The sequence below is a fragment of the Micromys minutus genome (assembly GCF_963924665.1).
Source record: "Micromys minutus genome assembly, chromosome: 1".
NCBI lineage: Eukaryota > Metazoa > Chordata > Mammalia > Rodentia > Muridae > Micromys > Micromys minutus.
Genome location: NC_137969.1, coordinates 223533261 through 223792703, shown reverse-complemented (window position 1 = coordinate 223792703; position 259443 = coordinate 223533261). Strand labels below are relative to the sequence as shown.

Genomic DNA, 259443 nt, shown 5'->3' with positions numbered 1-259443 from the left:
AAGGCCTTTGGAAGATGCATTCCTTTCCTACTTCAGGAGTTTGGCCCTGTCTAGGCCCTCTGCCCAACCCCTGCTATATACTGGACCCCTGACTACTTTCCTGCTTCCAGGACAAAGAGGGGGAGTTTAGAAGTCCTTCCAGCATGGTCTATAGAGTGAGTCCAGGACAGCCAGGGCTACATGGAGAGATCCTGCCTCAGAAACAAAGTTGTTCAGTTTGATCTGCTAAACCCAACTGTCCCAGCCCCTGTGCCATACAGGGTACAGAACCTGGCAGTGTTTTAAGTCACTGTGGAGGCCCTTTGCAGTTACTATATCCACATACTCATCTGAAAGTATTTATTTCTTTCACAGTTGGTTTTCTTATAAAATTAAACTATAAATGCAAGCACCCTGACAATCATTTGCACGTTAGTATAAACAAACCTGTAAGGTAGTTCTTCCAGAGTAAGATTTTGTAGAAAGAGACAGACAATGAAAGTCTAAATGGAGCCATAGAAAGAGGCAGGCTGGACATAGTGGCACATGCCTTTAATCCCAGTACTCTGGAGGCAGAGGCAGGTGGATCTTTGTGAGTTCAAGTCCAGCCTAGACTACAAATCCAGTCCAGGACAGCCAGAACTACACAGAGAAATCCTGCCTCAAAGAACAAAACAAAACACAACAAAAAGGAAAAAAAAAAAAAAGGAGGGGGGAGGCAGGACCTACACTGAGAGGACCCAAGACTTAAGTAGCCAGCTCAGTGAGTGGCTTTGTCCCATTACACACACACACACACACACCATGCATGTGTGCACAGGTGCACTCGCACATGTGTGCACAAGTATATGGAGGCCAGAGGACGTCTCAGATGTCATTCCTCAGGAATGCTATCTACCTCCTCTGAGACCTGGTCTTTCATTGTCCTGGAATTCACTGGTTAAGCTAGTCTGGCCATCCAGCAAATCCCCAAAATATTGTTTCTGCCTCCCTGGCCCTAAGACTACAAGAGGTGCATCACTAGGCAAGAGCGATTTTATGTGAGTTCTGGAGCCCAAAGTCAAGTCTTCATACCTGCAAAGCAAGCTCTTTACTGACAGTCAGCTCCCTGTCTCAGCAGCATCTTTTCTTGACACCTGATCCCGCCCTTCCCCTCCCAACCCAACCTGAAGACCAAAGATACAGGATTCACACAAATAGCCTAGGAGGGCTCACGCCAAGGTCTGCATGATGTTTAACGACAAAGAAGAAAGTACTAGAACTTGAACTTTTCTTTTTGGAGTGGGTTTCTCAAAGTGTGCATTTCCACCCTGTGTGCCGGTGCAACCAGAAGGCAGGCAGACTGTTCCAAGGTTAGAGGAGATGGGTCTCACTTAACTGCAGCTGTGGCTCCTCTGGCACTACAGCCAGGCACCAGGGCCACAAGTTTCATTCTCTTTCATTTCAGACAGGCCCCACCCTGTTCCTGTTTATAGAGGGGACTGTTGATACTCGGTCTACAACCTTGCTCTCATTACTTTATTTATTTATTTATTTTGGAGAGAGGATCTCAGTGTAGCCCTGGCTTTCTGGGACCTTACCGTGTAGACCAGGCTGGCCTCCAGCTCACAGAGATCCAGGTGTTTGTACCTTCCAGGGCCTGGGATTGAAGCTGTGCACCACCGTGCCTATCCTGGATTCACCCACCACATTTCTTTCCAACTCCCTCCCCCATTTTTTTCTGAAATTTCATTTCACTATATTGCCCTATGCTGGCCCAAACTCTGAGGCGCAACGGCCCCTGTCTCAGCTGACAACTGACACATGGTAAGGCTCTCAGCTTTACAAGTCTTGTTTTGACTCAAACAGATCTTTCAAGGAGGATTTGTGAGGAGTCAGGTGATGACTTGAGTTCAGCTCATGTGAATGCTATTTACAAAGCTAAAGGGAAATGTTCGTGAGTAGCAGGATGGGGGTGTCAGGGAGCGGTAATGTAGGCACTATACAGAATGCTCTTAGCCAAGCCAAGCCAACTGGCCAGAGAGTCGTCACAGTGGAGGAGGTTATGAAATCTTGGTCTCTGGATGCTAGATTTATCCCTGACACCCGTTCTGTCCCTCCTACACAGTTTTATTTTTGTCCCAGGCTTTTCTCAATGATCCTATTTTCAACTTGAAGAGATGTCTGGGCCTCTGGCTGTATGTACTTTCCGAGGGTTTGAAACTACCAGATGAAACCCATTCATGGCAAGACAAGAACCTCTGCCAGGGCCTTCTGCAGACTTAGACAGGCCAAACGACTCACCATTTTAGCTCTTTAATTCCATATTGGACAACTCCAAGAGTAGGGACCAGACTAGTGGCGATGATGGATGATCATGTAGAGAAATGGTGACAGGGACCCATTGGTTATGCCTTGTATGGGTGCTTCTCCATGGGGACTTTCCAACAGAGACTCTGCTTGTATTCAGGGACAGGTAAGGGTACCCAGGAACTACACAAAACTGCCATTCTTTGATGATTTTAGAGATGGGCTAGATTCCCACTGTTCTAAAAGCACAAATTTTTTTTTGTGCTTGGGCAATCTCAGCTGAGTTTGGAACAGAACGAGGCCAGAACATAGTGGGTGTTTAAGGGACCTCATGATGAATGAATTTTCCCCCTAAGATAGAGACAAACACTGCAACAAAGGCTATATTGAAGCTCACTCCTCCTGCCTCAGCATCCTTAGTGTTGGGATTAAAGGCATGAGCCACCAACTTGACCAACTAGTAAGTGAGGTTTGTGTTCTAGAGTATCATAGGTTCTTTCAGGGACCCAAAGCTAGGAATCCTGTTTGAACAACTCTTCCAGGCATTGTCTGTGGCTGCCATCATGGAGCAACTGACAGACCTGCTTCCTTTTCTGAATCCACTAAGTTCCCAAGGAGCCTTGCCAGCGTCTTATCGGAGCTCTCATGCTCTGTTGACTGGTCCTTTCAAGTGGGTGTGTTATCTTGACTTTGGAAAGAATGACATTTTAGAGGCAAGCAGTATAACATTAGGAAACCCACTGAGGATGCCTAAGCCTTTGCTCCTGCTTTAATCACACCTACTGAACAGGGGAACTTTCTGGTTTACCATACACTGAAGAGAAAGGTTTATTTTAGCTCACGGTCTTGCAAATTTCAATCCATAACCAACACACTCCCTTGCCTTAGGCCTATGATAGCATAGACCACCATCCAGGAGTGCATGTCAGATGAGACCTGTCACCCTCATGGCCAGGTACACAGGAGGAGAAAAGGGTCAGGTTACCAATACCTTCTTCACAAGCTCACATCCTATGATTATTAACTAGGCCTCACCTATTAAAGGTCCATTACTTCTCAATACTGCTGCTGGCTAAAGACCTTTACTACACAGACCTATGAGGGAGACTTATTTAAATGTAGTAAAGTTCTAAGAAAGAGGCAGGGTCTTGCCCAGGTCCTTACAGATAACCCTTCCTAAGGAGTAGTGCCAGCAGGCTGCTGGCAGATCCTGGAAGTGTTCATACTCTTAGCACCTGCCTTGCTTTCTCAGAGGCCAAGTCATGGATTGAGACCATCAGGAGTGAAAATCAGGCTTCCCTGGCTTCTGAAATCCTTTCTTCCCCAGCTACATGAGTATCATAGCTCTGGGATAGATAAACCTGTGGATTCTGAGGAGCTGCAAACTTGCAAACATATCTGCTCCACCTGATCCTTCATAAGATGGCTACTGAGGGCATCCTGAAGTGATCTGAGTGCTCAGATCCTTTTCTTCCTGCAAACCTATGGAGTATCAGGAATCTTGGCAGTGTTAAAAGATACCACAGAAAGGCATTAATGGTGGGTATCACATGTGTTAAGCCAGATGGACTTGAGTTCTAACCTCTGTTCCTGCCACTTACTATCTATCTGTATAGCATTTGAGGTGGTTTAAATAAGAATGGCCCCATGGACTCCTATATTAGAATGCTTAGTTACCAGGGAGTGGCACCATTTGAACAGATTAGAAGGATTATGAGGTGTGGCCTTGTTGGGGAAAGTGTGTCACCTGGGGATGGGCTTGGAAGTTTCAAAAGTCTATGCCAGGCCTAGGCTTATTCTTTCTGCCTGTAGATGAGGATGTAGCTCTCAACTACTTCTCCAGGACCATGCCTGCAATGCCTTCAACCATGCTTCCTGCCATGATGATAATGGACTAAGCTTCTAAAACTGTAAGCAAGCCCTAATTAAATGTTTTTTTTTTATGAATTGCCTTGGTCATGGTGTCTCTTCATAGCAGTAGAACAATAACTAAGACAGCATTTGACAAGACACTGGGCCCTTTTGACAGTGCCATTACACAGGTTTACTTCATTTTATTGAGAATACATACTGACCTTTCTTCTCCCAGGCTGAGTGTAAAATAACCATGGATGACGTTCAGTTAGCAAGAGGAGCATTGGGTTCCATTCAGCCTAGCAAATGAATCAAGCTTCAATGTTACACATCTGTGTTATTAAGCAATGTGAATGTAAGGTCTTTAGAAGATTTTAAATTTTAGCCCATCGCCTGTTGGCTACAGAATGTTCTGCTATCTTAGTGTGCCTGAGGCTAAGGGGTGTGCTAGGACATGGGACCTTTAACACCCAAACTGACAAAACAAAGCACATTGTTGGAAGCATATTCCTTATTAGTCACAAGACACCCCTTTGCAGAAAGCCCTCTTTCCCATTGGATGTGGTCTTGGTGGGTCCTCTCTTCAGGTCTGAACCAGAACAATCATTGTTCTCCTTCATTTGGTGCCTCACTTCAAACCCTAAGCTGGCAGTCCATGAATTCCTACTGGATGTTTGGACATGTTTGGGTTTCTGTCATTTTCTCAGCTTTTTTTTTTTTTTTTTTTTTTTTTTTTTGACACTGTGGAATTCCTCTCATGGGCTCCAATAAACTCCCTTCTGGTTTATATCAACAGGTACTCTTGCTTGCTACGGCTGTCTCTCCTCTCTGTATAGCAGCAAAAACTTTCTCTGTGAACAGTCCAGAATCTACCACACACCTCTCTTTTTCTCCTCCTTCTTCTTCTTTGCCTTCTTATTCCTCCTCCTCTCACCTCTCCTCCTCCTCAGTCTCCTCCTCCTTCAAATTGAAAATAGATTATTTTCTGGGCAGTGGTGGCACATACCTTTAGTCCCAGCACTCAGTAGGCAGAGGCAGGAGGATCTCGGTGAATCCAAGGCCAGCCTGGTCTGCAGAACTAGTTCTAGAACAGATAAGCTACACAGAGCAATCTTCTCTCAGAAGAAATAAATAAGTGAATGAATGAATGAAGGAAGGAAGGAAGGAAGGAAGGATGGATGGAAGGAAGGAAGAAGAGTCTTCTCTCGTACAATATACTCGAGTTTCCTTTCCCTCTACTCCTCCTAGCTACCTCCCAGCTTCCCCTGTTACCCAGATTCACTACCTCTCTGTTACCTCTTCAAAAAAGGGCAGGTCTCCAAGAGACAACATCCAGACAGGACAGAACAAGATATAATGTTGTTCTAGACAAGCCTTCCTATTGAGGCTGATAAGTCAATCCAATAGGAGGAAAAGAGTCTTAAGAGCAAACAAAAGAGTTATAGATTCACCCACTCTCACTGTTCTGAATCTCACAAGAACAAAAATCTAACATCCATAACATATATTCAGAGAACTGTATCTGGTACAGATCCATGCAGGCCTCATACTTGTAGCTTCTGTCTCCGATCCCACGTGAATCCTGCTTAATTGATACAGTGGGCCATGTTCTCCTAATGTTCTCCATCTCCTCTGACTTTTGCAGTCTTTCCTCTCCCTTCCCATGAGATTCTCTAATCTAGGGAAGGGACCCTACGGAGACCTCCAATTTAGACTCTCCACATAATGTCTGACTAGGGGTCTCTGCACCTCCTCCCGTTTGCTTCCAGAGGAAGTCCCTCTGATGATGACAAGTCACTGACCTATGGATGTAGCAGAATATCGTTAAGAATCATTGCATTACATTGAATTTTTTTTCAGTCATGTTTTGTTCTACCCTTGGTCTTTGGGCTATACAGTCCCAGTCTCTGGTTCCTGGTCATCCGGGAAGTTTAGGGAATGGGCTCCCTCTTGTGGAATGGACCTCAAGTTAAGCCAAACATCGGTTGGCCACTCCCACGTGTTCTGTACCACCATTACTTAGCATCTTGCAGGCAGGACAAATTGTAGGTGGAGGGTTTTGTGGCTGTGGTGGTTTCTCTTTCTGCAGAGTACCTTCTTGTGCTGAAGAGACTAGGATGTAGGGGTGAAGGCTCCAAGCCCTCACCAGCTAGACCTTTCTATGTCCAAAGAGCTGAGTGGAAGTTGTCCTAGGCAATGGGGCCCTGCTGTCAGTCTTCAGAGGGTGACCTTCTGTTCTAGCAGCAGCCTGGCTGTCTAGAGATCTCCTTGAGGCTTCCTCAGCCAACAACTCAACCAAATGTACCTTTCCCTACCACTGACAATCTTGACCGGCTGTAGACAATGGCCAGTTCAGATTCCATATCCCTTATTACTAGGACTCCTTACTAGGATCACCCTCATAGATTCCAGGGAGTTTCCACTGCACTAGGTTTTTACACCACTCCTGAAATGCCCCCACCCCATGTCAACTGTCTCTCTGAATTCCCTCCCTTAATCCCTTCTCCTCAGCCTGATCCTTCCGCTCCCATCTCCACCCACCCCCAATCCACCCCCAGAATCTAATCCATTTCCTCTTCCCAGGAAGATTTCCCAATAGCCCTCTTCTCTACTAAATCTTTCTGGGTCTGTGGGTTATAGCTTGATTGTCATTACTTAACAGCTAAAACCTACTTATAAGTGAATACAACCATACTTATCTTTCTGGGTCTGGGTTACCTCACTCAGGATGATTTTTTTTAAACCACTGAGTAAGACTCCATTGTATAAATGTACAATATTTCGTTTATCTCTTCTTCTGTTGAGGGGCATCTTGGTTGTTTCCAGTTACTGGCTGTTATGAATAAAGCAACAATAAACATAGTTGAGCAGATGTCCTTGTGGTTTGATGGAGTACCCTTCAGATATCTGCCCAGGAGTACACACCTCGCCCCTAAAATATTTTTTGTTGTTGATATTTTTAGTTTTTGAGCTAAGGTTTTATGCCACCCAGGCTGCCCTCAAACTCACCATATAGCCAAGAAAGACCTTGGGTTACAGATGCTGGGCTGGGGTTAGATGTTTATGCCAACATAGCCATTTGTGTGGTACTGGAAATTGGACCCAGTGCCTCATGCATGCCAGGCAAGTACTCTAAAGGCCAAACTACTTGGGCAAGCCTGTTTAAAGCATTTTATCTTCTGCTTCTATACGTTTAGCTCTCAAACTCTCTTCCTATCTCATGGACCATTGTTGTAGCCAGACTGTTCTCACCCAAGAGAAGGGGACCAGGATGAGAGCTCTTTATGAAACTGAAGTTCTAATTGAGCCACACAGACCCAGCTGGGGGCATGACCAGAAGTCTAGAGAGGCTGTCCCAAGCTGAGTGAGCAAGGGGTTTATAAAGGTAAAAATCAAAAGTTTCGTATTTCCCATTGTGGCTGTTACCAAGCATGACAGAATATGAACATTTTTAATAAGAATAGGACACAGTTGTATCACCATGGTATTTCTGTTTGCTCAAGAAGGAGAGCAGAAAGCCTTGAAATTACAGAAGCAGAACAAAGGCAGGTGAGTTATGGTTTCTATAAAGTACTATGTGTACCTGCAAATCAGGATTTAACATATGTGTGTGTGTATGTGTGTGTATGTATGTATATATATGCACATGTGTATGTGTATGTATATTTTTCACTGTTCATGTGAAGCCTCAAATCTCACCACTCTCCCAGAGACCTGGCACAGTCTGTGCTCAGTTACTCGGCATAGCTTCACCTGCTCCTAAGCTTTCGGCTAATCAATTAAAACTAGAGGAAGTGCTATCCGTGAAGCACCTAGATCTTTCAAATTTTACAAATACCCCAGGACACAGACTGATCCCTTTGGAATTAATCCTATTTAGTTGCCATCTTTCTGCACAGTGGGATACACAGGACAACTTTTGATGCAGGCAGTCAAGGGCAGCTAGTCCCCAGCATCCCCCACCCCTGCTTTCCTCATTGGCAGCTTCTGTAACAGTGTGAGCTGCCAAGCATCAAGGCGGGAGGTGGGAGCCTGTCTGGACCCATTAAATACTGAAGTGGCAGCCTTTTCTTCGGATCCCTTTAGATGTGAAAACACAATGACATTGGATGTTATTTTGCTGACTTTCTCTCAATCTGTTCCCCCAAGATCACATGCCTGCTGACCAGCAGGACCAGATGGCATGGTGTACTGGAACATCTCACTGTGCCTGCCTTTGTTTCCTAAGAGATACCTCCTCATCTTCCAAGTGGCATGTCTGTACACCCCTTCCAGTTATTTGTGTATTTTTTTTCTCCCACTAACACTGCTGAAGGTATTTGACCCAATCCTTAGAGATGATGGCTGATTTTGTTGTCTAGGTGGTGCCAGGATACGGGGAAGGGGGACAAAGGAATGGGGAAGGAGTCAGGTTGCTTCACATTAATGGATGTGAATCCATTGATTCCCAAATGCCCTGAGAACATCTTGACTGCCCAACAAAAGATTCATAATCCCAGACTTTGGGCCTGACTTTAAAATCCCAGCCCCTGACTCATTCATTGGGGGCATGTTATATAACCTGTCTAGGCATCATCTGAAAATGGAGCTAATAATAGTCTGGCCTCTCAGAGATGTGAAGAGATTAGCTGAGACAGTGATTGTCAAGTGCATAGCATGCAATGTCTGAAATCAGGAGAAATATTCTCTCTCTCTTTTGCTCCCTCCCTCCTTCTTTCCCCCTTTCTGTATGTATGTATGTCTGCCTCTATTTCTCTGCCTATCTATCTCTCAGTATCTATCCATCCATCCATCCATCCATCCATCCATCTATCTATCTATCTATCTATCTATCTATCTATCTATCCATCCATCTATCTATCTATTTATCTATCTCTCTAAACTATAGACCAAGCTGGCTTCAAACTCACACAGATCCTCTTGCTTCTTTCTCCTGAGTGCTGGAATTAAAGACAAGCACCATCATGCCCAGGCCAAAACATTCCCTTTTAACTTGTATATTTTGTAATATCTGAGCTGTAAGTTAGACCCTATTAGCAAAGTTACTATTATTTTTATACCTATAAATATATGTCCTTGGGATATAGAAAGATTCCAGATTGCCTTACATCCATCCTTCCCTGGTGAGTCAGACAGGGCAAATATTATATATAATTCTTGCCACACTGATGAAAAGATGAGTAGGACAGAGGAATGCTCAAGGTCATATAGTCTAGACTGTCAGTACTATGATCCTTGGGTCATGTGGCCCAGGGACTTCTCCTATGACACCTGTCTCTTATTATACCCAGCATCTTTGTTCTGTGACTTTTACACTTTAAAACATGAGCAGCTACTGGGCCAGCAAGACGTCTCAGCAGGTAAAGACACCAACCACTGAGCCTGACAACCTGAGTTTGGCCCATCCTTTGAACTCCTTATGCAGATTATGGCATTGCCCCGCTACTGTCCCCCACAAATAAATAAAGATGCAATTTTAAAAATGTAAAGCCTGAGGGGATGGCTCAGTAGTTAAGAGCACCAGCTGCTCCTAGATCTATTCTGGAGGATCCAGGTTCTATTCCCAGTACCCATATGGTGGCTCACAACTGTTTGTAATCTCAGATGTGACACCCTCTTCTGGCCTCCATGAACAGCAGGCATGCATGTAGTGTGCAGACATACACACAGCCAAAACACCCATACGCATAAGATAATAAAACAATGTCAACCTAAAATTTGAAAATGAGTTACTGCATAGCCAAGCTTTCTTCTTGTCTTTTTCAGTATGCATGTATGTGTGTGTACACATGCACACACACATACGTATATCTGCATTCTCCACAGATTTCGGTTTTCTCACTTTAGTATCTGGGTATGTATTGCTCTGTATTAAAATAGACAACATCCTGGCCTTTAAATAGCCTCTTTCAGAATCTTAATATATAACCTAGTCAGCTCAGCTACTCTCCCATTATTAGGTTTGCAGTTTTGCACTGTTCTAAAGCAATACTGTAGTTATTCACGTTAAACTTTGTCTTGGGACTGAGCAAGCACACTGATTTGAAATAACTTGTCTCCTGAGTCTTCTCTGACCCCCACTGGCCAGCAGCCTTTGGGAGAGTGTCTTTCCAGACACTTTCACTCTGTAGTTGTTTCCAGTCAGCTAATCAGTTCAATTAGGCTTTATTGTGTGCCTGAAGCAGAACAGTGAACTCTCTGAGGCTTGGAGATTCAGATGTATAAATTGTGTTTCTGACCCAGAAGGAGTTTATGTGTAACCAGGAAGACCTTTCATCTGTGTTTGCATCCAGCCAGTTTGGTTCCTTAACCAGAGGTCATCCAGATGGGTATCTGGGCATGAGGACTGTGTTGAAAGCAAGAACTCTATATAGGGTTATCGTCTGTCCTCCTGCCTGTCCTGGGCTTGGCTTTCATTTGGCAAGAAGATGCTAAAAATGAAACAATGGATAGAAAAAACTCTCGGGGTGATATGGAGCCCTCCTCTAATTCACCGAGCACATCAGACCCTTGAGGTTACGTGGACCCACTAAAAATAGACACACACCTGTAAATCCAGCATTCACAAAACTCAGGAGAAGCATTTCAAGTTTAAGGCCAGCCTGGCTACATGGTAAACTCTTGTTTCAAAACCAGAAACCATGCAAACAAAATTAACAAGGAGAATTCAGATCTCTTGGAGAGCTCCCCACAGATACACCAAGCTAGGCAGCTGCTCACTAACCAAACTGATTTTATAAGTAAGGAAATCAGCTTTAAAATAAGAAAAAGAGGAGGAGGAGGAGGAAGAGGAGGAGGTAGAAGAGGAGAAAAGGAGAAGAAAAATGGAGGAGGAGGAAGAGGGGGAAGAAGGAGAAGGAGAAAAGGAGAAGAAAGATGGAGGAGGAAAAAGAGAAGGAGAAGAAAAGAGGAGGTAGAGGAGGAGGCAGAGGAGGAAGAAGGGGTGAAGGAAGAGTAGGAGGAAACCGCCAGGCAGTGTTGGTCCACACCTTTAATCCCAGCACTCAGGAGACAGAGGCAGGGGGATCTCTGAGTTTGTGGGCAACCTGCTCTACAAAGTGAGTTCTAGGACAATCATGGACACCAAGAGAAACCCTACCTCAAAACAAAACAAAACCAAGCCAATGACAGCAACAAACAAACATAAACCTTTTAAAAAGTAATATAAAATGCCAGTAACTTCCCTGGCTCTCTTGCCTGAGAAATGTAAACTACAGTACATTGGTCCATCTAGTTGATAGAGTGGAATACCTGAGGTCAAGAAACATATAAAGAACATTATTTGATTCCAAGTTCTGCTGGCTAGTAGTCTATACAGCATGAGGCTGGTGTTCTGTGTCTACAAAATGATAAAGTAGGGATGAAGTCAGCTGTGTGTGTCCCCTTGTGTGCTTATACCTCACTCTTCCGAGAGTGAATTTACTCCTTCAAGATTAACATCATGCCATTTCCTGTATCCCATATTACATTGCACCAGCCCCCACATTCCTGAGGATTCTTCTCAACACTGACCAAGACTGAGCTGAAATCCTAGCAGATGCTTTGGAAAGAACAAAACCTTAAACCAGGTGAGATGGTGCACTCACACAATCCCAGAGTCCAAGAAGAGCGAGCTTGGGAGCTTAAGGACAACCTGGGTAACAGCAAGATTGTATTGCAAGCAAACAAAACCAAATAAGCACACTTATTTCTAAAAGGAAACAGAAGATTAGGGAGATGGCTCAGTGGGTAGAGCACCTGTACAGAGAGCATGAGACCTGGGGTTTAGATTTAGCCCATGGAAAGCTGGACTTATTAGCAGGGGTCGGGAATTTCAACATTCCTACAGTGAAGTGGGGGATGGGGGAGAGGAGAATCTCTGGAAGCTTTCGGGTCAGCCAGTGTGGTTTACATAGTGGTAAACAATAAGATATACCCCATCTCAAACAAGGTGGAAGATGAGGACCGGCCCCTGAGGCTGTCCAAGAACCTCTACACATGATCTATGGCACAGTTTATGCCTTCACACACTTGAACATACACACACACACACACACACACACACACACACACTCAGATTAAGAAAAGCTGGAGAGATGGCTCAGTGGTTAAGAGCACTGGTTGCTTTTCCAGAGGTCCTGAGTTCAATTCCCAGCAACCAAGTGGTAGCTCACAACCATCTGTAATGAGACTTGGTGTCCTCTTCTGGCGTGCAGGCAAACATGCAGACAACACACTGTATACATAATAGATAAATCTAAAAAAGGAAGGAAGGAAGGAAGAGCAAAACATTTCTCAAATGATGTAAAAAAGGAGGCTAGAGACTATAGCTCATCAGTTACTGTATACTGAGCACAGCATGGGTCTAGCACATAGTAGGAGCTCAATAAACATTTATTGGCTGAGCCAGGGTAGCAGCAGGTGTTCTGATGAGTCCATAAGGGACAGTGTTCCCACAGCATTTGCTCAGATCTGAGGTGGAGGCTCTTAAGTCTGCGCATGGTCCTGACATCCTGCATCTGTCATAACAAGTATCTCATTCAGAGGAGTAAAAACCTGAAGCTAGAAGTTCACCCCGGGACAGGGAAGGAGAAGAAAGAGCTGTCCTCAGCCAAATGCTCAGGTTTCACAAGACTGCAGGAGTCGCTACCACAACTGGTCGGCCAGCTTACCCTTCATTTCCCGCTCCTGGCAGATGAGGCAAGAGACAGCAGACTCCAGAGGTCACCAGCTAAGTACACTCTGATCAGTCAAGATGGATACTGAATACGAATGTGGCCATGCTCATACCTTATGCCTCAGGGTCTCCAATGTCCCACTGTCTTTTTTTAAAAAAAGATATATTTATTTATTTTATTTTTTATAAGTACACTGTAGCTATCTTCAGACACACCAGAAGAGGGCATCAGATCTCATTGCAGATGGTTGTGAGCCACCATGTGGTTGTAAGGATTTGAACTCAGGACCTCGGGAAGAGCAGTCAATGCTCTTAACCACTGAGCCATCTCTCCAGCCCAGTCCTGCTGTCTTTTAGCCACTCTGGTCCTTCTGGGCTTTTAGTAACCACAGTGGGATCTCCACTCTGGGCTAGAGAGTTTTCTTTTCTTTAAGTTGTGTGTGTGTGGTATGTATATGTGTGTACACATACGTGTGTTCAGGCGTGTATGCCTGAGCACGCTCATGTAAAGGCTAAAGATCAGTGGTGGTGCCTTCCACTATCACTCCCTACCCATCTCTTGTTTTATTTTATGTGTGTGAGTATTTGCCTGCACATATGTCTGCACACAGCATGTGCACATGGAGACCTCAGAGGTCAGAACTGGAGCTACAGAAGGTTGTCAGTCAGTCACCATGTGAATTTTGGGAACTGGACCTGGGACCCCTGCAAAAACAGTGAGTGTTGGTAACCCCTGAGACCTCTCCAGCTCTTCTACCTCAGTGTTTGAGGCAAGTTCTCTAACTGGGCCTGGAGCTCACTGATTGGCTAGGGCAATGGATCAGAAGCCAGGAAGATTCTTCTGCCTCTGTTTCTCAGTACCAGGATTACAGACATGTGCTACTACACTCAGCTTTCCCACGGATGCTGAGGGTCCAAACTCTGACCCTCAGGCTTGAGCAACAAGCACTTATACACTGAGCCACCTCCTCAGCCTCTAGGGAGCCATTTCAGTGTGGCCAGAGCCCAGCCAAATATAAGAAGGCCATAATCAATTGTATCTACATTGCTTTCTCATTCCATTGCTGGGAACTGTGCCTCACCCAAAGCCAGTGCCAAATTAACATTTGCTGGATGAAAAAGAGAATCCCTCAGCAGTATATGAGAGCTGATAAATGATAGGTATTATATGTAATTATTGCAAATAAATGATTATTCATGATTTTTTTAAAGTAACAGGAATTTATATCTTTTCAAGATAAATAAACACAGTGTCTTACCTCATTCATTTCAGTTATTCTTCAACCCTGCTTTTGGGAGAACAAGAATTAGATTAGTCACCAGGCATGGGAGGCAGAGGCAGGTGGATCTCTGAGTTAGAGGCTAGCCTAAACTCTAGAGGGAGTTCCAGGACAGCCAGGACTTCACAAAGAATCTTGTGGTCCCCAAAATAGATAACCTCAGAACAAACTACAACCTGAGGCTACATGATTCTTGGTCTGTAACCAAGGCCAGTAGGAGGAAATGGGCTGTTAACCATGAGCCAGGGTCGGGGGAGAGCACACTGGGGCACAGGAAAGGGGCAATGGTGTGTAGGAAGGGTGAGGACAGTGAACAGGATGGAACACAGCAGGCTCTGTAGCTGGTCTGTCCAGATGGCAGCACAAAGGCCATCAGTGACCACTGTGTTTGGCGCCACTGATCTGGCCTCGGAGGCTTCATCTCTGAGATACTGTTCCCAGCCCCTTCTTTGTCATCCCCAGGAGGCTTCCCTTAGTCACACAAAACTACGCCTTTTCACACACCAAGAGAGCCCTGTACTGAAGAGCTGGAACCCCAACCCCTTCTTACCAGGCCTGTTTAATGATCTGTGTTCTCCATCTCCCCTTCTCTCTGTTCGACGGTCTCTCTGCTAAGGCAGAGATGGTGGCTGTTCGTCCTAAGCCCTGCAGCCTGATGCAGCGGCTGGGTCCAGACAGGTGCCACATTAGAGTGAACTGGGCGGGTGTTTGACGTTCTGTACACTTGGGAAGTCTGGGCTGCAAAGTGGAGTGAGAATAAAGGGCTCTGGAGGTCTTGGTGAGAGGAGGGGTCAGAGGGCTGGAAATGGACCAGTAAAGGATGCCATGAATTTAGTGCCACACAAAGGAGAGAAGGATTGAAGGTGCTATTCTTAGAAGGGAGGAAAGAATGATGTTTTCAAGGGGGCCATGTTTATCAAATGCTGGGGAAGCATTTCAGCAGTTCCACAGGGTGCACAGAACATCAGGTGGGTCTCCATCTGCTGCCCGTGCATTATACGCCACACACTGTCCTAAGTGCTTTGCTGAGCATGACGCGATTCAATTTTCTATACTAAACCGCAGAGCATTTGAGTAGTACCATGTATATGTTAAAGACGAGGAGCTCAGAGGTTACATGCACACACCCCTTTGCCCTGTGCCTAGGAAATGCAACCATTAGTGACAGAACAAGGCTTTGGACCCTAGCAATATTATTCTAGAGTCTAGGGTCTTACTTCACCCAGTGCTGTCCTCTAGCCAGGCTTTGCTCGCCGGTGTTTGTGTGTGTGTTTGTGTGTGTGTATGTGTGTGTGTTTGTATGTGTGTGCATGTGCACTTGCATTTTCCAGATGCTCAAAGCTGAACTGTGGGCTCAGGTCACCTCTGTCTGTTGCTCTCTTTGCAGCTTGGGAGCCTCCATCAGGCCCAGCAGATGGTCATGTCCCATGTATACGTCTGACTCAGCAGCTAGCTCCTGGGCCCCCAGCTCTGAGCCTTTGGTCTACCATGATGAAGACTGTGATACCACCTTGACCTGGCCCAGTTGAAGGAACAACTCAGAGCATCAGCGACTTTGGGAGGAAAAGTAGATACAGCTAAAATCTATTTATATGTTCTGGGTGGGAAGAACAGAGGCAGACGGTCAGAGGGAAGGCCATTCAAGGACTCGGCAAGTCAGCATCCTGAGGAACTGAGCGGCTGATGCAAGACATCCCGATGGTCAGGACAAGCAGCTTCAAGTAGACCCTGTGTCCATTTACCAGAGGAAGTTCTTCCTGGGTCTGACCCATCGTGTTCTCTTGCTGCATCTCTGGGCCTCCTCTACAGAAGAGCTGACAGCTTCAGGAAGCACCTGAAACAAGACAATGGAACACTTAACGTTCCTTTGGTCTTTAGTTACTTGGTTTGGTTTGGTTTCATTTTTTTTTTTTTTTTTTTTTTTTTTGAGACAAGTCTCATTGTGTTGTTCAAGCTAGGGACAAGTGATGCTTCCATCTTGGTCTTCCAAGTGCTAGGGCGATAGGCGAGCTGCCTCTTCCCACACAGAGGGACAAGTTGACACATCAACCCCTCCTGACCTAGTATGGCAGCACCAAGCAGATTGCCTGGAGGTAACCAAGGCATGTGGATCTCTGGCTTACCCTCTAGTCATTTTTATCACCAGATCATGACTTAAAGGACATCTGCTACCTGCTTCAGCCACCCCATCCTCTTTTCTAGAAGTAATATGTCACAATGACTGCACTGTGCCTCAGTTTCCCCACATGTGAGACCTGAAGTTTCTTGTGTTTGTAACATACAAAAGTTAGACTAAGGAAGCCTTATTTAAAATGATAACAGGAAGGGAAGGCTATAGACTAAGAAGCAGCTTGATGTGGGGCTGGGGTGGAGTGGGGTGGGGGTGGGGCCAGGGAAGTTCCCAGCCTCAACCAAGTTCAAATCCAAGCCATACCTCTTTTTGTCTATGCAATATTGGAGCCTTGTGAAAACAGAGCAATCCAATCTTCAAAATAATCCCTTTGAGGTAAGAAGCACCTTAGTCCTAACTTATAATCAAGAAATGGAGCAGAGAAAAATTTAAATGAAAAATAGGTGGGAATGTAGCTAAGTTGATAGAGTGCTTGTTTAACATGCAGGAGGCTCTGGGTTTATTCTCTGGTACCATATAAGTTAGGTGTGGTGATGCATGCTTGTGACCTCAGCACTTGGGAGATGAAGTGGGATGATAGAAGTTTGAGACTATCCTCATCCACATTGTTAAGCCAAGGCCAGCCTTGGCTACCTGAGATAGGGGAGGGGGGAGGAAGGAGAGAAGAAAGAAGGGAAAGGACAAAAGACAAGGGAAGAGGAGGAAAGAGGACAAGAAGGAACAGGAGGAGAGGAGAGGAGAGGAGGGAAAGAATGAGGAGGGGAGGGGAGGGGAAGACAGGACAGGACAGGAGAAGAGGATCTATTCCCCACGTCTTCTGCAGCTCCTAGGCTCCGAGAGAGCTGTTTCTGGAAGATATGGATTGCATCCACTGCAGGTAGGATTCTGTTTATTTGGTCTGGACTGGAACTAGCGCCTTCTGGATTCTCTTGGCCAGATGGGATAACTCATTTAAGGTGACTCTGAGATTCAGTATTGGAAAGGCATGTGCAGCAGAGGCAAAGGCCAAGTGCAGCCTCCTGTCCTCAGCAAAGAGCACCTAAAGCCCTTCTGGTTGGACATTCTTCTTGGAGCCAGGGTGTTATCTGACTGCCCTGTTGTGAGCATCCTGCAGGCCTCCTGGGACAGTCTTTCCCATTCTTGAAGAGCTCACCATTGTCCTGCCAATTCCTCCATTTGGAGATGAAATATTCCCCTTGCCTTGCTCTCTCTCAGGTCACCACAGCGTTCCCTCTATTCCCAGAATATTCTAATGGATCTATCAGGAGACCTGACTCAGGGTCTATTTCCCAGCCCTGGAGCAAACGCATCAATGCCCCTGCTCAGGACCATCCTTGTCTGGGGGAGGGGAATCTGTTTTCATTCCTTAATCTGCCATTCCCCAACTCTCCAGGCCTTTCCCCTAAATTAAACCTTTACCAGCAAAGTGTATTCTTGTGGTGACAGTAGAGGTTTCCAGATCCACCATGATTCTGCTCCCAGGCCCAGTTAATTAGCTAAGAGATTGGCCCTCAATTTAACCTGGCCTGCCTAGTTCATTTCATGGAGTTTTTGAACCCCCATGCCTCTCTGCTGATGAAAACTAGAAGATACAAATGTGGTATCAGCTGGACATGGGACATTCTGGAATCCCAGAGCTTGGATGACTAAGGCACAAGGAACTTTTTGAAACCAAACAAATAAGGTGTTGGAGAAACAGCTTAACAGTTAAGAATTGTTACTGCTCTTGTAGAAGACCAGAGTTCAGTTCCCAGCATCCACATCAAGTGACTCAATACCAACTGTAACTCAAGCTCCAAGGCATGTGCACACGCATGTGCAAGAGTCGGCACCTCTACTCACACATACACGTGCACACTTGCACGCGCTCGCGCGCGCGCGCACACACACACACACACACACACACACACACTTAAAAACAGAAATAAATTAGGGCTGGAGAGATAACTTGGTGGTTAGGAATACGTCCTGCTCTTTCAAAGAACCTGAGTTCAGGTCTCAGCACCAGGTCAGGAGGCTTCTACAACCACTGTTTGTTAATTCTGTCTCTAGAGAGAGCCAATGTCCTCTTCTAACCTCAGGCATCCATACACATATACTAATTTTTTTTAATTAATGTAAAATCAAATTAATCAGAAATCCATGTCCAATTATATAAATCAAGATAAAAATGCTTGAACATGAACCGGTCTGAAAATGTTAGTGGCTCAATTCACCAAAAATGTGGTTCTAAGAACTGTGTGCAGATGGGCAACTCTGAAACGATTCAGGGACCCAAGACCTTGTTTTGGGAGGCCCCATCATCTTAAATCTTCCATTTCCAGCTGCAGGGAAGAGGGTGGTGGTGGGCAGACATGGAGAAGGCCCACCAAAGAGATTCTGGCTGCTTTCTCCAATGTCAGCTGTCAGTCCACAGTCTTTCTGAACTGCAGGGGAGGCTGAGAGGCCTCATCTTTCTATGTCTCAGAGCAGATGAGAAATTACAAAAATTAGTGAAAACTAGCAAGCTAGTGATTAGAAGCTTGCTGTAGATACATGTGTGGGGTGGAGGATTGTGTGTTTGGTTTTTTAGTTTGTTTGCTTGGTTACTTGCTTGTTTAATGCATAGATAACTAGTCTATATACAGATATGGTAGTCAGAGACAGAAACCAGAGATGCAGAGAAAAGTAGGTATTAGGGAGACTATTCCCAAGGAACACCTGCTTTCCCCAGGGCATCTTCCCAATGCATCCTTGTGTTGAGCCAATTTTGTATCACGTTTGGTCTGTCTAATACAGTGTCTTAATGCCATAATGCTACTAATTAATATAGACTAAACAGCTATATCCCCATTTTAACATTAACTGCTATAAACTCAAATCTCCTTGCTAAGTATGTGCCCTTTCAAATGTAAAAATACCTTTTCTTTCTTTCTTTTACTTGCTTGTTTGTTTGTTTACTGTTTTTTTCAAGACAGGGTTTCCTTGTGTAGCCCCAGCTGTCCCAGAAGGCTCTGTAGACCAGACTGGCCTCCAACTCACAGAGACCCGCCTGCCTCTGCCTCCAGAGTGCATGTGCCACTGCTGCCTGCCCAAATGTGAACATCTTGACCCCTTAAAGTGGTGGCATTAGGAGGAAAAGATTTTCTAGGATGAGGTCATGATTATCGTGGAACTCTGCTGCTGGGATTAACATCTATAAAAAATTTGAGAGAGGACTCCTCCCTCTTGTACCAAGCAAAGACACAGTCAGAAGGTAGTCCCTAAGTCAGGAAGTTGCCCCACCAGATATGGAGTCCACTGGTACCTTGAACAACCCAGCTCCCCAAAATGTGAGGAATAAATTTTGATCGTCTGTGTAAGCCACTCAGTCCGTGGTATTTTGTAGAGCAGCCTGAAGGGACTGTGATAAACACTCTTCTCCAGTCCTTCTTAGCCAGATCACTGTGTAGACACTTTGTCCCTGTGTGACTCACAGCTCTGCCACCACAGCACAGAAGAGGCTATGGAGAGAGAAGAGACAGACACAGCTGGGATTCAGTAAAACTTCATGTTGTAGTGGCAGGCAGAAGGGGCTTGGCCATGTTTAGTGTATTCGAGGTCTGTGTTTAAAACCCAGAGCAAAGCAAAATTTAAAAAAGTAAGCAAAATCAGGCAGAAGTAGATCCAGCACACACGCTCTAGTTTGCAAACATCAGTCCAGGAGCTCTTTTTGAATCTGAGTTTGGTTCCTCATTTTTTTTTTTTTTTTTTTAGTAATTAAATATACTCTTACTAGCTTCAGCCCATCTTTCAACTCTGCCACGTTTTTGTTTGATTGGTTTTTGTTGTTGTGTGTTTGTTTGTGGTTCTGCCTGTCCCAGAACTCAATATGTACTATAGACCAGGCTGGCCTCAAACACACAAAGCTCTGCCTGTCAGTGATATACTTCAAATCCTTATTTTGATCACCAAGAATAGCATCTGGGTTGTATGCATACTGATTGAATTGTTATAGTTTCTCTCTCTCTCTCTCTCTCTCTCTCTCTCTCTCTCTCTCTCTCTCTCTCTCTCTCTGAGATAGAGTCTTGCTATGCCTCCCAGCTCATGATCTTCCTGCTAGGATTATAAGCTTGTATCCCGTTACCCAGAAGTTTCTGTGTCTTAAAGGTTCATTGGATGCACAGTCCCCTGAGATGTGGCAAGAGGTCCACTCTACCCCTTGTGAAAGAGGTCACACTAGTAAGTAGCCAGGACTGCAATGGATGTGGTACTTGGCTCTAAAGTGGCCTGGAGCACAGTATCTGTTGGCTTGGTCCTTAACTCTCTGGTGTCAGTTTCATAGAGAATGCTTGGCTTAGAGGTGAGACGGAGGTACAGTGAAGGCTGTTGGCTGTCATGAGAGTCCGTGTTCAACATGCGCCTGTTGTCCAACTATTTTACAGCTAACTCTAGCAATCTCTGGGGTATATGTGTCAGGGTGTAGAAGATCTGAGTTTAGACTCATAAAATCCTACTTTTAGGGCTGGACTTTAGCAATTAGTAAGCTCAGGGTCCCCCATTTTACAAATTGGAAAGGAGAAGCCCAAGAAAACACCTGTGGAAGAGCTAGGCTGGAGCTTGGCTTCTGCCTTTTCTCCTCCACATCCTCCCAGAGAAACACCCTCAGGAGTCATTCGCTGGTGCGGAAACTCATCAGGACTACCCAGCTTGTCGTTAAAATGAACCAAAAATGTAATCTTTCTTGGTGCTAGAGTGAATATTTGGCCCTCGGAAATCCATATTGCAATTTAATTCCCGTTGCAACAGTATTGAAAGATGGGGCCTCTGGGGTGGTTAGACTGTGAGGGCTCCTCTAATGTGAATGGATTTAAAGGCTTCTAAGACTTCTAGGAGCAAATCCCTTTTCATTCTTTCACTCTTCTTCCACATGAAGAGCAATTTTATTTCTGAAGATGGCAAGTTCAAGGTGCCATGTTAAAAACAGTGTTCACGGCGCTGTTTTAAAAACAGACACCAGGAGCTGAAGAAACGGCTCAGCGGTTAAGAGCACTGGCTGCTCTTCCAGAGGTCCTGAGTTCAAATCCCAGGAACCACATGGTGGCTCACAACCATCTGTAATGGGATCTGATGCCCTCTTCTGGTGTGTCTGAAGACAGCTACAGTGTGCTCATATACATTAAATACATACATACATACATACATACATACATACATACATACATACATAAAAATAAATAAAATCAATCTAAAAAAAACAAAAAAACAAAAAAACCAAAACAAACAAACAAAAAAAAACCAGGCACCAGGCTCTCCTCACACAGCAGATCCTGGTGCCTCAATACTGACCTTCCCATCCTCACACAGCCTCCAAAACTGTTTGTACAAATTTTCCAGTCTCAGGTAGACTATCTTTTTTAAGATTTATTTTTATTTCAAGTGTATTGCCTACATGGATATCTAGATACTGTGCCTGTCTCATTCCCAGAGGGCATAGATACTTTGTATCTGGAACTGGAGTCACAGATGGTTGTGAGCCACAATGTGGATGCTGGGAATCAAACTCTCTGCAAGAGCAACAGTGCTCTAGATTGCTGAGTCATCTCTCCAGCCTTTCAGAGTCCTTTCCCACAGTACAGGACAGACTAAGACACCTTGGCGGCTTGGGGCTTTGTTTGAGGTATGGTGTGTGGTGTGAGTGTGTGTGTGTGAGTGAGTGTGTGTGTGTGTGTGTGTGTGTGTGTGTGTGTGTGTGTGTGAGTGTGTGTGTGTGTGTGAGTGTGTGTGTGTGTGTGTGTGTGTGTGTGTGTGTGTGCGCATGTTGTTTTTCAGAGGCATAGTTCCAAGGCTAAAAGGACTTAACATCAGATATAAGCAAACTGAACTGCATAGGCTCTGTGACTCACTTCCCTCAAGCCAGGTTAACATTTGTTTTCTTGTGAATAACCTTTGTGTATGTGTGTGTGTGTGTGTGTGTGTGTGTGTAAGAAAGAGAGAAAGAGAGACAGAGAGAGAGAGATCCTTTAAACTGGTACCCAATTCTGACACTCTCTTCCTGGAGTTGCATTAGATTTCAGAAATTAAAGGGTTTATTTCTAAGCAATGTACCCCACAAAGGCAGGGTCCCCAAATGTCCTGCTCCTGCTCTTCTATCTGGTTGATCACAAAATAGGAAATTCTAATGGTATCCTTCTCAGAATAATCATTCATAAGAACAGAATGCAGGAAAATTCACGGTCATGGCCTTATGACTGAGGGCATGTGTCAGAACAGTTGATGTGTAAGGCAAGGTATTTCCTCACCAACAGGGAACGGCCTTGGATTTCAAAATTCACGGGTCTTTACAGTTCAACCTCTGGTGCCTCTCCCTTCCCTGGAGGTCAGACGGTGAGGCTGAACATCCCCACCTTTTAATTATGTGTTGGTTTTCCTGGCAACCAACCCCCATCTTGAAGATGTCTTAGAGTTTCACCTCATTATTGTGAACTCTAGCATGCTTGGAAAGGAACTTGTTATCTCTCAGCCAATCCTGTTGGGTGTGAGCTACGTGCAAGGAAGCAGAGTCAAAGGGCAAACAGCTATTTGTGTTGGAGTAAGCTAAACTGTGTGCTTTTCCAAGTGGCTAGGACCTTATAGATTAGAAGCCTAAAGCCACAAGAGTCTTAGGCTTGAAGCCCAACTCAGAGGAGGGTCTCAGCAGATCGGGCTAGGACTTTGCTCCAGAATCCCAGGTGGGAAAAGTTAGTGGTGAATAGGCAAAGAATTGATCCCAGTATGTCAAGGTCCATCATAGGAGTCTTGCAGCAGATGAGAAAATCCCTGCTGCCCCCATCGGGGTAGTGTCAACTCTCGCCATGGATGTATATTGACCAGACTTGTACATGGAATCCAAGGAGACTACATGAGAAAATGACTCTGAGGAAGGCCAAGTTAGAGAGACAAGATGGAGCTGAGAAAGAGTTGCAAGTTTGAGTCCAGCTAGGTTACATGCTGAGACTCAGTAGATAAGAGCACCTGCTGCTCTTGCAGGGGAGGGGCTTGGTTCCTGTAACTCCAGTGCCAAGGGGTCTGACAGCTCTGACCTCAGACACCTGGGCTCCTGTGCACACGCCATACTCCCACATACACATAAGTAAACAGTAACACAAAGCCAAAGAAGAAATGGAGGGAAAAAATAAAGGAGAAGAAGGAAGAGGAGAAAGGAAGGGAAAGAGAGCCAAGGTTGATGGAGGTCAACAACTGGGCTTTTCTTCGAGGTAGCATACTAACTGGAGACTTCCAGGTCCTGCCCTGGTGATCTGGAACAGGCTGCTGTAAGTATGAAAATTGTGACATCAGCCTTGATGTGAGAGGACTACCAGTTTGTTTAAATTAATTTTTTCTTTTCCTTTTTTCTTTCCTTTTTTTTTCCCCCTTTATTCTTTTTTTGTTGTTGTTTTTGAAACAAGGTGTCACTCTGAAGACCAGGCTGGCCTTGAACTCACAGAGGTGAGTGCTGGGATTTAAAGACATATAACACTACAGGCCAGCTGGGACTGTTAGTTTTAAATGAATGTTTCTTCTTAAGTGATTGTCAGGTCTAGGTGCAAAGTTGTGCAGGTATTCCACCCAAAGTTTAAAGGATGAAAGGAAACAGATATGAAACAAAGGCAGTGAAGCCAGGCTTACAGCTGCTCTTTTACATTAGAAGTCACTGGGCCCAAGTGAAGAGTCCATGATCCCGGCATAGAGACAGCCTCTAGGGTCTGATACAGTCAATTCACCATCGAGGTGAGTTGTTTTTTTTTTTTTTTTTTTTTTTTTTTCTAGTTTCCAAATAACAGTCTTAACTGTACCAGGCTCTTCCACATCCCTCTTTTTGACTGTGTGGGTCTACCTGTCAGCAACAGGATCTGGAGGAAGTAGAATAGCAAAGGATATAAGGGGTAAGACAAAACTGAGAGGGGCCCAGTGCACCCCCTTTCTTTTCCTGTCAAAGTAAAGGGTGATTAAGAACAAGGGACACAGAATACTTGGTGCTGGCAGGAGGTCTTCTATGACGTAGCACACTCTACATTTACTTCTATTTCAAAATGCTTACCTATGTGTATGTGCACATGCATGCAGGTGCCCATGGATGCTGGAAGAAGACACCGGGTCCTCTGAAACTGGAGTTATAGGTGGCTGTAAGCTTAAGGTTCTAGAAACTGAAATCTGTTTCTCCTAAAATAATGGCAAGAAAGCCAGGCAGTGATGATTCACACCTTTCATTCCAGTACTCAGAAAGCTGAGGCAGGCAGACCTCCATGAGTTCCAGGCTAGCTTGGTCTGCAGAGCAAGTTCTAGAATAGCCAGGGATAGATAGATAGATGGATGGATGGATGGATAGATAGATAGCTAGCTAGCTAGCTAGCTAGCTAGATAGATAGATAGATAGATAGATAGGTAGGTAGGTAGGTAGGTAGGTAGGTAGGTAGGTAGGTAGGTAGGTAGATAGATAGATAGATAGATAGATAGATAGATAGATAGATAGATAGATAGATAGATAGAGTAAACCCTGTCTGGCAGGGAGAGGAAGGGAAAGATAGAGAGGGAGAGACTCTTAACCACTGAACCATCTCTCTAGCCCTTTGTTTCTTTTCTTTCTTTCTTTCTTTCTTTCTTTCTTTCTTTCTTTCTTTCTTTCTTTCCTTTTTATTAGTTCTTTGTGAATGTTCCATCATGCACCCCAATCCCACTAATTTCCCCTCCCATCGTACGTGCCCTCCACCCTTGTAACCTTCCTTCCAACAGAAAAAAATCCCATTTTGGAAGCTGTAGTGTGTCACAGTGTGTCTCACACCCTTTTGTCCACACTTCTTTGCTTGCAAATGTTCATTGCAATAACTCATTGGCCTGGTGCTCTATCCTTACCAGGAGTTTTCTCAGATATTGTTTCTAGTTTTTGGTTGAAAAAAAAATAGCTTTACACTTCCCAGAAGTGTAACAGAGGTTGCAGCCTTTGTTAACGATCTGTCTCATTTCTGACCATCATAAATTCTTCCCTGTGGACGGCTCTGCCTCCTCCCCTCTACCCGGAGGCCACACTGATGGTCAAACCACGTTCCTGCCTCCAAGCCCTTCTACAGGGCCTTGTTCCGTGATGCAGGCAGAGCTGGGACACTGAGTTCTGTGAGAACGCCAAGATGCTGAGTTGTGAGGAGAGCGGCTTCTTTACAGGGCTGTTTCCCTGAGGACTCCGCCATTGAACAGTTTGTCTTTACCTCACGGTAGGGTAGCTGTCCTGCCATTAACAGTAAATATTTGAGCCCTGGTCTTCAGGAGGCAGAGGACAACCTAATTAGACAGAAAACAGGACAGGACACAGAGGAAGAGGGGAGGGGAGGCAGGCAGCACACACACACAATTCTATTTGTAGACAAAACTCAAAACAATGACTCCAAAAATAACTGTCTTCAAGGTCAGTGGAAAGCCATGGAAATACCATCCTCAGTATCTCTAGAACCAGAAGGTAGACGCTGGCTCAAAGAGGGGTATGCTAAAAATGTTAGCAGGTTCTCCTGTGACTTTCATGGGTCTTAGACACTGCCATTCTGCTGACTCCTGTAAAATATTTTTAAATTTTTATTGTTATAAAGACAATCGCTCCAAATTGTATTCATTGTTATATGTTCATTATTGTCATAAGCCCTTTTCCTTTGTGTTCATGTGTATACGTGTGGTATACATGTGTGTAGGTATAGCACATGCCTGCGCAGATGCACTCACGGAGATCAGAGGTCACTTTGGCTTACTCTGTTGTGAGACACCTTTTATTTTACATTTTGTTTTTGAGACAAGGTCTCTTCCTGAGCCTGAAGCTTGCTGTTTTTGTAAGACTGGCTGGGTAATTCTCTGAGAGCCATCTGCCTCTGCTCACCAGGGCTGGGTTACAGCCGCTGCCCTGCTCAACCTTCATGTGGGGGACGGAGACTGAATGAAGTTCCTCAAGCACGCTGAGGCGTCCTCAAACCCTGGTGTTAGGGTTTTTTCAAGAAAGAGGCTCAAACTGCTCAGGCCAGCCTTGAACTCCTGCTACTCACACCTCTGCCGTCCCGAGTGTTGAGACTGCAGGCGTGTGCCGCCCACTGGGATAACTGGTGCTGACGGTTCATGTATGGTAGACAACTGAACTACCAACCGTTACACCTCAAGCCTTATTATCTGTCTTCTTTTTAGTTTTTTTTTCTTGTTTCTTTGCCTTAAGTTTCCTGTGTAGACCAGGCTGACCTCAAGCCCCTGCCTTGACCTCTGAATGCTAGGATTACAATTGTGCAGCTATTCTTCAACAATAGTGTGTGCAAACACAGGTGTGTGCTTCCATGTGAAGGTTAGAGGCTGACATCAAATCTCTCTCAGTCACCGTTCGTCTGTCTTTTTGAAGTAAGGGGTGCTCTGATTTCACTGAACCGGATGACCAGAAAACCCCAGACACCCCTCTCCCCCGTCTCTGCCTCCCCATGGCTGGGACTACAAATGTACTCTGCTGTACCTGGTTTTGCTTGCTTGCTTGCTTGTTTCTTTTTATTTTATTTTATTTTATTTTGAGACTATGTATAGTCCTGGATAGAGTGACTTTTAGATGTGCTCATAAAGCATACCCAGGTACCAAGTTCTCAGCACAAGATGCATTACCCCAGAAGGTCAAGCAGTGTATGTGTGGGGGAGGGGTCAGTAACTGCAAAAGTAGCAGCAGCAGCAGCAGCAGCAGCAGCAGCAGCAGCAGCAGCAACAGCAGCAACAGGCACAAGGGAGAAGCAAGAGACTGTAACAGGGCCCCACACCTTAGCACTGTTGACTCCATGATAGAAGAACCATTCAGGCTGTAAAACTCAGCACGGAGACAGCAAGACTAAAACAAAGGCCTAGTCCACCCAAGTCCATCCACTTCTGGAAATGTCTCAAAATGTACTAACCTTGCTTTTTAGCTTCTGTAGTTCTTTAATTCTGCTTCTGACTAACTGTTCTTGTTAACTGAAGTATTTCAACCCAGAACACGGGGGTATTGTGCTTAAAAGTTCACCCTGAGAAAGGCTCGGGGCTACACTTGAGATTCAGAATACCCAGTGTAGAGTCTCCAGCCAGCTAATAAAGACTTTCTATTGGTCTAAGCCCATGTCTGAGCAGCTTTTCTGGTGAGTACCCTTCAATGAGAGCAAGAGGAGCAAGAGAGGGTGTTTCTGCAGGAGTGGGGCTTTTAAGGGGGAAAAGAATTGGCAAGTCCTGATTGGACATAGTAGCTAAATAAATTTTGATTGTTGGACCATGATATTTTGTCTTAGGAATTATCAATGGCAAAAGAAGAGGACAAACCTTGGGGGCTAGCTTTAAGAACATAACGATTTTTTAGCAGAAAGGAAAAGGGTTAAAAGGAGAAACCCTGTGTGCAGTGTTTGCCATGGTCAGACCTGTGTTTGCCAAGTTTGGGCTGATTAGAGTCCTTCATGCCCACCTTTTGTTTTATTATGGGCCAATAGGTCTCGGGGAAGTGGATGACATTCTCTCTGGCTACTTTCTGCTGACATTGGGACATCAATGTATTGGTTTGTTTTGATTGGCTTTGTTAATTAGGTAAGCCAGAAGGGGCTTTTGATTGCTGGACTTCAATACTTTGATAGCTGAAACTTGGTGTAGGTTTGTTTTTTGACTAGTTGTTTGGGGTGTGTGTGTGTGTGTGTGTGTGTGTGTGTGTGTGTGTGTGTGTGCTACTTTATTGGGCTCTTATATCTTCTACCTTTCCAACCATCATTCCGTCCAACCTCCCAATACTAGATAGAAGAGAAAGAAGGTTAGAGAGAAAAGTGGGCATACATTTCTTTAAACTACTTCCTGCTGATTAGTAGTTGAGGCATTGAGTTCCTTGAGACAAGTCTAATCTTAGTTGTCAGAATATCTCCAGCCAGCAGCCAGCAGCCAGCAGCCAGCAATAGCAAAAGCAGCAAAACAGCAAACGCACCAGCAGGGATCAGCAGCAGAGGAAACAATAGCTCTTATATTTATACCTTCTCAAGAGTCCCCAGAATTCCAAACATAAACTATCTGTAGCTGGCAAAGTCACACCCCTACTAGAAGACAAATCTAGCAGTTAGCAGCTGCAGACCATCTTACCTGGGATTAAAACAAAAACCTTTTCACATAACATAACTGGGTTTTTAAAGAAACCAAAATTCTCACTATACCTTGGTGGTCAGGAGAGGAAGTGGCTAACTAAGGGAATACACCTTGGGGTCTTTAAGAATGTAATCTAATGGTTTTTATCAAAGAAGAGGAAAAGGTGTAAAAGTTTGCCATGATCAGACCTGCTAAAGCCTTTCATTCAGGAGATATAGTTTCAGTTCCTCGTTTTTGGACTTCACTCACTGAGCTATCTCTCCAACCGTTTCCTAATAACTTTTAAAAATGTTACAAACAAAATATTTCCTTTTTTTTCCTTACAACTTTATTTTAAAAAGAGAGATACATGTACAGATTTTTAAAAGCATTTTGGCATAAAACTATATGAATATATTTTTGTCAGTACTTGATTCTTTTCAAGGTTTGATAGTATGTATTGAAATCTTACTAGTTACCATAAGCATAAAGTACATGTAGAATAGAACATTAACATGGAAACAGTCAAAGTTTTCTTGGTGTGTATAGATTAAACATAGTGATTTTTGAATGCAAAAAATTGCCACAAGGCTATATTTTTAGCTCTTGAGTTATTAATGATTTAAGGTCTAGGTGTACCACACTCTGAGAGGAAGATATACACTTATTCTTTTTTCTAAGAAAGACTGAGGCTTCACTTTTTGGCCTTTGGTTTTTGGGGTTTTGTTTGTTTGTTTGTTTGTTTTGAGCTTCATATGACCTGCGAGTTGTTTCTGGGGTATTCAGAGCTTTCTGGGACTAGTATCCAATTATCAGTGACTGCATATTATATCTGTTCTTTTGTGACTGGGTTACCTCACTCAGGATGATATTCTCTAGATGCATCCATTTTCTTAAGAATTTCATAAAGTCATTGTTTCTAATAGCCGAGTAGTACTCCATTGTGTAAATATACCACAATTTTTGTATCCATTCGTCTACTGAAGGACATCTGAGTTCTTTCCAGCTTCTGGCTATTATAAATAGGGCTGCTATGAACATGATGGTGCATGTGCCCTTATTGTATGTTGAAGTTTCTCTGGGGTATATATGCCCAGAAGTAGAATAACTGGGTCTTCAGGTAGTACTATGTCCAATTTTCTGAGGAACCGCCAGACTAATTTCCAGAGTGGTTATACCAGCTTACAACCCCACCAACAGTGGAGAAGTGTTCCTCTTTCTCTGCATCCTCACCAGCATCTGCTGTCATCTAAGGTTTTGATCTTAGCCATTCTGACTGGTGTGAGGTGGAATCTCAGGGTTGTTTTGATTTGCGTTTTCCTGATGACTAGGGATGTCAAGCACTTCCTTAGATGCTTCTCAGCCATTCGATATTCCTCAATTGAGAATTTTTTGTTTAGCTCTGTACCCCATTTTTAAATAGGAGTGTTTGATTCTCTGGCATCTAACTTCTTGAGTTCTTTGTATATATTGGATATTAGACCTCTATGAGATGTGGAATTGGTAAAGATCTTTTCCCAATCTTTTGGTTGCCTTTTTGTTTTCTTGACAGTGTCCTTAGCCTTACAGAAACTTTGCAATCTCATTAAGTCCCAGTTTTCGATCCTTGGTCTTAGAGCATGAGCCATTGGTGTTCTGTTCAGAAAATTTTCCCCTGTGCCTATGAGTTCTAAGGTTTTCCCTACTTTCTCTTCTAATAGTTTCAGTGTACCTGGTTTACTGTGGAGATCTTTGATCCACTTGCACTTGAGCTTTGTACAAGGAGATAAGAACGGGTCTATTTTCATTCTTCTGCATGCTGAGTGCTAGTTGAACCAACACCATTTGTTGAAGAGGCTGTCCTTTTTTTATTGAATGTTTTCAGCAGAAGACCAAACCTAAGGATAATAGGAATAGAAGAGGGCAGGGAATAAAATATTTTCATAGAGCTGGGTGATACTGGTACATGCAGAGGCAGGTGGATCTCTGAGTTCAAAGCCAGCCTGGTCTACAGGGTGAGTTCCAGGACAGCCAAGGCTACACAGAGAAGCCCTGTCTCAAAATAAGAAGACTTTCATAGATAAAATATTTTAAAACATGCCTATGTTTATTAAAGAAACAGAATTAATAAGATGAAAATACATATATCTCATGAGTGTATGGAGACTCAGAAATTCTGTGATCTGCCTTTGGCAAGTCAGTGACTCTGTGTAGTCATTTTGTAAATTCCAGTTAGAGACTAAAGTAAAAAGCAGAAGAGAAATGTCTCAGGGGAAACTGCATATGCCTTATTCTACCTTATTGTTTTTTCAGGCTGCTAGCATATTTGACAAGACCTACCCACAAATTCACTTTCTCGGTGTACTGATTCAGATGTTAATATAATTTGGAAACACCCTCAAAGATTGACAAAGCATCTGGATAGATAAGTGAAGACCTCATTGGGTCATCACAGAGCTCTGGACACTGCCCTGAGCCTGTTGAAGAAGTTGTCCCTGTGTGTGTACAAGTAGAAAGGACTTAGGCCCTTTCTGCAGTCACCTCTTTGCATAAGTGGGACCCACAGACGACATGGCTGATACACAGTAGTCACCTGGTTCTGTGGTTCGGATGTGGAATGCTCTCCAGCAGCTCATGCGGTAAAGGCTAGGTCGCCAGGATGGCACTGTAGGGTAGTGTTAGCGCCTAGAGAGAAGACTCCTCTTCCCTTCTTCCCTTTGACTCTCCTTCAGTAATGGGAATCTACTTGGCATGATATGCAGTTCTGGCTGCTTCCCACATTGCGTTGACTCAACAGGGCTCAAAGCTGTGGGAGCTAATGGATCACAGGCTACGCTTCAAAAAGACCTTATTCTCCACCCCCCCACTGTCTTCATTTCTTCATTTGTTTTCTTTTAATTTAGTGGGGGGAGGGGAGCAAGTGGAAGTCAGTGTCTGTATATGTGTGTGCACATGTGTGTGTCTGTGTGTGTATATAACAACTTTTGAGAGTTAGTTCTCGTGTTCAATGTAGATTTCTGGGATCAACTCAAGTGTTCCTGAGTTTGACCAAGCATCCTTACCTAATGAACCAGTTTGTCCATTTGTTTTTTTGTGACAGTTCTTAGCCTGTAGCTCTGGCTGATCTGAAACTCATTGTGTAACCCAAAGTTATAGCAATTCTCATTCCTTACCTTCCCTAATGTAAGGATTTCTGGCATATGCTACCACACCCAGATGATCCTTTTCTTGTATGTACTTGGTGCACATACATATACATGCAGGCAAAACACACACACACACAGTGTTGTTGTTTGAGATAGGATGTCTCTGTGTAGCCTTGGCTGTCCTGAACTTGTTGCATAGACCAGGCTGGCCTCAAACGCAGAGACACACACCCATCTCTGCCTCCTGAGTGCTAGGATTAAAGGCCGTGTGCCATCACTGCCCAACCATATAAAGCAAATTTTAAAGGGCCAGATGTTGTAACTTGCATCTATAGCCTCAGCTCTCCTGTGGTGAGATAGGAGGAGGAGATAGAATTGTCCAGAAGCTTGTGGACCCACTAATCTGTAGTTCATATCACAACAGCAGAAACAAGAAATCCCCTGCCTTGATAAGGCAGAATGCGAGAACAGGTTCCTGAAAGCTGATCTCTGACCTCCACACACATGTACACTCACACACTAAACCAGCAGATATAAGGCTGCCCACCTTGAGGTGGACACATGTGTAGTCTCAGTGTCTCAGAGACAGACATGATAGAATCACAGTTTGGTTCTAGTCTGGACAACATGGTGAGACTTGGTGTCTTAAAAACATTTTTAAACGTAGCTAATTACTTAAAATGTTTATCTAAGTTTTGTGTTCTAATTGCGTTCATATTATATTCAGATTTATTTTCCTCAAGTGGAAACTGATGCTTCTCTTTCGTCCTGTGGCTTCAATATTCTGGGAAGATGGATTTGAAACAAGGCAAGTTCTAAGGTTTTTTGGGAGGAGCTAATGATGCCTCAACTGTTAGGATCGATGTCTGCTGTCTTTTTGCTTTCTCCTGCCCATCAGCCAGGCAGATGGGTAGGAGAGGAGCCCATTTGCTCGGTGTGCTGGTTAAACGCAAACAGAACCAGTGGTTCTTCCCCTGCCCGGCACATCCAGGGGGAAGGTAAGCAGACAGACCGTCAAAGCTGAGTTTTAGCGTTTTGCCCACCCGAGTATTTAAATCATCCACCAGTCTGTGAGCCTAAGGCATATTCCAGGCAACCTTTCATCCACATCAAGGAGGCCTTTTCTTTGAAAATATACACATGTACTCAGCTTCAGACAAATCGGATCCCCCCCACGCTTATTTTTAGTTCTTTGGGTACATGCTGATCATTAGCAACAAAATAGAGAAAATGCAGATGCTTCCCGAAATTACTCAGCTAATAAGTTACAGCTGAGAAGCTGCTGGGCCAGTGTGTTCTTATGATCCTTGCTGGGGAAGATACCTCACCTCTCCAGCAGCAGGAGAGATTGGTTGGATTAGGGTTTCTTAGACACTCTCTGCAGGTGTATCCTGAGGGAAGCTGTGAGTCAGAGTAAAATGGGAATGTAGATTTAGAAGTGTGCTAGTGGTATATAAGAAAGATGTGGAGCCCAGGCATAGAGTTTTGTTGTTGTTTGTTTGGTTGGTTAGTTGGTTGGTTTTGAGATGAACTCCCTGTATAACCAAGGCTGACCTCAGACTCACAATCCTCCTGCCTCATCCTTCCAAGGGCTAGAATTACCAATGTATGTTAATATATCTGGTTTCTAATTATAAACTGTGTTTTGTTGGTGGTGGTGGTGGTTGGTTGGTTGGTTGGGTGGGTGGGTGGGTGGTTTGAGACAGAGCCTTTTATGTCACCTCAGCTGACCTGGAACTCATCGTGTGGATCAAACTGGCCTCACACTCACAGAGATCCACCTGCCTTGGTCTCTCAAGTTAGATGGGAGTTTTGAACCAGAAGGAAGAGTTTGTTCCTGAGAACATCTGCTTCTAGAAGACTCATGGGCATCCAATGTTTTGTTTTATTTATGCCAAGAATCTACTTCTCTTTTTAGTTGAAAGACTTGAATTTTCCCTGTGCTTAAGCCTGTTTGGGTTGCGTTTCAATACTTGCTACTGAGAGAAGCTCAAAGGAGCTATGGACATCTCTAGTGAAAGACCTGGGCTGGGAGTCAGGAGACCCAGCAGTCCTTACTCTGCCAAACCTAGGATTTTCACTTGTATCTTCTTCCTGGCTCAGTTCCCCATTTATAGACAGGTATTTAAATTTCATACATCAGATTAAGTTATCAGGAATCATCATGAATACCCAGAGCACCAATTCTCACCCATATTTTACAAAAAGAAAAGTTAACCGTTCTCAGTGTTCTGTTTGTTTTGACACAAGTATCACTACATTGCCCAGGCTGGTCTTGAACTCTTGAAGCAAGCTTTCATCTTGCATCAGCCTCCTAAATGTCTGAAATTACAAACACATGCTACTAGACCAGGCAAAAGAAAGAACATTTTAACACCAAAAATATAAAGACCAAAATTTTAAAACTGGATAATGGGATACATTTATATTTAAGAAATGATGGTATATAATCCTTGCAACTCAACAGGCAGGAGAATTTTGAATTTGAGGCTACCTAGTACTGTGTATCGAGATCCTGTTTCAAAACAACATTGACACCAAAGCCAGACATGGTGCCTTGACTCATGATCACAGCACCTGGGAGACTGAGGCAAGAAGAACCCAAGTTTTAGGCAAGTCTGGCCTAGCCTGGTTACACAATGAATTTCAGGTCAGTCAGAGCTACAGAGTAAGAAGATACTGTGGTGTCTTAGTCAGGGTTTCTATTCCTGCACAAAACATCATGACCAACAAGCAAGTTGGGGAGGAAAGGGTTTATTCAGCTTATACTTTCACATTGCTGTTCATCACCAGAGGAAGTCAGGACTGGACCTCAAGCAGGTCAGGAAGCAGGAGCTGATGCAGAGGCCATGGAGGGATGTCACTTACTGGCTTGCTTCCCCTGGCTTGCTTAGCCTGCTTTCTTATAGAACCCAGGTCTACCAGCCCAGGGATGGCACCACCCACAGTGGACTGGGCTCTTCCCCCTTGATCACTAGTTGAGAAAATGCCTTACAGCTGAATCTCATGAAGGCATTTCCTTAACTGAGGCTCCTTTCTCTGTGATTAACTCCAGCTTGTGTCAAGTTGACACAAAACCAGCCAGTACATGTGGCAAAACAAACAAGGAGTTGGGAGACAGCTTGGTGGGCTGGAGTATGTGTTGCACATGCATGAGGACCTGAGTTTGAGTCTGCGGAGGCCACATGTGGCCACTTGTACTTCCAACCCCAGCACTGAGGGACACTAGAGACAGAAGATCTGCTGGGCCTTTATCCCTGCCAGTCTACCTCCAGAGGGACTGTATCTCAAGGGGATATAGACAGTGTGTGGGGAGGGGGGGGGAAGAGGGAGAGAGAGAGAAACCTGGGTTCACACACTCACACACACACACACACACACACACACACACACACACACACACAAACACACACAAACACACTGTAAAAATTAAAAAATATATATTAAAAGAAAACAACTCAATGACATTACGTTCTTTTCTCTTTGCCCAGACTGGAGGAATGTCACCGCAGACTGGCCCTGCTCTGATGTCTGAGACTTAGAAACATACACCCAAGAATGCCCAGGTCTGTGTTCATGCTCTATTGTGCTCCAGTTAATTGTTCAGCTTTGCCTCTGAACCTCATTAGCCCAGGCTGGACCCATCCAGTTTGTCCTGGACTTTCCACACTCTTTAGGTTGAGGCTGACAGATCAAACCTTCTCATCCCAGATCCTGTGACTTCCAGCCGGCTTTAGGACTGATGCTTGACTCATGACTCTTGTGGTCTTAAGAATTCAGCAGCTGGGCAGCGGTGGCGCCTGTCTTTAATCCCAGCACTCAGGAGGCAGAGGCAGATGGATCTCTGTGAATTCGAGGCCTGGTCACAGAGTGCATTTCAAGCCAGCCAGCAATACACAGAAAAACCCTATTGTGAAAAACCAAACAAAAGGGGGTGGGGTGGGGTTTGTGATAGCATAACAGCAGAAGCCCCATGTTCCCTGATGACCTGTAGGGGGCACTTCATCTCTCATGCTTGAACTCTCTGTGACCCTCCCAAAGCTTCCAGGGAACTGATTACTATTTCTCAAGGGTGGAACTGACCTGCCCAAGGTCAAATGGCTGACATCCCAAGAGAGGTCTTTCTGACTCTTAAGCCCTACTCTTTACCCTGTAAAGAAAGGGGGGACTTCCCTTTAATGTCCTGCTGAGGCAGGAAGATTGTGAGTTTGAGACAATCCTTCTCAGGGAAGGAAGTCATGAGCTCAAACCGTCAGGAGCCGAAACCTGCTTCCAGCCAAATTCACAGCTTCTGGGCCCTGCCACCCCGGCCAGCTGGTCGTCTTTCCTTCCAGAAGCTGACCAACTAACAAGCACTGGAAATAGAGGCAAATCAGGAATGACCCAAGCATTCTGTCCCAAGTCCCAGTGCCAAGACAGCTCAAAGGGGCCTTTGGAAAGGTACTTGGGGGAGAGCTGGGAGCTGGGCTAGGTGGAAGGGTGCTTGCCTGGCAGCCTAGACTCCAAGAGCAGAAGGGCCTCAATGGGAAATCAGCTTCACAGTATCATCTCTCAGACTTGACTCTGGACTCCCCAGGCTTAATCATACTGTTTCCTCAGTCTATAAAATCAGGTGTTAGGGGCTGGCTGGCAGGGACTGCAAGACAGTGAACTCCTTGACCTTGGGATCAGAAGGACCCTGAAGACAAGATAAGCCTGTGCTCATGCCCACTTCTCTGTAACCCCTCCCACCAGCCCTTCCCACCTGGGAAACAGCACTGCCCTTTCCTCCCCCACCTTCTCATCCCCACCCGTGGGGAATTCTTAGGTGAATTTCTGAGTATGCCTCAAGTCCCTTTCCCTCTTCCTCCTTCACCAGCAAGTACAGTGAAGTGTGTCCTTTCCCGTGGCCTTCTGTTCCTCATAGCCTGCTCTCAGACCTGAAGCCACATTCAAAACTGGTCATGTCATTTGCTTAAATCCTCCAGTCACTTCCCGCTAGACTCAAATGCAAATAGAAATCACACTACGAATGGTGGTACACCTGTACCTGTAATTCCAGCACTTGGAGGTAGTGGTGGGCCATCTAGACTAGGCTTCAGAGACCCTGTCCGAAAAGAAAAGAAAAGAAAAGAAAAGAAAAGAAAAGAAAAGGGGAAGGGAGGAGAGGGGAAGGGAGGGGACGGGAGGGGAGGGGAGGGGAGGGAAGGGGAGGGGAGGAGAGGAGAGGAGAGGAAGCTGTAACTTGGTCACCTGGTCTGTACCCTGGCCAGCCCTCCATCTATCTCATGCCAAAGGCCTGGTCCCTGAATTGTAATCCTAGAATTCAAGGCCCCTGAATACATCTCTTTCTACTCCTGGTCTTCCTATTTGTTGTTTTTCAACCTAACATCACTTAAACCTGCCCCAGAGGCCTTCCCTGGCAGACACCTAAAACCAAATCCCACTTGCTTCCCCTCAAACACCTGCTTCCTTCTTTCTGAACACCCATTACAGTTTGGCTGCCTGTTGATTATTTTCCTCCTCTGTGGTCTGAAATTTTCATGTGTTGATCTGTTCACAGCTGAGGCTGTACAGTTTCTCTCTCTCTCCCCTCCTCTCCCCTCCCCTCTCCTCCCTCCCTTCCTCCTTCCTTCCCTCCCTCCATGAGAGATGCAAGCCACCATAGGCCTCCAGGTTAGGCATCTTCTCTGTACCTCTCCCTGTTGCTCTCTGCCTCCAGAAGGCCAGTCACTGAAGGGGAGCTGGGAAGGTGTTGAGTTTGCCAGTTTCTATCTCTGCCTTGCAGGAGGATTAAAGGTGGCAATGGATAGTAAATGTTAGCTTCTGAGTGGGAACAGTGACAACTCCCAACTGCCCACTCTGGTGTCCCCAAAGGCTCATCTGCCTTATAGAAATGGGGCTTCCTTTGATAAGCTGGGCAAGGTTGTCAAGACTGTGTACCCAGGAGGAACTGCTGTGAGGACCACCAAGAAAGGCAGGGAACCTGTGTCTCACAGACAGGAATTGTTGTTTCAAAAGAAGCCTGCATTCAGGGCCACAGAGCATCAAGAATGAAACTTTGGACATATTGCTGAGTTAGGCCTGGCTACCACAGTGCCCTTTACTGACTCCTGGTAAAGAGTAGACTCTTCACTTTCACACAGGTGCCAATCGGCCTGACTTTCTGGGCATTAGCCCAGCCTTCTTGGGAGAGGTTGACCACCCTTGGCTGGGAAGTAGTATCATGTGACATCCCCAGGTCCTGGCAAGAAGCCCCAAGACTCCGGGCAAGAATGGATCTATAAGTTCCGGGAAGAAAAGTTCTGTGGGAAGCAGCTATGGTGGCACGTCTGGGCCTGAGGGATCTGTGTACAGGAAAGGAAGCCCTCTGGGAGCCATTAGAAACCAGCCATCAGCTCTGTCTCCCTCCCTTATGAAGGAAAACTCAGCAGCCTCCCTTATAGGCAGCCTGCTAAGACTTTTTAAATAATTTGTTTGTTACCCCATACCTGCACAAAATGTGCAACCAACAAACATACTTCACAAACAGACAGCCCCCCCTTTGTGGTGCCTCCACGGACTTAGTTCTGGTTACAATTGCGAGATGTTTACGCACTGCTATCCAGACCTTGAACAGCAATATGGCTTCTAGCCACTTGAAGCCTGGGGTCCCGAGAAGATAAAAAGGAAGGGTGACTTGTAAGTGGACATGCCTTGAAGAAAGAATCCCAGAGTCTTTCTAAGTGTTTGGTTAATTATTCAAAGGACCTTCCTGGGCTTTTGACAAAAACAAACAAACAAACAAGCAAACAAACCTTGTGTGACCTCCTTGTCTAAGGCTCAGGGAATAATGAGGAAGAAGGGGCAGAAAGACTGTAAGAGCCAGAGAGTCAGGGGACTTGCTGTGACATTGTGTCTCCTACAACTGTCAGGAGCTACAGCCATCCAGTCTCACCAACAAGACTTCCTGAGCAAGAAGTTGAACAAGGACGACACCTATAGACAGAGGAAGGGTTGTGAGCCTCAGCTCTACACAAAGAACTATAGGCAACTAAGGAGTGCCAAGACTCGGAGAAATAGGCTTCCCCAGGGAAGAGCACACCAACTGGTTAGTTAATAGCCAATCTTGAAAACACACACAACACTATACAAACTGAGGAGTTTATATTTAGGAGTGTGTGTGTGTGTGTGTGTGTGTGTGTGTGTGTGTGTGTGTGCATATGACAACAATTATTGAGAAACAATGCCATGAATTTCAAAGAGAACAAGGAAGGTCAAAGGGAAGTTTGGAAATAAGAAAGGGGAAGAGGATATGTTTAATCATATTATAATATTAAAAAAAGTTCTTGTTTTGAGATTTTTTTCTGAGTTTTGAGAGGGCTTGCAGAACTAAATACAACATTATGACGATGCAGTGTCTGTGGCCTCTGTTATGAGCATCTCATGGAGGGGTTGCCACTTCCTCAGGGTCTGGAATGTTCTCACATCATCCCTACTATCTGTCCTTTCATTTCTGTGGATGTCAATGGCCTGTTGCTTGAATCCCTCTGCAGTCCTCCATGGGCTCTCTCGTCTGTGGTTTGTGTGGAGTTGAGTCTGATCTAATATAAAATAAATGTTCTCAGGCCCTCTTTAAAGACTCTGACCAATGAGTCTCATAGACTCTCCGTCTTTATTCTGAGATCGTTCCAGGGATTCTGAGCTATACCCAGTCCTTTATTTTTGAGACAGAGATCCAAGGCTGACCCACAACTGTTCATCCTCCTGCCTCAAACTCCACCATGAGGAATCATTGTACAAACAGCCAGCTTCTGAGTTTTTAAAAACAAAAAAAAAAAAAACTTAAGTAATATTATAATGAGCACTGTAGAAATGATTCCATGGAACACATCTTAGTTATATCTTTGGAAGTAAAATTGTGGAATCAAAAGATAGAAATTTTTTTTAAGGTTTTGTCATACTAACAACAGGAAGTTTTTACTACCAAACATAAAATTGTATCACTTAAATGGATTTTGCCTTGTTTTCAAACAGGATCTGGTGTAGTACAGGCTGGCCCTGAACTCCTGATACTTCTGCCTCCACATCTTGACTGCTGGGATTATAGACATACATCACTGTGCTTGGCTGAAATTGATTTCTGTGTTTTTTTCTTGAGACTTACTACGTAGCCAAGGCTGTCCTTTAACTCCTGATCACCCTGCTTCTAACCACCAAGTACTGAAATAACAATCACACACCACCACACCAGATCTTATATTTCTTTTTTCCAGGGGTTGTTTCCTTGAGACAACATCTCATTGTGTAGACCAAGTTGGTCTCAAACTCACAGAGATCTACATCCCTCTGATTCCCAAGTGCTGGTATTAAAGATATGCTATACCAGGCTGGCCTTCAGTTGATTTTTATAACGACATAAAAAGTTCATTAAAATAGGAGAATGAGGAGTTGTGGGCTAGCCTGAGATGCAGAGTGAAACTGTCTCAAAGCTAGAGGGTTGAGGGTGAAAGTGCGGAGATGGTTCAGAAACCCTGGTGTCCAGACTTTGATTCTAGTCTCAGAATTGAGAGGCAGGTTCCCCCAGAACATGTTAGCTAGCAAGATTAGTCATATTGGAAGAGAATAAAATGGAGAAATAATTGAAGATGATCCCCCTTATCAACATTGTGCCTCTGAATGCATCACACCGACACACACTCAGACACATAGATACACACACTTACACACACACACTCACACACACACACAGACACACATACACACACAGACACACACTCACACATAGATACACACGCTTACACACACACACTCACACACAGAGACACACATACACACACAGACACACTCACACATAGATACACACACTTACACACACATACTCACACACAGAGAGAGACACACATACACACACAGACACACACTCACACACATAGATACACACACTTATACAAACACACACTCACACACAGAGAGAGAGACACACAGACACACACCTACATACACACACACAACACACACTCATTCACACAGACACACATACAGAAAAAAGAAGAAAAAAAAACACAGAAGGGATGTTTAGATTTCAAGATTCACAGGAGGCTGCTCATTTCTCCATTTATTTGTGTGTGGACTCTTCATTTGATTCTTATCAAAAAGAATCAGGATTCTGCCTTTTTTTTTTTTTTTTTTTTTTTTTTTTTAAAGCTTGGGGCAGTTCTTTGGCTATTTTGGGCAGAGTGCTCTCTTTGCTCCATGAGTCTCTCCCCTTCTGTGGTTTCCACTTCCCTGTTTGCTTTATTGCATTTGGTGGCACAAACGGCTTTTAAGGACAGATTTAGATCCATCCCTCCTATCTCTGATGTCTGTTGCAGGGATAGTTAAAATGTTTTCTCCCGTCGCAGCTGAAAGTCATCTGCATTTCCATTTCTTTCTCTGGCTTTTTATGGCCCATTTGGAGTATACTGTGATGCGTGACATGAAAAATATGGGCGGAAGCCGACCCTAAGCCAAGCCTACATCCCACAGGTTTTCCACAGAGCGGCTCTTTCTCGAAGCGCTGTGTGGATGCTTCTTTGCCTACGGCCAAGTCTTTGAATAATGTATCTGTCTTAACAGAGTCTACCCTGGTCCCTAACTTTTCTTTCTTTGTTTTTTAGCAAGGCCTCACTGTGTATCAGTGGCTGGCCTCAAACTCACAACTCCATCTGTCTCTGCCTACCAAGTGCTGGGATTAAAGGCATGTGTCACTACACTTAACTATCTTTTCTTATTTTTGTTCTGGTACGTTTTGAGCCAGACATGGGGACACATGCCTGCAATCCAACACTGAGAAGCCTGATGGAAGGGACTCTTAAGTTCTGCCAAGATGGGTTACATTGTGAGGCCCTGTCTCAAACAAACAAGCCAACAACTTCTTTTTAAACTTTCCCCATCCAGATTGCAAATGAATTTTTAAAAATTATGTAAATTATATAGCACACCGCATTTTGCCTTTTTCTCCCCATTTTAAGTCTTATTATTCAACTTTGAAATCAGAATTAAAGGAGCAGGAGAGGTGGCTCAGTAGTTTAAAGCAGGTGCCACTCTTACCCGGGAGAGTGGCCAACACTTAGGGCAGGCAGCTCACAGATACAGGGACCCCATGACTATGGCCCTCAAGGGGTCCTGTACTCTTGTGCACATGCTCACACATACACATAAGTTTTTTAAAAAAAAAAAAAACAAAAACAAAAACAAAAACATTTTTAGAAACCAGAAGCACTGGTAGTGGTGGCATAGAATGCCAGCACTCAGGTCGCAGAGGCAAGGGGATCTTGAGTTTGAAGCCAGTCTGGCCTACAGAAATAGTCTAGGCCAGCCTGGTCTACCGAGATAGTTCTAGGACAGTCAGTGCTACACAAAGAAACCCTGTCTCAAAACAAAACAAAGCAAAATAAAAATCAGAATAAAGATCTATCCCTTGGTCAGTCAGGTTTTTCTTTACTTTTCCTATTTTTTTTAATAAATATATTTTACCCCAAAGCAAACTCATTTCCAGCTACATACTTTCTTTCCTGAGCTGTTTGAACAAGCTAAGTCTCTCCCTTTCTGTTCTCTTTCTCCTATACCACTCTTATTCTTGTGCTTACTAAAATAAAAAGCATTTTGACCCAAAAGCTACACAGCTAAAATGATACACTTCTACCTCCTGACCCAGCAGATGTCATTTCTTGGCATCAGCCAGCAGCTGTCTTTGGATTGTTCTGAGGACACTTACAATTTCCTTTCTCTCTTTTCTTTTCCCTCCCTGTAAATGAGCAGACTTATCTTTTCACTGTCTTCCTGGACTAAATCATTACTCATTTTAAAAAAGACTCAATATTCCAGAAGTGCTGTTCCTATTTACTGTAAGAAACAGGAGGAGACAGCGTACTAAGTCAAATGGTATCTCCTTAACATTCATGCCTTCCAGAATGTGGCTGATTTCAAATGGGACCTTTGCAAGCAGAATCTGTTAAAATGAGGTCATTACTTGGGTTAGGATGAACCCTACGCCCAATGACTGGTGTCATAGAGAAGCCATGTCATGAATGAGGTAGAGGGCAGAAGAATGTGTCTGCAAACCAAGACGTTTGGACACTGCCAACATCCCCCAGAACCTAGGAGAGAGTCTCGGAACAGGTTCCTCCCACCCTCCAAAGAACCTAGTCCTGAGGACACCCTGGGCTCAGGCTCCTTGAGTGTGAGAGTACACACATCGCTCACTTGTGAAAGCAGCTGTTATGACTCCAGCCCACCCTGAACTCCCTGGGCCTCTCCACTGCGGGTGTTTCATCCTTAGATCCGCTGAGACTGAGGAGGGGTGTTCTTGAAATCCTGCCCAGAGCAGAACATGAGCAGTCCCCTCTGGAATGCAAACATAAAGGAAGGACAACCTTTCTCCTGTTTCCTGACCAACTGCAAATCTGTCTGTGTAGCAGGACTATTTATGGGACATTCTGGTTTTAAGAATGTCCCGAGGCCTTGTCATCAAGGGATTCGGTGGGGCATAATTTGAAAGTTTTTGACCGCCAGGCTTTCAGTCTTGGCTTCCCCATCTTTTAGAGACCTAATTCTGGACAAGTCATGAGATATTTTGAATCCCCATTTGTAGATGGAGACAATAATTTACTCCCAGCGTGTCTTACAGAGTTAATGCTAGGATCCGTGAGATGATTTATGGGAAAACTTTGTTTAAGCTGTGAGCCTCTGGGTAGATGTTGTTTTGTGTGTCAGCTCTGTGTCTTTTGTGTGTTTAAGATGTAGTTTATTATTTCAACTATGTATATGGGGGTGGTAGATACACATGACTTCAGGTGACCTCATAGACTGGAGAACTCATTGGATCCCAGGAGCTGGAGTAACAGGGAGTTGTGAGCTGCCCATTGGGTGCATGGAACTGAACTCAGGTCCTGTAAAAAAGTAGTTCCAGCGCCACACTCTCAAGCTACCTCTCTAGATGCTAGTCTCTTACTTTTATTATTATTTTTTGAGTTCTGGGGATCAAATTCAGGGCTTCCCATGTAATGGAGACACATCCTCTACTAAACCACACCCCAGTCCAGCTCCCTGTTCTCAATGAAATAAAATGTCAAAAATACTTTTAAAGTTGTTTTTTTTAATGAAAAGAGTGTGTTATGGGAGTATGTTTGTGTGTGTGTGTGTGTGTCAGAGAGAGAGAGAGAGAGAGAGAGAGAGAGAGAGAGAGAGAGAGAGAGAGACCAGAAAAAGCCAAAAGAGATAGTTAGATCCTCTAGAACTGGAGTTTTGGGTGTCTGTGAGCTGCTTGGAGTGGGTCATGTGGGAAAATATCAAGCAAGTGCTCTTAAACACTGAGTCATCTCTCTAACCCCTGAAGATATTGTAGGGGCTAGGGATTTAATTCAGTTGGTAGAGCGCTTGCTTAGAATGCACCAAGTTTTCCAGGCCCGTACGGACTGGGCATGGTGGCACATGCCTATAATCCTAGCACTGAAGAGGTGGAGGCAGGAAGATCATCCCAAGTTTGAGGCAGCTTGACATGAAACCCTGTCTCTTTAAAAGTGGTTTTCAAAAAGATTTACTCAAGAATCGAGAGCAAATAAAACTCTCTGCCCTCGTTCCACGTCACAGGTATAGTGGATGATAAGAGAGCACAAAGGGCCACTGTTGGCGGCTGGCATGCGATACCTCTTATACAGGTGTTAGACATAACATCGCTGATCGTATTATTAATGGAAAACTTGGCTTCAGGTTCAGGTTCAGCTTCTACCTGGTAGAGTTTGGACAAGTTATTTTATCCCTGTGTGCTCTAAGTTATATTAAATAAAATATGTCTTAATATTTCTTCCAGTGCTGTGATCCTAGCTTCCCTTTGACTCCCATGAGGAGATATACATTTTCAAAACCAACATTAAGATCACCAGATGAGGGATGGAGAGAGAGTTGGCTCAATGGCTAAAAGCAGTTGTTGCTCTTGCTGGGTACCTGGGTTCAATTCCCAGCACCCACTTGGTGGCTCACAACCTTTGTAACTCTAGGCACTATGTGGTATGCATACATTCAGGCAAAACTTATTTACATAAAGTAATAAAATGAAACATCTTTTTAAAAGGTTTTTGTCGTTTTGTTTTGTTTTATAGATCATTGTATGAGAAGGCTGGCTGCCCAAAGAACATGAGGTTGGCAGACCACACTGTGGGGAGCAGAAGCAAGGGAAAGCAGGAACTCAGCCATAGACACAGGATGACAAATACCCAACACTTAAGAAAGGACAGGACAGGCCACAATCCCCGGGGTGAAAAGGCAGGACTGAGCGGAGTAAACTGGGTCTCTATCCCTGACTTAGTCCAAAGGTGGAAGGAGATCGTGAGGGAGATTAAAATGCAGTTCTCTGCAAAGGAAGGGTACACACTGCTTAGAAGCCACGCTGAGGAATCCGGCTGCCTTAGTCTGAACCTTGGCCCTTTCTTTCAGCACCCATGTGACCTTAGTCACGGTAAGCCATTCCTGGTTATGAAACAATCACAGCAATAGCACCCCCTAGTGGATGGTTGGAAGATTACATATGTGTAAGCGCTACCAGGCACACATTAAGGACATGTGTGGGTCTCTGGTAATGGTCCTCCCAAACCTAAGGGAAAGACACATGGCATAACCAGCGTCCTGTGTGTGCATTCATGGCTGTGTCTTGAGCCTGTAACAGACCACACAATCAGAATGGATGTTCTCATATAAGGGAGATAAAGGGGCTACAATGTATGGAGAACTAACAAAAAGTATAAAAGCTACCACACCTCGCTGTACTTGGGGCTCAGTCTTTAGATGTAAATCCAGTGCCAGCACAAACAAATGCTACTTTCTGGTAGAAAGCTTTTGTCTCATTTCTCTGTTTGAAAACCCCACAAGAGACTATACATTTTAAGTTATGTTTTCTCTTTTTCCATTTGCACATTTGGCCGCAAATGTGTATGGTTTTCATTTGGAGGTTCAAAGTTGACTTTGGAAACCATTCTTGATTTCTCGTCTTCCTTCTTCAGTGAGGCAGGGTCTCTCAGCCGAAACCCAGAGCTAACCGACATGGATAGCTCCTGCCTTGTTGCTCTCTCTGGCGGTTCTTGCCTTCATCTTCTGAGGCTGTATTTAGAATGGGCCACCTTGTTCAAGCAGCATTAGTTCATGAGGATGTGGACTCTGGTCTTCACCCTTGCATGGCCGGCGTTTAATCACTAAACCATGTCCCCAGCTATCGCTGTGTTTTACTATGATCTTAAGGAGCAAGGTGCAGCTTTGGGTTTGGTGCATCGAGGACACCCGCGTATGTGGGTAGATAGCTCCTCAAACGTTCTAAAAGCAGCAGAGGTAACCCATCTGGGTGAGTGGAGGCCAATAGGACATTCCTAAGAACTTATAAACTCCTGGAGAGCTCGATTTTGTCTTGGATTTAGTGTGGAACTCTGAAAGGAGGGAGCACAGGACGAGGGCTTTGACTCCAGCTTGGATCCCCCTGAATCGGCTCAGAAAACACTTGTCTTCACAGCCCTCAACTCTTGGCAGCCAAGAACCTTACCTGCCAAGGACCCTTGCAATCGCGTGGGGCTTGGCTGCCCTCTAGTGGCAATTCTGATGAAATTCACTTAAAACTGGAAGCGACGCCGTTTAGTACTTGCACCTCCCTTTGTTATGCTTCTCCTTCCCCCCCCCCCCCCCCACTTTTCTGTCCTCTCTTTTCCTCTTCCCTCCATTCCCCTTCCTTCCTTTCCCTGGTCTTTTCTTTCCATTTTTTTCTTTCTCCTTTCTCTGGCCCCATCCTTAATTTATTTATTATTGAAACTTTTACCATAATTAATTTTTAGCTTCATACTTTACATCTTTGCCATTTTCCTGCTATGGTCATTGGTGGTAATAAACTTTAAGTATATTTCTTTTAAAAACTTTTTTTTTTTTTTTTTTTTTAGGGCTGGAGAGATGGCTCGGCAGTTAAGAGCACTGACTGCTCTTCCAGAGGTCCTGAGTTCAATTCCCAGCAACCACATGGTGGCTCACAACCATCTGTAATGGGATCTGATGCCCTCTTCTGGTGTGTTTGAAGACAACTACAGTGTACTCATAAAATAAAGTTTAAAAAAATTTTTAGAGCTGGGAGTGGTGTAACATACCTTTAATCCCAGCACTTAGGAGGCAGAGGCATGCAGATCTCTGTCAAACTGAAGCCAGCCTGGTCTACATAGCAAGTTCCTGGCCAGTCAGGGCTACATGAAACTCTGTCTCAAAAATATAAATTATATATAATTTAGAAGACAGGTTTCTGCAAGCTCTCTTCTCACCTTCTGAACTCAAGAAGCACAAGTATGCTGTGACTTGTGCCCTCCCCACCAGAAAATAAATATGTTAATGCCATTGTGAACATTTGTTAAAAGCCAAATAAAGCAAACAGAAAGTATAGTGGAAAATCCTCAGCCTGGTGGCTCACCCTGCAGAGAGGCAGGGAATTTGCCAAAAAAAAAAAAAAAAAAAAAAAAAAAAAAAAAATTGAAGCCACCTTGTTCAATATAGTAAGTTCTGTAACAGCCCAGTGTCCTCTGTGGCACAATGCAAAGTGTCACCAAGAGAGTGAATCAAACAGAAGAAGGAATACCCAGGACAGAGGACAAGGTTGAGGGAATTATATATAGTTCTATATGCCAAAGGGGACACCAGATCCAGGGGATCAGACGCCCTCTTCTGGCCTCCACCAGCATTAGGCATACATGTGGTACACAGATATACAAGCAGAAAAACACTTGTACATAAAAATAAGACAGTCAGATCTCCACAAGTTCAAGGCCGGCCTGGTCTACACATCAGGTTCCACTCCAACCAGCCATAAAGGGCTCTAAGATTTTGGGGTGGTCCATAGTGAGATTCTGTCTCATTATGTGCGTATGTGTATATCTCTGTGTGTGTGTTTGAGCTGGTGAGTGCAGTACCCATAGAGACCAGAAGAGGGGGCCAGATCCCGGGATCTGGAGTTACAGGTGGTTGTGGTTGATGTGGTGCTGGGAACAGAATTCAGGTCTTTTGCACGAGTGTATGCTCTTAACCACTGAGCCCTCTCTCCAGCCCTCAGGAATTCTAACAGCTAAAATAGTAATAATGGCATTATTTTAAAACCTACATGTTCATCTGGGTGGTGGTGGCCCATTGAATTTGAGGCCAGCCTGGACTACAGAGTGAGTTCCAGGACAACACAGAGAAATCCTGTCCCGAGGGGGGAAACCCTTCTGCTATCTGTTTTTTTCTGCTATCGATGTCCTTATGTTACACAGATATTCCATCCATTCCGGGTCCAATATCTGTCACCTTTGCCCTCCAAGAGCAGGAGTTAGGGAAACAACAGCAGGCCTGGGGGAGCTGTGCTTGGGGCTCTCCTACAAGATTCCAGATATACTCATGAGAAAAGAGGCAGGAAAAACATGGACAAAGTTCATGTACTCACAAGTCTAAGACAGGAAGTGCAGTCTGTCTTGCATCACAAGGCCTTGTCAGCAGTGACTCTGGGGTGGTCAGGAACTCTAAGACACGTGGAAGGAGAATACTTAGGTCGTGGTCTTTAGTGAGGTCTGTACGGGAAAAGTCAGGCACGTAGGGGGAACAGTCTGGGATTGCCCATAAAGGGCTCTAAGATTTTGGGGTAGTCTCTGGTTGCCTTGTGCCCAGCCCTTGGATGACTCCGAGATGATTAAAGCAGAAGTGTATTACCTCCTGGGCTGTACAGGCCAGATAGGAGAGGGTGCCTCTCGACTGGTTAGCATGCATATCAAAATGTGCCTTGCTATTTCTAAGAACTGTCTATCTCCAAAAGAGTCAGTCTCTTTCTATGCCAAAGTTTCTCACATGCTAGGGAATCTACCTCTGTGATACAAGCCTGATCCTTCAAATAGGTTTAGGGATGGGGTAGTTTATGTGTGCGTGTGTGTGTGTGTGTGTAGATGTACATGTGTGTATATATAAAGGTCAAAGGTCAACCTCAGCTGCTTCTTCAGCCGGCATCCATGTTTTTTATTAAGACATGGGGTAACTTGATGGCCTGAAATTCATTAAGTAGGCTAGACAGGCCAGGGATTGCCAGGAATCCCCCTGTCTCTGCCTACTCTGGGTACAAATTACAAGTATATCCCACCACAACTGGGTCCCAGATATTAACTCAGGCCCTCAAGTTTATAAGTCAAGCACTTTACTGAGGGCCACCATCTCAGCCCCAGCTTGGTTCTTAAAGGTTTAAAAATATTATATAGAAATCATGTACGTGACTAGAACACGCCCCATGTCTTCAGTCACATGCCACTTCTTATGTTACACCCTGTTCTAAACATCTGGATCATGTGTTAGGGCCCATCAGATGGTTCAAAGTTTACGTAGCAGCTGCTGGAGGTGAGCACTCTGGAAGCAATGAACTGTGGCAGCAGGCAGCAGGGGAGGAGATTTAAAAACAAAACATTTACAAACAACACAGTCTAGAAATCTACAAAGTACAGCAGGCTGTCCAGGTCAGAGGTCAAGTGCTTAGGGATATCTCTGCAGCTGTTGTGTGGTTTTGTGCTCTTTCTGAAGACTCAGACTGTGTCTTTAGTGCCTCAGCGAGGTGAGTCTCTAGGTGGTCAGAAGTGTTATCTCCCTGGGGCTGCTGTAGGCCATCATCAGGCCTGGAACTGTTCCACTTGTCTCTGTGTGAGCGTGTGTGTTTTCCATGCACATGCGAATGCACATATCTGGGTATGCAGAGGCCAGAGTAGGATTTGTGAGGTGTCTACTTGCATTGTTCTTCCTTGTCCCCTTGAGACAGGGTCTGACTGAACCTGGGACTTGGTGGTTCCAGTTCTCTACCTGTGCACCTTCCGCGGCACTGGGGTTATGGAACTGCTGAGGATTTTAACACAGTTTTGATTTTTGTTGGTGTGATAAAACACTGGCCATCAACAGTCCAGGGCAGGAAGGTTTTATTCGATCTTACAGTGATGACTACGGCCCATCACTGAGGGAAACTGGGCGGGAACTCAAGGAAGGCTCCTCGAGACAGAAACTGAATCACTCTGTGGAGGGACACTTACTGGCTTGGCTCTCCACGGCTTGCTTTCTTGATGCTTAGGTCCAGGGGCTTCGTGGGCTGGATCCTTTAACGTCGGTCCTTAAGAACAACAGCAAGAACAGACGTGCCTCTAGGCCAGGATGATGAAGGCACGCTCAGATGTCATCTTTTCTCAGGTGATGCTAACCTGCGTCAAGTTGACGAAAACTGACTGACTGACCAGCACAGGAAGCAAGGGTTCTTTTTACAAGAACAGGGTCTCTCATGTAGCCCAGAGTGGTTTCAACTTAATTTGGAGCTGAGGATGACCTTGAGCTCCAGACCCTCCCCCGCCCATCTGTAGGAATCTCAGGCCAATGGGGACACACCCAGCTTCTCACCCGCTCTTCTTGGAGATGCAAAGTATGCAGTTGTGACTTCACCTCTCCCTCCCACCCACTTTCAGCAGGCAAAACAGAAAAAGCACCCCAGAGACAATACATAAGCAAGTAGCCCTGTTAACCTAAGAAACAAACTCTCTAGGCTGGGTGGTAGTGTTTGCAGCAGCAGAGACTGTGCAAAAACCAGCACTTAAGAGGCAGAGACAGGTGGGTCTCTGTAAATTCGAGGCAGCCTAATCTACAGAGAGTTCCAGGGCAACCTGGACTACACAGAGAAACCTTGTCTTGATAAACCAAAGAAAGAAGAGAAAAGAAGTAGACTCCTTCATATTAATATGCCTTCAAAATGCCATTATAATTTCACCCCACCCCATGGCAAAAAAAAATTAAAAGTCGAGGAGGTAGAGAAGACGGCTCAACATCTGCTTCAAAGCTCTTTCATAGTTTTTAAAGATACAGAGTTGCAACTGTAGTGGTGGCTTGGTGTTTAAGAGCTCTTGGTTGCTCTTGCAGAGAACCCAGGTTTAGGTTCCAGCGTCCACATCAGAGGTGCTCACAGCCATCTATAATGAATCTGAGGTCCTCTGGCCTCCCAAGGCACTAGGCATCAGGATACATATGTATAAGATAAACAACCTTTTAAAACAGCTATTCTTTTAAAAAGTAAAACAAAAAAAGCAAAGCCACAGGCTCAATGGAGTCAGTTATATACTTTATCAGGATCAAATCTGGAGCCTGCAGGCAGTTGTTGGCTTATTAAATGTTTGCATTTACTAGAAACACGCCCTTAATTGCCTTCGATATATCTTAATTTCTGATCTTCAAATGAGAAGAGATTATTATTACCTTCCCAAAACTAGAGGACCCGAAAGTTTCTGTACAGAAGCAAGCATCCTGCAAGGAATGGAAAATTCCTGCTTTTGAAGTCCCACTCCCAGTCAAGACAAGGACTGTGGAGGCGGCCAAGCAAGCGAGTGGGTGCAACATTTAAGGAGACAGGCACTCTCAGGGCCAGATCCTGCCCCTGCATGACTCCAAGGCATGTGCTTCCTTAAAATTTGTGTCTGTAACTACTAGTTTACTTTCCTTGTAGTCGCGGCGGCGGCGGAGCTGGAGCTTGTGGGTTATCTCAATTATCGGGCGCTTCTGTTCGCCTGGAGGACGTCTGCGGACTCTGCTTAGTAGCTCTCAGGATTAGAAGCATCAAATTCGCCCTGGGAATTTCTAGTCGGAGCAGCCCGGTTGAAAGAACCCCCAAAACGTAGCGATGGCTATGAATCAGAGTTCTTCGTCCTTGCCTTCTCTCCTGATCTTTAGCTTCAGGAAGTCTGCAGTCACTGCCCATCATGCCCCCCCCCCACCCTGCCCCAAAGCCCCCTTAGTTCTTAGCTCTGCTGTTGAAATTGGCTGTGGTTTTCTTCACCCGGCTTTTAATTTCCCTGGCAAACTGATCCACCTAGCAACAGGCAACCTCTCCCAAGGGTGGGGCTGGTTGTGTAAAGGAGCGAGAGTCCTCAGGACGTTTACTTAACAGCCTCAGGCTGAAAGGCCATCCTGGACGAGTTGCTCCGAACGGGTGGGAGCGTCGGGGAGGGGCTTAGACCCTGGAGCAGCGGTTCCCCGCGGGGCTTTTCCTCAGTCCTTCTCAGGAAACTGGGATTTAGAGTCTCGGCCGGTGAGGGTTGGGACCGTTTGGGAATTTCCAGGCTCCAGGGGGCCAGCTCACCTTCCGAATCGCCAGTTTGTTTGTTTTGTTTTGTTTTGTTTTTCTCCCTGAATAGTTTCCATCGAGGTTGTAAGGAGAGTTCTTGGAATGAGACTTACCTAATCTAGGCTTCAGAATCTAGAACTTCTGCTATATTCTCACAAAGTTGGGGGGGAAAAGCCGGGACATACCAGCTGCAGCTGGGATGTGCTTTGGGTGAGTGGGCCACGCCTTTAGGCGAAGAGGAACCCCTACTTCCTTGGGAGGAGACAGCCCTGTGCGAGGACACTTGGCCCTTTACTCCCTCGGCACAGACAGGGTCTCGTTTGTACCGAGCAATCTTTTGTTTTAAGAGGAGGAGACCAGGTGGTCCTGGTAAGAGCCCTGGAGGCTCTGAAGCTTTTGGAGCAGACGTGACCAGAGGCCTGCACAGTGTTAGGCACAGGACACCACAGCCGTTCTTTCCGACTCTCCAGTTTCTCAGACATCCCCAAACCAAGATTATACTCCCGCAGTCCCTTCACCCCACACAAAATAAGCAAAAGGAAAGAAAACCCAATTTCCAGGAGTAACAATTGGGGAAGGGAGTTAAAAGGGAGGGAAATATGTGAGCGGCACAGAGGGGCCCTTATCTTTCTCTCACAGGTTGAGTCCTGCCTGCTTACAGGGCTGAGTCACCAATCCTGCTCCACCCAAAACCCTACAGTCCCTACATGAAAGGCTCTCTGAAGCCTGGGCTCTCCAGGGGGCAAGCAGGGCTGATACCACCTTCAGGAAGCAAGGAATCTGGACTCTGGTCCTTGCAAAAGACTTGCTGAGCATCTAGACTCTAGATTCTAAAGAGGTGCAGTTTCCTGGCACACCAGGTAGAAGGGGTCAGCAGGGCTGGAAAGGGGACTGTGGAGCTTTTACCAGGTAACCTTCATTGGGTCCACACTGATCAGTGACAAGAGCAAAGTCTGTGAATTGCTCATAGCACTTTATGCTTGGCACCCATAACAACGTCTGTTAATAAGTGAATGGAAGGGTGAATAAAGAATATAAATACTCCCCGACTTACAGTGGGGTTATAGCTCTGTAAACCCACCATAAACTGAAAACCTCTTTAACGCTGTGGAATGCCGCAGCTCAGCAGTTCTGTGGGATGTGCCATCCCTTCCTTTCCCTTCCTGATGGCTGTGTGACTGACCTAACTCACTCTGAGGTGAAAGAGGGCCACACAGGTGACAATGCTCACCTGTAGACCAGCACCAAAGTCCTGAGGCAGGAAAAGCTTGAGTTTGAGCCAGCCTGGGCTACATGTCTGAGATCAGTTTGAACTACATAGTGAGATCTTATCTAAAAGCAAAAACAGAACAGGAAAACAACAAAGAGGATTATAGCATTAGTCTGGGGAAAGACAAAAACTTAAAAATCCGAGAGAAGTGTCTACATTGAACTGCTCTTGAAGCATCGTAGAGCTGAAAAGCCTCAGCATCCAAGTACATTGAGAACCAGTGCTCCTTCTGTAGGGAGGCGATTTAGTGGATGAGCTTGGGCAGAGTCATGAAGTCGGCATTTTTTTTTCTTTGTCTGTTTGTTTGTTTACTTGGTTATCCTTTGTTTGTTTGGTTTTTCTCCTTTATTCTGTTTTTCAAGGCAGGGTTTCTCTGTGTAGCCCTGGCTGCCCTGAAACTCACTCGGTAGACCAGGTTGGCCTCAGACTCAGTTTTACTTGCCTTTGCCTCTCAGGATCCGGGATTAAAGGTGTGTGCCACCACTGCCTGCCTGGCTCACGTGTCTTTATTTTGTCACTAAGCCACATTCACTGCGTTTACACTGATGGCTGACAAGGGGACCTTCTGGGAACTGCTCATTGCGCACTGTGCTTTGTGCTTCTGACACACTCAATGTGTGTCTCCTGCTGTTAGTGATTGAACACAGTGTTGGTAGATGACAGACCGTGAACACTCCCAGATTTACAGTTGTTATTGTTGTTATTATTATTACTGTGCAGGGAACCAAACCCAGGACCTGAGCTACACCCTATTGAAGTGCTTTCGGGTGCACTGCAGGCTCTAGGGTGCCATATGCCCCCCTTTCCCTGTGGCCACTGCCCATGTCTGGGACTTCCTGGCCTAGGCTTCTTCTGGTTCTCAGTTACATCCACAGGAAGTTGTTCCAGGATACAGGCTTCATCCTGGCAGATGACATAGCCTATGTCTCTGGTTCATGAGGAAATCAGCAGATTCCCCCAAATATCGTATTTCATGCTGGTGTAGAGACTGGGATGCTGGTGAGGAGGTCACGCGGGCCGTGTCGAGAGACAAGCTTGGTAATGGGTACTGAGCATTTACCACAGGTCTCTAATCCAGCTGAAGCAGGAGAATCTTGTCAATATAATATATATACACACATTATATATATATATATATACATTATATATATTAATTATTTATTTTACTTCATCTGCATTAGTGATTTGCCTATATGTGTCTGTGTGAGGGTGTTATATTCCCTGGAACCAGAATTATAGGCACTTTTTGTTTTTTATTGTTGTTGATGTTGTTCAGCTATCATGTGGTTGCTGGAAATTGAAGCCAGGACCTCTGGAAGAGCAGCCAATGCTCTTACCAGCTGAGCCATTTCTCCAGTCCGAAACAGGAGAATCTTAAGTGCAAGACCAGCCTGGGTTATATAATATGACCCTGTCTCAAAAAAAAAAAAAAAAAAAAAAAAAGAAAAAAAAAGAAAAGAAAAGAAATGGCAACAAATATAAGACAGCTAAATCAACCAATATGGAAATGATTGAACATGTTATGACAGTCATAATGAAATCATACACTGTCACTATCTTCAAACACACTAGAAGAGGGCATCAGATTCCATTACAGATGGTTGTGAGCCACCATGTGGTTACTGGGAATTGAACTCAGGACCTCTGGAAGAGCAGTCCGTGCTCTTAACCGCTGAGCCATCTCTCCAGCCCCTTTTGAATCATCTTAGTAGCTTGTTAACTTGCTTGTTAACTATTGGAAGTTAAAAAGTTAGGGCTCACGTTTTTTTAAAAGGTGCAGTGTTGCTGGAGGAAGTGTCACTGGGGCCAGGCTTTGAGACTTGTCTTGCCTCAGCCCACTTCCAGCCCTGACTCTCTAGGGATAGATGGTCAACCTGATAAACTCAATAAGCTGAAGCGTTCGTTGTAAATAAGGATCTACTGGGTGTAAACAGAGGATTCTTATCCAAACCAAAGGAATGGCTCTCTAATGGTAGGATTCTGGCTATGAGTCATTGCACACAGACACATCTAACAGCTTTCTCTGCATTCTGATACCGTGATAGGTGTTACCTGGCCCTTCATAGCGAAAGGTGTCTGACTGAGTCTGAAGGTTCCTTCCTTGCCCTGCCTCCTCCCCAAGTCCAAGCTGTCCCTGGTATCTGGCTTTTTTTTTTTTTTTTTTAGCTCCCTGCATCCTCTTCCCGTGGTTGACTGGGTTTATGTCATCGTGGTTGGTGGTGCAGTCACGACAGACTGGGGAAAGACAGAGGAGTCACACTGAAGGTCCAGTGAATCAGACAGGGTAGGCTGGGATGGGGGTTTCCCTCGGAGGAAGAGCTTTGGCTGTTGGCAGTGGGTGGGAGGGGAGAGAAACTCCACCAGGAGAAAGGATAAAATTTCCCCCTTTGAGAGAACTCACTGTCTATGCCTCCCGAAGGGAGTTGTCAGAGGTATAGAATCAGACTTTCCCAGTCTCCCCTACCCCAAGTTTGAGCCCTGCTGGGGTTCAGAAGCAGGTGTCCTTGCAATGCCCTGGGGGCAGTGTGACTCTGAGTGACTTCAAAGGCTTCAACTTTCAGTTTCCTGGAAAAGATAGTTTTTGCCTCTTGGAGTTGGGGTATTGCAAATAAAACCTAGCACTAGTGCTGCTATTAGGAAGAAAATGGAACTTCTGTTGTCTTTGGATTAAAAATTTAGGAAGCTTTTACCTGGTAACACAATTCTATAGGTCCTGCCAGCCCTCCTGCTTTAAAGGTGAAGAGGTATGTTTGTTACAGACCACAGAGGCATCCGTGGGGCAGAGCCCAGCATAGGATCACCAGGATGCCTCTCTTTCTCTTTTTCTCTGGTCCAGGCACCCCAGGGCATTCGTCCTGCCTAGCAGGCCCTTCCCTCTGCAGAGCAAAGAAGGAATATCAGGGATTCTATGCAGATCAGCACTACTGATGTTTTCTTGTTTCAGGCGCCAACATGGCTTAGTAGGACACTGGGTTGATTCTATCGGGCTATTTTCTTCATCATAGGCATTAATTTTTACTTTAAAATATTGTATTACAATATGACTTATATGGACCAATGGATAATTTTACACGCTCTTTAAACTCACCCCGAATTGCTAAAATTTTAGATTCTTGTTTTTTTTTTGGGGGGGGGTTGTTTGCGTTTGAGATGAAGATGGTGTGATGTACACATTAAGGCGAGAATGTGTTCGGTTCACAGGGCTCTGTAGTCTGTACCAATCACCTTAAATTTGTGACTAGCATGCTCGGAACACTACCCTGCCTCTGTTTCCTCCTCGCTCAGGAATGGCTCACAACTATAGACACCCATCCAGGGTCCTGTTCTTGGACGATCACCGTGAGCCGTGCGGGGCAGGGCTGGCACACTGGGCACCTGGCGTAGGAAGGTCCGCGCAGAGGTCCCGATCCCGCCAGACTTCCTGCCCGCAGGGCGGGAGGCTCTGGCACTGGATGCGCGCCAGGGGGCGTCTCCGGGCGAGAACGGCTTCCTGGGCGCGGGCGGCATCGGCGGCGGAGCGCGGGGACAGCTCACCTGGACTGGCGACATGGAGGACGGTGTGCTCAAGGAGGGTTTCCTCGTGAAGAGGGTGAGTGTGCTCTGGCCTCGCGCCCGCGTGGCCTTGGGGACAGCGGGGCGAGCAAGTGCTGGACGCGCGGACGAGCTGGCGAAGTGTTCCCGTTGGCCAGCGGGCCTGTCTTGCAAAGGCAGATCCTGCTTGGTTTCTGTGGTTCAGGGCTGGCTCTCTCAGGTGGCTCTCTTAAAACAATTTGCTGGAGTTGAGGACAGACATGGGACCCATGGTTAGCATACTCAAGGCCCTGGGTTCAGTCCGCAGCAACACACACACACACACACACACACACACACACACACACACACACACACACACACACATCACCTTATTAAGTGGTGTGGGTACAGGGTGGAGAGATCATGATTAAAAGGTACAGTTGGAAAGAAGGAATGACCTTCTGTGGTAGAGAGTTAACTATGGCTGACCACAGTTATGAGTATATTCTCAAGTAGCTAAGGGGATTGTGAATGTTTCCAGCACCAAGAAACACTAATAAATGTTTGAGGTGATGGAAGTGCAGTTACCCTGATGCGATCATTGCTTCCTATGCCTATGATTGACATCACACTGGATGTACTCCATGCACAGTCATGTGTCAATTAAACTTAACAGTAGGATATTGAAATATAAGGGACCACAGATATGCCGTGTAATGCCCTCGTGTATGTGTGTGTGTGTGTGTGTGTGTGTGTGTGTGTGTGTGGTTACCACTTAGCTTTCTTATTTCATTAGTCCTGCAGGGCTAGTGATTGGCACCAGAACTGGTATTGCTCTGTTGTTAGAGATGAGGAGCAAGACGAAATAGCTTGTCTAGAGTAGGTGAGTATAAGATAGGATATGAACTCCATCCTTAGTCCTCCCCCATCACCATCCAGGAACTGTGGGACTCCCAGGATACCTCGGGTCAAGGTAGAAAATGAACAAAAGAACCTAGAAGAGAAACCTTATGGTTCAGTGCATACAGAAAATCTCAGGTTTGATCTCTAACTCTTAAATCTATTATTTTAACATTGATGTCAACACTGAACATTTATACTAGTATAATACCATACATAGCATGCATAAATGTATGTATGTGTGTATGTATGCATGCATGTATGTATGTATGTATGTATGTGTGTGTATGCATGTATGTATGTATGTATGTATGTATGTATGTCTTCACCTTTGGCTGTTGTTCTGGGATGACAGTCTTAGGAAGCTTGATGAAGGGTAAAAATTGCCTTCCTCATTGGCTTACTGGGTCATATCAGCCTCATTAGCCCTGAAGGTTCAAGCCTCTTTCATCTGCTTTTTACAAGATGTCTGTGTTGTTTTGCGCAGTGTGTGATATGGGAGGTGAGGGAGAGGCAAGGTATGCGTTTCTTCAAAGCTATAAGCAAGGGTGGGAGGCTGATGCCAGGTAGATGGATTGGTGTCCGTCTGTCCAGAATTCCATGCTCACTTTGTAACTTTGTCATTAAGATGATAATATGGCCCATCCAGGTCACAGTGACAGCCTGTGGGGAACTTCTGACCCCACTGTACTGCAGTCTGTGAAGTGACTGAGATGCTGTCATGTGGGGTTGCTTGGTGATTGCTAGGCTGAGGTAGAGGCCGGTGGAGGAGTGGGGTTACCTCCAGGTCAAACCCTTCAGAGAGGGCTTTGTGGGCCTCCGCCCATTCCTTGGTTCCCTACATGACTCTCCGCCATCACTGCTATGCAGAGACAGAGGAGGGCTGAGGCTCATCCGGACCCTGATACACTGAGAAGAAGGACTGCCCTTCTCTCCTGGGAGGTCTGGGTTAGAATCCAGGAGTCAGGAAGCGAGGACAGTCCGAAGCACAGGGCGAGGTTGAAAGGCCAATGCCTCTTTTCAGCCTGATCCTGAAGCACGTGGAAATCACATTTGTTCCTGCCTAGAGAGAGCTAGCCCAGGACCCCTGCTGTGATCACCACCTGCTCCCACTGCCACATAAATCCATTTTCCTCTTAAATGGCACTGAGGAAGTTATAGGGTCCAGATGCACTGGGTGGTTTAGGAGAGTTTGCAGCTCCAGGCTGTTGAAGACCTGAGCAGGAAGCCAGAGAGTAGAGCAGCCATCTCCTGGAAGGCTTAACTGGAGGCAGGCAGGCAGGGGCATGATGTATTTGGCTCCAAATCCTGCCCAGACAAGAAAACCAAACTTGACAAAAAAACATAGGGCAGTTGCCAGGCCTGGCTTTCAGGGAGAGGAGCAGTCGTGCTAGTGCTTGGGGTACATGTGTGTGTATGTATTATGTGGTGAGTGTGTGTGTTTGTGTGTATGTGTGTGTTTGGGGTGTATCTGTGTGTATGTGTGTGTTGGGGTGTATCTGTGTATATGTATGTGTTGGGGGTGTATCTGTGTGTATGTGTGTGTTGAGGTGTATCTGTGTGTATGTATGTATTGGAGGTGTATCTGTGTGTATGTGTGTGTTGTATGTGTGTGTTGAGGTGTATCTGTGTGTATGTGTGTGTTGTATGTGTGTTGGGGTGTATCTGTGTGTATGTGTGTGTTGTATGTATCTGTTGGGGTGTATCTGTATGTATGTGTGTGTTGTATGTGTGTTGGGGTGTATCTGTGTGTATGTGTATGTATGTATGTATGTGTTGGGGTGTATCTGTGTGTATGTGTGTGTTGTATGTGTGTTGGGGTGTATCTGTGTGTATGTGTGTGTTGTATGTGTGTTGGGGTGTATCTGTGTGTATGTGTGCTGGTGTGTGTGTGAGGGCGATACAACTCTTCAGTGAAAAGACTTAAAACAGGTGTTGCTGCCAGGCTCAGATCTTGCTAATCCTCTGGCCTGGAGATACCAACTGTAGACTCCAGGACTCCATCTCAAGGAAAGACAGGGAAAGCTACATTCGTTTGTTGTTGTTTTGTTCTTGAGACAGGGTCTCATTTGTACATACTTGCCTCAAAGGCTTTGTGTATTTATGGATGACCTTGAACTCCTTGATCTGTCAGCCTTCACTCCGAAGTCCCGGTTTCTCGGCATGTGACATCATGCCCAGTTTATTCAGTGATGAGGAGTCAGTCCAGCTCAGCCAGCCCTCTACCAGCTGGACGACATCCCAGTGCAACACAATATTTCTTATGTATGAAAAATGCAGATGACTGGCGTAGCGGCTCATACCTCACCTGGGAGTCTAAGGGAGGAGGATCCTGAGTTAGAGCCTCAGCTACATAGGGAGACCCTGTCTCAAATAAACAGAGAGCACTGCCAATCAACCAAACCCCCTGGAAGCTACCTACATATCTCCTGAGATAAGCACATAATTAATTAAATAATGGTCAGACAGATGTTTAAAATGCTTATGGCATTAGCTCTGAAGAGAAAAAAAGACAGGTGTAGCAGTTGCTTTTCTCCTTGGGTTGACCAAACAGCCAACAGAAAACAAATTAAGGGAAGAGGAGTTTATTTTGGCTCCTGGTTTAGGAGTCTGTGGTGGTGGGGAAGGCATGGTCGAGGTCACAGAGGCAGAGTTTGCTGCTGGGGAGACCGGGAAACAGGGAGCAGGGATCTGCTGAAGCATCTTTTCCTCTTCCTGTTCAGCCTTGGATCCCAGTTCACGGGCCAGTGTTGCCCATGTTCAGAGTGGGCCTCTCCTTCTCTGTTTAACCTCCTTACAAACACCTTCAGATACAGCCATGAGTGTTTCTCCTAGGTGATTCCAAGTTCAGCCAAGGTGAGGGTGCATGTAGGTTAACCATCACATAAGGGACACATGATGAATGAAGTATGCCAAAAAAGAAAACTGACTCCAGGAGTTGTAGAGGCTGGAGGTCCAAAACTCAAGATACTGGTGGAGACAAGCTCCCTTGAAACCTGCCAGGTGGAACCCCCACTTGCTTCTCTGGCTTCTTAGTTGCTGGATACCCTTGGCATGCCAATGACTTCCATATCCATCACTCCAGCCTCGGGATGCTCTACCACATCACATCACATGACCATCCCTCCTTTGGGCCTTTCTTCTGTAAGGATACCAGTCACATTTCACATTGAATTAGTGTCTGCCTTTGTGTGAGGTGACCTCATCTTAATTTGATAACATCTACAGAGACTTTATTCTCAAATAAGATCATCTTCATGGGTATCAGAAGTTAGAATGTCAGTGTTTCTTCTGGGAGACACAATTCATCCCTCAATAAGTACCAGCTCTCCTTTTGGGGGATAGTAGGGCATAACTGTCTGTTTCTTCATCTTTATTTTATTTATGTACTTACTTCTTTATTTTGAAACCAGGTCTCACTCGACCAGGCTGCCCTCGAACTCAGAGATCTGTCCACTCTGTCTCTGAGTCTGGGATGTACGGCTTTTCTGCCTGGCTGTTTCCTCATCATTAAAGCAGGAATGGAGTACACTCCCATGAAAGTGTCTCCAGCTAATATGTTTCACATTCTGTGCTTTTAGTAAAGCCATGGGGTGTGAGGTCATCTCACAGGACTCCTCCTGTCCCCTAAAGGAGCTGGTCTCTGCCCCAATCCATGGCTTACAGATAAGAGGACTGAAGAGAGAGGGTTCTCCATGCATGGGGACTAGTGTCTAGGTAGAGCAAGGGCTGGGATATTTGGACCTAGACTCACTTTGCCTGTGTGAACTGTGGCTTATCTATGGAGTGAGGTGTGAGAGTATTCCATAGGCCTCCTGGTGAAGCCCTCACTATTTCATTCACTTGTTCCAACATACTGTGGTCAGAATGATTGCTTTTTGAGGTAGGGTCGCCCTGCGTAGCCTCAAATTTGTGATCCTCCTGTCTCAGGTATGATTACAGATCAGAGGGCTACTAAGCCTGACCAGAGTGGCCGACCGACTGATTAATTTTGAGACAGTCTTTAATCCAAGCTGGCTTTGAACTTATTATGTAGCTAAGGATAACTACATACTTCTTAACTTCTGGTCCCTTTTCCACCACTCTCTGAGGGCAGGCATGTGCCACCATGCTCAGTATATACAGTGCTGGGAATGAATCTAGGACATCATGCTCGGTAGGCAAGCATTCTACCACCTGGTTACATCCCCGACTCCAGAGTGATCTTTCTAGCCTGAGACCCTAAGCTTGTTCTGCTTCTGCTTAAAATCCTTTAAGGTATGAAGATCAAACTGTGGTATAGAATAGGAAACCTTTGCCTACCAAGAACCCACTACTTCCCCATCCCTGCCCCATGGGACTCTGCAGCCAAGTCATCTAGAACTATGCAGATGCTCCTAAAGGGGAAGTGCTGCCATCGTGTTGGTTCTGAGGATCAAACCCAAGACCACACAAAAACAAGGGCTCTGTCACCAGGCTACGTCCCCACCCTACTCTTGCCTGCCTTCCTCATCTGACTAAATAGTATATCACTCTCAATTCCTAACAACCACATGGCGGCTCACAACCATCTGTCCCGGGATCTAAAGACCTCTTCTGGCATTCTGGCTACATACAGACAGAGCACTCATAAACATAAAATAAATACATCTTTTTAAGTGTTTTGCTTATTCGAATTTGTTTATTTTACAACTATAAAAACAGCATGTCCTTTTCTGGGTATCATAATCTAAACCTATAATTTTAGAACTCAGAAGGCTGAGGCCAGAGGATCACAGGTTCAAATCTAGCCTGGGTAAGACCCTGCTGTCTTTAAAACAAACAAGCAAGCAAACAAAGATGTCTGAATGCTTTTGATTCAATGGTAGAGTGCTTGCCAAGCATTTTTGAGGCCCTGGTTTGATTTCTACCACCATACACCCACGGAGAATTGCTTATAATATATTTTTAGAATTATATATTAGGGGCTGGAGATATAGGTTCAGAGTACTCACTTCAAATGCATGGTGCCTTGGCTTCAGACTCTATGCAATACACACTCATGCAAAAAAAACTTTTAATGTTATTTACTTACTTATTTAGTTTTGGAGACAGGGACCTGGCTGGCCTGGAGCCCTCTATGTAGACCAAACTAGTTTTGAACTCAGAGATTGGACTGTTTCTGCTTTGGGAGCGCTGGAATTAAAGCTTTGTGTTACCTTCGCTGGGGTAGGAGAATCATGAGTTCCAGGCTAACCTGGGTTTTATAGTTAGACCGTGTCTGAATACACATTCATGCATGCATGCATGTATGTATACATACCTGATATATACACAATATATACATATACACTTACTCTGCCTAAATACATATATGCACACATGTATGCAGACATACCGACAGACATGGTAAAGGGAAAAGACTAGAAGGAAACTCCAGATGTTAACAAGGGCTGTCCGGCACTAAAAGTAGGAGAGTGGTTATTCTCTACATTTTGCAGTTTTTCTCAAGTTTTATGACTTGGTCCTGGGATGTGTAGCTCAGAGGTAAACACTTGTCTCACATGCCAGAGGGCGTGGGTTTGATCCCTACCACTGGGGTGAGGGCATTTATAGACAGAACAAAAGCCAGTAGGAAGTAAGGCCAAGGTCAAAGGCTTTTTTGCCTCCAGAAGAGATGAGCATGGTCCCTTCTTCATTGTGCATTGACTCTCAGCCCACACTTGCTTTAGTCATGGGCTTCCTCTCTCTAGTGCCGTATCCTCTCCTACATCACCTCACCTCTGGGATTTCCTGTCTGTCTGTCTGTCCATAGGGCCACATTGTCCACAACTGGAAGGCACGATGGTTCATCCTTCGGCAGAACACACTGCTGTATTACAAACTAGAGGGTGGCCGGCGAGTGACCCCGCCCAAGGGAAGGATCGTCCTCGATGGCTGCACCATCACCTGTCCCTGCCTGGAGTATGAAAACCGGCCGGTATGTGAGCATCCTGATGCTTGGTCCCCTGTTCCAGCCACCTTTGCCCTTTAGTTATCACTGAATGATCTGGGTTCAAATCCTGACTGTCCCATGAACTGGGGCAAGTAGTTAAACCTCTTTCAGCTCTCCCTTATCACTTATAAAATATGATAAGATAATTATGTGAAGATGTTTCACATGTTGTAGGTGGGGAGAAAGTGATCTATTAAAATACCCAGTGTTCTAGGAGGCAGGTGCCAAATCAAAACAAAACCAGGAGACAGCGGATGTTAACAGTGGCTGTCTCTTAGCAGCAGAGTACAGGTGAGATTTTCTTTATACTTTGCTGTTTCCTTAGAGATTTATGACCAGGAGTTGGGGGTGGGGGGAGCGTAAAGAGTGAGAAAGTGTGCTGTCTTGGGAGTCAGTGTGATGGCTTACAACCCTTGAGGGGTATATGTTTCAGAAGTGAGGGCCAGCTTTGACCCTACCATCAAAAATCATGTCAGGGTCCAGGTGTGGTGTGGTGACACACACCTTTAATCCCAGCACTTTTGGGACAGAGAGTCAGGCTCTTGTGAGTTCACGACTAGCCTTGTCTATATAATGAGTTCCAGGCTAGCCAGGGCTGCTAGTGTACCCTTAAAAAATTAATGAGGCCAACAGGTGGCTTCACTATTAAAAGCATTCCCTGCTCTTGTAGGAGTTTGGTTCCCAACACTCCTATCAGGCAGATCAAACTGACATAACTCCAGGTGCAGGGGATCTGGTGCCCTGTGTCCTCTATAAGTACCTACAAGTATGAGGTGCACACAAACACACACCACACACACACACACACACACACACACACACACACACACACACACCAGAAAGAATTTTAAAGCAAGCCAGGTTGGGAATGTAGTGTATCACTGGTGCAGCACTTGTCTTGTGTTTCTATTCACCAACAACACATAGAAATTGCAATCTGGAGCCCCTGTGGTGGTGTGAATATGAGCTGCAGAGCTGAGCATCACTACGGGTTGTCTCCTTCAAGTACAGCCTCAGGAACAGGGATCCCGGGAGTGAAGACTCCCAACGTAGCTAGACAGGAATGCTCACTGAAGTTGTGATGGGAGATTGTCTGGGTCCAAGTGGAGGTAAGGGGGAGCTGCTGAAGGTTTTCAGTGAGAGAATGGGTTGTTGAAAAAGTCTTTTTAGATATCAGGTATAGTAGCTCACACCTGTAATCCCAACACTCACTCAGGAGGCTGAGGCAGGAGGTGTGCCAGAGCTCAGGAATTTAAGGGCAGCCGAGACAACCTTGCAGTTTCAGAGGTTTAGTCCATTACCGTCATGGTAGGGAGCATGGCAGTGTGCTGGCAGACATGGTGCTGGAGATGGAGCGGAAGGATTCACATCTGGATCTGCATCAACAGGAAGAAAGAGACTCTAGCACGGGCTTCTGAAACCTCAAAGTCCACCCCCAGTGACACACTTCCTTTAAGAGCACACCTCCTAATTCTTGAAAACAGTGCCACTCCCTGGTGACCAAATATTCAATGTTATAAACCTATGGGGGGTATTCCTATCCAAACCACACATGAGTGGTGACTCATGAAGAGTCTGTGAAGTATCAGGGCACTGAATGTATGCTGAGATGACTTCACATCCTCTTCCCCTTAGAACCTTAAGACTGGGCGCACAGTAGGCATGGTGGTGCACACTCTTAATTCCAGTGCTCGGGAGGCAGAGGCAGGCAGAGTAAGGTCAGCGTGATTTACAAAGCAAGTTTGGGACAGCCAGACCTACACAGACCTTACCTCAAAAACCCACACAGGCAGAGAACCTCGCCCTCTAAAAGACAATGCATATCTAAGTGCGTAGAGATGGCTTGTGTTTGTTGAGTTAATCATAAACAAAAGAGAAAGATTGACTGATGTGTCGAAGTCCTGGTTTCCTCAGTGGTACTCAGGTATTGTTAAATGAAGCCTCAAACTCATAGGCTACATTTTGGACCTGTCGCCCTTAATGCTCATTAGGTAGGGGGTGAGTGGGGAACACAGGTACTGTAGAGATGAGAAAACTTGTTTCAGTTTCCAAATGAGAAACAGGCTAAATTCCTGGAGTCATAAACTTTGTGTTAATTTTACATGAAATTGTCGCTTGTATGATTATTTTGTAGTATTTGGTTACTTTGGATTGAAAAAGATTGCAAACAACCAACAGTTTCTCTTAGGAACAAGTCATAAAGTGTGTGTGCGTGTGTGTGCATGTGTGTGCAGTGTATGTTCACTCGGCCTTTCTAGTCTCTCCTGAAATTCTTTTCATTAAACTGGTGACCTGCAGCTCGACAGAACCAAGTTCAAACCAACCTTCCATGATGCTAGCAAGTGAATGCTAACTTACTGAAACGTCTTCATAATATCCCTTGGGACAGTGAGTCAGCCATGCCTTATTCCCCATTTTTAGTATTAGTTTAAATGAAGGCTATTAACTTTGAGAGCAAAACAAGTTGTTTGTGAATATGCTGGCGACCACAATTAGACTTGACACGTCTCAGAGAGGCTCCTGGATTTGGTCCCCAACACTGAAGCAGTGGGCCTAATCTACTTCTTCCACAGTTGGTCTAAGAGCCCCCAGTGTCCGAGTGTCCAGTTAGAGGATGCGAAAGCGGCCCATAGAACAAAGGCTGTCTGCCGATCCCACCAAGTGTGAGTTCGTGTCAGTAGCCGCTCAGCCCTTGCACTCATAGGTTGTCAGCAAGGCAGTGCCTCTGTTTCCACCTAGTCCTGGAGCAGACTCTTCCATCCTGGGTGGGGATCCATCCTCTGAGGATGCTGACCGGGGGTTCAGCCTGGAGCAGAGGACAAACCTTTTGGGAAGGAGCTGAATCCATATCACATGCAGAATGAGTGAACGACTTGGAGATACTTAAAACTGTGACCGGAAATGTGGTTCCAAAAGGAGGAGTCAGAGCCACAATGTTGGGAGGTACTCTGTAATAGTCTGTACAGAAGGGAAAGGTTGCTTTAGGAGGCCATGAGCTCGTTGTCTTGGAAGTACCCAGATCAATGTGTCCAGCCCCTCTTGCTGAATGTGAGCAGAGGCTGAACACTAGGCCTCCCTAGACATGGGGCCTCCTGGGTCTTCTCTGACCCTGTCATTCCTGCTGCCACTATTCCCTTGACCAATTATCCCCCCTAGTACTGGCCTGTCTGGTTGTCTCTTCTCACAGCTCCTCATTAAACTGAAGACCCGAACTTCCACTGAGTACTTCCTGGAGGCCTGTTCTCGAGAGGAGAGAGACTCCTGGGCCTTTGAGATAACAGGGGCTATCCATGCAGGGCAGCCGGGGAAGATCCAACAACTGCACACACTGAAGAACTCCTTCAAGTTGCCCCCGCACATCAGCCTGCAGTGAGTGCTACACCTGCCTGTCCCTGTCTCTACCTGGACTCCCCGCTGCCTCTTCTGCCTGTGTTTTGGGGAGGGGGGACCCCATAGTGTTGAACTGCCCTGACTAGAACTGTTGTACTTCAGGGTCAGCCATTTCTCTGTCCCTGTTATGCTGTGTTGACTGCCTGGAACTTGTTTTATGTAGCTCCTCTCCCCTGTAAGACCTCTACCAAGTCATTCTACCTCAGTGAATGAGGTAGAGACCCACCATTCCACCCACTTTAGGCAGAGTGCTTGGAACTATGTCAGGTCTCATTTGCAGCTCAGTGTTAGGTAACGGTCACCTGTTTGGTGGGGTTCCTCATCCACCTGTCCAAGAAGTCATTGAGTTCCTCATGCCATTATTACGTACCAATTTTAACAGGAAAAAAAGGGGGTGATTATTGAGTGCTTGCTGAACGTCATGCATTGTGCCATGTGCTTGGCAGAGGTAAATGGGAATAAACAAAGTCTCAAGGTCCTTCCACCCCCAAGACATACATAGTGATCTTTCATTGGCAGCAGCAACTGTCACACCAGGTAGAGGGAAGCCAGTCAGTGATGGAGGTGATGATACTGTCCTGCCGAGATGTCTGAAAGCTGTTTCTGGGGCTGGAGAGGTGGCTCAGTGGTTAAGAGCACTGCCTGCTCTTCCAGGGGTCCTGAGTTCAATTCCCAGCAACCACATGGTGGTTCACGACCATCTGTAATGGGATCCGATGCCCTCTTCTGGTGTGGCAGCCACACTGTTACATTCACCATAGATGGGATGTGAGTCTCTCCGGGACTCATAAAACTCCACCCCAGCTTCTGAGGTCTAGTCTGTGCACTGTCTGCGGGTCTACATCCTGCTAAGGCAGGGTGAGCTGAGCGCAGGGAGGAGCAGTGGATAAGGTGGATTACAAAAGGGACAATCCAGTGGGGGCAGGGGCTGGAGGAGTCCAGACAAAATGTAGCAAATCATAGGGAGCCATGCGGGTTACTGCACGCTCTATGCTTTGAACCGTCGAAATCGTTTAGTTTCATGTTAACAGTAATAGTTGCCTCATGTGGAAATATTCAGACATTTAGATGACCAAGAAGAGAAGAGCCTCTGAAAACCCCGTGTATTGGATTTTGATTGTGTAACCAAAGCCTGTCTCTGTGGTGTGTGTCATACCACTTGTCCCTTGCTTTAGATCATGAACTGTAGTTGACAGTGTGACCACGTTTCTTTCTTTGACTTCCTTCTATATAGTCGAATTGTGGATAAGATGCATGACACCAGCAGCGGAATCCGGCCAAGCCCCAACATGGAGCAGGGAAGCACCTACAAAAAGACCTTCCTGGGTGAGCCTGCCTGTCCTGTGGCTGGGTTGGAGACCTAGTGCATAGTGCCTGAAGCTCATCCAAGCTCATCTAAACAGCTTATAATGGGGATGGAGCTGCCCATCAAGCAATGGGGACCACCTGTGGGTGTGGCTACAGCTCTGTGCACTGGGGGTAGCCATCAGGCTGTTCTTAGGTAGAACCTGAGGCCTCTCAGGAAGTCAACATCCATAAGGTAGCTGACTAAGCCCCTGGGTAGACCAGGGTAAAGCTAGCCCAGGGTCTGACAGGTATTTGTTCTTGTGCTCACACAGGCTCCTCCCTGGTGGACTGGCTCATCTCCAGCAGCTTTGCAGCCAGCCGTCTGGAGGCAGTGACCCTGGCCTCCATGCTAATGGAAGAGAACTTCCTCAGGCCAGTGGGGGTCCGGAGCATGGGAGCTATTCGCTCTGGGGATCTAGCAGAGCAGTTTCTGGATGACTCCACAGCCCTGTACACGTTTGTAAGTTAGAGGTTGGGCTCCTCTTGCCATTAGGGGAGAGAGGAGGAAGTGGTAAGAGTAGGAGCCATAGGGAAGACCCAGAGTATGGGGAACAGCTATCCCAGGGTCGGGATGAAGAGGGACTTCTGTGTTGACGAATTATCCGCTTTTGCAACCCCCATGTCCCAGGCCTAGGGTTCTTTTGTACTAAGTGCTTGTTTTTCCCTTCTCACTAGGCTGAAAGCTACAAGAAGAAGGTAAGCCCCAAGGAGGAAATCAGTCTCAGCACCATGGAGTTAAGTGGCATAGTGGTCAAACAAGGCTACCTATCCAAGCAGGTATGACTGCCTTTGAGCAGGAGGAGATGCTTGAATCATTCTTGGAGGAGACAGGAATGAGCCCAGGGGAGGCAGGGACTAAGGATGTTGGGATATTGTATTCTTTATTAGTGGGATCTACAGAAACAGTACCTCCCCTTCCCAACCACAGAAGCAAGCCAAAGACATTCACACATACCAGACCCAAGAACTGTTTTGAAAACATACACACTGAAGTAATTGTTAAATTGTCTTCGTTTGGGCTTTATTTCTGTGAAGAGACAGCATGACCATGCCAACTCCTTGTGTTTGTTTGTTTTTGCTTTTGTTTCTTGAGACAAGGTTTTTCTGTGTAACCCTGGCTGTCCTGGAACTCACTCTGTAGACCAGGTTGGCCTCAAGTTCAGAGATTCAGACCATGGCAGCTCTTAAAAGGAAAACATTTGATTGGGGTTGACTTATAGATTCAGAGGTTCAGTTCATTATCATCATGGCAGGAAGCATGGCAGCCTACAGGCAGACATGGTGCTGGAGAAGGAGCTGAGAGTTCTGTATTTTGATTAGCAGGCAGCAGAAGAGGGTAGCCACCCCCACCCCAGGGCCACATTCCCTAATAATGCTACTTCCTATGTGCCAAACATTGGAGCACTGTGGGTCATACCTATTCAAACCACCATGCACACTAAAAAGCAGCTTCTCTTCACATTTGTCACCTTCCTGATGAGCATAGGAACCCATCTGCTCTAAGATTAGTACTTACCATAGAAGATATGGATCACGCTGAGAGCAACAGTGACTGAGGAGAGAGACTCCTGCACGAGCGGATCTCTAAGTGCTAAGGCAGTTTTGTTATCTTGGGTGTGAGTTCAGAGAAAGTTTCTTTCACACTCTCTGTCACACACAGACTAATACTTTCTATTTACACTTGATCACATTATCATATTATTACACTGTATCATAGGCTGTAATTGATCCTTTTCTGATATAGAATGTTCCATTTGCTTTCCTCTGTGTATACATGTAAATGCACAAAATACATGGAGCTACAGGGTTGTTTTTGGACCAAGTTGATCCTTAAAATGTTGGTGTCCTTGGGTGCACTGTGGCCTGTGATTTTCTGGTCCAGTTGACACTTGCTCTCTCCTCCTCCTCCTTTAAAATTAAAAATTATTTAAAAACATTCGTGCCATTGGGTGTTTTGTCTGCATGTGTATGTGGTTCCTACAGAGACCAGCAGAAGGAATTGGAGCTTCTGGAACTGGAGCTATAGATGCTTGTGAGCCACCATGTAAACGCTGGGAACTGAACCCGAGCCTTCAAGAGCAGCAAATGCTCTTAACCGTTGAGACATCTCTCCAGGCCCCTTGCCTTTGTTGTTGATCAGTGGTGGGGATTGAACCCAGGGTCTTGTGCTTGCTTGCTTCACAACCTTACTGCTCAGCCACAGCCTCAGCCCCTTAGTCCTTTTATTCCTGAGCGTGGGGGACACACCTCTTCCTTTACTGCTAAGTCTTATCTCATTGTACACTAAATGTGGCACTTTGGCTACTCTGCCAGTAAACAGGGATCGTGTCACCATAATCCCCGAGTTTCGTGTAAACTCTCTGGAATGTCTCATCGGAGTCGGCTGGCTAGTTGGGTTTTGTGCCATAGAAGCACGGGAAAGGGAAAGGAATATGGAACCTTCACCATTGAGACTTGAGCCCTTTGCTTCCTACAGGGGCACAAGAGGAAAAACTGGAAGGTGCGCCGATTTGTCCTGAGGAAGGACCCAGCTTTCCTGCATTACTATGACCCTTCCAAAGTGAGTGACCAGAGTTCCTTGGGGCTGTACTGCTTCTGAGTCCAGGTAGATTGGGGGCTGGCGTGAGTCCTCTCCCACACCCGCCATGGTTCTGTGTGGCCATGCTACACTGTCATACACTGCTGTGTCATTATTCTGAGGAAAAGCACCTTTTACTTTCTCCAAAGCCTGCTTTGTGGGCAAGTTGAGGGGTACATATAAGACTGCAGCCTTTTCAACCCTTTCATGCAATTGGCCCACAAATTCTGCCTCCCTCAGCTTTTTTTCACCTTTGGAAAAATTTTAATGTATTTAATTTACACAGTACATTTTGTGTCAGGAGTTGCTGCTCTGAGTTTCTGATAAACACCACCTCACACTGAGTTAATCTAATTCTAATCAAAGGAAGAAAAATGGCTCTTTAGTTGTGGTGTTCAGCTTTGTCTTTAATATCTGTGTTCTGTCAGGACCCCTTATCCTCATGGAGGAACTCTCTCATCCCCTGCCTTTCAGTTGTTAGTGGTCCCATTGCTGTGAAGAGACACCATGACCAAAACAACTCTTATAAAGGTTTAGAGATTCAGTCTAGTATCATCAAGGTGGGACCACAGCAGCGTCTAGGCAGGCATGGCACTGGAAAAACAGCTGAGAGTTCTGCAGCTTCATCCACAGGAAGCCAAGAGCAGACTGTCTCATGGGCAGCTAGGAGGAGGTCTCTTCTGCACAGAGCAGAGCCTGGGCATAGGACTCTAAAGCCTGCCTGCACAGTGGCACACTTCCTCCAACGAGACCATACTTGTTCCAACAAGACCACGCCTCCTAATAGTGCCATTTCCCATGAGCCAAGCCATCATGCTGCCAAGTACAAGGAAGATGAAGGCCTGGGAAGAGAGATCACAGGAGAGCTGACTGAGGAATCAAACCCTTGGGTCTCCAGAAGGCACCTATTTATCTACCGGTTCTAGTGGTGCAGCTACTAGCAGTGTTGCTGTCTTGTCTTTTTTTTTCTTTAATTTACATTTTTTTAAAGACAGTATATCATGTAGCCCTGAGTAGCCTCAAACTCACTATGTCATGTCACCAAGGATGGTATTGAATGCTGGGATTACAGTTGTGTGCCACCATCCCAGACTGAGCTCAAAGTTCTGTGTAGGCTAAACAAGCATGCTAACAACTGAGCCACATCCCCAGTCACACAAATCCCCTTTGAAGCAAGGAAAGTATCAAATGTACAAGCACAGGTTTTGCATTTAAATCTTAATCTAACCTCAACTACTTCGTGCCCTTGATGAGTCCAGGGCCTTTTGCTATTTGCCTTTATGCTTCCTATTGCTGAGCTAAATCCACCCCAGTACCTAGGATCTGTTTCTCAAGCTGATTCAGTCTCCCTATGAGACTGCCTGGTATGGATTTCTACAGTGCTGGGCCCTTCTTTGTGTTGTTTCCCTCCTCTGGTGTCTAAGTCAAATTGTTACTTAACTGCTTTAGCTTTTGTTTGCTAAAGCCACCATTTCGTATTGATTATTAACAGAAGGGGCCAAGGGCTGAGGCTCCCTGTGTGTAAAGTTGCTCTTTAACCACCCAGATACCATAAACCCAGTCTTGTTTCATACCAAGCACATAACTAAAGACTTATACAATGTCCAATGTGCAGGAATACCGTCATCACCTATTGACAAAGGTTAAAGAAGCCAGTGCCTGGTGGTAGAATGTTGGATCAGCCTGGTAACTTAATGGTTCTACTACTACTTGTCACAAAGAGGCCCAAACTGCTTCACTGGTATAAGTTACTTGGGCAAATGAAGCCCAAGTTCAATCTCTCTCTCTCTCTCTCTCTCTCTCTCTCTCTCTCTCTCTCTCTCTCTCTCTCTTTGTATGTCTATGAAATTACTGATTAGTAGTCTCTTCCTCCACAGGAAGACAACAGGCCAGTAGGTGGGTTTTCTCTTCGTGGTTCCCTTGTGTCTGCTTTGGAGGATAATGGTGTTCCTACTGGTAAGCTACAACTTCTGCTCTGGCCTAAAGATCTCTGGGGCCACCATCTGCATGTTACTGATGCCCTTGGGAGGAAACCCCTGAGCAGAACTTTTCTCAATGAGACAATGATGTCATTTTTGAAGCCCATTTAAAACACAAAAGTAAAAGGTTTATGTGATATCCTTCTTGTTTCAAGACAGAATCATCCCCACTTTTGATATTCTTTTAGATACTCTGTTTCTGTGCTGACGGCCCATAAGCTTACCTCTAAGTTACAGGGAAGAGTCAGATTTTTCATGTTGAAGAATGCTTTCGTTTTCTATTTGTGCTGATTTTACAATCCCCAGATATGGTAGGAAGGCCGTATCATTTCTGACTTGTGGGTATAGAAATTGAGGTTCAAAACCAGTCCAAAGTAAACATCAAATTATATGCCTCTTTTAAACATAAATCTAGGGGATTCTATGATGAGAAACTATAGGTCTATGAGTAACACAGCAAACAAGCAAGCGGCAGACTTCAAAAATAACTACTGGTAGGCCTAATGGCTATAGGGAGTGCAAAATACTCCAGTGTTTTTGTCTTAGTACTGATGTTCAGCGTCAAGCTGGAAGGTGACATGAATTTAACAGATTTCCTCCCCCCATGTAGGAGTTAAAGGCAACGTCCAAGGAAATCTCTTCAAAGTGATTACGAAGGAGGACACTCATTATTATATCCAGGCCAGCAGCAAGGCTGAGCGAGCAGAATGGATTGAAGCTATCAAGAAGCTAACATGATGTAAAGGAGTGGGACCAGGGTCCTCATCATTGGATATAGATAAGAGTACCTGGAGAACTGGAGTACAGGAAAGATACTGGGGTTGGGAATGCGCTCGGTGGAGGACCTGCCTGGCAATCCTGAGGCCCTGGGTTCAATTCTTGGTACTGTTAAAAAAAGAGAAGAAAAAAAAAAAAAACTTTACCGTTGTACATTTTGCACCACTTTGGAGAACGCCCAAGGTGGCTCCTCTGACAGTAGGGATGCAATTTCCTTCTACCTTCCTATGACCAACTTTAAAAGCTAGACCAGCTGTTAGGTGGGCAGCATCTTGACTTTGCTCTTCAGGACAGAAATCTGTGTCCTTGGGGACCATAGTAGTACCTCTGTGGGAACACTAACTCCTGCTTTGCTATATTGAATACTCTATAGTCTCAAGACAGCTCTATGTTAACTGATCTCAACAACTCAGTATCTCTGGGATTAATAAAGATTGATTTCTGTCTCTGGCTATTATGGTTCTCGTCGTTCTTTGGTTCCCACAGGTTTCCAAACGATGAGGTCCTATGTATTACAGAAGCCGCTTGTGGAGAAACCGCAGGTGATCTGTCACCAGGATAATGTTTCTCACTTTAAAGTGAGGATACTGTTTGTCTTGTACTGTAAGACAGCAAGTATCACAAGTTGTAGATGTCATACTCTTGAAATCTGTCACAGGTATTTTTTTTGAAAAAAAATAGAGCGTTTCTACACAAGATGGATATTTAGAAATATGTGGAGCATGAGCTCTCTAGATGGCAAAGATACAAATGGCAAAAGTTAAATTTAGTCTAAAAATGAGCATTAGCTGAAGTTAATAACTTCCCCAGTTGGGGGTTAAAGTGAAAAGTCTGTATCATACAATGTTTTAAATAAATATTTTTATTAAATTTATACAGTGATCTGGCCCATTACAGCCAGCATTCTTGCCAAGGACAATGACTTGGACTTTAATAGATAAAATACATAACTTACATTTAAGGGGAGTGGATATTTCTAAAGTGCCTAAGTAAAAACTTCTCTTAAAATAGATTTCCTCTTAATGTCTGGAATATCTGACCCCAAATAGTCAGGAATCCCAAGAACATGTTTTTTTCCCCTTTATTCCTTACTTTGTAAGAGACTGCCCTTCCAAGCACCATCTTTTCAGTTGAGATCTTTCCAGGTTTAATGTACCTAGAATTACTTTTAGAATGTTGACAGGTGCTTATCTGAATTAAACTACATTTGGCTTAATAGCTTCCTGCTTCCAAATTGCCAGAGCCATGCTTCCCATAGATAGCTATGGGCGAGACAATTTTCAAGAGTTCTAAAAGACGAGCATTGGCTTGAGACAAAGCAGTGAAGCTGGCAAGGCATCAGACCCAACTCTTTCATGCCTACTCACTTTAATTGTTCTCGACGTAAAAAAAAAATTACCCAGGACACACATGGGCAGCTGAGCAGTGGCACAAAGATCAGCACATCTCCATAGGTCTCGTTAAGAACTTGAACATCTTGAAATACCCACCACCCCCAAAATACCCAACCAACCGAAACTTCCTAAACCCCCAAAACTTTAACATATTGTGAAAGTTGGTTATGTTTGCTTATAAAACTGATGTAAAAAAGCAGTCTCAATGTTTCTTTTTAGTCAGTTTCAATTCACTGTTAGGAGTCTTAAAATACTGTTCATTTTGTCATATAATGGCCATATGACTGTAATCAAAGGTAGAAGAAGGAAAACAGAACTGTTAGCATTTTTAATGAGGCTTTGGTAGAAGAACCAAGATGTGTAAGTCCTATGTGTTGCTTACAATGTTGAGCATTTGACGGCTGGGTGGGTATGCCTGGCTTCATGGTTTACTGCAGTAATGACCTCCCTGGCTAGTCACCATTTTACAAAACTGTAGGACCCAGCAAAAAAGCTCAGATGGAATACAAGTTATCATGGAGCTTCAAGCTATTTCTAATTCTTTGTTTTGAGACATGGTTTCTCTGTATAGCTTGGCTGTTTTGGAACTTGCTCCGTAGACCTGGTCTTGAGACTATTCTGATTAAGTGTGTGCACTACCTTGCCTGGCTTAAATCTTGTTTTTTTTTTGAGTCAGAGTTCTTTGTGTAACAGCCCTGGAACCTACTTTGTAGACTAGGTTAGCCTCAAGCTCGGAGATCTGTCTGCCTCCCAAGAGCTAGAATTAAAGGTATATGCCACCAACCTGACTAAATTGTTCTTTTAAATATAAAACTTTTCAGTAAACAATCCCTAGAAGGGCACTTGTTATACTTGATAATGCATTTGTGGTAATGGGGGTTGATCCCAGGGCCTTGCTAGGTATGCACTAAACCAATTCAGCTACATTTCTAACTCCTTAGAGGAAGCATTTCTGTATTATGTCTGAATTAGCTGGGATTACAGTTACTACTGCAGTTCTGGGAACAACTTCATGTTCTTATAAACTTGAAAATTTTTCTGGGGTCTCACTATATAGTCTTGGGTGACCTGTAACCTGATATATAGACCAGCTAGGCCTGAACTCAGACATACATATGCCACTTCTATGATGGGATTAAAGGCATACATACCTGGCCCTAAACTTGTTTCTTGATGCGTGACCAGTGTTTTTCAATCTTTGGATCATAACCCAAGGCAGTCAAAAGATCCTTTCACAGGGGTTGCCCAAGACCATCAAAAAACCACAGATATTTACATTATGATTCATAACAGTAACAAAATTATACTTACGAAGTAGCAACAAAAATAATTTTGTTTGGGGGTCATCACAATGTGAAGAACTGTACTGAAGGGTCTCAGCATTAGAGGCTGGGAACCACTGCTACACAGCCAATTGGAGCACATTCAGATTCCCTAATACTAGCAACATGGCATGCTGACTGGCAAGCATGGCTCCCTGGAAATGGGTCATGAAGTTACACCAGTAGATTAAAAAGCTAACAGACTACTATGTTAAACAAAAGGACAAACTTTCATAAATGGCAATAAAGCATCTTGCGACATTCTGATTTTTAATACTTTTGCGATACAGGGTCTTGCAATGGTTGTCCAGGCTGATTAGCAATTCTAGGCTCAAGGAATTTTTTCTTCCTCAACTTTCTAAGTACTAGAGCCATAGCATATGCTATGTACCCAACTCAACTTTCTAAGTACTAGAGCCATAGCATATGCTATGTACCCAACTCTAGACGCTTCCCATTCAGTATAGTCCTTTTGTATAAAAGTATATAGACTTTTGCTTACAGATGATCATTAGGATAACTATCCCAAGACAAGCATGCCAAACTAAATGAAGACTTCTCTACAAGTGACTACTGTAGCTGTAACTTTATGTGTGTTACTAAAAAAATTATTTTGCACATTAACCTTTCAAGTAGCTGGCTTGTGAAGGTAAAAATAGGAACACAAAAAATTGTGTTAAATCACATCCTGTTATTTTTGTTTTTGATATATATAACTAAAAACCTAGGTAGCACCTACCAGATAAAGAGGAAACTGTCCCCTTTAGTTAGGTGATGCTGCTCAAAATAACTACACTAAAGCAGCAGCACTTAAAAACATCCCTTGAATTATCAATTCAAGGTAAGTAGCTTAGTACATACCAAAGGGACCCAGTGTGATGACTTCTCTCACACAAGTGATCAGTGGTTTCAAATAAGTTAACAGGCACATAATTCTTTCATTGAATTTCAAGGTTTTTCTCTACTAGGGATCAAATTCCTAATTACTTCTCTAACATTCCTTTTGAAAGTCTATTGCTGTAGAGGTCATTTGATGACTTGCCCATCGACTTCTACCATATGAATATAATTAGGGTCTGAGCATTCAGACTGGCTTTAACTGGTGACAAGAAGGAAGAAGCCTACAATTAAATATCCCAGAAATTTATTTGATGTTTGCTCGAATACATTTTATATAGAAAGATTAGGATTGTTGGTGTTTGGAGCCCCTGGTAAATCTCTGAACCATTAGGGTGCCAATCCAGAGACATCAGAAATGGAAACTGCAAGCCCAATTTTAGGACTGCTGCTTAAGTCTCTGGTCAAATCAAGCCACTCCCTTAAAAAATGCTTGAGGTGTTAAGAGCCACTATGTGAAAACAGCTGACATGAAGGAGGGCATTTAGATTCTGGCTTGTTCAATACTTAAATACTTGGAAATAAAAATATTCAGCTTTGAAGTTTTCAATACTGGAAAACTTTCAAGTCTAGGGTTTACAGCCAGAAAGGGCTGCTTCGTACTCCTTAAATTGGACTGTTTTCCAAAAGGTTAATCTTCAGCTTTGGCTTCCATTTCTTCTGCATCGTCATCTCCATCCACTTCAGCATTTTCTCTCTCAAGCCGTTCCAGCTGCCTCGCAAGTTCAGTCTCATCTGTATCTGTGACCACTTTGGGCTGTGGAAGAGGCACAATTTCAAAATGAAGTAAACAGTAGGGCAGATTTGACTTCAATAGTATTACCGGCCAATTAAAAAATTTAAAGTTAAAAAAACAAAAAACCCACAAAACTTTCATTTCTAACAATTTGGTCTGTGCTGACTTACCACCACTGAGTAAGTTCTATTCTGGCTTGTTGAATACTTAAATACTTGGAAATAAAAATATTCAGCTTTGGAGTTTTCAATAACGCAAAAGCATTAAGAACAAAGTAGAAAGTAAGACCCGGATCTCACCTCCATCTGAACATTGAACACTCCCCTCTTCTCCTCAATCTTCTCTTTGATGACTGCCATAGCCTGGTTGAGGACAGAGAGGCCTTCTGTCCTCTCTAGGGTTGTTGTCGTCATCACATACCTGGGTGGAGCTATTAGATTAATCTAAAAGAAAAAGACCAAAGTGAAGTTATGATCATACTCACACAGGATATTAAAACTTGTTTTATTAATTTGCTGCATGAAGAAATCATCTCGATCTGCCCCCCAGTTCTCTAGATCAGTTTATTAATACAGTCTCTTAGTTTCTTTCTTATTGAGGTGATAAAACACTAACAAAAACAATTCACAGGAGAAAGGACTTGTTTTAGCTCACAATTCAAAGTATAGTTCATCATGGCATAAAGTCGAGGCAGTGGGAATAGTCACATTATGTAGAAAGTCAGAAGACAGAAAGGAATGCATGCATTCAGTCTATTCAGTTTCTTCTCCATTTCTACAGTTAAGGATTCATTCAGAGAATGGTGTCATTCTCAGTGGGTGGGCCAGTGTACCCCAATAATGTAATTACGATTTTGCACAGACATGCCCCAGGAGAACACTGTCAGGTTGGAAATGAACACTAACCATAACATATAGTCAGATCACTGATATAGTACATATATACAGTCCACTATAATACTGAAGATAAAAAATTATAACCTCTGGGTGATCCTGGTGGTAGTCATCAGAATGATGGGTTATTGAGGCTGGAAAGATGTCTCAGTGGTTTAGAACATTCATTACTTTTGCAGAGGATGCTGGTTTGGTTCTCAGCATCTACACAGTGACTCACAACCACCTGTGACTTCAGTTCTAGAGAATCTGTGGGCACCAGGCATGGACATGGCACACATGCAGGCAAACACACAAGTAAAAATTAAATCTTTTCTGTCTGCCTCTGCCTCCTAAAAGCTGGGATCAAAGACATGTATCACCACACGTGGTAATAAATCATAAAAAAAAAAAAAAAAAAAGAAAGGTGAATTATCTCTAAATTGATAGAAGAAATCCTTCTAAGAAATTCTGAGTAACAACCACCCAGTTGAATGTATGTTGTTAAAAAAATATTGCCTCCCAAGGCACTGCAAACATTTTGGGTATTGCAACTTCTTACTGTAAAGAAAATTTAATATTGCTAGTCCAATAATAAAAGAAACCCTCTACATTTGATGGTAAGTACCATCAAAAAGCCAAAGCTGCAACCACCACCCAGAAATATCAACGAGAGAGAGAGAGAGAGAGAGAGAGAGAGAGAGAGAGAGAGAGAGAGAGAGAGAGAGAGAGAGAGAGAGAGAGAGAGAGAGAGAGAGAGAGAGAGGGAACAATAGCTTTTAACCTGAGTTGGCTTTCTAATCTCCATGATAGTTTTGTTTTTAGGAAACTCTTAAAAGAAGGAACTGGACAATTTTGAATAAAACTTCCATCTTGAATAGGGGTTAAATAAAGTTTAAGTCTCTAAGACCTCCCTGGGAAACTGATGTCCTGCTTGGTGAGAGACATGTATGTGAAAAACTGTCAAGTTGAGGCATAAATGCTAGGAAGGTGCCCCACTGCAAATGAATAACCCAACATATTGGAACAGGGTAAGTGTACCACAAAGACACATTCCCAAGGAAGCCTTATCCCTAAACCCTGACTGTAGGGATAACCTGGCATAGATGTTTGTGATTTTAATGCTTAAAAATTCTATGACATTTTGGCCCCTGAGTCTGTGCTGTTATCCTGACAGGTCAAATATCTCGCTTTATTGGACTCTTGTGACTGCTTGGGTTTTAGATTTTTAGACCCTCAACACTCTGGGGACTGAACATGTCAGGCATGTACTTTATCACTGAGCTGTACTTTTCTACCCAACATGACCAGCAAAGAAGGGAAAAGACTGGGACCATGACTAAGTGGCCCTGGGTTTAACTGTTAACAGAGGTTGACCACAAGGTTCTGAAGAGCAGGATGGAAGAAAATGCATAACTTACCTTGATGGGCATGGTTTCTGTAGAACAATTCAAACCTGCTCTCAGGGCTTCTTTTACAGCATCAATGCCTTCATAACCATAGCAAGCTACTTCAATGTCTAAAATTACAAAAATTCAAAAGAAGGCATCAGAAATGACAATAAGGATACACCATGACAGCAAACTGTCTAGACCTATTTAGAAACGGCACACCCTTTAGTCTCTTTCTCTCATGTAGGTCCTAGGTTTGAACTCAGTTATTTAGGCTTGTTGGTAAGTGGCTTTACTTGCTGAGCCATTCTGTCAGTACTGACCCAGCAGATCTTTTAGAACACCTGTATAGATGGTAAGTATATATATATATTTTTATAATTATATAAATTTGATAGTCTGTTCCCGAATAGGAAATGTTAACATCTATGAATTTTTATTGGGGGCTGGTGCTAGCTAGGGAATAAACCCAGGGCTTCACAAATGTTAAGAATGTGGTCCATCCTATTTATCTACCTCTACCCCTTAGACCCTGGTTTTCAACCTTCCTAACGCTGTGACTCTTTAATACAGTTCCTCATGTAGTGACCCCAACCATAAAATTACTTCATCACTACTTCATAACTGTAATTTTACTGTTATGAATCTTTAAGTAAATATTTGATATGTAACTCCTGTGAAAGGGTCACTTGACTCCCAAAGGAGTTGAGACCCATAGGTTGAGAACTGTTGCCTTAGACATACATGTTCTTGTAAAGTATCTGTACAGGAAGAATGTCTGAAAATATTCCAGGTGATTAGCATAGATCAGTACAAAGGTGCGGAAGGATACTGCTGTCCCGCTGAAACATTTTACATTGTAAGCCAAGGCAAAATAACACTTCCTTATTAAAGAGCTAAATTAAAATTAGTTAACCTTCTAGGACTATTTCATTTGTGCCAATACATTCTACGATTTTGTAGAATAATTTCTTGGACCAAGGATGTGAGACTGTGGTGGAGTAATTATCCAGACTGTATGAAGCCCTGGTTTGAATGTAAAACCCAAAACAAAATGCCCAAGCAGTCAAATAACCCTTCCCCAATCAGGAAAAAAAAAAAAAAAAAAAAAAAACAACAACAACAAACAAACAAACAAACAAAAAACAAACCAAAACAACACCTAAAAGTCTGTTACCAAAAAAAAAAATATATTTAGAAAAATTTATAGTTGTTGATATAGCAGTGTTTTGGTAAGTCTCATTACTAAAAGCTTGTTTAGGCACACACAATATTTAAAGTCATTTAGAAAGCATTTACCTGCTCGAATTTTGACAGCTTGTGGGGTCAAACGCCTATTGATATTGTTAATGAGTACTTCTCTTTCATCTTCATTCAAATCTAAACTATCCAAGATAGATGGGTCTCTGAGAAAAAAAACAAAACAAGAACTCTCAAGGTAATATTATTAATAACTATGAAAACAAACACCCTATAGAGCAATACAAATAACAATAAAGCACTAATTTCAACACTGAAGTTGAAATCCTGACCTTATAAAATTTTAATTATGTTTTCTTTTCTCTTTCCAAATGTGTAAACTAGGTTGGAGAGATGGCTCAGTGGTTAAGAGCACTGGTTATTCCTCTAGAGGTCCTGAGTTCAGTTTCTAGCAACTACATGGTGGCTCCCAACCATCTATAGTGGGATCTGATGCACTTGTCTGTCTAGTGCTCTCTTCTGTCATTCAGGCACACATGCAAATAGAGTGCTCATATATACAAATAAATCATAAAAAAAAATCAACAGTGTCTCATAGAATAAATGAAACAATTCAAATAAAGAATATAACAAAGAGAAAACAACTGATTACCAAAACAAAGTTTTTAGAGATCTGGCTAAAATAAGCAATTCAAGACCTTAGAATCTACTTAGAAACAGCACTTGGGCCCTGGGACAGGAGAACATTTACTGCTGGTGAGGTCAGGAAGGGCTTCATGCAGAAACCAGCATTTCATTTAACCCTCTCAAGTGTCCAAGACCTGGATCAGGGAAGGGCTTAGCTAAAATGCCATGTTAACTGAATGAAAGAAAAAAATAAATAAATAAAAAAAGAAAACCAAAACTAAAAGAACAGGAGATGAACACACAAAGCTGATGAATAAGCAGGGGCATGCAAATTAATTATACCAAAAGTAAAAAAAATTAAGATATGTATAATGATAGTAAAGATGAGGGAAAACATCAGTATCATCTATACAGTTGCTAGGAGATATAAACAGAACTAATTTGGAGTATATTGGCAAAACCAAATAGATATAACTATATTTGATGTATTTATAAAATTAATCATGAGATTCAACAACTCTATTACTAGGTATTATCTAGAAACCCTCAAAGGTATATGCACATTCATTTATTCACAAAACTGCTTGAAAATGGACAAAAAATGGATTCTGTTACTCTATTAAAAAATCTCTTAATAGAGCAGCAGAATTTCAAAATGAAATGATACAGACAATGATGAAGTAGGTATACATTTTTCAATCTGGAGAAATCTTACTCAACTGTATAAGGCAAAATGCAACTTCATTTTGCCTATGAAAGATAAACAATGGATTAAAGTTTGAATACAGTTTATCCTATATGTATTTTTGTGGACTTGTCAAGTCTTGAGAATAGAAATATTTTATAGTTTCCCAAGATTGGAGTATTTATGCATACAGAATGAAGTATCTCAGGGAGAAGATCCAAGTTTAAACTTGAAATTCATTATGTTTCATGTGTGCCTTATACAGACCCCTTAAAAATATTATTTGCAAGCATCTTTTGTGTGACTGAATTTTAACCACTACTTGTTACAGAAGGTCAGGCATAATGTTGGTTCACAAACTTTCACATTTTGGGGGTGTTTTATACTCTGGATTAAAGATGATGAACACTGTATACTGAAAAACCTAAAGTACATGACTTCAGGATAGTGCTTATTGATGAGTGACATTGGGTCTGAAGGGGAAAAGTTTCCAGTTATTCAGAAATTTAGTTTCTTAATTAAAAGGAATGTGAGGCATTATGAATCACGTATGCATAAACAGTGCTGAGGAGTGAGCAGTACGAGACCCGCGGGGAGCTGGTGTGCCTGAGCTGAATACTGGTGACATCAACAAGTGTTGAGGAAACCAGTTCTTAGCAGAACAAAGGCTGGAAATTAACCTCAAGACAGTGGTGAAGTAAATGGCTACATGATGCTTCCTATTTAAAAAACAAAACAAAGTCAACGTAAAGATGAGAATTTGTGTGTGTGTGTGTATGTATGTGTAGAAATCAATAAAGGAAAAAGCTGAAGATCCATGCAAAGGAGTAAGTGGCAGGAGGTAGGATTAGTTTGAGACCTGGAAGGGTACGAACTTTTCAAATGGTCTGGAAGGAAGTAGATGGGTGGTGAGCACATTAACCAAGAGTGAACGGGTAAGAGGGCTTCTGAGAAACATATACCATAAAGGTGGGAGCAATAACTGGCAAAGACCAGATGTTGGGCAGCAATGAAGACACAGCTAAGGTAGACCCTGAATTTACAGAGGCACCAACTGACTACTTTCTAGCAATAGCTAGTAATCTAAAATTGCAGAGAAGTCTGGATCACTTGAAGTCTGGATATAACAAAAGGAAAAATAGGGCAAAGGCTCATAATATCGGCAAGAAAGTTGCTGAAATGGTATTTTATGGTATTTCTATGTTAGATAACAAAGTCAGGCAAGGAAAGACACCAGAGAAACCCAGGTTTGGAACCAGAGCCTAATAAAGAACTTATAAAAAAAATACAGTGGACTATAGTGTAAAAATCACAGGTTTTTAAGAAGCAAAGCAAACCCAGTTAGAAAGTTCTATTATGAGGCCACATGGTGAGCTAATGTGGCCTGGGACAAAGCAAGGACAGGAAGCAAGAAGCTGCACTGTTTTGGGTGAGATGCCCACACTGGTCCTGAAACCATCCAAGGAAATGGAAATGTACAAGGAAGCAGTATGAGATAAAGCCATGTAAATATGACACATGAAAACTATACGCACACGACCACATAGGATCCGCTCACATTACAAGCCTTTTACATCGAACTGTTTTTAAAGTTAAATTAAATGTGTCTGGGTGTTCTATGACTAGATGCCAGGCAATCAATCTGAGTGCTAAGACTTAGCAGGTAAGACAGAAAGACAGAATCTAGGTGTTCTTACGAGACTGCATGCTTAAAGGCATCATAGGCACCATATCCAGGTCTCTTGTACTTGTCATCAAAGACCCAGGCAGTCCTCTGGAATAGGCTTTCCAGCTGCTCATCCTTGGTATATTCCAATACCTCAGCAACATGGCGAAGAATGCTGTAAACCTAGATACAAAATAAAAGAACTCAATAATTTGAAAGAGAGCCACAAAGAGGCATTTTCATATTTTAGCAGATATAATTTCACTTCAATAATTCCCGAACAATAAAATTTGTAACTACAAATTTCTTTTCCATAAAGAAACAGTCACTCCTTCACAATAATCAACTCAAGTAAGGATAAGCAGAAATATGACATTGGGTTTATTTATATTAATATTTGAATTTGTTTCACTACCAATAAAGCACTTAGTACCTTTCCTTACCAAGAGTGCTCTTACATGACCGAACACACACAAAATCACACTGTAAGGGAAAAACTGTTCAAAGCTCTCTTATCATTTAACGATTATCCTTCTATTACTTACCTATTAGACTCCCTAAAAATAATACAAATTTAGAGAAAAATAAGCTATTTCCTGAGCTAGTAAGATGGCTCAGTAGATGTGCTTATCATCAAGAGTGATGACTAGAGTCCAATCCTCAGGACCCATGTGGTAGGAGAGAACTGGTTCCCACAAGGATCTTTTAACTTCTACATGTGTACCATGCCATGCACATATATGAATGAACAAATGTATGTATGTATGTATGTATGTATGTATGTATGTAATAAATTGTTTCATATCAAAACTGAGTAAGAAAAGGACCTAAACTGCTTGTTTAATTTTATCATTCTGGGCACATACTCTTGTTTATGCTATTGTCTATGAGTGTGAGGTTTTCTATATTACCCAGACTGGACTGAAACCAAACTCTTGTTTTAGCTCTGCATGCAGATGGGGCTATAGGTATACATCACTGTACCAGGCAAACACCCAATCTGACAGTGTCCTAGAGACCAAAAATATACAAATTGCTTACAGCAGTGCTTTAGAAACATAGAAGAATCAAGGTAACACTTCTACTTGGTCAGTGCAGCCTTCTCTATACCAGGTAAATGCTCTTCTGTCTCAACTACAACCCTAGCCTGTCTTGAAAGGGTGGCAACTACTTAGTCAAGCTGACCACACTCTCCTATGCTGTCAATAAAGGCGTGCACCACCATGACTTGGCATTCTGCGTTGCTAATATGTAGTCAAATAATGCTAAAGGTTAAGTTCAAAGACTATATATTTCTGAATGACAAGTCTTAAAAAAAAAAAAGTTTTACTTAAAAAAATAAAACAAAACAAAGAAAAAACCCCAAACATTTCTTTTACATGTTTCAGATGTGTAAACACATAAAATGAAAGGAGAGATCTGGATCATAGTCTAGGGTGTGTGAGACTTTCATTATTTATTTTACTGGGTGTCTTAGCTTCTTTTCTGTTGCTGTGATAAAATAGCCTAATAAAGGCAATGTAAAGGAGGAAGGGTTTATTTGGCTTACAATACCAGGTTACATTTCAGATAAGGAGGTTGGAGGCAGAAGTCTGAGAAAAGCAGTCAAGGCGTGCATGCTAGTGCTCAGTTTGCCCCCATTTCACCCAGGCCAGGATCAGGAAGCGGTCCCAATTGCAATCTTCCCACATGAATTAACCTTCATGAAGACAATCTCTCACAGGACTGCCGGGAGGACTGCTTTTAGGCATCAAATTACCACTCTGGATTAATCAAAATAACAACAACAACAACAAAAAAAAAAAAAAAAAAAAAAACCCAAACCCATTTTATCTTGAGGATAGGACCAAAATTCTAGTAAAAAGACAAAGAAAATATAATGTCATGAAAAACAAAGAATCAGGGGCTGAAAGATGACTCAGTGGGCAAGAGCACTTGCAGACGACCTGAGTTCAATTCCCAGCATACACATGGTGACTCAAAACCATTTTTAACTTCAGTCTCAGGGGATCGAATTTGACTTTCTTGTGCATCAGACACAGCCACAGCACACACACATACATTCAGGCAAAACACTTATACACAAAACAAACATATAAACCAATCAATCTCTACTCATTTATCCACATCCATTCCCTCTTCCACCCATGCCTCCCTCCCCCTCTAAGTACCCATTCATGTATCCTTCCTTCCTTCCCGAGACCAGGTTTTTCTGTGTAATAGTCCTGGCTGTCCTAGAAATCACTCTGTAGACCAGGCTGGCCTCAAACTCATGAGGATTAAAGGCGTGTATACCAAGAATGCTGCTTCAAAATCTATTATTTTTATTTATGCTTTTATATGTATTCTTGTTGGGTATGACCATGTGCACACAACACCCACAGAGGCCATAAGAGGATATCGGATCCCTAGAACTCAAGTGACAATCAGTTAGGTGCTGCTGGGTGTGGGTACTGGGATCCAAGCCACAAGAAAAACAAGTACTCTAAGTATTGAGTTATCTCTATAGCATCCAAAATTTAAAAAATCTTTAACAAAGAGAAGCAACTTACAGTTTTGGATTTTGTGAATTTGTCTTCACATTTGATTGCTTCCTCTGGAGAAACTCTTCTTTTTGACAAATCTATATATCCTGCATGAAAATATTTTAAAATAAAATTTATTTGCTCAAGTATAAATATGTGATTAAAAACAACTTAATAAGCAAATTAAGTATCTGAGAGAGAAACTTACAATCTACACTAAAATCATGGACAAAAATATTGCTATGAAAGATTTAAATAAATTTCAGAAATATTTTTATCACACGGCAATTATATATTCTTTATTGCTTTAGAAAAAATTAGTATTTTAAATAATTTATTTGAAACCTACTTAAATACCTTTCCCTCAGCACCAGGACAGTTGAGAATTCACTATGATTTGATGAAGAGTCTACTGTCAAAGCAAGTGTGGTGGCACATGCCTCTTAATTCTAGAGCTCAGAAGGTGCAGTGCAGAAGCCTTTTGCTTTGCTTTGTTTTTGATTTTTCAAGACAGGCTTTCTTTGTATAGCCCTGGCTGTCCTGGAACTCACTTGCTAGACCAGGCTGGCCCAAACTTTAGATTCACCTGCCTCCAACTCCTGGAGTGCTGGAAATAAGGCTTGTAGCACAGTTGCCTGGCCAATGGTAGGTTTAAAGCCAGAGCAGCACAAGAAAACCCTGTCTCAAGACAAACAAACTGAACAGAGGTGATTCTCAATGGAGGTGACATTGCCATCTTCTGAGCGACCAGTACACTCAGACAGCAGCAGCTAAAGCACCCTGCTGAACCTTTAAAACAATCTGCATGGTAGATTTTCTTTCCCAGAGATTTTGGTCTTTCAATCTGAAGAAACTAGGACTCAGATTATAGAATGTCAGTTATCCAGACCATAATAGATACAGCCACAATCCTATGCTGGGTTTGAACACAGAGAAAGTGTCATAGACTACACTTAAAAGAAAAAACAAAACAAACAAACAAACAAAAAACCAAACTTCTTTTGTCATTTCATTCTCTAGCCTTTAACACTTAAGTTCAAATTATCTTTTTTCTTCTCACAGATTCTTAAATGTTTTAATTTAAGAAATTGAAGCAAAAAGTTATAAAACCTTACTTTTATGTTTTTTTTTTCCTAAAAGCTAGTTTCAAATTTTATGCAGGTCTATGATTTTAGGATACTTTTATAGGGTAAGATCATTTTCATATTTTTAGCATATAGACATCCAACCGTATCAGCATTATTTTTAAAAAGACAATGCATCCACCACTAAGATGTTTCTTGACCCTTGTTGATAACTTAGTGTATAAACGAGTATGTATAATTTTGTTAAAATGAGCTGCCTTAAAGAAAAAAAAAAAAAAAAAACAAACCAACATAAAAAGATGGTCTCAAGATAGCCCAGGCTGGCATTGATCTCAGACATATATGCCTGCTTTTTCTGTCCTGGGGTTAAAGGTGTGAGTCACTATGTCTGACTCCATTTGATCATGCCTCTTTTCTTTCTCTGACACCCTTTCAGGTGCTGGGGTTCAAACCCAAAGCATCGCACCCTAGGCAAGGTCCTTCCATTGAGGTATATCCTTAGCCTCTCATTTTCTCTTTAACTAAAAACCTAATCATTTTAGGCTTTACACCTTTTCTAACATAACAATAACAAAATATCCAGTGGCCTTAATATACGGGTGTTCAATTTAGCAAATGTTTGCTTTTTCCACTCAAGAATGATGATTCAAAATGATCAGAAAATATATGACTTCAACCTTTAAATGTACTCAAAGCTCTATTATGGCCCAACTTAATATTTTAGCAAGCAAGACACACACATATGAAACAAATGTTATGTTTAATTTTTTCTGGGTATAGTGTTCTATAAATTGGTCAAAGTTTGTAACAAATTACTTTTGGATATGGCTCTTACATTAATGATTTAAAGGCTATCCAAACCTCCAACTGTAGTTAGAGTCATCCGTTTTAAATTTTTACTTCACACCATTCATCTCTAGTGCACATACATATCAACAGCTACTGTGTCTTGACCATCACAAAAATGTTCCTGCTTAATTCTTGTCTACTTTATCTGATATTAATAGATATTCTGGTGTTTTGTCAAATGTCAGCACAATATATCATCTACCATCTTCATATTTATAGTATGACAGCATTGTTGTTGGGTCTTGCTTTTTAAAATCTAGCCTATAAATCTTTGCCTTTTAATTGTAATACTTGTTTGATTTACACTTAATATATTAATACAACAAGATTCAGATCTATTTTTCAAGTATTTGTTTTCCTTTTCTCCAATTTGGTTTTCATTTTTCACCTGTCTTAAGTAAACTTAGTATATTTTAGAATTTTTAGAAGTGTTTTTATTTTTATTTGTATGAGTGCTTGTAATTAATGCCCACATGTAATTCCTATGCACCATATGCATGCCTGGTACCCTGGGGTCAGAAGAGGGCTTGGAATCTCCTGGAAATGGAGCCATTAATCAAAATTGCCAATAATATTATAGTAACTACTTTCTCCCTGTTTTCTTTTCTCCCCTATCTTTACCGGAGATTAAACCCAGGATTTCATGACAGAGAAACATTGTAAGCTACTCACAACCTAAACAGGGTCTTGCCACATTGCCTGTATCTCTGGCGTGCTCTTCCTACCTGTCTTCTGACTAGATGAGACCACAAAAGGCACAAACTAATGAGTCTAGCTTCGACCTAACCCTCCCACTCCCCTTCTAAGTAGGGGTTTCTCTGTGTAGCTCTGGCTGTCCTGGAACTTACTCTGTAGACCAGGCTGTCCTCCCAACTCACAGAGATCCACCTGCCTCTGTCTTCTGAGTGCTGGCTGGGTTTAAAGGTATCCCACCACTTTGCCTTTTATTTTATTTGAGAATCTTTCTATGTAGTCCTGGCTATCTTGGAACTAACTCTGCAGTCCAGGATAGTGTCGAACTTAGAGATCTGCCTGCTTCTGCCTCCTGATTGATGGGATTAAAAGAGTGCTACCATGCAAGTATGTATGTACTGATGTTTCCATATTTGCCATCTCAGTAACTTGAGAAAGCCTCTCCCTGGGCCAGCAAATTCTTAGAAGTTTTATGCAAACTTCAAATCTGGAATCTAGCTATTCTCACATAGTATGCCAATATTGTACTTGTCCTATTATCAAGTCAGGAGAAATTGGATAAATTATTGGCAATCCCTTTATCCCAATACTTTCCAGGATTATTCAAACTGGCCAGCTCTGTCAGTCATCCTACCTTACAAGATTCTATTATGGGAGGTAGTTCATGTCTATAACCTCACAGGGAGGCAGACTGTGAAGCCAGCTGGGGCTAAAATAATTTGCCTACTCCCTGACATCACTACCAAAAATAAAACAAAAACCACACTGGTTTAGTCTTTTTCACAGCTCCTTCTGTCACCTGTCTCAAACTAAAGCTTCCTCTAGTGGCCATGCATGTCATGACATGCTTTCCTTTTGGGTCTTGTAAGAAAAATCTCCCTTAAAGATACTGGTCTTTTATTTTTTAAAAAGTTGTTTCATCAGAAAAAATTATATTATAATTGCTACTTTATAACTGTAATCTTGATGTTAGGTACCCTGCTAAAGCTAATACTTACTGTTAGTACAGTATAGTATAATATATAGCACTATACAACATGCTTACAAGTGTTCACAATGGTGATGATTTACATGGAAAAAGATACAAAGGAAAAAAAGAGTATCCATTCAGCACTGAAAGATTTTGTAGAAACTGGGAGTTGAGGGGACAACACACAAACATTGTAAAAGCTAGATATTGGAGTTCAGGTGTGTGTGTATGCACATAGCATTTTTTTCAAAGCTTATATACGCCTTTAATCCCAACACTTGGAGGCAGAGACAGACTGGCAGATCACTGTTTGAGGCCAGCCTGGTCTATAGAGCAAGTTCCAAGACAGCCAGGGCTATGCAGGGAAACCCTGCTAGAGGCAGGAGGGAGAATGACAAACCCCTAAAATCTGTTATTTTATCTTACTTCTACATTTGACCCAGTCATCTTATTGCTAATTTCATTTTAAATCAAGAAAAAACCCCACACCAAATAGATTCATATTCATGTCTACTAATATTCAAGGGCTCTCTAGCAGCACAAGCACCGCAAACAAGTTTTGCCCTTTTCACCTCCTTGCTAAACCCTTTAAGTTACATTCCTAAAGCTAGCCCTATGGTCTATTCCCTTATTTGGTCAATGACAAAATTCCTTAGACACACTGGCTAACACAGGACTTACCAACTGACCCCAGCATAGGCTTCCCCTTTTCTCCTAAAAAACTATTCCTCTTAAAACACCCACTGTCTGCCTTTTTCTAATACAGAGGCAAAACCCCACAGTGCCTTGTCACTCCTGGGTAATAAATCTTTGTGCTGAGATCTTGGTGACTGGGTGTGTCCTACTAGGGGCCCTCCCTTACAAATAAAGATAAGTTAATTACTACTCTAGGTTTCTTTCGAACTTGGTTGGGCAGTGGTGGCACAAGCCCTAAATCCCCGAACTCTGGAGACAAAGCCAGGTGTTATGTTGGTGAGTTCAAGGCCAGCCTAAGCTATAGTAAGAGGTTTCTGCTTAGCTAATTAGTGTCCTTTAAATTTAAAAATTTTAGACAAATGAAACATGGACTGCGTATATGCAGATGTGGGTATGTGGTTTTATGTGTATACACTATATGCCATGTGCTAGTTGAGGCTATAGGAGAATCTTGGGTGTATTCAGGAGTTGTTCAATTTGATTTTTGAGATAAGGTCAGGAACTCACTGAGTTCATGGCTGGTTGGCCATGAATCCCCCAGCCTGTGCTATCATACTTGACCTTTTTATATGGGTTCAAGGGACTGAACTCACGGTCTCCAGCTTGGAATCAAGCATTTAAATGACTGGTTATGTCCTCAGCCCCCATGTGCTTCTTTAACAATTTTGTATGTAAAAGAATTTATGAAGCAAGAATTTTAGTAGAATCATTATATCTAGGGTAAACATTAGAACAAAATAATGTTTTCTAGTACTCTGACCTTGAAGAAATCATTGTAGAAAACAGTGACTGTTTTCTGTTAGCTACAGAGTTGTTTCTCTGAAGGAACTTCATAGCCTTTGCATGACTTTGGTCACAACAGTCCTGGCACACCTGAATATCTTGCATTGTTGAGCACTACAAACAGCACTAAAGTTGCAGAAGCGTGATGTTTTCCTTCAGGAAACATAGATTATATCAGGAGCTTTTAGCATGAGAAACTAAACCCAAAACACAACTTTTGTGAACAATTAATAAATATGCTTTTGAGTGTCTTTTTGACATTCAGTCCACAGAGACTGGATCTCCCTACTGGGAATAAAGTCTTAATTCATTCCTGAGTGACTGCCTTCCTTTGATTGTCTCTTGAGACTCAGAACACTGACAAATTTAAATATAGTAGTTTAACTACAGTCTATTTAAAAATATATACTTTAGTTTTATAGTTTGTTTCTTAGCTATTTTTTCTCACTTACCTTTTTCTTTATCCACTCTAATGACAACTACACATTCATTTCTGCCAATTCGGATCAGTTTGTTTATAGAACGGATACGTCGTCTGGATAATTCACTAAGAAGAATCATGCCTTCAATGTTATTATATTCCAACAAGCTGACATAGGCCCCCATTTCAGCAATGGATCTTACATTCACCATCACTACATCTTCCACCTCAGGAAATTTGTGTTGATAAAATCTACAACTTAGACCCGGCATTCTGCAATTCAAACAAACAAAAATAAAATGTTAAGCTAAAAATAAATAATGTTGTAGACCCGACAATGAAAGAACACAACGAAGTAACAGACATTTACTCCTCATCTCTTTAAATGTCAGAAGATGGACAGATACCCAGGACTCAACTTTAGTTTTTATATGCTCCATATTTTTGTGATGCTTAGGCAATCACTTTTAGAGAAACTATTAAAAAATAATGACTATCTATAAAGTGCTATGAGGCCTCAGGATTAAAGGAATATGTCAAGAGTAAAACACTATTTTAATATTACCACTTAAGTAGGGCACCTAGGTGTATAAATGTAATACCAATACTCTAGAGGCTTACCCAGAAGGATCACAACAGCCTGGAAACAGCCTGGAAACATACCTAGATGCCATCTCAAAACAAAAGCAAAAACAAACTCCCAAAATACAGTAAATCAGCACCCAACATTTTAATAACTGTCATGGAATGAGGGGGCATCATTATAACACAGTTCCGACATTACCTAAGCTACTCTTTCTCTAAGTCTGCTCAGATGGCATATACTGCCACATAGTGTATAAAAGGAAGACTGATTACTTAAACCTTAACCAATATGCCAAATGTTAAATTTTTGTGATGTTGTAGACTAAGCTGAGTTTCTATTTACACACTAAGCAAATCTTTCCTGACTTGCCTCTCATTAGCTGCATCTAGTCAAGTATACTGTAGTCAAAATTACAGTATCACAAAATAAGACTTTTATATTAAGAAGCTGGAGAGATGCCTCAATGGTTGAGAACACTGGATGCTCTTCAGCAAATGCAGATCCCATTTCCAGCACCTACATGATGGCTCAAAATTATCTGTAGCCCCCATCCGAGGAGATCCAATGCCCTCTCTTGGACTATGGGCACTGCACTGCAAGAACACGGCACACAGATATACATGCAGGTACAACACTCAAAACAAAAATGACTTCATTTTCTATTTACTTTTATAACAAATGAGTTAAAGCTGAATGGTGGTGGTGCATGCCTTTAACCCCAGCACTTAGCATTTGGAATCAGACGGATCTCTGTGAGTCCAAGGCCAGCCCAGTCTGCAGAGTGAGTTTTAGGATAGCCAAGGCTATGCAGAGAAACCTTATCTCAAAAACAAAACCAAAAAACCAACCAACCAACCAACCAGCCAACCAAAACCCAAATGATTTAACTCACTGATTATTTCTAACATATTATTTTGTAAGAGTTTGATGAGGTAGGGCCTTGTCCATGTCAGGGAAATAATTCACCACTCAGCTTTACCCTGTTTTTCTTTGTTAACACACATGCCTATTCTTGAGAAGAGCTTTACAAACCTCTACAGTCCAAGTGTCTTTTAATCTCTACACACTAAAGATACTTATAATCACCTCCTTAGATCCACCCCAAGTACCCAGCACCCTCTCTTTAATAATCCATATGCTGGAAATCATACCAGATGGCACTATATTTTAAAAAGGAAGTCCTGAGACCTTAATTGTAGCTGAGGGCTTTTATGTTTTCTTATTAATCACAACCTACTTAACTGCTGCCAGAACTCAGAAGATAGGTAGTAACTATCACCCAAAAGCCTAAGAAAATAAAATTTGATATTTCAATATTTTACTTTCCCAACAGATCTATGAGTTTAAGACCAGCTTGGTCGACAGAGTGAGTTCCAGGAAGCCAGGGCCACACAGAGAGACCCTACCTCAAACAAACAAACAAATACAAAAACAAGAATTAGACTCTGTACACTCAGCACATGGAACAATGAAGTTTTGTCCTAGTATAGTTTAAATACAGTCATGCACAGAGTCCCACTACCAACTGGGAAGATGTATGTGGGACTTAGACATCTGTTTCTATCAGGTAGGACTACTACATGATCGGGCCATTGCCTAGCTCTTTGCTGTACCACTTTCTCTCTAGTTCTCCCTATTTGTAGATAAGGAAATGGAGGTGCAGGCTGAGCAACTTGCTCCTTTATATACTAGTATGTGGTGAAAGTAAGATTTCGAGCCTACTAAATTTTGAACCATTTGAACTCTTAAAAATTAGGATGCATTAAGAAATATCACAACTAGAAATATCTAACATAATCAAAAGTGAAAGTGATATACATACTCAGTGGTGGACATATGTCTCACATATTAAGCCAAACTACCAGGACAGAACTAAGAGTACTGTTTATTAAAAGTAACATGTGGCAGCCTCATTCCTCCTGCAGCTCAACAAAACAAGGATTTACCAAACAAAAGAAAGCAGATACTCAGCTAGAAGTACTCATTTAGAAACAGCTGTTTCATTTTTTAAACAGAGCTTCTCTTAAGGGTGGGAATGCAAATGTTTTCAACTATCTGTACATAGAGAAATGGAGAAGTAAACACAGAATTTCAGAGTAAGCATCAAAATAAACACTATAGGAAAATGTTCAACAATTTTAGGAGACTCAGAAGCTGCTAGTCATATTTATTCAGCAAATTTCTAGAAATGGTGGCATCTGAAAAGGTGAAGCTTTTAGTATTAATCAGCTGGTTAAAGGTTATGGGCAACAGGGTAAGAAAACAGAATGGAAATATGGCCACTACTTTAAAAGGCACACATCTGCTTGCAAAATATGGAGTAAATAATGGAACAGTTTATTATTTACAGTAGAAATAAAGTAGCCTAAAACTACAAAGGAATTCTTGTCACAAAGAACTTAAATGTTGGATGACTTAGTCAATTCATAAAAACAATTATTAAAAAAGTCCATGTGGGCTGGAGAGATGGCTCAGTGGTTAAGAGCACTCACTGACTGTTCTTCCAGAGGTCCTGAGTTCAATTCCCAGCAAACACATGGTGGCTCACACCATCTGTAATGGGATCTGATGCCCTCTTCTGGCTTGTTTGAAGACAGCTACAGTGTATTCATATAAAATAAAATAATTTTTAAAAGCCCATGTTTTTTCTGTCAATGAAACAGAAATCAAGAATTTATTCAGTCCTTTTGATAATTTTCAAAGTATTCTAACTTTTTTCATTTTGCAATTTAATTTGTTAAAACAATTTTTTGGGTAGTCACTACTAAGTACTAAACAATTCCTAAGTACACAAAAATTCTTCTCTAGGGAATTAAGTGCCAGTGGAAAAACAAATTAGGATTACAAGGTATTATGAAAAAGTATAGAAAAGAATTAACAGGAAACCAAGGACAAATACATAATGTACACTAAACACAAGAATCAAACCTAAATCTTTCACACTAAACCTGGTATCCACAAAGCCTCACAGTAGTAGGACATTAATGTTAAGGGCTCTCCCACTGCCACTTTACACGGGGTTTCACCGTGCTGCTCTGGCTGGCCTGAAGCTCAGAGCACTCGCCTCAGCATTTTCAGTGGTGGGATTAAAGATGGGCGCACCACACACCTCTCACTGGAGATCCCACTTCTGCCTTTAGAGAGTAGTTAATGCCACACAGGCTGTATGTGTTCTGATGTAAACAAAAACACTTTTCTAAGTCAGTTTCAAATACCTTGCATTATCAGTATTTTGCCCCTGTTAACAATAGGTGCACCTCTAGAGCCAGGACATTGTCATGTCACCACAGCAGATCTGGGCAACGAACATTCCAAAATAAAATGTACCACGCTGGGAAAACCCTTGTTCAGCTCTAAAGCTCACCAGTACAATTAAGTCTTTCGAGAATCAGGGCCTGCCATCTGGCATCATATGCACAAAAAAGGCACTACAATTTCATAACTTACATTTTTGATGCACTGTCTAGGGTTCCCACCCCTTTAACAACAACTTCATGAGAAAAATCAAGACTTTCCTGACGAACCCTTTCTTCAAGAAACAATGTTTCTACCTTAGTGAAAACTAAAGCATCCTAAATATGGGGGTTACGAGCCTCAATGTAACTCTAAAGTTTTTCTTAATCTCAGGCTTTCAGCGTCCATAATTAAAGGACTCCAGTTTTATTTTCGCAGTTGCCCAGGGCAAAAAGTCGCTTCAGTAGCATGACTTCAACAGTTGATTTTAAATTTTAGGAATTCACTCTTACAGAAATGCACAACTAGGGTGAAAACTTAACGACCTTCACTATTAATGGTTACGCTTTGGGCTATCATTTAAAAAAGCAAACTTAAATATGGTGGTTTATCCTATTGGTTCTTTGGCGAAAAGTTCAGTCTATATAAAGTCAGAGAAAAGTTTTGTTAGTATCCTGGGGCTGAAAAGAAGGGGGGGGGGGAACAAATGTCCAAATTCTCGGGCCCGGTAATTCAAAGCATTCAATCGCCCTGAACTATGGGTGTTATATCGGGGGGTTTTCCAGAGGCCTCCCCACCACAAAACATCTTTAAGGAGGCTGTAATAATCTACTTGGCCCTCGTTCCTTCACGGAGGTTCCTCCGCCCGTACAGCCACGTTTCTGGCTCATAAGACCAGACACCGGTTGGCGAGAAGGCACGGGAAATAATCAGCGGGCGGTGGCGACAGTGTCCAGACACTTCCCGCGCAAGAACGGGAAAGGGGAGGGTGTTAGCCCGGGGCCTAGCCTCGAGTCGACCACTCCTGTCACTGGACATAACTAAGGCGAATTCTTGGGGAAAGCAAGCTGCGGGGACAATCACCTGAAGTGTGTGTGTGAATACCGATCTAGGGTCCCACGCCGTGCTCCTTAATGACAACGATGAGACTCGGAACACGAACACCGGACGCCGAAGCTCCTCAGCGTGCGCTTCGCCCAACCCAGCGCGCATGCGGACCCACCTCTCACTGCGCAAGCGCCGACAGAAAAGGCCCTTCGTTACCACTAACCATAGAGTCTCGGTCCTCCTAATATGGCCGGTTTGAAACACAGGGCGAGCTGAAAAGTAACTTCCCTTGGTATTTATAGACTTTGCGGAGGGAATTTGCTAGGCTTAAAGAGGAGGTAAGATTCTGTTTCTTGCTCCAGGACGATTACTTAAAGTTTTAGTCAACCAAGAGATGGCGCTGTGACGAAAGACGGAAAGCCAAGGAAGAGGAGGAGCGTGATACTCTCCCGACTCATCACTCAGCGCATGCTGAGGGCCGGCGACTCGCCGGAGGGAGGGGCAGTGTAGAGACCCGGAATTCCGGACTGTGCGCGCTTCCACATCCGGGCATTCCTAAAGACCAGCCCTCGCCTCTCCCTCCGTCCTCTCGCAACAGGAACCGGAAGTGGGAGCGGGTTTCCTGGTTGCCCCTTAGCAACGCAAGGGGTCAAGTGACACCATCAGCTGACTCTGGTGAAGGAAGGCTCTGTGGTAACCAGTTCTGGAGGTGTTGCAGTTCCGATTGTCCGGCCGGGGGCCCGAGCCGAGTCACCGTCAGAATGTCGGGCAAAGACCGGATTGAAATCTTCCCTTCGCGAATGTAAGTTAAGGAATAGGACAAGCGACACCGTGTTCAGGCACATCTTCCCGGAGCGCATTTCTGCACACCTTTGGGCACTGGCGAGGTTTCTTGTTTTCTAAGCCGCTCTTGAGCTTTCCCCCGGGGTCTTCCCCTGAGTTCCGAGCGAGGCTTCTTTACAGCCCCTTTCACCTGTTCCTTCTGAGAGAAGAGGCTAGAGAAAGTGGTTCCAGTCCAAAGGAAAAGGGGATCGCCTGCTGGCTTTTTTTGGAGGTCGATGTCTTTACTCATTCATCCCACACACCCTCTGAGCCACACACGGAGTTTACATAACTGAGCAGCCGCCATTTCTGCCTCACAGGGGCTCATCAGTATTGAGGGGTGAGACTTAGAAGCTAAGGTGATCTGACAAAGCTCTCAGATGGGAAGTTAAGTGATGAGAAGCATGTAGAAGGCCCCTAAGCCTAATTGAATGTGTTGCCCTCTCGAAGCTGTAGGTTTCAGTCTCGGATCCCGTCAAATGTCACCTGCTGTGGGAAGGTATCCCTGTATTTCTGAGGTATTCCTACAGCCTTGTGATGTCTGCACTCTTTTCTACCCTAGCAATGCCACTCATGGCACTGTCCCATGGATATTTATTTGGGCTGTCTCCTGGAAGAAGGCATCTTTTGAATGCATAGAAGGTCCATAGAAAAATTGCTCCTTGAACCCTTGCCTTGGGATGTGCTCAGTTGCAGGTTTCCTTTCTGCTTTGGCCTAACATCTTTGTTAGGAGAAATGACATTTGTAAATGAAAAATTGAAGTTTTCTCAAATGCATATAATTTGTGGAAAGTAAAGATTATTCTTATTTGTGTTCTCATCTTCAATTGTCCCTGAAGAAGGGAATCCGTTTTTACTCTGATATTTAGGTCTTTTCATTGTGGTCCTGTTGTCCTGTTTTGGGGCTGGTTTAGGGGTGTATGTGTGTGTGTGTATGTGTGTGTGTGAGAGAGAGAGATACTGTATCATTTTCCTTATCCTATGCTTTTTTTTCTCTCACAGATCTGAAGATTCTTAAATAGTTATATTTAAATCCCAGAGTGAATTTCTGCTAGGGTGCATGTAATATGAAAAGGTTTAATTATTAAGAAAAGAAACCCCTTTTAACTTTCTCCCCACTGACTTTGAAATGACAGGCTATACTAACTGGACAGATGGACTAGTTGTGGAGAAATGCAATGCTTGTGAAACAGCAAAGATCAGGACTACCTTAGGGCGATCTCAAAACCCAGCATGTAATGACCCCATCCAAACTTTACTAAGACTCCAGATTCCAACATGACTTCTGGAAACAAGTTCTCCCCTGAGCCGAGCCCTTAACCCCAACTATAATGACACTGACTAATATCTTCGAGGCAGAGCTCTTGCCTGGCATATAAAGCCCTTGGGTTGAATCCCCAGCACCTAAAAGTAAAAATAATCACTCCTGCCTTAAACAACCAAAACTCAAAGTCAATAGGAGAACTAAATACTTGTTTTGGCTGACACCTGATTGATAGATCCTAGACCTCTCTTGAAAGAACATTTATTAAAAAGGGGTTCTAATTGAATGTATAGTTCATATAAGTCATAAATGTGTCAAGTATCTGAGAGATCCCTTCTTTGCAAGGTAATCAACGGGAAGGACGGGGGTCTCTGTATCTCTGTGGGAGGCTAGAATCCTGACTTCTGTAACTGTCAGAGAGTTGGCACAGTTGACACAACCTCAGGTGTGTCACCAGCCCTTTCTGATTTTCACTTTTCCGAGTCTGCTTGAATGTTACTCATTCTCCTTAAAATGCCCAGGCATGTCTGCAGGAACCAGCGTGGTGTTCACCTTGTTTCTTTTCTGTCAACGGTCTCACTGTTAGAAATAATGTCTGGCCTTATTTAATCACCATTCATAATGCTGATATGTTTTTATTTTTACTTTGGAACTTAATTCAAGACTAGGAGGTGAAAAATTGGGCTTCGTTGGGCTCAGACAGGAGAAATGATAGGTTTGTACTCGTGAAAACTGTTATTTGAGAGCATTCAGCTTGCTAGTTGAGAGGAAGTCAGGGGTGGGAAGTAAATATTTTTTCCAAAGCTCACAGCAGGTTCTTTGTCATATAGTCAGATGTCTTTGATTCAGCAGGAGACAAAGTCACTGTTTTAGGTGAAGGTCAAACTTCTGGTTTGTTTTTTTTTTTTTTTTTTTTTTTTTTTTTTTGTAGGGCTGAGCAGCTCTGAAACAGAAAAGAATAGGTGTAGCAGCCGGTCCAGATCACACAGTACTGATTTTGGTTTCTCCCTCATTTGCTTGGTGGTATTGTCCTATGGAATGGTGCTTTCGTTCATGTATCACCAGAGATGATGAAAGAACATGAAACATGAAAGGAGGTCCAAAAGGGATGTGGTTCAGATGGTGGAGCACTTAGCTTGCACGCTACCCTGGCCTTCACTTACTAGTACTACATAAATCTGGGTGTGCTGCACATGCCTGAAGCATAGCAGGATCAGGAGTTCAAAACCACTCTGGGATATATAAGGCCCTCAAGGGGAAAAAGGCACAAAAACTGGAGTTAATAGAAGTCAGGTAAATCTTGGTTTTGATAATTGTTGGGCAAGTCATTTCTAACTCATTATTATATATCCCAGGTTGACCTTCAGCTTCCAGTCTTCCAAGTGCTGGGATTACAGGTGTTCACCACTTCATATCCAGCTCCAGTTGCTCTTTAGTCTCAGTAACTGAAACCTTCCTATTCACAGAGGTGTAGTCATCTAGAACGACCTTTAGTTTATCAGTCAGTTCAACCCTTTGCTTCAAACTTGTAGGAATCTGCAGTGCTGGGGTGAACCTAAATTTTATCTAATTTTCTTACCACCCCCTCCTCTTTGTATGTGTTAACATTCAAGTACGTGGGTGCATGTGCCTGTAGAGGTCAGAACAGGATGTCTAGTTTCTTCAATTGCTTTTCCCCTCTTTGCCTTGAGACAGCCTCTTATGGAACAGAAAGCTTGTGGTTTGGGCTAGGCTGGCTGTGAGGGTGCTCTCAGGATCTCTGTCCCCTAATGCTGGAGCCACAGGCACATGCAGACATACCTGGCTTCCTCCTGGGTTCTGGCTCCTTATGCTCAAAAAGCAAGTGCTCTTATACCCTGAATCATCTTCCCAGCCCCTCACCCAATCTTTTGAGTCTTAATTCTGGTATTTAGTGTCAACAGTGCAGAATGTTCAGTATATACACTGGTGTGGCTAGCTCTTGCTTGGGCTGGAAACTGAAGCAACTTCACTGGATTAGACTCTGGTGAGTCTAATCACTACAGTCACCAATTGCTAACTACCATTCAGATGGAAAACTGTTCAAGTGCTGTAACATAGCATCTTTCAGGGATGCTGTGTGGAGCTAGGGTCTTGTGCTCCTAAATAAGCCTTATTTTGAATCTTGGGCAAGTCACTAGAATCAAATCTGGTTCAAATTCCTGCTTGCTTGATCTCCAGTGATAATAAGATATTGGTTTATGACTTTATGGTCATAACAGTAACAGGAATATAATATATCATTGTGGATAAAGTATAGAATACACAAAAAATGCAGTCAAAAAACAAGCTCATGTTTTTCCCAAACAAAGCCATTACTAGTTTCCCAAAGAAAGCCATTACTAGTTTCTGTGAGAACTTTGTAGATCTGTTCAATTCTTAGTTTATATACAACAGCATATAGATCTCTCACAGTGGTATTTGTTGTGTCTTTTAAATGTTGACGGTAAATATGTTTGCTTTGTTTTTTGTAGGGCACAGACCATCATGAAGGCTCGATTAAAAGGAGCACAGACTGGTCGAAACCTCCTGAAGAAAAAGTCTGATGCTTTAACTCTTCGATTTCGACAGATCCTGAAGAAGATAATAGAGGTAGAATGGACTTTGTTTAGAACAGGAAATCTACTTAATGTACATCTAAGGAAAATCAAAAATGGCCTTCGGCATTTATACCTTTTTCCCTCCACCTTCCACCTTCCCTCTCACTTTCTCTTCCCCCTTCTCCCTCTTTTTCTTTCTTTCCTTCCTTCTGGTGCTGGGGATTAAGCACAGGGCTTCATTTATGCTAAATATATACCCTACTGCAAATGTAAATATCTCCTTCTTAACTTTTCTTGATATTATTTAAGTCAACATTTCTCCTTTCAAAAATAATAATACCTCTGTAGTAGGTATAATAATATAGAGTTGTTATGTACTGTGTAGGCATATGTACACACAGAAATTTAAGTTTCAGAGAGTTTATTATAAAACGCAAACCCTGTCATGTCTACAGAGTCACGTTACCACATCCTTACCATGCCTGCCTCTTTCATCTCATGTGACTTTTCATTATGTTTTCTGTGATTAAAATGCTTTTACCTTAGTCCTTTCTAAATTGAGGTAGGACCTTGCTTTGTAGGCCAGGATAGTGTAGGACTGAGGCAGTCCTTTTGCCTCAGTCTCTCAGTGCTGTGATTACAGCATACAATACTGTATCTAGCTCCCGCTCCCCAGGAGTCCTTTTGACCTGTTTCTCTGGTCATTCGGATCTCAGCAGAGAGGCTGTTGCCGATCATCCAATCTGAAGCGGCTGCTATTTTTACTTGTGTCCTATCTCTTCATTTTATCTGATGCTGCTACATACTACTGTGTGTTAACTTATTTGATGGTTTCACTCCTACTAGAGAACCTAATTTTCAGAGAGTAAGGACTTGGTCTTTTCAGTACTCATTTCCAGTGCCTGAAATAGTGCCAGCATATAGTTGGTTCAGTTCAGTGTGTTTTTGGGGGATAAATTGTGAATTATACAAAATAGTATATAAATTATACAGAATTGTTCTCAAAACTAAAGGTTCTTTTGCTAGGTGTCTTGCCTTTAGCAGTCCCATTTCTCATTTCTCTGAGTTAGTTTTGACACTTTCTAAATATGAATTTATTTGTTGTAGCGTATGTGCATATGCACATGCTAGAGCACATATGTGGTGTTAGAGGACAACTTTCAGGGGTTGGTTCTTGCCTTCCGTCTTACTGAGGCAGAGTGTCTCCAGGTATCTGCTGCTCTTAACCACAGAGCCCTCTCTCCAGTCCCCGTCTGGCACTCTTTATGAACACCTGGCGGATCTTGAATTCAGAGAGGTCTGCCTGCTTCTACTTCCTAAGTACTAGAATGAAAGGTGTTCAGCACTGTGCCTAGCCCTTCCGGCTTTTATATGGGCTCTGGAGATCAAGATCTAGAACATCATCAGGTGCTTTTGCCCTCTGAGCTGTCTCTCTGACCCCAGTTTTTGTGCATACCCGTGGATTTTAAAATAACACTAGTATTAAATTTTATAGTATTTTTGCCTTTTTCTTCTCCCCTACTCTGTGACATAACATTGACATCTTTATATACCAGTACACAAATCTGTCTTAATCTTTACATTATGGTATTTTATTGTGGATAATGGAATTAATGATGTGGGTGTAGTCAAGTATTTAGTCTTAACAGTGACTTGGGAAGAGGAAATGCTTAAATCCTTTTGTGCATATATGCTAATTTTTTTCAGAAAATAATTTTATAGTCTTTTTCTACGTTATAGGTAACCGCCAAGATTTAATGCTAATTTATAATCAAATTCTGCTTGTTTTTTTAAGACTTATTTATTTATTATACACTGTAGCTGTCTCCAGACACACCAGAAGAGGACATCAGAGCTCATTCCAAATGGTTGTGAGCCATCATGTGGTTGCTGGGAATTGAACTCAGGACCTCTGGAAGAGCAGTCAGTGCTCTTAACCACTGAGCCATCTCTCCAGCCCTTCTGTTTGTTTTCTTATATCCTTCCTAATGGGCATTAATGAAGTTTCTATTTGTTGCTAGTCGGCTGTGCTGTAGTCCATGTCTTCATTCTGTGCTATTTTCAGTTATCTGTGAGCTTGTGCAGCTTTTCATGGTCTCTGGTCATTTGTTTCTTCTCACTTGAAAATGGTCATTATACATTGTGGTAAATGTATAGAACACTAAAAGTACTTTCTTCATATCTGTAAGTTAAAGGACAATTGAAAAGTTTTGAATTCCTTAGATTCAACCTGGGGACTTGTATGTGCTAATGTTCTTCCAAAGAACTGCATCCTGTGCTTTTTAATTTAAACAAGCAAACAACACAACACAACTAAAGCTTCCTAGGTTTTACTTGGCTAACACAGAGTTTAGCCCTTTGTCTCCTCCCCACTTGTCTTAGCCTGGACCTCAGTCCCAGGTAGAGCCACCTGACTTCAGGTCTCCTGCTCCACTTGTCCAGTGTGGGCCTTGGTGTGAGATCTAAATTATACAGGGCTTAGGAAGGCTTCAAAGGGCTATGAAAGTATTGCTTTATTTTGTTGCTTTATAACTGTTTATTTTGAGAGAGTTACTTTTTTGTCCAATTTCTCATGAATTCAATGGCTCAAGCAATCCTCTGAACTTATTAGTCTGTATAATTATGGTTATAGGTGCAAAAGACCACACCTGGCTTATAATTTTTGTTTTGGTTTAGTTTTCTTGCAACAGTTTCATATAACCTTGGCTGGTCTCAACCTGCTGTGTAATGACCATCTTCCTGTCTCTACCTCTTCCCTGCCAGGATTACAGGTGTATGCCTCCACACCTGCTCACTGTGCTTGTGTTTTAAGATTTAGTTTCACTATGTGTATCTGTGTGGGTATAAGTGCTTGCAGAGGCCAGAGGATCCATGTAGAAAGCTGGTCATGATCTCACGGACCTGTAACTCCAGGGTGAATGAGTTGGGGTGGGGTCTTGCTAGCTGCCAGCTTAACTCCAGTTTCAAGAGAGCAAATAAGGGGAGTACAGAGAGCAGGAAAATCAGTGTCTGCCCCTCCCCCACCCCTCTCTCAAACACACACTGGGAGGGAAGGAGAAAATGTACTGGCCTCTTTTACAGATGGGTATTTTTTTGGTGGAAGAATGTTGTAAGGTAGGAATTTGTCATTTTGTGAATGGATGGACAGTGAAATGGCTTTTTTTATTATATAAATTCTCACATAGACCTGGACTTGTTTCTGAATACTGTTCTATTTCTTGTCAGTCTCATAACAGATATTATTTTAACAGATTTTTTTTGATGTTTGTTCAGCTAATTTTTTACTTTTATAACCCAATTTCTCTTCTCTTTAAAAAAAAAAAAAAAGTTGGCTTTCCCAAGCATCACAGTTTCAGATGTACTCTGGACTCGTGTGTCAATGGGTTTTTGGACTCAGTGAATTTAGAAGATGAATTTGAGCAGATCAGCATGTATTTATTCAAGAATAAGTGAGCCTTGCTAGATTCAGCTAAGTGAATTTATTCACTCATGGTTTTATAACATTATCAGGACTATGATCAAAACTGCAGTTTTCTCATTATCAAATCAGTTTTTGAAGCTGATACTTTATAGTTAGCTTAGAATACTGATGATTATTTAAAGGAACTATTAGGACATGATTGTTGTGTAAGCTCTGACTTGTTGGCTTATGCTTTCTCAGACTAAGATGCTGATGGGTGAGGTGATGAGAGAAGCTGCCTTCTCATTGGCTGAAGCCAAGTTCACAGCAGGGGACTTCAGGTAAGATGGCTAACAGGGTGTTTGAAAAGAACTCACAGTGCCTTCAAGTTCAATTAATTTAACAATGTGGAAAACAAAGGCTATTATAATAGGAATACTTTTAATGTCATTAACCATAGCTGCTCCCTTCCTTATAGGTAACTGCCTCTCACCGTCCTAATGGTTTTTATAAGTGCCAAGCACAGAATATTTGATATTTTGAAGCCCATTTTCATTTAACATTTTGCCCTGTTTTCACAGGTTTGTACCCTAAGAAGTCTTACAATTTATGAACCATTTCTCCTAGTGTTGGATCTTTGAGTTAAGTGCTTGATTTTTGAAATCTGAAGAAATGACTGAACATTTTCATATTTCTAGAATGCATTTTTTTTTTTTTTTGAGAATGGAATGCATTATTTAGTTGAGAGCTTTATGGCTTTTATCACATCATTATAGCTTGGCAAAGCATGCACGCATACTTGTTTGTAAGTAGACTATGCCAGTTTATTCCCTCATGATTCTCTTGTAACTCTGGGAGGCAGATGAATGGTGTTACCCAGTGTGCGGTGAAGGTACACGGCTGTATGGACAGAGGTGGAAGGTGTTTGCTGGACTTGTTAGTTTTTTTTGTAATGACACGGGCCCTTCCTACTGCAGGCTTTTTCCTGCCATGAAGGCCTTACACCTGTGGGCCCTGAGTTACACCGTCTGCCAGATGTAGCAGGATAATAGAGCTGCTTACTCTAACTTTTCCAGCAGAAGGGGACCAATAGTGTATATTTTGTGAAGTTAAGGGAATTGTTTTGTTGTAACAGATAATGGTTAGCATGATATCAGAAGAAAGTTAGGATAAAGACTGCAAATAGCCGCTTCACCAAATGAACAGCACACTTAGAAGGAAAAGTTTTCTGCTAGGAATACATTCTCTAAAGTTAAATTTCCACTCACTGAAACACAAGTTGTCCATATACTTTAAATTTGCTTATCCTGTAGTGATTCAGGTGTTAGTTGGGCACTGAGGCCTCCACTAGCTATGTTGAGTTTTGTTTGTTTGTTTGTTCCTGGAATAAAGATGATTACTGGGGGCTGGAGAGATGGCTCAGTGGTTAGGAGCACTGGCTGCTCTTTCAGAGATCCTGAGTTCAATTCCAAGTAACCACATGATAGCTCACAACCATCTGTAATGGGATCTGGTGTCATTGAAGACAGAACAGAACATGCATATGTGTATGTGTGTGTGTGTGTGTGTGTGTGTGTATGTATGTATACATATATATTATATATACATACATATATAATGATTACCGACACAAAGTGACTTCTTATTTCTGGTTTCAACATCCAGTGGGTCCTTGAAGAGTTATTTTTGCAAAGAAGACTTATGCTCTTTCTCTCTCCTAGCACCACAGTTATACAAAATGTAAATAAAGCCCAAGTGAAGATCCGAGCAAAGAAAGACAATGTAGCAGGTAACTGACCACCCATAATCCTTGGAGGGGTAAAGGTGGTAGTTTGCAGTTAATCAGTCCCAGTTTCTCTTAAGTTAGGAACAAGTTGATGGCATGTTAAGAGGTTAGCAACCTAGTTCTAGTACTCAGGATAATTTGAATTTTGAGAAGAAGCAAACTCTTGAGAAGACAAATTCTTAAGTATATTACTTGAAACCATTTACAGTTCTAAAGTTAATCTCTTGATTTTTTAGTATTTGACATAGTATTTCTAGTATTTGGTACTTGGTATAGGAAGCTGGCTAGTTTCTAAGTTCTAGGCTAGCCTGGTCTACATAGTAGAATCTTGTGTTTAAAAAGAAAACAGCCTGCCTGGGGTACACAGTCTGCTTTAGAAGAACCAGACCCAATGAAAGAAAAGATCCAGCCCAGTCTGTCAGTCTATAAACACATCTCATTATCTTTCTAACAGGTGTTACTTTGCCAGTGTTTGAACATTACCACGAAGGAACTGACAGTAAGTGCAGATATCCTAAGATGTATAATTTTAACTGAGAAATACAGGGAGCAGTCATTTGCTTTTCAAAAATGAGGCTTTGTTGTTTATATCAGTCCACCACTTAGACTTCTACACTGTCTCTTTGCTTAAACTGCCTTCATCAAGGACTGTTTATAATTTCTGGTTTGTGTCTTTTAATAGTAGAGTAAAATCTGTGTTCTATGATACATTCTGAATGCTGGGTCTTTCTAGATATTTTTAGCTCACTCCAAGCTTTCTGGAATTTTCCTTTTCTAATTTGGCAGCATTTGTGGGAATAAGTTAAATTTTATCTAGTCTTTTCAAAGCAAAATAATCAACCTTTTCCCATATGAAAATATTCCTTCTGCCATTTCTGTCTCATTGGTTCATGGACTTGTTCACTGAACTGTGCAGCGTGTTAAATGTGGCTCATAGGATAAAGAAAGTTCCCTTGTGCTAACAGCATTGCCCGCTGTCAGCTCATCCATCAAGCATGTAAAGTGGTGAAGTTCCCCTCTAGGGCTAGTGATGAAGCTCTGTGGTAGATAGAGCTCAGCTAGCATGTGTTCCGTGCTGGATTCCATCTCCAGTGCACACGCATGACAAACATGCACACGAACGCACCCGCCTTACTTCTGTCCTTATAGTTACTCTTGTAGTCTTGTAAAAATAAAGTGTTTACAAAAATCAGTATTACTATCCCAATCAGAGAAGCTGAGGTAATCTGCAAGAGATCCAAGAACAGGCTTATGGACCTTCTCTCGGAAGAGGAGAGAGTAGGGATCCTCGTGCATTTCTGTTCTAGCTATACATGGTCTCTGGGGGCACTAGGATAGAGCATAGAACACTAACCAGAAGTGGGGCTCTGACTGTGCAGCTTGAGGAGCTTAACCGTGCTAAGGGGAGACTTTCTCTGAGCAACTTTTGGGGTCACCATACCTCTCATATCTCTCTAATATGAGCCCAGTAACTCATTGGTTACCAAGCAAAACTTAAGTGGGATTGTTACCTTGGTCTGTCACTGGTGTCCTGCTTATGTGAGCTGTGAGTGGGCATTTTGTGTTTGGCATTTGCATGAAACAATAGTAAATATGTCTTTTCTTGTTTGTTATTCTTCTGAATTATATTCCTTTTGGGAATTCACAGAGGATTGTTTACTCTACTTAAAAATGTTGTCTGACTGGCTCTTTCAGGCTATGAACTGACTGGTTTAGCCAGAGGTGGGGAGCAGCTGGCTAAACTTAAGCGGAATTATGCCAAAGCAGTGGAATTACTGGTGGAACTGGCTTCCCTGCAGGTGGGTTGAAGCAGAGTCACATGGGACACTCAACTCAAATGATCTGACTACTGAAGTGGTGGCTTCTTTGCCTTTTATTGTATTGTATTATGCTTTATTGGTGGTACACCTCCACTCTGCTAGACAAGATATCTAGGCTATGAGAATGTTGCTCCACGGAAATGCCACTAGTTCTATAGATATCTCACGTGAATTTTCACTTTCTAAGGCAAGCTGAAAAGAAGTTAGCTGTTTTTTGGGTTCCCAAATGTTTTGTACAAGTACAGTCTGAGTGGGGCTGAGTGTACAAGTATGGCTGACCATGGAGACGCCTTGTTATTAATCTGTCCTTTTATTTCAGACTTCCTTTGTTACTCTGGATGAAGCCATTAAGATAACCAACAGGCGTGTAAATGCCATTGAGCATGGTGAGTCAAAGCTGCTGGGAGGTGCTTTGTTCATTTCCTTGTTCCTCCCTGTCAACTTGTTAGGCAGCTAGGACTCAGGCCCAGCTCATTAGGCTGGAAGGTCAGACTGACCTCTGCCACAGTGAGGAGAGAAATGTGTCCAGCAATACAAAGCACACGGGTGCATCCTGGTAGTTCCAGGTTACCAGCTGCTAAGCTCCTCTGATCATTCTGCAGTTACTAGAGAAGAGATTCTGTTCCTTGAGAGCCTTAGTGCTTTCTTAGGTTCTGTCTACGGTTAAATGATACCTGTTTTTAAAAACACACTAAACATTTATTTTTACATCTCACCTTTAGACTATTGTCTCATTTTGCTATATTATTTTGTATCCTTTATTCCATTATTTAAAACAGTAAAACTGTGTTGACATGTTGGCTGAAGAACTTAATTTTTATAAAAGAAGCATTTATTCAGCCTTAGGTAAGAAAGGAGCAAAGACTGAAGCAAAGAACTTCCTTCAGCTAGTGACCTAACAGTATTATCTAAAAATACTTATGGATATACTACTTGGTAGTGCTTTAGCACAGCCTAGGCAGGTGTTCTATCCCTGAGCTACACCCTTATCCCTGGAACATATTTCTTGTCTGCTGTTTATAATGTCAGTCTGAACTCAAATTTAGGGAGCTCACATTCCAGAAGAATGTATGTAAAGCAGATCTGAGCAACACATACACTGGTCACAGCACTTAACATAGTTCTTATGTGTTTTAAGGTGACGGCTTTACTGTTATCTGTTCAGGTACTTAGGGTCCAGTGTTGGATCTGTTTTGGCCCAATATGGTATCTTTACATAGAAAAGATACTGGAAAGGTAATACAAAATATTTACAAGGTAATTTATTTGGCTAGATTATATCTCCTTTATTTTGTTTTGTTCTCTAAGTTTACTGCATCAAGTGTACATTAATGCTACAATTAGAAAATAGTAAGTATTATTCAGATAAATACTGATGATCTTTTGGAAGAGTGGTTAAGTTCTCACACACATGTTTTTAAACTCTAGTCATCATTCCCCGGATTGAACGCACCCTTGCCTATATCATCACAGAACTGGATGAGAGAGAGCGAGAAGAATTCTATAGGTTTGTTGAAATGAGCACGTAGTTTTTTTTTTTTTTTTTTTTTGTTTTGTTTTCCATATGTGCAGTTTTGTTTGCTCAGTGACTCATGTACTTTTGAATAAGTAAAGTTGGTATTTTATCCTGATAAATAAAAAGCAAGAAATAAATGTTGGGCATGTGGTACTTGCTTCTAATCCCAGAACTCAGAAGGCAAAACTGTAAGCTGTTTAAGGCTATCTATCCTGGGCTGTATTAGAATATACACTCAGAGGAAAGAAAACTGAAAGAAGAAATTATAACAGTAGTCCCCTCTGCCTGCATTTGATTTTCCATTTCAGCTGACTGTGGCTAACTGTAGTCCAAAAATGTGAAATAGAAAATCAGAGACCTCATGTCGGTTTTCAATTGTATGCTGACAGGTGACGAATCCTTTCATCTAACATACCCACCCTGTACACTACCTGCTGTCAGTCACTTAGTATCCATCTGTCACCAGAGCAGATATCCGCTGTCCCATTACAGCGGTGCTGTTTCCTTTAAGAGGTACAAGTTTTTGACTTATGGGAGTGATTGTTAATCCATTACTATCCTTAATTTTTAATTTAAACTTTATTAATTTTTAACCACATTTGTTTTAGTATACAGATGGAAAGTTTACCTACAAATGGCTGACCATGCATGAAAAAGCATAATATGCAAACTTTCAGATGTGCAAGTCTTGGGAAGTATACCCTGCAGAGAGCAGGGCTAACTAGTGTATTTTCAAAGGCTGCTGAGATCATTGTCATGTTTTGCATACAGATCAAACATGGCAAAAAATTTATGCATCAGAAAAAGTAGTAAAATAATTCTTTAAAACAAAAGAGTGATTGGGTTGGTTATCTCTACATAAAACGTGAAGAAACTGGACTTGAGCAGCCACCCAGCAAGCAGTATTGCACATTGAATATGTGCAGGTAACAAAAAGTACAAGGAAATCCCAACGGATGAATCATACTAGAGAATTACCCCACTAAGTGGTGAGAAATCATGATGCCCACTGACTGTTTAGGAAGATTTAGAGCAGTACGGGGAAATAAATATTAAACAAAGGGATTGTGCTCTAAGTTCGTGTTAGTGGAAAGCAGGCGAAAGGAGTGCTTGGGGAAGCATGCTGGTCTTAGCTCTTGAAGCATCTCAGTGTAACATAGAACTATAGTTATCTTTCATGTTTATGGTTATAGTGACTTAAAGAATGCAAAAGTGGAATGCTCAGAATCTGTTCCATTACAAAATGGGTTTCAAGTTTTACTTCATATAGGATAGGGTATAGGGTTATTGCAATCAGGTATTAGTATTGTCCCACAATATTCTGAGATGAGTTTTTAATTACTGAAAATCAAAGTTAGATTCTAGTGTCCCATGTTTATTGCCTAGTTACAGAACCTGCAGACATTCGAGTTTCTTTGCACTAAAACAGCATTTAGCATGCAGTCCCCTTCTTGCAGGTTAAAGAAAATACAGGAGAAGAAAAAGATTATTAAGGAAAAATTCGAGAAGGACTTGGAACGGCGGAGAGCAGCTGGAGAGGTGATGGAGCCTGCCAACCTGCTGGCTGAGGAGAAGGATGAGGACCTGCTGTTTGAGTAGCTGCCCCCTGCTCCTTTTAACTCAGTGTATAGGTCCAGGATGTGTGGATATTTATTTTGGAATAAGAATGTCTCTGGCTGTAAGATTATCAGAATGCCTTGTGAGACTATTTTTCCTGAATCATAATTCAGCAACCTGAGGTTTGTAAAACCTGCCCAGCAACTTACAGAATTTCCTCTGTGAAAGTGTCTTACCATTCATTTACAATAGTTTGACTGACATGTTGAAAACTTTAGGAAATACTTACTATAAACATTCACGGCCTCAGGCAAATGCTGTGAGCAGCCTTTCTTCCTACCCACTTGCAAACCTTGGCGCTGTTGTCCAAGGCTGTGTGGCCATTGTGTTACTGTGGACTCCTCAGCTCTACACCTACTTTTTCTTTGCACGATATGTCTGTCTGTGTGTAATGGAAGCAGTTCTGCTCATTTAAATGTGACTTACAAACAGAGTAAAATGATTTAAAACACACTGTTCCTTTTTCTTTTTGAGAATTAGCTAATAATAGTGACTGTGTTCTCCTGCTCCGATCACCACCTTCATCCATTGAGCCATCTCACCGACCATATATGTTTACTCAATGTTTTGGTTTTTGGTGTGTGCATGTACACGTCTGCATATGCATGTGGAGGCTATCTTTGTTGAGATAATCTCACTGACTTGGAGCTTGCCAAACAGGCTAGACTAGCAGGCTAACAAGCTGCAGGGATCTGTCTCTGGCATTCCAATGCAGGAAATTATACACATGCACTACTAAGATGTTCTTTTCTACATGGGTTCTGCATGGGGTACTGAACTCCTCTCTTTTAGCAAACCCTTGGGTCATCTCCCCAGCCCACATCTTTTTTTATCATTTGTCTTTTTTGTATTTAAAATTCTAGGTATCTAGGAGCAAGATAGAAAGCCTGTTTCAGAGGACTTCATTTGTAGGAAACCAGAAAAAATGTCAAGTTCACATGCACACACCAAAAAGTTTAAGTAGGTAAACTTCTGTAGTCAGTGAGATGGCTCAATCCCACAAAATCAGTTTTGTCCTGGGACCCACACGATGAAAGGAAAAACTGACTTATGTGAACTGTGCAATGACCTGTTTCACACACTCCCCACAGTAACACTGAACTGTTCAGCAAATAACTTTGTGAGGTGTAAATTGTACTATTTTAGCTGTGCATTTGGAGAAATGGAACAGATTGTATAGGTTAAACAGCATAGGTGGAATGAATACAAGTCAAAGGAATCTTGATTCCATAGGCATAATCCCTGAGCCAACCAGGCACTGCTTTTAGTTTGGAGATGGACACATTTAGGTTATTTATTTATTTATTTACATTTGAAAACACTGGACTAAAGGCATTTAGATTTCTCATGTAGTCAGTAAAGTTCTGGTGCTTACTAGGCTTGCTTAAACTGCCTACAGATTTACAGATAACTTCCTATTTAGATAACATCACATGCTCCGGAGTGGTTTGGAACTCGGCATCCTCCTGCTTCAGCTTCCTGAGTGCTGGGATTGTAGGCACACACCATCACATTCAGCTAAAACTTTAAATGGCTTTATGGTTTCACATTAAAAAGTCAAGATTACAAAGTGGGTAAACACTGTTGGGTTTGACTGGGAGTGAGCTGATCCAAAGTAGATCAGGAGTGGGAAAGAAAGCTGGAGTGTGTCAGGTTGCATATAAAACTTTGTGATGTGGCCTTCAGGCGATAAACAGTGGGAGTAGTAAGTGCCAACCACTCACAGTCAGTCCCTGGCTGCCCTAAAGTAGATTTGTCTGTTTTATACGTCTTCCCTCTGAAAAGTTTTGTGCTCACAATTTTAAGTTGACTATTTTAAATACTTTTCAGGGGGGGGGGGGGTAGTGCATGCCTTTAATCTCAGCACTTTGGAGGCAGAGGCAGGCAGAATTGTGAGTTCCAGGCTAGCCTGGTCTACATAGTGATTTCCAAGAGTTGAATACAGTCCTAACTGTATATCAAGACCCTGTCTCAAAACAACAACTAAAAGCTTGTTTGTTCTAACCAATAAACAGGACTATTTATGCTAAAGGACATCCACACTTACACTGTAACTTGTATTCCACTCAGTTTCCAGCAGTGTTGATCCTGACAATCCCTTGAAGGAGAGAGGTCTGTATGTACACAAACCTTGGATAGAAATATAATAAAAGAAAGTGTCCAGTGGCTTTTACAATTTGAAATATAGGTTTACTTTTTATTTTTATAATACATTGTGCAGTATGACATCTCAAAATAACAAGTGCAGAAACAAGACAGTACAAAGGGAGATCAACAAATGTCAGAGTGGCTACCTTCATTAAGGATAAATTCCTGGTTTATATTTTCCACACATTCAAAAGAATTACATTCAAATCATTCCTCATCAGTATTTACTGCTTAGGCCATGAGTGAAGGAAAATAATCCATACACTAGAATTTCACAGAAAGCTAATCTGGACCAGTCTAAACACTAAACATCCTACTTATTCTGAAGTATGAAAGTCTAAAATGAAGGTACTTGTTTGGATTTCCAGAGGACTTTAATTGGTATTACCTACTTTGTTTTTGAGACAGGGGCTCATGTAGCTGATGGTAACTTTGAGCTGTGGATCCTTCTGCTTCTACTTCCCAAGTGCTGGGATCACACCCATGAACACCCATGGTAGCTTTCTGCACAGCCAGGGTTTTGTGTATACTCTACCAACTAAGCTGTGTTCCCAGCCAAGCACAATATTGTTTAAGTGGCTGAGACTTCCCTGGCACAGCAGTTTCCAATCAGAACCACAGAGGGATAGGAAATTGAACTGGCCCTAATGGCTATACAATCACATGTAAAACAAGGCTTTTTTCTTTTTTAAAAGCATAGCTTAACTTTTCACTGTTTAGGGACTATGTTGAGCATTAGTACATTCATAACCATTAGGATTTACAAAAGCTCAGGATACATACCATCGTATCATTACTTATAAGTAAAGGAAATTACAGGATCTCGCTGACCTTGAGACTCAGTGTAAAACTACTGGTGGCAAGGCACATGCCCGAGTATTGGCTCTGCTGTGGAGGTCATGTGTGGGAGTCCTAATAGCACATAGCCACTGTCACCAGGTGGCACTGACACTAACTTAAACTTCACTCATATCCAATGCTCATCCTTCTATCCATGCTGCTTTTCTTTCTCTTTAAAATCATTTGTATTTATTTTTTTTAAGACAGTCTCATGGAACTCAGACCAGTCTTAAACTCCTATATGTCTTCCTATAGGGTTACAGTGTGCATCAAGTCTCACCAGTTGGGATTTTCAGTCAGCATGCAGATCACAAAGTTCTACTGACCAGAGACTATCAGTGAAAAACTGAAAAGATTCAATCCTTTAAGTGCTAAGTGATATTGACCTTCAATGCTGACAAGGGTGTGGACCTTGCATTTTTCCTGCTGTAAACTGGGAGTGTTCAGACTTGCAACTGTAGAGCATTCCTTCCCTCAACCCAAGAATATGCCTCAAGTATTTCTAACAGACATACTTGCGAGCCAACTACAAAAGCCATGCAAAAGTGAACATAAAAGACATCACAAACACTACATTTGTTCCAATAGGATTATCCAGAAGAGAAAACAGACACATAAATAGCACTGACAAAACATTAACACTGACTGCTTGTGCTAAGTGACAAGTCAGTGTCCTTCCAGTGTTTAGCTTTGGGAACATGAAATTCTGTAGCTACATAAAATCCAGACATTCACATTTGAGGTTGGTTGTCACACAGAACACTTTCCTTAAGGGCTTGAGAAGACTACTACAAGTTAATGTCTCTGCAGGTCTGTAGACAATTTAAACTACAGCTATAGAGACAGTACAAAATCTCATCAGTGTGAACACTCAGATTCAAAAGTTGCTCTATTTTGGTCACAAGGAAGATGTTAGGACAAAAACTTGTCAGTACACGCTGAATAAAACTTTCCTCTGATGATCTTTTCTAAAATGCTTAGTGACTGACTTCCTTCTGATCTCAAAGTCAGTTGTCAGTGTGTATGTATGTATAAAACTTTATTCCAATGCAGAACACAACTATTTGTTAATCTATTAAATGTCAATATACAGTACAGATTTCCAGTTTGATTACTACAGACATAGCACAGTCATAGATATAATTCTGTGCTCAGATATGAAAATGCAGAAACTAAAATGTGTTCTGTCCTTTCACTGACATAAAAAGTATTTGCATCACAAGGAAGAAACTTTAATGGTCAACATAATTTATATGAACTCTATCAGAGCAAGGAGTCAAGACTATCAAACACCACAATTGAGTAAAGTAATTCAGAAAATTCTATCTTTAAAAATGTCTGCATCTTTTGTATACTGTAACTACACTGGAGGCTGCTGAGTGTCCATTCTCATCCACAAAGTACAAGCTGAAGGGCTGGACTAATTTATTTTTGTTTTTTTTTTTTGAGAAAGGGTTTCTCTGTGCAGACTTGACTGGCCTGGAACCCACTCTGTAGACCAGGCTGGCCTTGAACTTAGAGAGCCACCTGCCTCTGTCTTTTGAGTGCTAGGACTAAAGGTGTGTAAGCTTCTATGCCGAGCCAAACTAGTACTTTTAATGGAATGTTTTTCAGAATGAAAAGATATATCCAATAAATTTAACTTAAGAAGTTGCTCCAAACTATAGTGGCACCCTTTTTCCTTTCCTTTCTTAAAAGAATTATTTCTGATGACTAAGACAGTTGTTTAAGAAAAATACTGTTAATCTCAGTGCACAGAAGCACAGCCCCTTCTCTCAATAATCCCATGAAGTCATTTAAGTTAAATGTTAAATAATGTTAATATTCATAACTATGTGAGACAATGGAATTTTACGTATATACATACATTTTTTTTTACAGACATCTGACCAAGAGGCAAAAAGAATCAGAAATGAAAACAAAAGGTTTTACCAGAATAAATCAGAAATACTCTGAAGAAAGTTTCCATTTTTAAACCTCCAAACAAGTCAAGGCCCCTTATAGCAAAGTACCGGAAATGTTGTGTACAAATTGCCTAATGGACCTTTCTCACTAGTTTAAGAGATTAACTTACTGTTAAGGCCGTCTTTCTGTTGGTGGTTTGCCAAATAAAGTTAATCATAATGACAAAGAATAGCCATTTCCTTCACCTCAGCCAGGTGGATGGCACCCACTGAGGTTCAGTATCCAGTTTGTTAATGAGCCTAAGCAATTCCTGATAGGCTTTATCAAGATCTGAATTCACAATTGCAGTGTCGAAATAGTGGCCATTGTTCTGTTCCATCTCTCTAGTCTTCTCAATGATGTCCCTTAGTTCTTCAGGCTGCAAGGAGAACATAAAGACTTGTGAGAATAAAAAGTACAGAAAAGACAAAAACAAAACAAAAAACCCAAAAAACACAACAACCAAGGGGGAGGGAGGGAGGGAGGGAGGGAGGGAGGGAGGGAGAGAGAGAGAGAGAGAGAAAAAGAAAGAAAGGAAGAAAGAAAGAAAAGAAAGAAAAGAAAGAAAAGAAAGAAAAAGAAACAGTAACAAAGAAAAGAAATGACTTCTCTTGAGGCCCTGAGTCAGGAGGGTCACTATATGGCTTTCCAGTTTGTTGTAGACTCAGTGCCTTCCCAACCCTTCTCTTGGAGCCACCTTGGTACACCATCAGCATCTTCAGAATTTGTGTTTGAACCCTGGTTTATAGAACATTTTGTTCTTGTATGTTTTCATTTTATCTTTATGCCTAAAAAACATGGGTGATTTCTTTGACTTTCCTAAAAACATTTATTTTCAAATATTTTAGAGCATCATAACATTTATCTAAAAGTAACTTTGGGGCTGGAGAGATGGTTCAGCAGTTAAGAGCACTACTTGTTCTTACAGAAGACCCAGGTTTGGTTCACAACATCCACATGGTTGATAGTTCACAACCATTCCTAATTCTTGTTCCAGGGGATCTGACACCCACTTCTGACCTTCTAGATAACTGTAGGCTTGTGGTGCACAGACATAAATGCAGATGAAATATCCATATACATAAAAATAAGTAAATCTTTTAAAAATAGAAAGTAATATCTTGTTGGAGTCAAACTTTTCTGACTAGAGTATATACTTATAAACATTCTTCACAAGAACATTTGCTTTTGCTAAGCCAGTGGTGCACACCTTTAATCTTAGCACTCGGGGTGCACAGGTAGGTGGTAGATCTCTGTGAGTTTGAGGGCAGCCTGGTCTACATACTTCCAGTCTATGTAGACACAGCAAGACCCTGTCTCAAAACCAAGAACAAAAATGCCTTATCTGTACTACAGGTTTAGAAAAAATTAGCATTATGAGAAAACTAAAGGATTGATATATTGTGATATTTTCTCTAAGAAAATCTTGTATTAATCCAAGATTTAATAACATACTAGGGCAATTTGAAACAGTTTTCAATGTACAAAGGATATTCTCTCTCATTCATATTCATTCTCATTCTCTCCCCCTCTCCCTTCCTCTCTCCCCAGGCTCTTAGAATTCTTGGCCTTCTGCTTCAAGTACTAGCATTACAAGTGTATACCACCACACTGGGTGCTACTAAAAACTTATTTATTTATTTATTATTTCAATTTTCTCCCCCCCCCCTCCCCTGCCAAAGAATTGTTTCTCTCTGTGACTCTGGCTATCCTGGAACTTCCTATACAAACAAGGCTGGTGTCAAATTCATAAGAGAGAGATGCTTACGTTTTGCCTTCTGAATTATGGGATTAAAAGTGTATGCTGCTAAGACTAGCCCTGCCTGGCCCTATGAAGGAGAGTTTTAAAATGTAAAAAAGTATTCCACTAGAGTATGAAAAATAATATATAACTACTAATTTAGAATACCAAGTAAAGGAAATGTTTAATGGAGACAAGCCAGTGGTAAGGTTATATGCAAAATTATCCAGAACCCTACGGTCATCGGGCTCATGGTCAAAAGATGGAAACTACCTTAAATCACCCTTGTCGATCAAGACGGCTAATTAAACTTCAGACCAAAGGTACTGTGTGATTTTTAAGTTTGGGCCCACAAAATGACTCCACTCAACTGTAAAGGGAAACAGTAAAAGGATGACAACTCTGAAGCAGTTTTAGCTTGAGATGCTGTGATTTAAAGTGCTGAAGATCTATGTTCACAGCAGAGACCTTATCACAGTAACCAAGCAATGTGACAGTTTTGTTGAAACCTGTCTACTCAAAGCTTGAGATAAGTTGCCAGCAAACTTAAAGCCTGAAATCTAGGGCAAATTCCAAAACAGTACAAGAAGCTCACTGATGGTTTACATTTTGGACTGAGGAAAGTTTACCCATTAGTTACATGATAAAAGTTCTGTAAGAAATAACACTGGACATACACATGTAGTAGACTACAAAGGCAACTTATGTTATGTATACTGCCATCTTGCTAGCAAGTACAGAGTAGACACTTTTACATCAGAGTGGGTGATGGGCCATAAAATAAAACTCAACACATTTCAAAAGATTGACATCTCTTTGGATCTATTCTCTGATAATGATGGAACTGTAAACCAGTTATGCATTCTTTAAAATCATCAAATGGGAAAATTAACATATTTTGAAATAACCCATGAGTTAAAGATAAAAGTTACAACAGTAAAAAGTATTGTACTAAAATAATAAAAAACATGGATGTAGTTATTAACAAGTTGCTTACAAAATAATTATTATGACAAATGCCTACATTTGAAAAGAGGAAAGGCTTAAAGATTATGTAAGGTTTCATTTTCAGTAGTTAGAGCATGTGTGAATTAAGGTCAAAATGAAGGAGAAGTGATTTAAATAGAAAAGACAAAAAAGACAGAAGCTGTCTCAGGTATTCTTAAGTATTCTGTTCAATCTTGATAACAGTTTCTAAACAATTTCTACAAAACACTAATGAGGTTTTCCCCCCACCTTGGGGAAAAATTAATCTTTTTTGAGATATATAGTTTATACACCATAAAATTTATTAATTTAAACTATATGAACCCACAGTTTTTATTTTATTATGGCTGTAGAGTTCTGCAATGAACACCATAATCAATATTAGAAGAGTTGCCACCCTCACCTGTGGTGATCTGAGTGAGAATGGCCCCACAGGCTCATATTCTGAATAAATGGTTCCCAGTTGGTAGAACTATTTTAGGAAGAATTAGGAGGTATGGCCTCAGAGAAGGAGGTGTGTCACTGGAGCTGGGCTTTGAGGTTTCAAAAGTCCACACCAGGCTTTGCCTCTGTCTGCCTCAAATATAAGCTCTCAGTTACTTCTCCAACACCGTACCTGTTTGCCAGGCTCCCCACCACCATGGTCACTGACTCAATCTCTGAAACTGAAAGCAAGCTCCCAATTAAATGTTGCCTTGGTCATAGTGTCTCTTCATAGCAATAAAACAATAAATGAGACACCACCTAAAAATACTTATAAAATAGTAGCCATTAACCTTCCAACCCCTAAGCAATTACTAAGCAATTTATGTCATGTATTGAGATTCGTCAGTTCTGGACATCCTAAATATATGGAATCATACTTGTGGTCTATTGAGTCTGAGTTTTGTTTCTGTTTTTGTTTTCAAATAGAAGAATATGCTCAAATGTTTACATGAAAAGATTTTCATTATTTCTCAGAAAAAATGCAAATGGAAACCATATATATAACATGGTCTCCATCATCACATGCATTAAATATCTAAAATAATTTAAATACCCCCCCTTCTGTTCCAGATCATGTGGGAAAACAAAGAGAAGAAAAACAAAACAAGGTTTGGGTGGAAAAGAAGCACTCAATTCTGGAACCTTGCAAATGTGGAACAGCTAACGAGAAAAGTTTGCTGAGACTTTTGGAGTAGGGAGGGAGGAGGCAGCCATGTCAGGTTTGTATGGAGATTAAAAGGGTTTTAAGGCATTCTGGCAGGACTCACAGATCCGAAGTTAGCAGGAAGAGATATCTGGAGAAGACAGGAGCAGCCCTGAAATATGGAGAGCTGCCAGGGTCCAGCCAGCTGCAGCTGTGGCAGTTTTGGGGCCAACAACACAGAAAGAATAATCAGCTTGGCAGCTGATGCTATCTATATAGCTTTGCAGCTCCAGTTAGGTAGGAGCGGGGTCTTGCTTGATGTCAGTGATGACCCAGCACTGTGACAAGTTTACCTTTGGGTTCTTGCCTTCCTTGGCTAACAATGCTCGAAGTCTCTCTTGTGAAGGTGGTGCAATGAAGATGATATATGGTTTCAAATCTGAATTCCGGAGAGTCTTCAAGGACTGTAACGATATTTGGGCTTTAAAACTAACTGCTACCATCAAAGCATTTCTCAGTAATATAGACTGTTAAGATGTCTACAAATGTTTTCAAGCATTTCATCATAAATAATCCATAGTATCCTAAGCTAGTATCTTCATTCACTGTAAATGTGTTTAAATATAAATTCACATAGATTACATTAGTCTAGTGTTCTAGAGACTGAAATAGAGGTAAAAGACATTGAAGGAATTACAACTATAAAACCACAGTAAAGTTCATTTTTGAGGAATTAGAATCTAGTTACCATTCTAGGTGAGGATACTACAAAGCAAAACCAGAGAGGAAAACTCCCCACATAGAAGCCAAACACACCCACAAGAAAGCAGACTGTATGGACTAAGTAAGACCTATGGACTTACTGTCCTGTCTCTGAATTATTACTGTGCATACTCAAACTGAAGTACTAACAAACCAGCTAGATACTTGTTCTTCCCTAATGAAGACACATTAATATGCTAAGCTACTTGGAGTCCTGTGGTAATATTTGCTAATCCAAATAAAGAGTTCAGAAAGAATTAAAATTTCCTTAAATAAAACGTTAATGGCTGAAATAGCACAAACAACTGCCTCTGCTCTCTAGAATCCCCAAGCCAAAAAAACCAAAACAAAAAACAAAAAAACAAAACAAAAAAAACCCCAAAACACAGAACAAAAAGCCCAACCAAACAAGCAAAAAAATTGCTATTTTAACAAGTCATTTTAGAGTCGATTTCTGTCTATGAACATCTATTTGATTTTATGGTTTGGACTGGTATCAGCAACAGACCAAGCACATTAATCAAAGTTCTTTGTTAAAGCTGAATTGTTTATAAAAAGCAAAAGGTTTCCACAATAAACACAATTTTAAAAACTTCGACTTTCAACAGGTATTTTTAAAATTGGAATCTAAGATGTATTGGCTAGTAATTTTGTTTGGCTTACTCTGTCGAACAGTTGAATCCTTGTTTTATTACTCAGATAACGCTGAGCCTTCACTGTGACACTTGTGAGCCCTTGAAACAATGGCCTTTAAAACCTAAGAACAACTTTTAAATTTTCTAATTTTTCTCAGATCAGAAACGGTATTTTCTGAAGACTTTTTAAGTATAGTTAGTACCAGAGTTAACTGTACTTGAAGTTTCTAAAATATATACATGTTGAAAGTGAGAGAGATTCAGCAATATATGAGTTTACGAAGTGATTAGAAAAATCACATGAAGACTTAAATAATCTGTGTCATCCTTGGATCAAACACAGTTTTTTACAAGACTACTTTACAAAATATGCCTCCAAATTTAACGCTCTAAAAAACACAATTCTAGTTGTACCTGTGTTCGAAGACTTAAAAGACATATTTTGCCAGAGTTGATTACTTGTCGTACAGAATCTATGCTGGTTCCATACAGATTTTTCTCAAATTCACCATGTTCAATAAACTTGCCAGATGCGATATCTGCTTCAAATGCTTGCCGTGAAACAAAGTGGTAATCTCTTCCAGCTACTTCATGGTCCCGCCTATTCCGAGTTGTATCTAAGCAGAAAATCAGATAAAATAATAAACCCAGTGGGAGGGAGGGATGGACCAGTGGTTAAGAATATGACTGGTCTTTCTACAAGATCTGAGCTCAGATCCTAACACAGCAGGGAGCCCATAGCTGCCTGCAACTCTAGCTCCAGGGTACATGGAGTCATCTTCACAGGTAAGTACTAAAATACACACAGCACTTCCCCAACGTATAAATAAATAAAAATAAATCATGTAATCATGATTGTAAATGAATTCGGACCACTGTGGAGAAGAGGGATAACACAGACTATAAAATAATGACTTGAGGAAATGTTAAGGGCCCCTATGCTTAGCACTGTTTCTATGAAGACATGGACAAAGATTGTCTATAGTGTTTTAATACTTAATTGTAGCTGCCTTGATCCAGTTTGTTTATACTGCAAAATACGGTCAAGTCATCTTTCCTTAAAGCTTCCTTCTGTTAGAGAAGGTACAGGTAACCTTAAAGTTGTTTTCAGAAATTAGCTCTAAATTTCTATCTTCAATACCAGTTTAAAGAATCAGGAATTGTGTTGCCTTTGCAATAGGGAAAGGACCTAAACTATCATTTATTTAGAAACTCCCTTAGTGCCATATACTTAGGAAAAATTTAAATTCCTCAAGAACTACCTTTACTAAAAATTTGCCAACAAGTTTGGTTAAACAAATTTCCTCTTGTTGACACTGTCAACACTGTGCTAACAGAATGAACATCTTCCTGTGTAGTTAAGATTTTGAGAAAAGCACAGGAAAACAGGAGTGTGTCCAAACTTACGAGGAACTGCAGATGCAAAGCGGTCCTTTTCTTTGTTCATGAGTCTCTGGCGCAGTTCATTCTGGCCACAGTTCTGTGGGCCAATCAAGATGATAGGTCTTTTCCTATTTGCTGGCTGATGGTAAAGTGACATTTCCTCATATGTTAAGATCTCTTCATTGTCATAATCTGTGAAAAGAAAAGAGTTAGGATATTCAGATACAATTAATGTCATGTCAGAAAGATGAACTCTTATATAAAATATCGAAGTTTCGTTGGTATTGTGTGTTTTTGAGGTAGGAGCTTGCTCTGTAGCCAGGCTAGCCTCAAACTTGTAGTGATCCTCCTGTCTCAGCCCTCAAGTGCTGGGATTACATGTATTTAAGCCACCATGCCTAATTTAAAAATAACTAGTTTGTAGTGAATACTATAACACAGGAGACTGCCAGGGGATAGGCTTATGATAATGTGTCATTTTCATAAAGACTCCAGTTAATAGGGTTACTTTTAGGATCAGATATAATGGAGAGCAAGTATGGATAAACATTCGCATACAGTGGTTATAAGTAGTATATGTGAGAGTGCTTGGCTGGATATATATAACTTATAAATAAGTCATACCTGTGATATCTATCTAAATCCAAACTACAAGGAGTAGAGTAACATTCATAAAGCCCAACATAAAGATGTAACCAAAGCTATCAAATCAGAGCAAGCACATGTAGTAATTGGCAGCCTGGCATGTCCTAGGAAGAGGTACCAATCAGTTCCATGAAGGAGGGTAATTTTTTAGTCTTGCTAGTGCCCAGCGTAGAGTAGGAGCTCAGACTGTATTTGTTTACATTCTAACTCAACTGTTCAATGAGCTCTAACAATTTAAGCAGAAACTTTGAATGTATCTGAACCAGAATCTATTAATCTGCAACCTCAAGAAATTTACTGTGAGATGAAAGCAGTTTATTGCCATGGAACACAGCTGGTACTTTAAGCAACAATGATAATTGCTTCCTTTCTTGAAGTCAACTGCTTCATTTTCTTTCTTCTGAGCTTCTTCTAACATGTACAATCACACTGATAGCATTCTGATTCCCTCACTCAGTCACTTCCACATATGGGGGCTTCAGATTTGCTAAGTATCCTATACTATAGGAGCTCTCAGAGTTGGCTTCATCAATTTGAGTCTGTTTCAAGAAATGAAATAAGAGGTGCTAGGCTGTGGCTCAGTAGTGCAACATTTGCCTCTCCTGCATGAAACCCTGGATTCATTTCTCAGCACACAGAGAGAGTGAGAGTGGAAGCAGAAAGGAAAGAAAACACAACAGGGCTCATCCCCAGCCTTAGTTCTGCAATGTACTAGTAAAGAAAGATATTAATCACAGCTTTAGCCAGTAAGATTAAAAACATATCCAATCTTCTTAGTTACATAACATGCCAAGCAAAAAGAATGCTTGCCTTAAAAAGCAATTATTAAAGCCGATTCAATTTTAGATTCAGTAAGTATATAGAATATCTAATAGTTTAGTTGGGTGGTGGTGGCAGCAGCAAACACCTGGTGGATGTCTGAGGTCAAGGACAGCCTGGTCTACAGAGTGAGTTCTAGGATAGACAGGGCTACATAGAGAACCCTGTCTTGAAAAACAAACAAAAAGACTATGTAATAATAAAATGTTCTTTACTAGGTTAATTTATGCTGCAAGTAAGCATAGAGAGAGTATCTTGTCTATTGTATGAATGAATGCATCAACTGTTACTTAATAAGCCTATGGCCTATGACTTAGGCAGGAAGCACAGCAGACATCCAGGAGGCAGAGAGAATTCTGGGATAGTGCCAGGTATAAGAGATTCACCCAGGAAGATGTAACGAGACAGATATGTGCTACCTAAATGCAGGTAACTAGCCACGTGGCAGAACAGAGATCAAAATGAATGTCATTGTGATATTATGATCTAGTTATTTTAAATTATGATCTAGTCAAAGAAGAGCTTAGCTATATGGCCAAGGTATTGGTAAAAATATTTTAAATATGAGTCTTATTTTTGGGTGCATGGGGATGGGAAAAAGAACCAGGATTAATTTCTACACATAAATGCTTTACATTCTTAAGAAATAAGCCTTACAGATTTTTAAACAGCAATGCTTCTAACTTTAATCTGGCTTTTCTAATGTGTACCAAAGCAGAGCTAAGAAATTCAAATGCAATGAAGGTCAACCAAGAGGGTAATGCATCCAGAAAATAAGACTATATTTATAAAAATGGTAAGTATGGTGATGCCCAACTAAACTGTAAGTGCACCCATCAGGTAACAGCTGTGAGTCAAGTGCAGCAGACTGCTGTACCAAGAACACAAGCCCAGTGTAAGAATTCTGAGATCTGGGTTTTGAGAGATGTTATGACTTTAAAACTTTTTAATCTAGCAGTCTGTCGAGATAAAATAAATATTCCCGTATGCTGGCCTCAGCCAGTAGGTAGTGTGCTCTGCAGAATGACCTGTCTCTCTGACTAAAGATACTGTAGACAAATTATTTATATTTTGCCTCAAACATATTTTTTTCTGTGTGTAAAAAATTGTTAGCGGAAATACCCAATAGCAAGGAGATAGAAACTGGAGAGACCACCTCTAGTAGATAGACATGGCCCCAAATGAAAGTGATGGAGCCACCCACCCATCTAAAAAATTTTAACCCACAACTGTTCCTGCCTAAAGGAAATGCAGGAACAAAAATGGAGCAGAGGCTGAAGGAAAGGCCATCCAGAGACCGCCCCATCATGTGATCCATTCCATCTGCAGACACCAAACTCCAACACTATTGCTGATGCCAAGATGTGCTTGCACATAGGAGACTGGTATGGCTGTCCTCTGAACAGTTCTGCCAGCACCTGACTAAGACAGATGCAGACACCCAGAGCCAGCCATTGGAAGAGTTAGGGAAAGGACTGAAGGAGCTGAAGGAGATTGCAACCGCATAAGAACAACAGTGTCAAGAAACGAGACCCCTCAGTATACATGGGCTGGTCCATGGCTCCCTACTACATATGTGGCAGAGGACTGCCTCATTTGTTGTCAGTGGGAGAGGAGGTGCTTGGTCCTACAGAGGCTTGATGTCCCAGAGAAGGGGGATGCTAGAAGGGTAAGGTTGGAATGTGAGCACCCTCTGGGAGGCAAAGGGGAGGGGGATGGAGTGGGGAGGTTGTGGATGGGAGACTGGGAAGAGGGATTACATTTGAAATAAACAAATAAAATGATTAATAAATAAAAAAATTGTTAGAGGCAAGTAATAATTTTGCAAACAGAAAAACAGAACCTTACAGGAAACAATATTACAAACGTCATAAATACAACTCCTGCTATTCCTGAGATCAGAACTTACCATCATTTTTATTGGCGTTATATAAAACCTTTTTCCTCTTCTTTTTATTCTTCTTTGCACACCATAGTTTTCCTGTTGATCAATCAAAAATAGTTGTAAGGCCTTTATCTGTTTCCTTAAACAATACTATTTCAAACTGATTCACTATACTGTTGACAATATAATTTTAACTTATCATTTCCTATTAATTACACATTACAGACAGATGTGTAATATTTTCATCTCTTCTTACATCTAAAGATAATAAATTTAGCCTCTTCTATTATTCCTTCAAAGCCTACACCTTTTTTCTTGACAGTTTGTATGTAAATTCCACACGGTTCTAGATGAAAAACCAAAGACTGTTGCTTTTACTAATACGAAATATAATAGTAACACCAAATGTAAGTGTCTAACCTGATTTTTCTGGCTCCTTATCTTCTTCTATAGTTTGCTTCATGGCTTCCCTTTGCTGCTGAAAGCTTTTCCCTAATAACACAAAAAGAAAAAGAAAAACAGAAAAATAAACATTTTCAATCAAGAGAAAATATTGGAAGTAATTTTTCATACTCCAAACCTTTCTGCAAACACAGGAATAATTCAGGCTAAGACATATAGCCTACGAACGCCCCCCCCCCCTTTAAAGAGAAGGTTTATTTTAATTATGTGTATGTCTGTGTGGGGTGTGTGCAACATGGACACTGGGTCCTTTGAGAAAGCAGCATCAAGTCTCAGTCTTTCTCAGCCTGCAAAGTTTTGTTGTTACCCCGCTTATCAATCTAATCATATGTATTATTCATCACTTATTATAAAAAGATGAACAATAAACTATTATCAGAAAATTTAATAGCTCACCTTTAAAAAAGTTTTCAATGAACATTACTATATGATACTTTGTAGTACCATGCTGGAACATATAATGGTTCTGGTCACTGAGGATTATCTCAAATCAAACACATCAATTCTAAACATTGATTTTCAAGTAGTATACAGGCATCCATTGTGCTCATTCACTTCAATACACTATTCAACATACTCATTTGTATTTATTATTCATAAATGTGGGATAATGATTTATTCATTTCTACCTTTGTTACTAATGACACAAATAAATAACACATTTTTTCCTCAATAGATTAAGATTTTTTTGTTTTCTCAGATAGCATCTCCTATTTAACTCTCTCTGTAGGCTAGGCTGGCCTAGAAGTCAGAGACCACCTGCTTCTGTCTTCTGAGTGTTAGGACTAAAGGCGTGCATCATCACACCTGGCATATGATAAACTTATTTTTATTTTATGTGCACTGGTGTTTTGCCTGCATGTATGTCTGGGTGAGGGTGTCAGAGTCCCTGGAACTGAAGTTAGACAGCTGTGAGATGCCATGAAGGTACTGGGAGTTGAACCTGGATCCTCTGGGAGAGCAGCTAGTGCTCTTAACCACAGAACCATCTCTTCAGTCCCTATTGGATTACAACTTTAATGTAAAGGGTTTTTAACATGATTAACCTTCATCTTCTTAGTTCTCCTTCTTAAAAAAACCTAGGGGAAGAGATGCAACAGATTTTGATTCCAGGCCTCTGCACAGTTAAATGCAAGTTCTACCACTGGACTGGGCCCTCAATCCTTTAAATGCTTTCAATCTTGTCTCTTACCTGGAACAAGTCCAGCTAGAGGCTGATTATCTTCGTCTCCCTCTCTATAGGCCTGCCACCAATTTGGATCTTCTTGACTGATCACATGAAGTATATCTCCTTTTTGAAAAGACAGCCCTAACTCTCGACATGGAACATAAGGGTCATCTGAGGGGTCATAGTCAAAATGAGCTTTCACGTGGATCTGAAACATAAAAAGGGTACAAATAAGAGTAAGACTAATAACACAGTAAAACAAGATATCCAGCACAAATGTAACTTATGTGTTGTATCAGAGAAACGAACTGAAAGGACATTTAGTTAAGCAACAGCACTTTAGGGTAGGATTTGTTTAAGCTTATCTATTGACATATCTGTAGACTATAAAGAAGTAGAAGTAGTTCAAACTGGATGACTGTTAGCAGCTAACAAATTGAGGTCCAAAGTTGCCTCCGAGGCAAGGTAACCAGAATAAAAGCAGTCTGACCTGTAAAAACAATGATCCTACGTAAGGCATGCAGTTTCTACAACACTACTATGAGAAAAGGTAGATTAGTGTCACCAGGTCCCATGTAAGCAAGTGTCAGCTTTCCTGGGACTGTCATAGCCAGTTGATTTCATGACCAGTGTAGCTGTGCCTTAATTGCTTAGTGCTTCTTTTAAAGGTGCACATAAGCAGCATGTTCTACATTGAAAAATGATCGTAATCAGGATGAACACCAGGAAAAAAATTCTTACCTTATTTGATCCAAAACTATGTGATCCATTTGTAGAAAAAAATATGAAGGAATTGGGTGTTTCTAGAAATGAGGAAAATGTTCATGCAGGTGTAGGGTTGACTACAAGGTAAACAGGAGCTAAAGGGGACATAAGTGGGGATTTTACATGCTGGTGACATTCTGGTTCTTTGGGTGTTGTTTACAAATACGGTAAAGATATTTGTTTTAATTTGAAAGTGGGGTTCTATTTATCAAAGATAAATATCTACCTAAGGAACCTTTTATTCTTGATGTGAAAATAGACATTAAAGTCTTGAATATTCAGTACTAAAATGATTTTTTAAAAAGTTCTGTGGGATAGCAGTTCAAAACATAGTTAGAAGGGTGCTTTAAAAGAACACAAATACAAATTATCAACTCAGTTTAAGAAAAACAGTATGAGATAGAATTGTTTTAGAAACTGGGTGAAAATTGCTTTTAAAACCTATTTAAATTGTTACCTTTTTATATGTGTGTATCCCCAAATCCTGGAAACCAAAAAAAATAAAATAAAATTTTAAGCCTTACTACAAGTAGTGGAAATTACTCTAACAGGCTTTGTAGGTCTACCCAACTGGGTAATTTGTCAGGCTGATTTTATTGAATCATTGTCTGAAAGCAATATCCAGCATTGTTATGCAAAGTGCACTGCTGGAGTGCCTGCTACAGAGACTTCTTAAAAGGCTGAACTCTTGTTCTTGTTTTTGAGATAGGGTCTCACATCATAGCCCTGGTTGGGTACAGATTTCAAAGATCTGCCTGCCTTACCTCCCAAATGCTGGGATTAGAGGCATGCAATACTACCAAAAGGGTGAATCCTTAACAACACCTCAGACTTGTGGCCGCTCCACTGATAGACAGTTGGGTGTTAGAAAGGCCTTGTGATCTACTGTCCTCTACTACATTAAGGGAACTCAAAAGACCAGTGAGGGATGACCATAGCTTTATGATCTCTTCCAAGGACAATCACTCAAAGATGGCTTTTAATTTACTCTAGCCTACCTAATTCATTTCCCAGCTATCCTAATTCAAATGGCTAGGAATATGGAGGACTGTTTCATGTAGCAGAGGACATGCTCTGTTTATAGGACAAGCACGTCTAGACATATCAGAAACATATACACCCAGCTGAGTCTTTCATTCCGTAGAAACTAAAGGTAGACATCCAATGGCTTCACAGGATAGGCTACTTCTTTCTAAGTGTCCCCACCCACACACAGACCAACCCAGGTTATCCTCTAACTCAGAGTGATAGTTTGATCTTAGCTTCTTAAATGCTGGGGTTAGTTATTAGTTACCATTCCTAGATAGTTATTTTATTCTTATGTTTATAAAAAAAAAGAGAGAGAAAACAAAAAAACAAACAAAAACAAAACAAAACAAAAAAAACCAAAAAACAAAAACAAAACAAAACAAAACAAAAAAACCAAAAAACCAAGTGTCAGGTACACCTTTAATGCCAACACTTATGAGATAGAGGCAAATCTGTGAGTTCAAGGCAAGCTGGTCTATAGAGTGAGTTCCTGGATGGCCAACACTACCCTGTCCCCAAAATCCTAAAATAACCAACAGCTGTGATGAATTATTTTAGAACTCTTGATTTTGCATTTACTGAAAACAGGGGGCGACACACAACATTAACTAAGATGTAGCAGCATCAATAACAGCATGTTAGTTTTATCTACTGAAGTAACCGTAAAAGGCCAGCAGATACCTCAGTAGGTACAGGGACTTGCTGCCAAACATGATGACCTGAGTTTGATTCCTGGGACCCACATGGTGGAAGGAGAGAACTGACTCCCTGATGACCATATAAATGCTGTAGTGCATATACACTACCTCAAAAAAGAATGTGTAACTGTAAAAGAAATAAACTTTTATTAAAGGTAATTCTAGACTATGTGAACAGCAGGGAAAAAAAGCTGATGAAATATACCTCAACCTCTGATACTCATTCTCAAAAGACAAAAATCATTTACTGAGGAAGGATGAATTATCAGGAGCATTTAGAGAAGAGCATCTTCCAACCCTCTTCAGTTGTGTCTTCTCATGTGCAGAGCGTCTTTTCATACTTGAGGCTTATTTACAGGATAGGCTTTATTTTACACATGGAGAGGCATAGCAAGCACAGAGAAGGACTGAATTCACAGGCCAAGAATGTTTCTCTCTTCTTACAAAGAATTCTAAACACAAAAAGGTTGCAAATGCAACATCGACCACAATATGTTCTGGAAAAAACAAAACAAACAAACAACAAACAAACAAAAAACCCCAGAAAACAGAAAGAGCCAAATAAAATAACACACCTGTGGTGAAAGATGAAGAAAAATGAAACTGGTCCTTTTTCAAATAGTTACAATTTTGCAAGAACTAAAAATAATAGCTGTAGAGGCAGATGAGTAAAGCACAATGCTATACATGTATGAAAATGTTATGATGAAGCCATGTTTTGATATGATAACTAAACAAAAATAACAATGATAAAAGAATAACAAATGTATAAAGAAAGATCAGGCTTCCATGTCAACATAGGACCTTAAAGCCTCATTTTAAATTGCTTATGATGTAATTAATATGCTACAAAGTTTATGGTTTTAGTATATACAGAGACAGAGGCTTACCACTGATATTGTTAGAATATGTTCACCCGTCTGCACCCAATACTAATGAGGGACTATTTCCATTCTTTCCCAATTCCTCAACTGTACATCTAAGGACCCCAGAAAAATTCCTGTTTCTATGGACTTAGCTATTTTGGATATTGTATGTAAATAAACCAGCAAAGGCCTGTGATTGCCATAGTTTTTCAAGCTCATATATTTTGTAGCATATACTCACACTTCAGCCCTTTCTAATAGATTAATATCTCAGTGTACAGACAGATATACTATGCTGTATTTTTAAACTATCACTGGTGGCTGTGGCTATTTTTAAGTTGTTTTTACATTTTGGGTCTTATAAATAATACCAGCATGAATATTCATGTACAAATTGTTCTATGAGTATTTGTTTTCAATTCTCTTAAATAATATACTTTCTAAGAATTGCTGGGTTATGCAGTAATCAAGTCTATCATTTACTAGAGCTGTGTTAAATATTTAACATATAAAAACACAGCAGAGTAATAACTTACACATATTTGTAAAAGTACCCTTCTCTATGTGACTGAGTGAAACTCAATTATAACTGAAGACAAACAACAATGTTAATAAAAAGTCTGAAATTGAACTATGTTGTATATTTTACTTTTAAAAAGTTCAGAGTTTACTAAATTTTAAATGTTGATGTTTTATACTTATTTAAATACAATTACATGATTTCTCAAACTGAGCATACTGTATTCAGTGAATTTTCTGACATAGAAAAGTAAACAGGAGTCAAAGAAGAACAAACAATAAATATTTTAAAATTACTTACTACAGTTTCTTTGGCGGGAGGGGGCTTGATTTGCTGACTAGGGATCAGAACGAATGTCAAAGTACCATGCATATCAGACTGTAACACAAAGGTTTAAAGTACTTTAAAAATCTTCTATGAGCTTATGATTAACATTCTCTAAACAGGATGATGGCACAATCCCCTCAGTCCTATAGAAAAATGTTTCCCATTCCTAGCTACTTTCATTAATTTGTCTTCCTGTCCACTGTTTATTGTATCAAGTTGTGTAGCTTGATTTGTAATTACTGCCCAATACTGCACTAGCTGCATTCAGACACATCCAGCCTAGACAGCACTCTTCAAAACAAGGAACAGTGCTCAATGCAAAACAGTATCAATCAAATGCAAGTGAGTGATGGCCAATCTCTACCAGAGCTATAAGCAGAGATTTGGAGGAAACAGGGATATGGATATTTTGTAGCTTTTATAATAGATATCAGCAGATAGTAGGCATATTACTGTAACACCTGATGTTAAATAATTAAGAATATACACTAGCAGATGCCATGGGAGACAAATCACCAAAAAAAGGCAAGTCTGGGCTATATACTTTTACTTCAGACTTTGCCTCCAAAAAGGAAAATGAAAAACCATAATTTGTGTTATAAAAAATATGACTAAGCATCATTTTCAAGACAATCAGGCTAAGCATGGTGGCACATGTGTGTGATCCCAGCTTAGTCTACATAATGAGTTCCTGGCCAGCTAGGACTTCATAGTGAGACCTCAAAACAAACAAACAAAAAAACAGCAAAAAAGATGGTTCATCAGTTAAGAGCACTTGTGGCCTTTGCAGAGGATCTCAGTTTGATTCCCAGCACAATATTTTGGCTCACAACCATATGTAGCTCCAGCTTTAAGGGATCTAATGTCTTTTTCTGACTTTCTCAGATACCGGACATGTATGTGGAGAACATATATACACGCAGGCAAAACACTCATAAGGCCTAAAATAAGTAAATCTTAGAAAAATTATTTTTAAGAAGGTAATTAAAAGTGAATTATACTAGCACGGCCCAGCAGAACTTGCTCAACAGAAATATGCTGCGGCTATCTTAGACAACAGCCATTAACTACATAATAAATCTTGTTCAACTATAACTAGTGCAAATAAGAAACTGAGTTTTAATTTAATTCATAAGGTATGCACAAGGTGTATAGACATACGCAGAAATACATCTTTAAAAAATAGTAAAAGTAAAAATAAAACTTATAATAAAGCTCATAGTAAATAAAAAGAAACCCCAAACCAAAAATATAATAACAAAAATTGACAAATCCTGTAAAAGTGAGGCTAAAAACTACCTTATAGTCATCAGTTGTTATGTTCTTTAATAATCTAAGTTTAAGAACAAAATAGGCTTTTAAATGACTCAAACATTCTGCTGTCTGAACATACCAACAAGTCAAAAACCTCATTGACATCCTTCCCGCGGATCTCAATGCCGTTGATCTCCAGGACTTCGTCTCCTTCGTGCAGGAGCCCACTCTTCTCTGCAGCACCTCCTTTTACTATCCGGCTTATGATGACAGAATCCATCTCATTACGAACTGTGGCACCCTAAAAACACCCAATATCTAATTTAAACATAAAAATGCAATTTTTTGTTAAGCATTTCATTTTTAAATTTATATAGCTACAGTAACAACTGTAACTGTAACATGAAAGCTAAGTATTCCCCACTAAACATCCCTGTTTCAGAGACACTGTATTCATTAAAACTCTGAAGTACACAGACTTCTGAAGCATATAATAGCAGAAAAAATATATTCTGGGTTTAAAGACATAAAATCAATTTTTTTCCCCTGTGGATTCTATTCCAACAGCCAGAAAACATCTACGCAAAACTAATTAACACAGTGCCTAACTATAAAGAATTTCTTAAAATTCAAAATATAGTGAAGGAATAAATAACAATATGGCTAACTATGCAAATGTTAAATACAGCTGCAACCAAATGTATTAAATACTAATATTGTATTATACAAATTGGAAGAACAGTGGGAAAGTGTATAATCAAAAGCTAGAACAGTAAAATAAGGCTTATTTTCTAGGGCTCAGTGGCTAAAAGCACTTGTTCCTGCAAAGGACATAGATTTTGTTCCCAGCACCTGCACTGGATAGCTTACAAACTCCTGTAACTCAAGCCAGAGGCTCCAACTCTCTTTTGCTCTCTGCAGGCACCTGAATGACACATAAACAGGCTCAAACACATGCACTCAATGAATAAACAAATCTTTTAAAAAAAACTCCTAATTTTCTTATGTATTTACTTATCATCATGGCGTCTCCTTTTATTCTCCAAGGAGGAACTAGTTACATAAAGTGCTTATACAGTCTTAAAAAAAAAAAAAAATATATATATATATATATATATATATATATATATATATATATATATATATTACTCTATTATTTAGTGTGTGTGTGCACACGTGTGTGCATGTGTCACTGTGAATGTGTGTACTGTAAGTCCTCAGTCTCTCTCCATCTCACATTTAGAGCAAGGTCACTTAACCTGGAACTGTCTGATCTGGCTAGGCTGGTGGCAAACTCCAGAGAAGTCTGCTTGTCAGTGACAGAGCTGGGATTACAGACATATGCCATTATGCCTGGTTTTTCACATAGGTTCTGGGGTACAACCCCTTGATCCTCATGCTTGTGTGCTAAGAATGTTCCAATTAAACCTTGTGCCTGGCTCCCAAAGACCAGATTATCTAACTATTGTTGTAAAGAGTAATTGAAAAATTAGTTTTCTCCTCTTGATCCTCAGTAAATATTCTATAAGTTATTATTTTCATTAAATTTTGAGAAAAGGTAATGAAGTTAATTTTTCAGCCAAATAAGTGTTTTGACCAATAGCATATTACAGTTGCAACAAATTAACCCACAAAGAGAAAACTCTTCAGGACATTGTGGGATATTCAGTTGTGCACCATATGAGTGAGGTCCTAGCATAGAAAACAATCTTATCAGACATGAGAACACTTACCAATGGAATATCCCGAGCCTTTTCTATACGAACTATTTTTACAGTTTCTCCCCCATAATGGCCGATACTTTCATAGACTCTCTCATCTGTAATGGGCTCTAGCTGCATTTCCTGCTCAGCAACCTTATCATGGGCCAGTAAAAGTGCCTGTTTCAAAGAAACCCACAGTACTTAATGTAAGAACAGGACTCACTTCTGTATAGTTTCCTCATACACACAGTATTATGATCAATAGGGCCTAAAACAGCAAAAATATGTAAGGAACTTTTTCCAGTTTTTTAAAATAAGCTATTTTAAAACATAATTTGTATAGTTTTACATATGGAATTGTATGACCCAGCAATAATTACTTTGTAGAGAGGCTTACAAACTGCATGACTAGGTCTCTTCCAACTCTAGGAGACTGTGACTTAAAAAAAACAAATACTGAAAACATAAACAACAGTCAGTCCTTTTTCTACCTGAATATGTGGAGCATTCAACAAAGCAGTTAATTCTTGTCCTTCCTTCTGATGGACTGGCTTTAATACAGTTTGTACCTAAAGAAATGAAAAAAATTGTTTTTTCCTGGTTCATAGGAGTTAGCAGCAGCATCTATGCAGGAGAATATTTTTTAAGTGAGAATAAAATGGCCAAAAACACTTTAAGAAAAAAAAAAAAATCAACCAACCAAACACTAAAGAAACATTAAAAAAAAAAAAAAATCTCTTCCCAGAAATCTTTCCATCTTATTATGGATAAAAATAACATTCCTTTTTAAAAGCATACTTCAAATACCATGATGCTTACAACTGCAAATGGACCGTTTCAATTTTGAAAGTTTCTCCTACCACAGCATAAAATCCACCATAATAAGTACATGACAGAAGATCTGCCCACCCATTAGTTATCACATTATATTAGAGACTTCAGTCCTATGTTTCAAGAACTGCATTAAAAATCTAAGATGAAAATGCAAAGTTACAGATTCACCAGCTAATGCAACAATGTTGGACAACGTTTTCTTAGGATAAACTCCCACAGTTATGATAGGGTTTTCCTCATAGGCAGACTGGCCTCCACCATGTATAAAGTTCTTCTAAGGTTGACCAGATGACTTCAATCTGGGTCTGCACATTTGTGATCTTTCTTTTCTAATACTGCTGGATGGCTTAACTATCTTATCATAGGTTCTGTCTACTTTCCCCACCTTTTAAAACAATCAGCTATTAATGTCATGATTATCTATTTTTCCTATTAAGATATTTAAGTTCTCTTTTCTACTTCCTTGGTTTTTAACTATCTTGAACTAAAACGTCCACTTATTTGCAATTTTCAATCTTCTACCAATGAATATGGAGGCAGGTAAGCTCCTCTGCATACTACTTTCTCCCAAAGATTATACTGTGTACTCTTAATGCCTCTTTTTGCCTTTGTACCTCCAAACTCCCACTCCAAAATGGTACACTCCAAATAAAGTAAGTAACAAAATCAAAGCTGTCACTGTTAGTGGAAGTATACGTGTAACCAGTGATTAAAACAGGATCTCTACATCCTTTATGGCTATTTTATTAGCAGTTCTCCCACTAACCCTTTATAATGCAGATACAACAAGCACACCAAAACAATGATAAGGGCTGAAGAGATGGCTCACAACCACCTGTAACTCCAGTTCTAGGGGATCTGATGGCTTCTGGTTCCTATAAGCATGAGTGCATGCATATACCCATACCCACAAATATAAAATAAAATACTAAAACAAACAACAGGACAGTGCTGGGTGTAGTGATACATGCCTTTACTCCCCTCTTTCTAGGCAGGAAGATCTCTGTGAGTTCTAGATAAGCCGAGGCTAACCAGTGAAACGCTGCCTAATAAACAAAACACCATACTGAAACTACTCTGTTCTCCAGTTTTGGTGCCTAGAAACTACAGGTAAGTAAAAGCTGATTTTAAAGGCACTGTTTTCCTTTTGAAACTTCATGAAAACTCAAAGTTAATTTAAAATCTATAATCCCTGATCAAATACTTTTTGACTGTTGGAGAAAGCAACTCTGAGAGGGAAAGACAATTTGAATTTAAAAAAAAAATCAAGACTTTATAAAAGCTACAATCAACTCAATAGTATTTTATGTAAGGTACTTTTTTTCCTGTTTATACTTTTAAGTCAGTTCCTAAGCATCTCTGGAATCTTTCTTTACCAGCACTCTGATAAACACCCCTTCCTTCAGCAGCAGGCTCAGCTGAGGGTCTGTGCTAGTGTCAGTGCACAGCACTCTCAGTCAAAGGCACCTTTTATACATTACCTGCCCCCTCCCGCTGTCCAATAAAAACAGATCTATGTATTCCATTAAAAACAGAGAAATGGACAGTGGCCACACAAAAATAGTGTCATCAGTCAAGATGGAAAGGCAAACAATACACCACCACACCACAAATCTGAGAGTCAGTAACCAGAAAGCTGACAAGATGATTTGGTAGGTAAAGGCATTTGCCACCAGTCTGACAACAACCCAAGTTCATTTCCCAGAATCCACACAGTTGAAGGAGGGACCTGACTCTTCAAAGTTTTTTTCTGACTCACACCACACCACAGCATGTACATGCTCACACACACACACTCACAAATGTAAAAAACAATTAAAAACTGGATCAGTAATAAGAAACGACCAACGTCTCACAGTGGATATAAATGACCAAGTACATTGTCACACAGTAGATGACTATTTAGAAAGCATCACAACCTGGAACAGGAACTCAGAGGACTGGTCATGTGTCCATCATTTGTGAAGTGTTTGCTTTAATGTGATACTTGCACAGAAGAAATGAACCCTAAGATTAGAGCAGAGGAAATCAGATACTGCCATGGTTTGAATATGAAATGTCCCCACAGGCTCCTGTTGGAACATCTGATCCTCCAGGTGGTGCTGTTAGTTTTGTGAGGCTAAAGATGCTCCTACGGCCATAATGAGCTGTCCCAATGCCAAGCCTTCACAGCCAAAATAAGCAATGACCTTCCAAAACCGTGAGCCCAAATTCTCCCCATTCAAGTTGCTTCTTGTTAGGTACTTAGCCACACAGGCAAGAAAAATAACTAATTCAGACACAAAAGAGTAAATATTGCTTATTTATTTGACATGTTCATAAATGGCAAATTAGTAAAACAGAAACCAGGTTTTCAGATGACAAAAGGGGCTAAAGAAGAGGTGATTATTCTCTTCAGGACTGCAAGCGAGCCTTGTGGGTGGGGGATAATTTAGTAACTGGACAGTGGGTGGTAGACTACGTACATAACTGTTCCTTAGTATCACCCAGATTTAGTTACAGGAACTCTTGTTCCATATCCAGAGCTAAGGTCACAAGTCTCTTCTATAAAAGGGCAGAGTTTTTGGATATAACTAACACACCTATCCATACATATACTCTAACATTTTTTTCTACTTATACTTTACGTATAGTAGTTGTACAGTATTGTTTAGGGAATGACAAGGGGCAAAAGTCTGTGTCCAGCAGAGATTTAGATTCTTTTAGCAAACTAGGTTGAATCTAAGGTTATGAGGTGAATGACACTGAAGGGCAATTATACATTATTTTGTTTGTTTATGTACAGGGCTTGGAACTGAATCCAGAGCCTCACAAATGCTAGGCAAGAACTCAGGCACTGAGCTCCATCTTTATCCCTGGGGGTATATCTCTTACACCTTTTACCAAAATGAAATCACACTGTTCAAATTGTTTTATGAAAGTACTACATAACTTCTGATTTGCTATTTTCAACTGTAAAACAAAAATATGACCACTGTTACCCTTATCACCTGTCTCTTAGTCACCTATAGGATCAAGTCTAAGCTCCTCAATCAGCTGATTCTTTCTTCTTTCCCAGCCCTGGCATAATTCATGTCTGCAGGGTCCACCACTAAACCATGCTCTGCACATATGCCATAATGTCTCCCTCAGTCACTGTGCTGATACTACCACAGTGTGTGTGTGTGTCTGTCTGTCTGTCTGTCTGTCTGTCCCCCCCACACACATGCATTTCAAAACTAAAAAAAAATATTAAATTCTATTTCTTGACAGGGTGGTTTACATTTTACTCAGATGTTTTTAGATAAGCAAAAAAGTTTATTTAATGAAATTCATGTTATAAACTTTTCTTTAAAAAACAGTATAATAACCACAAAACTTGTTTATTAACATCTTAGATTCTCAAAAAATTAATCTGGATCTTAGTATTTTGACATTTTCTAAGGCTTTATTACTCATCTTTTAGTAGTAAATGTTTGAGATTTTGTTCACATTATTTCAGCAGTACTAGGAATGGAATCTAGGGCCCTTTACCACTGAATGCCATCCCAGTCCTTAACTGACACACACATAAGTATTTAATTTTTAATGTATTTATTTCCTCTGTGTGTGCTTAATCATATGTGGGTACATACATGTCATAGCATGCATGTGGCCAGAGGACAAATTTCAGTTGAGTCTTTCTTTCAACTGTGTTCCAGAGACCCAAATCAGGCTATCAGGCTTGGTGGAAAGTGCCTTTACTTGCTGAGCCATTTCACCAGCCCTTAACATACATTTTCAGCTATAAAAAACAAGGAATATGGACTGGAGAGATGGCTCAGAGATTAAGAGCACTGACTGCTCTTCTAGAGGTCCTGAGTTCAAATTCCAGCAACCATATGGTGGCTCACAACCAAATGTAATGGGATCTAATGCCCTCCTCTAAGTGTGTCTGAAAATAGCTACAGTGTACTCATAAATAAAATAAATAAATCTTAAAAAAATAATAGGATTGTAGTATTTCCTGCTTAAAACAAAACAAAATAAGAAATACTTCTTAATGTTTCCATAAATGCATTAAGACTTCTCGCTTATAAAAAATAAATCTAAGAGATACAACTAGAAATCATGAGATAATTTCTTGTATGTAAGCACATACGTATGTACTTTTGGTTTCTGAAACATAATTTCATTATATATGATTCCAGGCTGGTCTGAAATAAACTATGGAGCCCATTCTTGGCTTTGGATTTTTTTTTCTTTTGATCCTCATTTTTATCTCCTGAGTGCTGAGATTGCAAGTATCTATCATCATTCCCAGAAAAGTTCTTCTTTTATTTATCTTATTCTTTTTGTGGTGCCAGGAATTTTATCCATGGCTTTGTGTTGCTACATAAATGCTTTACCAAATAACCTACATCCTCACCCAAATTTCTTCTAAATAAAACTGCCTGGTGGTATTGTACACCTTTCACCTTAGCACTCGGGAAGCAGAGGTAATCAGATCTCTGCATTCAAGGCCAACCTTTTTTTATTTTTTTAAAAGTAATTTTCAGGAAAGCCATTTAAATTACCACAAGTAAATAAAAAAGTTAAATAAATGAATCTTTTAAAATGTAATTTAATTTTTAAGTTAAAAAAACTGAAAATTAGTATTTCCTCATTGCTGGGGATTGAACCTATGGCCGCATATATGGTAGACAATGAAAAGAATACCACACAACTAATTTCAACAGTGAAAAATGAGCTCAAAAGCCTTGAGTTGGTGGTGCACCCCTTTAGTCCCAGTACCAGGAAGGCAGAGGCAGGAGAATCTCTCTGAGTTTGAGGCCAGCCTGGTCTACAGATGGAATTCCAGGAGAATCAGAGGTATATAGAGAAACCCTGTCTTGAAAAAAAGGGGAGTGGGGAACTCAAGGAAAAGTAGTACACCAGGTCTTATGTCCAGAGGTCACTCTGCCCCGGGCAACACTAGGCTGCTCTGTAACTTTGTGAAGCTTCACCATCTTGGACATTTCAAGGAAACACCTCCCTGGAGACACTGTGCTCAAATATTAAATAACTTCTCATCTAACATAGAGTCTGTGGCTCTTGGAAATTGTACTCTCCTAGCCCCTTTTCTAGCTTAAAATAATTTATTTGATAAGTTTACAGAATTTTTTTTGTAAAATTAAAATAACATGAAATTCTGTAACAATGATAATGCATGTACACAAATCTGAACTTGTGTGTAATGCTTTAAAACTGTCAACTTGAAAGATGATAGCAGATATTTTAAATACTGAACGTCAACTAGAATCTGAATCTGGAATTTAAAAGTAACATGTTCATAAAAAAAACTTTTATATAACAGTAAAACTGCACAATCTAGGCTGCAGAGATGGCTTAATGGTTCAGAGCACAGGCTCCTCTTCTAGAGGAACTGAGTTTGATGGCAGCACCCATACCGCAGTTAACAACTACAGTTACTGTAACTCTAGTCCCAGGGGATCAGACAACCTCTTCTGGTCTCTATGGGCACTGCATTCATGAGTTGTAAAGACATACATGCAGGCAAAACACATATACATAAAAAATAATAAAAATTAATAATCTGCAACATTTATACCATTTTTCTAAGATTTCTAAACTATTAACACTATATCTTAAAGAGTTATATATTTATAATCCCTCATTATTAGATTATTGTTTTAGATGTGTTTATAATGCACAATGGTTAACTTAATCAAACCATACTAGACACACTGAAACATTGGTTACTATCTATACTTATTTTACATACAAAATTTTTCATAATCAGTGCATTAGCTAGGTCATGAGTATTTTCAGAACATATGCACGCAGAAGTTTTTTCTCACTTCCCATTACAGTATATTAGCAGGTGACCATTACCAATGACCTCAAACAATAATCATATGTCTTTTGCAACAGTCCATTGTGACTAATAAACTACTTTGTAGATGCCAACAAGATGTTTAGACACATACCTCTTGTACAAGGTCTTGTACATTGGCGATAAGAGGAAACGGAGGGCTGGCCTTGCTCATGTGCACTGTGACAGCATTGTGTATCTTGAATGCATTCTGAAAATCTCTATTTTGTACAAGCTGTAAAAGCAGTGATATATCCTCCTGGCTCTGAGAATCAACCAAAGTGTGTTGGATATGCTTAAGTGAAGAAAACAAATCTTCAACTTCTAGTAAGAGAAGAAAAGTTATCCCAAAATTAACTTTTTTGGTTTAAATTTGATATATTTGAATATAAAATTTCTTGAACTGGCAAAAGCAGATTTTTAAGAAAAAAAATCACATTTCTAAGTATTATTTTACCAACATTTCATAAAACTCTTAAAGCTATAAAACAATAATTTGCATTTTTGAAAAAGCATTTTAATTAGAAAAATATATTCTTACTATAAAAACAAATGAGGGAATACAAAATTAAGGTTAAGAATATCAATAATCCCATTATCTAGAAATATCTTCTCCCCTTAGCATATTTTTTCATTAACAATATATTTTAATTGCTTTTTCACATTTCTATTGTTAAAAGAGCATTACAAGTAATGGGTCCATCACATTTTACATGGGTAATGTACATCTGATAATAATCATTATAGTCCAACACTTAGGATGCTTCCATTTTAAATATTATAAGCAATAATAAATATTTCAGCATAAAATTAATTGTATCATTGCTGCACATAAATTTGTAGGAGATTATGTTAGCATTATCAGAAACAGGTAGTGGTTAAGAGAATTGGCTGCTCTTTCTGAGGACCTAGATTTGATTCCTAAGCACCCACATTACAACTCACAACTAGTTCCAGGGGATCCAACACTCTACTCTGGCCTCTACAGGCACCAAGCTTATATATGGTATACGAAGATACACACAGGCAAAATATCCATACATATAAAATAAATAAATGAAAAAATTAAATTACTTAAGATTTGACATTTTAAAAGCCAGTTGTTTTTAGAGTTTTTGCTAATTTATATTATATTAATAATACTACCAATATTCAATATTATTTGCAAACCTTTGATTTAATAGGGGCAATGAAGTGTATGCATACTACTAACAAACACCTTAGGGTTTCTGCTGCTGTGATGACACACCATAATAAAAAACAACTTGAGAAAGAAAGCGTTTGTTTCACCCTACACTTCCAGAGAACAGTCTGTCACTGAGGGAGGCCGGGATATAAATGCCAGCAGGATAGAAGCCTAGAGAGAGGAGCTGAGGCAAGTCATGAAGGAAAACTGTTTACACATCTGTTCCCTATGGCTTGCTCAGCCTGCTTCCTTATGCCCTGTAGGACCAACAGCACAAGAATGGCACCACTCAGCGGGCCGGGCCCACCCACATAGTTACTACTTAAGAAAATGTATGGCAGACTCATCTACTGGTCAGTCTTAAGGAGGATTCTCTCAATTGTGGTTCCTCCTTCTCAGGTGACTAGCTTATACTAAGTTGATGAAGCAAACAAACAACCCAGCACAACCACTTTATTTGTCCAAAACACTAATTATGTGTGTCTCCTAAGATGTTCCAGGTCTGTGTGTTTTATGCCTATCGGTATGCACACACAGCATGTACATTGTTTTGGGAAATGATTAGGCCTAAATGATTAAGAACCATTAGTAGTTTCTCCCCCTGCTCCCCAACATGGTTGTGTGTGTGTGAGGGCTACATAGAGTAACTTTGTCTCAAAAAACAAAACAAAACAACAACAAAAGAATATGTAATTAATTTAAGATTCTATCAAATTAATAACTTTAAAGTATCTTTCAAGCAATACGGGAAAGCATTTAAGTAACTTAGAAGAAAATTTATAAATTTTACAAAGCAGTTAAGATAATGGTTCACAATATTAAGAGAATAAAAGATATTCTCCCAAAGTGAAGGGAGTCTTATTAAAATGTTAATAACTGTTAAAAAGAGGCTCAGGTTAGTAGTCTGGGAAATGAGAAAAGTGAGGAGCCTCAGGCCTCGCAGCTGACTAAAACCAATAAGCAACCTCTGCCTAGAAGGGAACTGTTTCTCAGAGTTTCCTCAACTCCAGGGAGAAGGAAGTTATTTTTAAGATTAAAAACGTTGCTGGAAGATTTCTTCTGTACACCAAAGCTACTTAACAATGACATCCTGATAATATACTTAAAATTTTTATTTATATTTTCATCTATTTGTTATAATTACTAGTATTACTTTGTTGAGGTTTGGTCGGTTGCTATGCACTGTAATCCTTAAATACTGGCCCCCAAGGTCTGTTTGCCCCAGGGATGACGAAATTCTCAAGTATACCAAGTGATGCTATGTAATCTTGTTTCTTAATTTAAAACTACTGGTTGAATAAATGTACCTACAGCCTTTAGCTGGGCAGAAGAGAGGTAGGTGGGGCTTCAGTTCCTGGGCTGAGAGAAGGTAAAGAGAGGAAAGTGCAATGGGATAAGAGGGTTGGCCAGCTGGAGTAAGAGTGGCCCAGTCAGAACATGGCAAGTCCTATCTTGGGGTTATTTACAGGGAAGTTGACAAAGTAGCATAGAGGATTGATATCTAGTTCTATCGATATTTAAAGTTTATTATAAATATAAAAGTTCTATGTCTTTTATCTGGGAACTAAATAATCAAAGTTGGGGTAGAAACCCCCAATTAATATTAAATATTTACTACAACATACTTTATAATATGTAGCTTTTCAGAGTTTTGAAAAGGTTGGTCAAACCATACAGTGACACTGATAATTTTTCTAATACTAATTACTCATTGAAATAAATTCCTAGGGTAAGATTACTGATGGCAGAAGTATTTAAGAGACTATGACACACACTGACAAACTGCCTCCCAGATTTATAGCAACTTATACTGCTACAAGCAATGATTGTGAATGTCTACTTTGAAACATACCAAATTAAGGATTACTGATCTATTGGTGAGCATATTTTTTGCAAGACATGACCATTTGTATTTCATTTTTCAATTAGCTTATTTTTTAAAACTGTAACTGAGGAAAACCTTGAAGTCTTGATCCTTTTACCTCTATTTCCCAAAGGCTAGGCGGAGTGCAGAACCATGCTTGGGTTTTTTTTTTTTTTTTTGAAAGGATGAAGATTGTACACAGGATTTCATACATGCTAGACAATCTACCAATTGAACTTTAGCCTCAGACTTTGAGAAACTTTTCTAAATTAAATGAAGACCAACAAGAACAAATACATAAAAGTCATGTCAAATCTATATAGGTGGAGAAAGATGACAATGTGGTTACACTACATTAAAATCATGAATAAATGACATTAGGATGAGTCCATTTCATTTTCTTTTTGCCACACCAGGGGTAGGAGTAGGCTGTTTTAGAAAGGCTACTTTGAGCTGTGGTTTCTGCCCAACACAGCAATATGTAATGTTTTTACTGGGCTTTAGAGGAATGCACATACTATGTCCTTAGGGGACAGTAAAAACATATCACTGTGTCCTTAGGGGACGGTATACTCACCTTCCAACTCACCCCCCCCCCCCCAAATGCTACTTTTACAATACTGCTGCATTCTGTTTCTGTTATTTTAGATAAGAATCTTATTTTTAAATATTTTCTCAAAGTATTCCATTTAGTCATAATAGTAGGTAGCATCTGGGGAAGTTAAGCAAAGTAAGCAAGAGTTGCAATTCTGTGAACAACAGAACCTTCCTGAGCAACGTAAAGGATTTCTGACAGCAGTGCACTGCTATGAGTAACAGACAGCAGAACCAACAGGTGTGATTAAAGAGAAACCCCATAGGTGCTTTCAGACTGAATTAACGGGAGCTTTCAGACAGCATTCTCAGGAAGGAAAGCTGCCCAAGTACTTCTGATGAGCAAGTAGAACAGACTAAGTTATCAGTCACTTAGGACAGTTTTCAGTATGTCATTAGACACACACAGCAAAAGAAGATATAAACTAAATCATCTCAAGTTGCTGTACCTTACAGAATATGTGAAATACCAAATAACATAAGCCTTCTTATTGGAATTAGTATAAATAAGTTGATCACTTTAAAGAACATCCAAAATTATGATGTATTTGCTTATAATAATTTTGTCACACACACACAACAGAAAGCTGTTTTCTCTAGCTTATTCCCTTTATTATGCCTAATTCTCCACAACCCTGACCCCAAATTATACAACTGTTAATACAAAACAAACAAAAGCTGAAATATATAGCTTAGAAATGTCTGGGAATTACCTGGTTCTATCTCTCTCTACTCTAACCTACACCTTTTCAAGATTTCTTTTAAAAGATAGCTTACTTTGATGAACAAAACAATTTTATTTGCAAAAAAGCAAGGTTTTGAATGTACATCAATTTTAAGGAAATCTTAATTAAAATGCTTACAACTTATGACAGTATTATTTAAGAATTTTGACTGCTTTTAAACAAAATTCAATCTATCTTTTCTGAGTATTTTCAGTATCACTCCACTTTTCTGAACGTTTATTATTATACTTTACCAAATTTACATATACTATCATTAAAAATAATCTTTCTAGTCACATTTAAATTTTTTAAGAAATGTTTTATCTACTCACAGATAAATGATGCGTTGTTTGGAAATGAAGGCATCTTCTCAAAGAAATAAATGAGCTGTCCCGTCCTTCCCTCACTTAAAATAACATCTCCCGTCATGTGTGTATTAATTAAGATACTGATAAGCAGACACATAATTTTAAGGGAGTATTTCTGTTGTAGTCTGATGTGTTAGCAGATTATTAGCAAAGAAAAGTATTTGACAAACAGTATTATACTTCTTTAGAAATATTTTTTACTTCCTGCACAAAATGATGGGTTTCATTATGATTTATTAAGTCTTCCAAAAAAATAAATTACTAACACCTGGCACTATATTTCAACTTAGAAAATAGGTACAACAGCCTAAATTCAAAGGCCACATGAAGGCATTAGTGAAAACCATAGTGGACTATAAACTGGAAGAAATAATAGTTGTCTTTTAAACTTGTAGAAATGGAATTCATGAGCAGGAACAAAAAAAAGTATATACAGTCTGATTCTAAGTAATGCCAAATGAACAATACATTACTCTTAAAAGAATTCAAACAAAAAACCCCAGATCAATGCAGGTTAAATGAGGGAGAAATGATAAGAAATGAAGGGTAAGCCAGAAAAAAAAACAGGATGAAACATTTCTATTCTAACAAAACCCTTAGGAGGGGAAACACTAAAATTCCTTCATATAAAAGTACTAAACACTAATTTTCCCACTATAATTATATCTGAGGGTATGTAGCAGACTTTACTAACTCTGAGCACACTGTTAGAATAAACCTTGAACAAACTCTGTCAGACCCTGACCAAGGAACTTCCCCTTCTCCCAAGACTTGTTGAAATGCTCCACCCCTTCGTTGAAACTCCAGCCCCTTTCCTCTCACCACCACTGCCTAACTCAGTCACCAGTGTCACAGCATCCTAAAGCCAACAGCATAATAGCCCCCAACTTAGGGGAAGGGCAGCGTTTGGAGGCAAGGCAGTTTTAAAAGATAAAATGGCCTTGTCTGGACCAACAATTCCATGAAGTAGAGACCTTACATAGTCCCCTAAAGCTGTATTTAATGTCCCATTCCCAGCCCCCCACCCCATAAACCCTTGAAGAGACTCAGAGATGCCACTGATGGAAGGTATAACCTCCACTGCAGTGGAGACCCTAGAATATTGAGAGATACCAACCGGTACCATGGGGTAAGTACCAAGGCCAGCTGCACTTGTAGAGTGGGACTAACTTAAACTTATGAGACAAGATGTGTGTTTTGTAAGTGGTAGAGCTAAGAAGCTGAGCTGCCAATGCCCTTTAGTGCTCAGAAGATCATAAGGCAGTCCAGATATTGAACATTAAGCTGACACCACTGAGTTTGGAGTTCTGGTTTAATTTCATTATAACTATTCAATATTTCTTCCCTTCTGGAGTAAGAAAGTATATAACTTGATTTTAGTTTTAGATTTTTAAGAACTGGACTTTTAAAATTCAAAAATTTTTAAAGACTGTGGAACTTTTAAAAGTTGGATTATCTCATACTGTATTAATCTCATGTTGGCAAAGGGCCAATTGTGCTGGTTTTCATTAACTTGATATAAACCTAGATATCTATGAACAATCTAAACTGAGGAACTGCCTCCATCATACTGGCCCATAGGTGTATCTGGGTTGTTTTTTTTTTTTTTTTTTTTTTTTTTCTTAATTAGTGGCTGATGTGAGAGGGCCCAGCCTATGATGGGCAGTACCACTGTTATATGCTAAGTTCCTCAGAAATGCAATATTGCTTTCAAATTGAAATGTTTGCTCTAGAAAAGAAAAGGGGGATCAAAAGGATACATGTCAGGGAGAACAGCAACTCTGATCCAGGGCCCCTACCCATCAGAAAAAAAGGAGCAAACAATTACTGGGGGTTAGACAGGAGATACTGGGCAGATTATGAAATTCAGACTGCCATGCTATTTGTTAGCTGCATGAAGAATGTCAAACAGTTTTGGGAGATGCTACCCACTCTGGGATAGACTTTCTGGTCTTTAATATTACCTTTGCTGTGTGTTAAATAACCTTTCACCCACAGTCCTGTTAGTAACCCCAATAAAAAGCTCACTGGCTCACCAAATTGGACATTGGTGTAACTGTTACTTTGGTCTGTCCTGGTTCCCTTTCTGGGATGAATAGATGCGTATTGCACCTTCAGGAACAATAGCCACCCCTGGGCAGTTGCTCCTGGGTTGTTAAAAAAGGCAATTTGAGCATGCAAGTCATGGCAGGCAAGCCAGGAATCAGTTTTTTCCTATGGTTCCTATCCTGACTTTCCTCAATGACAAATTGTAATTGGGACATGCAAGCCTAATAAATCTGTTTCTCCCCAAGCTGCCATCAGTCCTGGTGTTTATCACAGCAATAGAACACAAACTAGGACAGTATTTAAACCAATGCTTTTGTTGTATGTGACTAAAATATAAAGAACTCAGTGTTGAGTTTAACTTATACTCTTAAATCTGGCCCTTTGCATACACATTTGCGTTAGGGTATGCGAAAAAAGAAAAACACCAAATCAAAACATATTGTGCTATTTTTACTTACCTAATATTTTCACAGCATAGTGAGGACTTTCTAAAACAATTCCTTCTTCTGTGTCAAATATAGGGTTATCTATTCCAGTCTTTGGAGGAATTTGAGCTAGTTTCTTAAGTCTCATGGAAGAATTTAGGTCAAGTTCTTGCTTTTTCCCTTCTTCTTCTCGCCTACGTCTCATATCCTCCTGTTGCTGTCGAATGCGCTCTAGCTGTGCACTTCTTCGTACTGGCATCATTCTGGTGCCCAAATCTCCAGGGCAGTCAACAGCCATCTCGCGGTGCTTCGGATATTCCTCTGGTGATGCAAGATCAAGATTTTTTATTCCGCTGTCTGATTCCTCTGTTACATGCCCATTCATATACGATGTTGTCATGGTTATCTATAAAAACCTGTACCACGTTTTATATATCAAAATTTCCTATAAAGCCAATTCTCTTGATTCTGTAGTATAAAATCCATGTTACTTCAAAGAAAGAAAAAATAACTTCTCATACCACATAATAATGCTATGAAATGTATCCATGAGGGAAATCTAAGGGGGAAAGATGGAGGGAAAAGTGTAAGAATTATAATATAAAACCAAACCTTATATAGCCCATTTCCAATTTCTATGCAATATAGAAAGTATCTAATAGGTACTTAATATAGTTGGTAATACAAAATAAGGCCAATACTTTCATTTTACAGACAATGTTGACAACATTAAATATGTTTTTAAAAAGTTACCTCTCAAAAACTATAAAACATACTATTCAATTTTGCAGCTAAGAATTTGATACACTGAAAGGTTTAGCAAAGTGAGAAAGTGAAATGGTTTGCTATTGGTTTTGTAGAGAATAGGTGCTTTGAGGATAGAGAGACATTTCAACAGTAACTTTAAATATCTCAACTTTATGTTTAATTAAAACATTAGTTAACTGTGTGAACAACTGATTATAATTTAGTGCACAGCACAGCTATCTTAGTGGATAATTTAAAATACAGAAAAGCATTTCTGGGTAAAACTGTTTTTTAAAGTGGGTTTTGCAATGAAAACGATACCCGAAGAACAATAAGGTTTATCAGCAAAGGTATCTAAGGACAAAACTACATAGATTAGAAAATGACTATGTAGACTATCACTCTTTATAATTGGTGATGTATAAAGAAAATTAAGATGACCCTTATAAATATTCCTTTAGAGAAAATGGTATTAGCAGGTACAGCAAAAAGACCACACAGACAGGAAGACTGGGCTGTCATTTTCTCTCTACCATATTTCCTAGTCTGTTGTTTAAGAACAGCCAGCTTTTCTCTCAGCCTGAGTAACTTAGAAGATTAACTTCACAGAACTTCTCTTAGTTTTAAAAAAGATAATGTATACAAGTTATAAAATATAGATAAGTACTATTGATATTAATTTGATTCTCTGTTAAGAGTCCTCCAACAAAAATTAAAATAAAAACGTATTTTATTCAATGGCACTAGCTTTTTATCAACCCACTTAGGCATAAATATGCAGGCTGTTTATGTGTGCAAACCCACACATTAAATTTAATTAGCTTCTTCTGCCCGGGCTTTAAAAATATTTACACTAATGATCTTACTGCCTCCTTAAGCTGAGCATCATTTCAGCAAGTATGTTTAGAGTACAGTGCTGACTAAGTCAAATCCAAGGTTTTAGACAGTATTCCTAATATTAGCCAACCTTCTTTCAAATGTCCTTATAACGTGATAGGGAGAAAAGACAAACTGTGATACAATGAACATCTACAGAGGCTCTAGAAGAAGCACTAAGCTCAACAGTCAGGAACATAGATGTAAATTATACCAGTAACTAAAATTTTATTTTTACAAGAATGACAGATTGTCTTCCTTCCATCCTCCATCTTTTTTATTTATAACTATGTGACCTATACATAATGACCTCATTTACCATTAGATTACCTTTTTCCCATTAAAATGAGAGCTATGAAATTTATATTAGATGATCCTTAAGCTTTCTGTGTTAATTATAAAAAGTATAAATTAAACTGGATACAGTTTATTTAATGTTTTCATTATAAGTAAACTTATGGAGGAGTTACTATACTGCTATGGCTAATTGTAAAGACCTAGGAATTTATACATTTTCAAAATGAACTCTTAAATTTTTTCATTTATTATTATTAGATATTTAAAAAGTACATCTATTCACTATGCTAAATCATAAAAAAACTATAAATAATTACTTGGATCAGAATTCTCACAGTTAGACTATTATCATCACACTTGCCTACATGGATCTAGTCCTTTATTCTCAGTAGATTTCTGTAATTAATATTAATCAACTTATTTTCTATTTTAGCTCTCTTCCCTAAGTGTTTAGTTTAGTGAGAAACAGAAAAAGAAATTAAATGACTATTTTTTCTCTGGTTTTCCTCATCAGACTACAATGTATTAGAAAACTTTTTCCTTATTAAGTCCTATTTTTACATGTCTAGTACTTAGCATAAAATGTGTGATAGAGAAAATGTCCAAGAAATATCTGTTTAACTAAACTTGGACTATTTTAAGTTCAAAGAGGATGCAGACATCTAAAAACAGAATGAAAAAAAACAAGAAAATTATAAGGATATAGTTCTTTGTGCTGCATTTTGAAGTACAACTATCTATACAGGAGTATGAACTGTTGCAGATAATGAAGATCACATGACAAAATGATACAGATGGCAGAATCCAAAACTCATTTGTATCAAAGCTAGGAAACAAAAGAGTTCACTGAGAAAAACAGTTTCTTATATAACCTTAAGTTTTAGGCAGAGGGAGATGGGAAAGACAGACTTCATATTCATGCATATGTTCTCTGCCTAAATAGAGTCTAACCCCATCTCTTCCCACCCTGTTTATCCTCCCTTCTCCTCTCTAGTATGGAAAGTCCTTTAACCAGCAGCTGGAAAGTCTCATTTTAAGTGATCAGCATTCATCTGACATTTTAAAAGGCTGGACTATGTTTCCATAGAAACAGCTTTGTCAGCTATTATAGGACCCAGATCAAGAATAGTGAAAAAGAACTTACATTATGCAACCTGAAAAACCTTGTCTTCTATCCTTGTTTCTCTTCTCTGTTTCCCCCACTATTCAGGTTAGCTTTCTTATTCTGCAAAACAGAATAGGAAATAATTAACAAAGTGTAAAAGTTTGCAACTAACCAAGTGTAAAAATTCGTAGTGTTCTGCAGAGGTGAGAAAAAGTTAATTCAGCATAACATTCATTTTTGCAGTTAGGATTTTTCTGCAGTTATAAATGCACACTACTATCATCCCAGCCATTGACAGCTATAATTAAAATCAATGTAATATATTAGGGTTACTGAAAATGTTAAGTAGTGGGGCTGGAGAGGTGGGGTTGCTCAGCAGTTACGAGTACTAGCTGTTCTTCCAGAAAACCTGAGTTAAATTCCCAGCAGGCATAGGCAGCTCACAACTTCCTGTAACTCTAGTTCCAGGGAATCCAACACTCTCATATTCACATACATGCAGGCAAACACCAATGCACCAATCTTAGGTGCACAATACCAGTTCTACTTTAGGTATAAACCTAAATCATACACATCATATATACAATATACAACTTGTACAATAGTACAAAAATATCAATGGCAGTATTATTTAACATAGAAGAGAACCTACAAATGTCCATTAACTGATGAACGCATAAATAACAAGGTATACATACATAAATACATACATGAAATACTGAATAAAGAAGAAAAAGGGGAAACATTAAAACAGGCTATAACAGAGATAAATGTCAAAAACAAGTTTAAAAAGCCTGTCATGCTGGGCATAATTACAGATGCTTTTAATCCCAGAAGGTGGATCTCTTTGTCAGGTCAATCAGGGCTATGTGAGAACCTGTTCTGGGTGCTGTCAGGGTGTGTGTGGGGGCGCCGAGGGTGGGAGTGAGGGAGAAGCAGCTAGTCAAAGAAAGATGGTTCAGTTGGTAAAGTGCCTGCCATGAAACAGTGAGGACCTGAGTTCATATCCCAGAACCAACATAAAATGCTCATTATAGTGGTGAGGGTCTAAAGGCCAGAGTTTGGGGAGTATTGAAACAAGAGGATCCTTGGAACTCATTGGCCAGCCAACCCAGACAAATTGATATACTCCAGGTTCAGTAATAGACCCTGTTTCAAAAAGTAAGGTTGAGAGGGATTGAGGAAGACATCAAACATTGATCTCCACTTACACATACAAATGTATACGTGTATGCCCATACAAACATGTACAAACATGTACACCAAAAGAAAAAAAGCTAGTAACAAAAGCTCACATACTATATTCCATTTATTAAATGTCTAGAATTGGTGGGATTAGAAAGACAGTGGTTGCTTAGGACTAATTGTTAGGAAGGTGGGTAAGAGAATTACAACTGACTGTATAGGTTTCTTCAGAGAATGATATAAATTATTGGTGGTGTTCATATAGTTCTGAATATACTAAAGGTAATGACATTACCATACATATCAGTGAACTGTTGGCCTGTGAATGATATCAAACAATAAAGTACTGAGAAGTGACACAAAAAACAATTGTAACTGTTAATCTCACTTGTCAACCTGACACACCTGGAAAGGGGAAACCCCAATTGAGGAACGGATTCCATCAGATTGGGAATTGCTAATGCTAGTTCATTAGCAACAGGGTAGTTCCACCTCTGGGCAGTTGGGTTTGGGCTTTATAAGGAAGGTAGCTGTGCACAACTGGGGGAACAAGCTAGTAAGCAGTATTCCTTCCAGATTTTTTTGCTTCAGTTTCTGCCTTTGGGTTCTTGCCCTGTGTTCCTGCCTTGGCTTCCTTTATTGATGGACTGACTATAAAGTATAAGATGAAATAAAACTTTTCTTCCAGTAGGCTGTTTTTGGTCACTGTATTTACCAGCAACAGAAACCAAACTAAAACAATAAAATCATTAAAATTAAAAAGACTAGCTGTTCTAAGCACTGAAGGAAGATGTAAACTCTATTTTGATAGTTCATGGGAGTCAGTTCTCTCCTCCTACCATGTGGGTCCCAAGGATGAAACTCGGGTTTGTAAGCCTTGCCAGTAAGCACCTTTACCCACTGAGCCTTCTCTTCAGCCCTAAAAAAACTGTTTTTAAAATTCACTAAACTGAACACTTAAAATCAAATTTTAATGTAAGTTTTGTCTATTTATCAATGTCTTTTTTTCCTCCTAAAAGGAGCTCTAGCAAAGTTTTTTAAGGGAAAACCTTGTTTACTTCCCACCGGTCTGTTCTGGCTTCTAATAATATCAGAGTCACCTGGTCGGTGATCCAGTGTGCACACTCTGTAGTATTTCCACACGCTGTGCCACTGTAGTGAGGGGCACCAGTTTTGGTCAACATGGCAAGTATTCTATTTCAGATTTCCTCAAGGCTGGGCAGTTGTTGGCGAGGATAACCAACAGTTTTGCCTTGTCTGATCATCTTCAGAATCTGCTTGTACCCCAGCACGTACTTTCCACTTTTCATAACAAGCTGGAGCCTAGAGTTGATGACTCCAGAGACTTTTTCCGTCTTCTTTGCCGCCACCATCTTCTTGCCTTATGTGCAAAACAACCCCCAACCAAGATCAGCCACCAAGATGGCCGGGAGGGAGAAAGCCTATTTATCAATTTCAAAGGAAAACAAAACCTTATATATACACTTAAGAAGGTATCTCTTAGAGCTGGGTATACAGCCCAGTGACTAGAATTCTTCCTGAGAATGTATGCAACTTGTGTTCAAATGCCAGGCAACCCCCCCCACACACACAAAATATAGTGGGGTGTGTGTAAGATAGACTCCTGTAGCTCAGGCTGGCCTGGAACTCACTATGTGGCTGATGGTGACCTTGAACTCCTAATCATCATCTCTATTTCTCAAGTGCTGGGTTTTAAAGGTGTATGCCACATGCTAGGCAGAAACATTATTTTTAAAAGACTACTGCAAAAAGAATGTATTCACATCATATAAAGACCCTATTTATCTGCTGAGGATGTAGCTTAATATGATATATAATGTATTTAGTTAGCAAGCATAAGCCCTGGACTCACTCCTGAATTCACATAACTTATTCAACAAATACACAACAAATACTTAACTCAATGCCTGAGTTTAAGTTTCACAAACTTCGATTTAACAAAACAAAAACTCTAAAACAAAACAAACAAAAAACCCACAAAAAACAAAATACAAGGATCTAACCACATTCACAACAAAGTCAAAACTGAAATACAGGGAAGTTAGTTACAAGAGGTATCAACTCAAAGTATTACTCAGTAAAAAGGGGGGGGGGCACAAATTTAGACAAAACAAATCTTCAAGTTGCAGCTGAAAAAATTCTCCTGTTTCTTTGCTTTGAGACAGGGTTACATGTAGCCTAGGTTGGCCTAGAACCTGCTATGTAAGTGAGGCCGATTTTCAACTCATCTTCCTGCTTCCTTTTCCTAAGTGTGTGGACTGCAGGCATATTATTCCTGGTTGGGAAGCTGGTTCATAAGTTACAGAAGCAAAGATATTTTTGTTGTTGTTTTAAATTTTTCTATTATTTTTAATTATATGTATTTTTTTTTTCTGGTATATGCACTTGTGTGCCAGTTTCTGTGGAGGCCAGAGGCATCAGCTCCTTGGAGCTGGAGTTACAGACAGTTGTCAGCCACCTGATACGGGTACTGGGAAGAGCAGTACAAGCTCTCAGTCACTGAGCCACCTCCTTAGGTCAGGAAGCCTTTATAAAGAAATTCTTTTAAATGTCTGAAGTAAACTGAACTTAATTAGCTCAACAGTACACTAGTAACTTAAAAGGTCAAGTACAAATAACATGGGTTTACTTTTAAGTAGAATACAGTCTTGTAAAGTTATCTTTAAAATTCTACATAGTTAAAAAGAACTTTTATTTTATAAGACTTTCTCTAAAATTTCAAACTTGTATCATACTCACCAAAAAATTTGCTTATTGGTAGATTTTTCTGCATATATTAAATTATATAGGTAAAATTCCTTTTACATTGACATGACTGTGTTGCTGCCAATGAAACAGTGGTTAAGGACAATCCTTTTTTTTTTTTTTTTCCAGTTTTTTTTCTTCTTGTTGCTGCCTATTTGTTTTTGTCATTAGAGCCTTTTCCCCAAGAATCCAGAGATAGGGCCTGAGTTCAATTCACTTGAAATATATATTTGCTAGGTATGCTGTTGTTTCTAATTCCATATAAAGGATTCATTGTTTTATTAATCCCCACAGTTTATTGTGATTCTCAAACATCTTATTATTTACTTTTCAAAATTGATAGACTAAGTGATTGCTAACATTTCAGCAATAAAGTATCTTCAGTCCAGAACACATATGTCTTTTAATATATAATGATATTGACATTTCATAAAATAAATGTCTGTCTCTCACAGACAGACAGACAGACACACACACACACACTACTTGGTGGTAATATTTAAAACTGACACTGTAATCTATATGAAATACATCTATATACCTAGGTTTATTTATTTCCAGCTTTGCATGTGTAGTTTTTTCATTTAAAAATATGTGATGTATTTACATACTTGGTCACATATGTACCACCTAAGATGTCTACTTTCTATCATCCTTGCAGACCCTTTTGGCTTCAAAGAATTACTTTTGGGGGAAGAGGGATATTGACATAGAATCTTTCTATGAAGTGAAAGTTTGCTTTGAACTCAATGTGTAGTCCAAATTGTCCTTCAGCTTGCAACCTTACTGCCTCATCCTCCTCTATGCTGAGATTACAGGCATGCACCACTGGACTCTGTTCAGAAGATGAGGTGTAACATTGTTTTCTTTAAAACATTTTTTTATTTAGGTGTATATGGAGGTTTTTTGTGCATATGTTTGCATACTAATGCATGCACATGTGTGGGTGTCCATAGAGGCTAGAAGTGTGTCACATCCCCTGGGGTTGGCCTGAAGTGAGTCCTGAGAACTCAACTGAATAGCCACTTCTCTAACAGTAATAATATTTCCTTCAATAATTCTTCTTGAAATAAAACAAAATAAAATAATAAGTCTGTCTACAAAAAAATTCTACATAGTTCAGGTTTCAGATAGGAGAACATTTACTTATCATCACATAATTACATTCCAAAGAAATTATTACTATTTGCACATCATTAAAACTATGTTAAGACACACAATGCCGGATAAGTTTATGAATAGTGGAGACAAAATTCCATTTAAAAGAAATTTAGCTGGGTACCACAGTGCCCACTAGCACATGGAAGGTGATGGAGGAGGATCAAGAGTTCAAAGAAACAGTTTCACAGAAACAAAGCTAGGCATGGTAGCTCATGTCTGTAAACTCTTGAGACTTAAAGCAAGAGGATCCCTTTGAGTCTGGCCAGTCTGACAGACAACTGGGAGCCACCCGATATGGGTGCTATGAGTGACTCTGAGCCACAAATTGAGAACCAGTCTCAAAAATACAAAAACAAAACAATAACAACAAACCCACCAAAACAAACAAGCAAGCAAGCAAACAAACAAACAAACAAAACCAAAACCAAAAAACCCAAAAAGTCCAAAGTAAAAATCCAACAAAAATCTCAAGGAGAACAAAGGGTAACTATATCTTAAAGCCATAGAATCTTCTGTCTTTGTGGACTGAAAGTAGTAGATTCTTGACACTCAGTTGGATACCAGTAACATGATGTCATTTATAAGATCTATCTTCTTCTGATATAAACTTTCAAGGATTTAGCAGTTTTTACATTCCTGTATGAAATTATATATAAAATACATCTGAACTCAATGAGTTAAGTTTACAAGACCCTTATTCTCCTTCTATGATTCTAAGTCATACAATTGCCTTGACATAAAATAAAATAATATAAACCAAACTGCTAGGAAAAATACTGCTATATTTATAATTTACAAAAATCAACCCAAAATGTGTCAAAGATTTAAATATTAAGACTTCAAAGTTATGAGTATTAAACATGGGGTGGGTGAAGGGAATCATACAATTAGTCATAGTAATTTTTTGAGGGATTGACCTAAAAGTACAGGCAACAAAAACTAACACTATCAAACTAAAAAGGTCAGTACAGCAAATGAAACAACTGACAGTCAGACCCTTCAAATGGAGAAACAATATTTGTGCACCATACATCCAGAGAATGAGTATCTAAAATGTGTACCCCCATCCTAACTGTACACCAAGAAAAGCACAAGAAAAACACAACTAATGGGCTAAAGAGATGGATGGCACAGTGGGCAAAGTGCTTGCTATGCAAGCATAAGGAACTGAACTGATTCACATCCTCAGCACCCATACAAAAGCCAGGCAATGCTCTGTCCATCTGTACTCCGGCTTGGGTGGGTGGAGGCACAGACAGGGCTCAGCAGTCAGCCAGTCTGGCTAAAAAGATGAGCTCCAGGTTCAGTGAGAGACCTTACCTCAAAAAGTGATCTGGGGGTGGGGAGTAACAGAGGATAACTGACATTAGCCTCTGCTTCCTGTATCAGCCCTCACACATGCAAAGATGCACATACATGTATTATACACATGATAGTTTCAATTAAAAAGAGACGGACAAAGAAAATGTAACACACATACATTATACCATTTAGCTTTTAAAAAGAAACTTTTGCCATTTTATAAACATGGTATCAAAAATATGCTAAGTGACATAAGCCTTGCACAAAAGACAAACACATAACTAGATGTAAATTAGTAAGAATATAATTTAGAAAAAAGCAGAGTAGAATGTCAGTTAGGATAGAGGAGGAGTGAAATGAGAACGTTCAAGACACACAATCTCAGGAAGAACATGAGAAATATTTTTTGAGATATACTAAATAGTACAGTGAATATAGTGCACAATAAAATATATACGTTTCTAAATTGCTAAGACAATAAAGTGAACGACCCCTGGTTCATTCAAACAGAAGGGGGGAGGGGAAATGCTAAGTATTTGGGTGATATACATATGGAATGATGTGACCATTCATTCCATCCTATATTCAATAATCATAATGGTTACTCTGTGCTCCCAAAGTATAGACAACTACAAACTATAAGTTCAATAATTTAAAGCAAATAGTAGTAGGAGTTTAAAAAATTCATTCTCAGGGAACTGTGTTATCAGAGAACTGAAAGAACATATGGCAGATAAGCAGCAGACAGCATAATCCAGCTTCTCTGTGACTTAGGAGGGAAAGAAAACAGCCCTGTGGTGAGGTGGGTAACAGAAGGAATGCTCTGTATGGACTTCAAAGGGCCCTGAGATCCAGGGCTGAGTGGCGCTCCAGTGTTAACTCTGCCCTGGGAATAAACCAAGCAAATCTTTCAAAGTAAATTTACAGCCAAGGGAACTTGAGTTTGGTGCTACTTGGTATATTAGCCAGCAAGAAAAACTGAAAGTCATTCTGACCCACTCTGATGGTGAGCCAATGGTGAGCCACACACACAGAAAAGGGGAACTGTGTCCCAGCATTTGCCTTTTCCAGGGAGCTCACAGTCAAAGAATCACAGAAAGAAGTGTAGTTTGGTAGAAGTAGAGAATGGCCATTTCTGCCTGCATAATCTAAGAAAAGATCAGACTTTTTGTTGTTGCTAAAACCTGCCTCTCCCCGCTTTTAGTATTTGCTGGCAGGTAGATGGGTTCTTATTTTCACAACATGTGTATGTACAACATATAGTCATTGTTAGATATACATGCTCATCATCCTGGGTTTTGTTGTTTCTTCTTCAATAGTAGCATTCCTTCTTCCTTCACATATTGATTATATATACATGTTTATTGTTCTGGGTTTTGTTGTCACCTTTCCCTCTTCCTTTCTTAATTCTTTTATTCATTCCATCTTTCATTCTCCTTACCCCCTTTCTAAAATTATAACCTTCTTTCTTTCTCCTGCCTTCTCCCTTTCCATGTTTTAAAATATTCAACTTTTCTTTTGCTTTTCATTTCCCATTTTCTTCTGCCAAGTATTGCCTTTCTTTAAATCTTTAAACTTTTAAATTTTTATTATAAGCACACATTTGTTGTTAGAATTGTAAATGCTATATATCTACAGGGTATTACTTATTTCTGCACTTGCTCACTGTTATTCACTGCTAATTGCTTGTTCAAATGTCAGCGAATACTTTAAGATAAATCTCAGTCTAGGTCCGAGGAGATGGCTCAGTGGGTAAGAGAGAGCACTTGCTGCACAAGCATAAGGACCTGAATTCAGATCTCAGGTACACACATAAAAGCTACCTATGGCTGCATGTGCTTGTGCTCCCAGTGATGGGGGAAACAATATGGAGGGTCATTGGGGGTCCCTGGCCAGCTAGCTGGAAACAAATATCAATTAAGCCCCAAGTTTGCTAAAAAGCTCATCTCAAAAGAATAAAGGCAGAGAGTAACAGAGCAGGACACCTGATGTCCTTCAGCCTCCACACATATGTACATTAGACACTAGTACACACACAAAACATTCATGGTAGTAACTAAGCTCCAAGCAGGTACAGTTGGGGATGCCAAAAGTTACTTTACTATTTTTATACAAACATAAGATTTTATTATGTGGGAAAAGGTACTTGCAATACTTTCCTAACACCATTCCTCAGTTTAAATATTAAATTAGAATATCCTTGGACTGTATTATGTTAGTATTTGAATTTGCAAGCGGCTACAACCACTCTGGAAATCAATCTGACGGTTCCTCAGAAAACTGGAAATAGTTCTACCTTAAGATCCAGATATACCACTCTTGGGCATATACCCAAAAAATGTCCCACCATACCACAGGGATTCGTGCTCCATCATGTTCATAGCAACCTGACTTATAATAGCTAGAAGCTGGAAACAACCAGATGTCCCTCAACCAAAGAATGGACATAGAAAATGTGGTTCATTTACACAATGAAATACTATTCAGGCATTAAAAACAAGGACATCATGAATTTTGCAAGCAAATGATAGAACTAGAAAATATCATCCTGAGTGAGGTAACTTAGACCCAAAAGGACATACATTGTATGTACTTACTGATTAGTGGATATAAGCCAAAAAGTACAGAATACCTAGGACACAACCTAGGTTGTGTTTCAATTCCACTTAGAAAGAAATAATCATGGGAGGAATTGGAAGGGAGGAACCTAGGTGGAAGGGGGGGGGGGGGGACAGGATCAGGTGGAGGGGGGAGGACCAAGAGAATGAAAGGAGATAAGCAGCATGGGGAGATGGGAGGACCCTCTAGAAAGTATCAGGGACCTGGGAGGTGAGAGCCTCTAAGGACCCAATGGGGGTGACCTTAGCCAAAATGCTCAACATTGGGGAAAGAGAAATCAAAGAGCCCACCAACAGTAGATAGGGCCTCAAGCGAAGGGACAGTTACTAACCCATAGTCAAAATTTCTGATTCAGAACTGTTCCTGCCTAAAAGAACTGCAGAGAAAAAGTGGAGAAAAGACTGAAGGAAAGGCCCAACTTGGGATTCATCTCATGAGAGGGCATCAACGCCCGACACTATCACTGATGCTATGATGTGATGGGAGCCTGGCATGGCTGTCCCGAGAGGCCCTACCAGCAGCTCACTTAGACAGAAAGCAGATATACCCAACCACTGGATTGAAGTTAGAGACCTCTGTGGTTGAATTAGGGGAGTACTGAAGAAGTAGTGGAGAGTAACTCCATAGGAAGACTAACAGTCTCAACTTACTCAGATTCCAGAGAGCTCCCAGTCTGAGGCACCAACCAGGAGAATTCACAGGCAAGTCTGAGGCCCCTGGCACATGTATAGCAGAGGACTGCCTGGTCTGACCTCAATCCTCTAGAGACTTGAGGCCCCAGGGAAGGGGGAGGTCTAAGGGGGAAGGAGAGCATTCTCTCTAAGGCAAGGGGGAGGAGGAATGGGATAAAGAACTGTGGGAGGTGAGACTGAGGGGAGGCAACAACAGGAATGTAAATAAATAAAATAATAAAAAAAATTTTTAAAAACCCTGCTGTTTGGGGGCTAGAGAGATAGATGGCTATGTGGTTATGAATACTGGCTGTTCTTACAGAGGATCTCAGTTCCACATGCAGCTTACAACTCTTGTCCCAGGGAACAGATGCCCTCTTCTGACTGCATGCATGTAGTAGTATACAGAGACACATGCAAGCAAAACATCCATACAAATAAAATATGGGTTAAAATTCAAACAAAATACAACATGCTGCTTGAATTGCTAACTTAAGTTCACAGAAATCATATAATAGTACTAAAGAGGTAGCTCCGTGGTTAAGAGTACATACTGTTTTTGCAGAGTAGTGAATTCGGTTCCCAGAACCCATATCAGGCAGCTCATAACTACCTGTAACTTCAGATCAAATGTATCCGATGCCCTCTTCTGTGTTCTGCCATTCATGGGCACCAGGACACATCACATACAAATAAAACAATAATAATTATTATCATAATTTAAAAAGAAATTATCTAATTCATTTTGGATTGAGATTATGATACAATTTTCAGTTTGTAAAATGGCTCTAAATATACTTCTACCACTTTGTTCTCTGAGTTTATGTAAAAGTGAGTTTTCAGTATCAATGACTATAATCATTTCTGAAAACTGCTAAGCATACTGCTCTACATCCTGTGATATCAAATATTCAGCCAAGATTTCATTCTTGGGAGATCATTAGTCAGCAAGTTGCAGGCCACCATGGCTAGGCAAGCTTACTGTTTGTGCTGAGGACATGAGCTGGGTTCCCAGAACTCAAGTTTGGTAGCTTGAGCCCAAGGGATCTGACACCTGTGACCCAACAGGCATCTATACTCACATATACAAACCCAGACACTGATAACTACACATATACAAAAATAAATCTTTTCTAAAAGATTGAATCCCTTACACTAAAAATAATTCATCTCCTTTGTCTTTAATAAATGGTAAAATTATATACAAAATTATTTTAAAATAAACTTCCTTATGATTTATTACCAGTATATGTTTGGTTTGTATACCTATCTTATATACTAACATGCTGAGAAATGGTAGTAGGTAAAATATTAAGGTCTTTGTTTTCTTTTTCTTTTTCTTTTTTTTTTTCTTTAAGGGTTTGGTTGGGTGGTAGAAATCTGGGGAGGTTCCCATAGGTCCTCATTACTTTTTTTTTTTTTAAAGACTTATTTATTTATTATATTTAAGTACACTGTAGCTGTCTTCAAACACACCAGAAGAGGGCATCAACTCTCATTACAGATGGTTGTGAAACACCATGTGGTTCTGGGAATTGAATTCAGGACCTCTGGAAGAGCAGTTAGTGCTCTTAACCACTGAGCCATCTCTCCAGCCCTTCATTCTGAGACTACCTATAGTTGTCAAATTTTTCATGAACCTTCACATCCATTACTTCAAAGAGGGTTGCAACTCACAGTATTAGGAAGCTGGCCAATAGACTATCTGAAGTTTTAGCCAGAGCAATAATAAGGTAAGAATAAAAACTACAGGGCCATGAGTAGGAAGAGCTAAGTAATCCCCATTTAAAGGAAGACAACCAGAAAATAAAAAGACAACCCATGTTCATAAACTGTCAGAATTAATGGTGTTTAAATGGTCATCTATCCACAAATAAATAATGTAGTTTAAATTTTATAATAATAAAAGTTACTTTATACAATTGGTATATGCTAGTAACTTAAAAAATTATTCCCAAATACCACATCAACTCTTCCAAAGCAAATTTAAATGCCAATTCCTCAAAATTAAAAAAAAAAAAAAAAGTGGGTGTTTTGTCTCCGTGTACATCTGCATAACACCTGCACTCAGTGCCCATGGAAACCAAAAGAGGGCACCTGATCCCCTGGAAGTAGCATTGCAGGCAATTGTTAGCTGCCTTGTGGGTACTAGGAATCAAACCCAGGTGCTCTGGGAGAGCAGTCAGCGTTTTCGGCCATTGGCCATCATGGATGCCAGTTCTTAGTTGATAGTCATTCTTATTCTCACCACCTACTATTGTTAGGGAAATATTAAGATAACTAGGCATAATTTTGAGTGTAAGAGAGTTACTAGTAGTTGGTATGGTTGTACATGGCTTTTCCCCAGTATTTGAAAGCAGAAGCAGATGGTCTCTGTGAGTTCCAGGGCAGCCTGGTTTATATAGCAAGTTCCAGGCCAGCCAGGCTACACAGTGGGACAAGTCTCAAAACTGGCATCTGCTCTACTAAGGTCAGAATGCTTAATATGCCTCACAAGAAAAGCATATCTAATTCAAAATGTCAATAATACCAAAGTTGACAGACCCAGAGTTAAACACTGGAATAGTATCTAATATTCTCTAATATAAACTTAAATCTGAGGCATTTGCTCATCAAGTAATGTTCATATATTATATCTCATATATTTTAAAAAGATGTTAAAAAAGCCAAGTTACCTAGCTAAACACTGCAGAATTTTTACCTATTGTGTACCAATGTGTTTATTAAGAGCTAGTTTTCAAATAATTGCTCAGATTGACTGAAAAGATCCTCATAATTTAAGGCATTGTTTTCTAAAGTGTTCAAGAAAGGACTTCAAGGATCACCCTGACAATGGAAGGCAAGTATAAGTTCACCTTACATCTTTTATGTTTGAACTTTTAGAGGTTCAGGAAAACAAATGTGTGCTGATTTGTTTGCAAAACAAAGCAAGAGCAGGGCATGGAATCCTGAACTTGTAACTATTGCTGAATGTTTATTTCAGGTGCTCTTTGGTCCAAATACTTCATTTTTTCATTGCAGGGAAATGACTCTAGGGCCTCACACATGCTACGCAATTGCTCTACATTGTTTTCTGAAGCTTAGCACTGTACTCATCACTTGGGACAGTAATAGTACTTAAATCTATAGTTTTAAATGAGAATTAACTGTTTAAAGTACACAGTAGAGCATTCTTCAGAGAGAATGTCATAAATGTTAGCCATGCCACTAATTATTTTGTCCATGCCTGGTTTTAGTCTTCTCATTTGGGCCTCCTTTCCTTCCCTTTGAAGACAATTTTGTTATGCAATGCAGCTCAGGTTGGTTTCAAACTTACTAAAAACTCCTGCCTCGGTCTCTAGTACTGGAAATTCCAGACATGTGCTACAACAGACCAATCACTTAATTTAATATTTTTGTTTGTGTTTGGTCTTTCCATCCAGATTATAAGCAACTGGTGAATGAAGAGGGCATAAGATTCTGTGTTTACAGATAAGCACCAGAAAAATCAGGAATGTTAAATGGAAGAGATGTGCAAAGGAAGAGCTGTTGATCCCAGAAGGCTGGGAGTGGGTATGGTAAATAGCCCGGTGCCCTGGGCTATCTGCAGGTCCAGGCCACATCTGACTCACTTACCCCAGACTCTTCTTCCCTATACTTTTATTTTGAGCACTGTTTTTTCACTCAGTAGAACCTATCCTAAAGGGAGATGTCACACAGACTTTACAAAGGGAGCAGAAGTGGTTGACAGCCTGGTGACCTCTGTGCTATCTCCCAGACTTTTATGTTTATCTCAATATCCATAGGCCTTTAACTTGAACATTGTTTCTCAGTCAATAGAACCTGTCTTATGGAAGAGGTCATATGTACTTTGAAAATTTTCAACATAATCTTAAGCTTTATTATACATTTGGGTAAATTTTCATTAGGAAACTTTTCCCCAAATTGTGTTATGCTCAAATATGCTGAAAATAAACTGCCTGGGGTCAGACTCTAAAACCAAGCCTGGTTACTGAGTCATGCTATATTTCCTTCTAGAATCGTGCAGATGATACTCTGTTGGCTCTGGTGGTCAGAGAAACTACTTCATGATGCGGAATACATATATTTTATTCCTTAAAGTGTATTTATTTTCTTATTTAGACCCCAATATAGCAATTTGTCTAGCAGTAGTTTTAATTTGTTTCTGTTCCCTGTCTGCTCTGCTAATGATTATTACCCTGTAGACCCTTTCTTTTTAAAATGGTCACACCTACAGAGATGCTAAGCAGTTAAGAACACTTGATGCTCTTAAGAAACCTCAGTGTGATTCCTAGCTCCCACATGCTGCTTCACCACAGTCCCCAACACCAGTTCCATGGGATTTGATGCCCTCTCTTCTGACCTATGTTGGTAGGTACCAAGAATACATGTGATATATGTGCAGGCTAAATACTTATATTTAAAATAAAGTAAATAAATCTAGTAAAAAATTTAAAATCTATCACTATGTATTTGTATAATTTTGGCTAGTAACTTGAATTTTCTTGGACCCTCTGTCTTTTATTTAAACAAAATAGAAGTTTAAAAGAGGGGTGGGGGAATGAAGCTATTCAGACTTTGTTTTTTTTTTTTAGGTGGCTTCTCACTGTTTTCTAGGCTGACCAGAACTAACAGGCTAAAGTGACCTCCTTGTTCCTATGTATTCCTATGGACATGACAGTCCATATCCATTCTATTATCTAACTTTTATAATCCTGTATGGTAACGCAAATGAAATTCTTACTTTATACAGAGCACAAGGCAGGGCAACTATGTAAATGGCACTGACACGACACGGTGCAGAAACAGTAAAGCAGTGACACTATGTGCAGGCTTCAGAGAGCTTCCAAGAGCTGTCCATACATTCACTCTCCACTTAACCCGTAACAGGTTGCAAATGAGGAAACAAGTAGGAAGGGGTTAAGTTGCCTCTTGCATCTTTTGTTGTTGGTGATGTTTTGGAACAAAGTCTCTGTATGTATTCCAGGGTGTCCTGAACTCAGAGACCCTCCTGCCTCTGCTTCTTGAGTGCTGGGATTAAAGGAGTGTGCTACCATAATCAGTCTTAAGTCAGAATCTAGAAGAGCCAAAGACTTCATACCAAATTTGTATTAATTCAAGCAAAGCCTCTATAATCCTTACCTTTTAAAAAATTTCAATTATTTGATACTGAGAGAAAAACTTCTATTCACCATTAAAATTCTTAGAATTTAGTATTTTGAATATTTTCTTGAGTTTTTTTTCATGTGAGTTTTTTTCTTATGAGAACTTTTTTGTTTAAAAACAAGAAAGATGAAAAATGAGAAGCAAAAATCACAGAATCAAATATTTAACAACTTCTTGACCTTTTTCCTTCCTTCCTCCCTCCCTCCCTAATTCTTGGAGAAAATGATCATGTTATGTAATCCAAACTGGCCTGAAGCTTGAAATTCTCCTGCTTTGGGGAGGTGGTGTTTAAAGACAGAATCCCATTAAAAATCCAGGCTGCCCTGTACTTGTGCCTTGGATGGGATTCTGGGCATGAGCTCCTCTACCACTGCCTTCTCTCTTTTTCAATGCCAAAGCCCAGCTTTGACACTATTTCTTGGGGTGAGGGGAATAAAGCTAAAGATGAGATCATCCTTGACTGTGCTCTTTACAACTTTGGTCACCACTCTGTTGCAGCAGTGCCATGCAATATAAGGAAGTGGGCACAGCGCAGAGGAACAGTGCCCAAAGACCCACAATTCATTTTTCCCCACTGGTGCTAAGAATCAAATCCAGAGCCTTGTGTATAATTCACAACTGCTACCAAGTTGCCATAATTTTTTCTAAACCAGATAATTAGGGTCTTCATGTGCTACATATATTTAGGTAAAAAAGGGTATTTTATCGTAATCAGTGGGAAATTCTTTGTTTACATCAAACACAAAAATTCAAAGTTTTTGGAGATCTCTCAGACCTCACATTCAGGGTGGGAATTAGTTAGGAACCGTATAGTATCAAAAATATCAAATGTTTGGTTACTTGAACTGTGCCATTATTACCTTCAACTCTTACATAAGTGAATGCACCCAAAAAGTTTTTTGAAAAATGTACTAGAGGTAAAGGTATTTATGCCATTTTAAAGCTGGCTAAAAAAATGTATTTTTAAGAATGTAGTTTTAAATGACCCATAATATGGCCTTATACCAATCAAGAATATATAAATCCTAGAAGATAAGAACAGTCTAGACAACACAGCCAATTTAAGAAACAAGATAAATCTAGTTACTTCTGAATACTAAGTTAAACTGTTCAAATTTTCTTAAGCACCAAGAGATTACTAATAACCAAGAATAGAACGAAATGACTTTTCAGTATACAACTATAATGTAACTATAGTTGAGTTGAGAAAAATGTAAGTAGAGTAGCCAATAATGACAATACTTTAATACTTCACCCATGAGTAAGTAAAGCAGCAGAAGGAATAAAAGGGGTAATTTAAAAAAATGGCTATTACAAAGGTTGAGGTGGGGAGTTAAGTATAATTCTAAAATACTTAATATGATAATTAGACCTAAGAGAATTATATAGAACTTTAAAATATGGGACTCAAGAGTCAGGCCATTCCCCTTTTCCCATCCCTAAGGAAGAGGAAGGATGGGTTAAGCCCTGAAAAGAAGATAACAAATTCTACTTTTAACGTATTGCTCATGTTCCCCAAACTCTCTTCTTCTAGTACCAGCCTAAAAATAAACTTTAAAAAACAAATTTAAAAAGCTGGGTGTAGTGACACATGCTTTTAATCCTAGCATTTGGGAGGATCTCTGTGAGTTTGTAGCCAGCCTGGTCTAGATCAAGTTCCAGGACAGTCAGAGGTGCATAGTGAGACCCGGTCTCAAAATATATCCCCCAAATCAAACCTAACCCCCTAGTCAAACAAAAAGCAAAAACAAAAAGAGTTTTAGTTCCTAGTGCCTACATTGACAACTTTATGGCAAACAGGACTTATTACATGATGTAACCACTATGAGAACTCACTGTTAGGGGTCCACACTGCTGTCTCCACAGAATACTTGTTAGAAGCAGGCTGGCATCCTAGTTTGCAAAGACCAGTCAAAATTTTTGAATAGAGTGATACTTGGAGGCCAGAAATTTTCTGTGATTAAGGACTCATTGCTGCAAGTCATGGAATTTACTATGGACCTTCAAGAGTACGGTAGGAGTCTCCTCCTTTAATGGCACTGTCATCAACACTGATGGGCAAAAAGGTGTCCATGATAACTTGATCAACAAAGAAATGTTCTAAAATGGCTTCCCACCTGCAGCCTTCCCAGTACTAATCTCATTTGTCCTGTGCCCTCAGGACAGCAACCCCTGCAGCACCCTCATTTTTATTCAGAAGCACTTTACTTTATATCTCTTACTGCTGCCTAAACTATATGGACTGAAGGCCAGGGCTAGATAGGAACCCCTTATCCATACCCCTTTAGCGTGTTTATTAAAACTAAAACTAAAATAAACAAAAAAGTTTTAGCACAAAGTTAATTGTTGAATAAGGCACTAAAACTTGTTTCTAAGTGACTTAAACATTAACATTTTACATTTAGATCACTTAAAATGTTTATTATTATTGGGGGGGGGCTGTAAGGGATGCATATCACACCTACTGGAGGTTAGAAAACAACTCTGTGGAGTTGGTTCTTTCACTTCACATAGGTTCCAGAAACAGTAGTCACACTGCCAGGTTTGTGCAGCAAGTCACTTTATCTGCAGAGCCTCCTAACTGGCCCAAAATGTTTTCTATAGTGCACTGGAAATACAATTTTTTTTAGTCTTATTTCCACAAATTCCCAAAAATGTAGGCAATGCAGACACTCCTTCTCCTAAATAGGAACTGAATAGCTAAATCACATTAACTAGAAGTAACAAGGTAGAAAATGCAAGTAGGTGAACATTCCAGTGGCTTCACAATGCTGTTTCTAAAGAATAGTAACTACCATTTAGACTGCAAGCTTCCTTGAAAAGTCACATAATCACACTACTCTTCTTTAAAATATGGTCAGAGAAAATCAACATGTTTCTTCAACTGACTGTTTCATACTACATTTGTTAATGGATCACAATCTTATTTTACCACCTGCCTTCAGTAACATTTATTGCTTAAGGTTCCTAAAAACTGAGCTGATAAAGGTGCAGAGTCTTGTGGAGAAATGTTAGAAATGTGATTCCTCCCCTACTAGCCACGAAAATGAAACTAAGCTGCCAACAAAAGTTTCCAAGTGATCTTACATTTAAAAATTACTCTCCATTCTGTCATGTTCCAACTTCAACATGAATTGTCAAGGTGAGCCACTTGTCGTAACCAGATAAACTTTTGAATAGTAAAATAACGTATAGCTCTAAAAAAGTATGCTAAAAGTATTAACAGACCATCTGATCAACAAACTAGCTATTCCTCACGCCCCATGGCAATATCTGAGCATCTTGAAAATCATTCCCATAATATTCCTAAATATATATAGTTATTAATTTTAATCAATCACTCACATCCCAGCTCCTCTCTTCCCATGCCACTTGTATTGGTTTCTCTGAGCTCAGTAACCCAACCTCAGTCTAGCTGTTTGTGGGTCATTTCTCAGCGCTGCCAGATTTAACTTTTCTCAAAGAATCCCTATCACCATGACAGTGCTGCTTTGAACGTTTTTGTTGCCTCTTTCCTTTTTAAAGCTACGGTTTACTGAGAGTTAACTATGCAACATTCATTCACTGTGCTCAATATGTGGCATGCATAATCTAAATTAAACCTCACAGCAGTCTCTTTGTTGAATGGAGTGCCTTACTTTAGCAAGGCACAAAATTTGTCTGTGCCTGAAATCTGATTCCAGGGTACTTTACCCTACATTATCCTGTAGGACATGTTTGAAATTCCTTAGCCTGACACTTTTGTAATTTCTTTTGACTTAATCCTAAAACACATCCCCCATTTTATTTTTCCCTCCCCAAGTCCCAAATAAAACTATTTCCCATGTAATCCTTATAAAATTCTCACATTTGCATCACCAATATATTGTTTCTTATACTCATAAAAAAAACCTATCCTGCTAAGGCATGACTTTGAGGCACCAAGCATTTTCTACCTTGGAATTAGAATATTTACTGCCAAGCAGATTTCAAGCTCTGTCACGGAGCTAATGTCCAATTTGTATCTGATGCTCTCACACTGTGTGCAATACAATGGTCCTTCTTGGGTACATTACAGACTCCAGTTCGCTTTCCAGTTTCCACTATGAACAAGGGTGAGTAATATAATAACATAATAAAACTAGTGGAAGGTAAAACTATTCACAGAACTTACATAATTTTACATTGTGTCATATAGTTTTTTAACTATTAGATATTATTGATTTCTTACTGTTTCTAACTTATGAACTAAATCTTACCATAAGCATGCTTAAATAAATGTATGTACGTGTGTGTGTGTGTGTGTGTGTGTGTGTGTGTGTGTGTGTGTGTATCTCCATCCTCAGTATTTTACAGGACTTGTTTTATACTCAAATTCTTTAGGCAGCATTGCGTATACCGGCATATGTTCCATAAGAATAAGGGAGGCTACACATATCATGCTATGTATCAATAAGTAATCTTTTATCTAAGCATCTTTGGCTGCAAGAACTACGTATCTAACTACTTTCTAGGACAGGCTTACTATGCACATCCTCATTCATAATTTTACCAATATAGTTCAATCAACATGTATTGCTAGCAAATGGTGAGAAATCCTGAAGCCTAAAATTCATTTTAAGGTTAGATTACCTATTTATCAAAGTCATGACTAAGAGATTAAGTTATGACCACTCTTCCACTGAATATATTTTTTCCTTTGAAGTAATGAGCAGTGATGCTAAGTACCACAGAAGTAAAAGTAACGAGGAGAAATGGTTATATTTTAATATCTCGCCTGAGGACACTGCTTCTAAAACTAGAAAATATATATATATTCTGTTAGGATGACAACCTACATATCAGGCCAAAGTAAAAGTGCCTTAAAGTCTAAAAATATTAACAAAAACAGATATTATTAAGCTGTTTTGAATTATATAGTATCATCTAACGGACTGTTAAGTATTCATAAAAGGAGCTCTATTCCCTGTCGTAGGAGAGAGGCTTTCTTTGTTGCTGGCTGAAAGATATGCTGATCTAGGAGAAAGGCTTTGTCTCTTTTAGAAAAGGTGATTAGTGTCTACACATCTTCCAGAGTTATATAGATCAGATTTGATGGAGACTGACCCCTCTAAAGAAAGATTCAGGAGAATCAAACAACAAAATAAAGATTCTTTGTGCCATCCCTCACATGGCATGAATAAAGACATGATTAGAACAAAATTTCATCCTAACCAGTCTGTATACCCTACACAGATTGATACAATCCACACAGATAACTTATACTTAAATTTTGAAATTTGTATATTACAGAATGTACAGCTTTGGTGAGATCCATTGTCAGACATGCTCAACTGACCTGCTTCAACTCCTGATCTCATGGACTTTCAGCGGATCCAGTCAGGACAGACTTTAGAGACTAAAATGTATGGCCTTCTTAAGGCCAACTAACTCCCCCATTTTCCTTACCCGTCCCCTTCAAGATATCTCAACACCCATAATCGGCAGGAAGAAGTTATGAAGAGTTGTCTTCCCAGTTCCCTGGGCTTGGGGGCTGGAGGTGGTTTTTCTAAGGTTGTCTTTCTGGGGAATTTAAAAATGGTCAGAATTTAACAGGGAGGACGTAGCTAGAGTTGACTGTGTAGCCATAATCTCACTTGCTTGAAATCTTTATAACTGTTACTAAAGTTGAAGTTATAATTTCTTACATTGGTACAGAAGTTATTTTGATACAGAATCAAGGTTTTCATTGGTATAAATTTCTTCTATTGATAGAAATATTTTAAAAATACAAAGCTTAGACCTACTCTTTTGATAACTGTCTTTACAAACTGATTTTATATGATTAAGCATATGAGTTAAGGGCCAGATAACAAATTCTTGGCTCTACATTAATTGATAGGGTGTTTACATATATTTAGACATAGCTGAGAGTAGTTAATGGACAACAGTCCAGATCACTTTACATAAACAGTTTTAAAACTGTCAGAAATACATAGAATGTGACATTTAATGTTATTTATTCATTTTTTGTTGAGATATGTCTGCTCTTAGCAGCTCCCTTTTCGTGAATTCAAAGAAGAAACCGAGCGTCTCTACCTCCAAGTGAGGTTGTACTTTGTGGCAAGTAGCCACTGGGCTAATGCTGCCTATTTCTTCTACAGACCTGTATTGTTCATGAAAGGACACAAGTTACAGGGTAGGACAGCTTAGTTCTGCCAAGACAGAATAAGCTAGTTCTTAATAATTACTGTTTCACGAGGTCTATCAGATAATCCTGGGCCAAGCGGCCACATTTGATGCTACAACTTGCTGATATACAGGAGCTATATAAGTAGGCAGCTGACTCCTCCACATTTGTCTCAGTTTTGAAAGCTGTGTTAGGCTTTCTATATTTTCAGATATTAGTTCTTCTTGGCTTTCTGATGAGGTTGAAGACTAGGTATAGTCTATGAGACAACCCAAGCTGTTTACATTGAGAAAGATGATACAGATATGAGAGGATAGTTTTCACATAATATACAAGCTAAACCAGAACTTCAAATTATCAGCCTTTTTAAAAGCTGAGATAACAAAGTGGTTCTATTTAATTGACAAAAATGACAGACTAAATGTTAGATATATCTTATACTTTATAAATTGCAAAATTGTAATAGTTATATCCAATTTATATTTGAAAGTTGTTTTTTTTATTAGACAGAAAAGGTGAGATGTAGTGAAAATTTTCCTTAATTGATTAGATAATAAAGACAACAAGAAACTAATCACTAGGTGAGAAGATAGGACTTCTGGGTCAAAAAGAGGAAGAGAGAAGGCAAGAGAAAGAGACTTTTTCTTTTCTTTTCGACTGCGGGAGCAAGGGAGGCAAACAATATAAAAAGCCAGAGATAGTTGTTTCAAGGATCCGCCACCGAAAGATTTCTAACATAAAATAGCTTATAAAATTAAGATGCTAGATTGTGCTCCCAATGATTGTGTTACCTGCTGATTCTAAACTAAGACTGTGTAATGTTCTCCTTCACACCGCAACTCAACTGGGTTCCAGAGAAAGGTACGGCAGCAAAACATGGTGTACAAGAGTGTACCCCAGCCAGCCACAAGAATCTGGAAACACAGGGCAGGCGTGGCAACAGCCAGTCATGGGAACTTAGTGAGCCAGGTAGAGAGAATGACATTGGAACTGCAGAGCCAGCCATGGGTGAGACAGGCCCTGGCTAAAAGGAATAATGTGGTCTTGGTCTGTCTTCCAGGCTGAAAACAGACCAAGGCTGCCAACCACTGCCTAGCTGGAGACAGTGTAGATGCCTTTTTAATATTTCATGTTACAATTATTCACACTCCTTTTTAAAAGGCAGTCCACTGTTTTTACCTGCATTCAGACTGGGCTAAAATAAAACTCAGTGAACAAAACAGTTCATGAATAAAAAGAAGTAATGTGTAGCTAATGGTATATCTAATAGTAGCATGCATGACTAGTACATTCAGACCCAGTTCCCAGCAAAGAAAAAGAGTATGTATACTTCACATAAACAAAGAACACATGTAGGATTCTATTTATGACAATGATAAAAGTTAAAAGCAATCAAACCAATTTTTTGAAAAAGGAAAAAACAGAAGAGCCTAACTTCTTACCCCCGGACAGGGTCTCTGTAACCCTGGCTGTACTGGAACTGGCTCTGTAGACCAGGGTGGCCTAGAACTCAGAGATCCACCGGCCTCTGTCTCCTGAGTGCTACATTAAAGGTGTGTGCTACAACATCTGCCTATAAACAATTTATTATTAAAAAATTAACAATGGCTCCCGCTGCTCCCACCGCTGCCACCCTGAGTCACTGCCTGCACAACTCTGGCTCCACCTCTGAGGCTCCTAAAACAATATTTGGAGTTCTTACAAGATGGCAGACATTGACAACAAAGAACAGTCTGAACTTAATCAAGATTTGGAAGATGTCAAAGAAGTAGAAGAAGAAGAAATAGGTGAAAAAAACAAAAATCAAAGCACGTCAGCTAACTGTTCAGATGATGCAAAATCTTCAGATTCTTGCAGCTCTTCGGGAAGACTTGATGGTCTGGTAGAAACACCAACATGAAACATTGAAAGCTTGTCTAAGATAATCAAAAGACAAGTGAATGCTCTCAAGAATTAGCAAGGTAAGTGTGCACAGATAGAAGCCAAATTCTATGAGGAAGTTCATGATCTTGAGAGAAAGTATGCTGTTCTCTATCAGCCTTGATTTGATAAGCAATTTGAGATCATTAATGTGATTTATGAACCTACAGTGGGGAAGATGAAGTTTCGGAGGAGCTCAAAGAAAAGGCCAAGACTGAAGATGAGAAAAAGGATGAGGAAAAAGAAGACCCTAAAGGAATTCCTGAATTTTGGTTGGCAGTTTTTAAGAAAGTTGGTTTGCTCAGGGATATGGTATAGGAACATGATGAACCTACTCTGAAGCACTTGAAAGATATTTAAAGTGATGTTTTCGGATGCTGGCCAACCTATGAGTTTTATCTTAAAATTTCACTCTGAACCCAATGAATATTGCACAAATGAAGTGTTAACAAATACTTACAGGATGAGGTCAGAACCAGATGATTCTGATCCCCTTTCTTCTGACAGACCAGAAATTATGGGTTGTGCAGGGTGTGAGATAGACTGGAATTAAGGAAAGAATGTTACTTTGAAACCCATTAAGAAGCAGCAGAAACACAAGGGATGTGGGACAGTTTGTTCCCAATGATTCTTTCTTTCATTTTTTTGTTTCTCCTGAAGGTCCTGAGAATGGAGATCTGGATGCTGCTGCTGAGGTGATACTAGCTGCAGACTTTGAAATTGGTTACTTTTTATGTGAGCGTACAATCCCAAGATCAGTGTTATACTTGGAGAAGCTATTGAGGATGGCAATGATGATTATGATGAAAAAGGTAAAGAAGCTGATGACGTGCATCAGCTCTTTGAAGAAGTCAAAAGCTGCAGTAAACTTTTCAACATTGGTTGTAGTAAATTTTTTCAATAAAAGCTGTCTGGATGTCTCAAAAAAAAAAAAGTTAACAATGTCAAGGCAGGTGTCTGAAATCATGCAAAATTATGGGTCCATGTCCTTGTCAAAATATTATCAATACTGCTAGCCCTAAAGGACCTACTAATGATTGATTTAATGATCAAGTATTTCCTTTTTATATTAGTACATATGAATTGTTTAATAGTTTCATTCTAACATCTTCATACAAGTATACAAATATACTTCTATCACTCCTATTATACTCAAGTTTTCTGGAGTATAATGCTCATGAGCCACTGTGTGGTTGCTGAGGCTTGAGTCTGGGTCCTCTGGAAGAACAGCTAGTTCTCTTTCCCTTGGTGCCATCTCTCCAGCCCCTATAACCAAGTCTGAAAGCATACTTTGTGCACTACTTTCCTTGACCTTACGTACTTATGTACTACTTACATGTCCTCCCTGCAGGCCAACAAGATGGCTTTGGGGGTAAGGCACTTACTGTTGAGCCTAATGTCCAAACAGGAGTTTCATCCCTAGACCCACATGGTAGAAGGAGAGAACTAACTCTTACAAGTTGTCCTCTGACCTCAACATGCATGTCATGGAATGCATGCACCCACATACACATATAAAATTGTAAAGATAATTATCTTTTTTAAAAACATCTGTCCTATTTGTGTAAGTACTTAATTTTCTCAACTAGAATAGAAATAATCTTTAGCAATTCCAGTCTTCTATATTGGCTCTTCTAGATCCTGGGCAGTGCCAGGTATGCTCGTATTAGAAATTCAGTAATTGTTCAGTTAAATTTGAAGGAATCATTAAATGGTAGATACAAAAAATATGATGGTTGATTTCAACTGTCGACTTGGTAGGGTTTACAATCACATGGGTATGCCTGTTGGGGGATTATCTTATTAGGTTAATTGAGGTGGGCAATCAACCACTGCAGGAGGCATCATTCCCTTGGCTTGGTTCCTGGATTACATAAAGGGGAGGAGGCTGTCTGAGCACAAGCATTCATTGCTTTCTGCTCCTTGACTGCAGTTATGGCTATAGCATTACCAGCTGCCTCAAGGTCCTATTGCTGTTAACTTTCCCACAATAATCGAATGTAGTCTCAATTATGAGCCAAAAATAAGCTTTTCCTTCCTTTAAATTTCTCAAAGTATTTCACCACAGCAAACTCGAAAGTAACTAAGATGGGGAGAATAGGAAAACATTTAATAGCCCAAAGAGAAATATCTTCCAAATTCTTTAATGACAATTTTAACAAAGTAGTTAGGTGATACTAGTATGGTCACAGCAATATTTCATACAATTACTTTACATCTAGAGCTTTAATCTTTATGTGTTGTATGTACAATCATAGGACATACAACTACATTGCATATGTATGTTACCACATGCCAGAAAACTTCAGACAAAAAGGACAAGTCAGCATTTCACCTCTTACCTGAGGTCTGCCTGTTTTTTATTCTTTCAACTGTTTCACTGTGAATTAATCTTCATATGTCTAGCAACATGTACAAAAACAGGCTTATATATACATTATATACAGACATACATGACACTTTTTATGACATTACCTGAAGGCCACCTACTCTAGAAAATGAGAACTGGCTTTATAATATTATATTTCCCTTTCAGTGAAATCACTCATATATCCCTATCTTTTCTAAACAAAAGTTATTTTAAAATATTTTTTGGTTCATTTTATTGTTTGTGGGTATCGGCATTTTCCATGCATGTATGTATGCATGCCTGGTGCCTGCAGAGGCCAAAGGGGTTATGAGGTCCTTGGTGTATACAGGTATAGACAGTAACTCCAGTGAGCCACTAAGTAGGTGCTGGCAACCAAACCCAGATCTTCTGGAAGAACAGCCAGTGCTCTTAACCACTACACTAACCCTTCTTTCCTGCCATAGAAATAGTACTTTTTAAAGGTTTACTCTGGCAGCTTTCCAGGTTCTAGAAGGCTGACTGCATAGACTTTATTATCTTATGTTTTCTTGTCCTCCAATCTTTCACAGCATTGCCAACTGAGAATTAGTAACTAAAAGAAGCAAAAAACAGGTTCATTATTTCTGCACCTTCTTCCTAGGGTCATACAAGGACTGGGCCCATTCAGGCCACAATTCTGATCATGTGACCCTACTTTGACTGCTATAGTTGTTGCTTAATTATAGTAAATAGTGCTCTGTTCCTTTAGACCTTTGTTTAAGAGGCTTTGAGTTGTTGCTATGTTTGGAGCGCTTTACCATTCTTTATTGGTTTCTTTATGGTGAACAATATCCTTAGGAACTTTCATAAGTGTTATTCTATTACTGGGTCTGACTTTGTCATCATTGCATGGATTCTAATAGAAGCATCTTCTGAAAGTACAGCACTGAGAGCCACAAGTGTTCCACCACTCCATTCCATTTCCAGCTTCCAGTGACTTTTGGCTTTTTGTTGTTCATTCCATGAAAATATTTAGAGTGAGAACAACCCTTTCCTCCGACTGTTCAAGTAAAAAGGTGATATAAGTAGAAAGAGGCACTGAAGGTGGGAGGAGGTAGTAGGAGAGGATACAAGAATACAAAGAAAGAAGTATGGCATATATGTATGAAAATGCTATAAAGAAACCCATTACTTTATCGGATAACTTAAAAAATAATTGTGGGTGGGGGCTGAAAGGGTGGTCTTGCAGTTAGGAATGCTTCTTGCTCTTCCATAAGATACAAGTTTGGTTACCAGTATCCTCCTAAAAATCCAACTCTGGGGGATACCATGCCCTCTTCTGGCACCAGCATACACAGGGCATACACACACACACACACACACACACACACACACACACACACACACACAATATACATATAAATTTAAAAAAAAATTTAAATGTTTTTAAAAAGGTGATACAAACATGTGAAAAGTTTTACTTTAGCATTGTTTCTGTATTATTTGTATAACTGACCAAATAATGATCACTGTTAGGAACTATATATTGAAATAGACTCTATAAATTGTTGATGCTACTTATTGTTTTTGAAGGAAAATTTCTACCAAAAATAATTTATTAGTTCACTTAGGAATTATTCCTATATAATGTATTTCTGTCAACTTCAACAATGCAACTTTAGAGGTAATAATCCACCAATATAAAATTAAATTATAAAAAATAATTCACAAATAGAAAATTAAATAAATTATAGAAAAACAATGGGATACTACTAAACTGTAAAAGTTTTACACTACAGCTACTTGCCACAGGTAGATACTGAACACTTGAAATATGACTGGAATAACTAGAGTGAATTTTTTTCAATTTTATTGAATATTCTCTATATTTACATTTCAAATGTTATACCCTGCTTCCCCACTGCCTTCTTTCCTCCCCCTCAACTTGCATTCATAAAGGTGCTCCCTCACCCAGTTACCCTCTCCACCTCAGTGCCTTGGCTGTTTAATGATGTTCTTCCCATGAGGTTGCAAACCTTTCAGCACTTTCAGTCCTTTCTCTAGTTCTTTCATTGGGTCCCCCTGTTCAGTCTGATGTTTAACTTCAAGCATCCTCATCTGTATCTGTATGACTCTGGCAGAGCCTCTGAGGAGACATCCATATCTGGTTACTGTCAGTAAACACTTCTTGGCATCAGCAATAGTGCTTGGGTTTGGTGGCTGCATATGGGGTGGTTCTCCAGGTGAGGCAGTCTCAATAGATCTTTTCTTCGATACCTGCTCCTCTATTTGACCTTGTACTTCTTCCACTGTTTTGTTCTACCTGAGGTATCCACATTCTGGTCTTACTTCTTTTTGAGGTTCATAAGTTCTGTGAATGGTATCTTGGCTATTCCAAGTTTTTTTTGGGGGGGGAATAGTATTCACTTAATAGTGAGTATATACCAAGAGTGCTCTTTTGTGACTGGGTTACATCACTCAGAATGACAGCTTCAAGTTCTATCCATTTTCCTACAAATTTCATGAACTCATTGTTTTTAATAGCTGAGTAGTTCTCCCTTGTATAAATATGTCACAATTTTTGTATCCATTCATCTACTAAAGGACATCTGGGTTATTTCCAGCTTCTGGCTATTATAAATAGGGCTACTATGAACATTGTGGTGCATGGGTCTTTGTTGTATGTTGGAGCTTCTATGAGGTATATGCCCAGAAGTGAAATAACTGGGTCTTCAGGTACTATGTCAAATTTTCTGAGGAATTGCCAGACTGATTTCCAAAGTGGTTGTACCAGTTTACAACCCCACCAACAGTGTAGAAGTCTTCCTCTTTCTCCGAATACGTACCAGCATCTGCTGTCATCTGTATTTTTGATCTTAGCCATTCTGCTTGCTGTGAGGTGGAATCTTAGGGTTGTTTTGATTTGCATTTCCCTGATGGCTAATGATGTTGAGCACTTCCTTAGACGCTTCTCAGCAATTCGATATTCCTCAACTGAGAACTTTTTGTTTAGCTCTGTACCCCATCTTTTAATAGGGTTGTTTGATTCTCTGATGTCTAGCTTCTTAAGATCTTTGTATACCTTGGATATTAGGCCTCTATCTGATGTGGGGTTGGTAAAGATCTTTTCCCAATCTGTTGGCTGCCGTTGTTTTCTTGACAGTGTCCTTAGCCTTATAGAAACTTTGCAATCTCATTAAGTTCCATTTGTCGATATTTGACCTTAGAGCACAAGCCATTGGTGTTCTGTCAGGAAATTTTCTCCTGTGCCTATGTGTTCTAAGGTTTTCCCTACTTTCTCTTCTAATAATTTCAGTGTACCTGGTTTAATGTGGAGATCTTTGATCCACTTGCACTTGAGCTTTGTCAAGGAGATAAGAACGGGTCTATTTTCATTCTTCTGCATGCTGAGTGAGTGCCAGTTGGACCAACACCATTTGTTGAAGAGGCTGCCTTTTTCCATTGAATGATTACAGCTCCTTTGTCAAAAATCAGGTGACCATATATGTGAGGGCTCATTTCTGGATCTTCTATTCTATTCCATTGGTCCACATGCCTATCTCTGTACCAGTACCATGCAGTTTGTAGCACAATTGCCTTGTAATATAGCTTGAGGTCAGGGATAGTGATTCCCGCAGATATTCTCTTGTTGTTGAGGATGGATTTTGCTATTCTAGGTCTTTTGTTATTCCAGATGAAATTGCACAATTGGGTTGGAATATTGATGGGGATTGCATTGAATCTGTAGATTGCTTTTGATAAAATGGCCATTTTTGAAATGTTGATCCTTCCAATACATGAGCATGGGAGATCTTTCCATTTTCTGAGATCTTCCTTGATTTCCTTCTTTAGAGATTTGAAGTTCTTATCATACAGGTCCTGCACTTGCTTAGTTAGTCACACCAAGGTATTTCATATTGTTTGTGACTATTGTGAAGGGTATCTTTTCCCTAATTTCTTTCTTCGCATGTTTGTCCTTTGAGTAGAGGAAGGCTACTGATTTGTTTGAGTTAATTTTCTATCCAGTCACTTTGCTGAACTTATCAGCTATAGAAGTTCTCTGGTGGAATTTTTGGGGTCACTTACATACACTATCATGTCATCTGCAAACAGTGATGTTTTTACCTCTTCCTTTCCAACTTGAATCCCTTTGATTTCCTTTTGCTGTCTAATTGCTCTGGCCAGGACTTCCAGTACTATGTTGAATAGGTAGGGGGAGAGTGGGCAGCCTTGTCGAGTCCCTGATTTTAGTGGGATTGCTTCAAGTTTCCCACCGTTAAGTTTGATGTTGGCTGTTGGTTTCCTGTATATTGCTTTTATTATGTTTAGATATGGGCCTTAGATTCCTGTTCTATTCAAGACTTTTAACATGAAGAGTGTTAAATTTTGTCAAATGCTTTGTCAGCATCTAGTCAGATGACCATGTGGTTTTTTCTTTGAGTTTGTTTATATGGTGGATTATGTTGATGGATTTTCGTATATTAAACCACCCCTGCATCCCAGGGATGAAGCTTACTTGACCATGGTGAATGATCGTTGTGATCTTGGATTCGCTTTGCAAGGATTTTGTTGAGTATTTTTGCATCAATGTCCATAAGTGAGATTGGTCTGAAGTTCTCTTTCCTTGTAGGGTCTTTGTGTGGTTTAGGAACGAGGGTTATTATGGACTCAAAAAATTAATTAGGTAGTGTTCCATCAGATTCATTTTGTGGAATTCAGTTTGGAGAATATTGGTATTAGGTCATCAATAAAAGTCTGATAAAATTCTGCACTGAACCCATCTGGACCTGGGCTTTTTTGGTTGGGAGGCTTTTGATGACTGCTTCTATTTCTTTAGGTATTATGGAATTATTTAGATGGTTTACCTGGTCCTGGTTTAACTTTAGTGTCTGGTATCTGTCTAGGAATTCATCCATTTTCCAGCTTTGTTGAATATAGGATTTTGTAGTAGGATCTGATGGTTTCTTGAATTTCCTCGGTTTCAGTTATTATATCTCCACTTCCCTTTCTGATTTTGTTAATTTGGATACTCTCTCTTTGCCCTCTAGTTATTCTGGCCAAGGGTTTATCAATATTGTTAATTTTCTCAAAGAATCAGCTCTTGGTTTTCTTGATTCTTTGAATGGTTCTTTTTGTTCCTATTTGGTCAATTTCTGCTCTGAGTTTGATTATTTCTTGCCGTCTACTCCACTTGGGTGTCTCTGCTTCCTTTTGTTCTAGAGCTTTCAACTGTGGTGTCAGGTTGCTAGTGTATGTTCTCGCCAGTTTCTTTTTGGTGGCACTCAGAGCTATGAGTTTTCCTCTTAGTACTGCTTTCATTGCTTCCCAAAGGTTTGGGTATGTTGTGTTTTCATTTTTATTAAATTCTAGAAAATCCTTAATTTCTTTCTTTATTTCTTCTTTGACCATGCTATCGTTTAATAGAGCATTGTTTTGTTCCATGTGTATATGGGATTTTTTGTTGTCTTTGTTGTTATTAAAGACCAGCCTTAGACCATGGTGATCTGATAGGATGCATGGGAGTATTTAAATCTTCTTATATCTATTAAGGCTTGTTTTGTGACCAATTATATGGTCAACTTTGGAGGTGCCGTGAGGTGCTGAGAAGAAGGAGTATTCTTTTGTTTTAGGATGATATGTTCTGTAGATGTCTATTAATACCAACTGGTTCATAACCTCTGCTAGTCTTACTGTGTCCTTCTTCAGTTTCTGTTTCCATAATCTGTCCATTGATGAGAGTGGGTTGTTGAGGTCTCCCACTATTATTGTGTGGGGTGCAATGTATTTTGTGAGCTTTATTAGGGTTTCTTTTATGAATTTGGGTGTTCTTGTATTTGGAGCATATATGTTAAGGATTGAGAGTTCCTCCTCCTTCAAATTTTCCCTGTAATGAGTAAAAAGTGTCTTTCTTTATCTTTTTTGATAACTTTTGGTTGAAAATCCACTTTATTCCATATTAGGATGGCTACTCCAGCTTGCTTCTTGGGGCTGTTTGCTTAAAAGGATTTTTTCCCAACCTTTTACTCTGAGATAGTGTCTGTCTTTGTCTCTGAGATGAGTTTCCTGGATGCAGCAAAATGCTGGGTTCTGTTTATCTATCCAGTCTGATAGCCTATATCCTTTTATTGGGGAATTGAGTTCATTTATGTTAACAGATATTAAGGAATAGTGGTTGCTGTTTCCTGATATTTTTGCTTTTGGGGGTAGAATTATGCCTGTGTGTCTTTCTTCTTTTGGTTTTCTTGCTTAGGTATTTTCTTGTTTTTACTAGGATATAGTTTCCCTCATCGTATTGGGTTTTCCAGCTATAATCTGTTATAGTGCTGGGTTTGTGGTCATATATTGTATAAATTTAGTTTTGTCTTGGAATATCTTGGTCTCTCCATCTATGGTGATTGAGAGTTTTGCTGGGTAACACAGCTTGGGCTGACACTTGTGTTCTCTTAGGGTCTGCATGATGTCTATGCAGGATCTTCTAGCTTTTATAGTCTCTGTTGAGAAGTGATTCTGATTGGTTTGCCTTTATATGTTACATGACCTTTTTCCCTTACTGCTTTTAGTATTCTTTCTTTGCTTTGGGCACTTGGTGTTTTGATTATTATGTGTCCGGAGGAATTTCTTTTCTGGTCCAACCTATTTGGAGTTCTGTAGGCTTCTTTTATGCTCATGGTCATCTCATTCTTAAGGGTAGGGAAGTTTTCTTCTATGATTTTGTTGAAAATATTTACTGTGCCTCTTAAGTTGATATTCTTCGCCCTCTTCTATTCCTACTGTCCTTAGGTTTGGTCTTCTCATTGTGTCCTGGATCTCTTGGACATTTTGGGTTAGAAGCTTTTTGGCTTTTGCATCTTCTCTGACTGTTTTGTCTATGTTTTCAACGTTGTCTTCAGCCCCTGAGATTCTCTCTTCCATCTCTTTTAGTCTGTTGGAGATGCTTGCACCTGTGACTCCTGATTTCTTTTTTAGGTGTTCTACCTCTAGGGTTGTCTCTTTTAGTGTTTTCTTTATTGTTTCCATTTTAAATTCCTTCTTCCATTCCTTTATCTCTTTGGTTCTGTTTTCCTTTAGTTCCTTGATTTCTTTGAGTATTTTTCTTGTTTCCTCTTTAAAAGCTTCTATTTCTTTATGCTTTTCCTCCCATCCTTGTTTAAGGATCTCTATCATCATCTTGAGATATGATTCTGGGTCTGAGTCTTCTTTTTCTGGAGTGTTTGGCATTTCGCTGTTTGCTGTGATGGTAGAGCTGGGTTCTGGTGTTGCCAGGTTGTCTTGGTTTCCCTGGGGTAAGTTTCTTTCGCTTTCCTCTTGCGATCTGTTGCCTGTGATTTTATGTGGTACTGTTGTCAGTGATTGGTTCTCGTCTCTCCCGGGTACCTGCCCTGTGTCCCTGGATCTCCGATGTTCCTGGAGGCAGATGGCCTGAGTGCCTGTTTTGTACACCCGGGCCCACAGGGTGGAAACCAAGACCCTATGGCAGAGTTCCCACTCCCCTGAACCAATGGGGGGAGGCGCACTTTCTGAGCACTCAGCAAGGACCTCTCTTTGCTCCGACTACTTGCAGCACAGTCTCACCTGCTCTGTGTCCCTGGATTTCAGCTGTTCCTGGTGGCAGGTGGCCTGAGCGCCTGTTCTGCATGCACAGACCCTCCAGTTGGAAACCAAGTCCCTAAGGCAGAGTTCCTGCTCACTTGAACCAATGGGATGGGGGGGTGGGGGGGGGTGTGCGCTTTTTGGGTGCTCAACCCAGACCTCTCTGCGCCCCGGCTACTTGCAGCCCAGTCTCACCAGGCCTATGTCCCTGGATCTCAGCTGTTCCTGGTGGCAGATGGCCTGAGCATCTGTTCTGCACGCATGGGCCCGCCGGGTGGAAACAGAGACCCTAAGGCAGGGTTCCTGCTCCCCTGAACCAATGCACTCAGCACAGACCTCTGTGCTCCCTGGCTACTCGCAGCCCAGTCTCACCAGACCTGTGTCCCTGGATCTCCACTGTTCCTGGTGGCAGATGAACATTTCTTTAGGTGCTTCTCAGCCATTCAATATTCCTCAGTTGAGAAGTTTCTGTGTAGCTCTGTAGTCCACTTTTTAATAGGATTATTTGATTCTCTAGAGTCTAACTTTTTGAGTTCTTTGTATAGATTGGATACTAGCCCTCTATCAAATGTAGGATTGGTAGAGATCTTTTCCCAATCTGTTGGTTGCCATTTTGTCCTTTTGACAGTGTCCTTGGCCTTACAGAAGCTTTGCAATTTCATGAGGTTCCATTTGTCGATTCTTGATCTTAGAGCATAGGCCATTGGTGTTCTGTTAAGGAAAATTTCCCCTGTGCCTACGTGTTCTAAACTCTTCCCCACTTTCTGTTCTATTAGTGTCAGTGTACCTGGTTTAATGTGGAGGTCTTTGATCCACTTGGACTTGAGCTTTGTACAAGGAGATAAAAAGGGGTCGATTTGCATTCTTCTGCATGCTGTCTGCCAGTTGACCCAGCACCATTTGTTGAAGAGGGCTGTCCTTTTTCCATTGAATGTTTTTAAAGAGCAAAATTTTAAATTTAACTTTGATTTAGATTTAATAGCTGATATAGAAAACTTTTTAATATTCTAGAGCAGCTCAGGTATATTATTCTACTTTTTATACTATGAATTTAATACAACTTAAATGCACGTTTACCATAGGATGCCTCACCTTATAAGAGAGATAGGTTCTAAAAAGTGCACCATTAGACAGATTATTATAAACATCAGAGAACATATGCAGGAACTTAGCATAAGCCAATTCAATGTGGACATTTGATTCAATCAAAGCAAAGGGTAATGATACAATGCCTAAGGCTAATGGTGGTGCTGAAGGACTGTACTATTTTATTGTAAATGTGTTTTTGAAAAAAAAATACATTAAAGTACATTATAGCATAGCAAATACATAAACCACTAGCAGTCATTTTTTCCTCATTTATGAACTGTTATACATTTTTATATAGCTAGGACTGTTGCAGGTTTGTTTAAACCAGCATCACCAGGAACACAGAATAAGTTGTGCTTTGTTACAGTATCACTGAATAACATCAGATTTTCAGCCTCATTATAACCTTATGAGGCCAATATATGGTCTCCTGCTAACCAAAATATTGTTATATAGTTCATGAATGCTTCTAATTAAAATTATTCTAATTGTAAATATACTATCAGTATAAAATACAGTCTGGATGTCAAAGACTTGTTACTTTGAAGAGTTAAACTATATTATTTTTATATTTACTACATATTGAGATGGATATACTCTGTAAGACAGACTGTTAATTTTCTTTCTGCTTCCCTTCCTGGGTGACTCTACTACTGAGCTACACTTCCAGATCTTTACTTTTGTTTTATTTTGATATTTTAATATGATGCTCTAGCTATATGAAGTAATCTAATACAAAGGCATGTGAAAAAAAAGCAAGTTTCTAAACAGTATTTGTGTACCACCCACTTCTGCAAATGCACAAAAACAATTTATAAAGTTATTAATAAAAACAGAAAATATACACAACTTTTTTTGAAGATTTATCTTTATGTGAATGAACATTTGGGCTGCATGAATACACGTGTGTGATTGGTGCTTTAAAAGAACATTGAGTCACTTGGAATTTGAATTACAAACAGCTGAGTCACTGGGTACTGGGAAGTAAACCTGTTGTCTTTGTAACTAACTTTAAAAAACAAGCATAGAAGTTTTAAATTTTAAGAGGGACACCGACATTTTAAAATATATCAGGTTGGGGACGGATGTGGCTTAGGGGTAGCAATTTCCTATGTATGAAGCTTTGGATCTGATTCTCTGAACTGGAAAAAGGTCAGGTTTATAACTTCTCATAGTATTCTATTATCATCTTAATGACTCAGTAACAGCCCAACAGGCACAAGCACTTGCCATGCAAGCATGATGATCACTTGAATGTGATCCCTGAACCTACAGTGCAGAGAGAAAACTAAGTTGTCCTTTGACCTACGCATGCATACCACAGTACACACCCACCCGTGTGCGCACACACACACACACACACACACTATACATACAAAATAATAATACTCAAGGAATTCTAGTTATTAAACTCACATGGCCATTGCTTTGTTTTGAATGTATTCACTATGAAGTCTCTCCATTACCTCCAATCATTTTCCTTAACACATGCTACACAAAATTGTACATCTCTAAAACTTCATTACAAGATATTTCAACTTCTAACACTGAATGATTTACATCCTACTAGAGCGAAAACATTTCAAAGGTCAGCAAATTAGTAGATGATTACCTCTATCTAGATGGCTGGCTGGTATTAAAAATACTGGGAGAAGGGGAATTGCTTTGTCAGTGAAAAAATACCAGATAACCAGTTTAGAGTTACTAGGACAAGAATTTTAGCCAAAATGAAAACTAATAAAGACACAGCAAGACCAATTTGTGACGTCAGATTGGGGAAATTGTAACAGTATATTCAGGACTATAAAATGAGGATGTGTCACCAAAACAGGAAAAGAATTTTTACAAGAAGATGGTGAAGACATGTCACCAAACAAGAATACAATAAACTTTTGGCACCACAGTATTATCAAGAATACAAACAATGTTCTAGTTTGCCAGGTCTTAGAGGAAAGAACTTAAGTCTAGTTTAAGTAACATTTTTAGCAGATCAATACATAAGATTACTATACTGCTAATCCTATAGTTAAAAGGAATTGTTGACACTTTTATTCAAGAATGTTAAGTACTCACTTGGTACAAAACAGTGACAAAAGAGATTACTAAAGCAGAATTCTTGTCCTTTGTGTTTGGCTGTTGCTGTTGTTTTGAGACAGTCTTAGGTGGCCAGCTAAGACAACCTGGAACTCATTCTGCAACTTACACATTAACTTATGGCTATCCTTTACTTTTATACCCTTATACTTAAAAAACCTAAAGTCTATCATCGAAAGCAAATAAGAACAAAAACTCAGTACAATGTAAATTGTTAACTGCTGTACCACCTTGAATCCCAACACTCAGGAGGCAGAGGCAAGTTGGTCCCTCCCCACAAATAAGTAAATACATAAAGAGGCAGAGCTGGGGGAGGCAGTACACAATAGCTTATTGCTAAAGAGTTTACCTAGCATGCACAATCCCTAGCATGGGGGGGGAGGGTACATAGTAAATGTAATCTAGTGAGAAACTCAAAATAATGTTTGAGAGTAAAACAGAAAAGCTGTATAGAACTTGAATTTATGACATAAGTGAACTGTTTAAGGGAGAGCAACAAACTATTTTCCCCTTCTAACTTTCACTACTACTGCAGAGAAAAAAAAATACTTGACCTTGATGTACAATTATCTCATCATTGAAACTTCGACTATGACAACCTATTCAAATACCCCTATAAAGTTACTAAAACAAATTTATTTATAATTATCTAATCTATTTAAAATATATCTAAATATAATGGCAGACAGGAAGCTGACTCAGTAGAACCACAAGTTTGAGGCCGGCAGGAAATAAATGCATAGTAAACTAGGAGCCCGTTGAAGATATACAAGAAGACTGTTCCATACCACCACCCAAACCAATCTAAATGAAAACTCAACAACAATAATAATCTTAAAAATATATTATATCTAGGGGGCTGGAGAGATGGCTCAGTGATTAAGAGCACCGGCTGCTCTTCCAGAGGTCCTAAGTTCAATTCCCAGCAACCACATGACGGCTCACAACCACCTGTAATGGGATCCGATACCCTCTTCTGGTGTGTCTGAAGACAGCTATGGCATAATCATATAAATAAATAACTAAACAATGTAAAAAATATTTTACATTTAAAACTTGCTACTTTGCTACCTAGATTGGCTTATTTGTCTGAAAATATTTTTTAGTAACACCTGAATTTTAATCCAGCTTTTCACATTAATGTCATTGAGTTTCCAGAATTATTGACAATGTTTGTTTGCTATACTGAAGAAATATTAGGAAGTGTACTCATAAATAAAATAAATCTTTTTTAAAAAATCTAAATACAACTCATCCTATCATCCTTCACTATACCAAATCTAACTCATAGTCTATCTCCCACTTTTTTTAACCTTTATGGAGAGCCCAATATATGCCCAAAACTTTGTCTCTTATTCTTGATACACCATCTTTCTAACTTTCAAAATAAAACTTATGAGTTAACCACCATGAGTTTATACTGATGTTGATAAAATTAATTCAGAACATGTGATACTCCCACTTGAAATTTTTGGCCAACCTAAAATAAACATAATTGTCACTAGGGAGATAGCCTATTACATTTTATGCAAGCATAAAAACCTGAATTTGATCCCCAGAACCCATGTGAAAAGCAAGAACTGTAAGTTCACACTTGTAATACCAATGATGGAGAGACAGAGACAGGCAGATTTGTGGGCTTGCTAGAGACAGCCTAGCCTAACTGGTCAGGGCAGGCCAGCAAAAGATATTGTCTCAAGCAGTAAGACGGACAACTCCTAGGGAACAATACCTGAAACTGTCTGGCCTCTACACACATGGACCCACAAATACACAGAGATTTAAGAAAAAGAATGAACAGAAGTGCCTTAAATTTCAAAATCTTGTTGGGCAGTGGTGGCACATGCCTTTAATTTCAGCACTCTGGAGGCAAAGGCAGGTAGATCTCTGAGTTTGAGGTCAGCCTGGTCTACAAAGGGAGTTCCAGGACAGCCAGGGCTACACAGAGAAACCCTAAACACATACACACACAAAACAAAAACAACAAAAACCAATTTCTACAGTTTATAGGATTAAAAAGATTTCAATATTAAGTCAGTTAAAATTTAAGCAAATAATAAAAATGGGATTAAGCATATAGTATCTTCTATCCTGAACTGTTTTTCACAATATACTTCTTTTAAATTTCTTTTAGATTTTATTTTATGTGTATGAATATTTTTCCTGCATGTATATACACAGACCACATGTGTGCCTGGTACCCATGGAGATTGGGAAGAGACTTAAATTTCCTGGGAGTTACAGATGGTTATGAGTCACCACATTTGTCCTGGGAACTGAACTTGGGTCCTTTGCAAGAGATGCAAATACTCTTCACTACCAGGCCATCTATGCAGCCCCACTAAATACCCAACATCAAATGGTCTGTTGCTCATTCCTGGAGACTACAATTCTTCAGATAACAACTAGAAATCTTACAATTCTCATTTGCTCAAGGTATGGTACAGATCTCAAAATTGCCTCCACTTCAGACATCAGCCGTATGTCCCTAAGCCTCCTGTAATTCTGATCATGCAGCTATTTATTAACCATTGGTTCACATGATCCCTTCTTCATGCTCATGAATATGTCAAATGGCTAAGGAACTAAAGAAGGCATTTTGCATAGAATCTCTGGTTTACATAAAAGAATGCAAATTCAAATGGGAGAGATACATAGGGGAAAGCGTGAGGGTAAGAATACAGTATGGTTCCTGTATCTTCTCCAGGCATACCACTCTCCTACACATACCAACCCAGAAGATTCTGAACGCTATAATTTAGAGTATTATTAATGTAAGCATGAGATTAATTTAACCACTGGCTACTGGTAGGTAACTCTACTTCATCTTAACTCCTCAGAGGTACAGAATTAATCTCTAATCATGCCTTGATCTTTCTGGTGACCAGTCCCAACCTGAAGCTATTTAAGAGTCCAGGCAAGAAATGTGTCATTGCAACAGAAGACACTCTTATCACTAAGGAAATTCCAAGGGATTTAAATGTTCTACGTCAAGAACAGAGAACAAAGACAGAACACAATTTCTCGTTACATCACAGCCATACTAAGCACACTAAGATACTCAGATAAAAAGACACGGTTTCTACCCAAATCAAACTTAATTAGCAATCTGCTCAAGATTCTTCGCTCTTATTCAAGTATATTTTAAATACCAAATAAGATGAATGTGGCTTTCTTCAAAATGATTGTTATCTTATCAAAAAGACAATGTTAAGTATGTCTTAAGTAGGCTACACTACAAAGAAACACCAGGGTTTGAGGTTAAAATGAATTCCAATCTTTACTATCACTTGCAATATGATTTTGAATAAATTAATTTGAATCTTAATTTCCTCATTTTCCAAAGAGAGAATACCAATAAAAACTTGGAAAGGTGGTCTGTAATACTTAAGGAATAGAAACAAAGGCAACAGCACACAGCTTAACCTATTAAGAGATGAAACAAAGGATACCCCTTGAATTAAGAGGGAAAAGCAAAAGGCAATGTGATTTAGTTATAGTATATATTATATTGTTCTAAAACAATAAGAAAGAATAAAGTAAAAAAAGAGAGAGAAAAAGAGATAATTATTATGAGGACTGGAGAGATACCTCAGTGGCTAAAAGCACTGGCTGATCATCCAGAGGATTCAGGTTTAATACCCAGCACCCACATGGTGGTTCATAATATCTACAGTTCCAGGGCATCCAATACCTTCTTCTGACCTCCAGAACACAAGTGCACAGACATACATGCAGGGAAAACACCCATACACATAAAAAATTAAATTTTTTTCAAAAAAGATGGTTATTTTAAGTCTCCCAAAACCTACTAACTTTCCTTTGCCTGTTAAGCATATATTAATTCTTTTAAAGTTAATCATTTTCAAAAATATTTAAAAGTCACAGGTATTGTTCTTAGATAAGTAAGTCTCATGATCTAACACCTATGAATCTCCTTGATACTCCAGTATGCTTATGTTTCAGAGGAGGAGATAAAAGAATCACCAGATTCACAAAACTCACTACATTTTGTTTCGTTTTTCAGATAGAGTACTGTGTGTCCCCGGCTGGCCTCAAATATGCATCTGAACATGACCCTGAACTTCTGAATATCTTGTTTCTAATTTTGATTGCATGAATTACAGGTGTGATACACCACATTCAGTTTATGTACTGCTGGGAATCAAACCTAGCACTTTGTACACACTAGCTAAATACTCTACTTACTATATATCAAGCCCCAAACTTATTTCTAATATTAAAACTAATGAGCTGTTTAGTAAATGTTTTTTATTTTAGGGTTATTACTCAGGAAATATTTTGTGTTTGATATTTCAGGACACAGTTAAATAAACAGAAAATAATAGTTTCAACCTTCAGCTTACAAATTTGTTATAAGGAGGGCTGGAAAGATAGCTCAGCAGTGAAGAGCACTTGTTGATCTTGTAGGTAACCTAAGTTCAGTTTCCAGCACCCACATGGTGGCTCATAACCATTTGTAGTTCCAGCTTCAAGGATCTGATGACTCTGGCCTGCATGCACATGGTACACATAAATTATTGAACACTGTTATAGACTAAAATATTAAGAATGTGCTAATGGCAGCAGTATAGACAGTTTCTTGGGGGAATTAAGAGTAAACAAAGGGAATCTTACTTATTTACTCATGTTTGGTGAGACCAGGTATTAATTGACCCAGGGCCCTCATGAATGCTTGGCAAGCATCAAACCAAGTGACATCAAGAGTCATTCTGCTTCTATAATCCTTTGAGGATTTAACTCTATTGAATATTCAAGTTTTAAATATTCAGGTTTTTCATAATTCGTTTCAAAATGTGCATAAATAACTAGAGAAGTCAACAAGCTTAGTTCAAAATATATAGATATATCAGCAATAACAGTCTTTATAAGGAGTAAAGCTGAAAAACCTAATGGAAGCTGCCCGAGTAGCCAGCACTATGCAGTACTAACAAAAGAATAGACATACCAGCAGAAAGCAAGAACTCACAGATGCTCATAGATTATGCAATGGTTTCTGGATAAGAGACAAGGAAAAAATAAATGCAGAAGAAAAAAAATCTTCTCAACAAAATGGATATGAAATCTCACACTTTACATCATTTTATCCAATATGGATCACAAACTTAACTCTAAAATATAAAACCATGAATATTGTATAAGAAAATATAGGACAATCTCTTTATGCTAGGCAAATAGTACTTAAATATCCAAAATTCCCTCCAAATGGCAAAGGTGAGCTGGAGAAGTGTTTCCGAGGTTAGAAGCATGTCCTGCTCCTGCAGAAGACCTACTAGTTCTAAGAACCCATGCCAGGCAGCTCAGTGCCTGGAACTCCAGCACCAGGATATCAAGCATTCTCTTCTGCCCCAGTTCCGATTTATGAGTACTTTATTTATTAATGCACACACCCACGGATCTATACATAATCAAAAACAAACAAACAAAACAATTTTTTTAACTTCCAAGAGCTAACCAGGAAAATACCAGGCCTAACACAAATGGAATCAACATGTTAAAAAGATAAAAACTTCTGAAAGTTATCCATAGATCTGCATACTTACCCCATGGAAACATGCATGACACCACAGCATGTGCTACGTATATACACATTACTAAACATCCCCCAAATCCATTAAAATTCTAATAAAGTTAAATACCTATTAAATTTAAACTAAATGTTTCTTCTAAAGCTCTTATTTCTTACAATGATGGGGGGGGTGTCTGACTTAAGAGGTGTCTAGGCAAAACCCAAAGGTCAAATCAAGCACACACACACACACACACACACACACACACACACACACACACACACACACACACACATTAAAGACAGGTACAATAATACAGCATAAAGATTTTTGAGTCAAGGCAGACTACATTAAGACACTGATCCCAAAAGAATATATAGGATCACATTTTGCTGATGTTGATGTAAACAAAACCTTCTGCATATAAAGTACAATATGTACAATATGTGTAGCATGTATACTTGATAGTGACAACAAATTATACTGCTGTATTACTTTTATTATTTATACTATACTTCTAATCATTATTTTAAAGTCTGTGCCTACTTATTTAAAAAAGGCTTACTGGCAGTAATACTGTATTCAGAGGTCTTAGAGTAACTGACTCACACCATCTAAGTTTGTGTAAGCACATTTTGTGATGTTCGCATGAAAAAATTAAGAATGAAATATACCACATTTCTCAGAACATACACGTGTCAGTAAGTGATGCACGAACCATAAAGTTTTATTGGAGCATGGTCATGGTTGTTTGGATAACTACCTTTGCACTCTAACAGCAGAAATGAATACCTACAGCAGAGGCAAAACGCCCATGAAGCTTAAAATATTTAAAGAAAGTAATCTTCCCCTGTCTTAAGAGATCAGAAGACAACCTAAGAGGCCTCAAAGCCTTTATGTTTAGGGTTTTTGAGCAACTATTAACTAAAAAAAGAAACTATAAACTTAAAACAAAAGGCCAAATGTTAGAATTCCTATGCTAAATGTTTCATAAACTCAAAATTTAAAATTTGTCAAATTAAACAGCTCAATTATAAGTTACTGAAATCTTAATCTGCACAACTAAGCTGTCATCTGTAGTCTGATAGAATAAAACTTTCCACAACTCAAAATATATTTAATGAGGATGCAGATTTTTCCATTCACCCACATTTCAAGAAAGTATTAAGCTCAAAATCTAACAACCTAGCACTTATTTAATATTTTACTTTACTTTTAAAGGTACTCACTAGCAAGCAAGCAATCTACTCTGACCAACCCATGAATGAATGTGACTTCTAAGATATTTTGATATAAAGTAGAATAGATTTTGTTTCTTTAAAGTCCCTAAGTTTTTTTCACAGTAAATTAAAACTCTGAATTAAATCATTTTGTCTCTGTTCAAAATAAAAACTCACCAGCTGGAAACAGTTATACATACATATCTTGAATCCCAGTATTCATGAGGCTGAAGTAGGAAGATATTGAGTTTGAGGCTAGCCTAGAGAATACTATGAGAGCCTGTCACTCATTCATATATATAATGCATATTGTAACAATTTGTATTACTGGAATGTTTTATACTATACTTCTAATCACTATTTTAGGGACTACTCCTATTTAAAATATATTCATTATACATGTAAAATTCACTGTCTTAAATGAACAGTTCCACATTTCTTATCAACAGACTGAATTAAGATTTTCAGACCAATACTTCTCAAATTTTCTCTGCATTGTAATTATACCAGTTTTCTTTTAATTCTTCAACTGAGCATTTGGTCCCCATATGCTTTTGTATGTTCCCCCTGGTAAACCCCTTCCTGTGTGTGTGTATGGGGGGGGGGTGTTGAGACAAGGTTCACTCTGTATCTCAGGCTGACCCAGAAGGTACTATGTGGCCTAGGCTGGCCTCAAAGGCAATTCTCCTGCCTCAACTTCCCATGTTCTGGCATTACACATTTGACTTCAGCAGCTTTTCCTCAAACCTACTCACATAAAATTCAGTTCCTTTGTGTCACAGTATATGGAGACATAATTATAATTTTGTTCCAGCTTACCTTCTCTTATGAATAATTCACTAATCTATGGTAAGGGCAGGGAAATCAAGACAAACACTGGCTGGTTTATATCATCACTACCTTTTTGTATAAGTGAGCTCTGCTGGTTCTCAGACTAATGCCTAAGTAATGCTAATGAAGAAACTGCCGGAGGCAACTTTGTATTTAGGACAACAATATAACCTGGGAGAGAGTACCTCATTACCACTACATTCCTCAGAATACATCCCTGTCCTTAAGTGATGCATGTACCATAAAGTTCTATTGTAACAGTCATGTTCATCTGGGCAACTACCTTTGCACCCTAACAAGAGAACTCAATACCTATAGCAAGTTCTTTGGGGCCTGCAGAAATCTTCAAATGTGCAAACTGAATTTATTTCTTTATTAAATTTTTATTTAGATAGCTTCATCCTTTATAGGGAATACAATTTATTTCAAGGCATTCCCCTGGGTTCTATAACTTCAAGAAATAAATTGTTAGACCTTTTAACTTTGTTTTTATTTTTCCTCCTAAATTAGAACTTTTACTTTGAAATTCATATGAAGTTGTAAGAAAATATAGGGCTCCTAATCTTTGCTAGCCTTTTCTACTACAGTACAATATCACAACCACATGCTCATAGTGTTGGTTATGACCGATAATTTAATCAAGATCCTTGGCATAGCCTTTTAAGGATCACACCTATTCCACAGGATGCTTGTAACCCCGAACAACTAATCTGTCCATTCATTCTTTTCTCTATTTATTTTTGGTTTTTTGAAGCAAGGTTTCTCTTTGTGGCCACAGCTATCCTAGAATTTGCTCTGTAAACCAGGCTGGGCTCAAACTTACAGAGATCCTCCTGCCTCTGCCTCCCGAATGCTGGGATTAAAGTTGTATGCCACACTGCCTGGCCGGTTCATCCATTCTTAATTCTGTCAGTTCAGGTAGGTTATGTAAGTGGAACCACACAGTAACTTGAGATCCACCACTAAGCAGGATCTGGAGATTAATCCAGGTTATACCACACATTAATCTGCTTCTTTTCACTACTGAAGATTATCTCCTGGGATGAGTATGCCAGCTCAATTTTTTCCCATTGGGAAATATGAATTTTAATAGAAATTAAGTTTCTATCAACATCTGTATTGAGAAAAAGAATCAAATAAGCTAACCTGGTCTACAGAGTGAGTTACAGGACAGCCAGAGCTACACAGAGAAACCCTGTATCAACACTTACTCCCTCCTCCCCTCTCCGGTAAAAAAAAACAAATAAAACAAGCAATTAACAAAACCCATAACTCATTTTCTAAAGCTATTTTAACATGTCAACATAAACTGTGTGAAGAATGTGATTACAATGATACACATAACATTTTCTTTGATCACTTTGTAATTTTAAAGAGTCCTTTAGTCTACAAAGTCCATTATGAATCAACAAATTTAAGCCCAGGACTGAGAGGATGGCTTAATTGATAAAGCACTTGCTGTGCAAGCATGAGGACTTGAATTCAATTCCCAGAACCCAGACAGAAACACCTAGATGTAGTGGCTCTCACTTTGAAGATAAAGACAAGATCCCTGGGGCTCAGTTGCCAGTCAGGCTACCTTAATCATTGTGCCCCAGGCCACTAAGAGATACAATCTCAAAAAAAAAAAACAAGGTGGACAGGTACTTCAGAACAACAAAGATAGACATAAGCATGAACACACGTGTATAAAGGAATTTTGACATGCAAAACACACATAATTGTTAAAGAAATCTTAATTCTGCTAATTTTATAATTTATCAAGTCTTTCCTTTCTTAGCAATAAAAAAAACTGAGTTACATCACCTCCCATCCCTGCTGACCTCCTTCAGTTTAAAATTGTTAATATGCATTAGTTTGAAAAAGAAACCCCCAAATGATTTTGTTTAAAATAACCCTGAAAACATACTAGTCTGATTCAATGCTGAAAAAACTAGTATGGATTGTGCTTATAGACAAATGAGGGAAAAGAAATCACGACCATTTCAACAGATGCAGAAAAGATACGATAAAATCTGACAATCATTTATGACAAAAGAAAAATTACTTCAATAACCTGGGAAATACTAAGTTTCATTTAGTTCAAAATTTTAAAAGTGAAAATACAACCATTTCACTTCATCAGAATATCCTTTTATATATCCTATTCCAAATCACTGGGAATCCTAGCCGGTGAAAGTTTAAAAAGGAGAAATAAAAAAAAATTAAAAGAAAAGCAAACTAAAATAAACATTTTTACTTATATTACAGCTCTTTAATTAGAAAATCACAATTTATCAACCACTACAGTGTTGGGAGGAGGAGAAAGGCAATAAATGGGTCTAGGAAAAAAAGATCAGGTTGGAGAGATGGCTCAGCAGTTAAGATTTACATGTGCTGCTTTTGCTGAGGAGCCAGGTTACCAGCATCTACTTAATGGCTAACTGTCCACAACTCCAGCTTCAGGGAATCTGTTATTCTTTTCTGACCTTACAGGTACACACCTGGTGCACAGACATATATGCGAGCCAAATACATTCAAATACATATGTATTTGGCATATATTTGGCACCAAATACTTAATAGGCTCAGCTACCTGGGAGACTGAGGCAGAAAGATCATTGGAGCTCAGCATTTCAAGATCAGTCCATATAACAAACCCTGTGTCAAAAAGGGGGGATGGGTGGGGTGCAATGACTCATGCCTATAATCTTCAAGACTTAAGACACTGAGACAGAAGTTTTGAGTTCAAGACAAGTTTGGGCTATACAATGAGATCCTGCCTCAAAAGATGCACAAAAATAACCAACGAAATATAAAGTCAACTTATACAACTTAATTGAATTTCTGCATTTTAGTCATAAATTAGAAATTATTTTTAATTACCATATTGCCATTTATAATAGAACAAAAAGACTGAAATACTTAGGAAAAAACTAATAATATGCAGGATCTGTATGTTGAAAATTTAAAACCGTCATGAACAAAATCAAAGACCAAAACTGATGAGGAGAAAGGCTGTGCTATAAACTACTAGACACAAGCTTGGATACAGCAGTTATCAATGGTTAGCATCGTAAAATTAAATACAGATAAAAAAATTCACAAGATGATGTTACCAAGAGTCCAGGTTGATCTACAGATAAAGCAATCCCAATCAAAATACCAATGTGGTATTTCTGTTGCTATCAACAACCTGATTATTATATGGAAACCTAGGTATTATATGGAAAAGCAATGGAACTAAGATAACCAAAGTGAATTTGAAAAAAATTCAGTATTCACATTACTGTTTGCTAAGACATGTTTAACAGTCAATAATAAAGACAATGTATTAGTTAAAAAACAGATAAATAAAATCATAGAGCAGAGCAACGTTGTGTTGTTTTAACAAAAACACTGGGCATTTCTAGTAGTCCTTTCAAGTGTCATGAAAAAACAAGACAAATAAATGTAACTACTTGTATTTTTCATTTTATATTAAAATTAATGCAATGGAACACAAATCTAAGTGTGAAATATAAAATTATGTAACTTGTGGAGAAAAGTAAAGAAGGATCTCAATGAGCATGCGAAGGCAGATTTCTTCAGATACAATATCTAAGATTAGATCCATAAAATAAACAATTGTTCATTTGGACTTCATCAAAGTTTACAATGTCAACACCTCACGACAGATATGAAGATGAAAAGGTTAATAGGTTAGGAGAAAAATCTTGGCAAATTACTTATCTGATCAAAGAAAAAGCACTAAGAAGAACTATCAAAACTTGGGCTGGGTGTAGCTCAGCAGTAAAGGACAACCTTGATTCTCTCAAAATTCAATAAGAAAATACAAGTCTGGCAAGCTGGTTCGTGCAAAGGTCCAATCTACTGGGGTGGCTGAGGCAGGAAGATCAAAACTTCAAAGACATACTGGAAAACAGAATAACACAGTCTAGAAATAAATAAATTTAAAAATAAAAGATAGATAAATAAAAATGGCAAAGAATTTTGTTATTTCACAGAGTGCATGTAAGCACATCAAACTATTCAACACTATTAAGCTAAAAGAACTCTAATTTCAAAAATACAATGATATACCATTAGATGCCTGTTAGAATGGCTAAAATGAAAAAGACTGATTATAAGCATGTAAAAACTACAGAACTCTCAGGATCTGAAAGTGGTTCAGCAGCTACTTTGAAGAGAATCTTACAAGTGTACTAGGTGTAATAGGTTTCCAGAGTACAACAAATACAACAGCCTTTAAAGCAAAACATACTTAAGAATTTTTAATTCCATAAACCTGACAGGTCCCCTGAGCTAAAATTAAATTGTTATCAGAGCCTCGACCACACCCAACCCCCTACCCCCCAGGTGCCAAAGGCTAATCCATTTCCTACCATTTCTACCTTTGGAAGTCAAGCACACATTCCTCTCTACTTTGGGCTTCCTCTTTTCTACCTTCAAACACACCAGCTTTTTTTTTCCTCATCTAGAAGTTGTTTCTACTATTGCATCCATTTTTTTTCCAGATTTCACCCTTCCTCTCTTCCCATTTAAAGACTTGTGATAATTAGGCCCACCTGAATAATCTCCATATTCTAAGACGATGATTAACAACCTAATTAAACTGACAAGTTACCAAATATATTTACAAGTTCTAATCATTAGAATCTTCAAGGGCCACTATTTTGCCTACTGAAGATAGGTTTTGCTTTAATTTTGCTGCTGTTTTGTTTCATTTTTAAATACAGTTCATATTTGCTCATGTTACCCAGGACTTCCACTTTTGCTCACACTAAAAAACCTATTCACACGGATCTATGGCAACTTTATAAATAATCACAAAAAGTCTAAAAACAAATGCCCTTCAGCTGGTGAATAGACACATAAATGCTGGTACATACAAGAGAATACCGTGTTCAGCAATAAACTGGAAGAAACTGTGGATCTGCTCAGGATAGATAATCGAAAGTATATCATGCTAAATGAAAGAAGAGGTGGTGCTTGCACATACGCTAACACTGGCAAGATGAAGACTAACATGGCACCTCCAGAAGGATGGTATGCAAATGCTTGGAGTATTCCACATGTTTACATAGACCTGCAAGACATGGCCTGAATAAGAAAAAGACTTCAAGAAAACAGTTTAAAGGGATACAAGGAAACAATGAAGAAGGTGGAGGACTAAAGAGCCCAGGTTGGTGCTGACAAGGCAGGTGTACAAGATGGTGCACAAGCCTGATGAGGAGGGACAAGCTCAAGCTCAAGCAAAACATAGCTGGGCTTGAACAACACTCCCCATCTCAAACTACTCCTTCCCCAAAGAGGAAAGGTTCGAGTGTCCTTGTGTTCCACATGTGTGTAGTAGGTATACCTTTCTCAGAGGATTTTATAAACTGTAAAAACTTCAAATGTCTGGCAAGAAAAACTTAAGTGATACTGTTACAGTTAAAATTAAATATCTTAAAGAGAAATTATAGGAGGGAAATCATTAGTTGCTAGGGGTAAAGGTTTGGGGAAGGCTGACTTTTAAAAAGGACAGTACATGTAACTATTTTGTTTCTTGACTGTGTCAATATATAAAATTTTAATATTTTTTAAAAAGGAAACAAATGCATAACCTATCATCCAAATGGTCAGAAAAATTTAAACCTGACTAATCATGGGCAAAGATAAGAAAACACTTCTACCTATAGAGTAAATGTAGGGGAAAAATCATTTGCCCTTAAAGGATAATTTGGCTGTAACCAATCAAGTTAAAAATGCACATCAACCCGCTGTCAGCAGTTCCCTTTGCAGGTGGTATACATCTTGGGAAAACACACATTTTTCAGAGACACACAGGATATTCATTAAGCACTGTTTTAAGTATTAAAAAAGAAAGAAAGAAAGAAAAAACTTCAGAAAATGAATAAATTGTGTCGTTATTTAAAAAAAGAAAAAAGACAGAAGTGAGGGGGCAGGGCATACAACACTGGCAGTTAGTATATGTGGAAAAAGTAACTTACTGATATATTTAACAGTTAGGAGCTGGGTGTGGTGGCACATGCCTGCAATGCCAGTACTTAGGAGTCTAAAGCAGGAGAGTGAGGAGTTTGGGGCCAGTCTAGGTTACACTACCAGGTGTAGGTCAGCTTGGGCTATATACAAAGCAAGATGCTAGGGAGAGGTGGGCAAACATGTACAATGAGAACACCACTAAAAGTAGAATACCAAGACAAGTATGAAGCATTTACTTCCAACTCATCACACTTCTACACCCTAACTTGTCCCTGAGACCTGAAAATGTTCTGTACATATACAAGATTACTTCCAACTTAATGATCCTATAATTCAGTAAATGTATATTTCTGAAATCAGGAAAATATCAGAGAAATAGGATATATACTGATACAAAAGTAAGACCAATTTTTTCCCAAAACCTTTCCAACATATTATCACTGTAACATATGAAAATAAAACATGAATTTTACCTGTGGAAAAGTTACAAGAACATGCTAAGTATTGTCATCGTAAATTTTTTGAAAGTCTGATTGTTGTGACAGTTAAATATGTGTTAATTTGGCAAGACCACAGTGCTCACTTGAGTCCAGTTTGAGTGCAAATGTTAATATGAAAGTAGTTTGTGATTAACATATATGATCCATCAAAGGACTTCAATGAGGTTATTCTCAATTATGTAAGTTTATTAATGCATGCCGTGTGCACACTGCAGGAGAAACCTCAACAGAAGAGAACACCAAACAGTGGCTCAGGATTCTGGTTTACACAGTATCTTAAAGAACAGAAGGATCTTAGGACAAGACAGAAAGCAGATTTGGCTTTTGGCTTACATAGGTGGGGTATTGGGTACTGAGTCTGAGATTTTTAATCAGATCAAAAGACAGTGGTCTGGCGAGGGGGGGGGGCGGACGGGCCGACTCAGCAGTGAAGAGTATACACTGCTCTTGCAGTGGACCAAGTTATGTTCCCAGCACCCACAATGGTGGGGGGGGGGGGTTCCTGAGCGCCTGTAACTCTAGTTCTACAGGAATTCAATGCCTTCCACTGGCACGTGCACTTATGTGTCAATACCCCGCCCCCATGCACATATAAATAAAAAAAAATCTTTTTAAAATTACAATTCGGAATATGACATGCATAGCTAAGCCACGGTACCACTTTGGATCATCCTTAGAGTTTGTATTAAGTCTCATCTATTTTAACATTCTAAAAAACATTATCACCGAGTCCACCATTATTTGTCAAACTCAAGGTGGTGACTTTTAGTCATTCGTGGCAAATTTACTCATTTTTAAAAAGATTATGAATCTCTTTTTATCTTTGTTTTACCTATGAAGCTCTTTAAATTTTAATGTAAGCCTGCTACAACAGTTTAGAATGACCTTTAAAACAAAAACTCGTGCCCACAGAAATACTATAAAAACATCTCATCTTCAAGAAAAGATAGTTAATTTTCGTTTCCACCAATACCTATACTTCAAAAGCACCAGCACATCACATAATTTGTTCCTGTTGCAAAATTTAACAAGTTATTAATTTCTGGACATTAATTAAAAAGGGTAATTAGAATACTATCATCAAAACATGACAGTGCCTTATTAAAACCTGAAATGCCTTCCATCTTGCCCGTTAAATCAAAACTTTAGAATTCTTGCTACACCAGCTTTCAGAATTTAAATTCTTGAAACTCTAAATTAGACACAACACACTAACTAAAAATAAAACCCTTCTAGGTGCTGCATTCATTTTAGAGAAAAGTGTCATGGAAAACTTTTCGACCGAATCTAAATTCCACACACATTACTGTGTGTCAATCGGCTGGACAGAAGGCGAGAGCTATCCTTAGTAAGTTACGTAATTTACAATAAAGATTGTCCCAAGAGGCATTCATTCAAAGTAGCTTACAAGCATTTACAGACTTCAAAGTTCAACGGACAATCTAAGTTCTGAGAAAGCACTACAGACGTCGGCTTTTCTTTAGCAGTGGTCACAAGGAAGCAGGAACTGTTTATCTGAAGAACGCAATGAGTAGCAGAACACCAGGAGCTGACTCAGGCACAGGAACGCTGGCTGCATTCCGTCTTCCACGGGAAAGTATTTCCCAGGCTGGTTCCCCGATCCGGCCGGGGGTGGGGTGAGGGAGAGTCCCCGGGACCCGCAAACTCCGGGCCTGCAAGGAAACGACTCTCTGCCGAGGCCCCCCGCAAGTCCGGCGGGGCGGCCCGCCACCGCGCCAAGGTGCGTCCCCGGCCCAGGGAACCAACTGACCCCGCAAGCGGAGCGTTTCCTCCAAGGGACAAAGGTTGGGCTGGCACCGCGGGGCCCGGCTCAGCCTGCGGTTCCCCAGGGGACCCTCTCCGAGCCGCGGGTCGGGGAGGGGGTGCGAGCCCCGCCGCCCCTCCCCCGCCGCGCTCCCGGGAACCTGTTGATTAAGATCGCCACAGCCCCGCCGCTGCGGGTCCGCCTCTTACCTCCGCGCCCGGGCGGCGGCCGATCCTCTCGCTCTTACTCTCTCCTCAGCGCAGCCCAAACGACGGCCCTCCGTCCCGCGGCCCTCAAAACACCGGATAAAGAATCCAGAAACTCCCGGTTCCCCGCAACCTCCGAGTCTTCAGTCCCCGCCCCCTCCCCACCGCCAGCCTCCTCCGTCGCCGCCGTCGCCAGCGACTCCTCCTCGAGGCCGCGCGAGACCAGCCCCCGCGGCTGACGCGAACCGCGCACGCGCCCCTGGGACTCCGGCGCAGCGGGCGCGCCTATCCCAGGCCGTTCCCGGCGCGGCCCGCCCACGGCCCGGAGAGAGGCTGGAACGGACCGTCCAATCCTGAGCGCGCGTGGGGAGAGGGCCCGCTGATTGGTCCGCTCTCCTTCCCCGGGCGCTCGGCCGCGCGCACTCGCGCGCCTCGAACTGCGAAGCGCTCGTTCCAACCGCTGAGTCGCCTCGCCGCCTCTGCCCACCTCCCCGCCTCAGTGTGGTCGCCCTGCTTCCCTGAGACGGACTGGGAAGCCTTAAGGTTCGATGGGAACTAAGATGACAGTCATCTCCTGAGGAAAATCCGATTCCCTTCGAAGAGATTCATGTTGTCCTGTCAGGCACGTCAAAAATGCGAATACTCAAAACAACCGTGACGCTGACAACTGGATGTGTAAAAAGTCCTGCACAATTCCCTGATCCTACAGACGGCTCGTTTCTGAAAACCAGGAAGGATGTCAAGGGCCACGGTTGTCACAGAATTCTCCCGAGAGAATTGGGAGTTACATAGCAGTCCATGCTGTCAGGACATACCTATGTCACCATCTGGGAAGGGTGGACACCGAAAGTGCTGTGAAAGTGTGCCCACGAGGAACTAGATTTTGAGCAGACAGAAATATATTCTATGATGTTCTATGCAGAAACCCTCTTCTGCTGGACCAAAATCCATTCCTTCAACCTGTTAAGTTTTCTCGAGGGCCACATGTCGTTGACAACTGTCCTTTGGTGCTTTCATATATGCAATTAACCATGTATTTATTTTCTCTCACGGTAGTTTTTAAGCACCATTCCCAACACACCCAGGCTCTTACCTACCTTTTTTGTCTTATGGGTTGTTGGTGTCCCCAGGGAGCACTATGTCCTCTGAAGTAAGCAGACCATCAGTTCAGGTGCTCAACATCTTTTTGGATCCTGGATCATCAACTTCAAATCTAATCGGCATTTAAGTATTTAAAACCGTTTATTAGTATTTAGTAAGACAGAGCCAAGACCAGGACTTTTCTACATACCACTAAAGACCTCTTTCTTTCTGTCAAGCATTCCTCAGTCAGTGGATTTAGAGTACAGATGGACAACTTCCAAATATATGTAACTGAACTGTCTGCTTAATTCACCTTCTACACAAACAAGTGAGAATGTGTGAACCGAAAGTAAACCGTCTTCAGAATTCCTAGAAACTGTTAGCCACGCACAAAAGGTTAGTGAGTGTTGACATTTCTACCTTTTAAAATGCATAAAACATTATGTAATAAGTACTCTAGTTCCTTTAAAAAAAATGCCCCCCTTTGAAAATGTTGACATTTTAGCTTAGCTTACTCTTGTTCTGAGGACTGTTCTGTGCATGGTAGTATGTTTGACAGAATAGTTTCTATCTGTTGGATTCCAGGCACATCTCCTTTTCCAAAAGTGACAAAGATGTTTACAGACATTGCCAAAGGGTGGGAGAGAAAATCACCTCCAGCTGTAGACCATTAATCAGTTTTTTGAAGAAATGATCTTTATATATAGTATTTTTTTTACAGATTTACTTATTTTTATTTTGTATATATGAGTGTATGCTTACATTTATGTATGTGTACTACCTGCTTACCTGGTGTTTAGTGAGGCACAGACCTTTGGATTCCCTGAGATTCAGATTACAGACAATTATAATTCACCATTTGAGTGCTAGGAACTGAACCCAGGTCCTCCTCAAGAGCATCAAACACTCTTAACACTTATCTTTCCAGCCCCCTAGAAAGCATATCTTTTCATACCTTCCAATAGCTCCAACCAGACAGCTTTCCAAAACATTTCCTCCCAAAGGAACACCCCCTCATAGATATCTTGCCTTGCTTCCCCAGTTGCTTAGGTTTCCCTCTTGTAGGCTCCACTCTGATAAAATGATCAATCACTATTAGTGTGAAGCACTGGGATAGCTGATACTCTTGAAATATGGTAGATTCCTTTATAAAGTACAATAAATATTATTATTTTATATCCTAAATATAGTTTCATCTTTAAAAAGAGAAGACTGGCAAATTTGAAATCTATTCTTTGGTAAATAGAACCTTTTCCAGAACCCCCATATCACACTAATTACTGACCTTGTATGCAAAAAAAAAAGGTGCCTGGAAGAGTGCAAACTATAAAACTGCAGGCAAAGTGATGAGAGTTCTATCTTGTAGATGTTCCACACGCCTTCCTGGACTTACGTTTTCCCATTTGTAACTAAGAGGACTTTTGTTTCTGGTTTTATGACTGGTAGTTTCTACAAGTGGATTCTAACATGGACAATATGGGAGTTAAGACAATGTAACATCCATCCCAAAGTGGAATAAAATAGGTAATCGGCATTTTGTTTGTCTTTGTCAGAAGGCAGTTCTCCTGCTGAGTCACCCTGGCTGATACGTAACTAAACATTCTGGATGAATAGAGAAAGCCAAACTGTAAAATTAACTGTAAGAGAGAGAATAACTATCGGCTATATCCTTCCTCCTTCTTCATCTTGATATCTGCTTATATCACCTGCCCGTGTATTAAATTAGTCAAATGCCACGCTACTTTAAATCTGAGGGAACATATTAGCATTGTACTTTAGCCACTTGTAAGAAGCCTAAGACCTAAAATCTCAAATTTCATCTTTGAACCCTTAACCATAGACACTGTATCTTCTTCTTGTCTAGTAAAAGAGGTTTTTCAAAACTGAGTTAGTTGCCTAAGCATTTATTTTTTCTGAAATAGGTTCTCAATATATAGCAAAGGCTGGTCTTGAACTTGCAATTTTTAGCCTTCCTACTACTACAATTATAAGCTTGTATAAGCTTCCATGAGTGGCTTTTGCTTACTTATTTTTAATTGTATGAGCTATATTATGTAATACAGTGTGCAATTGCGAAAGCAGAAAGTGGATGAGACAGAACTTATAAAACAGTAAGTTTGTTTCCGAGCTAAATCTATTAGACAGTTGCTATCATGTAGCACGGAGAGTTCGACTGTCTGTGATTAGCATCCACTCATTGAGAGTAGCATTGTGCTATAGGAATGGAAAAAGCTGATAGACTCTGTCCTGGAGGAGTTCACAGTAAAGTGACAAAGTAAATACAGCAGTAAGAAAGTATGGAGAATTAAATTAAAGAATCAAAGAAGGTGAAGTTCATGGCAAGAGGACCTTCACTAGCTAATTGGGGGTAAGGGTGAGGACAGAGAATAAAACTTCAGTCAGAACACTTACAATAATGGGAAAATAGGTAGGAGTTGAGATTTTTATTAAAGGCTACAAAATTTGGTAGATTGGAGAAATACGTTCAAGAGCTCAGTTAATCATGTATGGCATACTTGAAAAACTGAGTAAATTTTAAGGATCTCACCACAAAACATAAACATATAAAGTAACATTAATTAGCTCAGTTTGGCCATTCTACAAATATATACATATTTGAAAGCATGCTATACATCACAAGTATATGCTATTTAAAATTTTAATTAAATTTAAAATTAAAAATAAACTGCACTGGTCACTTTTCAGCACTGTGTTATAATAACTGAGAAACGCAGGGAAAGGCCTTGTTTGGGCTCAAGGTTTCAGTCCATGGGTACTTCCCACCCTTGCTCTTCGGCCCATACACATGGGCTTGGGAATATGCAGTGGAGCAAAGCCGCTCACGTCATAGATAACAAGAGAAAGAGTGGAAGGGACAGGGAACAAGGGATACTCTTTGAAGGTTATGCACCGTGGCTGGCTTCTTCCAAGGCCCTATCTACTATTAATCCATTCAGTTGTGGTGTTCTTTTGGTGCATTAATCAATCTGTTGATGAAGTCGGTATCCTCTCACAGTTGAGATCTGAGAAGGACATTGAGGCAGATTGATCTTTTGGGTAAGGGATTTATTAGAAGAGCTATGAATGCTATTGACAGACAACAACATGGCAGGGCCTCACAGAAGTCAGTCTCCAAGTCATCCATAGGCAGATAACATGACAGGAGCTCTGTTGAGAATTCAGGGACATGCAACACAATGAGGGTCCTTTCTTATAGGTCTCCAAGGAAGGAGAGGTTTCATAGTACTGCTAGCAGTTAGACTTGTCTTCATTCTCTGGTGGCTGCTCGGAATTAGTGGCTCTGAGGATGTAGGGGAGGTGGGGGAGGGCACATTTAGTTAAAGTATACCCACTGTAACTTAGTCCTCTGATGTCTGGCAGCCTGAATCTTTAAGGAAGTAGGAATTGACATTGCTTGTCTCTTGCAATCAAGGCACCTGGGGAGTCTGTTAGGGAGAGGTAGGGAGCATGTCATTTCCCTTAGAGCGCTGTAAGAGAGAGGCTACTGTGGGTAGGTGTGGCCTTAGATTAGCCCTTAGCTCAAAACCTACCACCTTCATGATTCAGGCATCTCTTAATTGTGCCAAAAAGCTGGCAAGCAAACCTTTGTCCCATGGCCCTTTGGACAGGGCACTTCATATTCAAAACACAATAGACATAAACCATTTGTCTAAATTAGAATGACACGCACACAGAGGACCGAAGTCTGGGATTATTAACTCCAGCATAAGATGTTCAATATTTAGAATATCAGTCATTCGTAACACTGCCATTTATACATTTCTTAGTGGCCTTATAGCAAGCTAAGGACATTTAGCTAAATAAAGCATGCATGTTCCATGAAAAAATTTTATTCTGGAGAGAAGTAGTAGGTAAATTTGGAACTTAGAAATTTTTCTGGTGAAGATGTACTTATGACTGAATTTTTAAAAAGCAAGTCAAGTCTGTTCTTAAGAGATTATAAAATTGCATATATCTTTTCCTCAATTTCCCAATCAGATTTGTTTCATTTGCACAGAAATATCAGCTATTATTTTAGCCCATGCTAGTATGTGAATGTCTTTGTGTAGGCCTGAGTACTACATAGTCTAAACCTTCTATGCTCAAAGTCATTTTGATTGAAAGGTAATTCCATAACTGCCTCAAACAGCTTTTGTGTCTGGCATGGTGGTACATGGCCTATGGTCACAGCTATTCCAGAAACCAAGGCAAGAGATCGTCTGAATCCAGAAGTTAACACCAGCCTAGGAAAGGTAAAGAGAGAACAATGCCCAGCTAGTTTGGCTAAGAGCTTTCTTAGTTTGTGTGAGACTCTAGGTTCCACCTCCAGCAGCAGCAGCAGCAGCAGCAGCAGCAGCAGATAAGAGAGTTGGGACAAAAGAAGCAACATTAAGATGAGTATGTGAAGAGAGCTGTTTTCTGGGAAAGACTGGAGCTCCTTCCTTAGGCTGACATTTTCTGTGAGACAAAGCTGCAAAATACAAACAGGATGGGGGCAGGACAACAAGAGGCAGGGTAACCTCAGGCTTTGGGGGCTCCTCTCACAGCTCAGCAGCCCCACTGCCCTGCTTGATAAGCCTTTTGTTTTCTTAGTAACCTTTCTGCTCCATACCCTCCTGGAAAGAAAGGACTCTTTCTCCATCTCCTCCTGGTGGTTACAAGGATTCCAACCCCCAGTCTTTCCTCTTAAACGCCAATCAAATCCTCCTTGAGCTCCCTTTGAGTCAGTCTCCAAATTTTTATTAATAATTAATAACTAATAAGGCTGAGACAAAGGAAACCTAAGTTTCCCTGGTAACAGCAACAAAAGAAAGCCCCAGTTTGCCCAGGCTCTGCCAGTGTCTTCAATGTCAGCTGCTTTGTTAATGTTGGGCAATGGTGGTGTTTGGATCTTCATCTGGGGTCTTTTTTTTTGTTATTTGTCTTTCTAAACTAAAAAAATTATAGTTTACTTTATGACTGATCATTAAGATTTTCAAGCTGGGGGACTGAAGATATGGCTCAGGAATTAAGAGCACTGACTGTTCTTCCAGAGGACCTGGGTTCAATTTCCAGCACCCACATGGCAGCTCACAACTGTCTGTAACTCCAGCTCCAGGGGATCTAACGCCCTCACAACAACATTCATGCAGGCAAAACATCAATACACATAAAATAAATGTTTTTATTTATTTGTTTACATTCCAGTAGTCTTCCCCCTTCCTGTACCCTCTCCCGCAGTGGCTCATCCCATTCCTCCTCCCCTTGCCTCCAATATGGTGCTCCCCCAAACTTTCCCCTTCTCTGGGGGCTAAAGTCTCTAGAAGATTAAGCACATCTTTCCCACTGAGATCAGACCAGGCCAAACTCTGCTATATCTGTGCCAGGGCCTTGGATCAGCCTATGTATGCTCCTGGCTGGTGGCTCAATCTCTAGGAGCTGAGTTAGGTGAGACTGATGATCTTCCTTTAGGGCCACTCTCTCCTTCAGCTTCTTCAATTCTTTCCCTAATTCAACTACAGGGGTCCCCCGACTTCATTCCAATGGTTGGGTAGAAGTATCTGCTTCCGTCTCAGTCAGCTGCTGGTAGGGGCTCTCAGAGGATAGCCATGCCAGGCTCCTATCTGTAAGCACATCATAGGTAGCATCAGTAATACTGTCAGGCTGTGGGGTGCTCCACCCCCACCACTACCCCATGAGATGGATCCCAAGTTGGGCTTGTCATTGGACCGCCTTTCCTTCAATCTCTTCTCCATTTTTGTCCCTGAAGTTCTTTTAGACAGGAATCATTCTGCGTCAGAAATTTTGACTGTGAGTTAGTAACCCCATCCCTCCCCTTGAGGCCCTGTCTATCTACTGTAGGTGGACTCCTCCAGTTCACTCTCCCCAATGTTGGGCATTTGGGCTAAGGTCACCCCCATTGAGTTCTGAGAGTCTGTCACCTCCTGGGTCTCTGAACAAATAAAACAAACAAAAATCTTCAAGATGAACTGGATGTTGAAATAGCTTTTTACTTTGTTCCTTCTCAAGCCCCATGTCTGAATCTGTGACTCATTTGCCCAGCCCAGGTAGTACTTTGTCTTAGCCTTGGCATTCGGTAGCATGTCCTGGATGTTGATTTCCTTACAGCCACAGTGGCATCACACACTGCATCTGATTGCCATACTTTCCAAATGTTAATGCCCATTCTTTTCCTGGATCCTATTTCTAAGACCCGGAGACTTCTCTACACTCTAAACGTGGTTCTTCTCTTCCTGTCTCGTTAGCACTTCTTTGTTGATTACTTTTTGTCTCCTCAGATGGTAAATTTTGGGGTGTCCTAGAGTTCTGACATTAAACATTAAACAGTTCACTCCTTTAGATTTGAATTATGGCTGTGGTGCTTGCCATGTGATCAGAATAAAGTCGTTTATTTCTCTGAGGTTTAGCTTACTCCTTTATAAAATAAGAGTGAAAAAGTAGGTATCTTCTATTCTGGCTATGAAGATTAAGTGAATTTATACACACACACACACACACACACACACACACACACACATATATATCTGTAAGTTGTTTAGAGCAGTGCCCGAATACTACATTACATGTCTCTATGTTTACATCCTGTTCTCTGTGTTGCTGTGGATCGGATGACAAGGCCATTAAGCTACATCCCCGACCCCATCACTATGTTCTCTATTATTTACTCCCTTGATGATTTCATCTGGTCTCATGGCTTCAGATTCCATCTAACCATACTAAACTTCTAAACTCCAAATATATCTGTAGTCTGGAGTTCTACCCTAAGCTGCATTTATTCAACTGGCTGCTCAGCGTCTGCAGTTGATCTTCTGAGGAGCATTGAAAATGTAATGTGAACATTATCATTTTGTCTGGTTTCTATTTGTTGAGGTACTCTTTCACACTGTGCATAAAACCCACCGTGAAGTTCTGTTATATCTGCCTTCAGAAGACACCATGGCTAGGAAGATGGCTCAGGGTCTGAGGGTGCTGATGTCAACTAAGCTTGACATCCTGTGTTTGATCTCTGGGAGCCATATGGTGGAGGGAGAGAACCAATTACCACAAAGTTGTCCCCTGACCTAACCATGTTCACTGCCATGTATATGGAAGGGCAGCAAGCACATAAATAAACACATACATATATACATACATGCATTTAGTTTTAAAAGCTATCCAGGTTCCAACCCTGGTATTGTCAATCCTGGTGTAGTCCAACCATCTTTACCTGGATTATTACAGTAACCTCCTTCCCATCAGTAGTTTCTCTTCTTAGCTCCCAGAAAGCTAAATACAGATGAAGTCCAGTGTCACTCTGCTGCAGTACTCTCTGGGTCAACATGATCATGATTTTCCTAACCTCTTACTACCATTTCCCTTTCTTGTTTCACATCAAACACATTTCTGCTCTTGTTGCCCGTCTTGTTCCAACAACTTGTCTCAAAGCCTTTGCATTTGATGTTTCTTGGGCTTGAAATAGTCTCCGTGTGGCTGCTTTGCTCCATTTGGGTCACATTTCAGATGTTCCCCGTGAGGTCTACTACACACTAGATAAACATCTTCCATGCTGTCTCCTAGTAGTCTCTTTTTAGTATCTCCACTACTCTGTTTTTCACTATACTTATTCACACGTGGTGTACAGTATAGTATCTTGTCTCCCCAAATTAGAATTGTGAGCACTATGAAGACAAAGATTTAATTTTTTTCTTATTAGTTTTATATTTCCATTTTCCTTATTTTTTATTCCTTATTTATTTATTATTTTATAATTTTAGATTTCTATTTTCCTTTTTATATTTTAGATTTCTAACATCTATTATAGTATCTGATACACAGTACAAATTTGCTGAATAGACTATGAATGATGTAGTCTAGAACAGAGATGATGAATCAGAGACAAACAAGTTTTGTAATGTTTTAGCTTATGATGATCTCATTTCATAAGAAAATTCTGCATAGGGGTGATTGCTTCTGTCTCCTGTTTCTTCCATCCCGGTGGCAGCAGGTGAGCAAGGCAGACAATAGCAAATAAAGAAAACTATTTGTACTTTCCTGCTTCGATGCTATGCTTTATGGGTTACTATAGCAACTATAATTGATACCTTATGTAATTGGTATAGCCAAGAATCAGAAACTAAAAAGTCCCTTCTGAAGACAGACTAGATGACTAATTACATGTGCTTTACTATAGCTCCAGAACGTCTGCGTGTTTCTGGCCAGAAACTTAAGTATCTTGTGTCTAGTATATAACAGTTCTAAAGACTTACAGGGTCAAGTTTCAGCAGCTGAGTCAGTTCTGCAGTCCTGAACAGATTAGGGAAGTCGGGTTAACTGGGAATGTTTGATGGAAATTACAAATCGGTATGAGGAGCAAATCTACCTATAACTTGCTAAAATCTATCATTGGAAGCTGACAGGACACACTGTGCAGACTTGTCACAGGAAGCCCTAACCTTCCCATGTGACAGACTTTACAATTTCTGTAGGTTTCCGCTCTCAGGCAGGAGAGGGAGACCAGGGGCATCCAAGTGGTTCCCTGTAGAGGGAGTGCACATGGTTTCCTCGTTCCAAAGGAAGTTTTAGAGGAGTGTTTCAGAGCATATTTGTGACTTTAAACTGCTTAAATCAAGTAGTTATAAACAATGTGTAGCTCCTGCTTGGGCTTAACTAAACAAGTGATTAGAGAAAGCTTTTAGGCCTCATGCCCCTAGGTAACGTTTTGAGCAAACACAGGAAAGCAGAGCAGTGTCTTGGCCCTCTAGTCTCAGGTCAGAGCATTGGAGAGAGAGCATCTGGGCAGCAGCAGTGAAATGCTTTCCCCTCCTCTCCGGGTATATATTTGTGTATATGTATGAATACATAGAACATCTTGATAACATGCAGAAATTTGCTTTAATGGAGACACAGAGTATCTACAAGGGTGTTAAAACTTCAGTTAGCAAAATGTATTCTCTCCGTTTGTGTGGGTCAGGAAACCGATGCAATTTTCCTGGCTAGCTCTGGTTTATGGCTTCTCCTGAGGTCATAAATCAGGGTTGCAGCTGAGACAGGCATTTGGAGGCATGACATAGACTTTCAAGAAGGCTCACTCACTGTTTACTACAGACACCACTTATCAGTCATTTACTTTTCTCTTTGGGTGGCAATAGCTCTCTCACCCCAGAACAAAGGATCCAGGAGAGAGAGAGAGAGAGAGAGAGAGAGAGAGAGAGAGAGAGAGAGAGAGAGATTTAGTCTCAAAAGCTAGTCATTAAATCTCACCCACAGTCAAGGGAAATGGGTAGACTCTGCCCTTGAGGAAATATTAGGTATTTGCAACCATATTTGGGGGTTATGGTTTTGTTAGTCATCTGGTTTGATTTGTTTTTATATTTTGTGTTTGTTAGACAAAATTTACCACTAAGCTGTTCCCCAGGTCTGAGGAAAAGTATTATATCTGTGACCTTGGAACATTTATTCCCTCTGAGCAGGTATTCACTGGAACTTTGTAGATAAAATCAAATGATAGCAGAGTATTATCACAATCTATTCTTTTGTCCACATCCATGTAGATAAGTTATATCATCTGCTTCCACCCCAAACCCCACCCAACTGTGTACTGTGATTCTTGCAGAAAATCCTTACCCATTCCTTTCTCATTACTAATATAGGAAATGGCACACTCCCACAACAGGATTGCTTTGCATCCGTAGCTGAACATTTTTGATATAGCACTTTGTCAAAAGGTATCATAAGTCCAAATAAGCATTTAAGCCTCAAATTTCAAAATTCAGCTGCCTTTGTCTTCAGATTCAGTCTCTAGATAGCTTAAAACTTAGCTCTTTGTTATTAAAACTAAGTTATTAAGATAGCTTAATAACTTAGTTCTTTGACCTAAGTATTCCCTTCAGAAGTTGTCATCCCCAAATCAGTAGAAACTGCTTTAAGCTTTACATCTCTGTTTAAAGGAATATGAGTATTCCCAAATATACTTCTTCCCCAATTTTTTTATTGGATATTCTCTGCATTTACATTTCAGATGTTATCCCTTTCCCACAATCCCATCCTCCACTCCTCCTCCCATTGCCTCCATGAAGGTGCTCCCTCTCCCAACCACCCTCTCCTACCTCAGCACCTTGGCATTTCCCTACACTGGGAAAATGAGCCTTCACTGGACCTAAGGGCTCTCCTCTCATTGATGTAAAAAAATGCTATCCTCTGCTGCATATGCACCTGGGGGCATGGGTCTTTCCATTCAAACTCAATAGTTGGTGTTTTAGTCCCTGGGAACTGTGGTGGGTTTGGTTAGGTGGTCATTTTGTTCTTCCAATGTTGTTGCAGAACCTTTCAGCTCCTTCAGTCCTTTCTCTAGCTCCTTCATTGGGGTCCTCGTGTTCAGTCTAATGGTTAGCTGCAAGCATCCTCCTCTGTATCAGTATGGCTTCATTTTCATTAAATTCTAAAAAGTCTTTGATTTCTTTATCTCTTCCCAGACCAAGCTATCATTGAGTAGAGCATTGTTTAGCTTCCTTGTGTATGTGGGCTTTTTGTTGGTTTTGTTGTTATTGAAGACCAGCCTTAGTCCATGGTGATCTGATAGGGTGCGTGGGATTATTTCAATGTTCTGGTATCTGTTAAGGCCTGTTTTTTGTCTGACTATATGGTCAGTTCTGGAGAAAGTGCATGAGGTACTGAGAAGAAGGTATATTCTTCTTGTTTTTAGGATGAAATAGTCTACAGATGTCTGTTAAATCCATTTGGTTCATAACTTCTGTTAGTTTTACTGTGTCTCTGTTCAGTTTCTGCTTCCATGATCTGTCCATAATGGGAGTGAGGTGTTGAAGTCTCCCACTATTATTGTATGTGGTGCAATATATGCTTTGACCTTTAGTAGAGTTTCTATTATGAATATGGGTGCCCTTGTATTTGGAAAACAGATGTTCAGGATTGAGAGTTTACCTTGATAGATTTTTTCCTTTGATGAGTAAAAAGTGTCTATTTTATTCGATAAATTTGGATGGCTATTCCAGCTTGTTTCTTGGGACCATTTGCATAGAAAGTTTTTTTTCCCAACCTTTAACTCTGAGGTAGTACCTGTCTTTGTCTCTGAGATGAGTTTTCTGTATGCAGAAAAATGCTGGATCCTGTTTACATATCCAGTCTGATCATCTGTCTTTTTATTGGGGAATCGAGTCCATTGATGTTAAGAGATCTTAAGGAATAAGATTATTGTTTCCTATTATTTTGGTTATTAGAGATAGAATTATCCTTGTGTGCTTTTCTTCTTTTGGTTTTCTTGCATGATTATTTTTTTTTTACTTTTCCTTGGGTATAGTTTCCCTCCTTGTGTTGTATTTTTCCACCTATTATCCTTTGTAGGGCTGGATTTGTGGACAGATATTGTGTAAATTTGTTTTTCTCCTGGAATATCTTGGTCTCTCTATCTATGGTAATTGAGAGTTTTACTGGATATAGTAACCTGGGCTGGCATTTGTGTTCTCTTAGGGTCTGTATGAAGTCAGTCCAGGATCTTCTAGCTTTCATAGTTTCTGTTGAAAAGTCTGTTGTAATTCTGAATGGTCTGCCTATTAATCTGTCCTTTTTTCCCTTACTGCTTTTAGTATTCTTTCTTTGTTTTGAACATCTGTTGTTTTGATATTATGTGTTGGGAAGAATTTCTTTTCTGGTCTATTTGGGGCTCTGTAGGCTTCTTGTATGTTTGTGGCTATATCTTTCTTTAGGTTAGGGAAGTTTTCTCCAATAATTTTGACTCCCTATGACTTTTCTAGGTTTTCCAACTTCAGGGTTGTCTCCTTTTGTATTTCTTCATTGTTTCTACTTCTGTTTTCACCTGTTTGTGCTTTCCTTTAGCTCTTTAACTGATTTTTGTGTTTTTTGTGTTTCTTCTTTAAGGGCTTCAACATGTTTGCCTGTGTTCTCCTGGCTTTCCTCTATTTCTTTAAGTGTGTTATTTATGAACTTCTTGAGGATCTCTATCATCACCATGAAATATATTTTAAGTCTAAATTTTGTTTCTCTAGTGAGTTGCCATCTTATTATAGTTGATGTTAAGTGATCTTGTTGTCTTTTACTAGAGCTTGTTTTCTGTGTGTCTGTGGGCCTGTGGTCTCCAGAGGGAGATTGCTCCTGGGTGTTTGGCTCTCTGGATAGGCTGTGAGTTCCGATGGCAGTGCCCAGTCCTGATGCAACTGTGGTTCTTCCAAGTGTTCTGCAAACTGCAGGTAGGCCACCAGTCCTGATGAAACTCGGCCGGTCTGGCCTTGGGCTGCAAGTGTTTGTTCCCAGGGAATATCACCACCTGTGCCCAGAGAGTTCTAGGCGACCTCTCCCAGGATAGAGAGTGGGGAGGGAGTGTGGACTCACCCCTGCCCTCATGAGTGAGAGTCCCAAATATATGTTTTAAAAGACAGAATCTTTCCATACTGTACAGATACCTTCCTAGACTCAAGTCATACAAACACTGGACTTCAGGTTTGCACTGTCATTCAGACCTGTTTAAGGCTCAGAAAGTATTTTGATGATATGGATACGCTGGTTTTGCCTATATGTATGTTTGTGTACCACATATGTGCCTGGCGTTCCTAGAGACCGCAAGAGAGTATTGGATTCCCAAGGATTGGTTTATGGATACTTTTGGACCACCATGCTGGAAACTGAGCCAGGGTTTTCTGGAAGAGCAGCTCTAACTGTTGAACTATCTCCTGATCCCCACTGATTAAAATTCTTATGCTAATTTACAAAAAAAAAAAGGGGAAAGCAGCAAAATCTCATTTGATTATTGTATATGTATCCATAGCTCTTCTCTAGCAGGCTGTTTGGAAAAGTGATCCAAGTCAAAACCTCAGACTAGAAACTGATCCCTCCCTTCCTCTCTGCCATGCTGGCAGCGGCATTTTCAGGAGTGGAGCAGGTAAGCACTCACTCTGTGTCACAGATTCCGTGACACTGTGGTGTGATATGTTAATAAGGGCAAGCAAGGGTGGGTATAGGTGCACTATTTCTTTTTAAGCCTTCTAAAACTGTGTTAACTTTCTTTTTAGTGGTGCTGAGATTTGACTTAGGGCCTCAGGTCTGCTAGGCTCTACCACTGATTTTGTGTGTGTGTGTGTGTGTGTGTGTGTGTGTGTGTACTTATGCTTTCAGTCCCTGTAACAAAATAAATGAAAACAAACTGGCTCATAGTTTCAAAGGTGTCAGTCTGTGGTTGCTTGAGGCCTGTGGCTGGAGAAATACATCATGGTGAGAAAACATGTAAAGAAATTGATTTTATGGTGGCCAGGAAGCAAAAGAAAAAGGAGGAAGAGAAGAGTCCTAACATCCTCGGGAAGGGCACACCCTATCTTAGTCACTTAGTCACTTTCCTATTGTCGTGACCACTGTTATCAAGGCTACCCAGAAAAGAACATATTTAATTGTTTATAGCCCCAGAGAGTTAGGATTGTCCTGGCAGCAGGCAGGCACAGTGCTGGAGCAATAGCTGAGAGATTGCTTCTGATCCATATGCAACAAGGAGGCACAGGGGTGGGGGTGGGAGTGGGGAGGAGAGAGGAGAGAGAGAGAGAGAAAGAGAGAGAGAGAGAGAGAGAGGGAGGGAGAGAGAGAGAGAGAGGGAGGGAGAGAGAGAGAGAGAGAGAGAGAGAGAGAGAGAGAGAGAGAGAGAGAGAGAGAGAGCGAGCTAAGTGGGAATGACTTGGGCTTTTAAAACCTCCAAGACAGCCACACCTAATCATTTCTAAACAGTCAAACATTTCTACTAATTGGGGACCAAGCATTTAAATATATGACCCTATGAGGGGTATTTGAATTCAAACCACCACCACCTGCAATGATCTAATGTCCCTTCATTATCTAAAAGTCAGCTACCTCCTCATAGTACCAAAAGTTGGGACCAAGTTTTCAATACATGGACCTTTGGGGGCCATTCAAGATCCGAACTATCCATTGTTTTAGTTTATAATTATATACTGCCTTTAAGGTGGTGGTGCACACCTTTAATCTCAGCACTTGTAACATAGAAGCAAGCAGATTTCAGTGAGTTAGTGGCCAGCCTGTTCTACAGAGCTAGTTCCAGGACATCCAGGGCTACATAGTGAGATGCTATTTCAAAAAATAAAATAAAATAAAACAAAACCTAAAGACCAACTTATTAAAGTATAACTTTGAAATAAAACATTCCCACTTTTAAATATTTTATTGACAAATATTTAAAAGTTATAACAGCTGCTTTAGTCAAAAGATAAGAAGTTCCCTCGTCTCCATGCACTTCCAATGACTTTTATTTCCCTTCTGTGTGAATTTAAGCATCCTCCCTTGAGCCCTTCTTCTTACTTAGCTTCTTTAGGTCTCTGGATTGCAATGTGATTATCCCGTATGTTATGGCTAATATCCACTTATAAGAGAGTAAATACCACACATGTCCTTTTGGGTCTTGGTTACCTCACTCGGGATGATATTTTCTAGTTCCATCCATTTGCCTGAAAATTTTATGATGTCTTTGTTTTTAATAGCTGAATAGTATTTTATTGTGTAAATGAACCACATTTTCTTTATCTATTCTTTGGTTGGGGGACTTTTGGGTCATTTCCTGTCTCTGGCTATATGAATAAAGCTGCTATGAACATAGTTGAACCAGTGTCATGTGATATGGTGGAGCATATTTTGGGTACATGCCCAGAGTGCTAGAGCTGGGTCTTAAAGTAGAACTATTTTTAATTTTCTGACAAACCACCAAATTGATTTCCAAAATGGTTGTACAAGTTTGCACTCCCACCAACTCCACATCCTTGCCAGCATATGCTTGGTGGAAGAAGGGACTGGCAGGAGAACAAGTGTTAGGGAAGTCAGAGGGCAGGAGACAGAAGGGGAATTGGTGAGGGGATTTTTATGAGAAAATCCAGAGACCTGGAAGTGGGGAGGGGCTCCTACAAGGATATGGGGTGACCCTAGCTGAGACTCCTAGCAGTGTGTGGAGTCTGAAGTGGCCATCTCCTGTAGCCAGGCAGGACTTCCAGTGGAGGGAAGAGAGGACATCAACCTACCCACAAAGCCTTCTACCCAAAATTTGCCCTGGCTACAAGCTGTGCAGGGATAAAGGTGGAGCAGAGATAGAGGGAAAGGTCATCCAGTGACTGGCTCAGCTTGAGACCCTCCCATGGGAAGAGCCAATCCTTGACATTATTGATACTCTGCTATGCTTGCAGACAGGAGCCTACCATAACTGTCTTCAGAGAGGCTTCATTCTGCAGCTGATAGAGACAGTTGCAGAGACCCACACCCAGACATTAGGCAGAGCTCAGGGATTGTGGAAAAATCAGGGGAAAGGATTGCAAGAGCCTTAGTGAATAGGAACCCCATAGGAAGACCTACAAAGCCAACTAACCAATGAGGACTCACAGAGATTGAACCACCAGCCAAAGAACATGCATGGTCTGGACCCCAACAATTGGATCAGGGACTGCCTCTGACTCAGACTCTGTTGCCTGCCTTTACATCCCTTTCTCCTGGCTGGGTTGCCTTGTCTGGCCTCAGTGGAAGAGGATGTACTTAGTCCTGATGTGCCAGGGAGGGTTGGTCCCCAGGGCGGGCGGGGGAGGGAGGGATGGGATGAAGGGGTAGTAGGAAGGAGGGGAGCTGCAATCAGGGTGTGAGGTGAATAAATAAAGGGAGAAGTGTTCCCCTGTACCAGTTTGTGGCCATTGCCCTCCTAACCAACTGTGCCTCATATAGCCACTGACATATATGGTTTTTTTTCCCCCAAATCTTTTAAATCACTTTGACTATTTGGCTTCTTTCAGCATGTTTCTATGACTGCAGTGTTGAAGCATTTATTAGTAGTTTGTTTCTTTTAGTTGCTAAGTGTGATTGCTGTGTGAACATACCACAATTTGTTTAACTGCTCATCTGTTGATGGGTAATTGGGTTGTGTCCAAGTTTTTTCTGCTTCAGACAAACCACTATGATCATCTGTGTGCGAGCCTTGTTTTGAACTTACATCTTGTTGTGAAGTGCTTTTCGTTTTCTTTTGGTCATCTGATAAGAATGTCTTAGGTTTGCAAGCATTTTCTGACATATTTTCTAAGGCCCTGTACAGCTCTTATTAGTAATAACCAGTCATAGTTAAGTGTCTTTCCTAGTTTGTCACAGATAATCTATATCAAAGAAATAGTTTATAAAGGAGAAGTCATTTCCAGATTGCAAAATGTTTATTTGTATTTCTGGTTTTAATACATCACCAGTAGGAGTCCCTTGTTGATGTCATGGGATTTCTTTTTCTTTCTTTCCTTTTTTTTTTTTTTTTTTTTTTTTGATGTGAAGGTGAGAAAGAAATTCTTTCCATCTTTAGAGCAGCAAGTAAAATCCCCTGGGTAGTAAGCCAAGAATGGGTAAAGGATTGTTCTTAGAGGAGTACCCCTAAACAGAAATGTGCACAAGTGTGTGGGTTACAGTTTAGCTTGGCTATAAGGCTTCTCTTGTTCAAATCCATTTTCACCATTTTCTAGATATTCATATACCTTGAGCAAATATCTTCCAAGCTTCAGTTCACCATCTGTAATGAAGGGAGACAACAGTACTCTATGAATTGCTGTGCAGATTAGCGGATAGTATATGAAAAGCAGGCTGTGGAATGACATGCTGGCTTTAAACAATTAAGTAGTAATTTCACTTTTAATGTATAGGAGTGTTTTGTCTGCACATATGTATGTGTGTGCACTGCATACATGCCTGGTTGCTCATGGAGGCCAGAAGAGGGTGTCAGATCCTTTGGTACTGAAGTTACAGATGGTTGTTAGTTGCTGTGTGGTACTGGGAACTGAATTCAGGTCCTCTGCACGAACAGTAAGTGCTCTGAACTAGGGAGCCATCTCTCTAGCCCTTAAGTGGTACTTAAAAAAATAGAAACAACTCTTCAGGCAAGGATTGTCTGTAGCTTCCTGGGTTTCCTTTTTGGCTTTGGGATTGCTGGCTATTAATTTCAGGGTTTTGCATATGCCAGGACAGGCAGGTGCCCTCCAGTGACCCACATGCCCAGACCTGTGATTTCCTTTAAATGAACTTCTTAAAAGTCTATTTGAAAATGACACTCAGTAAATTGTCAGTTAGTATCGTGTGTTGCCAAATTATGGGTCCAATAAATACTTTTTTTAGCACCAAGTATTCAGCTAAGACACACATATCTAAAGAACTCACCACCAGTGACCCTGAAACACACAATGAAGGAAACAGAGTGGGGCTGGCATTACAGGAAAGCCACAGAGAAGAGCAGTTTGTCCTAACAACTCCAGATCTAAGATGCCTTATAAGCTGAGTTTGTATATTAAAATCCTTTTAATTTTCATATTTCTGTACCTTCTTTTAAAGTACATATCCACAAACAAGCAAAAACCACATCTAAAATAGGATTTCAGAAATTAGATTGGCATGGATTTACATGGAGTGATTAGCCCTTATTTCTGCCACACAAAGGGCTTTTCTGTTTTCCTCTTGCAGAGATATCCTTTTTCTGAATTGGGCTTTGCTTTTAGTTTAGTAGTTTGGACTGATCTGACAAAAAGCACGAAAGTCAGATTATTTCAGAGATCTGAGATACAAAATATATGCTTACATATAAAATATCCTGAAAGGTTTTTAGGACTTATAAGCAATTAAAAGATAAAATTAGAAGTGGAAAGTTAGTTTAGCACTTGCTGCTCTTGGACTGGACCTGGGTTCAGTTCCTGGCACTCACATAGCCGTTCATAACGATCCTGTACAGTACATGGGACTAGCTAGCATACTGTATTCCAGTCCCAGGGAATCTGATGTCTTCATCTAACCTCCAAAGGCATGTACATAGTGCTCATACAAGCAGGCAAAACACTCACACACACACACACATACACACACACACACACACACACACACACATACAAGTAAACAAGTCTAAACAATATTAAAAGAAACAATAAAAGAAAACCGTGGCATGTAGATCACTGGTACAGCACTAATGTGTAAGGCCCTGCATTCTTCCCCAAGTGCTACTGAAAATAAAAGTAATGCTCAAAATAAAAATAATAAAACTCTTTGTAATGATGCTTTTCTTATCTATGCATAGGCAACATGGCTTAGGTAAGGTGCTTGCTGGCAGGCCTGACAACCTGTGTTCAGTATAGTCTAAAGAGAACAATAACTCCCATGTAGTAGCAGGATTATGTAATTCTCTCTCAGTGCCTCACCAAAGCCCCTTCTGCTCTGCCTCCTGCCAGCTGGCAAACCCCTCCACATTCTGTTCTAGCTCTTTATCTGCAATTGCTACTACAGAAAACATGAGATCTATGTTAAAGAGTCAACTTACTAATATTTTCTAAAAGTGTCTCATCTTCCATTTAAATCTACAGAGACCTATATTGAAAACTCACCTTTAGGCCATCCAACAGGTTTTTTCAATATGACCTTTTCTGTTTTACTAGACTTGTGTGCATCCCCCTGAGAAATGGAGAGACAGATGAGGTACAAGGTTGGGGACATATGAAGAGGATTTGGTGTGAGGAGAGCCAAAGGGGAAGAGAAGCAAGAGTGAAGGCAAACAGAAGAGATTAGAGAAAAAGTGGGAAAGGAGGAAGGCCAAAGACAAGAGAGAAAGGGGCACACAAGAGAAAACTTAATTTGGGTCTCAGATTCAAACAGTGTTCTAAATGTTTTGTCAGGTGTCTATGTTCTTTACAGTGGGTTCACTGCTGGTTCACAAACCTGGTCCCTTGGGGGGTGGGCTTCCTTCGCTTTTTCTTTTTACTTTGGGTTACACAAGCCAGAGAGTGAACTGTCTGCTTAGACCTTGATTTGTAGTATTGAACAGAAAGATAAAAAGTAGCAGGTGGGTGGGAAGGAAACTGAGTGTTTCATATATGAGTTTTGTCTTGTTTCTTGAACCCTTGTCTTTGGTCTCACTCTTTGTCATGTAGAAGAATACTGTGGCATCGTGGGAAAGCCTACACCCTGATTTCTACAAAGAAATCAGAAATGTTGAGGAGAATAATGAAGCCTGAATGGTAGAAAATTAAAAATCCAGGAAGGAGAGAAATGACTTGGGTCCAGAAATACAGGCCTAGCTTGGGATCTGCCATGTCATTCTGGGAGTATTTGAAGTTCTGCTTCCCACCAAACACTGCACAGAAACACCATTAGCTGCAGGAGTGCGGGGGGGTTAGCCACATCATTTTGTCCTTTGCTACCTAGGAGGCTGGGAGCTCACATGGGGACTGGTTTTCCCCAGCTTTGGGCAGCATTATTATTCTGGCTTTACCCAGAAATTAGAATTACAGAGGCGTTTTCGTCTTTGTTTGGACTGAATTTAATAGAATGAGGGTTTAGGATGGGGTAGCCTTTGCCTTCCTGAGGTGAAGCGTATTAACAAATGATAAGAGTGTGTGAGAGGGAAAACCATGTTTCAGAGGAGGGTGAAGAAGGGGAAAGAAATGCTAATCAGGGGGAAAACTGAGAAACTATATAAGCCTGAGTGAGAAAACCAGGAAGACACGGGAGAAAAAAGGAGAAGAAACAGGGAAACATGAAAGAGAACAAACAGGGAAAATGGTTAATGCCTTGTGGCAACCTGCATGCCATATCACAAACTGTGCCATGCTCACGGTTGAGCAAGCTCCATGCACACTTTTGCTACCTTGTTGCTGTGTCTGTGGTTAGTCCCTGATGTCGAGGGCGCCCACTTGAAACTGCCTGCTAGCCTTCCAGAAATGAGCCATCAGCAGCACAGCTTTTAGAATTAATCACTGTCAAAATGCCCTCCTCATCCCCACAGCCTAGCCATATACAGAGGAGGTGAAATGACATGTTCATGTAATGGAGAAAGTCAGGTTAGAATTAAAGCCTCTGACTCAACATGAGTGTTCGTTTGCCCTTTTCTACATCCACGTCCCCTCTGACTCCCTTTCCCAGACTGCTTCACAGATTTACATATCCCACTCACGATGTTCCCCAAACCACCCTCCCTTGTCTTTTGTTCCTACAAGTAGACTTCAATAACTCTGCATGTGTGAGCACTCAAGTGGTTGGTGCACGTGTATGAAAGTGTGCGTGTGCACATCTGTACATGTGGAGGCCAGAGAACAATCTTAGGTGTCTCCGCGGGACATGTCCAGTTTGATTTCTGAGACTTGGTTCCTTGTGGCCTGAGGCTCGCAGATTCAGCTAGGCTAATCAGCAGCCACCAAGGATCTTCCATCTCTGCACAGAGCCAAGATGACTCGTGTGTGTTACTGCACCCAGCTTCCTATGTGAGTATCCTCATGCTTCAGCATTTCAGTGCTGACCTAGCTCTCCAGCCCTTGCCAATAAATCTTCATCATCATCTCTGTCATCACCAGCAATATTAGTATATGTCAACTGTGTAAATATGTAAGGAACTCTTTCTGACTATACATACACATCCTCCCGAAGTTTCACCACTGACCACTTCTTATCTGTCAGAGACTGTTTGACATCCTTCACCTTGACTGCTGGGAAAGCTTCCTACCTGCTCTTCCTATCTCTGGCGTCCTCTAGCTTCTCTTACAGATTTAGTCGGTAGAGAAGCCATTTTAAAACCGTTGTACTTCCTCCAGTGGCTTTTCTTTGGCTACCGCACAGACTTATGGTAAGTAACTTGATTAATATTTTTGTCTTATCTTTCCTGACTCTCCCAAAGTACTTCATATAAAATACATGCTCAGGCAGCTTAAAACCTTGATGTACCAGAACAGGTGGAACTATCAATCATAGATAGAATAAAGACAACCATGTTGGTACCCTGCATGAACTGGACGTCCACCGCTAACTAAGTGAATCATAGTTTTATCTCTGAGTCTAGTGACAAGTTAGCAGTCAGGCTGCCATTAGATGGATCCTTGCCCATGGCAAACAAGGAGGGCATTTATTTGGACTACTGGTACTGGGTAACTCTGGAGCCTCGAAACTTTTAGTGTTTTGACCTCTTTATAAAGTATAGTTTGTGGTAGAAGTTGATGGGTGAAAATTCTACAAACTAAAAAGGAGACCATATATTTTCTTTTTAAAAAGATTTTTTAAAATCATGTGTATATATGTCTTCATGTGTGTGTGTCTATGAGAGTTGTGCATCGTGTGTGTAGTACATGGAGACCAGAGGTGTCCTATAGCCTGAGTCATAAGCAGCTGTGAGCTGCCTAACAAAGCTAGGGATCAACTGGGATCCCTAAAAGAGTAACACACATTCCAACAACTGAGCCATCTCTCCAGCCCACGCCTTGCATCATTTCTATAGAAGCACTTTGCTTATGGTGGTCTCAGGTTCAACACTGTAGATCAGAATGCACATTCCACATGTGGTAAAGCTCAGTAGGTATTTTTGGATACTGACATCCAATGAGCAGATATAAAGATAAATTCCATTTGTGTAAAACTGAATACTATATTGAGCTGGAGAGATGGTAGGTGGTTAAGAACACTTGCTATTTCAGTTCCCAGCACTCACTTGATGGCTCACAACTGTCTATATCTCCAGTTCCAGGGCATCTGGTGCCCTCTTCTGACCTTTCCCAGTATCATCTACACACATAGTGCACATACATAGAAAACACTCATACACATAAAAGAAACAAATTGTAATAATCTTCTTTTCCTTTTTTTTTTTTTGTTGTTGTTTTGTTAGGACTGACTTTTAAATATGACTACAATGTTTTCAAATATTCTTATGTTTTTCCTCTCCACTTAAACCAAGTTAAATATTCATTCATGTTCTTTCCATAATATTCTTTTAAAAGTGCCATGTAGCGAAGCTTCCTCCAGCTCACAGGTTAGAGAGTGGCTAGAGGTACGTGAACAGTCAGCAAAAGGCAAGGTTTCTATTTGCCTGTGTGACAGACAACCTCCTCAGTTACATGTTTGTTGTTAGAAATTGAAGATACTTTAAGACATGAGAATACATAAATAAGAAATCCCTGTACCTAAACATTAACTAAGTCACCCCACAGTGTGTGTTAGGCTAAAGATGTAAGTGGGAAGAGCGGAGGAGCTGAGTGATTTTGATTTACCAAGAATATTCCCCATACAAATGTGAAGGGTAGAGGTCCTGTTGCTGCTGTAGGGTTGATCTCCTGTAGAGCTCATCTTGGAGGAGTTCATGCCTAATAGATTAGACTCAGGGAACTGGGAGCTCAAACATGACTTGCACACTTGAAAGGGTCTGAAGATGGTATTGGAAGAGCCTCTCCAGGGTGGAATGTTTAGAATTTTGGGAAGGCAACAGAAGGCCTGGCTGGAACCCTTTGTTCCCAATCATCTACTGTTACAAGAATCCCGAGTAACTCTTGTCTACTGAAGAGCACAAAAAAATGTGTCTTGGAATTTATTCCTTACCTGAAGTGTCTGAATCAGTTCTTGTACTCCTGTAAAAATAAACAGCACAGTTCCAAGAGTTGCTACCGTGACAACAAATATTTAGAAAAAAACCAGCTGGGTCTGAGATAACCAGTCATTTTCCAAGCTTTCCATGAGTGGTAATGGACCGTGGTTAGCAAGCCTAGACTATATTGATTATAAAGAGTAAGGTTGTTCACTTACAAGGTATTCAGCTTGTAAAAGCCACAAATCAAATTGTATGTAATAGCATAACATCTTCTGTTATTACATTTCTCACAGTCACAGGCTGCTGGCATCTCCACCTGTGGCTGCTCAGCCATTCCCTCTTGCTGAAGTACAAGAGAATCTGCTGAAGAGTTACCTTTAAATTTCCCTGCCCAGGTAATCCTACAGAGGTGGCTTTGACTCATGCAAGGGGTCAGGCAGATACAGTCATTTCAGGGTCTACAGTCTTTCAGTCTTAAGAAACTTAAAGTAGTAATTTCTCTACAATTTTCCAAAAGTGGATTCTCATAGCTATGCCAATAAGTCTTAGGATTTAGACTGAAGGTTGAGACTAATGATAAAAAATTGTCGAGAGACTAGGCAACATAAAAGAAAATGTCTCTTGGGGCTGGAGAGATAGCTCAGTGGTTAAGAACACTAACTGCTCTTCCAGAGGTTCTGAGTTCAATTCCCAGCAACCACATGGTGGCTCACAACCATCTGTAATGGGATCCGATGCCCTCTTCTGGTGTGTCTGAATACAGCTACAGTGTATGTATGTGTGTATATATATATATATAGTAAATAAGTACTAAAAAAAAAAAAAAAAAAAAAGACCGTGAAAAAACATGTCTCTTATAAAACAGGCACAAATTAAAACAGAGTCTGTTATCTCAAAGCAAAGGCTCCCACAGTACTGCTCTGTCTGTGAAGGAGTGTAAATGAGGTTCTTCATTACTCCAAGGCCCCCTATGACAGTAGAGAAAAGCATGCCTCCTTCAGCCTTATCCCATATAGATTTAAATTGCTTATTTTGCATTTTAAATGGATATGCACAATATTCTGCAGGGTCATGTTTGTCTTTTTAAAGCTTTTTCATTAAAAAACAAACAGTTATAAGGTTTTATGGAAATTAATGGTCTTAGGAAAGAAAAATAACACAGGAAGGTTTCACCCTCCTAGCTAAATCCTACAAATGCCCCAGGATTAAAGCTTAGGTGAATCCCACTCTTTCTTTTGCAAATTAGCATTCTCCAATTAGAGACTAGCTGCTAATTATGTTCCTGGTACAAACCGGCAGCAAAAGGAGCCCATGGTTTACTGAACCAACTGTTTCCCATACAAACATGTCCCATGGGTCAGACCTTAAGAGGCTTCTTAAAATAAAAATTTAGTTCTGTTTTCTTTTTTTCATTTCTTTCTTTCTAGCAGTTAAGAGATTAATGTCATAGAGAGCTAACGGGGAAAAGCCTTAAAACATTTAAGATCTGCTAAATTACAATATTTTTTTATTTTAAAATTCCATTATTTTTCGGCTTATGTAGTGACACACATCATTTCAAATGATCATATCGTGAAGCTGACAAAACCTAGACCTTACATAGAATTTTTTGTCCTATTAGCTTTGTAATTTTTACTATTAAAAAAGCAAAACAAAACCCAAGCCAGGCCACAATGAAAAGCTAATATAGGGAACTAGAGATGGCTCAAGAGTTAAGAGCGCATGTCACGCTTCCTGAGGACCTGAGTTTGGTTCACAGCACTCCAGCTCCAAGGGATCAAGTGCCTTCTGCTGACTTTATGGGCAACTGAATTCACATGCAATTAACCCCACATAGACTCACATGCATATGATTAGCTAGAAGTGTCTTTTCAAAAAGAGCTAATCTAATGTTGATGGAATATTTAGAACAATGAAATGATTTTGTGAACATGTAACAAAGGGCACAAATTACATACATTCATCAAAACCCACAGAATTTTATACTCTGAAGTATGAGGCTTTATGTTGTAAAGTACAACCACTTAATAACACATCAATATTGGTACACTGATTATAACATGTTAGTGAGGAAACTGGAGTGGGGAAGGGAAGTGGCTGTGTCTCTGCTCATTTATTTTATAAGCTAAAAGCTACACTGAAAAGTAGTTTGTATCAATTTTTCTGGGCATGTAACAATTTTCATTGCAAAAGAACAAAGAAGATACTGATTTGAACAGACTCCTGATTCTAATTATGGTGTGTTTGTAGAATGTTATTAGTGGCAATATTGTACTGTGAGAATGAGCTAAACTAGAAAGTGGTATCAGAGTGTCCTGACCTGACTGACAGTTACTTAAATCAAGTTCCTAAGTTGGATGCATTCATTCATTTACATCATTATAAGAAGGATTTTCTATTAAGCCCACAGTGTCAAACAGTAGGGAATGCTCTGTTCCTCACTGGCAGATATCTGCATTTTTGCCTTCCTTCTCTGTTTCTGACCAAAGATTCTGTTTCTCTCTCTCTTCTTTATTACCCATTTCTCCTGTTTATTCTGTTTTGTTGTAAACTTTCTTTCTGTATCCTTTAGCACACCAGAGTTGCTAGGAGCAGTTCTGGTCATTATTTAATTCCACCTAGGTAACTCAGATTACCATCAGTAACAGATCAGGTAAACTAGGCAATGGTGGTTCAAACCCGTAATCCTAGTGGTTTAGGAGGTTAAGAGTAGAAGGTTGAGAGTATGAGCCAGGTTGGGTAAGTCCCAGGCCATCCTGAACTGCATATTGAGACTTTGTGCTAAAAGTATAAAAAATTAAAAGGTTAGGGATATAGCTTAGGCAGAGTGGAGACTCTATCTATATTCACTCCCCCTCCTCCCCATACATGAGGTGGTAGGATACATCAGTGGTCTGGGAGACATTTATTTGTTTTAATTGTTTCTCCACCTCTAATAGGGATCAAGCGGTTTCAGTGGAGAATTTCACTATGTGTAGCCAAGAGACTGTTTTTGTAGTATGTTGGTGAAGAACACGGCTGCTTTTTGCCCTTGTCCAAAGAGTCTGCCTGAGTTTAAAATGAAGATTTAGATTAAGTGCTTTGAAAAAGGAAGTCTCAAAATAGCCTGATGTAAATTCTGTTGTGTAGTTACTAAAGCTCACCCTTATAAAGAACATTTTAATGAAAAGGAGCAAGTTGAGAAAGGAAAGATACAAATATACGGTTTGAGTATTAAAGGGACACCAGGAAATTAAATAGAGCTAAATTCTGTGTTCAAGAATTTTAAATTGAATTAAGGAAGTAAGGACCTTGGGGCAAGACCCCACCCAGCTAAATTGGCTCCAGGCAACTTAGTGCAAACCTTTAATCCCAGGAGTCAAAGACAAGCAGATCTTTAAATGCAAGGCCAGCCTAGGACTGAGCAAGTTCTAGGTGAAGAAAAGCATAAATCCAGGTGTGGTGGTCCACACCCTTAATCCCAGGAGACAGGCGTACAGATCTCTAAACTCAAGGTCAATCTACAGACAAGATCCAGGACAGCCAAGCTTAGGCAGTGAAGGAGTTAGAAAAGAGGAATCTAGTGATAATGTAATAGAACAAGGGGGACATGTTCCAGCTCCTGCAAGCAGCAGAACTTGGCAGCTTCGGCCATGTAGCTCTGATCTTATATTTAAGAGGAGAAGGAGGCCACTGGGACAATTGATGCTGGTCAGCTGGAGCTAAGAAATTAGTGGTGATTAAGAAGAGACCAGCATCACTGAGATGAAATCTTCTGGGAAGTGTTTTCTGAAAGGAAAAAAAAAAAAAAAAAAAAAAACCCAAAAAACCCGTGTTCCAGAGATAGCCAAGGTTGTACCTCCTGCTGCAGCTGTACTTGGTAATGTATAACAATCACCCATGTGATACTGGTTTTTGAAGGGATGAAGGTGTCATGGAGAATGGCTGAGGCTCTGCACTAGGAGAGGCCATGGAAGGCCATTGGTGAAAGTGCAGCCTCAGTTGTTGACAATCCAGGACTGAAGGGGTGATGCAAAGGATATAAGGCTTGGCACCATGTAGGGAGCCTATGAGAGGCCTAGTTGCAATGGAAGACCTCAGTATATTTGAGATGCCAGTACCGTGGGGTGATCAGCAAGAACAACAGCAAAGGTGTAGTGGATCAACCTGAGCTTGAAGTGCTGGAGAAGTGAAGCCAGCCCTTGGATGAGCGCAGAAGGTTATGTGTGGATCCCAGACATTGCATTGAAATGAAAGCTGTAACATTGAAGCTGCCTTGGAGACCCAAATATGTTAAAGATGCCAGAGCAGTGGGATATGTACCAAGGAAAGCTGCTAACAGTGATGGAACCAGCCCAGGAGAAAGAAGTTTGTTGCTATCAACAAAGATGAAAAAGGAATTGAAAATCTGAAGACTGGTTTGACATCAGGCATGGAGATGGCAGAATTTGGAGTTTGCCCAGCTGGTTGCCTGACTTAATTCAAGGATTACAGTTAAGTGATTGGATGGATCTCAGAAGAGACTTTGAACTTTGGACTTTTAACATTGTTGATACTGCTACAGACTATGGGGACTTTGGAAGTTGAACTAAATGTACTTTTTATTATGCTATGTTTAGGTATGGCCCCCATAGACTCATGTGTTTGAACAAGCCTATGGGGACCAGGGAGTGGAATGTTATGGTTTGCATATGCTTGGCCTAGGGGGTGGCACTATTAGAAGGTGTGGCCTTGTTGGAGGTAGTGTGTTACTCTGGGGGTGGGCTTGGAGATACTCGATTAGTCTGTTCCTGGTTTCCTTCAGATGAAGATGTAGAACTCTCAGCTTCTCCTGTACCAAGCCTGCCTGGATGCTGCCATGTTCTCACCTTGATGACACTGGACTGAACCTCTGAACCTGTAAACCTGCTCCAATTTAATGTTGTCCTTATAAGACTTGCCTTGGTCATGGTGTCTGTTCACAGCAATAAAACCCTAACTAAGACAGATGGTAATAGTATTTCTCACAGTGAGCCCTAAGAACGTAATCTAGGAGAATTCCTATAAGGAAACTCATGAGTTTGAGTTGACAGTTTTTCCTTTGATTGTAAAATATGACATACATCCCCCCCACCCACACACCAAACAAACAAATGTAATTGAAAAAAAAAAAAAAAAAAACTCAAATAATTAGTGACATGATAAAAGAATTGTACCTATGTAAGTAGAATTACAAAGTCTTCAAGATAGGCAGCATCCCTCAGTGGTAATGGGTGCTGTTGGCATGTGTGAGTCTCTTACTTCAATCCTCAGCACTCTTTCCCCCAAAATTAACAGCACAAACTCTAACATTTATAAAATAGATTCAAACTGATCTGAGTTCAAAGAATGGGAAACAAAGAAATGTTAGTCAAAGATTTATTCTATACCAACAAAATAAGATGGGAAAAAGTGTTATTTTTAAAGCCAAAATAGGATACAAGAAAATTATATCATTGCCTCAGTTCCACAAGGGAAGTTCTTTTTTGGCAAAGTGTGATTCATTTGCTCGATAATATTTACCAGGCACCTTGTGTGCATTAAGAACAAGGAATAAACAGTAAAAATCATCAAGTCCCTATTCTTTGATGTGTTTTATTCCAATGGGAGAGGCAGATCATAAGCTATAAAATATGTTATCCCAGACAGGGTGTGCTGAGGTGAAAGCTGAGAGGATGGGGAGGGACAAAGGGAGACAAAGTCGTGATATGAGGAAGGGAAAAGGGAACAGTGTGTTTGTGTGTGTAAAAAATTTGAGCAGACAGCTAAAGTGTGAAACTCTGAGAAAATAGAGTTGCAAGCTGCCTAATAATTACAAATATCTGCCAAATAAATCATTTTAAATGGACACATGCATAGTATATGTATATACATATGAACAAATGGAAAAAGAAATTAGATTATCTTTCTAAATAGTTAATGGAAATTTATAAAATTTCCAGTTATTTCAAGACAGAAACAGTAAAATGACTTCAGGCGAGAGACATTTGTTGGAAATTATTCACTGGGTTCGAAAGATGGCTTGGTCTGGTAAGGCACTTGCCACCAACCCTGATGACTTTAGTTTGATCCTTGCGACTTATAAGATGAAAGGATAGAACTTATTTCTACAAGTGTCCTATGACTTCTGTACACATGCATACAAGCACAGGACAAATTACTGTAAAAAGAATTGGGAAAGAAAAGAAGTTAAAGAGCTTCCAGTTGCTTCTCCTTGGATATTGGACATATTTATGATGTTTCTATATGCAGTGGGGAGCTTTACTGCAAACAGTTAATCAACCAACTGTCCATCCACACAACCAATAGCTACCCCCTTGACTTGTAGAAATGCATATAAAGGAAATAACACAAAGAAAGAATTCATTGGAACATAGTGTGTTTTAGTTAATACCCACAGGCAATCCACATGACCCCTGAAGAAGGGCTAGGTCAGGTCTCCTCTTGCACCATCAATCTGGGAATCTAAGTCATGCCATCAGACTTGGACTGCAAGCACTTTTATTTGGTGAGACATCTCACTGGCCCTAGAACTTCTTTATTTTTTTTAAATTTATTTTATGTATGTGAGTGCATTGTCACTGTCTTCAGACACACCAGAAAAGAACATTGGATCCAATTACAGATGGTTGTGAGCCACCATGTGGTTGCTGGGAATTGAACTGAGGACCTGAAAAAGCAGTCAGTGCTCTTAACCATTGAGCCATCTCTTCTGCTACAATTTCTTAATTAAAAAAATATTGTTAGGTGTAGTGGTGTTGTTAGGTGTAGTTGTGTTGTTAGGTGTAGTGGTGGTGTTATAGGTGTAGTGGTGGTGTTAGGTGTAGTGGTATTGTTATAGGTGTAGTGGTGGTGTTAGGTGTAGTGGTGTTGTTATAGGTGTAGTGGTGTTGTTATAGGTATAGTGGTGTTGTTAGGGGTAGTGGTGTTGTTATAGGTGTAGTAGTGGTGTTAGGTGTAGTGGTGTTGTTATAGGTATTGTTAGGTGTAGTGGTGTTGTTAGGTGTAGTGGTGTTGTTAGGTGTAGTGGTGTTGTTATAGGTGTAGTGGTGGTGTTAGGTGTAGTGGTATTGTTATAGGTGTAGTGGTGGTGTTAGGTGTAGTGGTGTTGTTATAGGTGTAGTGGTGTTGTTATAGGTGTAGTGGTGTTGTTAGGGGTAGTGGTGTTGTTATAGGTGTAGTAGTGGTGTTAGGTGTAGTGGTGTTGTTATAGGTATAGTGGTGTTGTTAGGTGTAGTGGTGTTGTTAGGTGTAGTGGTGTTGTTATAGGTTTAGTGGTGGTGTTAGGTATAGTGGTGGTAGGTGTAGTGGTGTTGCTTGTGGTCCTAACACTCAAGGCTGAGATAGAAAGATCATAAAACTCAAGAGCAGCATGAGCTGCACAGTGAATTTCAGAGCAGCCTGGCTGTATAGCAAGACTCAAAACAAAAGCATGTTTGGTGTGGACATGTCAGGACCATTCTGTTTCTCTTTCTGTGTGGGACTAAGTATCAAACTAAGCTTGCTACATTTTGCCTACAGAAACTCTAAGACATTAGAAATCTAAGACCTTTATTGTCACAAGCAGGATTAACTCAGATTAATCTTTATTGTGTTGTTTTTGTCTGGCTTAGAAAAAGCAAACTAAGGTTTTGAGAAATAAAATATATTTTTATAGTTTTATGAGAAAAAATGGCAGAAATGAAATATAATTCACAGTTAAAAATAAAACTGTCCAGAAAAAATGTTGGAAAGTTTCCCTTTTCTTTAATAAGAACTTCGGTAACTCCTTCAAGTTTTCAATTTATGATTGCTTTAGTTTTCCACTTTGCATTTTTATTAAAAGTCACTTAATTTACTATCTCCAAACTTTTAAAAAAGATTCATTTATTTAGTAGTTTTGGTTTTGCAAGACAGGCTTTTCTCTGCATAGCTCTGGCTGTCCTAGAACTGGTCTGTAGACCAGGCTGGCTTTAAACTCAGGTGAGACCCATCATACTTTATGTTTATTTAACTTCGTGTGCATGTGTCAGTGCCTGCACATAAGTGTGCACACCTTGTGCATGCATGGTACCACCAGATGCCAGGATGTTGAGTCTCTGAAAGGGATCTCTAGGCAATTATGGACCACCCTGTGTGGGTGCTAGGACCCAAAGCAGTCCTCTGTAAGAGCCTCAAGTGCTCTTTAGTGCAGAGACATCCCTCCAGCTCCTAATGTCTCCAGATTTTAAAGGAAAAATGTATAGACTTTCTCAATAACATTTACTATCCTACCTACTATTAATAGTTGATATGACACTTTTAAGTTTTCAGCTTTTCTTTCTCAATAAGTAGCCATTTCAATAGTTTACTATGTCATTCTTTTTGGGGGAAAAAAAACCCAAAAACAAAAACAACAAACAAAAAACAACCAAACCTCTTTTTAGTACTTCATGTTACTTAACAAATTCTAGTTAATTTCATTCCAAGTTAATTTTTCTTATCCTATGTATGTGTGTACAGTATACAGAACTTCTCTCTGGCACAGTGATCAGCGTCAAATCCAGGGCCTTGTGTGTTGTGAGCAAGTGGTCCACCATCGAGCTACCCCACCACTCTTTTATTATATTTGCAATATATTATTACACCCACCCCTTCCTTTTACTAGCATAAATTGTTTGTTTGTTTAAGGTTGGGTTTAACTATGCTCCCCAGGCTAGTCTGGAACTCTTGGGCTGAAGGGATTTCCTGCCTTAATCTCCAGAGTAGCTGAGACTTACAGACATATGCCACATAGCCTAAAGTAAGCATTTTGATCTGGATTCTCTTTAAGCCGTACCCTAGAATGAATGTATTAACTTGCATCTCTACCAGTACAATATTCACTCACATTCAGTTTGCAATCAGCTTTGCAATAGAGGTATTAAAACAATGAAAATAGGTTTTTTAAAAATCTTATTGCAAGTACAGAGGTGTGTAAGGAGATATGGAGGCTCAGTAGACAATGAGGATAAGCATAGCCTTAAAGCTCACACCACCATTCTAGACGTCAGCATTCCAGCTCCCAAATGTGATCTCTGTGCATCTGTTAATCTCTAAAACTCACGTTCTTAGCATTAACCCAATAGCAACAATTCCAGATGAGCAGCACGAGAAGCTGGTGTGGGAATAAAAATTAGCCAAGGCTGACCCCAAAATGGCTAGCTAAGAGTTGCCTATGTCATTGTTCTGTCACACTGTGTCTGTCTGAGAATTGTCAGAGACAAATGCATGGGTTGCCGGGAAGCAGGCATGCATCTGTACGCACGCTGCACTTCATAGACTTCCCACAGCGTTTCCCACGCTACTGACCTGGATTCTGAGGCCTTTAGATGTACATTCCGAAGACCAGTCATCTTTTCTTCAGCAGTTTCATCATACATTTTTTTGCATATGCCTTCCTTGCTTTTCACAGGAGTCAGAGTCTGAAAAGAGTCTTCATCTTGCAAAGTCAGGGTTATGTTTGAGATGGCGACATGTTTGGGGGAGTCTCGGCAGTTGTTCTTAGTTTTTGTATCCCGTAGACTCCCGTGCTTCAGATTATATTCCTTGGGAAATAACAAGCAGTGGGAAATCAGATAACAGAAGGACCCCATGTAGAGACAGTGTTGATGGAGCAGTCTCTAGTCTTCACTTTCATATTTAATGAGTGCTCACCAGATGGAGTGTAAGGCATGGGGTGGCATGACTATGGAGAAAGGCCTTGGCCGCTGTGAAGGCTGGTGACATAGGGACAAAGGCCTGCACCGCTGCAGCCTAATGCACAACATCCAGGTCAGAGTGAGGAACCCCAGTTCCACCTCACGTAAGATGAGTAGGGTCTAATTACAACACTTGTCTTTGAATTACAGGATAAGGAAGCTTTTCTAGAAATTCTTTGCCATGTAGTCTTCAGTCAGGTTGCTCTTAGGAGCATATGATAGGAAGTGGGGGCTCAGGGCTCATAACAATAGCAATAATACTTTCATTTTTCAAGACTCTAAAACCTTTGCTTTTAATTGTCTTCCAGCCACATCCCAGCCTCAGGTCTCTCGGTGACTGCATCCGAGTGGTCAGACTGCCTCATGTGGGCCTCGGTACAATTAGTCAGAGAACTCATTACCTGTTTCCCTAACATTCTTCATGGCTGCTCTTCTTCCTCCCATGGCAACTACCTGGTCTATCCTAGTACTGTTGGCCCTAGTCACACATACCTGCAGTTCTCACACAGTGGAAACTGATGCTGGAGGATTGCAAATTCAAGTTCAGTCTGTCCTAGTATAGCAAGACCATGTTTCAAAACAAAACAAAGCAAAACAAAAAATCCAAATTGAAACACCCCCAAAAGAATATGCCGTAATCTTACTCCCTCAAGAGAAAATTTCATTTTTGCTTACAATGAAAATAATGTGTATTATAGACAATTTAAGATGCTGTAAGGGGAGTCTCTAGAGAGACAATGGTTCAGAACACCAGTTGCTCAGTTGGAAAAGCCAGGTTCGATTCCCAGCTCCCACATGTAGCTCACAACAGTTTGTAATTTTAGTCCCTGGAGATCCAGTGCTATCTTCTGGCCTCAGCAGGCACTGCACACATGTAGTACCTAAAAACCATGTAAGCAAAAGATTGATGCACATGAAAAGATCCTCTGAGGACCAAAGTGGGAGGTAGGAAATGCTTCCTTGCATGGTAACACTATCCAGCAGCAATGGCTCCCTGGGCACACTCAGTTTCCAGCCTACTTTATTTTGTAAAGCTCTGCTTTGAGCTCACTTTGGAGCTGTTGCCCGCATTTCTAATCTAACATTCCACCATTTGTGTTTACTGCGGCACAGAGTGTTGGCTAAGGCCATGTGCCTGCTGCTCCAGTGCTTCACCGAGGACCACACAGCCCTTTTTCTATTTCAGTCTTGAGACAAGGTCTCACCAGGTTCTCAGGCTGACCTAGAGCACATTCTGTGGTCTGCACAGGCCTCAGATTCACAGGTTTCTGTCATTGGCTTGTGCTACCAGGCCTGGGTAGCATTCCCATCAGAATGTCCTTCTTGTCATTATGAACTGTGAAAAACTATTTGGATATTTCCTATATGAAGTATTTACATCTAGCATGGGGAACAATTCAGAGGGTAAATAAGGTACAAACTGTACTTCCTCCCTCCATGCAGAGACAAACTGTGTGCTGCACGTATGTGTGTGTTCAAGTGCATGTCTATGTATGTGCACATGTATTTGTGGAGACCAGAAGTCCACACAGGCATTTTCCCTCTCTAACTTTCTACCTTATTTTTTGAGGCAGTTTTTCTCAATGTGGTTGAGGCTCACTGACTAAGTTAGACCTGTTAAGCAGTGAGCCCTAATGATCTATGGTGCTGGGATTTCAAGTGCATGCCATCATGCGAAGCTTTTTGTGTGGGCACTGGAGATCAGCCTCTGGTCCTCATGCTGTGCAGCAAGCAGCTTATCAATGGAGCTAGATCCCCAGTCCCTAGTTTTTTTTTTTTTTTTTTTGTTTTGTTTTTTTGTTCTTTTGTTTTTTTGTTTTTTTGTTTTTTAGTATGTATGTATCAGTGGATTTTTATACCAAGAGATTATTCTTCCCCGCTCTCAATGTATATAATGAACATCTTTTCAGGCTAAGAAACACTTTTGAACAATTTTAGCAAGTACACAACACTAATTCATCTGACAGACTTTTGCTATGGGCTTGGCAGATACTATGGGAACCCCTAAACAAGATGAGCATGGCACTTGCTCTGAGTTTGCTTGGTTGTTTTTGGCAGGCATCATGATTTTGTTAATTTACTATTATAGGCATGGTATGGGATGATTAATGTGTTCTTTGTGTGTGTGGTGCTGTGGGCTGGACCTAAATAAGATTTTATGTACACCAAGCACACATTGTATCACTGAGCTATATCTCCAACCCATGATTCACATCTTTATAGCTAACTCTTCATTCCTGTTAGAGGGTTTAAATATGTATTTTAATTTCATGTGCATTAGTGTTTTGCTTACATGTATATCTGTGTGAGGGTGTTGGAACCCCTGGAACTGGGGTGACAGACAATTCTAAGAAGCATGTGGTTGCTGGGAATTGAACTTGGCTCCTCTGGAAGAGAAGCCAGTTCTCTTAAGTGGTGAGTCACTTCTCCAGCCCTTGGCATAAGTATTTTCAAGGTTCTTGCTTCATAAGCATCTCAAGAATGTTTGACCAATTCTCACCCACATTGTAGATCTCTCTGAACCCCCACTTCACTATAGCTTTACTACCATTGCTGTTTTTACTCCGCTCCTTGTCAGTTACAAGGTTAGATTAGGGAGAGGACAGTAGAGGGAAGAGGTGGTGTTGGTCATCTGGTGCACTGCCTTACGACAGCTTACCTGTTTCACAGCACACTAGCTCTAGACACAGATGAGATATTTTTAACTTTTTCCTACTATAACTTACGAGTGGCTTCTTTTGTGAAGTGTCTGTCCTCGGTCCCACATTTTGGAACATGGATTCAGTTGACATTGTTTACTAATCTTCAAACTGATCTATCTTTATAGTTCATTGTGCCACCCAGATTAACATATATTTAAGTGTTTTAATCTCTCCCTTTCTTTCCTTTTCCTTCTCCCTCTTCTACCTTTTTATTTTAACTTTCTGGCCTTTTTTAAAGTCAAAACCTTTTTTTATTTTCTGATTTCTACCTTCATTTTTTCTTATTGAGGCTTCAGCCCATCTTCATATTTAGGTAATAAAATAGCTATTTTGTTTTATTAATATTCTCATTTTAGGAGTGATGACACCACTCCTTGTGTTTGGCAATTTAACCAGTCATGTATATAATACCAAGAAGGCTAAGATTCTAATCCAGGCCTTCTTTCTGTCACACTGCTGCTTTCTGATACTGGAAGGTCCGTCATTATTTCAGGGAATATTTTATGACTTATGCTGAGTTTAGAATTGAGTCAATTGTAAAATCATGTCTTTGTGAGTTGGCTCCATGGCATTTTCATCATGAGTGTTATCTGAGACTTAGTTACCACTCCATGTTTGATCATTAAAGAATAAAGTGTCCCACAACACATACCTTTTCCTCCTGCTTGGTCTTTATTATATCATCATTTTCAAATACTATTTTGACCCCTGAGATGCTTGTGGCCATTTTGACTTCTGAAACTTCTGTGACTTCTGTGACAATTTTTATATCTTGAACATCTGTGAGCTCATTTTCCAGAATATCGGTGACATCAGTGACAGCAGTGTCATCAGTGGTATCTGTGATGTCGGTGGCATCTGTATATTCTGAGAAGTCTGCACTTTCCATGATGTTACAAAGGTATCTGCGTGTTTTTGGGTGCATGGCTCGCAGTTCTGTGAAAGCGGTAATGTCTGTGATGTCTGTTGAGCCTGTGATGTCTGTGCTGTTGGTGATTTCTGAGAGGCTTGAGACTGCTGATACTTTGGTATTTTTGACTTTCTCCTGATTCAAGAGGGGGATGAGGTCTACCCACTGAGAAAATATGATATCCTGTTTATACACAGGAGCACAGAGTTGTAAGTAGTAAGACCGGCCGTTGATCAGCTTTAACTTGAGACGCATGTTCTTAGCACTGTGCACAGAAAGAGTAGCAAACTGCAGAGGGATAAACCTACAAACAAATGCAAATGTAACATTATCCAAAGACCTAGTTGCAGAGCCATAGAAAGACTTTTTGAGCTTGGAGAATAAGACAGTCAGTGGTCTTGAGTCCCAGATAGGTGTGGGTGGGAGCTCCTGAGAGCCATCTCATCTTAATTATGTGTCTAAGATCCTGGTGATAATAAATAAGAATGTCATTTATCATGGAAAACTGTCCATCCTAATTAAGCCTGAAAGTGAGGCTTAGGGCTGGTGAGATGGCTTATCAGGTGAAGGTACCTAGAGTCAACCTCAGTGACCTGAATTTAATCTCACATGATGAAGGACATACTGAGCTACAAACTTGTCTTCTGACATTGGACTTGTGGATGCACATACACAAACACATACACACATTAAAATAAAAAATAAAATGTAATAAAAGCAGAGGCTTTAGATATCTAGGAATTCAAAGAAGAGTGCATTGAGAGTTTATATTATCAGTTGGAATAGTTACTATCATGAAGTAAAAAAACCAGATGCTAGCAATGATGTGGGAAGGGAATGGAAAGCCTTATAGACTATTGACAGGAGTGTAAGGTAGATAATAGAAACCAGCATGGAGGCTCCTTAAAAAACTAAAACATGAACTCTCATACAACCCAGCAACACCTCTCCTGGGTATGTCTATCTAAAGGAATATTGTTACCGTACAAAAGGATTACCTGCTTACCTATAGTAAGCAGGGCACTTGTCACAACAGGCAAGTTATGGAACCAGACCAGGGACTATGAACAGATGGACAGATAAAGAAACAAATATACACATACAATGGAGCTCTATTCATCCATAGGAATAATTAAATGTTATCTACAGAAAAATGTCTGAAACTAGAGATTGTGTTAAGTGAAATAAGCCAGATTCAGAAGGACATAAGTAAGTATGTCTTCTCTCATGAGGAATCTGGATTTTTAAAAAGAAGGTTGGGAGATAAAGTGCTCACTCTATAAGCCTGATAACCTGACTCTGGAAGCTACTGGACTAGCTGGTCTGGTGCACACACAGCAGTGAGCAGGAGAGACCCAGTCTCTGAGCAACATAGAGCGTTGATAACTGACACCTGCAGTTGTCCTCTGACTTCCACATGTACACTATGACACCCCCATATTGTTCTCTCTCTCTCTCTCTCTCTCTCTCTCTCTCTCTCTCTCTCTCTCTCTCTCTCCCATACACACAAATGTGATTACATAAACATAAAAGACATGAAAGTAAAAAGGAACTATCTGAGATGAGGAGGAGGCTGATGGTGTGAGGCTAGGGAAAAGAGAGGGTATAATGAAGAATGAATATGACTAAGGAACTTAATGCATATACATGGAAATTTACATATATTTCATATATATGTGTATGAAATTGTCATAATGAAACCTATTATCTGTACAATAAATATATAGTGATAAAACTGCCTAAAATTGTGGCTTCAATTAAGTTACTTGCTCAAGATCATAGGCTGAATGAGTGGTCAAGGTGAGGCCAGAATTCGGAGGCAAGGTTGTTGTGGTGGGGGAAAAGCATGCATGTAAGAGGCAGTTTATCAAGTCTTCAGTACCCATTATTTTAGGTATGCTTTTTAAAATTTTGACTGCCTTTGTGCTAAACTATTGTATGTATCCTCTTAGAGATACCTCTGTGTCATTTGAGAAAGCAAAATGTGCCTGAAGTGATTCTCTGGGACACTTGACATCTTTCCTTTTATCCACATGGGGCTACTGTGTTCTGATAGAGATCACTGTCCTCCTGTCTTGTGACTCACCTGGTAAGCACCAGATTCCCTGAAGAAGAAGACTTCCGAAGGGTTTTAGAGATGGGTTCTGGTTCTTTTTGAACTTCTGGTGTCATATGTGCCAACAGCATCATATTGGGGGTCTTGAAGATGGGATTGGAAGAACAAATGCCTACGGTCACCCAGTTTGCTCGATTATGCAGGTAAATAGATTCACCTCTCCTATTGACCTGGATGTAGAGAACAAGAAAGGAGTTTCTTGGTACAGGAAAGGTATAGATCTAGCACCCTTGCTTGCTACAGCAGTGTAAGTGGGGGGAGGGGGCAGAAAACAAGGGGAAATGAGGCATGGTACCTCCATTCTGTGGCTTGTTCATGTTTTGGAGATAGCAGAATAAATAGCTACAGTCTCTGGGTTGTCAGAAGGCCAGTGCAAACAACTGAAGTAACTACTGGTCCCTTTGTACCCTATGAAGTATGCAGCTGGGGGATTAGCTTAGGTAGGGATATAGCTGGTGATGTGTTAGCACATTTAACAGTTCAAGTGAGCAAGTGCTCTGGGTGCTTTCTAGGATGCTTTTATTCCCTCACTGGAACCTCCAGAGTCAGGAATGTTTATAGCTGGCTGCCAAACACAAACCAGAAAAAATTGGTCATTTAAGAGGCTATGACTGCAGTTATGTGGGACTGTGGTTAATCTGCTGACTACAAACTTCCCCCTCTCTGTGTGGGACCAGGGCTATGCAATTAGATTGTTCAAGAGTTAACATGAAAAAGGTACGGGAAGAAAGGTGAAAATAAAAGATTAGCAGAAAAAAAGTAGCTGAAATACAAAAGCATTAAATTTTGACATCTTGTGTTCTAGAGCATAACTAAAACATGTTCTAGAGACTTCACTCCTCTCTGAGGGCTACACTGGGCACAGAGTAGTCACACTAGGTCTCTAGTGTCAGTCAGAGAACACACTTATGAAGCATGAGACTCCTCATTGATGATGTGTCTGTCTCCCTCTTTGTCATACTCTGGGACCAGCTGAATGCGTTGGTTCTGTACTTGTTCAGCATCACACTCTACCATGATATCTCCATGAGGGACAGGCATGGTCTTTGCCTGAACTGTCTAGTGGTGAGTACTGGGAGGAAAGCCAGCACAATGTCCGGGTGCTCTGTGTCTTCATTCAGAATGCAGGTGCATTCTCAAAAGGAACTTTGTCTCTGGTACTATCTGACAGTTGTCTTTCCCCCTTAAAACCAACATATAAGGTTTATTTTAATTCTTAGCTTTTCTCAGATGGTTGTTTATTTACTTGGGCACCAGGGCTTCATGCATGTCAGGCAAGGGCTCTTCTATTGAGTTCAACTCTAGCCACAGGTGTTTTTATTTAAAATATAGGAGTAGGAGCTAGAGAGATATCTCAGCTGTTAAGAGTACTTGCTGTTCTTACATAGGACTTGGGTTCAACTACTAACATCCATCTATCTATAGGCACATATGTGTTGTACAAACAAGGCAAAACATAAAATACATGTATTTAAAAAATTAAAATAAAATTATCTGAGTGCCTTCTTGTGATAGTATGTTGCAAAAATCAGTTTGTGTAACATTAGGATTCTGTGAGAATGACAACTCTAGTAGAGGTAGGTCAGAACTCTTGCCTGTCGGATTGTTGAGAACATCTGAATTGAATTTCCCTGTTACACTAATTATTTCAGGCTGTTTAGAGTTATAAAATTGTTCCCCTTAGTTACTGTCCCTCATCACATTTAAAAAATTCTCAATCTTTCACTCTTTAAGAAAATGAAGTATGGCAGTTACTAGAACCTAGTTGAGAGTGTAAGTGTCATTTACCTGAATAAAATTGCTCTCCAGTATGGGAGGAGATATGTACGGGGCATACTCTCCTGCATCCAATATGTTTTTAAGATGCCCTAGTTTGTAACAGTGTGGGATGCAGAGGGAATCTTGCTTAGACACTGACTTCTTGCTCTTGCTCTTGTTCTTCTTCATCATGCTGATAGGAAACATCAGAAAAGCGAGAGAATGGAGATAAATTAATGAACAAACAGAAGGTCATAGTTACACTGCTTCTTTTAGTTATTAACTGAGAAAGTTTTTTTTTTTTTTAACCAAAAATCTGTAATATGCATGACTCCGTGGCAGGCACTTAGGTACATACAAACCAGCAGGTTATACTTTAGGGGTTGACAGACAGTAAGCAAACAAACAGAAAAGTTTTCTGATGCACAGACATCAGCCGTAAAGAGTAACAGAGGTGGATGGCTGGAAATACTTCCTAGGGTGGTAAGGAAGGTGACACATGCGTGAGGTAAATGGTGAGCTAGCTATCTAATCAGTGACGGCTCATTCCTGAACCACAGCTCAGGCTCTCCTCTCTCTGAAGACAGCTTCAACAGAAAACAGCGATTCTATGCCATTGATGTCACCTTTTGTCTATCAAAAATGATTGTAAGAAGGGAAGAAACAGAACCTGGAAATTTATGTGTACGTATGTTCAAAAAATTATTCTTCCTGCTTAAATATATATTCCTGTAAGGAATTTATGCACATGTCCAAACACTGAAAGATATCAACAGTCACTGGGCACTGAGGAAATGTAAGTCACAACTATAGTCATTCCTCAGGGACCCCCTTTTACAGAGTCCATAAAAATGGTAAATCCTATGCCTGTCTCAGTGTGCTTCCAGCTAGGGCTTGACACAGCAAGATGTGCAATTCTTTCTTAGCACAGTCTTCCATGTCAGGCTCCTACTGTTAGCAACTTTATGGCTCCATTTGTAGTTTCTTAAAATATGTTCACAGTGAAGATAGAATCAGTCAAGATGAGCCAGAGATGGCAAGAACCTGATATGGATGCCTTTTCAGAGGCTCTGCCAGAGCCATACTGATACAGAGGAGGATGCTTGCAGCTAACCATCAGACTGAACATGAGGACCCCAATGAAGGGGCTAGAGAAAGGACTGAAGGAGCTGAAAGGTTCTGCAACAACATTGGAAGAGCAAAATGATCAACTAACCAAACCCACCACAGCTTCCAGGGACTAAAACACCAACCAATGAGTTCACATGGAGAGACCCATGGCCCCAGGTGCATATGCAGCAGAGGACAGCATTTTCTGACATCAATGGGAGGAGAGCCCTTAGGTCCAGTGGAGGCTCATTTTCCCAGTGTGGGGGAACACCAAGGAGCTGAGGTGGGAAAGGGTGGTTGGGAGAGGAAGCACCTTCATGGAGGCAATGGGAGGGGGAGGGGGGATGCAATTTGGGGAAAGGGATAACATCTGAACTGTAAATGCAGAGAATATTAAAAAAAAAAAGATGAGCCAGAGATGGAAGAGATTGAAAGAATAATTAAATAGCCCAGAATTAACCACTGATCCATGGCCCTGCACACCAGTCTATAGCAGCTAAACTGCGAAAAATAATGAGACTCTCAAAAAAAAGTGTACTCAGAAAAAAACAAAACAAAATAAAAAACAGAGACAACCACCACCATCACTTAATATAGAGACGATGAGTTAATAACTAAAAATTAATTAGTGCTTTATAGGGTAAGTAATAAAGACTTTGCATGCTCCATCTCATTTAATTGAGATTACACCTCTAAGGCTGAAGAAGGGAAAGTAGCTTTGCCATCATAACCCTGTTTGTACCTGATAAACTATGATCCAAACACTTATATCCTGCCTAGAGGAGCTTCTGGCTATCACTCAGCCAATCCTGTGCTCAAGTGTTTGGAGAGATAGGTATGGGAGCTGGCAAGAACGAGGGGTTGGATAATGGGAAGAAAGGGAATAGGGACGGAGCAAGTAAGACAGAAAATACTTAGTTTCCTTCCCGTTCCCTTCTTTTCCTAAACAGTTTGGTCTTGATGCATTTATAGGCAGCAAGGTAGGAAAAGTGGTGGGAATACACCCCAAAGCCCAAGGAAGGAAGAACAGTTCCCATTGCTTACTGTCATCTGTCACGACCTGTCAGCTCAGACTCTCAGTGCATATGCCTCTAATCTAGAAAAGTTGGTTAGAGGCTGGTGAGATGGCTCAGTGGGTAAAGGTACTTGCTGCCAGACATGGCAACCTGAGTTTCATCCTCAGAACCTCTATGAAAGAGAGAACCAACTTCTACTAGTAGTCCTCTGGCTTCCATACACATAAATAAATATAGTAAAGCTTTAAAGTTGATCATTGTAGAAAGTATCTTGGCATATGGGAACTTCAGGAGAAAGGGAGAGCTTGTAAAGGATAGTAGGTCGGAGAGGAAGGCAGAAGAACAGAAGGAGGAAGAGGGGAATGTGACCATGAAACTCATGGACTTATCCATGAGGGCCATCAAAACTTACCTCATCTCAAGGCCAAGTCCTGTGTTGGGAATAAAGTTTGTGACTCACTTCAGTTTGGGCTTCCTCCTTTTCATGATGTAGCTTTTGTGACAAATACAAATACAGAAAACAAGGGATTATACACAGGGCACTAATGTCATTTCTATACCTTCTGTATCACAGGTTGAGGGCTAAGCCTTAGTGTCATGAAACTAGTACAGATGGGTTTTATGGTTGGATGGTAAGTGTCCTCAATAGGATCATGTGTTAGAAGCTTCAGGATTTGACCAAGAGCTTTGATGTGATCAATGAGTTCATCCACCAGTGGATTTATAGATGGTATTCCTGTGAAGTGGTGGCAGCCTTTAGAAGTAGGGCCAATTAGATGGAGTAGACCACAGGGACATGTTAGAGAGTGCTCATGTCCTGGGATCCTTCCCCTTTGTCTTTTTTTGTTCTTTTTCTTTCTCCAACTACCATCTTTGCTCCATTACTACTACCATGTCTGGGAATCATTAGAATGGGGTATTTAAATCCAGTTGCTACTGCTATTTCTCATTTACTGTGGTCTTCTTTGCATGTGTGTACATATGTGTTATTTGCTTATGTATGTGTTATTTGCTCACGTGTTCATGCATACAAAAAGGTATGTACATATGATAGGGTTTCTCACTGAAGGTAGAGCTACACTGTCTGGACAGTAAACCTTAACACAGTGGTTCTCAACCATCCTAATGCTGTGACCCTTTAATACAGTTCCTTATATTGTGGTGACTTCCAATCATAAAAGTATTCTGTTGCTACTTTATAACTGTAATTTTGTTATGGCTATGAGTTAAAATGTAAATATTTGGTATGCAGGATATATGACATGTGACCCGCCCCCCAAAGGGGTCATGACCTGCAGGTTGAGAACCACTACCTTAGGATCTTCCTGCATCTGTCTCCCTGGCACTGGGATTACAGGTACATGCCACTATACCTGGCTTTTTACATGTGTTCTAGGGATCTGAACTCAGATCTTCATGCCTGTGGCTTTACTGACTAAGTCCTCCTGGACACCTCATCATGGGCTTACATGACTGGAACCCACACTAATAATTGGTGTGACACTCCCTGTATGGCCAAGGAAGGTACAAGGTGACAAGGCAAAGGAAGTTATACAAATTGTGCTACCTTGGTTTTACTAAGTGGCTATTAAAATTGTGTTCCTATCTTGAAGTTTTTTTTGCTGACACTTTCTGTTAAGATTAAGAAAGCTGAGTCAAAAGCAGTATCATGGGGGAAAAAAAGCAGAATTATCAGAGACTTGGACAGCCCCAGAGTAAGTGAGTTAGTTGGCTTAGCTGCTAAAGATGATGACCACCTGAGTTGATTTCTGGGATCCTCATGGTGGAAAAAGAGAACTGATACCCACAAGTTTTATTCTTATCCCCGTTCACACACCATGGTGAATGTGTACACATACACACACACACACACACACACACACACACACACACACACACACACAAATGAAAAACAATTTTAAAGACAATTCTACTTGATAGATGATTGCAAAGGAACAGGTTTATCTAGGAATTCGGGACACGGAAAGAGGAGATTGGAAAGAAGGACTGGGAGGCAGCATGAGCGAATCTTGTTTCTCTTCATCTCTTGAGTCTTCAAAAAACCAAAGTGAGGTTAGCAAAAGAGGAGCAAATGTGCCAGCATCTCTTTTACTATCTTTGAAGTGAAGTGGTTTTTTTTTTTTCTGTTGTTGTTGCTATTTTGTGTGTGTGTGTGTGTGTGCGTGTGTGAATGTTTGTGCTGAAATTTCTTTATTATATTGAATTTTGAGTGAATTTAAAAATTTTATTATTAAAATGCCATTACATGATATTCTCCTCCTCCCTGCAATCCCTCCCATGTTCTCTCACTTTCTCACAAATTAATGGCCCTATTCTTTAGTTATTGTCAGACTACTCTCGCTCTCTCAACGGTCATTAATTGCCTATAGCTCTTTATCTAGGGGCGGGGCTTCACGAGACTTCCCACAACAGATTGGCATATCTACTAGTATAATCATTGTTCTGGTCTTGTTTAGAAAGAGCTATGTTGTTGAGATTTCATGGGTGTAGTTTTCTTGTCTTATCCAGAAGATACAACCTCAAAGCAGATTTCCTGGTCTTTTGGTTCTTATCTTTCTACCCTCTCTTCCAAGATATTCCCGGAACACTAAGGTGTAATGATTGTGTTGTAGCTGCATCGACTGAGGTGGGAGTGGGCTCTCCATGGCCAGTTGTTTTCTCCACTTAGTCTAGTTGTGCTTTTCTGTAATGGTCTCTATCTGCTAAAAAAAGAAACTTCTTGGATGAGGGGTGAGCTGTCCACTGGTCTGTGGAGATAAGGATAAGCATTTAAATGCAATTAAGACATACTCATTAAGGAAAGTGGCAGTAGTAGGTTCTTGCAGATCCATGACTTCACTAATCATGAGTAGTTAGATATGTTTGCAAATACCAGCCATGATTTTCTTCCTATTTTCCAGGCCTTAAATTCCAATTAGACAGTTGTTGATCACTGCCAAGATATTAGTCCCACGCTGGTCATTGTGGCTCATGGGCATCACAGATACTATTGATTATTATCCTCCCTTGAAAGCTTGAATGTATAGCACCTTCTAGCACTATCAAAGGTAGTCTTCAGGGAAGGCTTTTGGGTCAGGTCCACTTGTAGTCTTCAAGTCCTGTATCCAAAGTGCTTGGTGTCTTCAGCAAATGGGACTCACCTTCAACTTCTGGGAGGTAACCAAGGGCAACAGCAATAGTCTTTATTATTTTAGGAATCTTGGATTCCCCAGACCAACAATTGGTACAGAGTTCATCATACGCAGTACTGGGGTTTTTGTTAGTCTGTGGATTTTCTGGGGGAACATCCTACGTTGCATGATTTCATTCAATACACACACACACACACACACACACACACACACACACACACACATGCATATCATATTCTCTTTAGGTATATATGATTCTCTATGTTATTTTAAAACATCCCTAGTATTATTTTAATACCAGTAAAATTAGATTTTATGTATATGAGTGTTTTGCCTACACATATGCATATAAACCATGTGCATGTCTTATGTCTGTAAAGGTCAGAAGAGGACATTGGATGCCCTGGAGTTGTGAGCTACCACATGAATCCTGGTAAACAAACCCAGGTCCCCTGCAAGAGCAACAAGAGCTCTTAACTACAGAGCCATTTTTTCTAGCTAGAATTTTGACTAGTCTTATTGCAAACTGTAATTTGATATTATCTGCAACCTGTATTCTCCAACCTCTTCAGCAAGACTAATAGGATGACAGAGGAATGGCCTGTAAAGGCAATTTGGCCCCTCCCTGATACTTGTGCACACTATCAATGGCTTATTAGGCCACTACACTGATTATTTACTAGGGACACTCTCAGTACCTGGAGTAAAATTTTGGCCTCCAGTTTTACAAATAGGTGTTTATTTAGTTATATATGATGATGAAAATTTCTCCATAACATTAAACATTGAAAAGTAATAGTTACCAATCACAGTACAGAGCTGTTTGGAGCATCATAATCTCTTGTAAGATATGCCCACCATAATGATGCCTAGTGCTTAAATTGGTGACTAAGTAGTGATTTTTCTCTAAAAGATAATCAGATGGTTCAGGGTTCTATTTCCACACATTTTCTGTACTGTCCTTCTTCCTTGTGGTGGAGTTACCTTGCCAAAAGAATCTTTGCCTCTTAGTCATAACCTTTGTCAAGCGTTATTTTGGTGGTTTGCCATTGGATGTGGTGGTGTAATCCTACTGAGAAGGGTGCAGAGGGAACATGAGTACATGGCCAGCCTGGGCTACAGTGAGACTTTGTTATAAAACAACCAAAAAATTCTCTAGAATAGTTCTAAGTTGTGTGGGATTAAATGCTAATGATGATTTTGTTTTCATAATAGTTTTATTTCTAGACAATTTTGTTATCACTTTTGAGGGATAGTTTCTACATTGATAGTCTCCTGCCTAAACTCAAGTTTTTCTTCTACCTAAGGTTCCTGAGGTAGGGATTGCAGACACACCCCTGTGCCCTGTTTACATTAATTTTAAAAATGGCTTATTTAAAGATTACAAATGCAATGATTTTTAGTATATTTACAGTCAAGTCACATCACTGTAATTTAACTTAAAAATGTCATCATTATCTATAGATATACTTTTAATAAATGGAAATGAAGTATGAGTCATGCCTCTGTGTCTGTGGCATATCAACTGAGGCCATTGCTTGCCAAAGGTTTGAAGTGACCACAGTCTTTCTTCTTGATATTCTGGAACAGAGACTTTTGACTAGTAAAATATGCAACATTATTTATGATAATGGGCTACTCATTTGTAGATTCCTTAAGTATTAAACCTATTTAAATAAATTATTTGTTAGAGTTTGAAAGTATCATTTTATTGACATTATAGGTATGGAAATCTAGAATATAAAACAAAAATAAGAATTAATATTTGAGTTTATGCACGCTAATCACTGGTTGATGTATATAATTCTATATTTGTGCTAAGTAATGTGCAATTAAAACAGAAGAGCAGAGCATGTAACTAGAGGTCACTGTGGGTGCTTCATGGATGTGCTATATATTGCATTTAATTACCTATTAGCTCTTAATTAGCCTTTGCCTAATACTCATTATAACTTCTCTTGATGATACCTGATGAACTCTTGACTCTCCTATTCCAGCCTCCCAAGTAGCCAGCACCATTGTATGCATCAGCAAACTCAGCCATTGTCATTTTTTAATCCATTACCATGCACATTTTAAAGCCAGGTCTATCATTGCTGTAGTTTGCAATTCCAGTTGCAGCTCTGAGAAGTTATGTGGTGGCCTCCTCTCCTTTTCTTGATGGTGCTCCCTTCTCAGCTTTTCAGCTTTGAACACTGGACCCTGTATTAGGTCTCATCTTCCACTTGAATAATTACAAAATGAGTCTGCTAATGACTCAATTCTATTCTATTCTCAGTCACCAGTGGAACAAAGTTGGAATAATGATATAGAAACTCTAATTTAAAAGCAACCCAGAAAGCTTGCTTTCATTACAAATTTAAACTCTCAATGAAGGATATGTGTTCCTGTGTATATAAGTACATGTGCAAGTATGCACATTGTATATGTGTGTGAGTGTGTGTGTGTCTGTATGTGTGTGTGTGCACGTACCAGTGTAGGCCAGAGAACAATTTTAGGTGTTGTTCTTTAGATGCCAGCTGCTTTTTGGTCAGGTACAAGGTTTCTCATTGGCACCGAACTTGCCAAGAAGGCGAGGTTGCTGGTCATTGAGCCCTCGGGCTGCACCCATCTCCATCTTCCCAGTGCTAGGATCATAAGAGGCACAGTCGCATCCAACTTTAGAGGTAGGTTCTAGGGATTGAACTCAGTCAGGACCTACTGTATCCAGTGAACTATGTCCACAGGCCCAAAGAGTTTTAAGTACAAGAACTTCAGTCACCTATTAGTCTCTAAGCTTATAACTCTTCTAGTTGATGGACAAAGATACGAACCTAGGGGAAAGAGGAAGATGGAAAGACAGACACTCTAGACACAGATAACCAGTACGTATCAAACTATCCATTCCCTTCTTCTGCAGGCTCATATCCAGGCTCATAACCGACACAAACTTACAGAGACTCTGCTGAAATAGATCTCTGGAAACCTCCTGGATGACAAACAGGAGAACTGTTTCCAATAGCACGTTTCTGCTTCTCCTTTCACATTTCTTTAGCAGAGGTGTTTCTGTGTGCTAGGCAGGCAACTAAGCACCTGGTGAAGGGCTGCCCGGCATTGTTTCACTGCTCCTGCATCACAATGTGCTGACACAGCTCTGAAGTAAGAAGGGCAGCTCTGAGAGGTTATGACTGTGGTGGCCTCCTCTCCTTTTCTTGATGGTGCTCCCTTTTCACCTTTTCAGCTTTGAACACTGGACCCTGCAGGAGCAGCTGAGAGACCAAACGGCCCCTGAGATGGCTGCAGCCAGCGTTCCTGAGAAGCTCTGACAGGACAGCTGGGCGTTCTGAGGCTCTACGAAGTAATGACGTGAAAAGCCATCCTGATGGTGGTGTGGCTGAAAGAGATATAATAAAAATTGAAAATACATAACATTTGAAATGTAAATACAGAGAATATCTAATAAAAATGATAAAAAACTGAAAATGCATTTATCACTCAGTTGTTAATGTATCATTCAGCTGCCCTATACCCCATTTTTCAGAGACTTCCAAAGCATTTCAAGCCGTTTGAATAAATAACTTCAAGTTTTACATGGTGGCTCACACATGTAACTCCAGTACTTAATGAGGTAGGAGGATTTCAATGAGTTTGAAACAAGTTTAGGATACACCTAAGGTTTAAGGTCAGCTTGTGAGATCCTACCTAAAAACCAAAACAAAGCAAAAGCAAACAACTGCTTCCCATCCCCACCAAAGCAAAACCAAGAACAAAACAAAAACTCAGAAGTTTCCAATAAAGGTAACATTCCTACAGGTCAATAGTGCTTAGAAACAATTGCGGACTTTGTACCTTCTCTGCTTTATCTGTACACATAAGAGGGCACACAGTACATTCCTGGATGAACGAATAACAAACATATGCCACCCCTTCTGTCCTTGCGCTTGGCGTTTAGGAGGTTCTCTGCATCCCACCATACTTTAATGTCTTGCTCATGTGCTGGAGACACATCCCTGTGTTGGTCCTGTCTTGCTGCAAGTGGAGGTGAAGGATGTTGGCTGAACCTATGGGCTAAGAGAGACTGCTACCTTGGTGAATTCACTTCACGAAGGTTCCTAAGTTCTAGATTCAAGTGCTTGGTTTGGGCAGGGTCCAAAGGGATTTTGGCTCCTCAGAATAAATAAGAAGTTTCTGATCCTATGATGAGAACTGTAACTGGCTTTGGAGACCAGATGTGGATGTATTGGCAATGCATAGGAAAGGGATCAGGATCTATACAGAAGCATAGCTTAGGGTTGTGCTAAGCTGGAATATGTAATGGCACAGGCTCTGGGAACAGGGATTACATCTAACTGGTAGCTTTCAGGAAAAAGGAGACTCTGTACAGGCCACAGCAGGTGCACTGATACATCGCCTTGGAAAGCTCTGTTGCATTTTTTTGTATTTAATGCCATTTTCATATGGATAGATTTATTCTTTTCAATAGGATCTTACTATGGACTTCAGGTTGGCCTTAAACTTTCAGCAATGTGTTATTTCAGCCTCCAGAGTTCTGGGATTACAGGAATATGACATTCTGCCTGGCTCCATTGGATAGTTTCTCACCTGCTCATAGCTCTAGCATGCTATCCAACCCTCACACAGCATGTTTATTTCATCATCACCACTTACCCATGATCCTCTTCAGGAAACATTTTTGCATAAATCTGATTTCTTCATTGTTAATAGCATTAATTCTGAAGCACCTGGATGAAATCCTTTGGTATTATTTTTGTATTTTTGACATTACTGATATACAGTTAAAATGCATCAAGAAATATAAATTAATGACATGATTTGGATATTTACCTTTAGATACCTTTAGATTCACCACTAACATGCACCAAACATATTTAAGCCTGGATATGAAGCACCTGGTCAAAGATGCATGAGCTGTTAGTTTTCTGTCTTTGTCTTTATATGACAGGCTTTTGCATGGAGTCCTCTCAACTGGGTTGTAAGCTTGGAGTAGTAAAAGTTCTTTCTGTGTTGACCCTGACTCCTTGGTGAAGCTGTACAATGTCAGTTCTGTCTGTCAGTTCAGTGTTGAGCACCTGCTACTGAGGCACCAACCCATGCAGGGTGAACAAGATGAGCAGAATCTGCCTTAAGAGTACTTCTCATGAACAGTGGCCTGTAAACGGACTGATTCAATGTGATATAGCTATTGAAGGGTGCCTGAAGGACTCTGGGAACATGGTTAAGGGCACTTTGTTCTATGTGAGGCTTTAGGGATGTGCCCTTAGAAGATGTAATGCCTAAGCTAAAGCTTGCTTATTTCATTTTGCTTTTCTGTTCTTTCTGTCTCTCATGGTGTGGGAGAGCAAACCCAGGGCCTTGTGTGTGGCAGACATGTGCTCTGTCACTGAACCACACTTTTAAATCCCCCTGAGAAATAGTGAAAGAGTAATTGGTCTGGACAAAGGCAGGAGGCATCAGTGACAGGATTTGAGGGAGCAACTGCTTGCTCAGGGAAGTGCTGTAGAGTTTCAAATGCTCTAACTTGGTTCTGGGATCATTAGCTGTAGAGGTTTTCCAGATTTACAATCTGGTTTGGTCACTCCAATAGCAATGTAAAGAAAAGATTTGAGGAGAGCAGTTCTGCAGGCTGAGACCAGGGAAAGGGTGGAGGGAAAGAAAAGGAGGGGCTTAATTTGGGAACTTCTAGTAGAGTCAGAATTTGATGACTCACTGAATGTGTAGGAGCTGAGAAAGATGCAAGATGACAAAAGTTATGGCTGTGCATACTAGGTTCATGATGGTGCCCTTATCTAGGGAACAAAAAATGAGCAGAAGAACAGGTGTGCGGGACAGAATGCACTGTTTACAGGAACCTTTGTTTAGTATGCCTTGCACTCATTTGGTGTTTACGGACTTCTTCCTTAAACCGTCAGGATCTTCAGGTGATTTGGTGATACATGCTGTAGGTTGGAGATGGATCGATTATTAAACCCTGAAGCCTTCACACTGTGGCTGCAGTCAGTTTCATGTGGTGCTGGTCATTATTTCAGAATACACTCTCATCCCTCTTGCACTGAGGGCTACCTTCTTGAAGTTCTGGTCCTTTTGTCCTTTCTGGTCTGAAATCCCTCCCTGTTCTAGGTGAATGAAGGGCTCTCTCTCCAAGTCTACCATGGTGACTGCCCTCCAGTGTGCTGGAGCCTAGAAGTGCATTGCTTTCTCCATTCTGCTGGCTTTGTTAGACTCCACAATAGTACATTACACTGGCGGGATCTCGGGAATGAGTGGGAGAGAGGACTTGTGTTCTTTCCTGCTGCCTTGTTTCTGTCAGTGTCACCTTGACAACGGCAACAGCCTGCACATTTTTAAAAAAAATATTCTGTTTTATTTTAACTCTTTGCACTGTCCAAACCTGCAGCTTTGCTGGATTCTCTCCCTGGATATTGATTAAGCCCTGTTCTAAAGAATCTGAGTCACTAGATGGGATCACTCTAAGTTTCTCCTAAAGCTTTCCTCAGCCCCAGTTTTGTACTTGTTTCCTCTCATCATTACTTCTGGTATCTTTTCTTTGGCGCTTTCATCAACATCTTGTTTTTCCCTCTATTATCTATCTCCCTGTGGGATTACCAAATGTGATTTCTGCCTTTCATAAAAGTTTGCATCTTGACTGTTCTTGATAACCTGATTTAGGATTCCATTCTTTTAATGAACCACTGCATTGCCTATAATATATATGGTATACATATTATGTATATATACCCTTTCTCATACTTTACTTTGTTACTGGTTACAAGGAAGGCCTCATTATCCTCTTTATTCTTGGTGCTTACTGTAGAGCCTAGCATCTTGTATTAACTTAATGTTTCTTAAATAAACTGAATTATTGTAAAAGACTAAATACATGAGACAGATATTATGCATACATGTGTACAGCTAGTGCTCTGAAGCAGAATTACTGCAAACCTGAGGTTAGCCTGAAGTTTCCACTCATTCAAGGCTACGCAGAAAAAAATTTTAAGAGACAAAACAAAAGACAAAGGAAAACAGAGAAAAAAGGTCATAATTGAGCAAGTTTTTAATCTTTCAGTTTTATGCTAATTTATTGGATTTATTCTAATTCTCTCAAGAGAGTCAAGCACAGTACTTACTGATAGAAATGTAAGATGATATTAGTTCTAGAACAAGCATCAGTGGAGTAACAGGGCAGTCTGCTTTGATTCTGCATGGCCATGCACTGCTTTCTATAACTGAGCAGGGAGATGCTTACCTTGTAGAGTTTCTTGAAGATCATGATTGGTAATGGTCAGAGCTGCATGGTATTGTGTTAGCCAAGAATTAAAAAAAAATGTAAGTCATCCAAAAAATCTACTTGTAACATCAATTAACAACATTTACTTGGAAAACAACCTGTTTATGCTCTATTTTTTGATATGGTTCACAACATGAGAGCACAGAGCTCTAGTTAATTTCTGAACAGCAATCAAATCTAAAAGTAACATTTAGCCTTTCATTTAAATTTACATTATGAAGACAAAGAAAACTAGAATATGGTATGTACGCTTAATTCTTAGTTTTGGTCATTCAATGTGAGTAGATTAAGTGGTACTGATCAATAGATTAAATAGATTAAAGTGGAACCACTTCACAGATACATAAGTTTCAAACCTTCCTGTAGCCACTTCAAATGTCTTATCTTCCTCATTTTCTAATTATGAAAGAAAAGTGTCTCTTTTTCTAGATTTTTTTTTTTTTTTTTTTTTTTTTTGGGCCACTGGGGTCATTAAACTCACACTTTCTTTGTCTTCCTCATTTAGAAATCTGTTAACTATTTATGTGCCCACAGTTGTTGTTTCTCCTTACACAAACCTGCTTCCACACCGCCGTCAGTGTGTAGTAGCATGTATTCTCACATGCATCTTCACACTGACTGTAACTGTTGAAATTTTACTCTTGCAATTCATAAATGACTGCCTACTTAACACTCATTTTTTTCTATTTCATTCATATGTGTGGGACTTCATTCTTATTTGTGTCTGGCAGTTGGTTCTCTTTCTTTGAGAGATGCTGAATCTTCTACAAGTATTTTTTTCATTCTAGTCTTCCTACAATACTCAGAGGCCCTGTCTGGTTGGCTTATTGTTAATTCTGTTAATTCACCCTCTTGGGTGAATTATGTGAGCTCTTGAGTTGTCCATGTCCAGCCAGTACATTTTGAATGTCTAACAAGAACTTTTAAATAATTCTCTACAAAAATGAACTTTTCTGTTTTGTTTTTTTTTTCTCCTTAGTTGTCTAACATTTTCTGACTGAAGACTTGTTTTCTCTCAAGGGCTTGCATTATTTATGTTTTCCCACTGTTCTCTCCATGCAACCTCATTTTCTTCCCAACTGGCATCTTCTACCTCCCTCTATTTTAACTGGAACTTCTTGAAGCTTCTAGAACATTGGTCCTAAATGTGCAGTTCTGCTCATACATCCGTGATTAAGAGTCTTTTAACAGTTTTTGTCCCTAGAATAAATCTAGATTCAAGAACTTTACAGTTTGAGTCTTAAAGATGTTACCCAGTGAGATCTCACATCGACAAATCTCCATAGTTCAGTGGACACTGGAGCCATGGTGGCAAGTTTGAACCTTGTTGTTTTTCTGTGCTAGCTATGTGACTATGAACACATTTCTGACCTGGTTTATTTATCTGTCATAGGAACCACAGGGGTGTTGTGAGAGTAAACAGGAAGTGCTTTGAACAATGCCTGGCACACAGTAGTGGTTATGGACTGTTTCACTGTGCCTATTTATTTACTAAGGCTATACAAGTGGACCTCCATATGCAAAAGTTCTAAGGACTGGGGTCTATGAGTGAGCTCTGGAGCTCTTTAACCCTTTAAGTCTGTACGATGGCATTTGTCACAGCAGACTCTATCACGCATTATGAAATATACAAATATAGCTCCTTGCACAGCGTTTGTTTCTTTCCATGATGGAGTACAGCTATAGCTGCTTCATTTTATTTGTTTCTGGGAGTAGTGACAGTATGGTATATTTTGTACCCGCACACATAGTAGGTGCTTATTTCTTAAATGAACATAAAGAAATATGTGTTTTCATCAGATCTATTAACTCATTTTCTTCACTTGTAAATACAGAAGAAAAACAATAGAACATCCAACTTTACCTTGAAAATAGCAAATGTCATTAAAAGAGATATCTCAAAGTGTACTTTCAAAGGGCAGCACAAATCCTCCACATTTCTATT

The 259443-nt window shown here is 40.4% G+C and overlaps 5 protein-coding genes and 2 pseudogenes across 11 annotated transcripts; 3 read left to right on the top strand and 4 right to left on the bottom strand.

Annotated features, from left to right (window-relative positions):
* Positions 1-56313: 56313 nt before the first annotated feature.
* Positions 56314-73164, top strand: PLEK2 (pleckstrin 2; the record flags this gene model as incomplete). Its single annotated transcript, XM_080937530.1, has 9 exons — positions 56314-56355; positions 62953-63117; positions 66320-66501; positions 67757-67848; positions 68142-68329; positions 68545-68646; positions 70346-70429; positions 72325-72403; positions 73037-73164. 9 exons carry the CDS (start codon positions 56314-56316, stop codon positions 73162-73164), a joined length of 1062 nt encoding a protein of 353 aa, XP_080793656.1.
* A 1576-nt stretch (positions 73165-74740) lies between these two features.
* On the bottom strand, positions 74741-97058 carry EIF2S1 (eukaryotic translation initiation factor 2 subunit alpha). Its single transcript, XM_080915006.1, has 8 exons — positions 96919-97058; positions 92047-92288; positions 86546-86625; positions 84025-84176; positions 81115-81221; positions 79846-79943; positions 77852-77995; positions 74741-77573 (listed from the first exon to the last, which is right to left on the bottom strand). The coding sequence occupies exons 2-8, from the start codon at positions 92285-92287 to the stop codon at positions 77448-77450; spliced, it is 948 nt and encodes a 315-aa protein (XP_080771132.1). The 5' UTR covers position 92288; positions 96919-97058; the 3' UTR covers positions 74741-77447.
* A 495-nt stretch (positions 97059-97553) lies between these two features.
* Positions 97554-112116, top strand: ATP6V1D (ATPase H+ transporting V1 subunit D). Its single transcript, XM_080909455.1, has 9 exons — positions 97554-97684; positions 101461-101578; positions 105188-105267; positions 106648-106715; positions 107167-107211; positions 108408-108511; positions 108852-108918; positions 109961-110039; positions 111506-112116. Exons 1-9 carry the CDS (start codon positions 97644-97646, stop codon positions 111645-111647), a joined length of 744 nt encoding a protein of 247 aa, XP_080765581.1. The 5' UTR covers positions 97554-97643; the 3' UTR covers positions 111648-112116.
* On the bottom strand, positions 103570-204472 carry PALS1 (protein associated with LIN7 1, MAGUK p55 family member). Of its 4 annotated transcripts, XR_013974866.1 has the most exons (17): positions 204342-204472; positions 152318-152398; positions 149287-149812; positions 142158-142366; positions 135867-135944; positions 135406-135552; positions 133812-133973; positions 132392-132469; positions 128238-128421; positions 127004-127075; positions 126608-126679; positions 123259-123426; positions 122266-122468; positions 120808-120918; positions 116728-116976; positions 113713-113795; positions 103570-103708 (listed from the first exon to the last, which is right to left on the bottom strand). XR_013974866.1 is itself a non-coding variant. In XM_080909426.1 (15 exons), the coding sequence occupies exons 3-15, from the start codon at positions 149651-149653 to the stop codon at positions 116800-116802; spliced, it is 2028 nt and encodes a 675-aa protein (XP_080765552.1). In that variant the 5' UTR covers positions 149654-149812; positions 152318-152398; positions 204342-204472; the 3' UTR covers positions 113848-116799. The 4 variants fall into 4 exon arrangements, 3 of the variants coding, with proteins under 3 accessions (XP_080765552.1, XP_080765553.1, XP_080765554.1); XM_080909426.1 differs by lacking the exons at positions 103570-103708; positions 113713-113795 and having other exon boundaries at positions 113848-116976; XM_080909427.1 differs by lacking the exons at positions 103570-103708; positions 113713-113795 and having other exon boundaries at positions 113848-116976; positions 149287-149574.
* LOC308417523 (large ribosomal subunit protein eL30-like) lies at positions 152345-154836 on the bottom strand (annotated as a pseudogene). Its single transcript has 2 exons — positions 154529-154836; positions 152345-152398 (listed from the first exon to the last, which is right to left on the bottom strand). The product of its transcript is annotated as a large ribosomal subunit protein eL30-like (transcript).
* Positions 175002-176120, top strand: LOC308417512 (nucleosome assembly protein 1-like 1; annotated as a pseudogene). Its single transcript has one exon. The product of its transcript is annotated as a nucleosome assembly protein 1-like 1 (transcript).
* A 20351-nt stretch (positions 204473-224823) lies between the features above and the next one.
* Positions 224824-245127, bottom strand: GARIN2 (golgi associated RAB2 interactor family member 2; the record flags this gene model as incomplete). Of its 2 annotated transcripts, XM_080911611.1 has the most annotated exons (6): positions 224824-224888; positions 227766-227794; positions 237061-237296; positions 240804-241365; positions 243148-243347; positions 244966-245127. In XM_080911611.1, 6 exons carry the CDS (start codon positions 245125-245127, stop codon positions 224824-224826), a joined length of 1254 nt encoding a protein of 417 aa, XP_080767737.1. The 2 variants fall into 2 exon arrangements, with proteins under 2 accessions (XP_080767737.1, XP_080767738.1); XM_080911612.1 differs by lacking the exon at positions 243148-243347 and having other exon boundaries at positions 244966-245024.
* Positions 245128-259443: the final 14316 nt, after the last annotated feature.

Bases quoted from the DNA above. Each gene is read 5' to 3' on its own strand.
- ATP6V1D (XM_080909455.1), top strand. From the start codon at position 97,644: ATGTCGGGCAAAGACCGGATTGAAATCTTCCCTTCGCGAAT. The intron at 101,579-105,187 runs GTAGAATGGACT...ATGCTTTCTCAG, and splicing joins TCCTGAAGAAGATAATAGAG to ACTAAGATGCTGATGGGTGA. The intron at 106,716-107,166 runs GTAACTGACCAC...TCTTTCTAACAG, and splicing joins AAAGAAAGACAATGTAGCAG to GTGTTACTTTGCCAGTGTTT.
- EIF2S1 (XM_080915006.1), bottom strand. From the start codon at position 92,287: ATGCCGGGTCTAAGTTGTAGATTTTATCAACACAAATTTCCTGAGGTG. The intron at 81,222-84,024 runs GTAAGAACACCT...TTTTTTTCTCAG, and splicing joins GCCTTTAAGCATGCAGTCTC to AGACCCATCTATCTTGGATA. The intron at 77,574-77,851 runs GTGAGATCCGGG...CCTCTTCCACAG, and splicing joins TGTTCAATGTTCAGATGGAG to CCCAAAGTGGTCACAGATAC.
- PALS1 (XM_080909426.1), bottom strand. From the start codon at position 149,653: ATGACAACATCGTATATGAATGGGCATGTAACAGAGGAATCAGACAGC. The intron at 128,422-132,391 runs GTAAGTAATTTT...TTTATGTTTCAG, and splicing joins CTCCCGCCAAAGAAACTGTA to ATCCACGTGAAAGCTCATTT. The intron at 123,427-126,607 runs GTAAGTTCTGAT...TTCTTTTCACAG, and splicing joins TAACGCCAATAAAAATGATG to ATTATGACAATGAAGAGATC.